The following is a 258,858-nucleotide window of genomic DNA, read 5'->3' as shown; positions in this document are numbered from 1 at the left end:
ATATAGAAAGAGTGAAAATCAAAGTTAATGGGTTTGGGAGAGTTGAAAAAGATATTGCCTCGTGTAAAGCTTATAGTTTGATTTTGTTAATAAAGTCAGAGTCATGCCATCATGGTTCAATTAACCACATAATAAATTAATCTTATTTCTCCCTTTACCACACATACATAACCATGCGATAATAATAACTAATGAGATTTCTTTCACTATATTTCATCTCTCATCGTATGAAATAAAGCAAATACATAGTTATGAATCTCATTTTACTACAACTTCAAACAATAATTATAATACCCTATTATCAGTTGCTTTATCAACGCTATAAGTCATATTATTTCGGGTAACCGTGTGAAGCCATAGTGCATGTAACACGTACTTGCACGAATTAGTAATGATTTCATACTTACTACACATTATTCATTGAAGTGTAAATGATGGACGCACTAGTCATTAATCCTTCAACCAATGATATGATTTTGGGTCATAAACTAACTTAGTTTTGGATAGCATTTACTTAGTTAAAAGTCCATTGAGAGTTTTTAACTTTTGACTCACTTTTAGGGCTTTTTTCACATGAAACTTAAATTAATAAGGATTTTGAGATTAAATTTATTAGTTTCACAACTTTCACTCACTAACTCTTACGGAGTAATAATTTTACTTAATTAATTTTAGGTCTCAATCACCTAATAATAAGGTATTGTATATAGATTTTTTATTTTATATGAGGTCTTGGATAAGACAGTCCACTTCTTACAAAGACAATATGTCTAAAAATTTACTAAAAAAGCCATCATAATTTATTTATGAAGAAAGATGGGCCTTTACATAGGCATTATCAAAAGAAATTAGGAAAACTTTCCTAAAACTTAAGAGCACACCCCTAAAATTAGATTTAGGAAAATCTGCAATCTTTTCTAAACGTATCATATATCACACGACCAACAAAGAAAAATGAGGAAATCTCACCACATTGCCATGAAAGTAAGCTAAAATCCAAATAATATATATATGATATTATTTCCTAAATTGTAAACAACTCAATAACAACTAGTAAATGACTCGGACTCAAAGGAAACTGAATTCATAGAGAATATTATCAACTCTTTCCCAAATTAACCATGTTACTTCAATTTAATTAATTAACTTAACTAGCACTAAAAATTAAAAGATATATTTATGGTTATATTCGAAACCTTCACTTTAAGAGTAAAGTGAAATCATACAATGACTCTAAGAAAGTGGGTAAAATAGTTGATGCATATCAACCAATGTCCATCTTACATAACAAGCTTCAACAGCCAATTAAATGAAAAAATGGTTGTTAGTATATGAAAGATAGATTGTAAAGTTCAACATTTCCCACGTGTTGGACAAAATAACAATATTTTCATGTTCCGCTTGCAAATAACATGTGTTTGACCTTCTACAATTCTCGTAATATAAAAAAAAAATTGTGATATATGAATAACGCATATCACAGTGACACTTTTGTTATTTTTCAAAAATTTTACAGATAAAACCCTCAAAATAAGTGTTACAATATAGTAGTTTCTTAAGAAATTACACACAATCACTTATAACACATTGTTATCCACATATCAATGTTATTAAAATCAAGGCAAACCTTTTATTTTCTTTTGACAACTCTAAGTGCTTGTTCTATTCGGCATAAAACAGCTGAACTGAATTGAACTGAACTGTATAGTGACATGTAAGAGTAAAAGTATTGTTTAGAGCTGAAATGAACTGAGAATAAGTTGGGGAGAACAGACCCTAATTCTTCTTTGATATTACAACTCCGTTATAAAATAAATAAAACACTTATCATTTTAAGTCGTTTCGAAATAAATAAAACATTACTATATTCGATACTTACTTATCTCTATATCTGTATTCTCCTAAATCCTCAAAGCAAAACCTAATATCTATACTAATATATTAAAAGGCGTTCCTAAGAACGTATATGTGCCACGTGTCACCCTCCCTCATCCAATAACATTATATCCACGTCTTTCTCATATAGTAAAAAAAAAAAGAATTGTTTACGTAAAGATTTGAACCCATAACCTCAAGTATGAAAGTAAGAAATCCAACCATTACTGCACCATACCATTATTGATTTTGTAATCAAAAATTAATGATGACATATGAATGGAAAACATTTGAAATACATATAATGAATAAGATGACTTTTTAAAATGAGTATGAGAATACTTATTTAACTACTAATAAATTGTAGCAAAGAGAAAATTCGGGGCATCGCCCGGACCTAAATATTAGTTTCATTTAAAACAAAACGAAAAAAGTTCTTTTCAATTTAACTATTTTAGTGAGGGAACAAACAACCCTATTTGGTGCTCATGTGTTGGAATGAGAAAAGTTCCACTTCGTAATAAACAAAGAAAAACGCGCGGGAAATGAAAATTCTCAAGCACTCTTTCCCTCCTCCTACAACTAAATAAAGAAACAAATAACAAAACAAAAACTAACCAAAGATTATAGAACAACACTCTCTTCCTCCATTCCCACACTCACACAGACACACTCTCTCTCTCTCTTCAACTTCCCTCTGTAAAAACCCTACATCACCTTCTGAGCCCGACAAAAAGCCCGGTTTTCAGTCGAACAAACAAAAACAATAACACTAAAATGTTTTATTCCCATACTTTTCTGGCCCGAAAAGGCCCGTTGGGTACTGTTTGGTGTGCTGCTCATCTTCAACACAAACTCAAGAAATCTCATTATGCTTCCACTAATATCCCCTCCACTGTTGGTTAGTTTTTCTTTTTTTAACTTTTTTATTTATTTTAACTTTAAACGTTATTAACTCACTTTTCGATATTTTGTTAAAAAGAAAAATATAATCTTTAATAAACTAATCTTTTTAATGAAATTTGCTTCATTTTTATTGTGCAATGTTGAATTAAATTGCTGATATAAGGCAGCGTTTCGATTTGGGAAATTGTAGAATCTTCAAAAAAAAGTTGTAATTGATTTGAATTGTTGTTCTTTAAATTGTGGGGAAGTTTTTTTTTTTTTTTGTAGAGTTATTTTTTAGTCCAAGATATGATCTTTGTCTAATTCTTGAACATTTAGACAGTTATTATATAGTTAATTTTTAAAGGGCTGGCGAAATTTATAGGATTTGATGGTTTATTTGATATTTTTGGGTATCATGTTCTTGATTGTGTGGTGTGAGTAGGATTCAAGTGTTTGATTCGGCTATTTTGTGAAAAATTTCGATGAATTTTGCCTGAAATGAAAAGTCGAAATTTCGAGATACTTGTGGTAAAATGAAGAGTTCGAGTAACATATGCCCCATATCCAAATTTTATTAGTATTAACAATGTTAGTTGCTCTTTGTTTAATTCTTGAACATTTAGACAGTTATTCAATAGTCAATTTTAAAAGGGCTGGCGAAATTATAGTATTCTATGGTTTGTTTTGGTTTTTTGTGTCATGTTGTTGATTGTCTGGAGTGAGTAAGGTTCAAGTGTTTGATTCGGCTATTTTATGTAAATATTCAATGTTTCGGCCTGAAATGAAACTGAAGTTATGAGATAATTGTGGTAAAATGAAGAGTTCGAGTAATATAGGCCCCACATTCAATTTTTTTTTTTTTTTGTAGTAACAATGTTAATTGCTCTCAATTGCTGTGCAGAGCGAATTATCTTTCCAGAAGTACCAATTGCTTTGAGAATGTCTGGACATCTATTGTTGGGTGTTGTTCGGATATATTCGAAACAAGTTGATTACCTTCACCATGACTGCAATGTTCTTTTCGTGAGTTTGAGGAATGCCTTCCGTCATGTTAATGTCAATTTGCCTGAAAATGCTACTCAGGCTCAATTCAATGCGATCACCTTGCCAGAGACTTATGCACTTGATGCTTTAGACATTGATGACGACTTGTCCGTTATCAATGAGTGAGTTTGCTAGTATCTTGTTTTCTGGTTCATTTGTTTGTGCATTTGATTTTCAATGTATCATTTCTAAATGAAAATTGGTTTATGATTTTTCATTCACAGGTCCCAAGATGACCACCTTAGGAGTCTAGAGGAAATAACACTCAAAGGTTGCTTGTTGTGTTGTAGTGGTTTGTCATATTCATTATGATTGTTCAATGTGCTGATGTTTTCTGAATGTTTTACAGATCAATATCATCCTGCTGAGAGCGAGCTTTATGTCAGGATTACATTCGATGATGTAATGTGTTACTTTTCTCTTCTTGTACATGAAATTCCAAGTCTATAACAATGATGTGTTATTTTTGCATCTCATAGCCTCAATAAACTCAGAGATGGCCATATGTTATCTCCTGAAATCGTCAAAACACTCTTGTGATATGCATATCTAATATCATGGTCATAGACCTGGTTATTGCTGCTGCTTGTTTGTGGTTATTAACTTGGTTTTATTATAATCTTTGCAGGATATCATTCCAGACTCAACGCAATCTGAGCAAGTGCAGGGTGATCCGATGCAGATAGAGTATGCTTCTTTCTGATGTCAAAACTTGGTTATGGTACATAGGAGTCTATATTTTGCTTATTGTGCAACTAGTTCCAACACTTGTTATCCCCTCATGATTGCAGTGATCCTCCTGAAATATCTGTTCCTCTTAGTCCTCCTATGCAAATTGATGATCGCAACCAAAATGATGGGAATGGGAGGTCTGAAGGTGAAGACCTTCCGCCATATGAGGTCATGCGTGATAATGATGACAATGATGTCCAGTTGCACAGCCCAATCCTACGGCCACCTGATGGAAATGTTGATCCTAAACCAAACATATCTCCTCCAAAAGACACGACTGAGAAGGGAATTGATACGCTGCTGTTATTAGATACATCTACGCAAGAGATTTCGCATCAATCCTTGCAGCATGAAGGGCCTTCATCTCCTACTACTGAAGCTTATGGGGTTTCTGGTTCTTTTGGTGAGCACATTCATCTTTAAAAAAGATTTTGCGGAGAGATGCATGATCACACAAGACTGAAAATTCTCTTTTCATTTTACAGTTAATGTATCACCGACAGAGCTGTTACTCCGTCCAACTCCTTCTGCTGAGAAGCCTCAGCCTCAGCCTCAGCCTCAACAGAGAAAAAGAAAGAGAACGCAGAACTTTGATGAGTCTCTGGTTTTGACCAATGCGTATGAGATTTTACCTGTTCCATACTTCCATTAAGCTACCTTTTCTCGCCCCATTGACTTGGAGTTGGATTCGTATGATTCTTATGAGTTTGTTTGTATTGCAGGGTTTTGAAAAATATGCTCGACAATTGTTCTGATTTAGTGAAGAAAAAAAAGAAGTTGCCTTGTTCTGCCTTAGAATTATGGAGGTTTAAGGAGAAGATTAAGAAGAATGAAGAGGTTTTCTCAGAGCCCCTGATATCTGGTTAGAAGGCCCTTAAATAGCGTTAATATAATATGCTTATTTTCCTCTGGCTTAAGAATATGTGATAATAAGACTAATTGTTATGCTGTAGGGATGTGTGCCAATCTCCAAAATCTTTCAAGAGAGGACTTTATTTCTTCAAACCCAAAATTGCTTGTGACAGAAGCAGCTCAATTGGAGTCTAGGGGTGCAGAATCTAGTGCACCTGCTCCTAATGCTGGTGAGGAAACTGAGCGTCTCCGATCAGCAGATCATGACATTGGACACAACTTTGAGCAAATGTTTCCTGCTTCCACACCAATATCGTCTCCAAAGTCCCTTGGAAATGCAGAGACTTCCACATCCCCTAGAATTCCAAGTTCAGTTTCAGAGCCTAGGTTTGGAACTACTGATACCCAATCAGATATGGGTATGTTTACCCGCTCCACAGGGTTTGAGATGGAAACACCAATTATGGATTTTGGGGAGAGGACTGAGGAGTTAAGTACTGCTCTATCAGACATCCCGGAATGGAGAAATACTATGGAAGATGTAAGTTTTCTGAACTATTTACTTCTGCATCGATGAAGGTTCTAGAATGAGGAAAAAGGAAATGAAAAGAGCCACAGTTGTACATGGAAGCAGAAAGAGTTGTACTGTTTTCTTGTGGGGGGGGGGGTTTGAGGGGTATAAAGTTAGAGCATAAGGGAATATGAGGGCATACTATTACCCATAATGAACTGGGCCATTTGTGCCTTCCAGGAAGAGCTACTAGCGCACCAGTATAGAACACCGTCAAGCATCACATAACTACTTGACAAAAACAAACACCTGAAACAGGGATTAGTAGCTAGGTACACATGCTTTCATACCTCCATCACATGCTTAACCAAATGGTATATTGCACTCTCTGGGCATGGGACAAGTGCCTAGTCCCCTATTACAAGTAGCCACTACTAACCTCTTATGAGATTCATCTGTCATCTGTATTTTGACTTCTCCATCCGTGATACCAGAAAATACAGCCTTTTCTTCCTGATTTTCTATCAAACTTATAGGCCTAGCAAAAAAGATAGCCAAACTCCTTATCATCTCTTCTAACTCACGGTCAATATTTTCTCACCACTTGTTCATAAACAATTTCATCAGCAAACAAGCTACACCACAACACTTCATGTTGTATGGACATTGTCAACTCATCCATAATCACCGACAAAAGGAATTGACACAGATCCTTAGTGTAATCTCTGATACTCCTACACCTGTTCTAAGACCTGCTCTTCCATATCCTTAATGAGAGCATCTCGTGTCTGAAAAACATCTCGAGATAAATTCAAGAGATAAATTTTTAAGGCAACATAGTTACGGTGAGAAGAGTATCCATCCATCACCCTGTCACAGTTTGAAAGGCACTCTGTGTAGAAGATGAATGACAATGGGAAAGAGGGGCTCCTTTTTTGAACCCTTTCTTCTCATTGAAGTTGCTCACCATATTATTGATAACCATCAAGAAATAAGAAAGTGCAGATATGCTGCATCATGCATCCCATGAATATGGGAGGGATACTGTATGCAATTCAAAATCCTTGGCATATCCCCATTTTGATGTAATCACGTTACATTAATGAACTTTCATGGCACACCTGAAAGAGAGATGTTTCTTTTCGTAGTGCTTTAGGATGCTCCATCAATTCTTTATCTATGCAAAATAGTTCTCCTCTCAAAAAATGCTCTATAAGTACAATATTTTTTTCAGATGGGAGCCACTGTCCCATGATACCTCAGTGCTTACTAGCCTTATTGTGGTCTCATAAGTTGTAACACTGACTTCATACACTAGTCCCACTGACACAAGACTGCCAAATTCTAGTAAGATTGTCAATGCTATACTTGTAGTGTTCTCTTAGATTCAACTTCCATATTCCATTTCTATATCTGCAAGGCAGCGTTGGAATTATATCTATGGTTATCGAAGATGGATATGAGTGCTCACATTTTCAAATGATCTTTACTTCTATACTTGTCCATGAACCTTATTAATTTTCAAAAGATTTTTACCAAAACACATGTAAATGAAGTGTCTCATTGTTGGTTGATTCACTTAGGAAGCTACTGAGCTGCATTTTGCTCTATACTATCGAGTTTGTTGCCTATTATGCTGAGATGCCTACCATTTTTTGTTTGTAGGAGCTCTCTTTTTTGGAACAAGATAACAACAGCCCCTCTGGTAAGCTGCATGTACCACTATATCAGTGATTGCTCATGTTTAGCTAGTTATAGGCATTTAGTACACGATATAGATTCGTTGATAAATGATAATAATAACATCAGTTTGCTGTACCAGATTCTCAAGGGACTCGTACAGGAGATACCATGTCTACAAGGACAAGGTTAGCCCTTTCTTAAACATTTTTGTGTTCATCCACATTTTAGGATCAACAATGGGAGATTTAATCTGTGATTTCGGGTTGCAGGGCAGTGGCTCAGTATCTGAAAGATCATTCTCCTCTATCCAAGTTTCCAGATGGTCCTTCTGAAGAAATCAATTTGAGTGCCATCTTGGAAGGAAGGCGAAGGAAGTTATGTGCACGGATGTTTTATGAAACTTTGGTAAGTCTTTACAATGTTTTTCTTTTGAGGTCTGTGTGGTAATGGGGGGAAGATTAATTATAAGCTTCATGTAATCTCAGAAACTGTTTTATTAACCTTTCAACTTTTTAAGCTACCTATAGTTTTTCCTTCCCCTAGTTGTATCAGTTGTCTAAACCCTTGAGATGGACTGTGAAGGGTGGAAAAGTTTGGTTTAATAACAATGACAAGGAATAGCATGTTTCTGTTATCAAACCTATATTATTCAGACACGGATTGAGTGTCTACTCGGGTATGGGTGTATACCGACTTGGCTATTTTGTAGAAAAAGTCAAGTTTTTAGTTTAAAAATGAAGTATCCAAGTAAAATGTCGTGTTGGACACGACACGACACTCCGTTTTTGAGGTAGATGAAGGTGTTACTAACACTGTATCAAACCACACAATTCGTTTTTGTGAACATTTAGGAAATCAACTTAAGACTTATTCTAATTATGATCCATTCTTCATTTGATGATTTCTGCCAACTACAGGTTTTGAAAGATCGTGGATTGATTGACATTCAACAGGCTGAACCATATGGGGACATTACTTTGAAGTTGACTTCTAGTCTTTCAATGGCCAACATCTGAGGCTGCATTCAGATGGATAGGTCTTTATGCCAATTTTCTAATTATACAGGTATGGAGTTACTAATTTTAATTGGACTTTATTAGAGATTGTAGGGAGATTATGGAGTAGCCATTTATGCATGGAAGTTTAAAATAGTTAAATATGTCACCAAAGGCGAAGCTAGGAATCAAAAGTTAACTGGGCCAATAATATTTAGGCCAAAATTATGAATTATCAAAATATTTTTGGACGGGAATTTCGAGGGAAAGGAAGAGAAGGGAACGGGTGAGAAACGATTTCTTTTGTTTGGATAACGTGGGGAAAAGGAAGGGAATTGGAAGGATCCGTTTTCCCTTTTCTCTTAATAAAACAAATCTTTCCAATTCTTGAAAGATTTGGAAGGAAAAAGCAAGCTCACTCTTCCTTTTCTCTCCTTCCTTGTCCTTCTTTTCTCTCCACCATTGCTATTCCAAACATAGTGTTAACAATTAACCAATTAAACTATCAACATTTAGCAAACAGTTTTCAAAAGAAAAAATCAAATTACATTACAATGCTAATATATTTGACAAAAAAAATTAAAATATAAAGTGACTTCATTATTGATATTAGGGAATTGAATTTTAAACAATAGGGAGAAAACATACATTATCTTTTATCTATCCGACTATCCCACTTTACCACCAAAATAAGAGCATTTTTATGTTACAACCGTACTCTAACAGATAGTAGTATAACTTAAAAGCCTATTGGGGGTAATTCTAACATATATGGGCCGCAACGATGGGCCATAGGGGCATGGCCCATGCTAGCACATGCTCAGATTACTCTAATTCTGGTTGTTTTTTGTCACTTGCATCTACCAACAGTGAACACAATTGAATACTACTTGAATGCAAGACTACTACCCAGATTAATGATGTGTGTTCTCTAAATTATGCAGTTGAAGTGTATAGCAGCTCGAGTACAGACTTATGTTCAGTCATAAATAGGGGGCTTGTCCGCGTGGTGCACATTATTTTTTATACCATGACATGATGCTAAATTATAGCACCACTCTTTATTGTTTTAGGTGATGATCTTGCCTTGTAATCTTTTGTTTAATTAGGTCTCTTTTTGTAGTACTACCATATCAGATGGAAGTTATTGTAAATTATAGAAGTAATATTAGTACCACCCCATTTTTGCATACTTGACTCCTGCCCTATTGCAGTTTTAGTACTATCGCCTATCAGATACCAAATGGTTAAGGTTGAGGTAATGTGAACGATAGGTTACATGTTCGAATCTCCCCTTTGTACTTTGTACTGCCATTGACGAAAGCAACACAAGCCAACATTGATCAGAAGAGAATATGAGTGAAACATCATAAGCAAATATAATAAGTCAACCATCATAGAAGAAGTACCTTAATTATGAAGATGAAAGTAGAGGTAATACATTTGGAAAAACTTGAGCTAACTTTAGACAACATAAGCACAATAAATTAGAAATCATTACTCAATTACTACTACTAAGTACTCACTATTCCATCAACTAAGCTGAGTTGAGGAAAGCAACAACCTGGTTCATGAAAGGGACTACGTTGGCTGAGGCCGGATTGAGCAAGTGGAAGACATGATTCTCCTCTAGGGTCTCAACAACTTCAACACTTGCCTTACAGTTGCCCTTAACCAATGCCTCCTTGTAGTGTAAACCCCTGTCCCTGAGCATATCCTGCTCTGCCACACAAATCATCACCTTCTCCCCAGCCAAATCCCCCAACTCAGTGTCCATAGCCGGGTTTATCAGGGGATCATCCGCGCCACTTGTCCCAGGACAGACAAATTCCCACAGTCTCTCTGCCATTCCTCCTCCTGGAAGATTGGCAATCTTGTTAGCCTCAGATCCAATCCTTTCTATACCCCAGAAATATGGGTGCACCAGAAGAATGCCTCTCAATTTCAGATTCATCATTTCTTTTCCTTTTCCTACTCGTTTCGCCATGTGATGGGATATGTTAGCACCTGCACTGTCTCCTGCAAAGAATACTCTAGACAGATCAGCATAGTCTCTGATCCACTGATGTCCCTGCCCATCATCAACCCACTTAACACCCGCCCACGAATCCTCGTACGCAGCTGGTAGAGGGTGTTCTGGGGCTAATCTATAGTCCACAGACACCACTATCACATTGGCCTTACAGGCTAATGTGTTGAGGTAGTTGTGGTATGTAGGTGATGCTGCTGTTTCCACACAGAAGGCTCCTCCGTGAAAGTAAATCACTACAGGAAGCCTCTTTGATCCCTGCAGGGTATCTTTAGGCTTGTATAGGCGCACCCATACTCCGCCTTCGTCTTTTGGGGATATCACTACGTCCTCAGACTCCACCCCTGTGGCCGCATCTGTCGATGCGGCCACAGTTTGGGTGCCAAGAAACCTCTGTATTGTTCCATCTTTGTAGATCACCATAAAGGGGGGAAAGTTAGTAGCTACATCTTCTAACTTTACACTAGCTATTGCTTTCATTGCTTCTTCCATTTTGATCTATACCTCTCTTTTTCTGTTGCAGAATAAATCTTCTCTAGACTCCTATTTTGTAGTACCTCTGTAGACTGTAGCACAAGTAAACTTCTATGGTTTATGGTTTCTGTTGTGAAAACAGTGGAATGACCAATTCCACTGTTGAGCACAATGAATTCCACTGCCATGCATTCAATGCATGGTAGGTTTTTCTCGCCGTATTTGTTGATTTATGCAAATACACAGTAAGTTTTGTGCCTATAAATACCGATGTAAGAAATCAGTTCTTCACATCAATGCAATATACAATACTCTCTGATATATTTGCATAACTTCTCTCTCTATTTCTCACAACACGTTATCAGCACGAGTGTTCTACCGGAAATTTTTTAAGGTATCTTTAAAATTTTTACATCCATTTTGTTTTTAAGTTTAAATTTTTTTTCCAAGCCCAACCCTTTTACACTCCCGAACATGGACCAACAAAAAGTAACGGGATTAACATTGTTTTACACAATGTCTCTGTCTCGGGTATTATTTTTGGATAGAGCAAACAATGTGCCATTCACTACCAACCCAGCGAGGGGAACTGTAATACAGCCCCGACCCAGTAACCGTAACAACGGTACAAATACTCATACCAGAGAAAACCCACAAACCCCTGTTCCCAACACCAATAATAACCCTCCTATACAACCAGCTGAAAATCAACCTCCACCCAGTAATAAAAGAGATAGAGATGAACAGGAAGAAACTAGTAGTAAACGTCACCATACTACTAACGCAGAAAACAAATAATTTTAACGCCACCTTCATGGAGGGCAAGGACATTTTATTTACGTTATTTTATTTTATCTGCTCTTAAACCGCCTATATGGACAGGTTAATTTTTTTATTCCGCCTATATGGACGGCCTAGTGAAGTGATAGCATTATTATGTCTTATATGTGCAATAATGTCGTATGTATGCAGGGAACAAGCATTCAGAACATTATTATATATTATTGTCTCTAATCTTCTACTTTTTTTGCATTTATAGTTACATATATTATATTACCAATTTACTAGCATGCTCTAATATATATTTGTCAATATTAGAATTTTATTGCGTTGTATATTTTTTAACTGTATATGAACTGCACAGTTAGGGATAACCCTCTATAAAAGCGGATTACCATCCCCATTTTCACCACATATCCCTTATCTTCTTCCGATTTTTTTTCTCTAAACCCACAAATTTTTTTCTTTCTTCCTCAACCTTCCGGCCACCATGTTTAACACCGACGACAACCGTCCTCCACCCTCATCTTCCTCTTTTGAAGAGGATTTTAGGAAAATAAAACTCTACTTATTTCTTATAGCCGGTTTCTTTTTCCTCCTCATGGCATTAATGATATATCTCCTAATACATAAATAGGAGACAAAAAAAAAAATTTCCCCCGGAAGAATGGCGAAAAATGCACATGAATATCAATTTTTTTTGTCTTTAAGTGCATTTTAGGAAGTTTTTTTGTTTATTACTTGTTGTATTTTGTTCTATTTTTGGTATTTTCTTGTTTTTTGCTTCATTTTGTTGTAGTTTAGCTTTGTTATTTTTTTTGTACTTTTATTTGTTTTTTATTTTTTTTTTTTTATTATTTATCTATAATAATAATGATATAAATCAGGGGGAGATAATATATATATGTGATTTATCATCATTACTAATTTCAAATATTTACCTATTTGTAGTCAAAAGAATGGGAGATCTAGTGAAAAGACAATTTAACATACTAGATCTATCTGGGCAAAAGTTTTTAGAATGGACGGTGGACGCCCAAATGAATTTAAAGGCCCAAGGACTGGAACATACAATTAAAGATGTGACAACCCAACAAGGGGATGCAACTACAACAGCCGCATCAGTTAAAATTGCGACTGTACAAGAAAAGGCAAAAGCCTTAGTCCTCCTAAGACATCATTTACATGAAAGTTTAAAAAGTGAATATCTACTTGTGGATGATCCAAAAGAACTATGGGATAGCCTAAATGAAAGATATGGGCATCACAAAAATGTGCTTCTCCCAAAGGCACATTATGACTGGACCAATCTGAGGTTCCAGGATTTTAAAACGGTCAGTGATTACAATTCAACATTGTTTAGAATTGTATCATTGTTAAGATATTGTGATCATCCCATCACAGAAGAGCAAATGATAAACAAAACGCTCTCCACTTTCCACGCCTCTAATATCATATTGGCAGAACAATACAGGTTCAGAGCTTTCAAAAAGTACTCTGAGCTAATCTCAGTACTACTTGTGGCTGAACAAAATAATGATCTTTTGCTGAAAAATCATAATCTTAGACCTACGGGGTCTTCAGCCACTCATGAGATAAATGCAATAGAAAGCTCTAATCCACCAGAAGCAAATGCTATACATAGTGGTGGACGCGGTAATTACAACGGTCGTGGGAGAGGACGTGGTAATTACCGTGGCCGAGGGCGTGGACGTGGAAGAGGCCGATTTTCCCCAAGAAATAATAATTTTAAACATTCTGATAAAAATTGGGGACAATCATCTGGAAATCAAGGCAGACGTCCTATAAAGGAAATGATACTTGCCATAGATGTGGCATGACGGGCACTGGGGCCGCACATGTCGTACTGCCAAACATTTGGTAGATCTATATCAAGCTTCAATAAAAAACAAAGGAAAAAATGCTGAAGCAAACTTTGTTAATGAAGCCACTACATCCATGCCCAGCCTTGATGTTTCAGATTTTTTTATGGATGATGCTGAAGTTGAAAATAAGTTTGTTTAGATCACAATCGATTAATGTGCTTAGTTTATTTCAACTGCTTCAATATCCACTTTCATGTATTTGTTCCTTTATTATTAATAAAAATACGTATTTTTCTTATACTAATCATCGTATTTATTATTTATGAAGATATGAATTCATCAGAAGTTGGAACTAAAGAACAATGTCTCCTGGACAGTGGGACAACACACACCATATTGAAAAATAAAGAGTATTTTTCAAAACTTACAATATTCCAAGCAAATGTTAGTACAATTTCTGGGACAGCCAAGCTAATTGAAGGCTCTGGAAAAGCTTGCATTATATTTCCAAATGGGACAAAATTGATAATTAATGACGCATTATATTCGAGTAAATCTCGAAGGAACCTCATAAGTTTCAAAGATGTACGTCAGAATGGTTACCATTTGGAAACAATGACGGTGAACAAAGAGGAATTCATATGCCTAACGGCAGAGAAAAACGGCAAGAAATACATCTATGAAAAATTGCCAGCAATTTCCTCGGGACTATATCGCATAGATATACGTCCGATTGAAATTAATATGATATCTAACCAGAAGTTAGATAATAGAAAATCATTTACTCTATGGCATGACCGATTAGGCCATCCTGGCACAGGAATGATGCATAGAATCATTGAAAACTCAAATGGACACTCTATAAAGAATGTCAAAATTCCTCGGTCAAATGAATTAACATGCTCTGCATGCTCACTTGGCAAATTGATAATCAGCCATCTATAAATAAGATTGCCACTGAATCTCCAATGTTTTTAGAAAGAATTCAAGGAGATATTTGTGGGCCTATTCATCCTGCATGTGGACCATTTCGTTATTTCATGGTATTAATTGATGCCTCTACTCGATGGTCACATGTGAGCCTTCTGTCAAGCAGAAATGTTGCATTTGCAAAACTTTTGGCTCAAATAATTCGATTAAGAACTCAATTCCCAGATCATACAATAAAGAAAATAAGATTAGACAATGCTGGGGAATTTACATCCCAAACATTTAATGACTATTGCATGTCTATTGGGATTATTGTTGAGCACCCTGTACCTCATGTACATACACAAAATGGTCTTGCTGAATCATTAATCAAAAGACTACAATTAATTGCAAGACCATTAATAATGAGGTCAAAATTGCCATCTACTACTTGGGGTCATGCTATATTACATGCGGCAACATTGATAAGATTAAGGCCGACAGCCTATCACAAATTCTCACCATTACAATTAGTATCTGGTCGAGAACCGAATATCTCACATTTGAGAATTTTTGGGTGCGCTGTACATGTACCTATTGCTCCCCCCAACGTACTAAAATGGGTCCACAAAGAAGGATGGGAATATATGTTGGATTTGAATCTCCATCAATTATCAAATATTTAGAGCCAACAACTGGTGATCTATTTACGGCTCGATTTGCCGACTGTCATTTTAATGAGTCGGTATTCCCATCCTTAGGGGGAGAGAAAGTGGACCCACAAAATATAAAATCGGAAATTACATGGAACGCATCGCAAATGTCGTTTCTGGACCCGAGAACAAATTCATGTGAACAAGAAGTCAAGAAAATTGTTCATCTGCAAAGTATTGCAAACCAATTGCCAGATGCATTCACAGATTCTAAGAAAGTGACAAAGTCACATGTACCTGCTGCGAATGCTCCGGAACGGATTGAAATTCCTAATGACAATAAGGCAATTGAAAATGAGTCAATAGCACGTCGAAAACGTGGCAGACCACCCGGTTCTAAAGATTTAAAACCGAGAAAAATGAAAAGGCAAGGGGAGACAACGAACGAAATTAATATAAATCTCCCAACAGAGCATGATGAAAACAAAAATGAAGAGAAACGTGTTCCAGAAGAAAAGGAACATGAAAGCTAGACAACAATGAAACTTCAATTAATTATGTTTCTACAAAGAGACAATGGAATCGAAAAGATGTTGTCTTGAATGAAATTTTTGCTTACTCGATAGCGGTTGAAATGACATACGATGAAAATGATGTAGAGCCAAATACAGTTGATGAATGTCGCCGTAGAAAAGATTGGCCAAAATGGAAAGAGGCAATTCAAGCAGAATTGAGATCACTTGAAAAACGTGAAGTATTCGGTCAAATAACCCAAATACCAAAAGGTGTAAAACCAGTTGGGTACAAATGGGTATTCGTGAGAAAACGAAATGAGAAAAATGAGGTTACTAGATATAAGGCAAGATTAGTAGCCCAAGGCTTCTCGCAAATGCCAGGGATTGATTATGATGAGACATATTCTCCAGTAGTCGATGCAACTACACTAAGATTTCTGGTAAGTTTATCAGTTTCGAAAGGATTGCAAATGAGATTGATGGATGTAGTGACCGCATATTTGTATGGCTCACTTGACACAGATATTTATATGAAAGTTCCTGAAGGACTAAAACTACCAGAAAATTGCATGCCCAAAGAGATGTTCTCAATAAAATTGAGAAAATCACTCTATGGGTTAAAACAATCTGGAAGAATGTGGTATAATCGTCTTAGTGAATACCTATTGAAAGAAGGATTCAAAAATAATCAAATCAGTCCCTGTGTTTTCATTAAGCGATCTAAATCAGGATTCGCGATCATTGCTGTATATGTCGATGATTTGAACATTATCGGAACTCCTAGAGAACTTGAACGACTGCAAAATACTTGATGAAAGAATTTGAGATGAAAGATCTCGGGAAGACAAAATTTTGCCTTGGCCTGCAAATGGAACATCTAAGAAATGGGATTTTTGTCCATCAATCAAACTATACAAAAAATCCTGAAACGTTTTTTCATGGACAAAGCCCACCCAATAAGTTCTCCAATGGTAGTGCGTTCCCTGAATGAGAAAGATGATCCATTCAGACCACGAGAAGAGAACGAGGAGATTCTTGGTCCTGAAGTACCATATCTAAGTGCAATTGGGCTTTAATGTACTTGGCTAACAATACTCGACCTGACATAGCTTTTTCAGTAAACTTGTTAGCTAGATACAGCAATGCACCAACCAAGAGACATTGGAATGGAGTCAGACACTTATTACGTTATCTTCGAGGAACACAAGATCTCGGATTATTCTATCAGTCAAGACCCAATGCGTCACTCATTGGATATGCAGATGCTGGCTACCTCTCAGACCCACAAAAGGCTAAGTCTCAATCCGGATATGTATTCACTTATGGAGGTACTGCAATATCTTGGAAATCAAAAGCAGACTTTGACGGCCACATCATCAAATCATGCAGAATTAATTGCTCTTTATGAAGCTGGAAGGGAATGTGTATGGCTAAGGTCAATGATCAAGAATATCCAAGAAGAATGCGGATGGAAACAATAACAACAAATCCAACTATCATCTACGAAGACAATACTGCATGCATCACCCAAGTAAGCGAAGGGTACATCAAAGGAGACAGAACTAAACATTTATCACCAAAGCTCTTCTTCACTCATGACCTCCAAAAGGAAGGGACGATCAACATTCGACAAATCCAATCATGTGAGAATCTTGCAGATTTATTCACCAAATCCCTTCCGGCGAAGAAATTTGAAGAATTAGTCCGAAAAATTGGAATGCGTCATCTTCATGATATATGCTAGATTCAGGGGGAGTATTATATGCCTGCACTCTTTTTCCCTTCGATCAGGTTTTTATCCCACTGGGTTTTTCCTGACAAGGTTTTTAATGAGGCAGTTAATTTTAAGCATATAAGGATATATTATAGTTATACTCCTTTCCCTAGTTATGGATTTTTCCCACAGGATTTTCCTAACAGCATTCTAAATAGGACAACATCTGTTATGAGTTATCAGTGGACATTCAAGGGGAGTGTTGTGAAAACAGTGGAATGACCAATTCCACTGTTGAGCACAATGAATTCCACTGCCATGCATTCAATGCATGGTAGGTTTTTCTCGCCGTATTTGTTGATTTATGCAAATACACAGTAAGTTTTGTGCCTATAAATACCGATGTAAGAAATCAGTTCTTCACATCAATGCAATATACAATACTCTCTGATATATTTGCATAACTTCTCTCTCTATTTCTCACAACAGTTTCCTCTTTTTTACGTATTAAGTGGAGCCTTTTTTGTAGCGCAAGAAATGGGCCTAATAAGGATAAATCAGATTAAATTAATCAAAAGATAAAAGGTGAAATCAAATATCAGAATATCAGATCCCATGAAAGAATTTAGATACGTTTCTGTTGAGAATTACGAGTTATATCTAGCAAAAATTATTAAAGTTGATTGAATATCATGTATGTTATTATTATGATAATATAAGTCTAGTAGTAGGAGATAGAAGTCGGAGATATTCCTTTTGATTCAAAATATAGTTTTTGTTTCTATTTTGGAAGTCAAACTTTATAAAATTTGACCAGATATTCTCACTAATATATATAAATTACGTTTTGATGTAGGGTCTTGTTAGATTCGCGGCAATGTGTACATTTATAATATCAACTTTTTATATTTTTTTTACTAATACAAAGTAGAAGATATCGTAGGTTAAATGTACGTCTTGAATACTATGTAATAAGAAATATGAACTATATTTTGAAACAGATGAGTCTAATTGGATATATTTTAGGCGTTTAGACGTGATTGCTTAATAAGGTTTCTTAATTTTACACTATAAATATGTAATTAATTAATGAGAAAAGGCGTATCGAGATTGGTATTGGTACCAAGTAAGTGTTGGCCTAGTGGTGATGGGGACTGGCTTTGGTAGGACGGACCCTTGTTCGAATATTCCCGCAACACCCTTGGGGCTTGGGAGAGGAATGAAACCTAACCACCCCGAACTTGGCCTCGATCCGAATGTAAACCGAAGGGTGAATCGGGTGCAAATAATAATAAAAAAAGATTGGTATTGGTTGCACAACATAAAATGTGTCAATTTCGGCCTTTCGGGCACCTACCAGGCTACCACTAAAAAAGCCACGAGTATCATCCATACGTTTCTTTCCTAATCTTGTTGATAGTACTATCGTTTTCCCACCAATACTACCTAACTTTGTCAATTAGTGAAAAGTATTGAATATCATCTCGAAAATACAAATGTTGTAAACCACTAGGCACTAACAATCACATTTCTTAACGAATAGTAGGTTTTCAAACCAGAGTAGATTCCTAGATACAATAATATTCACATAACCTTATTAGGATTTTTTTAAAAAATTCCGATTTATTGATCATGCCATCATGGTGTGAATCATGATTGTATATGAGGCTTTCAGGGAAGCGGTAGGTGGAGTAGAGATTGTTTCAATCAACTTCTGTTTTTTTTTTTTTTTAAAAAAAAATGGTTGATCATGTGAAGTACTAGAATATTTAATTACATCAACTGATAAACAGTAAATATAAGGGTTATAAGTCAGTTTTAGAATATTCTCAATACATGATTAGAAATGTTAAATTATAAGGTAATAATGTAATATTTACACCTTGATTTTTGAAAAAACATTATTATATCTAAAGTAAAAACAAAAAATTTCTGTGCAATTTGTATAGGTCTAAAAGCTAGTGTACATATTATTTTCATAACCGTTCTAACACCTTATCGCAATTGTATATTTGCAAAAACTAAGTAACTGATGATAGTTTGATGGTGTTGGCATAACATTCGTTCCTATAGGTTCTAAGATCCAGTTAGACTACTAAAATGATTTATATGACCTTAGTTTTTTTTAACATTAATCATGGCAATCTTAAATGCAAAATACAATTATGATGGATGTACAAAACAAGCATGGTGAAAAGTACACGAAAGTAAGTTTGGATAAAAACAAACAAAATTGCAGATACATAATGAGTTTAGTACTTACCAGGCATGCTGGATGTATGTACGATACCAAGGACCTTTAGGTTTAATGGTATGGCTTCCTATCTCCTAGACCAAGGTTCAAATCTTGGTAGAAGCAAAATTTCAATATTGTTGGGGGTTGGGGGGAGAAGGGGGGAGAAGGGGGGGGGGATGGGATTGTTGGGCCTATGGGTGAGTGACCCTGTGCGAGGGCAACTCAGAGGATATTCATCGTACCACGGGTTCCCGCAAAGGGGCCAAAAAAGAAAATGTTGGATGTATGAAACAAAATAGTAATAGTGGGACCATCCCAAACGTGGAAGTGTTCAAAACTTCAAACTAATGTGGGATAAAGATGAAAGGAAATTGTTCAAACTATTATAGGATGGAGAGATATTTTGATTTAGCATAATGGATGTACATATAACAATATTTTAGGATGAATACTGTAATAATATGGGCTAAACACAAATATCGGATGTATATAAAGTAAACATATAAAGAGTCAATTTAGTCATTTCACAGATTTGAAGAGAGACTATATCTCTTGTTCGACAACAAACCATTCGACATTTAACTTTTTCATAATTTAAATGTTTTCCTCACATTTTTTTTAATCCATATGAGCCACGAAGGCGGTATAAAGTACAAAGAAGGGGAGGGGGATTAAGCAACTTTGCTTATGTCGTGAAGATTGACTTGCCATCTTCCTCATTTCTTTAGTATTTCTCTTAGCATTAGGTTTGTACACATAAATATTGATGAATGAGAACATTCTTAATCAAGGAGAATCGCATAATCTGACAAATAGCTATGACATTTTGGTTAATAGTTACAGTTTTGCATTTTCTCAACTTTTTTCGTTACTCTCAAAGAGATTCCTTATTGAATTGGATTGATTGACATTCAGCATATCTGCAAGATGTACTAATCTATTAAAAAAAAAATTCTCACCAAGAAAACAAAAGAATAGATATCAAAAATTAAAATTTTTATGTGGTGTTACAAAGTAGTACAAAATTACCAAGGATATCTTGGCATAGTGATTAATATTGAGGTGCTGTGAACAATAGGTCACAGGTTCGAATTCCCCTCCTCTTCTTTGTACTTTGTACCGCCTTCGTGGCTCATATGAATAAAAAAACAAAGTAGTACAAAAGACTTGATTGAATTTTGTTACAAATTTTTGGTACTAAGAATCCTATTTTATGAAAGAGGCCAACTTTGCCATGAAATGCTCAATATTTGGGGAAGTAGCATCTAGCACATGAAAGCAATGGCCTTCACCTAATGTCTCCACAATTTCAACCTTTCCTTCCCACATTGTTTCCAAGTTTTCAGCATAAGTTATTCCTCTATCCTTAAACTTATCATATTCAGCCACACAAACTAACACCTTTTCACATGCCAACTTACACAATCTTGGATCCACACCCGGGTTCATCCTAGGGTCGTCATCGCATCCGCTACTGGTCGGGTCCAAATATTTTATTAACTTCTCGGGTTCTTTCGACCCGAAATACGGGTGAATAGCTAGTAATCCTACAAAATTCAATCCCTCCAAAGGTTCTACACTAGCTCTAATTGCAACATCATGAGCTATAGTAGCTCCAGTACTATCTCCACCTAAAAAAACCCTATCAAAATCCACATACTCATTCAACCATGGATCCGGCCCATTACCATTTACATGAGATGCTATCCATTTAAAAGCGGCCCAACAATCATCATATGCAATGGGTAATGGGCTCTCTGGGGCCAGCCTGTACTCTACTGAAAAGGCCATCACTTGGGCCATAGAAACTAAATTATTCAAATATTGTTTTGTAATTGGGCCAAAGGCTGACCCAGTACAAAAACCTCCACCATGAAAATGAACAAGTAATGGTATACCATTTTTCTTTGGGCTATTATCATCGTTGTTGGGCCTATTTTCAATCTTGGGTAGGAACATTCGGCCCGATATTTCTGGATCCGTTGATATTACAATATCTTTGGACTGGACTCCTGTAATTGGGTCATTACCCGGTTTTTCACGTGATGTGAGGATGTACCTTTCAATACGACCATCTTTATATACTCTTAAAAAAGGTAAAAAATCATGAAGAATTTCATCTGAATTTGATGATTCTTTAGTTAATTCTATATTATTATCATCATTGCTCGTCATTTTTTCACCTTTTACAAACTTTTTTGAAAAAATAAAATTTTGGTGTTGTTTAATGTAAGAGATTTTTGTTTGGGTTGAAAGTTATCTATATATATACATTGAAATATTGAATCTTTCTATTACACCAATATTCTCTCTAGACCATTCATAATTTTTTTTTTGATGGTTAAGGAGAGATAAGTTAATGGTTAATTTAGTTTCTTTTCTCTCCTATCTCTTTACTACCATTGTTTTTCTAATCACTATTCTTGGATTTTTTTTTTGTTAGGATTAATAAACTAATGTTAGGCATGTTACTTAAATCTATTTGTGGCCAATTAATCTGGTAAAAAACTTATATGAATCTGGCGCATATTAATTTAGTGCAGAATTATATGGACTTAATGCTAGTACATGTGATTTATGAGAAAAAGGGTCACTATGTTACAAAATGATAGACATAAAAGAGGAGTAACTATAAATTATAAAGGGTGACTATGTGAGAAAAAAGATTACTATGTTATAGAGTATAATATTTTCATTATAATAAATTAATGTAAGAAATGATGACGGTATAGATAAAAAAAATTGTCATTATGTTAGAAAACAGTAAAATAGTGTAACATTAGATTATAAAATGATTATATGGAAAAAAGATTACTATTTCAACATAGGTGGCTTTGATCCATGCAAGACCGACTCATTAATTTTAGCTCTTTGCAAGGATTAGCAACAATCAACAAATTACTCCATTTTTACTTCTATTATTAATCTAACACTCTTTTTTCCTTGAAAAAATTGACAAGAATAATTCAGACTATCACAATTCAATCCTATTTATATATTCAATCATATTACAAAATTGAGTCTCTGTTTATATACTACACCTTTGTTCTCTATTTTTTAATCTACATAGTATTTTTTTAGTCTTTCATGTTTAGCAATGTTAATTTTGATTGTTAATTTTTTAATTATCAATAAATAAAAACTATATAAAGTTAATATTTTGAAAATATCTATTGAGACAAATTTAATTAGACGTTTCATGACTATCTTTAAGTTTATCACACGTTGATTTGAAAATACATTCTTAAAAGCTCTTTTATCCCCCTCCTTCATATATTCAGGACAATTAATTTAGAAAATGAACCATCCATTTATTTTAAAAAATAGAGGAAATTGAGAAGATTCCAACTCATAAGTATTAGTCGTTGTCAAGTAAGTTCTAGAACTCTCACTTTATGAAAAAAAATGAGGCGTAAATTAGCATCCAACATATATTGTCAATTTGTCACTAAGCCTAAAATAAAAATTAGCACATGCAAGTGTGAATGAAAAATCTATCCCCTAATATTAAACAAGGCAAGAAAGGTCCACATAACCAACAACTTGAACCAATATTGCAATGTAGGACAAAGTCCTCTTATACACAATCATGACAAAATTGTATATATTAAAGTTCATCTGATTAGTTAAAAAGGGAGGTGAATCCTCAAATGTGAAATGGACTAATGGTACATAACTAATAAAAACAAAACACATAACATTAACAACTCTTATACAAAAAAGGCGGCGAATGACGATCACTTTGTACCAAATACTCCCTCCGCTCTTTATTAGTTTATCCGTATTCATTTTATAGATATTTCTCATTAGTTTATCTTTTTTTTTAATTTTTAGAATGAGACCACTAGCTTTCCATCACACATATATACATTCAACTTTAACATAAAATAATAGTTTATTTTTGCTTCTATATCCCGCAACATTGTTTTTCCTAAAACTTGATGTAAAAGAAAGAGATAAACTAATAAAGACCGAAACAAGTATTTATAATCCGACCTTATACTTCATCTAACGACTAAGAGTACTACTAACTACCTAGTTTCCTCAGTCAATTTTATCATTCCGCCCACTCTATTTGTTCAACCAAAAATCTTACTCTTAAAACTTGAGATCCCAAAATCATACTCCTATTTTACTACCAAAAACCCACCCAAAAAAAAGACGTGGGAAAAACAAGAAAAAATGGATATGAAAGTTGTTGTAGGAACAACACCACCAAACCATTTACCACCCTCAATAGATCACATGAACCAAGCTAACAGCAACTGCTCAACACCATATATGAGCGCTGCTTCTAGCCCTCAACGCCACCACCACTGCGGCCACCGCCCGCAACTCGATTTCTTTTACTATAGCGCACCCACTAGTCCACGCTCCTCCTCTTCTCATTTCAATAATCATCATTCATTCTTTGATGATGATAATGTGTATGATGATTATAGTGCTGACCATGTTTCACTCCTAAAACATGGGAATTCATCTGTTACTGTTCCTTTCAACTGGGAACTAGAACCTGGAGTTGCAAAGAACGATCATAGTGAAGTAAAGAAGGATGAGGAGGATGAAGAAAAGGAAGATTTCGAGTTCGAGTTTAGTGGGCAGCTAGATATGATGGTAAGACCTTCTTTATCATCTGCTGATGAGTTATTTGATGGTGGTAAAATTCGACCATTGAAGTTACCATCACCTCCTAATTTACGTATAATTCATGATCATAACAATAATAAGATTAGTACTACTTCTGGGTGTACTTTTTCTCCTAAGTCTCCAAAATCTGCCATGTCAAAATTTAAAGATGCATTGAGTAGCTCTCCTAAACATAGGAGAAACGGGTCGGATATAGACCCGTTTGAGACAGCGATTCGCAACACTAGGGAAACAAATGACATCATCATAAACAATAGAAGTCAAGAAAGAGGTAGAGGAAGAGAAAGAGCAAAACCAATAACACCTGCAAATACAAATAATAATAATAATAAGAGAGGGAGCAATAATAAAGGAATGAGCAGATCACTTTCTCCTTTAAGAGTGTCAGAATTTGCTCTGCTTGATCATCATCATCAACAATTACAAGATAATCAACAACAAAATTCAAATGAAACTAGCAATTTAGCTAGGATTTTGGGAATGGGATTTCCTTCTAGTTCAAAAAAATGGAGGTTGAAAGATTTGTTTCTATTTAGAAGTGCTTCTGAAGGGCATTACAAAGATTCTCAATCATATTCTAAAAGATGGAGCTGCAGATCATCAACTGTGGGTTCTGTTTCTGGATCGGAGTCGGGATCGGTTTCGAAGCGAAGAGGGCAGCAGGCATCAGCATCAGCACATGAAATGCATTACACTTCTAATAGAGCTGTTTCTGAGGAGATGAAGAAAAAGACTAATCTTCCTTATAAACATGGTCTTTTGGCTTGCTTGGGTTTTAGTCCTGTACTTCCTCAATTTTCTTACACTTTTCCTTCTTCTACTTCTACTCCTTTTTCTTGATTTTTTTTTGTTTGATTGATTCTCTTTTTGGTTACATTTGTTATGTTTCTTGAATTTGGTTGGAAGATTTTATAGTATATATCACAATATTGTCTTATGTTATATATGGCGTGAAATCATCATTAGAAGATTGATTGGTGCCAAATTTATATAAAACTTACAATTGTGAAATACTCAAATGTAAAGTAGTTCTCTTGTTAAATTATGCAGAATCTTCTATCTTTCATTCTCTTACCAGTAATGATAATTTAGGAGCAATATTATTCTGATATTTGAGGTTTATCTTTTGAGAAGATATCCCAATCAATATGCAATAGTGCACATGTTACATCCAACAATATACTCCAAAATTAGTGGTAGATAATTGATCAGATCAATTCCTGCTAGGGGTTAGAGGTTGGATACAAGGTTAAACAATCCACAATTAAATGCCCAACATATTATTTGGATGAAGATTCGAACACTGAACAATGTCCTGAAATTCGGGATGGTACTGCATTGAGCTACCACCTTTCCCTCTTTGAAATTCCCCATATAGTTGCATTGTAGCTTATTTAGTAAAATTTTCTTTTCTCGTCTTATCATAGAGTTAGGCTCTACTTCTTCCCCACTTGTTTCTAAATGTTCTTAATAAATAAATGAGTGAAAAATAGTTTTGCTAGTGTACTAGGCCATGCACATTATATACCTAGATGCATAATATATACATGGAAAATTTTCTTAGGTACTTCTAAAATTTGACATAATTCTCAATTACTCCTTATATTTGGAAAAAAATTCGGATACATATGAGGTTTGTGTTTGTGTTCAAAATACCCTTATTCTTAACATAACTCTAACGCCGTTAAATTACATGAATTTAAGAATTTATAGGAGTTACAAATTACAATGTCTATTGATACTCCAAATAACAACTATCAATATACTATTTCATCCTCTTAATTGCCGAACTGTTAGACAATTAGCTGGACTAGAGGTTGCATTGTTGTAAATGTTACAATGATGCACAAGGATGGGATGCAGACAGCTGCATAGGAAGTTTGGGCTATGGAGACAGGAGGTGCCCGCCACCTACAGGACCGCAATCCATGCAAAATTACAATCGACTTAAAAAGCATAAACATAAGATTAAAAAAAAGAGGCTATTATTTTCAACAAAAGAACCAAGGAGTAGGACCATAAAAAGATCCCTTAATTATTTGGTTTGTTTACTGCTTTTGACCCTGTGGTTGTTAAAGAGTAAAATTTTACGTAAAAAGTTGGGGGAACTAACTACTATTGATATAAGGGAGAGTTGGTAGCTCAGTGGAGTACCATCTCAAATTCTAGAATTGTTCAAGGTTTGAATCTTCATCCCAACAATATATTGCGACATTTACTTTTGGACTGTTTAGCCTTGTATCGAGCCTCTAAACTGGTGTTTCCTACATGCTAATAGCCTAGTAGTAGTTGGTTTTCGTACTAATTATATTTCCTAATAAAAAAAAATACTATTGATATGCTTTTTGGTGTAATTCACCCACTACATACTGTATGCAATAATAAGGTGTAAGAATTACTACAATAAGTCAATGACACCAAAAGTAGCTTTGTCTCAATTTTTTGTTCATAGCTTTAAGAAGGCTTGCTATTTAAATCTACTGTTAAATCTATGTATGATGGTAACTTCTTCAACAATGCTGTTCTTTTATCATCAATTATATTGATTACTTTTACTGTTTAGCACTTATTATATCAAACCAAAAGAAATGTTGTGTGTTTGTTTTTTATCATGTATGAAATATACAAGACAATGACAGTTCAATTGTTGCAAGTTCTAACAAACATCAGATATTAGAAAAACAAAAGAAGTTATAATGGACATTATATTCATATTTGTTTGTGTTACTGTTTTTAACATACAAAGTATTTTTGTTCGGATCTTACAAGTCCATTTTGTATAAGTATGGAGAATAATTGTGTTAACCTGTTGTAGGTTAATCTGGCATTCAATATTTATAATGTTTACAATACAGACCTATGACTAGTAAAGTACCATTCCACCCTTTACAATATAATATTATCCATTCACATATAATATTATCTAATACACCCCCTCAATCTTTACGGAGGGAAACTACGGATAGATTGGTACGATGTTTAGTAAACAAGTCAGTAGATAGACCCTTAGTAAATATTTGCGACCTGAGACTGAGTAGGAACATGTTGAACAATAAGTCCTCCCTTGGCAACCATTTAATTCCTCCAAGCAACTTCTTATACCTATTAATCTATTATCAAGTTTAATATTAGAAAATTCTAGTTAAGTCAATGTTATAAATACTTCATGTAATGCATGGATGGAATGAATTCTCAATTAAACACTATCCAACTTTCATATAAGACAAAGCACAAAACGACATTTCAATATTATCTAAAAAATTGCAAAAAGAGCCACATATTGCTCTATAATAGGTAATTACCTACTATTTTTCCCGTGTTACAAATTGACTATATCTATTGGAAAATTCTACTATGTCAAAATAAGCGATAGCTATTAGACGCACTCAACTCCAACCAATATGTAGTCTATAAACAATAATATGCAGTTGTGGTGAAATTATCTGAATGAAATGTAGATTGTATAGGTAAATTCCTACTTCTTTATGATCGATATGAATTTATTCGCTTTTGCCAATTATTTTTTTTAAAGTAAGGTAAGGAGAAATCTTGACAAGTTGGAGAGAATAAAGAGGATCCCAACTTGCCAAGGGTGAGAATCGATCCTAGAACTTCCGGAAATCAAAAGGGAAGCTCTAACCATTAGGTTATCCCTCACTCTCACGTATTCTACGAGTTAGTCTAGCAAGTTGCATGACTATTATATTATACAATTTTACTATTTTAGTAATGAAAAAGACAGTATGAATAGATTAATATTCTTTCATTATTTATAGCACACATGTGAATTGAAAAGCAGAAAGACGTGGTCTTAGCTAGTGGTGTCAGAAACAGATCTGACCGCTGGGTCAACCTGATTCTGACCTGACTTGAACCTGGTTCGACCTGTGAGGGTCAGTCCCCAAACCTGACCGAAACCTGACCTGGGATTACCCAGACCTGACCGGCACCTGGCAAGATTATATCCTGACCTGTTCAGACAGACCTGCTCTCAAACCCGAACCCGACCATAATAAACAAGATATTATTAAAATTCAATAATTTTTTATATCTACAAAATCATTTAAATATGTTAATTTATAAAACTTATTATATTTAATGATTAAATAAATAATTAATTAAATTACATTTAATTTAATTTAAGAATTTGGAATATCATGTACTTATTTATATTTTCATTTAATTACCCAATGTCCTCATTTTCAAATAATATTAAAAAATATCTAGTTATACTCCAAATTTATAATCCATTTTAGTATTCTACCAAAATTTCTCCATTTTTTCTACCAAATTATCCCATTTAATATTCTACCAAATTTGCTACCAAATAATATATCAAACTCTCATAACCCTATACTAAAGAACAACATATGAATATGAAATTCATTCTTATTGAAGTAAAAGTTAAAGCATATACAATGAAGTAAAAGTTACGCAAATTTGAATTGATTGTTTAACTTTACATCCAGAAAATTAAAGAAATGAATCTACAATTAAGTAATTTACAGAAATTTGGGCAAAAAAAAAAGCAATTTAGTGCTTGAAATTGCATCTTCATTCTTCACGTAAAAATTTGCAAGAAAGATGTTTCTTCAACTTCTAGCTCAAATCTTCTACATAACCTGGTCTTTAGATCTGGAAAATTAGAAAAAAATAAAGAAAGACAAAATTCTCAAAACCAAAGTTGATACTCCATAATTAACGAGAGCTAAAGAGTAACTTACCATCTAACAACAATGAAGCAGGAAGGGAAGAAAAATCAAAATCGATACGTCTTTTTTTCGATCTCAACATCTTGTATTGTGGTGCATCTTGTATTGCCGGTGATATATATCAGTCAAGTTTAAATACAAATCTAAGCTTTAAAATCAAATTGCTAATAAATAAAGAGATCCAGAAGAAGCAAACAAACACAAAGTTCATCATATAACCATAATTTACACCATCTTGAACTCACTTTATGTATGTTTGGAGAATAAGAAGATGATGAAGCGAGCAACGAAGAGAGAGAAAATCAAAAATCAGACTGAAAACTATATTTTCCATCATTGGATTATTATTAATTTATTATAATCCTCAGTAACATATGAATCTACATATGTGATGTTCTTTTCTTTGGCGCTTCAAGCTTCATACAATCTAGCCGTATTGCACCACCTCTGCGCTTCCAAAACCCTCCATCTTGAACTCGACTTTACAGACGAAAAAATACTACATTTGAGATGATAACATGAGTTGAGAGAAGTAGGAACTAGAAGGGAGGCTGGGCAGGAAATATGGGTTTGGAGAGAGATGAGGGAAAAGGTGATAGGTTAGAAGACGATCTAACGGTTTAGCTTCTTTTGTGGTTTGCATCCAACGGGTAATATTGATGATCCATGTGCTTTGTATTGTTTTCTTATGTGCCCTTGATTCTAATCATCTAACGGTTTAGATTTTGCCTATTAAATGGTTTTGGATTTTGCCTTAAGAAAATCAATAATCCTACCAACAACTAAACCCCAAATCTCATACTATATAACAACATTTTCAAATAATAATCATAATTATCTAAAGTAATAATTAAAATTTTCATAATCTATATTATTTGTTTAACCGAAATTTGCTCGTGTCAATTATCTCATTTTTTGGCGAATTGATTAAGGAATGACAAAGAGCATAAACACTAATCGGTTATAGACTTATAGTTATACTAGTTATATTATTCTAAGGTCATTATTTATGAAACTAAACTTCTTGAAAAATTACTTATACAACTGTTACTTACTCAATTAATATTTTGAGTATAGTTATTTACGTGAACTATAGTATAACAGTATGCTTCATATCAAGATCTTGTTAACAAGCAATAATATTTAATCTAGTAATTGATCGTATATTTGTTGTTAATATATAATTCTCATTATGTTATCGGTAGTTAAGTTATTAGAGCATATTAAGAGTCGATGCTCCTCATACTCGTTAATAATCAAATAATCAATCACGTATTCGCTATAATGGTTCAAATATTATAATCGTCCTAATACATTAAGCCTACTGATAAAATAGTTTCTTTTATATGGGGTAATGATATAGGGATATAATTTACTATTATTAGTATTGTGCAACATATGAACCCGCGTTATAATCACGTAGGCGGTAGACCTCATATAATCATATGAACCGTCGTTGTAAATCTATGAATGTATGATTATCATTTGTTATACTATTTATTGTTATTGTTATTGTTATTGTTATTGTTATTGTTATTGTTATTATTCCTCTTCGTATTTGTATTACTATAATAATAAATCCTTTATATGAAATTTGGAACTGGTCTTGTACTCGTTATTATTGTCGTTGGTTATGAATTATGATATATAATATTAAAACATATGAAGAGTCGCCTCTACTCCTTTACTCATTAGGGTGGTTTTACGCAGTTGATTAGTCGAAATAAGAGTTGACTAAGAGAATACACTAACATCACGATAATCAATATAGTGTTTTTATTGGTTTTTCGTTATTATCCACATATTAATCGCACACACACATATGTATGTATATGTTGATCTTAATACTTTTATTAATACGATTCATTTACATATATATACAAAGTTAAGAGAAGACCACAAATATTATACTAGTATTAAACTATAGTATAACATAAAAACAATTAACTTAAATAATATTATAGCTTATAAAGACAAGGGAGTGTTATTGTTGTTTAGTATACTAGTATTAAACTATATTTTACTTGTTTAATAAGTTATGATTAACTATTTTACTTAACTTATGGTTGTTACTTGTTACATGTTCTTATGATTAACTATTATCATTTTCATTTGATGTTTATTTGTAGTATTGTTCTCATTACCATCATAGCTATTTACAAACTTATATATCAATCATAATGCTTATAATAATAAATCATTTATATAAAGTTTGGAATTGATCGTATACTCGTTATTATTGTCGTTGGTTATAATAATAATATTAAAACATATGAATAGTCGTTCTACTCCTTTACTCATTAGAGTCGTTTTACGCAGTTGATAAATAAGAGTCGAGTAAAAGACTACATTAAACATCACGGTAATCAATATAGTGTTTTTATTAATTTTTCGTTGTCATCCTTATATTTACCGCACACACACATATGTATGTATATATATATATATATATATATATATATATATATATATATATATATATATATATATATATATATATAATATCGATCTTAATACTTTTATTAATATGATTCATTTACAAAATACATAACAAAATCAAGATGACCCGATCAGGAGTTACCCGAAGTTGAATTGGCGTTCAACAGCGAATGGACCCGATGTTTCACAAGGATCGAACTAAGATGAGTAAGATCATTACTAATTCAACCCGAGTACATTTCACTTAACTCAACCGCACATGGAACCTAAATACGATCTTCGCAAACCCGGCTAAAAAAATGTCAAAGGGCAATTATACTCGAGAATGGATCGACTTGTAAACGGAACGTTCAGACCTGTCCGGCACCTGGGAATCCAATGATTCAAATGTGTTCGACCCAGTTGAACAAAACCTGACCAGTCATGACCTGGGGCACTGACAATCAGAATCCTGACCTGTTCGGGTATGACCTGGTTCGCCGTGGGTATACCCAGAACCTGTTTACTAACCTGTTTTGACACCACTAGTCTTAGCTGACTGAATTGAAGATTGAAGAAAGAATGTATGGACAGGAATATTTATATAGTACTATAAATTCATTTTCATCGTGTTGTATCAATTGAAACTTCAGCATATACTTAAATAATTTCTCAGTATCACCTTCGTGTCCTTTGCTTCATAAAATAAGTAGATCTGATCAGATCTAAAACGCAATAACACCTGTCTATTAGTATTTGTGTGTTTCCTCTTTCAGCCGTCATCTTTGAAAATTTTCCTTGACGACTTCAAAGCAATTAAATTCTACAAGTCAATTAGTAGACCTACTCCACACAATCCAATATTCCAATTCTTATGATTTTTGTCTCTTAAATACTACTACAAGCCATTTCTTATATAGTCATTTAAACCAACTTATTGCTTTAGAGTGTTATATTTCGTTTGTTTTGTAATAATCTTGTATTATTTCAACGATTTATAGTCAAGGATACAACGTAATTTTACTATATTTCTACGCTCTTTATATTGTGAAAATTTAGGAGGAATTAGGAAAGCCGAAAAGAAAACATTATTAATTTAGCGAAAATAAATAATCTTTTCGGTCATTCTCAATTTTTCGATTATGTCACTTTTATTTATATCAGTTTTAAGGTCAATCATTCTTAGGGGGTGTTTGGTTCACTAGTTTTAGGTATGAGGTATGGGTTTGGAATGAACAAAACTCATACCTAGTTTGTTTAACTTATTTTTAAATTTTAAACCCATACCTCAAATCCATAAGGTATGGGTTTAGAAACCCATGGGGGGAGGTGGGTATGGCTCATACCTTACCTCTAGGTATCAAATAAAAGAAGATTTTTCATTCTTAAATGAAACCAAACACAAGGTATTAAGTATCGAGTTCCAAACCGATACCACCTTGATTTCATTCATGATTCCAAACCCATACCATTATATGAACCAAACACCCCCTTATAGGTTTATAACTTCAAATCTTATAGAATTCGTAGTTTGGTTGAATTATTTCACTATAATTCGCCCCAAGTTCCTGTGATGATTTTCAAAGTCATAACACTAAAAAATGCATCTTGTGGGAGCCCCCCCCCCCCCAAATTTAATTTGGGACAAGTTTCGACCTCCACGCATTTTGAGTTTTTGTCTCACAACTAAACTCTGATTCTACTTGAAGCAGGGTCAGAAGTCACCAATGGACATGACTTCTTTGTTACTTTAATATGTAGGATCTCAAGAAGATATTTATGCTCAAGGGTCTTGGGATTTAGTGTCTAGTAGACATTGGGGTTTACTAGCTAACACTAGTAGAAAAATGATAATTTGCGTCTCCGTATTTACGTCGAATATAAGAAAGACTAACGTAAATGTTCAGGAACAAAAGATTTGCATCAGATGTTTTAAAAGCCCCGACGCCAATAACCACAACAAATGAGTAAAAAGAACATTTGCGTCAGATGTTCAGGAGCACGCGATACAGATGATTAAAACTATTTATCTCAGACTGGCCCATGGTGCGACGCAGATTTTTGAGGTGGTAAATTCACGAGCCAAAATATAAGAGCCTTGAAGTGAAGCGCGTCTGGGGCTTTAGGAGCCGACACAAATCACCAAGTCCATCCCGCTCTTGGATCCCACCAAGCAAGGTACTTGGAGGAGAATTCTCCCTACAATTCCTCCCCTCCTTCTAAATGCCTGGACCTCTGGGTCCAAAAAAAACATGTACAAGACCTTTTATGAATTAGCTATAATTATACTAATATAACAACCATTTGTATATTATAACATCCTACCAAATATGTTGTTAAAAGTTGCTAATATACTTTCATTTCATACTTGTGAAGTTGTGATACTTCTATTACAATTACAGGGTGGGGATCCGCAATCTTCGTTATAAGGCCCCACCCTGAATGAAACATAGATGTCAGATCCAATGTATGAAGTAATTCTACATCCTAGGGCGATATTAGACTACCGAGAGAAAATGCACAGCCATATATAATTATTTATGATACATAGAAAGACAATTTCTAATTGTAATCTTGTAGAAGTTTCCATGACTAATTTTGGGTTAGAATAACATAACAATTTACAAAGGACAAAAAAGCAGCAGTCCTTCCGCAGAATCTCGTGTTGTTGACACTAACCTCATATCAAAATGTACATTGCATTTGAAGTGTTTCTTTGTTGTAGGAGTAAACATCAATGACCATATCATCCAAGCATATTCTTCTCACTTCCATTGTCTAATCAGCAGCCTCCCTCCCGTCTAGTGCAGCCGGTTCTACTCAGATACGTATGTGCTTTGCGTGAACGTCTCGCCTCTCCTACTTTCAAGTTTCTACATCACGCGATGAAAGACAATATTTAACTGACGTCAAAACATGTCCAAGTGCATGCCCAGTTTCGAATTTAGCAGCATCTTTCTTTTCAGTAGTTTGACCTGATGTTAAGCTGTCGAAACTCAAAATGCTTCTTTCTGCTTGGAGCTGGAACAACTCTAGGCAGCTGCTTAATACTTCTTCCTTCATCACCCAGTTACCTATTCATAATCACAGATGAATAAAATCTCAGATCAAACAATGACCACAGTGAAAGTAAAGGTCGCAAGACGGCAAGAGGTTGTTTGGTTTAGGTCTGTTATGGGTCATTTAAATTCCAATTTTGGGTTGAGTCATCTAAAGATTTTTGTTAATTAGCTTATTATGATGAATCAATCAACATAATTCATATTATTATTCGAGTTGGATTAATTTGGTCTGGTAAAAAGTCAGGTCATGTAATTACTGGCGAAGTTACGGTTGGGGTTGGGTAATAAGGTACAGGTCAGTTTTGCCAAAGATAAGGAATGACCTTCATAATAGAGGTAAACAAAACTTCGTATAAATGTCCGTCCTGATTACATTAGAAACCGAACAGCAGTTATATCTCAAACTGTTACCATTCCTGGTGCACTGATTTTAAAAAGAAGCACCAATGCACAAGGGGGATAAGAAAACAAAACCTTGCAATAGCAACCACAAATGTTGCAGAAAAAGCAGAACTAACACAAGCAAAAACAGCATAAGGTAAAATAAACGAGAAGATTTCACAGCAGGCCTGTAACAATGCGAGTGTGCAGTTACAAACACGTGCTTGTAAAATAGTTAGCCTATCATTTATATATCTTCTTTTCATCCCTCGTTTATAAAAGAAAGGCTGACTGGAGAATGACACTTCTGTACATCTTACAGAATCAAAGAGTCATGTGGGTCAAGAAACAAGGTGACCAGCCTCCTGCTAATCCAGTCCCCACAAATGCCTATGAAACTCTCGTTTACAGATTATGGCCCTTGGATTGTCAGATTATCCCTACAACAGCAAGATAAATAATTTTTTGTCGGAACATCCAGAATCATTCTTACAGCAGTACCCTTCATATACACAACTAAGCACTTGGATAATGAGTTTGGTTTCAGTCCAAAAAATGCATGAACTAAATCGCTTCACAAAATATAACCTAGATGAATTCTCAAACCCATTCATTGACAGGAAATCCTTACAGGATTGGTCACTTTAAGAAGAATGCTGAAATCCCGAGTGCTGAAGCAACTTCTTCCAAGGATGTCATATAGCCCTCAAGCCAAGTGGGCGGAAAACAAGATTGTAAGCTATTGTTTAAAGCTGGCCAAATTGCCAGTGGTATTAGGAAAAAAAAGACCCTTCACTAAATCAGAATGAAAAAAAGCTTCCACACACACTCTCATTGAGATGAAAAGTTGCCCCACTAACTCCTATCAGTCTATCACATTTACTTTTTCATAGAATAACAATGGGTAAGAGCTCATCTCCTAAAAGTATGTGCCATCATAAGTGAAAGAGTTATGGAACAAAGGGAATTTTGTATAACCAATCCCGAACAGTTGAAAGTTCCCAATACCATAAAACAAAAAGCCATCATCCATCCCACATCCATTCTAACCAACCAAGACAAATAACAAAATATTGACTTATGTTTCGTAATTTAGTTTGGTAGCTTTCACTCAATTCATATAGCCTTGCTTTCCCGAGAATATAGTCTAGTACATCATTGCACGGGCACAAATGCATTCATGTGGAAGAAAAGCTAGGACAGGTATTCACAACTTAGGTGGGTATAATCAACCAAGATGCTTGATGCAGATCATCGAATGAGTTCAGTGGATGGGTCCTCTACTTAAGTAATACAAAGAAGTCTGATGACTTTCGGCAAGAAGTGGGTGGCAAGTAGATATTAGGGCCAGAAATAGGCACTTCAATAATGATGGCACACACAAAAATATGCAGAATGGCATTGCAAAGATATAATAATTAAGGTAAAGAGTACGGTTTCCACTGAGCAAAACTTGTGTCATCAGCTTGAAAATGAGCTGTTAAGATCAGAGATCAGCAATCAGAATTTTTCTTATTTAGGGGTGTCCGGGTGTATGCACTATGCACTAAACAATGTAAATGACAGGAGTAATTCGACAAGTCTTTCTATGCTACAAGGAACTTTAAACATGGTCCGCAGACAAAGTGTGGTTCAGGTAACCACTTGCAAGCCCAGTTTGCTATGCAAGCAATGAAGCTTCGTCGCAGCATTATTGGGCATAAGTTCCATAACAGGCAGCGTATGGAAAAAGTGGCCAATGTTCACATTAATTGCAAAAACACTGCTCCTAAACAAGTAATGAGATAACCTTCAGATGCAATATGGAAAAACTCAAAAGATAGAATTCCTATAAAGAGTAAACATTCAAGGTAACACCAAAACATTGAGAAGCATATTTTCCACTCAACAACAAGAACTTACCTTCTCTTTCTTCAAGTTTGGAGACCTGGAGCTGCTACTCTGCTATCAGCCCCAAAAGATTTTAGCAGTAGTAAATGTGGTTGGCAGAGCACTCTTAATCCAGGCATATAACTAGTAGATGAGAATAGTCCAAGAATTCACAAACCAGCAGCAGCTCATTTTGCAGCCAAGACAGGAAGTCCTTAATTACAATAACCAGGTTGCTATAACTCTTAAGTCACAAGTATCATAGCAGACATTCATCATATAAGACAAACATGCTGACCTTAGCATGTCTTCAAAAGGCTATGGCCGCAAGCTCCACACTGAAATCGACATGATGCACATTGGAGACTTTCAAGCAAACTTAAACACTGACACCTCACTAATTTATTGCGAATAACTGGCACTTCTCCCACTTTTTGGCAGCAGGCCATCCTTGGCCATATCGGTGAGCACATTAAAAACTGCATCCATGTTGCCTTCTTTAAGGTTAACTTCAACAAGAACCTTAGCAAGCTCTGCATCAGTAGCCTTACAGCTTCTCAACACATTGTTCAAGACTTCCTCCAGTTCCTCGTTCATTTCTCCTTTGTAAAGTGCTTTGATCAAGGCAAGAACTGTTATAGTATGAGAACTGAAACCATAACCCATCATTTCTCTATACAGATCATAAGCCTTGAGCAAATTTCCACACTTAGAATGCCCATGTATGAGTACATTATACACTGCTTCTGATGGCTTGTGGCCTCTCTGAAGCATTGATTCAAATACTCTATCTGCTTCCTTCATCAAACCCTTCATGCAAAATCCCTTCAAAAGAGCTACAACGCTCTTATATTCAATGCTACTGCAACTCTCTATCAGAGTGTCATAGGTGATGCTAGAGGGGATGGCATCGTCATAAAACATCTTGAGCAAAAGTCGCTTTGCTTCCTTAGTTCGAGCTTGTTTATTAAGTCCATTAATTAGTACATTATATGTGACTGCATCAGGAAGGAGACCCATCCGTATCATCTCGTCATGAAGATAAAAAGCTTGTTGAATATTCCCTTCTCCACAATGAGCATTTATCAGCATAGTATAAGTACATTCATCAGGCGCCAAGCCTACATGTAGCATATCTTTAAAAAGATTAGAGGCTTCAGCAAGCTCGTTTTGTTCACAAAGTCCCTTAATAAGAGACGAATAGGTAATAGCATCCGGCAAAATGCCCCTTCGAACCATCTCTTCTTTCATCTGGAATGCCCGATCCAGGTCTTGGTTCTTGCAAAATCCAGATATAATTGTACTATAACTCACAACATCTGGGACCAACCCTCTCTCCCTCATATCCTGAACAATGCTCACAGTCTCCTCCATCCTACCCGAAATGCAATGTCCATTGATGAGGGCATTGTAGGTCACAAGGGAAGGTGCAAATCCACTCAAAGTCATCTCATTTAATAAACGATAGGCTTCATTCAACAAGCCTTGCTGTGAAAAACCATCAATTAGGGTTGTATATGTTTTTTCATTAGGTCGAATCCCTCTAGTGTGCATCTGTTCTAAGAAACCCAACACACGATTCATATTACCCGCCTTGCACATACAATTAATGAGAGAAGTATAGGTAACAACATTAGGAGACAGACCACTTTCGAGCATCTCAGCAAGCAAAACAAGTGCCTGGTGGATGTTCCCTTCTTTACAATACCCATTAACAAGTGTATTATAAGTAACCTCATCAGGTTTAAGCCGCAAACGACACATCTCATTAAGCATCTCAGTAGCATCCTTCATCTTCCCCTCACAACACAACCCATTAATCATGATATTATAAGTAATCAAACTAGCTTCCAATCTATTAGACTTAAGGGAATGAAACAAGCTAATTGCATCATCCGTCTTACCAAGTTTAAAATGAGCATCAATGAGAGTATTATAAGACACTATATTAGGCAAACAACCCGATTTTTGCATATCAGAGAACAACGCCAAAGCCTTAGGAAACTGATCAGACCCAGAAAAACCCCTAATCAAAATATTGTAAGTAAACACATTTGGAGAAATTCCCAAATTGTTCATCTCATCAAACAACTCCAAAGCCAACTCCAACGACGACGACGAAGGAGGCAAACTACGAAGAATACCATTAAGAAGAGAATTATAAGACAAAACCCCAACCATAAAACCCTCAAGTTTAGCAAAACGAATAGTATTAATACCCTTATCAATCATATTAAGAGAAGAATAACATTTTACCATCAAATCAAAAACATCAGAAAAGTTGGAATTAAACATATAATAAGAATCCTTAAGAAATTTAAAGATTACACGGCCGTCGCAATCGTGTGACGCTACTTCGCGCGCGAGATCCTGCCCAAGAGATTGCGCGGACTTGAAGAGTTTGAAATGAGTGAGAATGTGAAGAACGTAGCATTTTGTTTGAGGATCGAAGAAGGTGGATTTGGAAGATGAACGCGCCCAATTGAGGAATTTTAGGGTTAGGGTTTGATCGAATTGGGTTTTGAGAAGTAGGAAACATGCTGATTGTGAGTTGAATTCAGGGAGTAAGGAGTTTAATTGATGAGGGTCTCGTCGTAGATAGGTTATGGCTTTGTCTGCTAAAAAGGCGTTGCGAGAAGAAGAAGTGGAGAGAGAATTTGAATGGTAAGTACATTTGCACCATCTTGCTCGTAGTAGCATTTTTTGAAAATATTTGACTCGCTTAATTTGATTGCACCACCTTGCTCGTAGACAGTAGTAGTAGTGGAGAAGTGGAAATGCAGGAGCTTGTGAGTTGTGAAGAATGCCGTAAAACGGATGCGTTTTCTTCGCCTTAATTATCCTATATTTGTTTATCCTCAACTCAGATTTCGTAGAACTTTTTGAAGTATGTTGGTACATATTACTAGGATCATCAGGATTCAAATTTAATTGGAATAACTACCCACCTATTGTAGATGGGTAGTATGTTGGTACATATTGGAACTTAAAATTAGGGCTGGCAATGGGTCGGGTTGGGTCAAGATCAGGTTGGGTTGGCGGGTTGGCGGGTTGAGAACCCCTTGACCCAACCTGACCTGTTAACTTAAGCGGGTTGTAATTTACAACCCAACCCAACCTTATAATAAACGGGTCAACCTTCAGGTCGACCCGTTTAATTTTTTTTCGTGTTTTTTCTAGAAAAAAAATAAAAACAACATAATTTATTTGCAAATAATAGTAGGCAACAAATTAAAATTAAGTTATTACATAACCATATGATAATATTGTTCAAAATCAACATAACTTTTGTTCAAATTCAACACAAATGTTCAAAATTAACATCATTACAACTTCATAAGCAATTGTTCAACCTTAAGTGTAATGATTAAATCATAATAAGCAAGAACAGTAGAGGACTCCAATTTTTTTAGGGATTTTTTTGGCTTGTTTTTTCATAAACGGGTTAGGTGGGTCAAAATCAGGTTGGAGTTTTCAACCTGACCCAACCCATTTAATTAAACGGGTTGGGTCAGGTCGACCCATTTAATTAAACGGGTCCAAATTTTTTACCCAACCCATTATTAATGGGTTGGGTTCGGGTCGGGTTGGCGGGTTGGGTAATATTTTGCCAGCTCTACTTAAAATGCATCTCTTTAATTAGAATTATATTTAAGTTAATCTAATAAGTTTAGATTAGTGATAAGGATGTCTTGACCTAATTGTTAAGATTGATGTGTTGTGAACGATAGGTTACAGTTTCGAATCTCCCTCATCTTCTTTGTATTTTGTATTGCCTTCGTGGCCAGTGGCGGATCCAGGATTTTTAAGTGGGGCGGGCCAAACTAATTAAAGCGTTAATTTTCTTAAAAAATTTCATTTAGATCCTATATATACTTGCTTTATTTTTAATTTAAATAATATTCTATTCGTCCCAAAAGCAGATGGGAGGGGAGATAGTAATTAAATACAAGTGTAAATAACATTATTAGACAGATGAAAAAAAAAGAAGTGCAAAAAATGCTTTAGAACAAAGAGAGTATTCATTCTAATTTTTATTATTTAAATTTTACAATTAAATCGTAACGACTAAGAATATAAAGAGAATGTAAAGCAAGTATATAAACAAAAAAGAGGTATCACAAAGGGTGTTGAATATTTTTTTAATTCAATTTATTAAGAAACATTGCTCAAAATTATATAAATATAATATTATCACTGTGAATTTTAAATTATAAGCAAGATATTGTGAACATGGTAAGTATTGAAGAATTAACTCACCTTTAAAATGATATAGAAAAGAAGTAAAGGTTAAATCCCTTAAAGGAATTTTTTAAAAAAAAAACACAAAAGACCAGACACGAACTGTAGAAAGAAATGACAAAAAAAAAAAAAAAAAACCAAGTACTTTTTGAGTTGAAACAACCAAATAATTAATGGAGAATCAAAACACTTAAGCTACCTTTTACAAGGATTCGAACACGACTCTTTACTAAACTCCTTATCTCTATTACATAAGGGAAGGGGGGACCTATGGTGTCCTCTTTTGAACTGACTATTTTGCCCCCCTTCCCTTATTAAATTACGAAATGAATATCAATACCAAAATGGGGTTCAAACAAAGCCACCGGAAATTAAATTTCAACATCACTCACAAATCACTTATATCAGAAAACTTTACATATCACTCAAAGAATTGAGAAAATCATATTGAAGAAATCACGCAAATCACTCACATGATCAGAAACTTTACAAAAAACCTAAAATTAAGTTACAAACTAAAACTCATATAGTAGAACGTCAATACATACAAAACATTCACAAAATTCACTTACAAATCATTGTTCTCAAAAAACATTCACAATTACATACTCACAAATATTACATACTCACAAAAATTACATACTCACACATTTGTTCCGCCGATTTTCGAACTTTCAAACAGGTACATAATTCTTTTAATCTTCAAAGTTATTTCACATTAGTCGACTGTTATGTAGTTGAAAAAATGTATAATAGTAATTAGTTGATTCATTTTCATATAAAATCAGAAAACAAGATGTGTATCAAATTTGATTCATTTTCATATAAAGTAACAATTTTAGTTCTTTTTTTTTTATTAAAATTCCAATATAAAATTTTTGCCCAAAATTTTTGCAAAATATCCATGTTCAGTTAAAGGGGGTTTGTACTCTTCGGGCCGTAAACACTATTCTCAATTAAGAGAGGTGAATAATAATTTGGCTCTAAAAACTACTTTCTCTCACAAACAAGGATTAAGAATATTTTTGCAAAATTTTCCTTTTTTTTAGTACTTAGTAATAATAAGACCTAAAAATGTCATCGCACGCATCGCGTGCATAAAAAACTAGTATCCCTTGTACCAACTGCACTATGTAATATATCTGTTCAACTTCTTCAAGAAAGTTATCTGTAATTTGTTTGGATCATGGGGTGGGCCGTGGCCTGGGTAGGCCACCCCCTAGATCCGCCCCTGTTCGTGGCTAATATGGATCAAAAAAAAGTTTAGATTACTTTCAATAAATTCTACCGCATCTCTTTCAAAATATAAAGCATTTACGCTTTATGAAAATTTACTTTGATCACAAATATCTCTTATAATATGACAAATAAATATAACAAAAACTATATCATTAGGTTCATATGGAAAAATTCTACTATAATAATATATGAGAGTAGTTAACGACCAAAGTTCAACCGCAAATATCAAGTGTTTCTTATATTTTGAAACGAAGGGAGTACCATCAAGAAACAAGTTTCCATTGACTCCTACAAATTTCTAATACGTTCCCCTCATGTAGATTTTAGAAAAATAAGATGCAGGGAAACATGTCGTATATGTTTTAGTGTCTGATTTACCAAATTAGTTAAAGAAGGCACATTTCGTTGCCACTTTGGTGAATAAAAATGAAACAAAAATTGCCACCAAATTGATTAGAGATAAAACAAGTAACATAATGCCATTTTGGTAAAATATATGTGATATGAGTCAAATAAACCAACTTTTATACAAGGTTGTAAAAATATGACATATTCATATAAATAACTTGTTTAGTTTGATCATTTGAGATTAAGGCGTTCAAAATTGAAAAACCCTTCCTTGTTTTCATTTTTATTCTTTCTTTCACATCCATTTCTCTACTCGAAGCTTTGTTTAGATAAAAACTAGTTATTAGGCCCGGGCTATGCCCCGGGTAAGAAAAATTTTCATTTATTAATATTGTACTTTGATATGATAATACTAAATAAAACTTGGTCTAGTGGTTAGGACTTTAGTATATGCACTTGAGGTCTTAGGATCAAACCCTATACTATGCAATTTCTTAATTTTTTATTGTTGTACATGGATTACATGAACTAAAACTACCTAGGGAGAGCGCCATGTGGCACAGTTTCTCGTTTTCGCACGCCCTTTAATATATTAGTATAGATGTGATCGAAGTATTATATATTAGTGTTAAAATACAGTCAAAATTAATGAACTTTGGCTTTGAAATAGCAAAATGGTAAACTAATAAAATATGGAAGGAAATCAAATCGTGTTAGATGATTGTGGTATAGTTTTTTTAGGCAAATCACGAAAAAATGTGAAATTAACAAAAAAAACAAGCACTATACTTTAAGACATGAAAAAGAAAACAAGCAGAATATTATAATACAGATGAAACTCTGTTCTTTGGGATTGAATTAAAGGATATTCAATTAGTTCAGATAAATTTAATTTAGTGCAATTTAGTTTAGACAGATCAATTTAGTTAATTTCCTCACGTTATTTTAATACAGTTATATTTAATTTAAATTTAATTTAATTCAAACAAATTAATTTCCGTTCACCCTGTCCAAAAGAAACATGAGTAGAAGAAGATAACAGAATATATACTACTAAATCGTGTTAGATAATAGTAATATAGTTTTTTTTAGGCAAATCACGGGAAGATGTGAAATTAAAAAAAAAACAAGCATTATACTATAAGACATGAAAAAGAAAGCAAGCAGAATATATTAGGGCGGAGGGAATAATGTTCTTTTGGATACTTGAAATTCAATTTAGGTAGTTTCCTCTCACAATTTTTTAGGTATTGTTTAATTGCGATAAATTAGGTTTAATTTAATTAAAGACAAATTAAGTCTAGTTTAATTCAAACAAATTAAGTTCGTTCAATCCAAAAAAATATAACATAACACATAAGTTCATTCAGTTAGTTTTTTTTCTCATATTAGGAGAGTCGAGAATACCGTAACCCATCTAATGGCAAGATGGGATACTAGTAGTAGGACCTGTTTGGTAAAAATAGCGGTTCTAGTAGCCGTTAGCTATTACAATAGCTGTAGCTGTTAGAGATTAGTGTTTAAAGTAATTATTTAATTAGGAGTGTTTGGTAAACGTAGCTGTTGAGATTGTAAAATATAATAAATGACATTCATTATATAATGTTTATTCGCTAACTGCTACCTATAAATCTCAAGCATTATTTGTCTTAACGATCTACAACCGCTACCCATAATCTACTCTAATCGCTACCCGCTAATATAACCACTATCTCACAAAACACTTATAAATTTCTTAAGTAGCGTTTTGACGTTGTCCAACCGCTATCCGCTACCTAAAGCGCTATTGCCAAACTGAACCGTAGTAATAAACTTGTATGTTTTGCTCCTTTTTATCTCCACTTTGGCGGAACTTAATTTGCAATAATATGGAAAAATTGGAATTTTTTCCTTGAATAATGCAAAAGTGGGTTTTAATTCCCAAAATATGTCAAAAAAAACAAGCACTATACTTTAAGACATGAAAAAGAAAACAAGCAGAATATTATAACACAGATGAAACTCTGTTCTTTGGGATTGAATTAAAGGATATTCAAGTAGTTCAGATAAATTTAATTTAGTGCAATTTAGTTTAGACAGATCAATTTAGTTAATTTCCTCACGTTATTTTAATACAGTTATATTTAATTTAAATTTAATTTAATTCAAACAAATTAATTTCCGTTCACCCGTCCAAAAGAAACATGAGTAGAAGAAGATAACAGAATATATACTACTAAATCGTGTTAGATAATAGTAATATAGTTTTTTTTAGGCAAATCACGGGAAGATGTGAAATTAAAAAAAAACAAGCATTATACTATAAGACATGAAAAAGAAAGCAAGCAGAATATATTAGGGCGGAGGGAATAATGTTCTTTTGGATACTTGAAATTCAATTTAGGTAGTTTCCTCTCACAATTTTTTAGGTATTGTTTAATTGCGATAAATTAGGTTTAATTTAATTAAAGACAAATTAAGTCTAGTTTAATTCAAACAAATTAAGTTCGTTCAGTCCAAAAAAATATAACATAACACATAAGTTCATTCAGTTAGTTTTTTTTCTCATATTAGGAGAGTCGAGAATACCGTAACCCATCTAATGGCAAGATGGGATACTAGTAGTAGGACCTGTTTGGTAAAAATAGCGGTTCTAGTAGCCGGTAGCTATTACAATAGCTGTACCTGTTAGAGATTAGTGTTTAAAGTAATTATTTAATTAGGAGTGTTTGGTAAACGTAGCTGTTGAGATTGTAAAATATAATAAATGACATTCATTATATAATGTTTATTCGCTAACCGCTACCTATAAATCTCAAGCATTATTTGTCTTAACGATCTACAACCGCTACCCATAATCTACTCTAATCGCTACCCGCTAATATAACCACTATCTCACAAAACACTTATAAATTTCTTAAGTAGCGTTTTGACGTTGTCCAACCGCTATCCGCTACCTAAAGCGCTATTGCCAAACTGAACCGTAGTAATAAACTTGTATGTTTTGCTCCTTTTTATCTCCACTTTGGCGGAACTTAATTTGCAATAATATGGAAAAATTGGAATTTTTTCCTTGAATAATGCAAAAGTGGGTTTTAATTCCCAAAATATGTCAAAAAAAAAAAAATTCCCTGCGTACCGTCCACGTAGGACGGCACGCGAAAAACTGATTTCTTTTTTTGTTTTTGCCCACAAAACCGCTACTCACAGTAGCGGTTTATTTAAAAATAAACCGCTATTCTGAGTAGCGGTTTACATGGGCAAAATATTGCAAGCACAAATCAAACTCTGCTACTTGAGTAATGAACCGCTACTTGAAGTAGCGGTGTATACAACAGACAATTTTTTTTTTTTTTTTTTTTTGTAAACCGCTACTTCAAGTAGCGGTTTTACTTAAGTTGAAAACAATAAAAAATTTATCGCGTGCTGTCCTACGTGGACGCTACGCAGGGAATTTTTTTTTTGTGGCATATTTTGGGAATTAAAACCCACTTTTGCATTATGTAAGGAAAAAATACAAAAAAATTGTGAAATAGTACCTTTTGTAGCACTGATTTTGTGAACTAGTAGCTTTCCCGTTTGGTAGTTGGTCATAAATGGTGGTAATAGGAATGAATTTGTGTGTAAATTTGTGAAAAGTATCATTGTTCATTCCCATGGTAATGCTAATTTATCCTAAAGTGTCCACTTTCCTTTTTGAATTTTCATTCCCATCCAATACCACCTTGTAAGGTGGTAATGAGTGGTAATGAAAATTGCTTCCCCTTGGAGATAAAAACACAAGTTTAGGGGTGAAATTGCTTAGCCATGGAGAAAAAATGCTTCCCCATAGAGATTTTAATGGTGCTTCCCTAATAAAATTACACTTAAAATTCAATTCCATTACCACAATTTATTAACGACTACCAAACGAGCCGTTAATTATTTTATTTTGTCAACTAATACCTATAAGTCTTCTAATTTTTTATTTTCAGTATCTTTACTTCATTTTCCGGCCAAAATGATCAATAATCCGATATTGACTTAAGTTCTTCCTCCAAATTTTGCGCGTGTGTTCCTTGTAGTATGTAGCTTATCCATAATTCTGATTAGTGAGATTACATATGGATGTGGTCCTTGTAGTCTGTAGCTTATCCATAATTCTGACATAAAACATAAAAAGGAAGACATTTGAAGGAGAGCAATTCAGACGTCCATGGAGTCGGTAAGTGAGGGTTTCAGATGACGAAAACTCCTAGCTTTTGGATTGTCAAGGTAAGAGACGAAGACAGAGCGACAAATATTCCAATTCCAACTCCCATACTCGTAATTGATCATGATAATGGCGGCTACACCATTTCACTCTTCTCACTTTCATCACCTTTGGGCCATGTCGTCATCATCTAAGACATCATCATCATCTTATGGTTCTGCATTGAAACTTAATCGTTACTGCTACATGTACATGCACATGCATATGTATGATTATGATTGCAACCTAAATTTTAATTACAGAGCTTCGTTTGTTAATGGCGGTCGCCGCCTCTGTATCCGCCATAACCGTTTAACTTTCAGAAGAAATTGCGGATTTAAGAATTCTGATGATGATGTTGATGAAAAGTGTTTGGAATCAGATGAAATTGATCACATTAGCAGTGTTGATCACACTAGCAGCGACAGCGGCAGCGGCGGCGGCGGCGAGAGAGGAATTAATAAAGGAGTATTGGCGACTGTATTACAAGGTATTTCTCTTTCAGGAGGAGAAGCCAATTCTGCAATTGTTTCTGCTTGTTTTGTAGGTCTTCTTACTGGACTCAGCGTCGTCCTTTTCAATTACTTGGTTGGTATATTCAATTCCTAAACCCTAATTTTGTAATTCCTCCGCTTTTTTTCAGTTCTATCATTTGCTCTTTGCACATTTGCCGACACACAACTTTGAGCAATTATATACTTTCTTCGTAACAAGATAGATGTTACACTTTGAAAATTGCACTATTCAATAGCTGCATCTGACCAAGCATATTTCAGTTAGTTTTAGATAGAATCAACCGTTACTATATGATATGTTGTTCGATTCGCCTCAATGTATACTTTCATAATATTAACTCCTTGTAACTTTTACTAATACACAATTAAATTTATTAATGATCAAAGTATTGTATTGGCAAGTTAAAAGTCAAAGTGTAACATCTAATATGTTACGGAGGAAGTAAAAATTATGAGTTAGATATTTTGAAAATATATATTGAGACAAATCCAACAAGATTTGACCCTTTTTCTTCCTTATGTATAAAAAATACAAGATGGTCCAAGTAGAATTTTTGAATAGTGTCAAAGGTCAACATGGTAGAATTAATAAAACGGAGGAAGTAGTAATTTACATTCATCCCTCATTCATTTTCCTTGTTTTTATATTGAATTGGTTGAGATTAACACTTTAGGTTCATGAATTACGTGATTTCTGTTGGGATGGTGTACTATACCGAGGTGCATCGTGGTTGAGGGAGGAGCCACTTGAGAAAACATGGAAGAGGACTATATTCGTACCAGTTTGTGGTGGTTTGCTTGTTTCTTTGTTGAATCTTCTTCGAGACAGTCTTGATGCTCCAGAAGGAGGCTTTATTATGATTCCTCAGATAAAGGCTGTGCTTCAGCAATTCCTGAGGTCCTTGGCAGCGTGTGTTACCCTTGGGACTGGGAACTCGTTGGGACCTGAAGGTCCTAGTGTTGAGATTGGTTCTTCCATTGGCAAAGGAGTTGCTTCTTTGTCTGGTAGGAGTACCGGAAAGAAAGTTCCTCTTGTTGCTGCGGGATCAGCTGCCGGGATTGCTTCTGGTTGGAATTCTTCAACTATATATTGTAATGCACTTACCTATATTTATCACAATCTTTGCTTGAATAGGCTGTCACTCTCTTCTATATGCTTGTCTAATGAATCTATGTTCTAATATTTTTAATATGTGCTCTAGTGCTCTAGCCTGTTTGTGTCATTTGATTTTGATTATCTGTTTTTGTAGAGTTGAGGCAATTATAATTCCGGTATTTGTTTACTTTAATTGGGTTAACTTTTTACGTCTCAGAGTGTGGTAGCGTCTTAACTCTCACCTAAAACTACTCATTTGATAATTATCGTGAGGTTAGAATGACTAGCTGACAAACAAGTCCTTCTACCATATTTAGGTATAGGAGGAAGAAGGTTGGGCCTCAGAGACTTGAGATATAAACACAGCAAGAATTGCATATTGCAATGTATAGGCACACGGCAACATGAGCATGGAATTAATATCACATTTAAGCAAAACTAGGTTGTAATCTTTTGGTTTGGTAGACGCTGTTAGCATGTAGTCTTGACTCTTGAATCTACCTAGACCATTTGGCATTTTGCATAAATAGCTTCAAATCGGTCTTATATCTACTGTTCTGAAGCTGTGCTGGTTACTGTTGAATGATGATTTGTTGAAGTGTACTTTGTGTTATTCTGCTCTAAGCTTGAAAGGTAATTTTGCATTAAGAGCTTGAAAGTAATATAAATGTTAATGTTTTACTGGGTGAACTTTTTGTGCTTAAATTTGTTAAAGATGCAAGATTATACTTGCTTCTTTGGCTGCATCCACTTTGTGGCTGTTTCAACAACAACATTTTAGTTCTCATTTATGTGCTTGACATATACATGTTCATTCTGCACAGGATTCAATGCTGCTGTAGCTGGTTGTTTTTTTGCTGTAGAATCTGTTTTATGGCCATCTCCTGATACATCCGCAACACTCACAAATACAACCTCAATGGTCATACTCAGTGCTGTCATAGCTTCTGTATTGTCTGAAGTTGGTCTTGGTGCTGAACCGGCATTCAAGGTCCCTAATTATGATTTCCGCTCTGCAAGTGGTAAGTTGTGACTTGTGAGTTCAATCTCTCTCAATTATCACCTTTCAGCTTTTCATTGCATGTACAACAATACAAGCAGATAACAAATCCTTAGATCTAGTTAATTATGTTCAGGGTATATTGCTACAGCCTACAAGCATGAATATACCCCTCTATTTTCACATTCTTATACATATAGACTGCTTTATAAGAAATTTTATGTCATGAATCTGACCATCTATAAAAACACCCCTCTTAATATTCCCCTTCTCAGAAAATGTTGTTTCTGGTGTCTTTTGAAGAATTACTCGACCACTCGTTATATCCCCATTGGTGGGTAGGGTTGTCTACTTCTTGACTGCATTACTCCTACAGGCCATTACTAGTGATTTTTTTTACAAGAGTCCCTCCACTTTGAAATAATGATTTTGAGTTCATTTGGTTAGTTTTTTGTATTCTCAGAACTCCCGTTGTATCTTTTGCTGGGAATTCTTTGCGGCTTGGTTTCTTTGGCATTGACTAGGTGTACTACTTTCATGCTACATGAGGCTGAAGAAATTAAGAAAGCTGGCCGAGTACCGAAGGTTGTTTTTCCAATAACTGGTGGCTTAGCTGTCGGGCTCATGGCTTTGGCATATCCAGAAATTCTTTACTGGGGTTTCCAGAATGTTGATATCTTATTGGAATCTCGACCCTTTGTAAAAGGCCTCTCCGCTGACCTACTGGTTCAACTAGTGGGTGTTAAAATTATTGCTACTTCCTTTTGTCGGGCCTCTGGATTAGTTGGGGGATATTATGCCCCATCACTCTTTATTGGTGCTGCTACAGGAATGGCATATGGAAAACTTATTGCTTTGGCGGTTTCTGAATGCCGTCCAATTTTTCAATTTTCTTTCATTGAAGTGGCATCACCACAAGCATATGGCCTGGTACTAATTCTTATTTTACTTTTTCCTATCTCCATGGCGTTGTCCAATCTCCATGTTACAATGAGGATATTAATTCAATCTTATATTTGCTTTGACCTATATATAGTAGGTATGTTTTGTAGCCACTTTACACTGGTCATGATGTTCATTTTAGTTGCGGACTAGGATTAGCTGATTTTTGTTGGTAATTTGTCTCTGTCATGTAGATTCTTTAAATCTATGTTGGGATTGTAGATGCTCAAAGTGGTGTTTTCATGTGATTCTTCAAGTGCAATAACGTTTTTATCTACCTATTTATCGACTGTGAATATAATTCCACATTTCCACTAGAAGGAATTCAAATGCTATTTTCATTCGTAATTACTTTTATTTCTCTGCAACAATGCTTTGCATTAATTTGATTGTTCTGCAAATTGTGGAACTGGAGCTACCACATTAGTTGTGTATCTTGTGAAAATTGTCAATAATCTGTAGGTTGTGGATAGTAAATCCATTCTTCTTCAGGTATTTATGCTGCTGTGTCCTTTAACAATCATTATTATTTTTAAGTATTTATTTCTACCATTTCTCATTCCCATTTATTCTTGCTTCCATTTCCTGTTAGCAACCATTTCTCATTCATTGGAGCTATGTGATGCTTTTTTATTTTTTATTTTACCTTTGCCTTTCTTTATGAAAGTTGTTCCTACTAACTAGCCCAAATAAAACTCTCAATTACCTAGAAGATACTAGCCCAGTTGGAGGTCTAAGAAAATTTTGAACTCTTAAGATCATTACAATCCTTTGTAGATTTGGCCGAGATTTGATCTCCTCAACCTAGCATTTGCTGCTAATCTTTCTGCAAGTTTGCATTGATGTGATTACTTGATTCACTTATCTTTAAATACAACAGGTTGGCATGGCTGCTACTCTTGCAGGGGTTTGTCAGGTACCTCTTACATCGGTGCTGCTTCTTTTTGAGCTCACTCAGGACTACCGGATAGTTGTACCTCTTCTAGCAGCTGTGGGCACATCTTCTTGGATTACATCTCCAAGGATAAGGAGAACAGATTTGGGAAATGACAAGAAAGCTAATGAAAGTGCTCTTAAGATTCAAGAAAGTGATGCTTCAAACAAGAACACTGTTTCACTTTCATCGGGTCACCCATACCCTACAAAAACATCCAATATAGATAATATCTGTGAAATAGAGAGCTCGAGTTGCTTTGATGATTCTGACACCGAGAATGAAGAAGCTGAAAGGAGAATATTTGTTTCGCAGGCTATGAGGACAAGGTTTGCTACTGTTTTACAGAGTACATCGCTACTTGAAGCTGTGAATCTTATGCTTGCGGAGAAGCAGTCTTACGCACTTATTGTTAATAAGGATAATCATCTGATGGGTTTGCTATCACTAGAGGATATTCTAGAGTTCAGCAAATCTGCACAAACGAAAAAGAGAAAGCCCGAGGTATTGGTGCTTGAATTTTCTAATTCTTTAGATTGCATGTGAAAATTGTGAACTTTATGATGTAAATTATCTGAATTTCCATCTTTGCTGTTGAATATTGGATATGAGAGAGATGTGAGAACACTTTGTTTTAATCCTTTTTAACCAATATGTAATCCATTTTGGCTAAGTTATAACCATTTTTTTCGTTGGAGGGCCAACCTTCAAAAGGACTACATTTTGAGGAAAAGGGGTTACAATGCTTTTTCTTAGAAAAGGATTACATTTTTACTAGAATGGATTATGATTCCGCCATTCTCACGTACTCATATAAGGAGTGTTCTCATAGGACCTTTATTCTCTCTGTCTCTCTCACGTACTCATATATATATATAGGTCTTATTAAACGATGTTCAACTTTAAAGATGAAAGAAATAGCACTTTCTGGACTCTGGAGTAGCTCTGGCACTATTTCATCTGTATGCACCTGATTAGCTAGGATATTGAAATGTTAGTTTTCGAAATTACTGTTTATTCTTCTAGTTTAACCTTCTTATGAATTTTAAGAATAACAAAATTAGATTAATGGGCAATTGCAATATTGTTTTATAAGGAATCTGCTGAACAGCCCTGCTATAAAGTGTGCTACACATTCCCTCTAATTGCTTCTGTGAGTCTGACTTAATCTGACTTAATCCATGCATTGTCAGCTGTTCTGTGTGAAATTGAAATTACCTTATTTTGATAGTCATGGCCTCATGGGTGCTTATGGGTGTGACCGATCTATACATGTCACAGGATTTCCTAGTGGCGGATATGCTTTCTCTTTATGGTGAAAAGTTTGAGGTGCTTTGGACAGCAACACCTGACATGGATCTTCTTTCCGCTGAAGTAATTATGATAAGGCATGGATTAAGTCAGCTGCCTGTTGTTTCGGAGCTTGGGCAGGGGTACAGCGGAAAGCCCGTGGGTGTTATAGACATGCAATGCATAATGCTAGCTTGCAGGTACAACTAATGCATCTGCTCTGTTAAACATGCATGTGGATTAAGGCTAGTGCTGGATGAATTTGCTTTAAGAAATAAACATCTGTTTATGCCAGGTATAAGATAGTAATTGTGTCAATAAAATGATCCTTTTGGATCTTATGGGTGAGGTAAAACTATTAGTTTGTGCTTGTCAGAATCGCTATGGTTCACAATGCCTTAGTTTAATTCGGAACTTCAATTATACCTCAAATACCTGGTTTGTATACAATACTCTACAATCTACATGTGTTCACACTTTTATTTTGGGGAGAAACCATACAAAATTTACATAAAATGGCCCAATTATAGTCTCGCCTCTTACTTATGCCTATGTTTGACACTTGTGATCATATTTTAAGTGACTTAGGTTCATATTATGGTTTTTCAGGGTTGATAGCATATCTTCCATCTAGATATTTAATTAATAAAGCTCAGTAATGTTGACTCTCTTTCTTTCTGTTGTGCAGAGCTGTTGCCACCAAAGATTATCTGAACGAGAATTTTAGATCAGCGGATAAGGATCGCCTCAAGTAAAGTCGGGAGTCTGCACTGTGGTTATATCTAAAAAGTACGCCAACCTTCTTTATACATCATTCTAACAAATTGATACTGAAAGACTACTAACAAGTTCTATAGTTCATTTTGGATTTCACTAAAATTAAGATCCAAGTACTTTTGTGCTCCCATTTCTATATTAGCTTGGTCGTTTGAACAGTGAACACTATACTTCAGAAATCGTGCTGGTAGCTGTGAGTCTTTAACTACAGGAAGGAACTGGAAATCATACTTAATGAGGCAGAATAATAAAATAGATACTTTACGTATTGGTATTTCATACTGTATTAATTTTTGTGAGCGGGGTAGTTCATGCTGTGCAGTGTGCCACAAAGCTAAGGGGGGTTCATCTTGTACTACTCATAGACTTTACTATAACATACTCCATTTGTTAAGTTTTTGTTTACACGATATTTAAGGGTGAACCAATACCATTTCAGAACATGTAAATTTTACAATTAAGCAAGGGAAAATGGGAAGAACTTGTTACAAAAGCAAAGTGTAACATAATGTTTTGCGTTGCGTTACTTATTTTCTAGCAAGATAAATAATATAATCATATTCCTCTATCAACTGGTGTTGGGCCTAGAGCTGAGCAGTTGATGCCTGTGTACTACTACTACGAATTAATTCCAGGAGCGAAAGATAGGCATGACAAAGAACTTCATCATGCCAAGGTTGCAGTGAATGCCATTGTGCTCTCCACAAGCAAAGTAATGAGGCTGCCACTTGTTCAGCTTAAATTCGTATCCCTTGCCGCCTCCTTGGTTGGTACTTGCAACTTGCTTGGCTCTCGTTAAGTCGCACTTTAAGTAGCTCTGGAAGTCTGGTAGTAAGTATACGCTGTGTCCGGTTCCGTTTACAGGTGCGTTGTACTTGAACACTGCCAATACCATTTTGGTTGTTTAGTTGTGTGTGTATATTAAAGAGTAACCAAGCATGGATGGCATATTCACTTCAAACAATTAAAAAAAAAAAGAAAATTGATGGCATATTACAGATATGATATAGTTGGCTCACTTATTAGTTGTGATGTTTTAGGTTTTCAATGGAGTGGAGGATATTGTAGAATGAAACTTCTATCTTAAAAGCTTATAAGTAAACATAATACTTATTACTTCGTTTTCTAATACATTCAACTTATATATGACTTTAATATGTCACACTTTGCAAAATTTGAGTATAAATAATTTGGACACAAAATCATGGGAAATCTTCTTAGTATAATTTCGATTTATATTTTCAAAATAATGCTCCAAAACATGTTAGGAAGACAGTAAATAGTCTAATGTTGCATCATTAAGCAATGGAAGAAGTATATACATTACGACAAATTTTTGTATGTACGTACCTAGGACATCATTGAGATAATAAGGTCCACTCTTGAGAGCCCAGTCACTGTAATTGAAGCCAAAATTCCAATTGTAAGACCCTCCCACAACGATCTTGTTAGGTCCGCTACTACTAGTACGGTTTTCATGAGACAAAGTAGGTCCACCGCTACTACTAGTGCGGTTTTCATGAGACAAGGGGCAGCCACTGCGGCTAAAATTGTAGCCACCAGGAGCCGACCACCCACCCTGTCCCTGACCAGCTGGAGGGGCAACTGGAGGCGTGCTATGACCCCGACCCCTACTCCAACCCCAGCCCCAACCCCAACTAACTGGAGGTGCAACTGGAGGTGTACTATGACCCCTACTCCAACCCCATCCCGAGCCCCAACCAGCTGGAGGGGCAACTGGAGGCGTACTATGACCCCTACCCCATCCCCAACCCCAACCCCACCGTTGTGTCGTCTTTACTTCCGTGTTGGCCATGCATGTTCCCAACAAAGAAGCTCCCAGTACTGTAAGTGCTAGGATACATAGTGATGAACTGATGCTACACTTAGTCATGTATATTTCTTAAACTTAGATATAAAATCGGAAATATACCACTATAATGAATTAGTAATTAGTAATATTGTAAAAGAATTAGTGTAAGAAGGTGCGATGATCATTTCTTTTGCTGCATGAGGTTTATATAGGGGAAATTTTGGTGGAGAAAAAGACAGAATGTTTGTTTGTGCCAAAGTTTACTTTGTCAAAAGAAGGCAACTGTTGGACTTTACAAGTGAAGAGGTTGAATTGTTGCATATATTTTCCCAAAATTGATGATCAAATTGAAGTCAAGCGATGTATTTCTAAATGTATAAATTAGTGGGTTGGTAGTTAAGCAAGATTATTGGCTCTAAGCAGTAATTTGCCACTTATACGTAGAAGAAAACATTCTAATTCCTAATGTGTATAGCTTCAGTTCACACATGAATACAACACAAGGATGACTGAAGAATGAGGTTCAATTAGTGGGGAATTACCAAATTTAGTGAATGATGTAAGTTGTAATGTAAATTAGTAATGGATGCACCGCTGTTTAACTGAGACTTTTTTACCAAATAAAGTTGGCGAAGCAGCAATGCAACCATACAAGTGGACGTGGTAGGTGCCATTGGCTATATGGCTAGGTTAGGACCCAAGCTTATATCACAAGCAAATTAAATTGGCATTAGCATCATTTTAAAAGTGATCTATTTTGTTTATTATGCAATAAAAAGCCACAATTATGACTATTTTATAAAAATTATGCAGGAAAAATACTCCGTTTATTTCAATTTATAGTGCTTGTATTTTATTTTAGGTGTCCCAAATATTCTTCTTGTTTCTATTTTTGAAATGATACTTTATTCTAAAATGTCATCATCAAATAAACTTTATTTCTATTTTGGCCTTACTTTACATGGAAAGTTGTAACTACATGACCCACATTTAAAATATATCCTTAACATTTTACATGAAAAAGTTGTAGCCACATTTAATGTTTATACTTTCAAATGCAATGTAAGTACTACAAATAATTAAAGCACATGATAGTTTTCTTAATCCTTGTGTAAAAAGATAAACAAGTATTATAAATTGGAAAAGAGGGATGAGTAGATAACTAAATCCTCAACGAAGTTGCCCCTGTAAAGGAACCTATCCCATGAGGGTCAATCCCAAGCCAACAAGTTTGGAAGGAAAAGAAAATGTGGTTGAGCTGAGTTATGACTTATGAGTATCGGATTAAGGACAAAGCACGAGCTGAAATCTAATATAGCCAAAGGGCAATTCATATATAAAGAACATATCTTCACTATTATTATTATTAAAAAAACTTATCTGATAATCTATGGCATATAGGATTATCTAAGAGGGTTTGTAAAATGACCTACAACATAAGGCCGCCCTTCACCTTATATGACCTTAAATTTCGAAGTGCTCTTTACTCTTTAGCATAGGCGCGACCAAATGCGCATAAGATTCACAACTAACCATACATACATGTTCTTGTAGCACATTTGTACTCACTTAGAGCATCTACAATGGGGTGGGTTGGTCTTACTTGGTCTTGGAGTTTTTTTTTTTTCGCACTCCTTTCCTTCTTCTTACACCTCACATCCCACTAAAATTCCCACCAACTCATCTTTTTTTTGTCACAATGGTGTGGTTGGTCTTACTTGATTTTTTTATTTCTCTCTCCTACTTTTACCAAACCCACCATACTCTCTCTCTACTTTTACCAAACCCCACATATACAATGTTTATTTTTTATATAAAATAGATGATTTATATAAAATAGATGTTTTTTGTGCACGCCATCCCATGCTCATATGGTCTGGATTTCCAGACCAACCAAGCCAAAGAGTCAAGTTCCACAACAACAAAACCAATTAAAACTAGTTTTACTATTTACTAGACCAAGCTAAACCCACCCCATTGTTGATGCTCTTAAGTACATTCATGCGGAAAAGTCTATAATACATCACCCATCCCAAAACTAGTACTCACCAAATATGATTGACTAAAGAGTATCTTAGCATATGAAATTCCTTAAAAGAAACGACGCCGTAATTAATATAGGTTCATTGTACGATCAAATCTTAATATAAGTTCATTGTACCATCAAATCCCAGCAATATAGTCTCAATAATAGTCTCAATCCTGTATATACTAACATTATATTGTTGCTCTTGTTTGTAGGTGTGGTCGTATAAGAGGATCCTTTTGTATATGGAACAATAATAAAAGAGTCTGAAACCTTGCTAACATACTCTTCCATATTCCATCATCGAGGAAAAAGATCTATAACCTACCAAATATATAATAGTAGTAAATTCTTTATTAGAAAGTTATTATAGCCTTAGATGATTTGACTGCCTACGGAGCCTGATAATATGTGTAATTGAGTATATATATATATATACATAATTCAATCTAATTTAGGGTCACTTATGACGCAGTCGGAAATTATGGAGAAAAGCAATACTAATCTCGATCAAGAACAGACAGATTTACAAGCGATAAATCTGTAAAAACTCCGAAATCCACCAGAAAAGAGTATGACCTATGTGATATTATTAAAAGTCAAAAACTGCCTCCAAACATTGACCTAATAATGTTTGAATACGTAAAACAAAACCCTAATACGAAATTAAGGAAATAATAAAATTCGGAAATAATTAAAAAGCTGATTTCGGGCTTTAAACGAACTCGGATGGCTTAAAAAGCCTATAGGTTATAGCATAACGGTGAGTTTGACTCGTTGGGCCGTTCCGCTTCCGAAAAGGTATCACAATAAGCAATCGGACTCTGTCGGCCCGATTAGTGCAAATCATTTCAGGCTTTTTGTCGCGCTTCCTTATCGAACTTATCCGCCAACCTTCCTACGTCAACTTATTATGAAACGGTTAAATATATATATTGTATAAATGTTGAAGCTATAATGTATAGCGCACACCACATGTGAGTGTCCCACATTGATTAATAAGAGAGATGGGTTCACTTTATAATGCAAAGGGGTTACTCCCCTTATTGCCATATGGTTTTAAGGTGGAACCTCCTTTCTGTTGTGAAGTGGACTTTCTCTCCTTGTGATGGGTGCGGCCCAGGCCCATATTTAACATGGTATCAGAGCCAGGCCCACAGAGGGTCCGTTAATTTATTCTGGGCCAATTGAAAAAAAAGGGACCTCACATGTGAGGGGGAGTGTTGAAGCTATGATGTATAGCGCACACCACATGTGAGTGTCCCACATTGATTAAATAAGAGAGATGAGTTCACTTTATAATGCAAAGGGGTTACTCCCCTTATTGCCATATGGTTTTAAGGTGGAACCTCCTTTCTGTTGTGAAGTGGACTTTCTCTCCTTGTGATGGGTGCGGCCCAGGCCCATATTTAACAATAACACATCCTAATTTAAGCGGCAGGATCGGAGGAGGGTGAATATTGAGATTTGAGAAAAAGTCCAAATACAAAGGATTTATGAAGATGTCAAAGACTGTTATGAGAACTGAGAAGGGCACATGGAGGATGGAGGAGACGGATGTGACCTAACACAACTTTCTCACAAACAAGCAAAATCTCCGTTTCTCGATGTTTTGTGCACTGATGTTGTAATGTTTGATTCATGCATGCCATTACCAATTATATAACCAATCAAAAGAGCAATAGTAACACTCAATATATTGCATATATTTGCGTTGCGATTTTTTCCTAGCAAGATAGAAAGCCTTGGGCTGGTTTTGGAAGCTGATAGACAAATGAGGATAAGGTTTAATTCGAGACTAATAGACAAATTTTGCACGTTGCATGCATGCCATTATCAATTTACCATTGCATAAAATACAATATTTATTCATCAGCAAACATGTTACATGTTTATAATCCAGAACGTAAAGACTATCTAATGTAACATCAGAATATGAGAAAACCCTATTGCATCGAAACCAAAATGTAGGTGAACCATAAAACACAAACTTATTATAAAACCAAAAAGAGTAATAATAGTAACACTACATAAAGTACAATGTATTGAATATATTTGCGTTGCGATTTTCTCCTAGCAAGATAAAAAGCTTTGGGCTGGTTTTGGATCTGGAACTGAGCAGTTGATGCATCATGCATGTGTACAGTGTACTAGTTATCAATTCCAGGAGCGAAAGATAGGCATGACAAAAAACTTCATCATGCCAAGGTTGCAGTGAATGCCATTGTGTTCTCCACAAGCAAAGTAATGGGGCTGCCACTTGGTCAGCTTAAACTCGAAACCCTTGCCGCCGCCTTCGGTGGTAGTTGCGACTTGCTTGGCTCTGGTTAAGTCGCACTTTAAGTAGCTCCAGAAGTCTGGAAGCAAGTATACGCTGTGTCCGGTACCGTTTACTGGTGCATTATATTTGAACACTGCCAATACCATTTTGGTTAATTAGTTGCGTGCATTTATGTCAAGAGTAACCAAGCATGCATATAGCACATATATAGGGAATTGGGGTTGGCTCAAGTGGTGAGCTTTTCCATCTTCCTTAGCAAAGTCTGAGGGTTCAATTCCTACCCCATACATTTGCTTGGAATAAGAGGGAGGGGGAGTTGGGGGTGTCTGGCTTGTAATGGGCCTCTGGGTAAGAGCGCCTTGTGCGAGAGCAGCCAAGAGTAATTTTTCTTACCAATTTTTTTGAAAAATGCATGGTACATATATATTCTCCCTTAAATTACATTATCTTTATATATAGAAAGCAATTGTTGCACTAACGAATAAAGAAAGTATTATGATTAAATTAATTAAAATACGTACCTAGGACATCATTGAGATAGTATGGTCCATTCTTAAGTGCCCAGTCGCTGTAATTAAAGCCAAAATTCCAATTGTTAGTCCCTCCCACGACAATCTTGTTAGGTCCACTACTGGTATGGTTGTTATGTGACAAGGGGCAGCCACTCCGGCTAGAATTGTGGCCACCAGGGGCCGGCCACCCACCATATCCCTGACTAGCTGGAGGGGGACTTGCAGGCGGCGTTCCATGACTTCTACCCCTACTCCAACCCCAGCCCCAACCCCAACCCCACCGTTGTGTCGTGGACAACTTTACTTCTTTGTTGGCCATGCATGTTTCCAACAAAAAAGCTCCTAGTACTGTAAGTAGTACTAGGGTACATAATGATGAAGTTATGGTAGCCATGTGGTAGATAATTAAGTTGTATGTTTGATAATATATTGTGCTAATGTAAGGACTTCGTTCTAAACAATAATTTAGTGTAAAGGGAATTAGTTACATGTATGTTGTGTTTCTCAATTATGTTCTTGCATGGGGTTTATATAGAAGATGCACATTCCTTGAAGTTGACGCTACCAAGACTCGCCAAATTTTAATTTGGTTTGTCAACATAAGGCAACGTTGGACTATTAAGTTTACAATTTGCCAAATTGAATTAAGTCTAGCACAGCAGCATTATACTCTTAACTATATAGTTTAGTGGGTTGGTATGATACATGAGATAAAATTAATGGGAAGTCGGCTCTTAAGCAGTAGTAATCACTGATAATTATTTGTACGTCATACCTACGTTAAGAAGAAAACTTAAAAGTTAGCATCATTTCACACACGTAAATCCAACGAAGACCACTGTTGTACGCTAGCTTCATAGTTCATGTAGTGCGCATTCGCTAACTTTGGCGACGATTTAAGCTATGGAATTCATGCGATGGACGTATCAACGTTGAACTTGGAACATATTTGACCATAAAAAGTTTGGCGAAGTTGCAGGGTACTCGTAACTCCTATATTAGAACATAAATAGCCCAATGACTTAGTATAAAGGATACAATTAATAGTGTATCTGTTCCAGTAAATGACGTAAATATAACATATGAATGATGTTATAACTTATAACACATGTGTGCGTAGCAGTAACTTGACCAACAATGCTGCCATGCTGGAGATGGAACACTCGCTCGGCTCCCTCTATTATCTAAGCTATAGGGCCTATTTTGGCCTCTTTTTTAAGATTGATAAGGAGAAATGTCCTTGAATCGAAATGTTGACTCCTGACTCCTTATAAGCCTAGGTCAAATTTACAAAAAAAGGCTCTTATCAATATCATATATAATTCATAAGTAATTACAATTTCGAGTATTGTATCGAAAGTCATACTCATTATACTTCCTCGATTTCTAAATAAGTGTAATTGTTTGACTTTCAAGATTGCTAACACACAACTTTGCTGGTTAAGAATATCTCTAATTATGTATTATTAAAATTATAAAAGTTGATATTATGAAAATTACATTTTAGTTGAAAGAAATCGACAATATTTTATTTAGTAAAAGATATGGTCAAAGTTAATTGTTTGAATAATACAAAAGTCAAAGTGTTGCACTTAAAGTGTGTTCTATTCAAGTGAACTTAACTTACTTGAGCTTATATGTGCTTATATAAACATAATATAATTTATCCAAACTTATGAATTTATGATATCTTCCCAACAAGTCTTAAATGAGGACTAAGGTAAACTTACAATATATAATAACTTATTTTAACTAAAAAGTTTTTCCTCCTTTCGAGAACCCGTGGTAAGAAGAATTATCTCTAGGCTGCCCACGTGTCAGTTACCCAAAGGCCCAACAACCCCAAACCCTCTCTCCCCCAACCCCCAACAATATTGAAATTTTGGCTTTCACCAAAATTTAAACATTAGTCTCCCATGTGAGAGATAGAAAGTCATACCATTGGTGATTGGACCCAAGCTAAGGGTCCTCGTTAATATTGCTATCATTATTGGAACTTATTGTGAAACTTTGTATCATAACGTTACAAGTTTATTACCAACAAGGCAGTAACCCTTCTTTGTACTGACTTCATGGCTCATATGGATAAAAAACAAGGCATTTATCCTATACCAACTACCAAATACTTCCTCTGTTTAGAAATAGTTGCACCATTTCATGTTTTCACGTTGTCAATGCATTATTTCAAACATTAATATCTCTAATTATCAATAAGTAAAAATTATAAAAAGTTAAAATAATATATATTGAGACGAATCTAACAATATCTCATATGATTATGTTTTTACTAAAATATAAATCACCAAAGACAATCAAAGTGCAAGATGTGAATAGTAAACACTATACAAATGGTATAACTATTTCTAAACGGAGGAAGTATAGCTTACTAGGGATCTGGATTCTGGCTGTTGCTAGTCGGGCCAAGGTTTAGTTGGGCCGCACATACAACAATTCCACAAGACTACGAGCCTTGCTTCTCAGACTGATTTACAGTAACTAGTAATGTCGGAAATTTGAAATCGCGAGAAACAAAAGTCGAGAAACTATAAAGTAACAGAAGTAATCAAACGCCATTTCATCAAAACTCCAATCTCCTTCACAAATCACAACCCTACTCAACTCCATTGATACAGCGCAGAGGTAGGAGAGAGAAATGGGAGGTCCAACAACGAAGAGAATGATATCACAAGAAGCATTCGACGAAGTAGTCAGAGAAAACATGCAAGATTTTGAAATGGAAGCTGCTGAAGCTCTTCAAGACGCCATTGATTCTCTCACTCTTCAAGGCGTCGATCTATTTGGTAAAAAATTATCTTCTAAACTCGCACTGATTCTTCAAAATCGAAATTATTTGATTTGATTTGAATTGCGTGATTTTGATTTTTGATTTTTGTGTGTGTTTTGATGAAGGTATCATCACTTGCGTGCCTGGTGAGAGTTCGGTGCAGGAAAATCCAGTGATGAAATCACTAGATAATTTGAAGAATCACTTTGCGAATTTTGAGAATGAAGAGGAGAGAGAATTGCTGGAATTGCCGCCATTGTTGCTTAAGTTTGCAAATCTTTGTGATTCTAATACTAATATTACTGATTCTGATGCTGATAAAAGTTTTTCCGATTCCAATGCGAATGCCGCCATAGCTGTTAGGAATGGAGGAGTTGAGTTGATTACATCAATTTGTGGTAAAGTTTCTAGTAGTGGAAATGAGGAGATTATTGTTTCAGCACTCCAAGCTCTCACTTCTTTGCTTCGTGGTATGCCTCTTACTCTACTGTTTACTTTACTCCTTTTTCTGCATTTGTCGTTTAAATCTTGAGGAATTTAAATTTTTTGATATGTATCACATTTCACTTTGCTAATTGTAATTAAAGGTTTCTGATATTTGCATCTGGTTCATCTCCAAGATGTAATCGACAAAAAGTATCTCGAATTGTCGATTCGACAACATATATAGATTCTGTGACTATATGTTTCTAGATATTACATAATCTAACTTTTGGTAAAGGAAAATCACGACAGTATTTGTAGGTTATAGGGCTGTACATTAGTGGAATCTTATTACGGAAATGTCACTTGATTTACAACTTTTGTACATCTTGGAGATGAATTGGAAATTTCTCCTCTTTGCATCAAATTTTACTTTGCTAATGGTGATTCTTTTTTCTTGAAATTGGTTCTGTTTGCATCACATTTCACTTTGTTGATTGAAATTGTGGTTTCTTAAATGGTGAAATATTGAAATTGAAAGTCAGTGTTAATTGAGTGTTTTGTTTTCTGTTTACTGCCGTTTTGTGTGTCATCTTAAGGTTCTATTATACAGTTCTATGCACCTTAACTGTTGCATTTTTCATGACCGGCTTTCTCTTTCTCAGATGTTCCGAGCGCTCAAACCTTTCTCAAGTGTGGTGGTCCAGATATCATAATAGGATTATTGAAGCAGGATACACAAAATGCAGAGTTGTTAAATGGCTGCTTCTCTGTCATTGCTGCTTCTGCTACTGGGAATGAGATTCTTAAGGAGTCATTTATGAATTTGAAAGTTGATCAACTCCTGATTAACGCATTGAAGGGGCACAATAAAGGCGGCATTCCTAGTCTGTATGATGCTATACGCATTTTAGTGACTCCTGATGATTATCGTGTTGCTGCCTCTCAAGTACGTCAGGGTCACTCCACCTTTACGAACTTACACATTTGACTTATTTGCATTTGAGTTACATCTCACTTTGGGTTTACTGGCCAATGCTAAAAGCTGGATAATTTACTTGGCTTTTGTATGCTTTTGGTCTTTTGAGTAATATTTTTTGTTGTACATATGATTCTAGGTTTATGGTTATGCTCGGCAATTTGCAAAAGTTGGAATTGCTGAAGCTCTTGTGGACTCCCTTCATGAAGGTCTTACGTCACCCACTTTAGTTTCAGCTAGTGTTGCTCTGAAGGCTGTTGTTGTGAATGTATGTATATTGTTTCTTATTGGTTGTTCTTATTTTTCTCTGTTTCTGTCAACTTTCCATGGAATGTTTGAGTATCCTCTGAAGATTGCAACCATTTCAATTTCTTGTCACTGTTAAATAATATCATGTCTTATCACTGGAAGCCATGACAGGATAGATTAATCTTGACACGAAGGCATGAAGGTCTTTTGTTGTAAGTTTTAACTATTAACAGTGTTGATAGTTTGAAAAGGTAGATGTCCAACTAGCTCAAGAATGAGGAACGACTGCAAATTAGAGTGAATAAACTATCTGCTTGCGAGCATTGGGCCTTTATTTGCCTCACTAACCGTTAGTGAACAGCTCAAGGTGTCAAATTAGTTTTGGCAGCCTCTCTTAAACTCACCTTTGACATCTTACTATCGGTAGATTGCTTTTGACATAGCTCTCGTCTTTCAGTTTTCAACTGTCTTGTATTTTTCACAATTTTGAGTTTTTGATCTCTTTTGACATCCTGTGTTTTTAAGAAATATGTCAGTTTCTGTGAAGCTTCACTTGTAATAGGCTAGGCAGTTAAGAAAGATAATCTACCACTTACAAGGCCTTATATTACATGTCAGCATAGGGTGCTTCTGCATGACTGTAATATTGGTACAAAGTGAGTCTTATATATAGTGTCGTAAGATTGCTGCTAGATCCTTCACTGATAGGTCTTATGTGGTTGCAGGATGAAATTTGCCGAAGTATAGCCGACAAGGGTGGTGTTGATGCTGTTCTCCGATGTATTGATGACAGTGGTGAACAACTGAACAAGTCTGTAGCCCGAACATGCTGCTCATTATTAGCTAAGGTTTGCAATTACAGCTTATGTTCTACTCAACAGATGATTTTTGACAAATACTAAGAAATATAGAAAAGCCATTCAAGCTAGGGAAGTTTGAGGAAGAAATACTTTGACTTACAGAATGTTGGGTGTCTTATACTTGCTTCCTCTTGTCGACAGACCAAGTGACCTATATCCTATATATTATTTATCTTTTGATTTCACTTTTTTCTCGGTAGGCCTTTAGAAAACATCTTTTTGTGGGATTAAACTGGATAGTAGGCTTGCATATGTTCTGTCCTCCTCAGAGGCTCGAATCTTGCGGGTGACAAGATCCATATTAGTTCATTATTGTTCTGCCTAACAAGATTTACTCTTTTTATCCCATAGTAGTTTCCATAAATAGGGGACAAATATAAAGGGAATGGTATTCATTAGATGATGTTCCCACCATTTATTTTAGTTTTAAACTATAGCCATTGGAAGTTGACAATTGTTTTAGGGCATCCGAAAAGGAAGTGATTATTACAGAACAGAGAGGAATTTATTTAGATTATGAATTTGTTGGGTTTGCAAACGAAAAGGATGGCAGCTACGGAGAAAATGTTTAAAAATTCTGTAGTGAAAGTGTTTTTTTTTAAAAAGACCTTCCATTCAGCATTGCTTCAACTGCTGGTCTTTTGCTACTTCTCATATGCTAGTATTGAATTGATTAGAGGTAAAGTTGCACAGTCTTTACCTCCCTAGGATCCATTAGTTGTAGCCTTGTAGTATATCATGGATCTGATGTGAGTATTGCTTTGATTGCTGAGCTAAATCAAAGTATAGGAAAAGACTATCACCTCACTAGCATCTGGACATAGAGCACTTACAAAAAAAAGGGGAAACCTGGACCCCCAGCGATTGAGGATGATCATCCTCCTGGCAAGTATAGAGAAAGTGAGCTCTTCCGAATTCGGCAATTCCTAACGGTTAGAACTTATAACAAGGTGTTTTGGGCAACCATAAGGGGGGGGGGGGGGGGTTGTCGTGAGTGTAAAAGATTTTTTAGCATGCGTTCTTTTGTTGTAACTTGTAACTTATAATTGTTAGAAACTTTGAGTTTCTCAGAGAAATTATTGTTAGAAGAGACAATGTGGCGGCTAGAGAGAGATGTTGTGACGATTATGTAATGAATGTCAAAACTATGTATAAATTAAAACTTTTTTATGACACCAAGTCATCAATAAACAGGATGTTTGTAGTATGCCATACATGAAGTGGTGGCATTCCTCAATACCCTAGTGCATTATCACCTTATTTTGGTCTAAATTAGGGTTTTGACTATCCCATCATACCATGGTAATTAGATCCCTTATATCAGGAGGGTGGATGGGGCATTTCCGTGCCTGGATTCGGCTTATCCAGGTCTAATATGAAACAAACATGTGGAGTAGAGTCCGAAGTGCACCATTGGCTGCATATTCTTGTCAGGGCGTATATTTGGGGTTTTCTACAATAGGGTGGTTGCTATAGGTGTTCAATGTCCTTAAGTCGGAAACTTTGAGGATAGCGGTGTGATTTTTTTGTCCAGAAGGAAAGATGTAATTGCAAATTACAATCATGAAAAGTAATTTTATGGATGACTTGTATGTTCCAAACCACTAATATGTCTCTTGCTCCTGTAGTTCACTCATCTGATTGTAGTCTATGGATTCTGCATTTCTATCGCTCTTTATTGTTCAATTCTTGAAGCTTATCTCTCAATTCATTTTTTAATAGTTGGCAGGAAGTGATCACAATAAGAGTGCTATAGTGGAGAAAGGAGGTATGGATAGATTGGTCAGGCTCTCTGGAAGATTTGCAGATGAGCCATCTGTGATACAAGAGGTGAAGACTGTGCAAACTATTAGCATGGAACTTGCAGCATGACAATTTTGGTGACCTGCCATTGTCTATAAATAGTATACATAGTATATATGTGCCTGTTGGATTACGCTCTGATAGTTCACCTACTTTTATGTTCTTCGTAATTTGGATTTATCAATTTAACCTAACAAGCAAGCAACCATACCCTATGCTCTTAGTATATGCTTGAATGAGGTAGCTATGTGGCGCAAGCAACAATTGCATTTGTTGTTGTGGTGGTTGTGTGCTTTCATATTGGCATGATGGTTGAATAACTAATAATTGTGTGGTTCTGCAGATTATGTATATTATCAGTGTGCTCTGCTTAAGATCTCCTGATCATGCATCTCGTGCTATCGAAGCTGGAGCAGGAGATCTGGCAATCCGGACCATGCAGAAATTTCCTGCTGCACAGCTGCTGCAGAGAAACGCCTGTCTAATGATACGAAATCTTGTGGTCAGAAACCCTGAAAATAGGTAAGCATAAGACATTGTTGGAAACATTCCATGTTAGCCTCTATCTTTAACCGTTTACAGCATGAAGTTCCAAAAGAGCTAGGAGCGCCCATTATAATTGCAAGAATCATAGATTCCACAACTAATATCATGTCTGCCATTATTTTCAGAAAAATTTTACTTGATAATGGCATTGAGAAGATTATTAGAAGGGCTAAAGAAAGCCATGAAAATTGCAAGGCTGCTGCAACAGATGCTCTACGAGATTTAGGGCTTGAGAACTACAACTTATAGTTATTTTATTTCTGATTTGGCTATACAAGAAAATCTACCTCGAGTTCGAAAGAAAGTCTTAATGAGAAGTAATTTTTTTGTTATACTAGATTAGGCATCTTGCTGTTAATGCATGTTTTAGTTATTTGAGGAATCAGGCATAGATATTTTATTTATGAATGTACATGTGCATCAGTGCACCTACACCTGAAGCTTCTACACTTGACGTGCTGGTGAATAGAGAATTAGAAGTTCAGAATACACTTGTGTTTCTATTTGGTTCTTTTGTGCTGCTGCAAGTAATTTCCATGTAAGTAAGTTTTGTTCGATATGCATAGTTGATTATCAATCCAATTATTATTTTCTGCCCTAAATTCTGTTCTTATATGATTCATCACCCTAGTTCTACTAAGAATAACAACACCCTTTTTGAAGAATCATTCATTCTACCCTTCTGTTCCGAGTTCAATTTTCGTGGACGGTAAACCAAACGATCCCTCAAGATTTCAAGTCGATACGACCTTTAAAAGTTATAGAATGATCTAAAGATGAGTCCAAGTTTAGTACCAGTCATCATCACATTGATCAGAAATGGAAAATCAAAATCGTCCAAAGTTCCCATCTTTTAAACATAATGTTGTTATCAATATAAGAGTAAACTCTTCAGAAATGTTCGAAAGTCTTTTTTGTTCATTTTCTCTTTTTGTATCCCTAGAAAAGATCTTGCTGGAAAGTCTTGATTTCCAAAGTTCACCGGCAGACCTGGCTCAGGATTTGTACTTTGCAGGCACCACCCCGATAATTCCACCAGAACTGAAGGTTGCTGCTAAGACAAACCAAAAAAAAGCTTGCATTAATAATGTTTAAACTAGTTATTAGGCACATGCTATGTCTCGGGTAAAAAAAATTCATTTATTAATATTATACTTTAAAATGACAACATTAAATACTATTTGGTCTAGTAGTTAAAACTTTAGTATGTGAACTTGAGATCATGGGAATATGAGATCAACGCCTATACTATGCAATTTTTATTTTTTTTTGTTATTGTACATTAATGACATGAAGTAAAACGCCCTTAACATATATAACACGCGGATCACATGATTAATGGGGTAATCCCAATGTTTTTGTTAAGACTGTTTTTGGCACATAATCCGATAATTCCTACTATTTCTATTGAAATGACTAATCAATCATAGTTTTTAAACTAGAATTTTAATTAGGAACCCTTATATATTGTTTAGGCAAGGTCTAATAGAGTGTCAAGTCCACCGACCCCGGGAATGTTAACTAAGATCAGGCTAGAAGAAACTATAAAACAGACTATAAATTCCAATGGTAACATGTATAGCATGTTTATACCTCATTTAAGCTCGGGCGGAGCCTGTAAAGCAAATTGCCTGAACTTTCCAACGACATCGACTGTATCTGAAACACAACGTATAGCACCCAAGAACAGTACACCATAATTTAAGAATCACAATTATTACGTAGGAAACTTGTACAAGTAATAGCTAGAAAGAACATTTGCACATACCATATAGTGCAGTAGAACTACGAGAACATCTTAGAGTAGGCTTTTCTCTCTTGGTCACGTCTATCAGTAATCTGCACACCAAAAAAAAAGCCTTTTAAAATCTCTAGAAGTTGCTCCCTCCTTTTCCTTTTGTTCTTTACACTTGCTTCTACACATTCTCCAATGCAGATTAGTAAAAACACTGAAATTTTGATATTTTGAAGATAATACATCAGTCAGAAACTAAACAAGATCCCAACATGACCTTATTTTGTTCTCACATATATATACTCTTCAAAAGATGGTGAAATTTTGAGTGTTTGACCACAAGATTGCAAGTGTAAAGGCCAAAAGAATACAGAGGGAGTATGCAACATCTTATTATGGTTGATAAACTATACATGTACTCTACCTTCTTCCTTGCACTAGCTAGTTCTCTTTTGATACCAGCTGAACAAACACAGATGTATTAGCTTCATAATACACACACTGATTCATTGTCATCGATATTACTCAAGCAACAGTCATGTCAGGGATAATTGTCTCTTACCATCATTAGGCTCCAGGTCTAATGCCTTTTTGAAACTTACAACAGCAGCATCTATGTCGTTAAGAGCCATATGGGCCTAAGGAACAGACAAATTACAAGAGGTCAGACGTCAATGCAGCATACTTATACGTACAGGTTCTCTGCAGTCGACATAAATCCTACTCAAATTGCATCATTGGAGACCATGTCAATGGCCAAAAACAAATGTAAGAAAATATGTGAAATGCTTTTGTAGTAGGAAAGGGGGTTTGATTTTGGGAGATCCCAAAATCAAATCAGATAAACATTAACAGATAGGGAAGGTAGAGTGACAACCACAGTATGTCACAAGCCATTAATAGGACAGTTTCAGGAAAATCACCAACCTGTCCTTGGCGAAACAAAGCCTTGACATTATCCTCTCCATCACGCATTGCGAATTCAGTGTCCACTAAAGCGCCCTTTAAATCTCCCAGCTTTAACTTACAGGCCTAAAGTACCATAGATAGACCGACAAGGTCAAAACTTACCCATACTCTGGCTTCAACATGAGCAAAATCAGTCCAATATGAAGATAGTAAATTTTTTACATCAGGAAAAACATTATCCACTGGATTGTAGAAAATCTTGAAAATAAAGATATAAAGAAGAAACTACAAGAGTATTAAATCTCCTCAATTAAAAAAACAGGTAGTTGTTTGGAGATTGTACACCATTGGCACATAGATACATCACTTGAACTTTTTGTTTCCGGTACTTTAATACAGTAATACTTTGTATATAATCTCGTTATACCATCATTATTGATATACGTACTTCAATACACTATTTTTTTAACAGCATTTGCAAAACGAAATGGTACATTTGGGGTGAGGAAAGGCGCAAGTATTTCCATAGGGATACCAGGAAATACGAGGTTTTTCTACCTCAGAGTGAGAGTTCGGTGAACAGTGAAATGAACTGAAATTGATAACACTAAGATAAAACTGGTTAACAGTTTCTTGCTCGTGAATTAAAAACAAAACTACGTTATCTCTTGAAGGATAACACAGTCCACAAATCAATTTTAATTCTAAAATTCATAGAGCTTAGAACAGAAAACCATGAGAGCAGGATCATAATGACACAACCAATAAACATCACATCTCCACAAGTTGTGCTCCACAAATAATTGAGTCCTCCACATGAGATGTAGCATATTGACTTCTGATGGTTTTGCATCGACTGGATGGTGGAACCATGGGAGTGAGAGGTTTGGGATACGTATCTAACTTTCATCAATGATCTAGATCTATACAATATAGAAGTATTAGCAGATTATGATTTCTAGGGTCATCGATATGCAGCCTTATGTTTTCCTCTTTGTTACCGACCAACCATAAAAATTTAGCTAAATCACTAATACTTAGCTTAGTGGTTTTTATTTAGTTCAGAGAACTTCTTGTAACTCTAAATTCGGAAATTTAAGCAACTACACCTATGATCCACCTTTTTCCAACATACTATGCTAAGTGTTCAAGCAAGATTAGATAATAACAAGATAAATATTACACAGGGGGAAATCAAATGAGAATGACAGCTTACCGAACTATTTGTGAAAACCTGCGACTTGACTTTTCGCAATGATGCACTTTTCTCTGAAAAAAATAATAAGTGAGGCAGATTTTAAACCAGTAACAGCCAACAAGTAGATTGCTGGATCATCGTAACAAGTAAATAAATGAACAGCAACAGCTAATTCACCTTCATCAATCCCATCTTTCTCCCAGCATTCATCTAAATAGCGTAGGGCTTTCCTGTACTTTCTTAGAGCCATTTTATAGTCCTGTTTCTGGATAAAAAAAGGGAAATTAGAATTCAAAACAGAATATTTATCAGGACCATGGTAGAGATCAGCTGCTTACTTTGAAATGTTCATTTCCAAGTGCCTTAATAGAATCAACAGCATCAGTCCACCAAGAGAGTTCATCAGGACTCTGATCGAGATCAGCTGGCCAATCAGGATAGGTATCACCATCCTTGAATACATCTGAGATGCCATCATCAGCCCCCTCAGGAATCTCACCACAATCAGCAATAATAACATCCTGGCTAGGGCGTTCACTTTCATCAGCATTGACATGCTCGATGGAACGAACAACTCCCATACCTTTAATCACTCTACCAAATACAACATGCTTCCCATCCAGATGAGAAGTCCGAGTAGTAGTAATAAAAAACTGAGAGCTATTGGTGTTAGGCCCGCAGTTAGCCATTGATAACATTCCCTTCCGTTCATGTTTCAACTCAAAGTTTTCATCCTCAAATTTCAACCCATATATTGATTCCCCTCCAGTACCATCTCCAGCTGATATGTCTCCTCCTTGGATCATAAAGCTCTTGATAACACGATGAAACGAACTTCCCTACAACACAAATTCGATGAAATCTCCCCTGCTTTTATCACTACTACATCAAAAACAAACAATAAAACCCAATCTTCTTTACCTACGCTGAAAGTGAATATAATCCTACAAATAAGCTAGTCTATCATGTTCCCCCAAACACGGTGTTCCATGTCACACAAAGAAACTCGCATGATCTTTCGAATTTTCTTCTCCATGTGAGATGCAACATTATGTTCACCCCGGAACACCTAAGAATCTTCCCATCTAAATGGGTGTCAATTTATGTCATTCAATCATTCAACAAACATCAAAGAATGGAAAATTTCGTACAAAAACAATCACAACTGACAAAAGTACCAAAACAAAAGCCCTTAATCTACATAAAGTTCCTGGATCATATAAACAACACCCAGATACTTGATTCTTGAAATTTCTAAAAAAAAATCTAAATTTGACAATTATAACAACTAAACTATATTCTTTAAATGACTACCCTAAAATACACTACAAATAAAGGCTTAATATTGTTCGAATTCTATTTCAGGTAACTTAATTCACATCTCAAAGTACAAAAATAAAAATAAAAAAGCAAAATCTAAAATAAAGATGAGATTTTCAGAAAAAGGAAAGGAACTTTCTAGAACATACAAGCATAAAAGTACAGATAACAAAGATTGTGATCACTAAAATTAGCAGCTAAAAAATCACCATAAATGGGTAAATAATGACAAATTAATAATTAATCCAAGCATTTCAAACAAAAATTAACACTTTCAGATGTTTCATCTTAAAATCAAAACAAAATTAAAACTTTCTAGAACATACAAGCATAAAAGTACAGATAGCAAAGATTGTGATCACTAAAATTAGCAGCTAAAAAATCACCATAAATGGGTAAACAATGAGAAATTAATAATTAATCCAAGCATTTCAAAAAAAAAAATTCAGAACTTTCATCTTAAAATCAAAACAAAATTAAAATTAAAAATGAGAAATAAAGAGGAGAGAGAAAACCTTGTAATGAAGCGGTACACCGGAGTGGGGCCCAATACCTTTTTCACCAGTACAAAGTGCTCGGAAATTTTCGGCGGTTTTCGGAACGACGTCGTTAAATAGCTCAACAACAATTCTACCTTCAAGTTCATCGCCAATACTTATGTCAAGGTAACATCTTTTTCTCGCCATTTTTGAGTTGTAGTAAGAAATTTCTCACTGAAAAATGAAGATACAATAAAATTGAAAGAACCCTAAAAAAATGAAGAAAAAAAGTTGATTGATTTTAACGCAATATTGTGGAAATAGAAGTGGAAGAAAGAGTTGGTTGGTCCCGCTTTTTATTTCAAACGTTTTTGTCCTTTTTACGGTTAAATCCCGCCGGCTACCTATTTAGTTTTGTTTGTGTGTTTTCTTCATTTGGTTGTTTGATTTGAAAGCTATTTTTACCTTAATCATGATTCAAAATGGATAATTGTAGGTTAGTTTAGCATGCTTATTATGTTGTCGGGTACCTAACGCGTGTTTTATTGTTGCTTATCTAGTTTGATGAATGGAGGTAATTTTTTACTTACTTAGATGTACGCTGAAATACCTGATGGGTTGTAAAATCGTTATTTTTTCATGAATTGTGATACTTTATTGTGCTCAACTGATTACATTGAGGAGATGTTGTTGATCTAATTGGTATAGTTCTTATGTAAAGATATGTAGGAGATGAAAAATGTTGGTTATTGAAATTGGTTTTTAGAATTGAAATATTTCTTTATTTTTTTAAGCTCACCTCAATTACCGTCTTCAAAGGTAAAGGTAGAATTTTTTTGACAATGTATGATACTTATAAGGACAAACATAGTTTTATGTACTAGAAATAATATGTTAGTTATGTAAAAATATAACTACAAGTAATGCATGATTAATTTGAGCCTATTTGTTTATTGTAGTAATTATGATCATAAAAATTATATAAAAAAGGCTAAAAATAATATTTAGTTAGAAAATACTAATGTTATTTTAAAAAATTAACCGATAGATAATTTATATCGATTCAATAAAAATCATCTTCTTTTTTTGGGGGGGAAGGAATCATCTATAATAATTAGAAAACAATTGAAACTAATAATATAATGGCTTCGATCAATAATAATTAGCTTTGATCAATTTAAAGTAATTTAATCAATAGCAATAATATTGATTAAATAATAATTGAGTGAAATATATAGGACCTAATCAAAACTAATTTATAATTATTACTTAATGATATAATAACACACCCCTATTAATCTAAACTCCAATATAGGATTGCAAATTTGTTGGGCCAAATTAAAAATGCCTCCCCTTTGTCTAAAAGATGTTAAAAAAGTTTCAAGAAGATTTGAAGTTCTCGCACAACTGACGCCTGACCCCACACCATCACCATCCTCACACTATTTCTCTTTTGATGGCAAATGGTGCATAAGAAGAAGCTTCAAGAAACTTAAGTACTTCACTTTTCTTTTCCGTTTATTTGTGCGGCAGTGGAGTTAATCCACAGTTATTAAATTTTTTTTAAAAAAAAAAAATTGCAATATTTTAACGTTTATGTACTTATGATTTATGACATTTTGAGTTTTTATTTGTATAATTGTATAAAAATTGTACATAAAAATATAAATAAAATATAACAATTTGTTTGGGACCCGTTTGTTATTGTTTTTTGTTTTTAGTTTTTAGTTTTTTTGTAAACTAAAACCAAAAACAGGATATCAGATAAAGTGATTTTCACTTTTTAGTTGTCATATCTCATATGACATATATCATATGACTTTAAAAATCAAAAAACTAAAAAACAGAAAATCGTAGTAATACCAAACGGGCCCTAACGTTTGTACTTGTTTAGAGGGATAAAGGGGGTAAAGAGAAAGGGATTAGACAAGTTTATTGAGTATAGACTTTTTCCTTATCTCATCCTATAGACTTTTTCCCTGCTTTTAAAAATCAAGAGTTCAGGATATAAGAAAGTACTCCCTCCGTTTTTTTTTTTCTCACTTGGAATTTTGGCACTATTCATACTTAGAGAGAATCTTCTCAATTTTGTTCAATTTATAAGAAAAATATAGTCATTGGGTCTTGTTTGATTCCTCTCAATTAGTAGATTATTAATATTCAATCGTTATAATTTTTACTAATATATAATGAAAGATATTTAAGTTCAAAAAAGTGTATTGGGAGACGCGTACAAAAAAGTGAGAATGATATAAAAAAAAAAAACAGAGAAAGTAATCGATAAATTGAGTACAGAAAAAATACATAAGAAGTATTATAGGGATTAGACAAGTTTATTGCATACTGATTGCTTAAATACAATATGCAAGAATTTAATATTTTGAAGACAAGACACAAGACAAAAGTTGATAACTTCATTGCTCATTGAGATAATGCAAATGTCAATCACTAGGACTTTTAAATAGTGATTATTATGCAACCCATTCTAGATTACATATTTTATATCTTTACCAAAAGTTGTTATATATAGCCAAAATTAAGTTCCGAATCTAAGTACATATAGTAGTCATTGATAGTTATTTCTTGTCCTATCATTCATCGATTTATAAAGCATTAGTTTTATGAGCTCAGTAAAAGGACAAATAGATGTTGCCAAATATGTGGGGAATAGAGGATGGTTGTACATGGACATTATATGGTCGTATTCATTGAAGTTTTTACAAAATTTTAGTAAGTTAAATTATAACAATGCACATGATCTATAGACTAAAATGGAATACAGCATACTGACAACGATGCTCCAACCCTTATCATTATTATCAACTTATTTTGACCCATCTTAACAAATTCAAATTCATTTCAACCTATTAGTTTTGAACTTTACTTATCAAAATTTGTTGGTTCGAAACTTAACTTAATCGGAGCTATAACAACTTAATTATCGTAGTTTTGAAATAAATTTGGTTAACTCTAATTAACTCTGAGGACTTATTTTTCGAGAATGAGTGGAAATAATTAAGGTGATGGAATAAAGCTTCATAAGTGTGTCCAAAAAGTTGTGATCAGTACTCACCTACATATGTCGTAAAAATTTTGATCTGATCAAATTTCAACCCAATTTCCTATTACCCCAAATCGATCCAACTTCTTTACCTAACACTATTTCTATTAGACCAATTTTAAAAGATTTGAAGTTTTATGAATAAATCTTGCTACTAATCTACTCTGATACTATTACTATAATTTATGAGGTTTTATTTTTTTTACAATTAAATTTTCTTGCATGTACAAGCACTTTATCTAAAATGCAATAGAAGAACTATAAAACAGTCCGATTAAGCCGGGCTAACAAAAAAAACATGTCATGTTAATTAAAGTCGAACAATGTTGTTTCAAGACCCAGAATTTTCATATCGATTTGGATCCGACATGTTAGGTGATTTGATAATTCAAGCATACTGCTGAAACACCACCAAAAGCATTTCCAAAACCTACTATGGGCATTGTATTCCATATTGTATCATTATCTTCAACTGTTTGGCTTAAAAGTAATTATATTAGTAAAAAAAAGAATGGTGATGTGGCATTCTTTTATACAGTTTTACTCCATGTATCTACACAATAAGAAAAATTAGTAGAATTAAATTGGATAAGGTTTGCTCTCATGACTTCAAATTTATATACTAAAGTATTAACTACTTAATCAAATGGTAATTATTAATCTTATCATTTAGAGTAAAATATTAGTAAATGAAAAATGTAATTAAGTATTCAGTACATAGTTGAAAATTTGGGACCTAAAAAATAGTTTATTTTTAAAACGAGTGTACTACTCAATTACAGCAATATTTAATTTGGAAGGAGACAATCCACTAATTATAATATAATACTACATTATCCCAGTCTACCACCAGTCCACTAACTGGTTTCTTTTCCGATTGCATCCGTGGACCAAATGACCAAATTTTCCACTCAAATGGATAGACACAAGAACTATAAAAATTAAGATAAGCGCTAAATAGTAGAATTAAATTAGTGAGAGATATTCCATTTTAGTTGAAGATTAAATTAGTGGCATTCTCCATTATGTTTATTGCTGCCACTACGAAAAGCAATCTACATTCTATATATCATCAATCATCGTACATCAATAAACATAATTTCAATTTTTCTTTTTCCCTTCTGGAAAGTCCTCTATATTATCCTCGCACAAAGTTACTCACTCGGAGGTCCAACAAGCTCCAACCCTTCTCCAACAATACTGAAATTTCTACTTCCACCAAGATTTGAACCTTGATCTCTCATATGGGAAAGAAGAAGCTATACTATTAAACATTTAGACCCAAGGGTTTTTGGTCTTTAATTTCAACTTATATGACGACCAACAACCGTTAATTTTGCAAAAGAAAAAAAGTACTCAATGAATATGAACAAAAAATCTCTCAAATATTATAATAAATTTTTATTTGCTTTTTTAAGAGAAAAATACCATAAACTTTGAACACGAGTTTTCACTAATATACAACGGAAATTTTTTTTTTTTTTTTTTTTGAGGGGTACAACGAAAAATTAATCATGTAAAACTCATTAGTTACATTCAAATTTTATATATATTTTTAATTGTTATTGAAATGTACATAAAAGAAAATCTGCATAAATTTGCAGATTTTGCGAATAAACTAAGAAAATTCTTTATTTATGAGACCAGGAGAGTAATACTACATTATGGATACGTCGCGTTTCTAATTTTAACTAAGATCAAATCAAAATACTCTATCCCATGTGTTTATTTGAAATTCTTATTTATCGGTTTGATATGGAAATCCTAAATTACATGAAAATTAAACTTATATCTATAATTAGTATAAGAAAAGAAACAAAAACAATAAGGGGGTTTTTGGTTCATATAGTGGTATTGGATTGAAAATCATGAATGAAACCAATGCATTATAAGCTTGGTACTCGATACCAAATACCATATGTTTGGTTTTTTTTTTTTTTATAATTTGTTGGTTTCATTGATTAAAGGACGTTTCCACAAAAGATTACACGTCTATGGCCCAGCTTTTCATTTTGTAGCCCAGCCTAGCAAGCTAAACACCAAAATTCTTTTTCAAGATAATACAGAATTACAATTCGACTATATACCAAATTGCGGGCTCTTTTTTCAAATCCATGCTAGGAATTCATCTTTCCTTGTTAATCCCTGCTTGGTCAACATGTCTGCTACAATGTTTGTGCCTCGACTTTTGTAGATGATAGAGATCCCAGGGCCCTGGTTTCTTGAGTTTCGGATAAAGTTAATGATAAAGTTCAGATTCCATGGTCCGTCTGATTTTTTGTTGCTCCAATTCACAGCGTTAGAGGAGTCAGATTCGATGATGATAGGAAACTCTTTAGTGTGTGTGCTGCTAAATGAGATCTTCAAGGCTCTGTGGATGGCAAGAACCTCAACGTTATTGATTTCCATGAAAGGTACTGGGCTTGAGAACATGCATAGAAAAGCTCCATTGTGATCCCGAAGAACTCCCCCAATGGCAAATGAAGAGTGGGAGATTTTAATGGACGCATCAACATTCCATTTCAAGGTTCCCGGAGGAGGAGGATTCCAAAATTCAGGGCCATGCCCGGAGGAGGACGCATCAACATTCCATTTGGTTTTATTTGGAAATGAAATCTTTTCTTTTATTTGATACCTAGAGGTATTGGTACGAGCCATGTCAATTACCCACCTCCCCAATCTATACAAATATATTAAAAGACGTGCATAAACAAGAAACTGTGCCATGTGGCACTCTCCCTAGGGAGGTTTAGTTCATGTAATCTATGTACAATAAAAATATTTAGAAATTGCATAGTATAGGGGTTCAATCCCGAGATCTCAATTACATATACGAAAGTCTTAACCACTAGACTAAGTTGTATTTAGTGTTATTATAATAAAGTATTATATTAATAAATGAAATTTTTTCTTACTCGGAGCATAGTCCGGACCTAATAATTATTGTGTTTCTAAAACTCATATCTTATAATTTGAGATATAGGTTTTAAACCTATTAATTTAGTAAATAAATACTAAATATGAATTTTACTCATTCTAAATACATACCTTATATCAGAATCATATGAACAACACCCCCTAATTGATTTTAAGTAAGAGTTTGGCTTCCTCGACAACATTATTAGTTCACTGAATTAGCTTGGACTTTGGTTGGTTCAACCTTTCAAGTTAATTGAAGTTGAAACGAAATGAGTACTATTTTTCCACGATGAACTTCTATTTCATGAATCTGTTTTATAATATGACAACTTCAATTCTGTTTGGGCCTTTATGTCAGCGACACATTTAGGCCTTCGCGTGAGACAAAGGCTGCAATTTTTCATTACCCGATGTTTATTTATTACTCTTTCCCCTCACAAAAAATATCCCACACTTGCTAGTTGCCTCCTTCATTACACACCATCATCAAAAATTTGCTTGGGTTTACACCTTTAGGGTAGGAAGAGGAAGAATGAGGCATTTCAATCTCAAAATGCAATATATATGCAACTGATAAAAAAAGTACAAGCAAGAAGAAGAAGGAAAAGGATTGAATAGAATAACTCACAAATATTTGGCGATCCAGGTGTGTCCGTATCAATGGTGACTCATTATTTGGATCATTCGGTAAATCATTTCTTCGGACAAAAAAAAATTATAATTTTGAAAACCTTCCGTAAATGTATCTTTACAAGCAATTGAATCCCGAGTCAATCCCTCGAACATATCTTCTAACCTAATTTGTCACGAAAAGGAAGAAAGTTAAAGATATATTCAACGACTTATATGCTACATTCGAGTTTACCAATGTTAAATGTTATGTTTTTGCTCATTACTTGTTTTGCTTATTTGAAGCTCTACAAATAAATAATGGAAAAAAAAAGATAGTCATTGAATGTCAATACTCAATACACCCATAATATAAATTTGAAAAAATTGGGGTTGAATCAAAATAAAGCAATAAGTGGTCCCAACAAATAGATTTTTCTGATGAAATCCATGAAAAAGTTATATATAATGGGCCTATGGGGTTTAAATATTGTAAAATTGTCTTATACTACAAACCTTAGCTTTCAGGCCTTTCACAAAACCTTAAGCCTACCTAGGGATGTATAGTGGTTGACACTTGACATTAGTGTATTCTGACACCTTTATCTACCTCAAAACACGGAGTGTCATGTCCGACACGACATTTTACTTGGATACTTTATTTTAAACTAAAAACTTGACTTTTTTTCTACAAAATAGCCGAGTCGGGCACTTTAACTCTCATATTCGAGTAAACACTCATTATGTGTCTAAGTTAGATGGGTTGACCTCACTTCTTAACTTGGAATTAAAATTTTATTTTCTAATCATTAATGTTAGATATTGAAGTTAAAATTTCACCATCTTACTATATGGCTAATGAACGATGTTGATACCCTGATTTCCTTTCACAATAGCTGTGATTTGTGAACTTGGGATTCTATATGCAACATTCATACTTCATTTGACAGCGCAATATAAGTACAACATTCGCTGTCAAACATAGTATAACAACAAAATGGTATGATAAAACAAAAGTTCATCACAAATTAAGAATTTCTGACCCCTACACATACGAATAAACAAGATCTATGAATATGATGTAGTAGTGATTAAATTCTAATACCAAAATAAGGAGTAACAAACAACAGATTAACAAGCGATGACAGATATTAGATACATAGTCACATCTAATTGGGTTGACACTGGAACTACAGCACTACAGTAATAGTTCTTGAACCACTTTCTTCTATCAAATTCACCCATTAACTAACAAATTATATTCAATCAATGCGGTTATTATGATGAGCCTGTTGTTGTTGCTGCTGCTGTTGCTGTTGCAGGTGTTGTTGCTGCTGCATCTGCTGCAGCTGTTGTTGCTGCTGCTGATTCCTCTGTTGTTGTTGCTGCTGCTGCTGATACTGTTGTTGTTGTTGTTGTTGTTGTTGATGATGTTCGTGTTGTTGGTGGTGCTCGTGTCGGTGTTGTTGGTGGTGGTGATGGTCATGTAACTCTTCCGAGGACTCACTTAACTCATCCTCATCATTGACAACACCATCAATTGGATGCTGTTGCTGATCTTCCTGATGCTGTACCTGTATCGGTCCTTGTACCCGTACTTTTCTTTTCTCAGGCTCTGGGCAGACAGCAGCTTCACTACTTCTCCTGTTACCCTCTTCAACAACCTGTTGAAGGTGCTGATGTGGATGTGGATGTACCTGTGGTAATGGTTGCTCTGACTGCAAATGTGTCGGTACTCGCATCGAAACATTATCACCTCTCCCACCTCCACCACCACCACCACCACCATTAGGATAGCTCTCCATCATAATATGCGTATTCATATGCATATGCGGATGGTGAGCACGAGACGGCGCAACACGGCCGTCAAGACAAGATGAACACTTAGACTCAAGCCAAGCTTCAACATCAAAATGAGGACCATAACCCAAAACTGTCCTCCCACTACACAATCTACCAACTAACCCAGCTAAAATACCCAACACCGCAATCATCGCCACTACTCCTATTACAGGCCCTACATGACCACTTGGTGCACTGTAATGATTCCCTTGTTGTTGTTGTTGTTGTTGTTGTTGGCTAATCATCATCAATGGTGGTGGCGGTGCTACTTGTGGTTGTTGATCTGTTATAAACCCTGGAGGTGTTGTGCTTGTTTCCATCGCCTTAAATTAACACCCAATTTTATTCAATTGTGCATTACAAGAAGTATACAAATTACAAAATGTTTAACATTATTAACTTTGTTAATCATCTTTATTCCTCATTTCACTAACTAAAATGTGAGGAAAGTAAGTTGAATTTAGGTTGTTTGGGTTTTGTTGTTCCATTTGATTTTGGGCTAAGAATGAATTAGTTGATGAAGATACATTAATTTTAGGTAGGATTGGTGAAGAAGAAAAGGGGATCGGAAAAGCAAATTTGGAATTGGAGATGAAAGATGGAGGAGTAGAGTGGAATAGCAAAAAAGGGGAGTTACTCAAGCCAAGATAAGGATAAAGTAGGTAATTCCACTTCAAAGGGAAAGAGAAAGGGAAAAGGAAAGGAAAAAGAAATGGAAATTGAACCCTTTTTAAAACCTTAGGCTTAGGAGTTAACCAGTTCAGGATTAGAAGTATGGATGACAAGGGGTCGTTTTTTGGATTGAACTAAATTAAATTGAATTAAATTAAAATTAACTGAATTGAATTAAATTAAAATTAACTTAATTGAAATGAGAGAAATTGATTGAACTGCAATTAATTGAAATGAACTGCAATTAATTAAATTGAAATTGATTGAATTGAACTGAAATTAATTGATTTGAACTGAACTCAAAATAAGTTCAAAAAAACAGGGTCAAAGTTTTGGATAGATTTCAGTAATATCCTTACATAATACGGTATACCCTATATTTTTGAAGTCGATCCATATTGAACCGATATTGAGGATCAAGGTTGGCCTAGTAGTTGTAAAACCCTCATTCCATCATGTGATAGAGGTTCAATTTTCACCCCTTGTAAGAAGGATTCCTAATTTTTCCCCTTATTGCAAGGGAATTCTCCATTAAAAAAAAAACTCAACCCATATTTATAAGGTTTTAAAAGGTTAAATCCTTATTGATACTTATAGGATTTAGTACGCTCAAGGTAAAGGTTAGGTCTAAAGCTCATGATTTACCAATAATTAGGTTTGTGATTTTTATTTCCAATAGAAAACAAAATGACATAATAGGATTTATAACTTATAAGGTTATAGCTAAGCTAGTTTTTGGTTCTTAGCTTTTGGCTTTAAAAGTTGAAGTTTCTAGTTGGTTTTGAAAGGACGTTTTTAATTATAAAAAGTTCTATTGTGAAAGTTTTAATTTTTACTTAGCATGATTTTTTTTCATAAGGGTATAAACTGTGTAATACTTTTCGTAGATGCAACTTGCAAAATTACAAATAAGGAATTTGATCAAGAGAAATATTTAGTAGGGGTCTCACTTCACTCTAAAATACCAATTCATCATTGTGATATGCACTTACTTCGAACCGATGTATGTCATAATAGATGTTTTGCTCGTCTCAGTTTACCATTATCTATTTGCTTTTACTATGGATAATGGAGATCATACAGGTTGAATCATTTGAAAGATAGCATAAAATGGATTAAAAACTAGGGTAACTTTCTTTATTATTGAAAATAGAGGGAATAAAAAATGGGAGAAGAATATAATTATATACTAGAAATTAAAGGAGAATGAAAAATAAAATAGTTGAAAGGCCATCTTAACCTGAAAGTATAATTTTGTTCAAATTGTTTTACTCACTTTGTTTTTAGAATATTTTCAAATATACTCTTATCTTATACTCCCTCCGTTTCTTAAAGATCTTCCCTCTTTCCGTTTAAGGGTGTTTCCAAAAGATCTTCCCACTTTTGCTTTATTCCTTATTTGGCAAAACAAATTTTCCTATTTACCCTCTCATGTCACTATCATATGGTCCACCATTACATTATTAATTCAATTTTACTCCCTTTCTCTCTCCTACTTTAACTCCTTTTTATTTGTTTATTTATCTTTCTCTCTCCTACTTTACTCACACCATGCCCCACACAACTTGATTTTCCTTGGTATCTGTAGGAACAGTAAGTGGGAAGATTTTTAGGAAACGGAGAGAGTAAATTACTCCCTCCGTCTTTTTTTATTTGCTACAAGCACTTTTTCACAAAGACCAAGGAGGGAGTGGGGACCATTGACATAAATGGAATTAACAAAAAAGCAAATAGGTAAATTGTGGGACCTATGTATTATATATGGAAACATTTACAAAATCAAGAAGGGAGTGATGGCAAATATGTAAATAAAGTGTGGGACCTATGTACTATATATGGAAATATTTGCAAATGTAGCAAATAAATTGAGACACCTCTAAATGGCAAAATGTAGCAAATAAAAAAAGACGGAGGGAGTATAATAATAAGATGAGTAATGTATATATTTGAGAGGGAAATGAGTAAAAATAAGTACGTTTTACAAAAAATTTAGTCAAACTTAGTAGTATCAAAACTATCAAGTATCAAGTCACCTGTTCACATTTCCTACAGTTTCCACTGTTGTACTTGTGGGGACTTCATGCTATAGTGATGCCAATTTCAACACAAGTCTCTCCTTCTAGTATGTCTTACTCTTAGCTATTAATGTTCCCTGCCTTATTACCAAGTCTATTTCGAGAATCCGATGTTGCTTCTCACTTCCTTTTCTTTTTCTTTATTGAATTGATATTATTATGTTGGCAGAACTTTGTTATGGGCCAAAGACACTTACGGTTGGTAAGGTTGGTATTCGGATCAATTATCTTTTCTAATAAAAAAAATAAACACAAAAAAAGACACCTACTGATACAATTCACCTAAGGGTCAAATTTAAAACATACAAGTTCAATAGATAAGACAAATTATATATGATTATTTAGATAAAAACGTATTAGATCATTTGTCAAGCGAATTACTTATTGTCATACTAGGCCATCTCAAGATATGGAATAAAAAATGACTCTGAAAATAGGCCCTGAAAATGTCATGTTCACGCAACTCTTTACTTTCCGATTTTGTGAGAGCCATCATTTCATATCATTTATGATTTATCACAGGTACAAATTAAGAAAAATACATTTTATAACATAAATTGATTAATTAAATAAAAAAACTTAGAATAATACGTATCATAACATTTAAATTGATTAGTTACTTGTGAAGAAAACGATACATTGTAATACTTTTTTAGTTTCGTTGCATTCAAAGAACTTAATATGTATATTTAAATAACATAAGATGGTCGATAGAACGTTAAAAGCCAATATGTACCACGAGGAAAAAATATTGAAGGATTTATCCTTTGTATTATCTTTCCAACTTTGACTTTCAACAAGATTGTAAGTAAGTCAACTAAAATAATATAGAATTAATATCATATCATTTATTTAAGTATAGGAAGAGCTTTAACTTAAAAAAACGCTTTTAACGGATTCTTCTTTTACATAGACAAATTTGCATTAACATAATCAAAATCTAAGCACTGACTCGCTGTTATTCCCATATTCGATATTGGACAAATTGTCCAATATCATGGAATTTCTGTAATTTTTATGACAAAAATTAATATTAAAAAATAAAAAATTATTAAAAAATTAATTTTTGTATATATTTTTATTTGGAGATTGTTAGTTGAAATCTAGTTGATGTATTAGATGATTAGTATATTATATATTGACACCAACTTATCATATCATATCTTGACAACATTTTATCATATCAAGTAAATGTTATGTATTGTATCAAGTTGATAGTAAAATTATGAAAATACTATGATATGGGACAAGTTGTCCAATATCTTGAAGAATACTCTCCTCAACATCTCCAGAAGATGTGCCACTTAGTAGAGCTGATCAACTCCAACCCGATCCGACCCCTTTTTTGGGTGGGTTTGGGCAGATTTTTGGGCATGTGGTCGGGTCAGGCCCGATCCGACTTTGACCCAAAAGCCTGCTCATGTCGGTCCGAAATAGTGGTCTTTGAGCACAAAATTTTGGCCCAATCCGACTCGACCAACATGCATTTTTTAGGAACGGCCCAACCCGAACCCGGTGAAGCCCGGTCATATCACCTCTAGCACTTAGCAAGTTAGCAGCGATGCATGTTTGCGCTTAAACTTTCCCACCGTTCTTGATTATACAAAACAAAAAAGGAAATTGGAAAAGAGCCTGAAACATGAATAATTGCCAAGCGCACTAAATTTGAATCAAGAAAGGTGCATAGGCCCACAACATTGAGCTAAGCATAAGTCAATAATTTAATTTCTACCCATAAGGTTGCTTTTTAACAAGTCAAAAAGTTGCTACTTTATAAGCTCAAATCGAGCTCAACCTTTCTTCTTTTTGTTTTTTAAAGATTTCTTTAGATCAAGTTTCTTTCATATGATCTATTATTGATGATACTAGAACTTTTATTTTGCTTAATTACATGTTATTTACTTTGGGACTCGAGGATGGGAGAGAGAAGATCAATGTTGAAAGGAGTATTTTTTTTTTTTCAAGGGGAAAAAAGTAGTACATTAATTTAGGGACAACGTGTCCATAAGTATATAAGGAGAGATAAGATTCGGACAATGATTGACCTAACATTGCTCAGTTGAGACTAGAATTTTATTTTGCTTAATTACATGTGTTATACTTTGGGACTCGAGGATGGGAGGGAGAAGATCAATGCTGAAAGGATTTTTTTTTTTGACGGGAAAAAGTAGTGCATTAATTTAGGGACAACGTGTCTATAAGTATATCAGAAGAGACAACATTGGGACAATGATTGACCCAGCATTGTTCATAACCAAAAGGCACTACTCTAGCAAGATGGTGGGCCACATAATTTCCACTTCTCTTAACATGTGAGAAACTAACAAAAAGGAGTAAATCTTGCTTCACACCAATTTTACAACCTTAATAAATAACTCAACCTAAATCTAATTTATGCATTAGGAGAAATATAATTCGTATAGCAGAAACGCAATATTTTTTTTGTATCTTTTATATTCTTAAGTATGATTCGTTATCTAAAAATTAAGCACGAGAGTGCCTAACCAAATGTAAGCTTGAGCTTGAACTCAATCTTAACCTTAATTCAAATTAAGGATTGTCATAAACAAGATCATGAACATCTAATATACAAGATGTAAGAAATAGTAAATTACAAGTGTACAAGCAACGAAAAGTCTTAATTGTAGTTTGTATCTTATGTATATCTACCCATTATGGGAAAAGGTAATAATGAAGTATCCAAATTCTTTCATGGCAAAGTCTACATTTGATTTCTTTTCATTTACTATTTTGTTTTCTTTTTCAACAATCATTTTTTCTTTTTCTCTTTTTCATTTAAAATTTTAGATAAAGCTCTACTTATTAATATTGATTTTAGCCCCAATAACCCCAACTTTTACCATCTTCTTATAATAATTCCAATTTTTTTTTTGAAAACATCCAAGCTCAAAAATTATCTTATCGAAATAATATGAACTCTTTAATTTCCTGTATACTTTATACAATATACCAAAAATATATTAATGGCTTTGTAATGGCAAAAAAAAGAAAAGAATCAGGATTACTATGAAAATCATCCCATTACTCTGATTCTACATATTGCTTTTGAGTTTTTTGCCTTTCAATTTTTAGTTTGCAAATAACTAATACCTGGCTACTTGAAAATATATTTCTTCCAAAAAAAATTGAGGATTAATTGTCTTTTTGTTAGGGTTGGCAAAAGTTGACCCAAATCGATAACCCGATCCGAAATTGACCTTAACATTCTGAATTTGGGTTGAGATTTTCGTCCTTAAATAAAAAAAGGGTCGACCCAACCCAACCTGAAAACATAATGGGTTCGGTTTAGGTTGACTTTTTCAACCTGAAAATAACCCGAATAACTTGATTTAGAAGTCAGATTATTTTCAGGTTAGATCAACCTGAAATTAACCTAGACTTTCATAACTTGTAAAACCTATTTTTTGTTATTCTTCTTTGTATTGGGCCAAATCCATTCTTGGATTACCTAAATTTCATGTTAGGTCATTAACCCATACTTTCATAACTTAGAGTGTATAGTTGAAGTTCATTTCAGGTCATTTTGGGTTGGTTCCGGGTCAACCCGAAATCGGTAAGGTCGGGTTTGAGTTATGATTCTCGACCTGAAATTAGAACCGGTTTGGGTTAGGGGTAAGTGACCTGAAATTGACCCAGTCCAATCTGATTGCCAATCCTACCTTTTGTACCTCTAAATTTTTTAATGCCTAAAATAAGTATTATATAATAGCTATTGCATAAACAATTTTATGTTTATTAATTTTTTTTTTTTTGAAATACTATGAATCCACGCGGGTTAGATTTAGTATCCATCACTGGGTTCATAGTTAGTGTGACCACTGACCAATCATGGTCAGATTCCTGCATCCGCCACTGCCCAAAGTTATTAAAATCGCGATTCAAATCTTAAAATCTTACGATTTTACGATTCAAAATATGTTAGACGATTCGATTCGCGATTTTAGACGATTCTATACATTTCTGTTGACTAGCGAAAACCTCGCAAGTTTAAATCATGCTAACAAAGAAAATAAGAAATATATATTGTTAGTTATTGTTAATATAGTGGGTAAACAACTATTTTGGCCAATTTTTAGGTCTTTTAACTTACAATTTTAGCATATTCAATGAAGATTGAGTGCAATATCTTGATTATATATGTTTGTAGAATCTTACGATTATACAATTCGATTCTAAAGGTTGTTTTCGATTCAAACTAGAATCTCGATTTTAACAACATTGCCACTGCCAATAGTGTCCAAACGTATATGTCAGGAAGTTTTTGTATTATATATTAAAAAAATGGATATTATAACTTTTGTAATAAAAGTTCTGAAGTTCAACCACATTTTTTATCCAAAAAATTGTGATTTGTATTTTGTACTAAAACAAATGGCCCATGCAGGGGTCGAACCTGCGACCTTGGCGTTATTAGCACCACGCTCTAACCAACTGAGCTAATGGGCCTTGTTATACATGTATTGAGATAGTAAACTAATAATATTAGACTCCGTGGATCTGTGGGTTTATGAGAAACGGACGTGAATAAATTACTAATACATCCCTTGCTGGTTTAAGAAGATTACATGACAATTAAGATAGCTAGTATTTTTTTTTTCGAATTTCATATGCATTTTTTTGTTCCATTGGCATTAAAATATAGCAAAGAAAAAAAATCAACATTTAAAAATATAAATATAATAATGTGGACATTTAAAGCATTATTAAAATTTGGTTGAGATGTTAATTGTGTCATGTATAAGCAAGATGTCATGGGTTCAAATCTTGTTGCAAGCTAATTTATTTTTGGTATTTGACATGACATATATACATACTGAACAATTGTGGTGGAGTAACAGAGGTGTCGACGTGTATACGTCGTCACACACACCTTCTAATACTTCCTCCATTTCATATATCTCGCTACAGTTCTTAATTCACGGACTCCTAGGCAATTTTTGGAGAAGAGAGAGGTAGAGAGTAAAAAGAAAAGGGACCCATGTGAAAGGAGAAAGATATAGAGTTTATTGCCCAAAAAGAAAGTGTAGCAATTAATGTGAAACTTCCCACAATAGAAAGTGTAACGAGTATTATAAAACGGAGAAAGTATAAGTTTGTGTAAATAATAAAAACAGGTAAAACATTTTACAAATTATATCCCCTATAATCAGTTGTAAATTCTGAATAGGACAACCAAATTTTTTTCAACCAATCAAAATCTTTTAATATTTTCATTTCCTATGAAACCCTAACACCCCCTCCCCTTATTATTGTCGAGATTGTGAGAGGGTTGTATCAACTCTTACATCTTACATTTTACTTACTAAGCATGTTAGACTATATTGATCTAAGTTTTCTTGGTATTACATTTTGATCTGAGGCGTTTGTTTAAACAAATTAAAATATAGAAAACATAAAAGTCTTCAACATTGGTATAAGCCGGAGAAAAATATCCTAATATTGCAAGGTTATCACTAATGAGCTGCACATTTTGATCCGAGGATCTAGAGATGGCCACTAGTGTGGGCTGGGTGGGCTGGTATGTGGGTTGTAGTGGGCTGGGTTGAGATTTCACGGCCCATGACCAGACCGTGAAATTCACGTTTTGGGTGGGCTGGTCCACGGGCTGAAAAATCTTAGCCCACACCGGTCTGTTACCCGTTTTCATGGTTCGGGAAGCGAATCTGGCGGTTCGTTGGCCTAACGGGCTGGCGGGCCAACATGAGAATTTTTGTTTCAAAGTTATGTAATCATTTATTATTGTACATAAAACCTTTGATATTAATTAAAATATATACAATTAATAAAATTAAATTATATACAATTATTAATATTAATGAATGATTTCATTATTTTTGAATTTGATTGAATTATAATAATGCTATTTGATTAAATCGTATACAATTTGATCAAAATATACACAATTTGGTTGAATAATTACTTGGGTTGGATTAGTCCGGTTCATGGGCCGGGCTGGACCGCTTTTGTGGACCGGGTTGGGCGGTTTTAGTAGCGGGCTTTCATGACTGGGATCAAAAAATCTTGCCCACGATCCACCCACCAATTTCACGGTTCGAGCTGGACTGGACCGGGCTTTTCGCGGGTTCAACCTACTCAACCCAAGAGTCGGGCTAGGCTGGATGGGCTGGATTGGCCCACACTGTTGGCCATCTCTACGAGGATCTATTGTAAGTTATTATATGCTATTCCCTCCGTCCCTATATAGAGTGCTCATTTTTTCATTTATGTTTGTCTTAAATAGATCTCTCATTTCTTTTTTTGGTATAGATCCACCAATTAAAATATTATTTTACGTTCAACTTTTATAATATCACCCACTTCCCACATGACTCACATTCTCTCTCTCCTTAAACATAGAAGTTAGTATTCATAAAAAGTATACTAACTTCTATATTAAATTATGATTTAATACAACTAAGGTCCTACATATAATTTCTTGTTTATACTTGCGCCCAAAAGAAATGAACACTCTATTTAGAGACGAGGGAGTATAATACAACTAATTGAATCAAGCCCATTTTCTAACGCCATAACCCATCTTCATGATACTGAAGCTATATTAATAACTTAATTATGCTTGGATCATCGATCATCATCATTCAGAACTCAAGACTTCAGGAGCATGATGTTAAATTAGTTAGGCAAGGTATCAGCAATACTTGAGTATTTGTGAGTGGTGAAAATTGCTTTTTGTTTGATGAACTCTTTTTTTTTATGAGATGACGTTCATGATCCAAAAAAACCAAACATGAACCAACTGTTATTTGGAAAACAAAGTGTATACTGATTTTTGTACTTTTAGTTAGGTTTTTGTACCTTTAGTTAGGGTATTAGAGTAACTTGTAATGGTTACACCATGTTTACTTTGATGGATAAAGAGAGACATAGGAATAATAATACATTCCAACTTGGCCTTATACACGTTTTCTCTTTATCTGATATGTGATACGATAAATCAAATATCTGATCCGATCTTTCTTAGTTTTCTAAATGGATATCCGAAATTTTTTGGTTCGGATATAAATCGAATATTTTTAATTTCGGATATCCGAAATATGGGGTTTTTTTTTGGATATTTTCAAATATTCGATCCAAAATATCTGTTTTCATGATCGAATATCTGAATTTTTTTTTTATAGGAAAAATTGTGAAATCTTATTATCATATGTCAGCTCAAAAAAAGAATACATCTTCAAAAGCCAAACTCACAAAATATCTTACATATACTTGTATAAGCAGTATTTATCTTGCTTGCTTTCACTTTTTTTTTCTAGTCTCTTTTTTTTTTTTTTTTTTGTTAAAGAAAATAAAATTGTTGTATAGTAATGAATCTATCTCAACAATATTCAATAAAGGACTTGTTATTAATTAGTAGCAAAGTCTCACTCGACAAGTGAGGTTGTAGTAGAGGTACTCGTAATCGGTTTGCCGCGTCCCATAGTAAAACCTCTAGTACCATCAGGCATTCTTGGTCCTTTGGTTATTTGTTTGGTTAATAATAATGTATCACATTGCACAGCACCAATTGAATGCGTAGGAGAAGAAAGCAAGCCACGATCATTATGACATTGGGCACGTCCTTTGGTTTTAACACGCATCCTTCCTGATCCTAATCTTTTTAAGCCACCTGAAGTTTCTTCCGCTTGCTGTGCCTGTCAGAGTACAAACTTAAGTGTCATGTGATGCAATTTAGCAGTGTTATTCCGACACCTTCATCTATCTTTAAAACGGGATGTCGTGTCAGATACGACACTTTACTTGGATACTTCATTTTAAACTAAAAAACTTGATTTTTTTTCAGGAGCGAAGCCAGACTTGATTGCGGGGGGGGGGGTGTTTAACAGAGAATTCTAATCATGGTTGTCGAGGGGGGTCAATTTACCTATAAAACAAGATATAACCCTTGATTATCATTAATTTTCTTCAAAGTTATGTTGGGGCTACAGGGGCCATGACCCTCTTAGGCTCCAACATATCTTCTCCCCTGTTTTTTCTACAAAATAGCCGAGCCGAACACTTAGACACTCGTATCCGAGTAGACACTCAATCCGTGTCTGAGTAACATAGCAAACAAGACTCCGTTGTTAATTACAAAAGGTAGTAACAGTACTGTTTATAAGTAAGCGCCTTGTTAGGCTTGGGTACGCATATTTTGAATAAGGTAGTAGAAGGATGTATTGACATGTGGTATGTATACCACTTACATGATGAGAAATCTTCCGGGATAATGTACACTTTTGATTTTTTTGATGGTGTAGTAGTAAGGATCGACAAATTGATTGTAAGAGAGTGTATGATCCCACAACACAAGGATATGAGGAGAGTCTAAGAGAAACAATGGAAAGACCTATATTATATGGGTTGAATGGGACAAAATTACGAATTTAAGTAACATAATCTTTTATGGACTGACTAAAATTGTGTGCATGACATTTCTTTGTAAATGATCGAATTACTTACCAGATTTACCTTTTTTTTGGCCTCCTCTCGAGAACTCATGGTAAGATAATTTCTTCTAAGCTGCCAGCCACTTACCCAGAGGGCCAACAATCCCCAAAACCCCTCTCCCCAACAATATTGGAATTTGCTTCCATCAAGATTTGAACCTTGGTCTTCCATGTGGGAGATAGAAAGCTATACCGTTAGACCTAAGGGTCCGTTGTGTTACCAAATTTACTTCTTGTCTTTAGATATGGTTATTTTTTGGAGTCAGGTTAGCTGTTGCATACTTATATCTCTTACTAAAGTAGTACCATAATTTTGGCCTTAAACTCTTAGTGAAGCATGCTTTTGTACTGTAATTGACAACAAAATTGCAGTAATACTTACAACATTGTTCTCTGTTACAAATTCTGCACCATTTAGTTGGGAAGAAGTTTCTTTGGGCGAATCACCATATGACGGTTCATCATCATCAGTAAGCATATCAAAGTCTGATTTCCTGGTCTTCAAAACAGACTTAGGCTGCAATATCATATTCAGAAACCATGAAATAAGATCTGCAATATTTGCTTGTAAAAAATACAGAACAGTATGCTGAAGATATTGATCATAGTACCGAGCGTCGTAGCATCACCCTGACTCGCATTCCTTTTCTCCAGTTTCTCTCGTCATTCAACTTTTCCGCCTGCATATGTAATTTCAACACTTGAATATGCAAGGCACTATAAGATGTTGCAATAATACAGTATAATAGAACTTTAGAAGGTTTGGTAGTTAGATACTTAGATCATTTCATAGAAGAATTTGAGTACAAATGTATGGTTTTATAGGTGCAGTTTCAAGGCTATATGCACTTCTAACACAGTAACACATACCGCTCTTTCTGCAGTTTCAACATTTTCGTACTCCACAAGTGCATGAAGCTGTCATTACAAACCATACACAAGAAACAAGTACTTCAGGCAACTCATCCATCCACTTACGAGTATTGTTCAAAACTTCTTGAATTACACGCGTATAGTTAAATTTCCGTTACCTTGTTACTGATAATAACATCATTCTTGGAACGAGAAGGATTAGCTTCCGGGGGATGGCATAATCTAATCGCCTTCACGCTGATTACACGAAAAAAATAATTGAAGGAACTTTTTGTGTGAACAAGAAAGTAGACATGTACAATGACTTAAGAAGAAATAAGAGCTAAGAGAGAAACTAACCTGCCAACTACACTAAATATTTTCTCAAGGTTTTGGTAAGAATGATCATCAGGCAAATTCTCAACCATTACAGTACGACACTGTAAAAATTCATAAGCTCTGAATTAGCCATAAAAATTTCATTGTACCTGTGTAAAAATTGCATAGCTGCAGGAAGAATTTCACATTTTTTACCTGGAGCTCATCTCTGTAACTCTCTGTAAACGGGCTTCTTCTTTTGACCTTCTTGTTGTCCTTACTAATTACCTTTAAATTGTCATATCATAGACCCAACCCAGAAATCATCAGTACATGCAAAATCATATCAAAGTCTACTACAATGTTATGATATTTCCTTCTTAACAGGTTTCTTTAACTCTGACGGCCCATTTGGTAGTTGGTCATAAATAGTGGTAATGAGAATGAATTTGTAAGTAAATTTGTGGAAAATATCATTGTCCATTTCCATGGTAATGGTAATGCTAATTTATCCTAAATTGTTCACTTTTTTTCTTGAATTTTCATTCCGATCCAATACCACCTTGTAGGTGGTAATGAGTGGTAATGAAAATTGTTTCTCCTTGGAGACAAAAATACAAGTTTAGGGGTAAGATTGCTTGCTCATGGAGGAAAAATGCTTCCCCATGGAGATTTTAAGGGTGCTTCCCTAATAAAATTACACTTAAAATTCATTCTCATTACCGCAATTCATTAACAACTACCAAACGTGGCGTGAATTCTTTGTCATTTGGGTTTGTTTGTCTTGATACTCCATGATAATGTTTGTTTACCCTCAAATTATGTTTATACATAAAAATTGTTACCACCTGCTACTGTTTTGAAAGATGGTTCATAGTATCAACAGAAATTTCTACTGGAAACCAAGTGTTTGGTGATGAAATTATCGCTAGTTCGCTACCATGGACATTGTCATGAGAATTATCGTAATAGATATACATTGAATATCATTACCATTACCGTCATTTATTACTACCTATTAAACCGGACCTTAGATTCACAAAATGCATTCCTAAAATAAATCTATACCAACTTAATTTGCAAGAGTTCTACATGCAGTCAAAGCACATTTATAAAAGGTGTGATTCTTTAGAAATTAGTACTCACAAGTTTGGTAGATGAGCGAAGAGCTTGGACAAGCAAATGATGGTCAGTAACCAGGGCTTTAATTTTCTTCATAGATGCAATGACAGGAATAGGAACTACAACATCAACCAATTAAATGAATGAAAGTAAGAATTACACTTTTCTTAAACTGGAGTAATTTGATTATTTAGTGTCTTAACTTAATGATACTTAATAATTGCTTCTTACCATAACCTTCAGGATCCTTGCTTACATGTTTTGACATGGTATCATTTGCCATTAAGCTCAAATCACTAAATAAGTATTCTACCTGCCACATTAATTAAAAGATGAATTTGGCTCTCTTTTCACTCTCAATTTGCAACAAAAAAACAATTATGAGAATAAATTAGCAAATATAGCAATAAAGTGGAATTCGACAAATTAGCTAAGCTAACCCCTTTTGGAGTTGAACAAATTTGGGAGAACCACTGTCCCCCGGAAGTGGCTCCCTATCTCTTGGTGGACAATTTGTCCTTAAATTATTGTTAGCTAGCTTTTCCCTAAAAAAATAAAAAAATTGGAATTCAACATGGAAATTTTTTCCCTAAGCGAGTTTATAAGCTATCATAAAAAACTATCATATTAATTTACGAGGTAGAAAATACGGAAACCCAAGTAAGTAGTTAGAATGAGCTATGTAAAATGTCCGAATGTCAAGAATTAATTGTCACATTGTCTCAACCCTTCATAATTGAGGATTTGTCATTTATATAAAAAAAACCATTATCATACTAGTTGTCTTATTCTCATCTTAGCTCCACCACTCCCATTTAAGTGGAGGTATGTTAGGAGAACCAACTATAATTCAATTTATATTAGGAAATGTGACCATTATATGGGACATTGATTTATAATCTATTTCAATATTAGAAAACATGACAAATTTCTGAGAAATCAATTAGACAAGTAAAGACCTTTTCCCATTTCACCATGATATATATGCACCATTGACTTACATTACAAAACAAGCAAGCTTTATTAATATGAAATGAAATCAAGGCAATAATTTGATGAAAGTAACATACATTCATATACACAATAAAAATACTAACCTGTTTAATGATCTTTTGTTGGAGATCATCAGTAACGGAATTTCGTGGCGAGTTCGGGTGAGATTGAGACGGGGAATTGGAAATAATAATACGTGTAGTCTGAATAGGACTAACATCATTATTCGTAACATTATTATTATTACTACTACTATTACTATTACTATTACTATTATTGTTATGGGTCGACGTAGTCGGCGAAGGATTAACGTAAAACCAATCAGCAGAATGACTACCCAAAACATGATCCCCATCTTGCAAAAATTGCACACATGGATAAAAATATCCTGTAGATAATGGCATTTGATGATTAGTATAACTACTATTACAACTATATGATCTAGGCACAAATTCAGCCGCTTGTGCATTAAATTTAAACCCTCCTCCGCTTCCGCCGCCTCCGCCGCTGCTGCCGCCACCTCGTACGCCACTCACATTGTTATTTTTATTAGTAACACTAATGCTATCACTTCCTCCACCACTTTTTATCTCTTTTTCTGGGCTCCTCCTCATTTGTTCTTGCGCCATTTTGATCTTGATTTTGATGATCTCCCACTTTTTTTTTTTTTTGGTTTTGTGTTTTTAAGTGTTCTAATTAATAATAGTTATAATAGTAATTAGATAGATAATGCATGTACTAATTGTACAAAGGGATGATAAGATGATCTGATCCCCTATTAATTAACTAAGATAATTAATTAATTAGGGAAGTTTGATTGGTGTAATGAGTTTAATTAGGGAAAAAAAGGGAAGTTTAGAGATTAATTGTGGTAATATTTGGATGGCCTCAAGTTTAGTAACTGTAATTTCGACATTTCATCCACGTTTCCCGCCCTATTTCTAAGCATCTGTTATCTATTCCGTCTTATTTCCTTTCTTTTTGTGTGTTTTTTCTTCACACACAATTGACATTGCCCACCCCTAACTTGTGATTTTGACCACTCATTTCCAACACTATTTTCATTTTCAACTCTACATTTCTTATTTCTTTTTTTTTTTTGAAAAATCATAAATCTTACAGTTTTTTTATGAGCGACTAAACGCAATGATGTAGACAGGATTTCATCCTAGGTCTCGAGCAGAAATCCCATAAGACTTTATCAATTAAGTTAGATGACATCCACGTAAATCTTATAGTATTGCATAAGGTTATGTGAATCTTCAAGGATCATGATACTCTTGTCAATCTTGTGGAGTTGAATACCCAATAGTAAGAAGAAGGTTTCTACCAGACCTAACATCTCTCGTAAGTCAGACAATTCAGCTACACAAATCAACGTTTGAGACTAGAGAGAATATAAGAGAACCCTACTCCCAAGCACAAGTAGGTAGTGTAGTCGAACTTATGACCTCAAAGTCACAAAGTGCGTTCCCCACCACCTCCACCAGCAAGCATGGTTAGTGAGATACTTATATAAAGAGAGTTTAGACTTTAGAGATATTGCATTATTCCCTTAATTTGTATCACCATCTCATATTCAATATCCTAGTAGATTTTGTGTGTTCTTAATTACTTAACTTCTTAATCTTTGTATGTTGAGCTGCGCAAATTATACTTCCATTGCACGGTTTATTAGTACCTACTTCATTTGTTCATAATATCAGTTATTAGAGTTTTTATTTAGGACAATCTTATTTTCATTTTTGAAAACTTTATCTCATTTGAGATGACTCTTACTCTTTCATTATTACAGATTCGTGTTGCCACATAGTGATCATGAAATGGGAATAGTGATCAGATTTCTTATGGTTTTACAAAAGATTCTCATTGTAATCACAGTCGCACTACCATTTTTTACTAACAGAACATTAACGGTAATAATTGTAAAGTGCCTTGACGATTATAAAAGTCAAAGTGATATTTTTTACCATAAAGAAAATATTAAACTTTACTTTCTAATTAGGTGGGGACGAAACTTATATAAATTACTAATTAGTTCATGTCCCGGACAATACACCCCGAATTATTATCAATGTGCATATGAAGTTTTAAAAAATAGAAATATTATCTTGTCTTTAAATGATTTTTTCCCCAAAAAAAAGACCAATTGAGTATTATAGTTGTTGGATATATTGTCAATATGGGGCTGAAGATGGTGTATGGGTGTGGAGATGAGGCTGCGTAGAAGGAGAAGGCATTAAAAAGGTTGTATGGGGATTTCGCCCGATCGGATCCGAGACGAGCAGTACAACAGGGCCGTTTTGTGAAGTGACCGATGGCTTCGGGCGAAGCAACGAATTGGACTCAGGTGTGCCTCTCCCGATCGGGTCCGCCTGCATATTTGGTTGGCGAATTAGTCGCCGATCGGACGGTGGGCTATTTCGGCTTATTTCGACGCGGAAACGCGTTTATTCCAAAGGAGTATAAATAGGCTTACCCTAATACACTTATAATTGTATTCTACATTATAATTCTCATATTCAAGAGAGAGAGAGTTCTTGGAGTGTTTTGTAATCTTTCTTGAACGTTCATCGATTGCTAGTGCAGATTCGTGGTTTTTCTCCCAGTTCTTGAGTTTCCTCGTGAAAGTTCTTGTGTGTCTTTTATTGCTTTGTTATTCGTTGTCCTATTATGGTTTGCTATTACTTACTAGATTTATAGTCAATAGAACTTGCAGTAGTGTAGACGGATAGTGCTTTAGCATATCAAATGAGAGGTTATAGGTTCGAATCTTAAAACAATACACATTTTTATTGTTTAATTTCTCATTTAATTGCGTAGAAGAGGGGAAAGTATACGAATATGGCAGCATGATATTTGTTTGTCTTGAGTTATAGTTATATATATATATATATATATATATATATATATATATAAACATGTGTCTAATGATATCATTATAACAGTATTATGTATTTATTTAAGCTATCAGATTAGCACCAAAACAAACAAAAATTATGCTATCAGGTCGGTAGCGATGAACATAAAGAAGTGGGCCGGTGTTCATAAACTCATAATATAATGAGTCCAACTACCCTAAAAATCAGATAACAAATTTTATCATCAGGCCTCTCATATAGTAATTTTTTACTACAAAACCCATGTATATTAATACGGGACAAATTAATTAGAGCTAGTGATTGAAACATCCATCATTTTCACTCACATGTTTCACTAATTTACACTGTATTAGTATTTATTATATGGACCCCTTATCTTATTGTGGGCTCCTTGTATCTTGTCTCAAAGATTCTCCAATCCTCCTAACACCTATCATTAACCTTTGTGAGAGTGACTGATTTGTCATCTACACCAATTTCTCCATAGTGTTATGTGAGTGCAATAAAGGATCAAAGGAATATTAGCAAAACCTAGAAACAGATAATGTAGGATAGAGGTGTTTCGGATCTCTAGAGTTTTAAAATAACTTTACACGATAAAATTTGAGCAAATATCAACGTATTGATTAAAAAATAACGGTTCTATGTTATTTTTCCGAAATTTTCCCTGTTTCTTCTCATCAAATTTACCCTCTAAATTTCCCTCTTCCTATCAATATGAGCCATTGATTTTAAAAGTATGGTTCAGATATAACTTTATTTTATAGAGTTTTTTTTAAACTTTAGAGAATCCGGACTTAAAATAGAGAAGAGAACTGGGGAGGGAGGGGGTTAAAAGGAATTTTTTAATATGATCAAAATTATGCTTCCATACATATATTGACTAACCAGAGTTACTAACACACAATTTTCACTATCAACATCTGTAATTAGACAATAGCAAATACAAGATCAATTTTCTAAAAATATATATTAAGTCTAATCAAATAACATTTTTAAAATTATATTTGTTATATATATATATAACTAATTCAGTTTAAAAGAACAGAACCTTACTATTCTTGCTTATTATAAAACTGTTACTATAAGACATAAAACATATCACTTATTCACTTGAATTCACCACAAGTTGGTAGGATGAAGGAAAATATCATATCCACTATCCACCCTAGGGCCTAGATGCTAAGGGACTCAACTCAAGTGAACGGTTTGAAATGCAAGTAAAAACAGAAAAGTAACAATAATAATTGAATGAAGACATGTATGAATTGAGCTTCAAAAGTAAAAAGAAATATATGGTAGAATACAAATTAGCATATCATTGTCTAACTTTTCTTGCATATTGGAGTAGAATTATACATCACATTTTTATTTTTCAATCATGATTCTTACAAAATCCTTCAGATCCAAATAGATAAGTCTCAATATTACAATCTTGCTCTTAGATAGTAGACAATGATGTTACTTGTCAATTACTTTTTAGTTTTTATGATGATCACTTTTAAGACGTGCTTTTCCCCCTATATATTACATATAGTCTTTATCAAATTAAATATATTAATTTCTAATTAATAGCCGGAGAATAAAAGTATTTACAATTCCTCCATTTCCTCAACATTGTTCTTGACAGTATTTAATATTTGTCGCAAAAAATTGGCAATGGACAATTTATTAGAATATTTTCAAAAATAACATAATCGTTATGAAATTTTCTTTAAAATCTAAAATCAAGTGGAAGCAAATAACCACTCTCCTTTCTACCTAGATCTCTCAATAGCTTATTCAATATCTAATATTGCTCCGAAATTTTTCAAACGGAGTACTCATAATTCAAAAGTAATAGAGAAAGTATAATAATAAAAAGTTGAATAAAATCATACAGTCTTAAAATACACGTTAAGGTCCAAATATACTATAACAATATAAGTGGACAGTGATTGATTGCCATTTAAAAGACATTGAGAATCCGATCCAATCAAATGCAAATTTCAGCCCTCCAACACAAGTTAAGAATTAAGCATATTGACTAACCCAAAAGGAATTATACTTCTATATCTCAGTAGCTTTCCAACAAAATATAGTTTGATACCAAGGATGTCTTGGCCTAATGGTCAAGATTGAGGTGCTGTGAACGATAGGTCACAGGTTCGAATCCCCCCTCCCCTTCTTTGTACTTTGTACCGCCTTCGTGGCTCATATGGATCAAAAAAAAAAATATAGTTTGATTGGTGTCTTATTTTCTCACGGCACCTACAAAATAAAATTAGTCCAAGTTATAAGATCTTTCACTTTTTCTTTATTTCTTTAAGAAATTGGATTCTTATGGTTTTGTTCTTTTTCTATATAAATCCAACAAAAATACACGTATCAAATACATATGTACCCAAACTTCACAGAATCTTCCACTTCCAAGTTCCAACCATATTCACGCCAAGAAGTGCTCCATCATGCCTTTTGGCTATTGGCTACGATTCCTTTTCAGTTTTCATCAACGAGTATCGGACAACATCAAGTCATCAACCCACTATCACCATTCTACAGTCTACAGTATCCGGTGACATATTTCACGGATAACGTTTGCTACACATTTGGATTTATGGATTACTCTCTTCGATCTTTATTAATTTATGGGTTATTTGACAATCGGCTGTTGGCTATTGGCTAGTTTAGTTAGCTTGTTTGACTAGTTGTATGTATTTTCTTGTTAAGTTGGTTGCTTAAGCCAGCTGTCTGCAAAAGTGTGTGACAAAATTAATTATGGCTATTGGCGGTTTATTAGAGAGTTTGTGGGCCAACAAGTCAAAAGTCAATCCAAAAAGCTGCTCCAGACAATTTTTTAATTTTGGCTTAAAAACCAGCTTTTCAGTCAACCAAAAAGCCAATAACTAAATAGTTTTTTTGGCTGTTTGACTAAATTGAAAAGCCAAAAGCCAATGAAAAAACCATTTACCTCTATATGTTTCTTTTGTATAAAGTTTTAGGAAAAATAATGTTGTGGAACATAAAAAGAACGAGAAACTATTATTTTTATATTAAAGTTAAATGTATGTGTAATGGAAAGTTATGATCCCATTCTAAAAGTAGAAAAAAAAAGTGTAAACTAGTAAGGGACATCCCAAAAAGAAATATTGGTAAACCAATAAAGACCGGAGTAGTATTACCTAAAAGAATAATTATTTTAAAGTCATATTATATAGGAAAATTTCATATGAATAATCCCAAGTATGTCCGTTCCGTCAATTCCAAACAACCTATTATCAGGGTATAATCCTAACTATTACGTCTAATTCATAATATTAGTCCTTAAACTTGATTAACTTGTTATAATGGTGATTAAGAAAGTGTAATTTGTTACTTTACGATGTACAGGAAGGTAAAGTATTAGTATGTATGGACTCAATGAATTCTAATTTTAATTCAATTGAGTAAAATATAGGGTTTAAGGACTAATATTGTGAATTAGACACAATAGTTAAGATTATACCAGAAATAATAGATTATTGGGATTAAAATTGATAAAACGACCATAGTTGGGATTATTCATGTGAATTTTTCCTATTATATATCCCACGGATCCAAATCTAACCACTAAATATCTAGACTAAAACAAATAAAACTCTCCTTTGATTAGGTGATAAATTCATCTGAGAGATAAGATTGAAATCATAACAAAATTACAATCCTTGTAAATGAAATTTGACATTTCTGCATGCCCTCTGCCATAATATCCCATTATACAATTTTCTGCAAGAGGGTACATCAACTTGTTATAGTTTTTAATGTGGATTCTATATAATTTCATTCAATTAAATTGTAGCAGACGAATGAAAAATTATTGTGAAATTATGTTGACCGCATTCGATTAACGAAATTATGGTAAAGTAAAGTAAGAAGAAGAAAAATTAAACTCGACACTATTACAAGAGGTGAGATAATTAACATCAAAAGTAGATTTTAAGGATATAGTAAAGTCTTAGAGTAAGGATCGAATCCCTAACCTCAAGGGTCGAGAGGGGAGCGATCTATCTACTTGAGCTAACTCCTATCCTTATTACTAATTTTTGTTTAGCCTACAATAAAATTATCTCTATCATTTTTAATTAATTATTGCTTGTCAATCAGTCTAAACCCAGATCTATGATCAACAACTCCTTAAATTATTTCTCTTTGAAAATTGATAATTGTCTCTTCTAATACCATAGAATAACCATCACCACACCCTGATTTCCTTTCAAATTCCACCCAGAAAATCTATCTGACATGTGCAGATTCTTATCATTATTATCAATTACTCCCTCCGTCCCATAATATAGTGCCTATTTCATTTTTGGTGGTCAAACTTTAAAATCTTTGACCGAATATTCTCATTTGTATATATAAAAAAACATATTCATGTAGGATCTTGTTAGTTTCGTCTCAATGTGTAGTTTCATAATATCAACTTTTTATATTTTTTTATTAATAAGGAATTGAAGATATTAAAGGTCAAAGTTACGTTTTGGAGACCGTGAAAAAAGAAACAAGCACTATATTATGGAACGGAGGGAGTATTATTATTTATCATTATTATCATTATTTGGTCAGTCACAGATGCACTAATTGGAATCAGTCAATCAGACAATATCTTTGGTAAAAATACTCAAAAACTAGTATAATAATGCTGTCGTCCAATATATATTCCTCATAACTCATGAGGTTGAAACAGTTAAAAATACATCATGCTTCTGACCAAAATTCATTCTATATTCTGGTAAAAACTTCAATAACAAATCATTCTCATCTTTCCCATATCGGGATTTCTTTCAGTAACTAGTCTAACGAATCATTTTTCCTACTAGCTTTGGTTCACACTTGGATCTAGAAATTATGCCGTGATGCAAATACAAAAACAAAACTACAAAGACTCAAGATACAGAATCAAGATCCAAGGGAACTACTCGGCTCCTAATATTCCTGCAAAATTCAATCCACCCCCATTTTTACGCTTTTTTTCCAGCTCCGATCCGGGTTATTAAGGTTGTAGTAAATAATAAACATCAGTAACTATGTTCGTTCGGACTGAGTCCTCCGTGTATGATTTTTCACTGCCAAAACTTGATCTACTACTTGTAGAAGATATACATTGCCTATACATCATCCTTTCCTGCTCTTTGAACATGACCTTTCCAGCTATAGCTTTCGGATTTCTCGTCATCTTCGTCTTCCATGCTATCACCTCCAGTAGTAGAGGTCCCACCTGTAAGCCCCGGAAATTGGAGGGGACCTTCAGGTGAGGCAGATTGAGAGCTACTTGGCTTCGAGGATTCGCTGTATTGATCCTGAGCTGTCCATGAACCACTCAAAGCCTGGCCACTTTTAGTACTCGAATCATTTGGAACTCGTCTAGTATGAAGCCTGTATTTCTGCGAAACCAGGAAAGATGGGGTATCAGTTATATGCTTATATTTGTACATGAATAAGAGCATTAACAGACAAAACTCACTTGCAAATGGCTCTTCACTTCATCATTAGTAAGCCCATCCACCCGCATCAGCTCCCGAATTTGTTTTGGAGTGGCCACTGCAAGCAGATACACACACATTAATCATTGAAAGAAAACACATCGTAACACATTAACATGAAGAACCAAGTTGGAATCCGAAAGAATAACAGCAGCAACAACGACTCGAACATTAAAAATAGCTAGAAGAAACTCATCATTATACGATCAATTAATTGAATTCCAGCTTCTATTTAACTAATTCTATGTCAATAAAGCTCCAAAAAGTAGGAGAGTCTACAAGATAAAGGAATTGCAATTCACTGAACTCAATCTTCAGCCTTGACCTATCAGGAAAGACAATAAACACATGAACTAAAAATAATCCAATTTCAATCCCAAATTTTAGAGAAACTCATATTGCAGTGTAAATTAGCATGAAAAATCAAATAATCCTGCAACCAAAACATGTTACACCAAGATAAGATTTTGAAAATCCTCATTCATATACATATTGGCTAACTCTATACTCCATAAATGGAGACTAAACACAAGATTACAAACCAAGAGATGAGAAGTTTCACTACCTTGTGGACCACCAAGCTGTGTCAAGGCATCAACAAATCTCCGGTGCAATTCTGGTGACCAACATCTTCTCTGCTTCCTCGACGACGTCTGCTGGTTGGAAGGCCGTCCACTAGAGGCAGGGGAGGCCGAATTAGAACTCCGCCCGCCCCCTAGTTTCGGGGTATAAACCCTCGAAATCGACTCCTCTTCTGGATGCTTGATCATTCCAGGCACCAGCAAAGTAAGTCCTGAAGCATTTACATCCTCCTTATCTACTTTCCTCCTCAACTCCGGGAAAGTAGTAGTAGTAGTAGGGTAATTATGATGAACCAAAGGTACAAACCCTTTTGATCCTGCCCTTATTTTACAAGGATCAAATATATCACCCCCAATAACTTGATTTCTTTTATCATTTCCCTACAAATTCATACAAAATCAACCAATAATCTTAGATCAACTACTCCATAATCATATTATTCTCAATTGAAACATTTGCATTCAATCAATAACAATTCATTACCTTTTGAGATTCTGAAACATGATTTTGATTTTGATTTTGATTTTGATTCTGATTACAATTCAAGTGAGGTGCACTACTCTTAATTGGTAATTCATCAGTGTTCCATAGCTGAACTGAGCTCATCCAATTCTTCTTATCTCTTCCAGAATCTTCTTCACCTGTCTTATTTATTTGAGTATGTTCAATTCCACTTAAATCTTTCTTCATTGGAATAAATTCTTCCAATACTGGTTGATGAGCATTTCTTGTCTTATATTGTGTTGATTCTTGCTTTAGATATAAAATTGCTGCAAAAAAAACCATCAATAAAAAAAAGTTCTTCAAATTGAGCTCAATAACAACATAAAAAAAACTCACCCAGATAATAATTTCACAAAATCATCACATATAAGAATCTAAAGTAGCATATAATTAGGAAAAACAAAAAACCCAGTTCACACATGCATCAGTAACCCAAAAAAACCCAAAAAAAAACCAAAAAAAAACCAAAAAAAAAAAATCAAATGAATTAAGAACTGAACAAAAATCCCATATACCAAAAAAAAAGAAAATCGGATTTAGAAACAAACCATCTTTGAGAAGAATCATGCAAAGAGGAAGTTCTCTTTTAAAAACTTCAATCTTCTTCAATTCATCTTCTAATCTCTTAAGAAAGTCATCAACTTTGCGTGATCTTTCAGATGGATCGTTGATCATCGAAACTTCTCTCAAAAATCCAATAATTGTTTCAGGAATATAACTTGGTTTCAAATCTAAACTAAGCTCAGGACATACCATACCCATATTATTATTATTACAACTATATGATTATTATGAAATTCCCTGAAAATGAATATATTTTCCCAGAAAATATGAACTAGAGAAATGAAGAAAAAGACAGTGACGGTGATAAATAAGGTATGAATGAAGAAGAAGAAAATGAAGAGAGAGAAAATGGAATCAAAAGAATAAAAAAGGGTGAGGAGTGGTTTAGGGAGAAAGCTGGAAAGTTGGATTAAAACGCGAAGATTCTGTTTTTGTGTGTGTGTGTGTTTTAGCATCGGCGATTTTTCACAACACCAGTATTGCGTTTTCGTTTTTTTTATTCATGTATTTATGGATTTTGTTTTTCTGTGATTTTTTTATTGCTAGACAATTCCAATTCTAGACGTCGCATATTCTCTTTTATTATTTGTTTATCGTGTAATTTCTTTCTTTATGATCTGTATTAAGATTCTTATACGAAGTAACAAAGTTAGTTAAATGGTAAATGCCAAGTTTGTTTGATGCAAGTGTGGTCTTATTATAGCTGGTTGGAGATTCATTTTATAACCTCAAGGTTATAAGATGCGATATTTGAGGATAGGGATGTTGGATTTTCCTTTTTTCCTACTCTTAAGTGCGAGTTGAGGTATATATAAGATCCTTTTTTAATATTTCAAAAAAAAAAAAAAGTAAGTTAAATGCATTCTTTTCAAAAATAAATAGGAAAAATTGACAGAAATAATCCCAATTATGATTGTTCCGCTCAAAATAATCCCAACTTTGGGTTATTATGGAATAATCCAAACTATTTGGGGTACCTTCCCAAAATAATCCAAACTTTTATTTTTCTTCCCTTCAATAATCCCTTTTCGATCTACTATATATAGGATAATTAAAGTTTGGATTAATTGTTGTAATTATATTATTTGTTCTAAGAGAAATATGTCTCTAACCTTGTTATTTGAGTTGAAAGGATCTACATCTAGTGAGGAGTAGCTCTCTCTTGGTTACATTATAAACATTGAAAATATGTTCCCTTATTGTTTGTTGTATATTGTATATAATACTATTTTTTACTCATTTTGAAGCACTTTCTTTTAAATATATTTTGCTTATTTGGATGATTTCAAATGAACAATGAGCAAAAAAAAAATACCTTTGGTGTATCATTCACAATAAAATCGAGTATATTATAAAAATTGTAATTAAACTAATTAACATCCACAGCTTAGTCCAAGCCTTAATCTTAGTATTTTAGACTTTAAGTTTTGAGTTTAGATCCATTCCTCAAATTTTAGAGTCATAACTCGATCCAATCCCAATAGTTCATCACAAGAATATATTTAGGGTATGTTCTCCCAACTTATTTTCAATTCTGTTCAATGCAGTTCAGCTCTGGACAATACGTTTACTCTAACATATTACTATTCATTTCAGTTCATTTCATTTCATTTCAATTCAGTTCAGCTGTGAATATATACATTAAATTTTTTTTGTTTAAACTAACACGATAACCCATTTCAACGCATCACTGAATTCTCAACCTAACTCGACCCGACTGTAATGATAACATAATATACAAAATCTCTATCACCGACCTAAAAGAATAACAAACCAACTCCGATGATACTCGGACCAACTCCGAAGCTATTCAGCCATTCACCGATTGTCGGCATTTTCATTTGGTCTCAGCTTAGACCAAGAATACCCTTTTCAAAAAAGAAAAAAAGATGAAAAGTTATCCCATTTTGACTATTGTTAAAGTCTTCGATCTTAAATTAACAATTGTTAGATTATCTCTTCATTTCTTTTTTCCAGATCATATAATTATCACTATTATATTGATTAGTACAGTAAACATTAAGCATCAAGATTTTGTACATAGGTTGGACAATCATAATATTAGCAATTATATTAAATATAAGAATAGTATGTGACACGGGTAAAGGCACGTATGAAATACTTTTAGCTAATTTAATATTGCACAGTTTGCACTGCACATGGTAATCATCGTTGAGTTGGATTATGAAGCACTCAATAATCGAAGTTGGGCCACATTTGTAGATTTTCTTGATCTATATTAAATAATAAATACCTAAGCAGTCAATTTCATTCTTACATTGAATAAAATACCTAATCCAATTCCAAGTCCACTACATTGTAAATATATGGAAAAAAAAGTGGTAACTCAGTGGAGTATCACTCCGAATTTCAGGGTATTGCTCAGGGTTTTATGTTGGGCATTTGATTCTGGGCTGTTTAGCCTTGTACGTAGCCTCTAGGTTGATGTGTCCTGCAGGTTAATAGCCTAGTAAGGGTTAGTTTCCGGACCAATTATCTTTCCTAGTAAAAGAAATATGAAAAAAAAAACTATAACCATCTTGTAGGTTATTTACTTAATAAAGATAAACATTCATAATTCGTGGAGGCCAACTTAGTAATATAATAATATTTTTAATTATCTATTATAGTTGGTAGCTTGTCTGATGGTAGATATATCAATGTCCTTACATTATATTGTACCTCGACTTAAGGTTTTAGAACGTTATATTATGATGATAAGTATTCAAAGTAAGGATTTCATCAGACACTCGTCTAAGTAAATTGCTAGATAATCATGCTTTAATGTTTGAACTCTTCTTTAGGTAACGTTTGAATCGAAACCTAAAATATTATATATCGATCGAACCAGACTTAAACGTACATCGTATTATATTTATATGTATAATTATTAATAATAAGTAAAGGAAAAACATAGAGGCAATCTAAAATATTATTCTTAACATATAGACAAATGAACATCTTGCTTTCATTAGGTACAAGTGGAGTCTTCATCCACATGTTCCTAGGTAGAGTTAGATTTTTGTTTGTGTCTTCCGAGTTCTTTTTCTCGGTGGTGGTGAATTTCGGACAAGTGAGAGAGGAGTGAAATAAGTATGAGAAAAGAAAAGAACAAAATTATCATTTATAATATACTTCCTCCGTTTCATTATGCTTTTGAAAAACTATTTTGACCCAAAGAAAGTCTCTTATCATATGACAAATAAAATTAATATTTCTATATTGTTAGTTTTCTATTAAAAAATACAATAATAATAATACTATTTTCTTACAATTTACTAACATGAATTATGAGTAATTAACCGTCAAAGTATAATTTTGAATATTGTGCTATTTTAATATATATTTTGAAAAGGAGGGAGAAACATTTAAATCGTTCTTTAATGAACTTTTAAGAATGCATTTTTTTAGAACGAACTTTAAAAATGCAATTTCTGTAAAAAAAAACTTAAAGTATGCAATTTCTTTATTCTGATTTGACTGACCTAATATAAACATATTAAAACTTGTATAAATTTATCTTGACTATTTTAGATAATCTTCTTTAATTTTATCATTACATCCTCATCCAAAATGAGTTGTAAATCATCCTTTAAGGGGATGCAAGAGTCACATAAGAGAAATGCACATTATTTTAGAAAAATTGTTGATAAAGAAAGAGAAAACTTGAAGAGTTAGAGATAAGGAATCTAACGATGTGGTGGGACCATGGCAGGTCTAAATGAATATCTACTTTCCTAAGTTTTAGTTGTACATTGAATTCAATAAAAATAAAATAAGATTCACATAAAAAAAATAAAAAACAAAAGAGGACAATAAATAAGATGCTTCCCTTTCAATCAAAAACTACACCATAACCCGACAAACCCTTTTTTCCAGCCATCTGATTCCCCACTTCTTGATAAGAATCTCCTTCTTCTTCCTTCGACCCTCCACTAATTTTAATTATTTGGGTCCTCGTCAACCAATCAATTTATTATTTTGTTTGTTTGTAGTACTCTTTCAATACTATATTGCTACTACTTGTACTTTTTATGAACCTTGCTCTTGTTTGGATGATCCTGCTCCATACATCTGGCGTCTCTAATTATTTTTGGAAAATTTTGTGAGGTGTCGTTGAGGTTTGGCTTAATTCTCAAAATATCCTTATTGAAATTTGGAATTTAAAGTTTAAGCTTCAATGGTATCTTGTGAAATTAATTCACTTGAATTTCGGTGTATGATAACAGTATTTTGAGTCCAAACACAAAGTTCAGGGGTATTTGAGGAATTTCCTAAATGTGTGGGGTAATTTGAGAATTACGTCAAACCTCGAGAAATTTTCCACTATTTTTTGTTTGGATCGACAAAAGTCTAGTATTTTCTTTGTTTTGTTTTAAAGAAACGTAGGAGTTTGATACGAGAATTCAGGAGAAGGAAAGAGATAAAGAGAAAGAAGAACAGAGACTCATGTGATGAAAAGAGAAAAGTACATACTAAATATAGTAATTGCATGTGTTTTAGAACAGACTAAAATGATAAGTGTTTCATTTATTTTAGAATGGAGGCAGTATATGCCCGACTCTAGTGTGATACTAGCGTTTATACTTGTGCAATGTACAAACTAAATTTGAGGAGAATTTTTATCACACCCGAGTGTATCATGCTCAAGGTATATCCAATGCTATCTTTTATTCATTGCTCATTTAAAATCTTCAAATGAGCACAATGACGGACTAGGTGGAACTCCAAATGAGCAGAAATTGACCTTGAGTGTACCATGCATATAATACACCGTGTGTGATTAATGAACTCATATTTTAAGTTATAAAGAAATTTGATAGAAATTTGTTAAAAAAATACAATTCAATAAGCCTTTTCAATATTTTTAAAAAGGTACAAAGAGAACTAGGTTAATTTTTTTTTTATCTCAAAGAAGAAACCTAACGAATAAATAATCAAAAAGTCTTTTCCTATATGTGTAAAATTTACTACTATTATTGTTACTACATAAAAGTGAATAATTTCTAGGAACCACAATGCTTTTAGAAAATTTAGGCATCAACATGTGAAGAAAATTGCCTTACCAGAAAGATGAAAATTTTAAAGTGAAGAAATCATCATGGAAACATCATCACAGGTTCCACCTTGTCCCTTATTTTGATAAATAAGTTATTTACATCTAGGCATCTAGTCTAATATTCAAAAACCGCTATTCGTATAGATACGTATTCAAGTGTCTATTTTAGACCGTCTTTGATCTTTTGGTTGGATATTAGTAAAATATAGGGATAAAAGAAACGACTTTTTCCCTTTCTTTTCTTGAGCATTGTCATATTCCCTTTATTTTCTCCATGAAACTTCTCCTGCGCCATTCAAGAACAACAATTATATGATTTTGGATTCATATATAGAAGTGAGTTCATATGAGAATGAATACTTATATGAGAAATGAGAATGATTTTATGCGCTATAACTCTTATAGATAAGTGATGTAGCTCTGATGAAAATGTGACGTACCTCCAAAAAAAATAAAGACGTTATGAAATTTGTGAAGGATAACTTTCTTTATTTAATATATCATTACAACAAACAAAACAAGGCAACTCACATAAATAAGTAAAAGAACAAAAATGCCTAGTGAGTTTAATCATTTGGCGTTCCCTTCCAATATAATGAATATGAAGACTGGAAATTATAAATGAAACAACAAACTGTCCGTTACAAAACAAAAGAAAAAGGGAGCCGTGCTCATACTTGCAATTACCAAATCACCATTCCCCTCCCTCCACGGAATGTTTCCCTGCACAAAATCAATAACAAATACTTGTCTCCTAGATGTTACTCCCTCCGTCCCAATTTAGTTGCTACATTTTGACCGTAGGCACTATTGACGTCATAACTTTGACTATCTTTTACTCCATATACATAAGAAAAAGCCTAGTTATGTTGGATCTTGTTTGATTCGTCCCAATTTGTATTTTCCAAATATATAATTTTTATAATTTTTTCATATATGTAATTTAAGATATTGGTGTTTGAAATTGCATCTCGTAAACTGTGATAAATCAAATGTAGCAACTAAATTGGGACAGAGGGAGTAATAAGTAATAGCTTAATTGGAATACAGGTTATGATGCTGCTACTTATGATTAGTGGTTGATATGGGCCATGGTATGGCGTGGTGCCGTGGTCTCATGCCCGAGTATGAATTAACTAGGAGACTGTACTTCATGAGTTCATGTGAGCCTAATAAATTAAAATTTGAAAGTATATAGAAAGAAAAATTTAAGTGGGAGAAGTGTACAAATTACTCCAATGGACATATAATGGAAGTCATTATTCGATGAGCATCTTTTGGCATGCATCAAATAATTAAGGAATAGGAATCCAAGAACAAAATTGAAATATTTGGTATCTCATGCATATCTGTCATTGTGTGTCTCAAAACTGTACCACCCTCTAATGTTTTCTAGAGACTAGTATTAATCGACATTGTACATTTGTACGTACTACATCTTCCCTAAAATTTTAATTTGTGACCCCAAATTAATAAGAATAATAATGCAGTACAGTTTGAAGAATTGTCCAAAAGCAGCTTGTTTGACAAAGAGAATCTCTCCATCATTGGATTCTAAGGGTAATACTGTTTAAATCATTACTCGTTGGTTTGAGGGTAACAAGGTGAAATTCTAGTGAATCCTTCTTAGATATGGCAACAAATATGCACATCATGCTTTTATGTCATTGGCAATCATATTGTGTGACGGAGTCAAGTTTCTCTGTTTGGTTCGAAGTAAGGTGATCTCTTTTATGTGAGTTTTTTTTTTTTTTTGAGAGAAGCTTCATTACTTCAGAATGGAGGAAGTATATGTTTATGAGACAAAATGTAGCGCTGAAATTCAAGAATTGTGCGACTGAGGAGGTCTGAGAGTAGAACATAGACTTTAGAACAATTAATTTGCGACTATCTCATATGAACTGAGAAATAATAATAGAGGAAGTATATATTTTCTCATAAATTTAACTATTTATTCCCTCTAAATTTCATTAATTTTATTTTGACCCCCACTAAATATATTTTTTAGATCCGTCATTGCCTGCACTAGTTTAAAGTTCCGACTCTTATAAGTGGTGAGTATGTTAAATATAGGTCTGGGTCTCACGCACCCATCACAAGGAGAGAAAAAGCTCAACTTCAGAATACTTAGGAGATCCACCTTAAAATCATATGGCAATAATGTGAGTAGCCCCTTTGCAGCATAAAGTGAACCCATCTTTCTTCTTTTATCAATGTGAAACACACATATGTGTTTTGCGCCATACATTATAGTTTCAACACTGCCTTTCACATGTGGGGTCCCTTTTTTAGTTGGCCTGAAGTAAATTAACGGTCCCAACTGTGGGTTTAGCTCTGATACCAGCCATGTTATATATGGGTCTGGCTGGCACCCATCACAAGGAGAGAAAGTTTAATTCATAAGACTAAAAATGTTTCAACTTGAAACCATATGGCAATAAAGGGAGTAGCCCCTTAATTTGCAACATAAAATGACCCTATCTTTTATCTTTTATTAATGTGGAACACTCACATGTATTGTGCGCCATACATTTTAGCTTCAACAAAGTATGAACTTTTTTTCAACAAAAATTGCGATTCCAATATTCTTGTAACTCATACTTTACTTTCACACATCATAGAAGTAGATCTTGATTTATGTTAAACAAAAGCTTTTTCTATTATTTGTACTAGTACTCAAAGTGTATTATCCTCTCAAGTCTCAGACTCTCACACACTGTACTAGTTTGTGATTAAGGTTAATTGCCCCCTCAAGTACTTAGTAGGCTAGCTACAATCGGATCACTACCATCATCGGTTTTAAATAATCATAAACTGAAGATGCAGAAATAAACGATAGTATAGCTAGAGAAGTGCTCTTTTTGGCTGGCAAAGTAATATGCCAAGTCTAAGAGTTAGACAGAAAATTGAACAATATTTTGTCCTCAGATTAACATGATGTCTGTTTACTTGTACAAAATTGTATTAATCAATCAAAGAATTAGCTAATATTTAGACAAGGTAAAAATATAGACTTTATATGTAAATTCCCCGTCGTAACTGGTAAGAAATGTATGACACTTTTAGATTGAACTTTGACCGTAATAGTTTAGTAGAATTATGATTTAAAATATCATAAAACATTTAAAATGAATCTAAAATAAGTACTTAAAAACTAATTTTTGAAAAAAATAGTAGTGTCTTAATTATACTATAGATTTATGAAACAGATGAGATATTCATATACTAATTTTTGTTACATATAAGTTAAAGAATTAGAGACCAAACATATATCTCCGGTTTTACCATTTTGGGAAACCATTACTAATTACTCTCAAATTTATGTTCATAGAATTATAATAAAATAATATTATTGTAGGATTTTTCAAGACAAATCTAATTGTATAAATTTAGAATTTATATTTGTCACATTATAAGGGATATTTATGATTAAAACAAATTCTTGTAAAGTGTGTGGGTCTATATATTGAAACAGACGGAGTATATAATCTACATTATTTATTTATTTCGAAAATCTCTAAACTAACATCATGATATATTTGCTAGATTTGGGAAAACTCATCAACCTTAGTGATTGCCATTGATCAATATTTATAATAATACATCCGAGATAGTCCGATTATGATTAGAAAACCTATCCAAACTATAATTCTAGGAATGAAATATATCCTAACTCTATTTATGTTCTATCAATATTTATCCTTGTAGCCTGTCACTAAATTACACGACATTCAAGCAATGAGTTCTGAAATTATTAGGGTAGATACATGAAAAATAGGAAGAATGTGATATTATGTCTTGATACATATGATAGTAGTAGAAAAGAGCTTTAAAATCTTGGCAAAAGATTCATGGAACAACGCAAGTTATTTATTCAATTGCATATGGTAACGAATTATTGTGCATATCAAACTCTCATATATAATTACTTAATTAGATTCAGCAACTAATATATTCATACATAATTACATATATTCATACAGTATCAATGGAGAAATAGAAAAAGACACCAAAAGACGTCGTAAGCAATGAGAGAAAAGCATCTTACACGTGATGATAAGCTCATATATTCATGGAATTTTCATGACTTGGGCCCTCATCATGGTACACTTTGTCCTGCAATCTATTTCTTTCCTGTTTAGATGGAATCTTTCTAAATTATGGAGGTGTACTAACTACTACTTTTAGCCTACTTTTTTCTCAATTTTTATTTTATTTTTGTTGATTTCTACAAATAATTTCAAAGTTTTCCACATATAAATGTAATTTGTAATGTATCTTATATCACGAAATAATTTATAAGATTTGGCAATTATTTACCAATATATCATTGGATACTATAAAGATATTAAGTTATGTAGGATGTTACTATGTCAGTTGCCACCCAATAACTAAGGATCAAGTTTCATTAAAATCACTCTAACGGAGATCTCATACACCCATGAACGAGATATCACTCGAGCAAATTGTTTTAAGCTAAGTTGTCTTATAATTAGAAACGTGAATACAAAATATTTTATTCAGTTAGATATTATTTATAATATTTTATAAAAAGCTTCTTTCTAAACTTGAAAAGGCCACAAGCACACCCTCGTTAAATAAAAAGCCTCTTCCTAAACTTGAAAAGGCTACACCCTTGTTGAATAACTCCGATACAACTTTGGATCCAATAGAGTTGTAGACTTTATAACACAAAGTTTACAACTCTATTGGATCCACAACCATTCATCCATAGCAAAGGTTAAGATTTTTCCACACCATCCACCCATCATTTCCTCTCCTCTTGCACACCCTAGTTTCTACCCTTTATCACCAATTAAGTACCAAATCCCACAGCCACAATCTCCGCCACTTGATGCGCCACATAGAGGTCGCCGCCAGCCGGCCACCACACAACTTACGCATCTTAACCATCTATGTCATACACCAAGGTCGAATTAATGGTCTTTATTTTAAAAATACAAAAGAACCCTTCTTTTATGCCTTTCACGGTTTCACCATTTGACTACCACAATTGCTATCAACATCATCCCCATAATTGCACCGTATACTCGTTGCCTAACATGTGCCCATAGACGCACGTTTCACAAACCATATTAACAATCAAGTAATGTTCTCTACAAATATCACCTTCAGGGATTAGTCCAATTTGATATCTATTATGAATAAAATGTGTACATCTAGCTAATATACTTCCCTAAATTCTCTTAAAAAATTCCCGCAAATCTCAAAACACGTCCTAACGTTACCTTATCTTCCAAAATAACCTCATTGTATGTGTATTTTGGTTCTTTTAGCACAACATATTATTAATTTTGAGATAATAAATGCTATCGGTAATTTACCTTTGATAAAAATATTCAAAAATAAATTAAATAATGTATAACTCTTCTATTGCACTAGAATTGTTTAAAAAAAAGGCGTTTTAAGTTGTACTTTATGTTTATATCCGGTTGTACCATACATCTGAGGCTATTTCTTTGCTCATTGTTCATTCATTGAGCTTCAAATGAGCAAGAAATGAATAATGAGCCAAAAAAAAACTTGAATATACGTTACATCCAACTGTACAACATAGGTTGTGATGGGTGAGGATAAATGAATTTTTAAATAACCTTGATTATAACGTACATTTAAGGCTATATCTTTGCTCATTGCTAATTCATATGAGCTCCAAATGAGGAAAAACCGAGTAACGAGAAAGAAAAAAAAAAGCCTCGAGTATACGATACATTCAGCTAGGGCATAGTTTTGAGGGGGGAGGCCGGGAGGGTAAATGAATTTTCCACTAGACATGAAAAGTAGGAGTATCAAGTATGTGAAGATTCGTGGACAAGGGAGAATCTGATAGTACAAATATTTGACCAAGAAGAGAGGGAAGAGGAAGGAGCCAATTCAGGTAAACGTGGAGGTGTCGGCTGAATGCGTTATGACACTTTTATGACAATTTTGACATCCCACAACTCTTTATAACGTTGGAGAATCGGTTCACCGCATACACACGCTCATCACCGATGCTTTCTAAATTCTCATAGGTGTTTTGGCCTTCATGACGGGCTCTTCTTCTTCGAGATTCCTTTACTTCTACTATGCAATCAATCTGCTAATATGAAAATTATAAGAATGTGTAGCCAAAAATCGTCCTTGAGTGTTTTAAGGTTTTATGGTCATTTCAAATGTTAGATGACTTAGATCCCTTTTCTCCTCTCTCAAGATGTGTTATGCCTAGGGCTGAGCAAAAATTTTGGATACTCGAACGCAGTTCAATAGGGTCCGGGTTCAAAAAAGGATGGCCAATTGCATACGGTTCCAAATATGGGTAGTATTTTTTCGGACCAGGTACCTGGTATAACCACATATGGGTCTGGTACCCAGCGGAACCGGATCTGAGACCAGGTACCCCGATACGAGGAATTGGTTTTTGGCATATGCGAGGTGTTTAGATAGCCCAAATATAATTATGGTCAAGTTAGTAAGCCTTTAGGTTTATTAAAATTTTATAGCTCAACCAACCTATTTTGTATATTGTTAAACTGACAAACGATACCCAGATCCGATACCCAACGGTTCAAAGTTTAGGTCCAAATATTTAATACCTGGTTGTGCTAGTTCCAATTTCAATTTCAGTATTTTGGGACCCGTCAGTTTCGGGTCTACGAAATTTCACCGGATGCCTAGTTTGTGCTAAACTCCAGTTACACCCCTAAATTTTACAAAAATAAGCTTGTGTAAATATTTCAGTGTTAGACTAATAATTTAATGTGCTGCCTTTTCTTTTGTACGGAATCTCAATAATAGGTACACTCTAGCCACTAGAACCCCTTATAAAGTATCTAAACAAATATATTGAAAGGCGTGTGTGACAACATATACACGCCACGTGTCAGATCTGTTACTCCACTAGAATTGTCCAATGGGTACATTAGTCATGTCGATTAACAAAAGTAAATTTAGTTTGCAACAAGATTTGAACCCGCGACCTCTTGCTATTATAACATAACACAACTACCATCTCAACCAACTTTTATTCATGCTTTAAGTGTCCACAATAAAATTTTAATTACCATCTAGGAAAGATATAATACATATAAGAAGCCACCAGAGAATCAACCCTCTTTGTAAAGATAAACCCAGAGGCCATCGCTTTGCATTATGAAAAAAGAAAATCTCACTTACATAACTACAAAAGTGGAAGTAAGGATGTGTAAATCAATAAACATTATAAAAAATCTAAAAATCTATTTAGCATGGAAACTTTCATGAAGATCATGTTTCCCGTTTTCGAAACTCGAGAGGACAAAATTTCTTTGAAAGACCAGCGAGTTTCATGCCTTAATGATCTTCAGTAACAAAATGAGAGTTTCCTAACTAAAAATATCTTAGCTAACTCTATAGTTTATGCCCTATTATATACATCTTTTGTCGGTAATGAACAAAATTACAACAGATTTCTATGCAACAATAGTTATTTCAACATAAATTTTGGTTTCACAAGAAATGAACAAATGAGGTGAGGCTTTTTCGAGACAACACAAATGTGCCAAGCACCTGTGTAATGTTACAAGTCACATCGGCTTTCCTAGGAATGTTTCGGAAGAAAATATGTTCATCCCCGAAAAAGTCCAAAAATATCCCAACACAGCCAAAATTGAAGGTTATAATACACGCTTTCGGACCTGCCGGGGTACGAGTTTCGAACGCCACGGGATCCTCCAAGGGCCATGGTAGGTCGTTGGAAAGTAGTCATGTGACTTTGAACGAATTTATCGATGCATTTAAGTTCATTTCGAATCAATTTTGTCTTTCACGAGAAATGAACAAATAGAGTATTTAGTGGCTTTTCGAGGCAATGAAAATGGTGCCAAGCACACGCGCAACGTTACAAGTCACGTAGGCACTCCTAAGAATGTTTCGGGATAAAATATGATCAGGCTCGAATAAGTAAAAAAAAATGTGTCGAAACAACCAAAATTGAAGGTTAAAATACATGCTTTCGGACTTTCTCGTGGCCCGAGCTTCGAACGCCACAGATGGCCTTCAAGGGCCATGGGAGGTCGTTGGAAAGAAGTCATGTGGCTTGGATTGAATATATGGATGCCTTTACGTTCATTTGGAGTCAATTTTGGGTTTCACGAGAAATGAACAAATGGAGTCTTTAGAGACTTTTCGAGGCAATACGAATGGTGTCAAGCACACGCGCAACGTTACAAGTTATGTCGGCACTCCTATGAATGTTTCGGGAGAAATATGACCAGGGTCGAAAAAGTCAAAAAAATGTCCCAAAAATAGCCAAAATTGAAGGTTATAAAACACGCTTTCGGACTTCTTCGGGGCCCGAGTTTTGAACGCAACAGGATGCGTCCTAAGGCCATGGGAGGTCGTTGGAAAGGAATCATGTGGCTTGGAACGAATATATAGATGCCTTTACGTTAATTTCGAATCAATTTTGGGTTTCATGAAAAATGAACAAATCGAGTGTTTAGAGGCTTTTCGAGGCAATGAAAATGGTGGCAAGCACATTCGCAACGTTACAAGTCACATCGGCACTCCTGAGAATGTTTTGGGAGAAAATATCACCAGGCTCCAAAAAGTCAAAAGATGTTCCAAAAACAGCCACACACGCTTTTGGACTTTCCCGGCGCCCGAGCTTCGAATGCCACCGGATGCCTCCTGGAGGCATGGGAGGTTGTTGGAAAGGAGTCATGTGGCTTGGAACGTATATATGGATGTCTTTACGTTCATTTCGAGTCATTTTTGGGTTTCACGAGAAATGAGCAAATGGGGTGTTTAGAGGCTTTTCGAGGCAATGAAAATGGTGCCAAACATACGTGAAATGTTACAAGTCACGTCAGCACTCCTATGAATGTTTCGGGAGAAAATCTGACCAGGCTCGAAAAAGTCAAAAAAATGTCCTAAAAACACTCAAAATTGAAGGTTAGAATACACGATTTCGACCATTCCTGGGGCCCGAGCTTCCAACGCCACGGGATGCCTCCTACGGCCATGGAAGGTCGTTGGAAAGTAGTCATGTGGCTTGGAACAAATATATGGATGCCTTTATGTTCATTTCGAGTCAATTTTGGGTTTCACGAGAAATGAACAAATGAAGTGTTTAGAGGCTTTTCTAGGCAATGCAAATGGTGCCAAGAACATGCGCAACGTTAAAAGTCACGTCGGCACTTGTACGAATGTTTCTGGAGAAAATATGACTATGCTCGGATAAGTCAAAAAAATGTCCCAAAAACAGCCACAATTGAAGGTTTTAATACACGCTTTTGGACTTTTTCGGGGCCCAAGTTTCGAACGCCAAGGGAGGAATCCTAGGGCCATGGGAGGTCGTAGGAAAAGAGTCATGTGGTTTGGAACGAATATATAATGTCTTTACGTTAATTTCGAGTCAATTTTGGGTTTCACGAGAAATGAACAAATGGAGTGTTTAGAGGCTTTTCGAGGCAATGAAAATGGTGGCAAGCACACTCGCAACGTTACAAGTCACGTCGGCACTCCAAAGAATGTTTCGGGAGAAAATATGATCAGGCTCGAAAAAGTAAAAAAAAAGTCCCAAAAACAGCCAAAATTGAAGGTTATAATACATGGTTTCGGGCTTTCCCAGATCCCGAGCTTCAAACACCATAGGATGCCTCCTAGGGCCATGGGAGGTTGTTGGAAAGGAGTCATGTGGCTTGGAACAAATATATGGATGCCTTTACGTTCATTACGAGTCAATTTATGTTTCACGAGAAATAAACAAATGGAGTGTTTAGAGGTTTTTCGAGGAAATGAAAATGATGCCAAGATAACGCACAACGTTACAAGTCACGTTGGCACTCTTAAGAATGTTTGCAAATAAAATATGACCGGCTCGGAGAAGTCAAAAAAATGTCCCAAAAATAGCCAAATTGAAGGTTATAATACACGCTTTCGGCCTTTTCCAGGGTCCAAGCTTCAAACGTCACGGGATGCCTCCTACGGCCATGGGAGGTCGTTGGAAAGTAGTAATGTGATTTGGAACGAATTTATCGATGCATTTACGTTCATTTCGAATCAATTTTGTCTTTCACGAGAAATGAACAAATGGAGTATTTAGTGGCTTTTCGAGGCAATGAAAATGGTGCCAAGCACACGCGCAACCTTACAAGTCACGTGGACTCTCCTAAGAATGTTTCGAGATAAAATATGACCAGGCTCCAATAAGTAAAAAAAAGGTGCCAAAACAACCAAAATTGAAGGTTATAATACACGCTTTTGGACTTTTTCGAGGCTCTAGTTTCGAACGCAACAGGATGCGTCCTAGGGCCATGGGAGGTCGTTGGAAAGAAGTCATGTGGCTTGGATTGAATATATGGATGCCTTTCACTAGTAAAATAAATGCTATTTGCTGCGGTTAAAAAGTGGCATATTGCTGCGGTTTTGGGCGCGCAGCAATAGGTAATAATTATATTGCTGCGGTTTTAAACCGCAGCAATATCTACAAATATTGCTGCGGTTTTTAGTCCAAACCGCAGCAATATTATTATGTATTATGGATTTAACATAGCGTATTGCTGCGGTTTTGGGCCAAAACCGCAGTAATATTTCAAACTATTGTTGCGGTTTTGGCCCAAAACCGCAGCAATAGGCCCTGGTAACCAAAAAAAATTTTTTTTTTTTTTTGCATTTTGCATTTTGCAATCACATTTGAAAGATTAAAATCAGGCAACAAATCCATCCACTATCCACCAAATTCATAAACGAACTGAAGATAAAATGACATATAAATCAGATTGATATATATAAATAAAAAAAATAACTACATAAATAATACAAAAATAAAATGAAAAAGCAAAAAAAAAAACAGTTACAACTAAATGACTAATAAAAATATAATAAGAACAATATTAAAAAAATAAAAAACTGAAAATAAAAAACCCTAAAACAAAAAATAATGAACTGAAAAATGAAAGTGAAATATAGCCAAGAACAGCGATTCAACGTCCGGCGAGCAGCGAGAAGGAGGACGAACAGCGACAAAGAGGACGAACAAAATCTTGCAAAAATAAACGTAAACAACTTTAAAAATTAAAATCGTAAAACTCAAAGCAGAAAGGACAAAATATCGAAAAAAACACAAGAACTTGAATGTCAAAATCAGAGAAATACCTGATGAAAACAAGATCTGAAAGACGACGGCTTCGAGAGGAACAACGAAGGTTCGCGAGTGCTTCGAAGGGTCGATCTGAAAGACGACCGAACGCGAGAGGAAAGACGAAGGTTTTCGCGAGGGCTTCGAAGGGTCGATCTGAAAGACGACCGAACGCGAGAGGAACGACGAAGGTTCGAGAGGGCTTCGAAGGGTCGATCTGAAAGACGACCGAACGCAAGTTCTTCGACTGGTGAGGAAGAGGAAATCTCGACGAAGCAACCGAGCGCAAGGTCTTCGAAAAGAGAACGTTGACGACGGCTTGCTGTCGACGAAAAGAGAACGTCGGCGAGGGCTTGCTGTCGACGAAAAGAGAACGTCGACGAGGGCTTTGCTGTCGACGAAAAGAGAAGGCCACGAAGAGATCCGGCGAGGTTGAGAGGAGAGAGAGAGGTTGAGAGGAGGAGAGAGAGAGAGGGGATGAGAGGAGGAGAAACGGCGTGTGCTGTGTAGTGTGATAGAAGTGAGAAAGAAAAACCCTAACTCATGACATGTAGGCTTTATATTTTTTTTAAAAAAAAATTAATGATATTGCTGCGGTTTCTGATAAGAACCGCAGCAATATATTAAAGTTTTATTTTTTAATATTATTTTAAAATATTGCTGCGGTTTTTGTTAAAAACCGCAGCAATATATCTAGTAAAATAGTCAACCTTTTTCAAAAAAATTTCTGTTAATACTATATTGCTGCGGTTTTTTTATAAAAACCGCAGCAATATTGTCAATTTCTATTTTTTTTTCTTTTTGCGTGTTATATTGTTGCGTATAGGTAAAACCGCAACAATATCACCGCAGCAAATAGCATTTATTCTACTAGTGTTTACGTTCATTTGGAGTCAATTTTGGGTTTCACGAGAAATGAACAAATGGAGTCTTTAGAGACTTTTCGAGGCAATACGAATGGTGTCAAGCACACGCGCAACGTTACAAGTTATGTCGACACTACTATGAATGTTTCGGGAGAAATATGACCAGGGTTGAAAAAGTCAAAAAAATGTCGCAAAAACAGCCAAAATTGAAGGTTATAAAACACGCTTTTGGACTTTTTCAGGGGCCGAGTTTCAAACGCAACAGGATACATCCTAGGGCCATGGGAGGTCGTTAGAAAGGAGTCATGTGGCTTGGAACGAATATATAGATGTCTTTACGTTAATTTCGAGTCAATTTTGGGTTACACGAGAAATGAACAAATGGAGTGTTTAGAGGCTTTTCGAGGCAACGAAAATGGTGTCAAGCACACTCGCAACGTTACAAGTCATGTCGGCACTTCTAAGAATGTTCGGGAGAAAATATTACCAGACTCGAAAAGGTAAAAAAAAAAAGTCCCAAAAACAGCCAAAATTGAAGGTTATAATACATGTTTTCGGGCTTTCTCGGGGCCCGAGTTTCGAACGCCACCGGATGTCTCCTAGGGCCATGGGAGATTGTTGGAAAGGAGTCATGTGGCTTGGAACGAATATATGGATGTCTTTAAGTTCATTTCGAGTCATTTTTGGGTTTCACGAGTAATGAACAAATGGGGTGTTTAAAGGCTTTTGAAGGCAATGAAAATAGTGCCAAACATACATGCAACATTACAAGTCATGTCTGCACTCCTATGAATGCTTCGGGTGAAAATATGACCAGGCCCAAAAAAGTAAAAAAAATGTCCCAAAAACACCCAAATTGAAGGTTAGAATACACGATTTCGGCATTTCCCGGGGCCTGGGATTCCAACGCAACGGGATGCCTCCTACAGCCATGGAAGGTCGTTGGAAAGTAGTCATGTGGCTTGGATTGCATCTATGGATGCCTTTACGTTCATTTCGAGTCAATTTTGGGTTTTACGAGAAATGAACAAATGGAGTGTTTAGAGGCTTTTCGAGGCAACGCAAATGGCGCCAAGCACACGCACAACGTTACAAGTCACGTCGGCAGTCCTACGAATCTTTCTGGAAAAAATATGACCATCCTCGGAGAAGTCAAAAAATGTCGCAAAGACAGCCAAAATTGAAGGTTATAATACACACTTTACAACTTTTTCGGGGCCCAAGTTTTTAACGCCAAGGGATGCATTCTAGGGCCATGGGAGGTCGTTGGAAAGGAGTCATGTGGCTTGGAACGAATATATAGATGTCTTTACGTTAATTTCGAGTTAATTTTGGGTTTCACGAGAAATGAACAAATGGCGTGTTTAGAGGCTTTTCGAGGCAATGAAAATGGTGGCAAGCACACTCGCAACGTTACAAGTCATGTCAGCACTCCTAGGAATGTTTCGGAAGAAAATATGACCAGGCTCGAAAAAGTCAAAAAAATGTCTCAAAAACAGCAAAACTTGAAGGATATAATACACGATTTCGAATTTTCCCGGGCCCGAGATTCGAACGCCACGGGATGCCTCTAATTAGGGCCATGGAGGTCGTTGGAAAGGAGTCATGTGGCTTCGAACAAATATATGGATGCCTTTACATTCATTTCGAGTCAATCTTGGGTTTAACGAGAAATGAATAAATGGGGTGTTTAGAGGCTTTTCGAGGCAATGAAAATTGTGGCAAGCACACGCACAATGTTACAAGTCATGTCAGCACTCATAAGAATGTTTGCGGAGAAAATATTACCGGGCTCGGAGAAGTCAAAAAAATGTCCCAAAAAAAGCCAAAATTGAAGGTTATAATACACTATTTCGACGTTTCCCAAGGCCCGAGCTTCGAACGTCACGGGACACCTCCTAGCGCCATTTGAGGTCGTTGGAAAGGAGTCATGTGGCTCGAAACGAATATAAGGATGTCTTTACGTTCATTTCGAGTCAACTTTGGGTTTCGCGAGAAATGAAAAAATGGGGTGTTTAGAGGTTTTTCGAGACAATTCAAATGGTGCCAAGCACACGTTCGACGTTACAAGTCACGTCAGCACTCCTACGAAAGTTTCGGGAGAAAATATGACTAGGCTCTGAGAAGTCAAAAAAATGTCCCAAAAACTGCCAAAATTGAAGGTTATAATACACAATTTCGGGCTTTCCCGAGGTCCGAGTTTCGAACGCCACAGGATGCCTCCTAGGGCCATGGGAGGTCGTTAGAAAGGAGTCATGTGGCTTGGAACAAATATATGGATGCCTTTACGTTCATTTCGAGACAATTTTGGATTTCGCGAGAAATAAACAAATAGAGTATTTAGAGGCTTTTCGAGGCAATGGAAATGGTGCCAAGCACACGCGCGACGTTTCAAGTCCTGTCGGCACTCTTAGAATTGTTTTCGAAGAAAATATGACCGGGCTCAGAAAAGTCAAAAAAATGTCCCAAAAACAGCCAAAATTGAAGGTTATAATACACGCTTTCAGCCTTTCCCGGGGCATGAGCTTCGAACGCCACGGGATGCCTCCTACGTCAATGGGAGGTCGTTGGAAAGTAGTCATGTGGCTTAGAACGAATATATGGATGCCTCTACGTCATTTCGAGTCAATTTTGGGTTTCATGAGAAATGAACAAATGGGTTGTTTAGAGGTTTTTCAAGGCAATGTAAATGGTGTCAAGCACACGCGCAACGTTATAAGTAACAACGACACTTCTAAGAATGTTTCGAGGGAAAATATGAACAGGTCGATGAAGTCCAAAAAATGTCTCAAAGACAGTCAAAATTGAAGGTTAATACACGTTTTCGGACTTTCCTGAGGCCCAAGATTCGAAAGCCACAAGATGCCTCCGATGGCCACGAGAGGTCGTTGGAAAGGAGTCATGTGACTTGGTACAAATATATGGATGCTTTTACATTCATTTCGAGTCAATTTTGGGTTTCAAGAGAAATGAACAAATGGGGTGTTTATAGGCTTTTCGAGGCAATGCAATTGGTGTCAAGCACACGCGCAATGTTACAAGTCACATCGGCACTCCTAGCAATGTTTCGGGAGAAAATATGACCAGGCTCGGATAAGTAAAAAAAAGTCCCAAAAACAGTCAAAATTGAAGGTTGTAATACATGCTTTCGGCATTTCCCGGGGCCCGAGTTTCGAATGCCACGGGATGCCTCCTAGTGACATGGGAGGTCATTGGAAAGGAGTCATGTGGCTTGGAACGATTATATGAATGCCTTTACGTTCATTTGGAGTCAATTTTAGGTTTCACGAGAAATGAACAAATGGAGTGTTTAGAGACTTTTCGAGGCAATGCAAATGGTGCCAAGCAAACGCATAACGTTTCATGTCACGTCGGCACTCTTACGAACGCTTCGGGAGAAAATATGATCAGGCCCGGAAAAGTTCAAAAATGTCCCAAAAACAGCCAAAAATGAAGGTAATAACACAGGCTTTTGCACTTTCTCGGGATTCGAGTTCCGAACGCCACGGGATGCCTCCTAGGGCCATGGGAGGTCATTGAAAAGGAGTTATGTGGCTTGGAACGAATATATGGATGCTTTTACGTTTATTTCGGGTCAATTTTGGGTTTCACGAGAAATGAACAAATGGAGTGTTTAGAGGCTTTTCGAAGCAATGAAAATGATGCCAAGCACATGCGCAATGCTACAAGTCACGTGGGCACTTCTAGGAATGTTTTAGGGAGAAAATATGACCAGGCTCGAATAAGTCAAAAAATGTCCCAAAAACAGCCAAAATTGAAGGTTATAAAATACGCTTTCGGACTTTCCCGGAGCCCGAGATTCGTACACCACGGGATGCCTCCTAGGGCCATGGGAGGTCGTTGGGAAGGAGTCATGTGGCTTGGAACGAATATATGGATGCCTTTACGTTCATTTCGAGTCAATTTTGGGTTTCACGAGAAATGAACAAATGGGGTATTTAGAGGCTTTTCGAGGCAATGCAAATGGTTTCTAGCACATGCGCAACGTTACAAGTCACGTCGGCACTCCTAGGAATGTTTCGGGAGAAAATATGACCAAGGTCGGAGAAATCAAAAAAATGTCCCAAAAACAGCCAAAATTAAAGGTTATAATACACGCTTTCGGACTTTTCCGTGGCCCGAGTTTCGAACGCCACAAGATGCCTCCTAGGGACATGGGAGGTCGTAGGAAAGGAGTCACGTGGCTTGGAATGAATATATGGATGCCTTTACTTTCATTCCGAGTCAATTTTGGGTTTCACGAGAAATGAAAAAATGGGGTATTTAGAGACTTTTCGGTGCAATGCGAATGGTGTCACGCACATGCGCAACGTTACAAGTCACGTCGACAATCTCAGGAATATTTCGGGAGAAAATATGACCAGGCTCGGATAAGTCCAAAAATGGCCCAAAATACAACCAAAATTGAAGGTTATAAGTAGTAAAAATAAAGGTGACCCAATCCGATAAAAAATTAGCCGAACTAATACTATGTCCATTCTTTTTCTATTACTACAATGTGTTTGGACACAATTTTTAAGGATTTGGAGCAATGAGTAGTTTAGCATAAAAGTAACTCTTTAATTAACTAGAGTAGGACATAAATCAACCTTAGAAAATAAAAGCAATTTTGTAAGACAATATGAGTAACTAATTATGATTTTAGTAAGATAAAGTAAGGGCAATATTGTCAATTAAAGTTGATTTTTATACAAACTTTGAATTGTTGCAATAGATGTGAAACTACCCAAAGTAGTAATTATTGTAATATAAAAATAACGGAGGAAGTATATTGTAGCCTCATCTCATGTAATACGAATCTATAATATGTAAACTTTTGTGTATTATAGGAGTTTTAGTGCTTTACCATTTAATACTACCATACATCATCTAATCTAAAATAAGTAAGATGTTGATGGAGACTGTGGAATTAAAGAAAGCAAAGAGACAGAAATAAAAAAAATTGTGGCCTATGTGTAGAAAGAATCGGTCTTATAGAAGACCATCTAATTTTAATTTAAAATTAGGTTTTTTTTTGGTATGATTAAGGGGATTCACTTGAGTGGGGATATGAGAAATTACTCAAATGAATCCTATGAGGTTTGATCCCTATACCTCAGGTATAACAGATGGAAAGCGATACAACTACTCAACCACAATTAGGCAACTTTTTAAGTTCAACTAGTATTTGGGCCTGAGCGTTGTCCTGGGTTGGTATTGTGTTTTCGACTTGATATGTATTTTTTTATATTCTCACTAAAATATATTAAGAAAAACTCAATATTTAAAAGGTACAAATATAATAATGTAGACACTTAAAGCATGATTAAAAGTTTTTTTTGAATAGTTTAAGCTATGTTGATTAACAAAAGTAAAATTAGCTTGCAACAAGATTTGAACCCATGGCCTCTTGTTATTATAACATCTCAACCAACTTTTAATCATGCTTTAAGTGTCCACATTATTATATTTGTATCTTTTAAATGTTGGAATTTCCTTAATATATTTTAGTAAGAATGGAATAAAATGCATATCAAGTTCGAAAACACAATACCAACCCGCAACAACGCCCGAGTCCAAATACTAATTTTTGACAAAAAGTGTATTTTGGAAAGTATTACTCACCAAATTTCCAGTTTCAGACAATGGAAGTACTATATAAACTTTGGGATGAAAGAATAGTACTTTTTATCACACCACTCAATCTATTTTTTGGCGTTTCGAATATGATTTTTTAATTTGATAAATAACTACTCTGAACCAATACATTTGACAATCATATTTCATTTTGAATCCTTGAACTAATTGACATTCATATTTCATTTTAGAATCCTTGCATTATCCCAAATACTACACTTAAGCTACGTTCTTTTAAACTGAACTAAACTTAATTTGTCTTAACTGAACTAAAATACATGAAAACAGTAAGACTAAACTGACTTAACTGAACTGAACTAAACTGAATTTTCATTAATTCAATCCAAAAGAGCATAGCATTAGTTACAATATTTCTAATGAAAGTAATAACAAGGAAACAAAAAAAAGATGTTTTCCTGCTTCACCAAAGCTTTCAATTTCAATAATATGCCATAAGGTAAGTTAGAGTTCCATGCAAGTAGGGGAATCTGAAAATCCCTCTTACAAGGGCTGAAACTCGATCCCAAATACAATCATACTAACACTATTAAGCTATCACCTATTGCTAACCGCAGTTACAAATTGACTTCAAAAATCAACACTAGAAAAAGTAGAACATTAGATTTACTTGCTCTTCTAAACACACACTTTTTCACTTGCTGTCTATAAAAATAAAAAATGACAATAGCAATAACATAAAAACATACCCTACTACTTGTTAAATAAAACACAAGATGAAACATTCTTCCGAGTTCTAACCAATTAAGAGCACTACAATCTCAGACCCAAAAAAAAAACTGGGTTAAGAGCCCAGACTAGGCTTGTTACAGTATTATCCAACCCGTGTCTCGTTGATGCACCCGATCGCATATCCGTTTTTGTGATGTCTAAGCTAACAAACTCAGTGTTTAGGTCTTACAGGACCCTCCAAAGTGAGCTTATATTTCTTAGCCCAAGGTCCAAGCATTCCTCACCAAAAATCAAGGCCCAAGCAACTGTTAGCAACTACAACTTTCAGTGAAGTAAACATCATCTAGCTGCAGTGGCAATGCATTGCTAGTGATCCATGGAGATGCAGATGCAAGTGACGACTAAGCCTCGACACGGAGAAGCTTACACGATCTTGTATATTAAACCAAATTTAAAGCTAATTACATCCATGATTGTCCAGAGCGGGTCAGAAAATGAAAAATACAACTGATCACTACCCTATCGAACCTGTGTCCCCTCTAATACCTACGACAATGTATACACGGACATGGTGCACTCGACAAAATTGCTCACCTTTCTTGCAGGGTGAAGTACTTCCAACATTAGCACTCTATCTTGGTCAAATGAGCTGATAGAAGCTTCGAAACTGTAAATCCGTTGAAAGTATCCACATCAAAAAGTTCTTTCAGCTTTTCATCACACAATATTCTCCTCTTATCAGATGGGTCCTTCAAAACAAGAAGAGCAGCAGTGTTGATCAGGCATGTCTTATGTCAAAATTTAAAAAAGAAACACGGCTCAAAACGTGGACAGTGAAGTTTCTAAGAATGTCACAATAGACGGGCTCAGAAATTAAAAAAATAAATAAGAAATTCTTAAAAGCTGGGAATTTACACCAATAACCTCACTTCTTAAATAGTCACCTAAAAAGAGAGGAAACCCAGATCATTGTAGATATAATATTTCTTTATAGCATTTTAATCTGTTAAAATGCCAAGTTCAATTGATGTGCTGTTGGTGGGATTCCGAGGACGTCTTGATGTTTTCAATCTTACTCTTGAGACCAAATCAAAAAGGACTACTAAACTTTTTGTTTCAAGAGGGGCTTTCCTTGGCCAAAGATATAGAATCTATATACATAGAGATGCTATTCATGCTACATCTTCAGATCACAGAAATAATCTTTTGACATTAGAATGACCATTCATAGAAAAGCAAAGCAGGTTACACGCCGCTTGGACTGCACATGAGGTGTTTAATATAAATGTCAGAGTATGCGAGCTTTTAGAAAAACTGGAGATCATGTGAAAGATAGTTGAAAATACAAAGACCTATTATGAACCCGATAAAATCTTACATCAGGAAAGTTTCCACACAGAAGATAGTAGTAGTACTGAACCATTACTATAATCAAACTATTTGATTTTTGTTTGGAAGATAACATCAACACATTGATATTATAACTAATAGACAAACAATAGATTATAGTAAAACATCTTAACTGGTAGGATGATTTTATAAGAAGTCTTAAAAGACATGTCGCGCAAGCTGATGCTGTATCCTTTGATTTATAGTTATTGACAATGTGAAAGCCTTAAATGAAAGAGTTGCATAACTAAAGCAGGCTTTCCAGTTGCTCTGACTCGTCACACAAAGATGAAAGCAGGTCACGGCATGCATGACTGTGCAACGAATTTGGAGAAACAGCAGCAGGCATTTTTACTTGCTCAGTCTCACTGGTGAACATCCAGCTTTCAGCGAGTATTTACTATGCTAGAGCAAAACTGAAAGTGATAAATGCAAATATTGAGGCCACTGCCACCACCACCAACCCCCGCCCAAGAAAGGAGAAAACAAAAGGTACAAAATTATCATACCAGTTCTGGCAAACAACACCATACCTGGAGCTGATTCTGTTTTATATAATCCCAAATTCTCTTGACAGCATCAGACCTAACAATGGTAGTTTCGCCAGTACCAAGGAACTTAGCAAAAGCATCGGACAGTTGTAGGGGTTTGAGAAAACCAGTAGCGTTACCCTTTTTTTGCTTTGTATTTTCATTTGATTTTTCCGTATCTGAATGATATGACAAACAAGAAGGATAGGTCAAGACAAAGGGAAACAAGACAGTGATCATTTATACTCACTCACAAGTAATTACAGTCAACTAGACACAGGATGTAGCCAAACACGCTAACAGATAAACAGCCTGTCATTACGAGATTCAAAATAGCACCTTCATCTTTCCGACGTTTTTGCTTCTTTGCTGGAGCCGGAGCATCAGTTGAACGATCTAAAAATAAAAAAGGTAAAACGTAAAAAAGTTATACAAGCAAATTTGATGGTACCATCAGTAACCAAGTTACATTAGATTTGCTAAAGCAAACAAGACAGAGATCATTCATACTCACTCACATGCAAGCAATTACAATAAACTAGTACAGTATGTAATCAAGCACATTAACAGCTTATAATTCATTATTACAAAATAGCTTTTTTTTCTGGAGCTGGAGAATCAATTGAATCATCTAAAAATAGCACCTTCATCTTTCTGACCTTTTTGCTTCTTTGCTGGAGCTGGAGAATCAGTTGAACAATCTAAAAAAAAAAAGGTAAAATGTAAGAAAGTTATACAAGCATATTAGATGGTGCCATCAGTAGCCAAGTTACATTAGATTTGCAAATGCAAACAACTCAACAAGACAGAGATCATTCATACTCACTCACGTGCAAGCAATTACAATAAACTAGTACAGTATTAATCAAGCACATTAAAAGCTTATAATTCAGAATTACAAAAAAGCTTCTTTTCTGGAGCTGGAGAATCAGTTAAATGATCTAAAAATAGCACCTTCATCTTTCTGACCTTTTTGCTTCTTTGCTGGAGCCGGAGCATCAGTTGAACAATCTAAAAAAAAAAGGTAAAATGTAAGAAAGTTATACAAGCAAATTTGATGGTGCCATCTGTAGCCAAGTTACATTTAATGCAAACAAGACAGAGATCATTCATACTCACTCACGTGCAAGCAATTACAATAAACTAGTACAGTATGTAATCAAGCCCATTAAAAGCTTATAAATCAGAATTACAAAATAGCTTAGGCCTCCCCTCAACTTTTTTTCTCTCTTCTCTCTCCTCTTCCATAAAACCCTAATTTTCAACCTAGGGGCTACCACCACCCTTTTGGGCGGTGGTAAGCCCCCTTCCTCCTTTTGTTGCTAGTTTTTTATGTTTATGTTTCTAATAAATTTTAGTCTCTCTCTAATGGAGAGTTTTTCTACCCATATATTGGGTTTTATCTCTCTCCATGTGAGAGTTTGGAGACGTTGTTTTTGGATTTTTGTGTAATTCTAGATGTTAATTTATTGATCGAAATTTGTGCGAAGTTGCAACAGATGTCAAGACTTCATTTACAATCAATTGAATTAAATCCAGTTCTACTTCAAAACTACAAAAGATCGAGAGACCCCCTTGCAGAAGGCTGCATCAGACAGCGATGTAAAAGACAAGGGTGTTCAGAAGTGCTAGATATACTCAACGATCGTGGTTTTGTCATATTAGAATTGTATTTATTTTATTTTGAAATGTATTTGTTTAGTTTCTACTTCTATTATAGATGTCGTATGACTTTGAATCAATGAATTAATGTTATTTTCAAAAAAAAAAAAAAGAATTACAAAATAGCTTCTTTTCTGGAGCTGGAGAATCAGTTAAATGATCTAAAAATACAAAAGTAAAACATAAGAATCTTATAAAAGCAAGTTAGATGGCACTGCGTGAAGCCAAATTACATCTATCAATATGCGCAAGCGCACACACACGCCCACACGCACACGCGCGCGTGCGCACACACACACTAAGTAGCAATCCTTTGGCTAAAATGTAAACATTTTTTCCCTTATGGGCTCAATCTTCCAAAAATATTACATTTCAAGAAAAAGGATTACCGTGTGATATCTTAATAAAATAAAAGAAAAAAATTGCAGTTTTACTAAGATGGATCCACTATTATCACGTTCTCATGTAAGAAGTGTTCTCATGTAAGAGAGAGAGAGAGTTGAATCGCGTAAAAAATGTTAAGCAGACAGATCATCATGAACCTTAATTTTCTCACCTCCTTTTCCTCATCTTCTTACTGAGTGTATGAAAGTAGTCATCCAAATTAGTACTAAAGTCAATAAACAAGCATTTTGTAGACTTCCCTTAATTGTAGAGGACAAACAAAACAATGCCAAAGAGGACAGAGCCAGGACTTGATATCCAAAAGTACATTTCCATGCACCTATGGAGCCTTACGAGGCAGAAAGTGACAACTCCAAAGTCTCCAACAGAAGATAGTAGCACTCACAAAATATACAGTTTCCACCACGTTGATAATGCTACTTACTTCACATCTTAATGTCCTATTTTCTGCTAATGCAGTCTCAATTGTCCTTTGAACCACTATATACATCTTTTTCTCTACACCAGCATCAACGTCATCATTACCCCAATGCCTCTATAGAGGATCCTGCCTTATGCAAGGTAGTGATTCGAGTATACACAAGTTACAAGAGTCAATAGAGAGAGCTCATTCAAGTTCTTTGAAATTTAACGAGCTTCCTACATGTCATAAGAATTTGACCACAACAACAAATGTTGATCTTAGAATATAGATAACATTAAACAAGACACATACCTTCTCCTGACTCCAGTGGCCATATATGCTTAGTGAGGGATTTATTCATCTGGAACATGTTGATGGTATCTACACGAAAAATGGAATGCAACATCTGGTCACATTTTATGTTACGCCTGTTTTTCGGATCCTGCAAATCCTTCTCTTTGATATAGGCCCAGAGTTTCTTAACTACCTGAAGCCAATCGGAATTTGGCAATACATAATCCACAAATTTACTCACTGAAAGTCCAGCAACCCTGATTAACATGATTGAGATGAAAAAGATAGTTGAATATCACCTCAGTTCGAGCCATCTCAGGTACTCCAACAAGTTCTTGAAGTTGGGGAGAAAGACTACATAATCTAGTAAAGCCAGATCCTTTTCTTTTCTTCTTCGTCTTCTCTTCCTTCAACCTATTTTTTGTATTAAAAAAAATCTGTCATTGCAACAAACAAGCAAACAGAAAAAACATCGAACACATCGTATTCTGCATGACTAAATTGTTGGCGCAACAACACATCCATCATCCATAAGAAACAGATTTTAATGTGTTACACAATGGACAAAAAAGTAAGAAAATGTACCAAAATGGAGTAAACTGTTAAGGCCTCGTTCTTTTGGACTGAGAGAAATTGAAGCTGAACTGAACGGAACTGAACTCGAAATAAGTCCAAAAGAACAGGGCCTAACTATGTGAGCAAAGATAAATTTAGAAAACTATGTAAAATTCCAACTTTGACATCACTTTATTAGCAAGTTTCATACTTCAGTCTTTTTCTTCTTCCTACATTTCTTTCATTCAATCTATTTTTGTTCAATGAACTGTTGCTCAGTCAATTTTTGTCCTTTTTCCAAACAAAAAAAGAAAAAGTTTGATTTTGACCTAATATTTGAAGAAATATCACAAAAACCTTAATTCTTCAAAAACAGGATAAAAAAAATCTTCAACACTAGGAAAAAAAAAAAACTTCTCGTATTAGAATGAGTACATGCAAAGCAAGTCAATAGATAATGCTCACCAAAAAAAAACACAAACTACTAATTTTCTTCAATCCACGAAAAATTCAAACATTCAACAAAAATTCCACCTCTTTTTAAAAATTATTCTTGATTCTTTTTTCCATATTAATAGTAGTAGAACAATTCAAACAATCATATCTATATAAAGAAATTTCTGACACAGACAAAAAGAATAAACTAAGTAAAAAAAGTATTATTAATGGCGAAACCTTTCGTCGTCACTCTCTTCTTCTTCCTCCACTCCTATCTCTTCATCGGCGGCGGCTCCGGCGTCGTTTTCGGCGTCGTCTTCTTCCGTCGGCGGCGTGACATTATCATCTTCGGCGCCATTAATTTCGTCTGCTTGAAGAATTTCGTCGATTTGTTGAGAGATAAACTTTTTCCGATCAGATAAATCGACGCCGAAATCTTCTTGAAGTTGGCGGCGCACGGCGCCGGCTGAGGTGGTGTTAAGGTCTGACGCCTGTAAGATTTCGCGGAGTCGGGTGATGAGGTCCGAGTCCGATACCATTTTCGGTTATTTGGTTGGATCCGTTTGAGTTTTGGGTCAGGGTAGGAAATGTAAGAGAGAGAGAAAAGGGGGAAAAGAAAGAAGAAATAGTTTGTTTGGTTTGACAAGGGGATTGAAAGTGGGTTATTCAAAAGGAGGTTGGGGTGGTGGCGTAAATTGGATGACATAGTTTTAACAACGAAAGTTTAGACTTTTGAATTTGGTTTAACCCGTTTGAGAATTGATGACCCAAAATGTATTATTAGTAGTTTAGCACTAAGCTAGGTAAGGGCAAAGGTCTATACTCTATACTCTATACTCTATACTCTATAGTCTATAATATACCCTCAAAATTATTATTTTGTCGTGGAGGTCAACTAGCTTAGTTGGTTGAGAATCAAGGTTGGCCTGATGGTTATAAGACCATTCTTTCACTTATGTGTGAGGCAGTTTAGAGGAAATTCATCTTACCACGGGTTCCTGAAAAGAGGTCCAAACAAAAAACTAACTTAGTAGGTTAAAGACTTAAAGTTAAAGTATTAGGAGGTATCGTTCAAACTTTTAGAATTATATTCTATTTACATCAATTATCCTTGTGACTCTCTCTACATCAAGAAAACAGGTTTGTTTTGCTTATTTAACTTTGTAAATAAGATTTTAAACTGAATTAAACTAAACTTAATTTATCTACATTGAGCTTTACAAATACTTTTTTTTTCAAAATTTACTTATGTACATCTAGGTGTATTACGTGAGTTGCAAGCTAGGGGTGTTAATAATAATACTTAATATGACATAGAATTCTTTGCTATAGTAGGTTATTTTAGAACCTTTTTTCTTTGTTTAGTTTTTTTTTTCTTTTGTTATTTATAAATATATGTTTTATGATTGTAGTTTACTTGTATTTTACCTTGAAGTCATTTACCATTAAGCCAAGCCTTACTTGATATTGTCGTTTCATGTGTTATTAGTTTCTCTTGATGGGAGTTGTTTTTGATGCATACGCGTGGACAAATATGAAACGAGGTTTAGATTCCTAAATCACTACTCCCTTTGTTTCAAAATATAAGGCACATACAATGTTTGAGGTCGAATTTTGACCGTTAATTACTCTCAATTTACATGGATAAAAAAAATTAAAAGCTAATGTTATTATAGTATTTTTCATGACAAATCCAACGGTATAATTCTTATTTATCATATTATGAGAGATATTTGTGATCAAAGTAAATTTTTATAAAGCGTGAATGTCTTGTATTTTAAAGAGTATATCACATGATTTAAAAGTCAAAGTTGAGAATACTTTTGTTTGAAGTATATGTTTTGAGAAAGTTGGTTTCTATTTCTTTCCCCTCTAAATGCTTCACAAAGTTCTCACTTTTCTTCAAGGTTGCCAAACCATTCTTCACGTTACAAACTTATATGATATTGCCCTTTTGCACTAAGTTTAACTTACCCTAAACTCTTTCAATTTCACTTATTCTATAGCACATGTTATAACTTTTTGCAATATTTATACACTCTATTATAACAATATGTTTTGCTTGTATAAAAATAAATAAATATTATTGAATTTGTCTCAATAAAAATATTTAAAAAAAATCATATTTTTTTTGAATTAATTATTTCATATATAACCGTCAAAGTCAAATATTGACAAGTATGAAAAGAAGTACATATTATATTATTATGAAACTTGTGGACATAAGAGGGAGTAGTTAGGGCCTGTTCTTCCTAACTTATTTCCACCAGCTCAATTCGTTTAATTCAATTCAGCTCTAGACAATACTTTTACTCTCACATATTACTATTCGGTTCGGTTCAGTTCAATTGTTTTATGCCAAAGAGATTAGACCCTTAGTTTTCTGATATACCAACTTGTTTGCTATCATTGTAAAGATATTTCTTCTTTGAATACAAATATACCATTAAAGCCCAAGAGATTTTCCCTCCATATGGCAATATGGATAAAGATCAAGTACTCGTGTACAGCTAATATCCAAACATCTGTATTACCATCTACAACTCCTGGCTCAGAAGTCAGCATGATCATGAACCTGAAATTTCTTAATTTATAGTACTTTTTTTGGAATAAAATGTGATCTGAGAATCTCATTGAATCCAAGGTCTACCTAGCTATAATCTTGTCCTCAGGAATTATGATAGTGACGAAGACTGACAACAAGAAATCTAGACCATCTTTTGTGTGACATAATTAGGAACATGACTTATTCCTACATTTTGGATAGAGAAAAAGCAGTAGTACATCTTACATGTGTGGTAGGTCATTGAGTTTCATGTTACCATGGTGTTCGACAATTGTAGATGGAGACGGGAGTAATAGCAAGGTATAGCTAACTAGTTAGAGCTATTTTTCGCAGTGTCGAGAGGTTTTGGTATCGACTTTCACTTTTGATAAGTTAGATCTACTTTACTTCCCAACTTGTCGAGCTTTTTTCTTACCAAAAGAAAGCGTATATAATTACAGCTATATAGAGAATATTTACTGGTAAACATATGAGAACGGGATAATTATTTAAAACCATAGTAGTATGCACTGTCGAGAGGTTTTTGGCATCGACTTTCACTCTTGATAAGTTAGATCCACCCCACTTTCCAACTTATCGAGGTTTTTCATACCAAAAGAAAGTGTATATAATTACAGCTATATAGATAAATATTTACTGGTAAACATATGAGAACGGGATAATTATTTATAATCATAATAGTACACAATGTCGAAAGGTTTTGGTATCGACTTTCACTCTTGATAAGTTAGATCCATTTTACTTTCCAACTTGTCGAGGTTTTTTCATATCAAAAGAAAGCGTATATAATTACGGCTATATACGGCTACGTAGAGAAATATTTACTGGTAAACATATGAGAACGGGATAATTATTTAAAACCATAGTAGTACGCACGTAAGAGTATTTCTTTTCTAAGGATGTTTGAATTTTCGATATTCATATATGTGACTGTTAATACTAGACAAAAGGGTACTGCATTTCTTATATATAAAAAAAAAAAACTTAACGCACAGTGCATCAAACTACATTTCCAACTTACGACGACAGACAGAGAAACCCAAAAATGCACTTCCATTTAGCAAGATGGACTCAGCTGTATATGTTACCTAAATTGATTGATTGATTCCCTATCTAAGATTACAAGGTAAGGATTCTACACCCTTTGACTATGTACAAAGCTTATATTGCTAAGTATTAAGAAAGAAAGATCCTCCAACATACCCAGTTGCAGTAGAAACCAAGCCAGTGCATTAATGCGTAAGTGCCACTTCAAAAGCATTCTCCTCAGATAAATTGAGGGTCAGGACAGCCAGGCAGAACCTACATGAGTCTTCAAGGATCGTCGCTGTCGGATAAATCCGAATAAGGCTCACTGCTGTTATTTGAATCAGACTCGCTACTTAACGAAACGCTTGAGTTTTCTGTGGTTGAATTCTCTGAGATTTGTTCGTCAACTTTAAGGAAGTCTTGTAACTCGTACAAAAGGTAGGGTTCTATAAGTTTCCAAAAGCAAGTAGAATGGCTTCCCATAAAACCTAACCAAAACACCTTGCCTTTTTGCTTTATCCTGAACTCCAATGATTTTGATTTCAATGCTTTAAACACCCTCTCCAAATCATCTTTGCTTCCTTTCAACTTCAATAAAATGTCTCCATTCGGTGCTATATATCCACCATACATAAACCAGTAAGCAAGAACACGTGGTGACAACCACCGGTGAATTAGTTTGGGAATGCTTTGCCTCCCATTTTCCCAGAACTGATGAGCATAGAAACCAAAGCAAGTATGTGGGACTGTCAAGAATGTTGAAGGGATATCAACATTATCATCTAATGAGCCGTTGGAATGTTGCAGCCATTCATGGAACTTGTTGTATATGTGTCTTTTTAAGATGGAATGTATGCCAGATTTATCCTTGAATTTGAAACAGACAAAATGTAGCATCTTTTCCCCTGAATACTCAATTTGCAAGCCACCCAGCAGCAAACCCACCAAAATCTCTCTTTGTTCTGGAGATAATTTTAAGGTCACCGATTTCTGAACAACTTTCTTGCTGGACCTAACAATGGAGTCCAGCTTTTCCATCAAAGAAGATTCAACTTCATAATTCTTCTGGCGCATTAACCTATATTGTTTTTCAGCTTTCAAGGTATCTCCACAAGATAGGTAACCACTTAATAGGGTATTACATGACCTGTTGCTTATACCAATAGCGTCATTCTCTAACATCAGGTTAAAGATGCTTTCAGCCTTCTCAATATTGTTAGTTTTCACCAGAGAGTCCAAGTAGATACCATAAATAATCTGATTTGGGCGGCATTTGTCATGGCATTTTAAGAAGGTGGACTCAACTTTATCATGTAAGCTTAGTTTGTAGTACATATTCAAAAGATCCACATAAGACGGTGTAAGAGACTTCAGACCACTCCCAACAAGCTCGTTCATAAGAGACTCTGCCCGTTCCACTTCTTGATCATTACACATAATCTCTATAATCTTGTGGTAAGCCACAATATTTGTTGATCCAAACTGTTCCTGCATTTCTCTAAATATCTTTAGAGACTTCTCAGAATCCCTGACCTTAGCATAGACATCCATTTTGTACACATAAGCTTGAGAAGGAATGCCACCATCACAATTTAGAAGCTTGACCCAGGTCTTTTCTGCTTTGTCCACATCACCTTCTTTAGAGCAAGCCCTCATAATGGATAAGAGAGTATCTCTGCTTTCTGGAATTCCCCTCTGATGCATCTCCGTCAGAAGAAACAACATTCGCTCTTTGTCAATAATATCCTGATAGCTATGAAGCCAAAGGAGGCCACCATAAATATCATCATGTATCTCTAATCCACAGGTTACGAGATTATGGAAAATGAACTCTGCCTGATTAAGGTACTGCTTCACAGAACTTGCAGGTCTGGTAACGATGGCTCTGAAGAGAGCATTGTGCAGACTTAGCCGAGGGCGGTAGGCTCCTAAATGTATCATGCGATTGTAAATATCACATGCTTCCTTTAGACAGTCCTCACTTGAGGCACTGAGATATGCAACAATCAAGATATGAAATGTTGATTCGCTAGGAACCCGTCCCTGATTTATTATGTCATCAAAAATCTCCCGACATCTCATATATTTCCTCTCTCGACCAACGTAATCAGCAAGCTTGGTAGCCAGGGGAAAATCAAATCGAAACCAATGTTGCTGGATCATCCACTTGTACACCTGCAACATTTAATGGATAATTGCTATATTAGCTTTATTAGGACAAAGAAAGGTACATAAATAAAAGAAGGCACATAAGTGAACAGACACGACATTACGTTATCTACTATGATTTACTAGACTACTAGTATACAGAAATGCAGTCTACAAACAAGGAATTGAACATGGCCTGTAAATCACTGTTCTTTTTCCTTTGAAGCAGTCCTATACATTATAGGCAATAGGCATACTAGGTGAAAAAGGGTAAAATGCCAGGGTTGTGAGCCAGGTCCGGACGACTTGGTGTGGTAGTAGCATTATAGCCTTCGCTTTTTGAGAATACTGGTGTTTTAATGTCAATCTCATTTGGTTCTTGACAGTGGGATGATGCAATAAGCAGATATAATAGTTGGATTAGTGGAACCCTTATTGGACGAATTGTGGAATTGGGCCAAGTTAATTGGCAGAGCAATCTCCAAAGCTTCTTAGACTTGTGTGGATGTTGTATAACACGTGGGATCAAGTGCTATGGAAGAAGTAGTGACATGACTCCGGCTATCAAGTGTGCGTGGCAGTCTGGCAGATACTCCATATGTCAATAAATTTTACTTTCCTCGTCAATGTAGGATTAGTTTATGAAACTAGATATTAGCGCATGTATTTGAAGTAGGTTATTCGTAGATCCCTATCAATATAGGTCATGGGAGGGGAAATAAGGGAGAAAACAGAAGAAGCTGAGGTGCTAGGTTTGGGTTGAACACAAATAGGGCTTCGATCAGGGGAATTTTTTGTGATCAAGAGATTCTGGAAGCCGTGTAACTGTTGTAAGTCACCTTCATACACACCGTTAAAAGTCCTAGACTCCTAGTGCATTTTTGTCCCAGTTCCCAGGTTTCCACATGTAATATTCTTACATCCTTTAGTACTGTTTCTTGTGTTTAAGTTCCATTCTATTACATCTTGTGATTGCACAATATGTGAGCCTTGGTTCTAACTTCTAACAACTTTTGCTAGACTTTAGAAAGAAGAGAACACTATACTCTATAGCATTAGAAACACGCCTTCGTAAGTACTATGAAAGTCTAGTCAAAGCCCTCTAATCTCCAAACATCACACTAGCATTGGGGCAACCAATCCATATTCAAGCCAATTTCCAACACAAAGATTAATCAAGCAAAATTCAATTACTTCGATTCCAACCATCACTACAACGAAGCCAACAAACCGCAGATTTCACAATCAATTACAGTTCCCACACTAGTTTGGCCTTATCCTAATTCCTAACCTGACCTAATCAGCCCAATCTAAACCGATACTTCCTCCGTTTAGAAATAGTTGCACCATCTCATATTTTCACACTTGCCAATGTATGTTTTCAACCATTCATATCTTTAATTATCAATAATGAAAAATTATTAAAAGTTTATATTAAGAAAATATACATTAAAACGCATTTAACAAAATCCCACATGACCATATTTTTTCTACAATATAAATCACCAAAAACAATCAAAGTGTAACATATGAATAGTAAATAATATGCAAACGGTGCAACTATTTCTAAACGGATGAAGTAAAACATTAGCTACCAAATCAATTCATCATCTCCAAGTTCAAATTATTCAAAACAACCACCAAAACAAAAACTAATTCATCATCAATTTCAACCATAGATATAAACAAAGGAAGAACAAATATACCGAATACGCCGAATCGTGAAGACGAATACGCAGAAAATGATGAGCAACATAAGTAGCATCCTCCTGACGCATCCATTTCTTCTGAGCACTCAAAAGTCGAATTTGTGTAGGCCGTTTTAAAGCAGGCAACTCTTTACAAAGCCAAGCTAACTTCGACCTTCGCCAATTCTCTGGTAAATCCTCCAATTCTTTCACCTCTACAATTGGTGACTCAAATTGCAGGTTGAAATTCTTCTTTGCTTCATTACTATCCCAATCAATATCAAAACTCGTCGTTTTATCGGTTTCGGTTTCTTCGACTGCAAATGTCTGTTTATTACCGACTGAAGCATGGAATTGAAGGGGTTTTTTTAGGTAAATTGATGGTGAAGAAGAGAGAGAATAGGGGTGTGATTGTAAAGATGATGGTAATTGTAAAGATAGAGAAGAGAATTTGGTATTTGAAAGGAATGAAGAAGGAGGAATGAAGTTGAGGAGAGAGAGTGGATATAGCTCTTGAGCTTTCGCTACGCTCATCACCACCATTTCTCTCTTCTCTGCTCTATTCTTCTCTACTCCCTACTCAGTACTCACCCTGTTTCTTCTTTGTCCCCTTATCCTGGTTTTGGTTGATACTCCCTCTGTTTCAAAATATAAGGCATTCACGTTTTACGAAAATTTTCTTTGACCACAAATATCTCTCAAATACAATAAGTAAAAATTATAAAAATTATACCGTTGGATTCGTCTTGAAAAATACTATAATAATATTATTTTTAAAATTTTATATCAACATAAATTGAGAGTAATTAACGGTCAAAGTTCGACCTCGAACATCGTGTGTGCCTTATATTGTGAAACGGAGGGAGTACTTACCTAAATCTTGTTTTAAATGACACGTTTGCTTTTTCACTAAATCCAACGCGCTTATTTAATCATTAATATCTTTAATTGTGCATCGATTAAAAGTACAAAAAGTTACATTACAATTAAAAAAAAAATGAAGAAATGTCCAAACTAGCATCTTCATCAATTACATAAGAAATGCCTACTCATTTCACAAGAAGCCAGAATTTCATTTTAAAGATCGTTCTAAGACTCAAGTTATGAGGCAAAAGAGAGTTGTTTCTCAATAAGTGCATGGAAGGTTGTTTAAAGTGTGGTCTGGATCGCACCAAATCGCAATCCAAACCGTTTTTCGCGGATTGGGTTGGTTTGCGGTTTTAAAATTGTGGTTTGGGCTATGATTTCAAACAAATCGCGGTTTGCGGTTTGGATTGGGTTTTAATTTTGTAAACCGAAACCGCACCGTATACCACAATTTTATACGATTTTTTTTTTTTTTTGTTAAATACACTTGACAAAGTGGCATACAAGTATACAATTGAAAAAGAAGTTTGAGTTAAAGGACTTGGACACTTTTGATAAATTATAATTCATGTTTAATTATGAATTCAACCTCATATTTATTTGGACTCTTAAAATTTATTAGAAATTTTTTTTACACTTAGATTATAAAATTAACATTGTGCAGAAAAAATGGTTAAACCGCACCAAACCGTTTTGCGCGGTTCTATTTGGGTTGGTTTAGGCAAAAGTGCGGTGCAGTTTAGGTTGGAAAAATGTCAAACCGTATATTTGCGGTTTGGGTCGGGTTACATCCCAAACTGCACCAACCTAAATCGCAAAGTGATGGTATACCAAGGAATGTGGAGAGAACAAGTTGGGACCACAATAATCTGAGGTAATTCAAGTGGTGAAACAAAAAAAGTTGTGTTTCATTCTTAGGGGGCGTTTGGTTAGATGGTTACAGGAAAGGGAAAAGGAATTAGTTGATTTAATTCCCTTATATCTTGTTTGGATTGAGGGTTTTGTTTCCCCTCTTTTCCCCTCCATTACTCCAAATCGCTCTATTTTGATTCCCCACTACCGCCCAAGTTTCACATTCCCTTTTTTTACTCATAATTGACCACCCAACCACCACTTAATCAAACCACCCAATTACTAGCACCATCACTCAACCATCACCGACCACCCTACTAGTACCACCTGAGGACCACCACCGGAAACCACCAAGATTCATCCACCACCACCGGCCCCCGATTCCCTATCCCTCCACTGCCACCCCACCACGATGAAACCACCCCAGTCCATAAAACCACCACGCTGACATGAAACAACCACACGAACAACCAAACTCTCATCTTAGCCACTGAAACACCACCCTATCGGAAAAATCACACCTCAAAAATGAAAGAAAAGCAATAATAACAACGGGGAATTGCCTTTACTTATCCTTGATTATGGTTTTAAATGGTCAAATTCGGCCATGAAAACTTAAGATCTGAAGTTTTTATGGTCGAATTTGACATTTAAAACCTCAAATATGAGCTTATGTGGTGATGGAGAAGGAAAAGAGAGAAGAGAGGAGGCGCAAGGGCCGCGACAACAACAATTGGAGGGGCGGCAACAACGTTGGAGGTGGCGCAACAACGTTGAAGGGTGGCGGCAGCAAGGTCGTGGTGGAGGTTATTAGGTGAGGGAGGGAGAACATTTATGGTGGAGCAATTGTGAGAGTAAGAAAAGATGTATGGTAACCAAGCAACCCTCTTAATTAAAGGTTTTGGCTTTCCATTCTCCTTGTTTCTCTTTCTTAAACCCTTTCCCTTTCCCTTTCCCCTTCATTTACCAAACACCCCCTTACTCTTTAGTGACATATTTATAATAATATTGAACATTTTTACCATTTTGAGATTGGATGCACTTATTGTGACTATTTCAAATAAGAAAAGTGATGCATTTTTTGAGAAACTAAAGAAGTACTACAATAAGCTCCCCATAGTTACACATATTAAGGAGAATATATGATGTCGGGCGTCTCCATAGTTGAGAATCAGATGAGGAATGGTGTCTTCCATCCTATTTTGCAACCTTGAGGGACGGGGTTCAATTTTCATAAAAGGATAAGGAAAGTATATGTTGCCATGTACCCTAGGGTAGGGATAGCCTAACCAGTCCTTGAAACCTTTTTTTTTATATGAAAAAACTAGTCAACGACTAACTAACTGAATGAAAATCAATTAACAAAATTATGATTGTGTTTAGCTAAAATTGAGGCCGATGAAGTTGATGTGCAGTCGAAAGATGTACTAGTTTTAACACTTTCTTTATATTCACAACATGCAAACCTATAAGGTATCAAGGATGTCTTCTTGGCCTAGTGTTTAAGATCGTGGTGTTGTGAACGATAGATCATATGTTCGAATCCCTCATCTCTTTCTTTATACTTTGTACTGCGTTCGTGGCTCACATGGATTAGAAAAAATACGTAAACCTTGTTAATTTTCTTACAAAAATATATGTTTCCCTTTTTGTTAAGTATACCAAAATTAAAATAAGAAAGAAATAAAACCCTCATCATTCCCTCTAAACAAGTCAAGCCTTATTCTTCATTAGAGGCTGCCATCATAAGCCGTTTTTGCCCTAATTTTCTGTTCTTTTAACGGTAGTCGTCTTTTATCTCATCTATTGATGATTTTTTTTTCCTACATCTCTAATCATTTAGAGGATGAGTATTAATGGTAAATTGATGGTCTAAAATACACGTTTCTGTAATACTTTATCTGTTTAGAAATAGTTGCACCATTTGTATAGTATTTACTATTTACATTTTGCACTTTGATTGTCTTTCGTGATTTATATTTTAGGAAAAACATAGTCATATGAGATCTTGTTAGATTCGTTTTCAATATTTCAATATCAACTTTTTATAATTTTTACTTATTGATAATTAGAGATATTAATGTTTAAAATAATGCATTGACAAACGTGAAAACATGAAATGGTGCAACTATTTCTAAACGGGGAAAGTAATTGTTAATCAATAGTATGCAAACCGAGTCTGTATAAGATTATTCTTCTTTCTTGTATAATAATACGACAGATTCACTCGTGAGAACTTGTATTAAAACAATGATTTGAGAACGTATCAAATTAACAAATTCAAGCTTTTAAATCACAGCTCTTTTATAGAATATTTTAACCTTGAGAAATACTTCTTCATTGCAGCATATTCTATTAACACATTTTTTTAAAAAAACCAATGTGAATAGGAGATGTAATAGGCCATAGAGAAGAGATAGAGAGAAGATATTAACAATAAAAAAATATTACATTTAGTATGAAACTTTTAAATAAGAAAAATATTATAATTTTTAAAAAAGGGAGGAAGCGTCCCTGAAGAATCTATTCGTTCATGTAATCCATGTACAATAAAAAAATTAGAAATTACGTAGTATAAACTTTGATCCCAGATAAAATAACATTTGATCTAGTGGTTAAAAAATTGCATAGTACGTATAAACTAAATTCTTAACCACTAGATCAAATGTTATTTAGTGTTAAAGTACTATATTAATAACATGAAAAATTTTCATTTCTCTTACCGGGACGACATCTCAGACTTAACATTCGACCTGTTGTCCGCTATGTGGGTCATGGGCCTACCACAATCAAGGAATTTTATTTTCGGCACGAGCCCGTCTATATGACCCGTGGGCCACCCCACGGGCCGAATGCCCCTTTTCTTTTTTTTTTTGTCTAAAATTGCAAAAAAAAAAAAACAACATAAAACACGGGTCAATCTCGCAAGAGGCACGAACCCGGTCCGGAGACAAAATTTGAAATCTTCAAACCCGACATGCAGATGTCCAAAGTCCACGGACTAAGCCCGTGAACAGGCTCGACTCGGCTCATGCCCAGGTCTAAAGTCAAAAACCAAGAAAAAACGCCACAAGTTTTTTTTTTTTCTAATTAGGAAAGATAATCGGTTCGAAGACCAACCACTACTAGGCTACTAGCTTGTAGGACACACCAGTTCAGAAGCGAGGTACAAGGCTAAACAACCCAAAATTAAATGACCAACATATTATTGAGATGAAAATTCAAACTCTGGACAACATTATAAAATTCAAGGTGGTACTCTACTGAGCTACCACTAGGGGTGTTCATGGGTGGTTAACCGTCCCGAAACAATATTTCGGTTCGGTAACCGGAAGTTTCGGTACGCTCTTTTTGCGAACCGTAACCGTAACCGTTCAAACCGGTTACCGCCTAAGCGGTTACCGTTTTTTCGGTACGGTTTTTCGGTTAACCATTAACCGTTGTTTAAGTTATACTATTATGTTTTACTTAGTGTACATATATATTTTCAATTTTTTTTTGCATATATTTTAATATTATATATACTCTAATATAAAATGTATTATAAAGTGGATAATAAATCAATTGGAAAACATAACTAACACTAAGAATTCGCTTCATTTCCTAATTACAGTGTTTATACTAGTACTGGAGTTTCTAAATATTTACATACTTCCTCTAATTGTTGTAACTTAGCAACAAATATTAGAAATACTGTAATTATTTGAAAATGTTTCACAACAATTAAATAGAGAAAAAAAGATTTCGGTATTTCGGTTAACCGTTTTCTCAAAAATCATAACCGTAACCGTACTGTTTAACCGCTAATTTTTTCGGTTCGGTAACCGTACCGTTCAAACTTTTTTTTATCGGTACGGTAACCACCCATTTAGACCGATTTTTCGGTATTTCGGTACGGTATTTCGGTTTCGGTTTTTTATGAACACCCCTAGCTACCACCCCTCCCTCAACGCCACAAGCTTTTGTTTCTAGACCATCCAACGTTAACGTAGCAAAAGGAAAAAAATAAAAAAAGCTTTCTTTGCGGCTTGTGAACCTTATCTAACCATGGGCAAATCAGTCATTCCACAACATGTAAGAAACACCAAAGTGCTTGTTAGTTGGCAACATAAGAGTATATCCGCTAATCACCAACTACAAATTACGAAAAGATACTTTTTTAACTCCAATTTTCCACAAATACCCTTCAGTGCGAATTCTGTCCCCCCAATAACTCCCCCCTGATTCTCTCACACACAGATATTACGAGTAAAAACAAAATCATCATCAACAACAACAACAACAACAACAACAACAACAACCAAAAACCAACCTAAAAATGTCACCTTTTTCCAGCTGAGCTAAAGTAGTTGCTGACGAAGAACTACAAACAACATAAACCCAAAAAAACTAAAAAGAGGAAATCAATTCACGAGCGAAAATTATCAACCGCTACTACAAAACCCTAATTTTAATAAAAAGGGGGGAAAAATTTAAAGCGAACTATAAGTGCGGTATCACAAGATTCTTACTTTAATCCTCCATCACTCTTTAAGATTCTGTCTACATCTTCAAATACAACGCAAATAAAGAGAAAAATTTCACGGGATTTCATATCTTCGACACGTAACACCTTCAATCTACCATAATTTTCACTTTTATTTTCGGAGTAATGTTGATAATTATGATGATTTCTTCAAAGTTTTTGTCGATTAAGTGAAGTTATTTGAAAATTTGGGGAAATTGGAGAGAGAAAGTTCTAGAGAGAGAAAGATATGGATCGTACGGCGGTAGGAGGAGGAAGTTTGAGTACAGATTTGCCGATAATGCATAATAGTGATCGGTATGAATTGGTGAAAGATATTGGTTCTGGTAATTTTGGAGTTGCTAGGTTGATGAGAGATAAAACTACTAATGAACTTGTTGCTGTTAAATATATCGAGCGAGGTGAGAAGGTTAGTTAATTCTTTCTTTTACTTCATTAATTGATTAATTAGATATGATTTTACTTCGGGCTTGTGAAGTTTTAGTGTTATCTAATTCGCTAAATCCTGTCGACTATTTAATGATTCTATAATGGTGAATTGGTACGTGCAAGTGGTATATTTTTGGGATGGTTTATCGTAACTAGGTAACGAATTGTTAAACCTTGCGACTATTTAATGATTCTACAATGGTAAATTGGTACGTGTAAGTGGTATACTTTTGGGCTGGTTTATCGTAACTAGTTAACAAATTGTTAAACCCTTCGCGACTATTTAATGATTCTACAATGGTGAATTGTTACGTGCAAGTGGTATACTTTTGAGCTGGTTTATCGTAACTAGGTAACAAGTTGTTAAAACCGGCTACCATTTTTTCTGTAGTGATGGGATGAGGTGAATGTGAGGATTAAATAACATTTGGAAGACAAAAATAAGATAAGATGAACTTGATATAGATACATGTTACAACTCTTTATATTGTATGTTCAGCAACTTTGATTGTGTATTAAGACAATTAAGTCACCTTTATGTTGAAGCTAAATTCTCACATTCAAGGAACTTTGGGTTTGGAATGAGAGTGATCATGTATTATAGGTTTTATGATCTTGTTGATGTGATTCAGCTTGGATCTTTTTGCATTTGACGAATCATTGTTTTTTTTTGGTTGTATCCTATGCTATGTGACATTGTGAGTGTGTTCTGTTTTTTAGTCTTTCCTTCTCAGGAGCAGGAGATTTTTATATGGTGATGTAGCATCGCAATTTCGTTTGTACTTCAAAATATTACTGTTATTTTGCATCATGTTGACTCGTTGAATATATTCGATGCACAGATAGATGAAAATGTGCAGAGAGAAATCATTAACCATAGGTCACTGAGACATCCCAACATTGTCAGATTCAAGGAGGTTTGTACAGAACATATCTTAGTTGTCTCTTGAAAGTTTTGCTTGTAGCACATTGTAATGCCTCTTAATTGTTTTTTTTGTAGGTTATATTGACACCAACACATTTAGCTATTGTCATGGAATACGCATCGGGTGGAGAGCTGTTTGAACGTATTTGTAACGCTGGACGGTTCAGTGAGGATGAGGTAATTAGTTTGTGACTTGTACTTTCGTGTTCTTTACCTATCACATCTTTGATAATAATAATTATGATCTCTATTTCATTAGGCACGATTCTTCTTTCAACAATTGATTTCTGGGGTCAGCTACTGTCATGCGATGGTACTTCTATCACTAGTTCTTTATGTTCTTGACTTTGTTATTTTTGTGTTTATTCATTTCTCATTGAGTCTTCTTATGTTCCTTGTTTTGTTTCATGAAGCAAGTTTGCCATAGAGACTTAAAGTTGGAGAACACGTTATTGGATGGAAGTTCAGTTCCTCGCTTGAAGATTTGTGATTTTGGGTACTCTAAGGTACATAATTCTCTGTTGGTCTGGTCCATGTTGTGTAGGCACCTCTAAGAGTAATCTTGCAAATCTTGTGCAAGTTAATGAGTGAAAGCATTTTCACTATACATTATGGACTTATGGTGGTAGTTTTGCTCTTGCATAAGCATGAACGTTCATTTGGGTGTCGGTTTTTCCCCCTGCTCCCTCAGTCCCATCACCTCATGTTAGTTATGTTAACTTCTCCTCCAAATATAATCCTCACATATATTTGCACATATGTTTGCTCTCTTTCAGTCCTCAGTCCTGCATTCTCAACCCAAATCAACTGTTGGAACTCCTGCTTATATTGCACCGGAGGTCTTACTGAAGAAAGAATATGACGGCAAGGTGACATGCTCCTCACAACAGCATTCTTATGTGCATTTATATGCTCCTTTTCCTCTGTTTTCTTTTCGAGTTGGCTTCACATGTCTGGGTTATATGGGACTGGACAAGACTAGTGTTTCTGGGTAAAAGTTATAACTTGTCATTTGGCAGCTAAAATAAATTTACATATTGTTAATATGTGATCTCTAAAAAAAAATAATGAAGAAATGAGATCTTTGACTTGCTAGAATGTGGCCTAGAATGGACATTAATTCTCAAGATACATATTGTTTTATGTGCTGCAAGCCTGCAAGACATGCTGCACTCTTTGAGTTTCGACTACAAACTATTAAATGGTGGCACTCAGTAGTACATCTGTATCTTTGCTTCCACATGCCATTTCAGATTGCAGATGTGTGGTCTTGTGGGGTAACTTTGTATGTAATGCTGGTTGGAGCTTACCCATTTGAAGACCCTGAGGAACCTAAGAATTTTCGTAAAACAATTCATGTAAGTCATTCACTATATATGTTCCAAAATGGTGGCTTCTCTGGTTGCCTTCTGACTCTTACTACTTTCTGCTGGTGCAGCGAATTTTAAATGTCCAATACTCTATTCCTGACTATGTGCATATATCTTCAGAATGTCGCCATCTGCTCTCAAGGATATTTGTGGCTGACCCTGCCAAGGTAAACCACCTATGACTTGCGGAATCCAACTTTATGGATTTTTTTTGCGATTTTTCGTAGCTTTATTTTTTTGGTTGATTGTTTGTGTTAGCATTCTTGTTGATTGTTTTGCTGCAAAGCATTATTCTCTCCAGCCTTATTTTTTTGGTTGATTGTTTGTGTTAGCATTCTTGTTGATTGCTTTGTTGCAAAGCATTATTCTCTCCAGCCTTTGGCCCTTGAATAATAGGCTACATTTTCTACTCTAAGCTGTCTCAAAATAATACGGACTAAGAATTCCAAATAAAGACTACATCTGGACAACATGGTTACGTGGAGATGTAGTTCAAAACTTCAAATAGTGAAGGATGGTTAAGCTATGTACGAATTATCTTACAAATGACGTGAAATCAAACGTGGCCTATTTCTTTTAGGAATGCAGGGAATGTTGCGCGTTATGTTACCCACTTCACCATCCTGACCACTAAATTTGTGTGGCATTGTCAGAGAATTTCAATTCCTGAGATAAGGCAGCACGAATGGTTTCTGAAGAACCTACCAGCAGATCTCATGGATGAGAACTCGGCAGACAGTCAGTACGAAGAGCCGGATCAACCAATGCAAAGTATTGACGAGATTATGCAGATAATCTCAGAGGCAACTATACCTGCAGCTGGATCCCAGAGTCTGAACAAGTATCTTACCGGGGACTTGGACATTGATGACGATATGGAAGAGGATCTAGAATCTGATCCCGAGCTTGATCTTGATAGTAGCGGGGAGATTGTATATGCTGTTTGATGAAGTATCTTCTCTGAAATATGGCGCGGAAAGAAAGAATCCCAAAGAATGAAGCTCAACTGTAATTTGTAAATGAGTGACTGGGATTTTCAAAGGGAAACTAAAAAAAAGCCTTTAGTTCTCTCTTGTTCATGTCATGTAATATTTGTATAATTTCTATTACTATGCCTTTGTGGTACGCAAACTTTGCACCTCTCTTCACAGAAATGAGATGTAAAATTATGTGTTTACCTTCTTCTGGTATCTCATTCAAGTGTATATTAGAAAGTAAAATGGGAGATTAGGTGTTTTAAGATTTTCTTATTACGAGTCAGAAGTTATTTATCCTCATTCTTAGAAAAATGATAAAAGAGAATGAACGCTATTGAACCGTAATCTCTCGGGTGAAATCTAGCTAATATTGCACGGCAGCCCTTCAAGAGCTAGGGGAGGCTAAGAGAATTGTACGTGAGAACTCTAGTATCCATCCTCATCGACCAATATACCTTTACTTAAAAACATAATATACAAAATGCAGTCACTGGTTTCGGAAAAAACAAGGAAAAATTGATCCCTAAAAAACCTGCATAATTTTTTTTTTGGTGTTTGCACCCGGTTCACCCTTCGGGCTACATCCGGATCGAGGTCAAGTTCGGGGTGGTTAGGTTCCATTCCTCTCCCAAGGGTGTTGCGGGGATTCGAACACGAGTCCGTCCTACCAAAGCCAGTCCCCCTCACCACTGGGCCAACACTTGGTAAAAAACCTGCATAATAGTTATATACTTATATTATACGCAGTATAGAGTGTATATAAGATTAAGGATTTTTTGTCCCAAACTACCTTTAACTTTCAAGTTTTTGCGAGAAACTACCTTATAAAAAAATTGTTGTCCTAAACTACCTTATTTTACAATTTTGTTGTTGACAGCTACCTTATGCCGGTTTCCGGCGTTGACTTTTATTTTTTCAGTTCAAAATTGTGGGAAAAACAAAATTACCCTTGTGGGAATTGAGGAGGGTGATTGTTTCAATTTTAGTTTAAGTAGAAGAGGAATTTAATGGTGGATTGGTGGTACAAAGTGTCACATAGATATGAGGGAGAGAGCGCGCGCACACCGGAAAATGAGGAAATTAGGGTGGGGAAAATTAAAAAAAGGGTTTGAAGAGGTCAAGTGATATAATGTGACAATAAAAAAGCCGAAAAAACAAAAGTCAACGTCGGAAATCGGCCTAAGGTAGTTGTCAACAACAAAATGGTAGAAGTAAGGTAGTTTGGGACAACAATTTTTTTATAAGGTAATTTCTCGCAAAAACATAAAAGTTAGTTTGGGACAAAAAACCCTAAGATTAATTATTAATAATCACAGCTGATAGATAAAATGTAGAGGTGAAAAAAAAAAGCAACAATCTGCGATAAGGATCAGGGTTTTGAACCTGACGTGAATCGAACACGCAACCTTCTGATCTGGAGTCAGACGCGCTACCATTGCGCCACAGATCCTGTTGTTTATTATACAGACACAAAGGATAGAGGGCATGATTTGGCTTCGACTACAAAAGTCAGATTTTACACATTTCAGTCGTTAGTTTACTTTATTCGAATTTCGCAAAAATTACGTCTTTTTTGTCAAAAAGTTAGGTGTAGCAGAAACTGAAAGGGGAACTATTTATCGTTGACAAAATCTTTCACATGAGAGAAAACAAAAATTAATGCACCAGCCGGGAATCGAACCCGGGTCTGTACCGTGGCAGGGTACTATTCTACCACTAGACCACTGGTGCCAACGATATACATATTTGGAAGTGGAAAATATTTGACATTTGTATTTTCTATTCACACATATTACATACTACCTCCGTTCTCTTTTAGTTGCAACGTTTGACAAATTGCACTATTCATGTTCTCTTATTTGACCACATTTATTGATTTATATGTTTAACAAAATATAGTCATGTGGGGTCTTGTTTGATTCGTTTCGATGTAAGCTTTCATAAAATCAAATTTTTATAATTTTTACTTACATACAATTAGAGATAAAACGATTTGAAATTGTACATTAGCAAGCGTGAAAGTCAAAACGTTGCAACTAAATAAAAACAGAGGTAGTATAAGGCTAATAATAACTAAAAGAAACAATTAATTAGCTAACTTTTATAATATTGGCTAACTTTTCAACCAAATGTTACATAACGTGGTAACTTTTTATACGAACGATTTAACCAAAACTAATTGAATTTTGCAGCACTGTATAGTGTACACCTTCCATAAAGAAGACTAAGGATCAAATCTTGAGATCAGCATGTTTGATTGTCTGTGGATAAGAAAAAAGGCTAGGGAAGGGATAATTTAAGCCTAGGTTTAGGAGATAGGATAGACCTACATAATCCTTAATACATGATTAAAAATAATTTGTATTAACCAAAAATATAAATAATGAGATTATTTGACACAAAGCACCTATAATTTGAAATACAAACATATATACACAATTTATGCCGAATTCATCTAATATTAAAACTTATCTCGACTTATTAAAACTTAAAAACTTGTTTAGAAAAATGAGTGCACTTGGCTAATAGCCTAATACACTTCAGGGAAGAGTCATGCAACCATAATAATTCAAAGAGACCTCTCAAAAAAAGTAACATAAATTATTGTTCATCAAGGCCACAGGAAATGTGAGAACTTTAAATCACATAACATAAACTGAATTTAAACAAGTCAAAAAAGCTCAAAAAATATTCAAGCACCTTCAGGTCTAAACCAAGATCCCCTACAACCTTTTGGATACGTTCAAATAGAAAAAGTGACAAGAAACTTAAAGAGAAGAAAATACTCCAATAGAAATAACGTTCTAAAGACAAAATGCCCTCTCATCAGCTACACTGTCAGCTTTGGGACTTTTCACTTTCCTCTGCAGCAGCACCAGTAGTCGAGTCTACACCATTAGTTGCTTGAGGTGGCGCTTGTGGTGGAGGAACGGCTGAAGGATAAGCACCCTGATAATAACCTGCTTGAGGAGGAGCTTGGGCTGGAGGGTACCCACTTTGTCCATAATACGGGTACGATGCCTGGCTTGCAACTTGACCTTCTTGCTGCTGGCCATAACCCGCTTGTGAATAACCTGTTTGATTGTAAGATGGCTGAACAGCTGGTGCACCTGAATAACTTGGATAAGCACTATAACCATTAGCAGGAGCGGGAGCAGGAGGAGGTTGACCGTAGCCTGCTGCATATGCAGATGGGGGCTGAGATTGGGCAGTTCCATCAGAACCAGATGCAGCTGGGGCTCCATAACCTTGCTGAGAAGTTTGGACTGCTGCAGAACCATCAGGCTGAGAAGATGTTGCTGGTGGTCCATATGCAGGATTTGCATAAGGTTTTGCCTCTGGAGTAGTCTGACCATCTTGCCCGTAGCTTGGCTGTTGCGGGTACCCTTGATTATAATTGTAAGATGGTGCCATTTGGCTGTAATTATAATTAGCATTTGGGGGAGTTGAAGCTGGTGGTTGACCTTGTCCATACGCATTGTAGCCTGTATTCTGCTGCTGAGGTGAGGCAGCTGATTGGTCCCAAGTAGTTGGCTGTGGAGGATATCCACCATAATAAGGTGGCTGAGGGGCAGCATAATTTCCAGCCTGAGTGTATCCATATGCAGGAGGCTGCTGTGCAGCGGGTTGACCCTGGGGAGCCCAAGCAGCGCTAGGAGGGTATCCAGACTGTTGGTACATATTAGAACCAGACAGAACCTTCGAACGATTCTGGAATTGACACAAAAACATTTATAGGTAGTATAGGAAACTAAGCAGTCAAAAGTAGAATAGTAAGTTTCAATGATTACAACACTCTAATGGGATGATAACTTAAAGCAGGAATGCTGAATACATATCAGGATATATACCATGAATTTCTTTAAGATTCCCATTTCTCAAATTTCAATTCATCACACCATATGAAAGTAAAAAGAAGCCTTTACTAGGAGCAATTGCTCGCTAATTCCATAAACTGATGACCATGTTAACAGGGGGGAAAACGTACAAAGAATTTTTTTTATAATTCCATTTTAAATTCTTGATGAACAATGGAAACATATCGAACCAAAAGCAATTAAAGCTTACCCCACTAATAACTTCTTCAACCAACTCTTTAGCTGCGTCAATCTGCTCTTTAGTTCCATTTATATACAGATTTCTTTCTGTTGAGTAATCACCAGGGGGAAGGTGAAGCGGAACAACCTGGAAGTACCAGAATATTGGGGATAAGAACAAACATAACTAGTGATTCACAAAAATCAGAAAGACATACAATACATGTGTCACAAGTTTGTATTTATATGCAGCACAAACAAACCAAATCGCCTCTACTGCATGATCTGAGAAAGATATCACCTCATAAAAGAAAGAACAAGAGAAAATAAAAGTGTGATACAGTTGTATTGCAAGACAAAGCAAATGAAACAACGGCCTCCACTCTGAGGAGGTACCCAATACCAGCAGTAATATCAGAGCAATATATGACCCCATCCAACACACACTCACACACAAAATGAGCCAAAACCAAAGAGCTAATTGACGCAATAGAGTAGATTCAGTCAGGGAAAATAAAAGGTTACCCTCAGTCCCTCACAATAGTAAATACTAAAGTACAAACCTGTATCCGAGCACCAGACTTGCTTTGCATCGCTTTTATGGATTCACCTCCTTTACCAATGACCAGAGCAACCTTGATACACAGAAGTCCACATATAAATCTCAACAAAAATTGTCAGAAATATAGGAGATTTGAGAGCTCAAAGCCTAAAACTACTAACATACCTTGTCATTTGGAACTTTCATTACAAATTGTTCACCTCCGGCTTGTGGAGGAGGTGCACTTCTATTTCCAGATGATGCAGAACTTGTTGCATCGGTCTGCACTAGCCAATAAACATTATATTAACGGGAGAATTTAAGCAAAAATTATTAAATTAGACAGTATAACAACCTCGTCTCTCACCTCAGCAATTACTTCATTAATTCGTTGCTCAGCTCTACTAATTTGCTCCTGCGTACCCATCAGCTCGACATCCCTTGTCAAAGAGGTAGGATCAGCGTCCGCATCTCGAGTAATCTGGATTCTAGCTCCTGATTCTAATTGAAGATTTTTTATCATCTCTCCTCCTCTTCCGATGATAACACCAACCTTTAGGATGCAGAACAAGTGATATACATATAAGGAGGGTGACCATAGAAAAACCAGAAGTCATCACTTCTAGACAAGTTCTAATTAAAGTTCAACCTTAGCATTTGGGATATAGATTTTCTTGCTGCTCGGTACACCATTGTACTGATTTGTTTGAGTAGTATAAGGCACTGATATCATGCACAAAAAGCAGTTTAGAAATAAATCGACTATGCACAATTGCACAGCCAAAGAAAATAAAGGTTTGCAGGCAATAATTGAAAAAGTTAAATACAGCCTACCCCCGGTACAATAATGCAGACTAGTACTTATTCGATAAAATAAAACAAACGGATACCATATGATCATTTTCACAACGATAACCAAAAAAGGGCGACTAGAAAACAGTAGCAAGAATCTAACAGAAATATAGGGGGTCGCCTCCAAGAACTCATAAAGTGCATCAACAAAAAAAAATTGGTCAAAAAAATTATTGCCAAAGTCCTTCCAAGAGCTACAAGGATATTAAAAAATACTTAGAAGCATTTGCATGATCATACATACCATCCACACTTAATTACTATAGTGAGTATCATAGTGCAATGGCAAAGAATCATCACTCACTATTACAAGGTGACCGAGTATTCTCTTGACATGGCATATAACTTTCGACGTCAAACTTCACAACTACAGCTCCAAGAACATTTAAAAACTAGATAACATATGTAATGAACAACATATAACACAGGCACAATATACAGAACTTGACCATGCATTAAAATGTCTTGAACTAAAATTAGAGTCTAAATAAAACGAAAGATTCCTTAAAAGGGGAAACATAAGAATGCTACACAAATAAAAAGAAGATACATAAATACACGACACTTAAAGTTACACCACAACATAAAATGGAAACAGTAAAGGAGGTGGATTTAACAATATGCCTCGCAAACGTATTCACTATGTGTGTTTCGGCTAGGTGAATTGTCCTTTGTTTGGATATAACACGGGAGACCAAATCTTTCCAAAGTCGAAAAATTGTGCAGCCTCACGCTTAGGTCAAAAAAGCAATAATACATGTATTGTAATACTAAGATGAATAACAGACAACAAAACACGAGCTTCAAATCTTTCCAATGTCGAAAAAAATTTGTGCAGCCTCACCCTTAGGTCACAAAAAAGCAGATAATACATGTGTAGTGACACTAAGATAAATACTAGGCAACGAAATATGAGCTTCAACATGTGTTTGCGTTTCAAAACTCGTTGTATATCGAAATTAGAACTCATAAGGCCATGCAAAATGAAACTACACACGCTTTCCATCAAAACAACCGCAACAATCTAGCTAATTCTTTCATTACAGGAACAACAAAACTCACTGAATTACTAACACATTGAAATTCTAAGTCCAAATACTTAATTTTTTCAATCTAATTCAATCTATACATAACAAAACAATTAGTCAAATTGTTAATACATAAACAAACAAAAACCACATAAACAGTAAGAAAACTCAATAAAACTCAAATTCAGTCGAAGAACTCAAATTCATCAAATATTCGAATTCATAGACAGTAATAATCACTGAAACAACACAATACATCGCCATTAAAACACGAAATTGTAAGAAAAAAGCAACAAATCTAAAAAAAACGAGAGAGAGAAAAAACAAAACCCTAGGTAAAAGCGAAGGTGTAGAAAAGTAAAAATATACCAGGAAAAGAAGATTGAGAAGAAGGAAAAGAAGGAGAAGAATAATCAGGAGGTGCAGAAGAAGAATCAGATAGAGTTCGAGGTCGTTTATTATCTGCGTCACTAAGAAGACGCGCAGCAATTGCTTGTGCTTTTTGCTTCGCAAGTTCAACTTGATCTTCTATCTTTCTCTTTCCTCCTCCTCCACCACTTCCGCCATTATTAGTTCCCAAAGACTCCATATTATTTCTCTCTCTCTAAGCTTCTTCAATGGCGGACTCGATATTCCAGAACCTTCGATAAATAGGTATTAATCTGATTTTAGAGAGAGAAAAGAGAGATTTATGCAGGTTAATCTGAGAGATGAAGGTTGGAAGATCCGAGAGAAGGAGGAGAGAGAAAGAGGTGAGGAAATTTGGGGAAGAAAGGGTGAGGCAGAGAGAGACGGAGGGAAAGAAAGTAACAAAAAGGACTAGATGAGTAGTCACAAACTCACAACTCACAGTGGTGGTAAGTGTTACTGTATTATACTAATAGAGATACGAGTACGACGACGTTATACTGACTTTGATCAATCACATGCTCTCTGATTTTTGTTTTGTTTTCCTATTTCTCATTTGGGCCTAATACGAGAACTTATGGTCATGCTCATATAGCAAAGTCTTGCCTATAGCGGCCCGTTTGGTAGACGTTAATAAATTGCGGTAATGAGAATGAATTTTAAGTGTAATTTTATTAGGGAAGCACCCTTAAAATCTCCATGGGGAGGCATTTTTTCTCCATGAGCAAGTCATCTCACTCCTAAACTTGTATTTTTGTCTCCGAAGGAAAACAATTTTCATTAACACTCATTACCACCTACAAGGTGGTATTGGATGGGAATGAAAATTCAAGAAGGAAAGTAGACACTTTAGGATAAATTAGCATTACCATGAGAATGGACAATGATATTTTTCACAAATTTACACACAAATTCATTCCCATTACCACCATTTATGACCAACTACCAAACTGGCCGCTAAGCATGGGCGGATCTAGAGGGGGTACAAGGGGTACAGCTGTACCCCCATTATTTATGGAAAATAATGAAAACAAATCAATAAGTTGAGGTTTGTCTTGTTGGTAGCAAAAGGGAAAAGAAAGATCCATGAATTTATGAGGAGGTCTCAAGTTCAAAACCCCACAAAGTTCTTTTTATGCTTTTAATTACTTACCCTTTGACTCATGTTTAATTTATCTTCAACACTTTTACTATATACTACTCTCTATGGGCCTATGGCTATTAGTGTGAAACTAAAAATTTATAAGTAAGCTTACTCTGCAACTACAAATTCATAAGCCCACAAAAATAAAAGCTCCGAAATAATAATTTTGTCTCTATTCTATTCTTTTTCCTTCAAAATTTCCTCATTTATATTGAACAACTTATTTTAAAGATCTGGTTATTTAAATTGAAACATTGAACACTTAAATAGTTAGCAATGATATCTAAGTTCTTACTTAAACTTAGGGAGAAAAAAATGTTAATAAAGCTTTATTTTGAAAAAAAAAATTAACGAGTCTAACTACTTATGTATTCGTACCCCCATGAGTAAATTCCTAGATACGCCACTGCCGCTAAGGTATGTTCTCCCCAGCTTATTTTCAGTTCAGTTTAGTTCAATTCAGTTCAGTTCAGCTCTTGACAATACTTTTACTCTCACATATCGCTATTCATTTCATTTCAGTTCACTTTATTTCAGTTCAATTCAGTTCATTTCAGTTCAGTTCGGTTCAATTCAGTTCAGCTGTTTTATGCCGAAGAGAACATGCCCTAAATGGTGCGCATTATTTAATACAATGAACAAAAAATATCCTTAACAAGATCAGCAATGAACAATAAGAAAAAAAAAGATGAACATAAGAGAAAATATTTGATGAACAACCACTCAACCTAATGAACAGACAAAGAAAACACAATGAACAAATATATATATTTGCAATAAACAAACTAAGAAACACAAAAATAAATGTTAACAAAGGAGAATCATCGGAGATCGATGTTTATTGGAGAACAGTTGATGTACATTAGCTTCACATGTTTATTGGATAACAATTGATGTACATTAGTTTCACATGTTCATTGAAAAACAATTGAAGTACATTAGTTTCACGCGTTTTATGTTTTTTGGGATGCGTTTTGGCCCATGTCTAATGGTAGACACGAGTCCACCATCTACCAATTGATGCACATATGTATGTAGTTGTTGGTCAATGATACAAATGTTCTTTCTCCATAACAAAATAGATATCATACTTTGAAAATTACACTAATAACTTACTACGACATTTGAATAATTTGATCATGTATTTTTTAGTTTAAGATACAATAAACCGTTACTATATAATATGTTGTTGGATTCGCCTCTATGCATATTTCCATAATATTAATTTCTTAGAAATTTTACTAATACACAATTAAAGTTATTAATGGTCTAAGTACTGCATTGACAAACGTGAAAGTCAAAGTGTAACATTTATTTTGTTATGGAGGAAGTAGTATATATCCAATAGATTAGTACTCATGTTTCCTTAAGGTGGTATTGTTTTAAAGAGGTTTGGGTAACATGCATATTGAACTTTGTTTTAAAAAAGATATATATTTAGACTGCATTTAGACTGCAATAATGCGTTGATAGGTATAATTAACAGTTTTTCAGTCCAATTCATAGTGTGTAAGAAGGGGAAAAAACCTCACCACGTATTTATGCCAATAGAGGAAAATCCAATTATCACTGAATCAATAAAAATGCAGCAATCCAATTATGTTTCGAGTTTCTATCTAACGAATTTCTTGATGAATTGTTGCTGGCCTTTCTAAGGTAAATATCCAAATTTCACTTTCTATTATGATAATTTCGCAATTGCTCCAAGAACGGGAGCTTCTAATCCAGTACTTTTTCTTACCAATATAAAAGAAAAACATTTCTTTTGGTATATAAAGGGACTACTAAAACTAGAAATGCTTTTAGTTCCCTTAATTTCACATTTTCGCATCTAACTGTAATAAACAAGCCGGGTTGACACTTGACAGTTTAGGAGTAATTTGATGGTTGCTTTGAACAGAGAACTGGGGAGAGAAAGAACAAACGAAAACACAGCTAAATCATCAAAGAAATCTCTGAAAGAATAAGATCAATTCAAGTTTATCAAGGCAAAAGACATACTAAATTTAACAGTCAAAACTCTAGAAAACATCCGAGCACCTTCAGGTCTAATCATGGACCCTTTATAACCTTTCGATATATTCCAATAGCGTAGTGAACTTCCATTGGGGATCTTCACTTTCCTCTGCAGCAGCACCAGCCACATTACTCGAGTCTACATTATCAGATGTTTGCGGCTGAATATGAGGTGGCTCTTGTGCTGGAGGAATGGCCGAAGGATAAGCACTGTGATAATATCTTGCTTGAGATGAAGGGTACCCACTTTGTCCATAATACGGGTACGATGCCTGGCTTGCAACTTGAACTTCTTGCTGCTGTATATAACTCGCCTGTGCATAGCCTGTTTGATTGTAGTATGGCTGAATAGCTGGTGCACCTGAATAACTTGGATAAGCCCTATAACCATTACCATGAGGAAGAGGTTGACCATAGCCAGACGGGGGCTGAGACTGGGCTGTGCCATCAGAACCAGATGCAGCTGGGGTTTCATAACCTTGCTGAGAAGTTTGGACAGCAGCAGAACCATCTGGCTGTGAAGATGTTGCTGGTGGTCCATATGCATAAGGTTTGGCCTCTGGAGTAGCCTGACCATCTTGCCCGTAATTTGGCTGTTGCGGGTACCCTTGATTATACTTGTAAGCTGGTGCGACTTGGCCATAATTGTAATTAACATCCGGGGGAGTTGAGGCTGGTGGTTGACCTTGTCCATACGCATTGTAGCCGGTATTCTGCTGCTGAGATGAAGCAGCTGATTGGTCCCAAGTAGTTGGCTGTGGAGGGTATCCGCCATAATAAGGTGGTTGGGGCATAGCATAAGTTCCAGTCTGAGAGTATCGATATGCATGAGGCTGCTGTGCAGAAGGTTGACCCTGAGGAGTCCAAGCAGCAATAGGAGGGTAGCCAGACTGTTGGTACATATTAGAACCAGACAAAACCTTCAAACGATTCTGGAATTGACACAAGAACATTTGTAGGTAGTATCAGAAACCGTTAACTAAGTACAGCAAAACTGTCAGGTTACAATTAAAATAACTTCCTCAAGGAAGGGTTACGGAGGGTACTACTCCCTCCGTCTTTTTTTATTTGCTACAAGCACTTTTCACAAAGACCAAGGAGGGAGTGGAGACCATTGACATAAATGGAATTAACAAAAAGCAAATAGGTAAATTGTGGGACCTATTAATTATATATGGAAACATTTACAAAATCAAGAAGGGAGTGATGGCAAATTTGTAAATAAAGTGTGGGACCTATGTACTATATATGGAAATATTTGCAAATGTAGCAAATAAATTGAAACACCCCTAAATGGCAAAATGTAGCAAATAAGAAAAGACGGAGGGAGTATGAAGCAAGAATGCTGAAAACATGTCAATTGGACATGAATCATACAATTCACCAATATTCCCATTTTCATTGGAAAATGGGAACATAAAGGAACTAAAAGCAGTTGCAGCTTACCCCACTAATAACTTTATAGACCAGCGCTATAGCATATTCTATCTGCTCCATAGTTCCATTTATATAGATATTTCTTTCCGTTGAGTAATCACCAGGAGGACAGTGAAGCGGAATAACCTGGAAAGAAGAACACCAGGACAAGAATAATCATAACTAGTAATACTCATCAATCAGAAAGACTGAAACTACAAAATAACATACGTTTCACAAGTTTGTATTTATGTGCAAACAACTGAAACTGCCTCTACTCGGAACTAAACACAATACCAAACTGATCTGAGAAAAATATCATCCCCACAAAAGAGACAACGAGAGAAAATAAATGTGTGAAGTCTAATTGCAAAGGAAACCAAACAGACCAACTGCCTCTACTCTGTGCAAGCACCACGATACCAGCAGTGAAATCAGAGAAAATATGACCTCGCCCAGCATATCCCCCCCCCCCCACACACACACACTGACACACACACAAAATGAACCAAAATCAACGAGACAACAGAGGCCACGGAAGTGGTTCAGTCGAGAATAAAAATACCCTCACAAAGTAGTTACTAAAGTACAAACCTGAATGCGAGCTCCAGACTTGCTCTGCATCGCTTTTATAGATTCACCTCCTTTACCAATGACGCGAGCAACCTGATGAACAGATGTCCACATATAAATCTCAGCAAAAAAAAAAAGAAAAGTTGTCAAATCTAATAGACTAGAGAGCTAAGACTACTATATATACCTTGTCATTTGGAACTTTAATAACAAGTTGCTCACCTCCAGCTTGTGGGGAAGGAGCGCTTCTATCTCCAAATGAGGCAGAATTTGTTAAATCTGCCTGCTCGTCCAATACAAATTTAATAAACGAGAAAATTTCAGCAAAACTCATAACAAGAAGTGTGTAAGGCAGAACTTGTTCTCACCGCGGCAATTACTTCATTGATTCGTTGCTCCGCTCTGTTGATTTGCTCCTGTGTGCCCATCAGCTTAACATCCTCTGTCAAAAAGATAGGATCGTCGTGTGCACCTCGAACTATCTGAATTTTAGCTCCTGATTCTAATTGAAGATTTTTTAACATGTATCCTCCTCTTCCAATAATAATACCAATCTTTAGGATGAACAACAAGTAAAATTCATATAAGGAGGGTGAATAGACAAAAACAAGAGAATAATCACTTTCAGACAAGTTCTAATTAAAGGTTCAACCTTAGTATTTGGGATACAGATTATCTTGCTGCTTGGTACACTACTGTATTGATTTGTTTGAGTAACATAAGGCACTGGTATAATACGCAAAATACAGTTTTAGTAATAATTCAGCAGTGAATGATTGAACAGCCAAAGAAAATAAGGTTTGCGGGTGATAGCTCAAAAGGTACAATACAGAGTATACTAACCCGGGTACAACAATGAGAAGTAGTAACAAATGATAAATAAGACAAAAAGATACCATAACTACTTACATAAAAAAAAAGGAAAAGTTGTCAAATCTAATAGACTAGAGAGCTAAGACTACTATATATACCTTGTCATTTGGAACTTTAATAACAAGTTGCTCACCTCCAGCTTGTGGGGGAGGAGCGCTTCTATCTCCAAATGAGGCAGAATTTGTTAAATCTGCCTGCTCGTCCAATACAAATTATATAAACGAGAAAATTTCAGTAAAACTCATAACAAGAAGTGTGTAAGGCAGAACTTGTTCTCACCGCGGCAATTACTTCATTGATTCGTTGCTCCGCTCTGTTGATTTGCTCCTGTGTGCCCATCAGCTCAACATCCCTTGTCAAAAAGATAGGATAGTCGTGTGCACCTCGAACTATCTGAATTTTAGCTCCTGATTCTAATTGAAGATTTTTTAACATGTCTCCTCCTCTTCCAATAATAATACCAATCTTTAGGATGAACAACAAGTAAAATTCATATAAGGAGGGTGAATAGACAAAAACAAGAGAATAATCACTTTCAGACAAGTTCTAATTAAAGGTTCAACCTTAGTATTTGGGATACAGATTATCTTGCTGCTTGGTACACTATTGTATTGATTTGTTTGAGAAACATAAGGCACTGGTATCATACGCAAAATACAGTTTTAGTAATAATTCAGCAGTGAATGATTGAACAGCCAAAGAAAATAAGGTTTGCGGGCGATAACTCAAAAGGTACAATACAGAGTATACTAACCCGGGTACAACAATGAGAAGTAGTAACAAATGATAAATAAGACAAAAAGATACCATAACTACTTACATATGTGAACAAATTCACAAAATTAGGCCTACAGATGATGAGCAAAATAAGGAGACTAGCAAGTACCTAACTGGAAAAAGGTTCGGTCACCTCCAAGAACTTTTAGAGTGCATCAACATTTCTGGTTGGAAGATAATCGCTAAACTCCTTCCAAGAGCCACTTATTACATAGCAAAAAAGTTGGAAAATATATAGAAGGGGCCTAGTATATTTGCTGCATTTATATAATTATAACATATATAGCAATCATAAATCCCACAGTAATTGCTATCGTGGGTATAAAAGTGCTATGGGCCAATGGCAAAGATTCACCAATCATTTACATGAAAGATCGCGAGTATTTCTTCACATGACTTGAGAGTTTCAAGGTCAAAACTTCAAATATAACCCACAGAGAACATTGAAAATCTGCAAAAAATTATTTAATGAACATAACATGATAACATGGCCCGGATATACATAACTCAACCGCGCAATAAAATGTCTTGAACTACAACACCAATTGAAGAAATAAAAGGGTGCAGTCCAGTCCTAAAAGGGAAAGCTTCCTTGCAAGGGCAAAGATAAAGAATGCCACAACTCAAATATCGTCATCTAAAAAAAAAAAAAAATTGATTCAGGAAGAGTAGTGAGTATATGATACTCAAAGTGGCAGAATGTGAAAAAATAAAACCGTAAAGAAGGTGGATTCGACGATATGCCTCATTTTCATATAATTTTTCAGGAAAAACCAATATCAATTAGAAAACATCATTGTAAATTAAGTTTTCTTGTTTGGTTGCTCACAAGAAAAGTTTAAGAGAAGGGGAAAATGAAAATGTTAAAGGAGTACGGACGGGATAAGTGAAAGAGGAAGGTAAGGAGTAGGGTGGAAAATGTGGCATCCCTTCCTCTTAAAAGGAAAATGTGTACCATCAACAGGAAAAACTACTTGCCTTCCTCTAAAAACCAAAGAAAGCAAAATAGAAAAACCAGATCAAAATGTTCTCACCTCAACCAAACACTCTCTAAGTCAAATAATATCAACTCTTTCATAAGCTCACAAAAGGAGACAATATATGTGAAGTGCCATCAAGATAAATAGTAGGCCACAGCCGCAAAATACGAGGTTCCACATGTGTTTCACTTTCACAGGCTCACAGCACAAGCTATATTGAAGTTAGAACTAAAAAGGTCATGCACAAGGAGTCCACATTTGTTTTTCATCAAAACAACCGCAAGAATCTGCGTAACAAGTAACAACCGCAAGTCCGCAACAACATAATCCCTCCAGTCTTTATTAGTTTACCCGTTTCTTTTGCACATAGTTTTAGGAGAAATGATATTGTGGAACGAAAAGATTAATTTATGTTAAAGTTGAATGTGTGTGTGATGGAAAGTTAGCAGTCCGATTCCAAAAATAGAAACAAAAGAAATGGGTATACTAATAAGGGACATCCTAAAAGGAATATAGGTAAACTAATAAAGACCGGAGGTAGTAATTAACAACTCCATCAATATAGTATATGAACTATGAAGTTAGCAATCAAAAGAACATGCTAGAGAATATAAGTAAATTGTCTAAGCTACTAATACTGTAATACATCAAAAAATCTGAATCCAAAGAACTCATAATGCATACTAATTGCATCCACTAAACAATTCCTAGCTTTAATTAAACAAAAACTTCAATTGTGCATTTCAATTGAAGCTACAACCATAATAACAATAAAATTACTATAATCGATATTACAAAACCTCAAAAACACAGCATAAGAAACATACTATGTAATTATTCAGTAAAAAAAGCGACAATCGTGTACTAGTACTGAATCCTGAAACTCAAATTCAGCAAATATTGGTAACCACAAAACAGTAATAATAATAATTAATAAATTATAAAAAAAATAGTCATACATTGTAAAAGAAAATTGTCATAAATTAAAGAAAACAGAGCAACAAAAGAAGGAAGGGGAGGAGAGAGAAAAACCCTAGGGGAAGGAGGGAGGGGTAAAAAAGTAAAAGTATACAGAAAGAAGAAGAAATGAAGAGGAGAGATCATGCGAAGTTGTTTGTAGGATTCGTTGAGAAGACGCATAGCATGTAATCTTTGCTTGGAAAGTTCAATTTCCTCTTCAATCTTTCTCCTTCCTCCGATTTCGCCATTGTTGGTTCCTTGTGACTTCATTTTCTCTCTCTTAAGTTATTTTAATGGCGGCCTCGATGAAATGACTAATTGACGAACTTCTAAATATATCAATCACTGCTGTTGTTCTTGAGAGACTGTTAGAGAGAGAAAGCTTCGATAATTTGAGAAAATGGTGGAGAATTTGAAGGCATAAGAGAGAGAAAGTGATGTGGGAAATTTGGGCAAGAAGAAGAGCAAGTGCTACTGTATTCTAACAGAAAACGGCGACGTCACGATGACTTAGGTAGTTAGGTGAATCTGAATCCTAACGATTTATAATTTTTTTTAAGAGCCAATGTATTCAAGTTCTGTTACAAAAAAAAAAAGAAATGATATATAAGAAATTAAAAATGAAAATATTAAGCAATAAACAAGTATTAATTATATTGATTAGTACATGATTGTCTTATAAATTCTCAAATGATATTATTGTAGAAAATACTATAATTTAATGCTTGTTTGTAACTATAAAGGTTGTATTTATATCAAAACTCTTAAAAAAAGTTCCGACTTAGTATATTATATTCGATTTTCGGATGACTTTGTCCCTAATTTTGAGAAAATTTTCATACTTTGGACTAATTTTTGGTAAGAATTTTCAAATGTAGTATAGTAATTAGTCTAATCTAGTTTTGAGCATTAGAGTTGAATACTTGAATTGAGTTAGGTTGATTTTACTAGGTTTTGCCTTAAAATTTTGGATGAAAAGAAAGTCCAATGTAATATGATTATTTAGCAAGAAATAGAGCATTACGTATTCCACTCGAGATGAGGGTAATTTAATGTTTTTATCTTCTCTTTTTTTTAAAAAAATTGGCAAGAAACAAATCAAATTTCTAGGTTATTATACTTTTTTTTAAGAAAAGGTTATTGTACTTATGTCATGATAACTTTGGAATTATTCTATACAGTTTAAGGCATGAATTAAAATAATTTTAAACTTCAATATAGTCATTTAGATTGGAGAAAATATCATTAGTGACAAGGAATTTTAGGGAGGGGAGGACGGGGGTGTATGGGTTGTAAATCATAATGAAATTCTAGGTGCAAAAGTAATCAAAAGAGTTCTTCTTACTTATTAAAAAACATAAAATAAGATAAAGAAGGAAAAACAACAAATGTGAGTTTTAACAAGTTCTTATAGCAAAATACTTTTGTTTTGTTGCATGAGTATCAAATAATTTGCTCAGAGATACCAAATTGACACATTTATTAAAGTGAAAGTATTGGGTCAGTTTCCGTCGGACGGGGTCGGATGGGCTGAGCAAGCGCAAGGAAGAAGATGAAAAAGATACAAGGACTTCACCATCTTCACATGAAGCACAATATTGCATAAAATAATCTCTCTCTGAATATTTATTTCCTGAAACTAATACCCAGTTGTAGAATTTCGCCATTGTTGAAAATCTTTGAGTTTGTGGGTGTGTGAATAAACTATGCATGATTAAGCTGTGGCTGGAACTTCAGCTTTACTGTCTTATGAACATGTAAGTTACTTTCTCTCCATTATTAAACGTATGAAATTGGTGTGTTTCTTTTGCAATTTTTGGAAGGAGGAGAGAGAGAATGAGTAATCAGAAGAAGAAGATAATGCTTTCCTTCGTGTGATATGATTTTTTTTTTCATTTGGTCTTCTGTGTTCTTTCAGTTGGTGTTTAAATTCTTTCAGCTTGTGTTGTTTTTCTTTCATTTGGTCTTCTGTGTTCTTTCAGTTGGTGTGTAAATTCTTTCAGCTTGTGTTGTTTTTCTTTCATTTGGTCTTTTGTGTTCTTTCAGTTAGTGTGAAAATTCTTTCAGCTTGTGTTGTTTTTCTTTCATTTGGTCTTCTGAACAAAAACTGAAACCAACTGAAAAAAAATTTGAAACCAACTGAAAGTCGTCCGACCAAATATTATGGTCGGACACATCTGACCCAATACCTTCTCTTTATTAAAACATCTCAAGATTGCACTTGTCGAGTCTAAATTATCCCCTATTAAGTATGAGTCTAATTTACCCAATGGTCCAAAAGAGCAAAGCCTACCACATAACCAAAATACTACTCAAAGGGGAAAGGTAAAGGGGTTGTGACATACTTACATGGGCACACTACCCCTCTCTCTCATAGTCCACATTTTCTCTAGAATACATAGGATTTGGGTACTGATCTGAGCGTCGAAATCACGTCCTCGGGGACGATGTTTATATGTTGGTACCTTCTTCGGAGCTCGAATCAAAACCCTCGTTCTACATCCCCAAATGCTCAGGGCACCACATTATAGGTTTTAACAGATTTAGATATGATTGCTGAAGTTTGAAAAAATTCTCATAAGCATCGTGTCCTAATTTGAAGAAGTTGGCTATTGTGCTTGTAGTTGTCTAAGGTTGGTAAATTTGATGTGATAATTTAACAATTATTCTTGAGCCTAAATTTGTACACTCTTTGTATACTAAAATAGTTACACTTTATATTTGGACATTATTCACCAATCGCACTTTGACACTTTCTAAGGTTGGCTATCATGTAAGATTTTGTTAAGTTAATCTCACTATCTTTTCAATATAAATACTTCTATTTGTAATTTTCACAATATATAATTAAATATATTAATGCTTGAATATCTACATTGACAAGCATTAAAAGTGAAATGAAGGAAATATTATTAATTGAAATGCTTTGAAATGAAAATTACATTTGTTTACATTTTCAATTCATCATTTACTAATCTTAACTAGTTATTAGACCCTGCTATTCCCCGAGTAAGAAAAAAATTCATTTATTAATATAATACTTTATGATAATAACATTAAATACAACTTAGTCTAGTGGTTAAGACTTTAGTATATATATACTTGAGGTCTCGAGATCAAATCCTATACTATGCAATTTCTAAATTTTGTTATTGTACATTGATTACATGAACTAAAACTCCCTAAGGAGAGCGCCACGTGGCGCATTTTCTTGTTTATGCACGCCTTTTAATATATTAAGATAAATGAGAAATACGGATGACATGTTTTTTTAGATCATAAGTAAATACTTGCTCGAAAGACCCCACCAGTTCATTGATACAATTGATATTTTTTTGGTACCTAGTCCAGAAATGATCATATACTATGTAATTAGGAAGGGATTGTGAGAAGATAATATGCTCTGAGGATTAAGCGAATGTAAATTCCTCATAAGAAAACAAAAGATTGATTAAACAACTATTTTAAATGATGATGTTGGTTTCCAGACAGTCGCTTATTGGTTTTGAAACACTAAGGGCCTGTTCTCTCCAGCTTATTTTCAGTTCAGTTCAGTTCAGACCAGTTCTGCTCTTGACAATACTTTTACTCTCACATATCATTATTCATTTCAGTTCAGTTCAATTCAATTCAGTTCAGTTCAATTTAGTTCAGTTCAGCTCAGCTGTTTTATGCCGAAGAGAACAGTCCCTAATAATATCACACAAATGAAGGCATAACACAGAACTTGCTATAATGAAGGCATTTAGATGATAATGCACATTCAAAATTATACGTAAGGTTACAACAAAAGAATTAACCTATACAAGCCAGCAAACTACGCTTATATTTACTGGTTAACGTGATACATAATACACATCTTTACAGTTTAGCAGGATGCTAGCAACTCACTGTTATACAAGGCCTAATTAGAACTATATGGCTTGACCAATCCTATCGATCAAGTGCGGAAAAAATGGTGATTGAGAACCTCTTCTGGGAGTTTGCCGATTATCCCCTGACCTTGAGCCGAATGGTGAATGATCTGGCACGAGTTCTGCCATCCGGATTCGTTCATTGGTGATTCTATGCTGTAAAATTTAGCAGTTTACACAACTAATTCAGTACTAAAACCAGAAAAATATAGAGATGGGCCAGAAAACTATAGGCATGCTAATCGATTGAGTCAAACTTTGATCGAAATGAGTTCAAAATCGGCTCTATTTATCACTTTTCACTTCTCACTAAATTTGGTCTATCTATTACTCCGCATTAAATTCACTCTATTATATCACTCACAGAAACAATACGGTTTCAGCCTAATAATTTTACATACTACGTTACACCAAGTATCTACGTCTTTGTTTTTCAATTTTTTCTCAAGAGCTTGTATGCGCATTGAGGCTTCTCTGAGATTCTTTGATTTTTCATCGAAATGCCTTTGAAAAAAATAATTGATATCAGCAACTCATTCAAGCATTCATTTACAGCGAAAAGATATTGAATTGCGAATTGCTACTCACAGACCTTTTAATGTCTGCATCAGTATTCTCAACATTAAGCATCTGGGTTTTAAGGGACTGAAGCTCCAATTCTAGCTCCTCTCTCTGCAACCTTTGCTTTTCAACTTCTCCTTTCAGAACATCAACCTGAATTGACAAATACAGTATATAAGAACTCAATAATGCACTTTTTTCAATGAAGAGACAAATTAATTCATTGAAAAGGCACCTTGTTTTCTAATACGCTAATGGTAGAATCTAATTCTTGCACGGATGTTTCTAAAAGCTGCACCTCTTCTTCTTTCTCTTCAGCATATAACCTTCTAGATTCAGCAATCTGCATTTTAGAAATGGAGAACTGGTCAATGCATCTAGCTCAAAACAAAAGTTAGTTGTGCATGGACATAATCTAGGTTCCAAGTACCTCCTTAGCTTCTGCAGCAACAGCTTCATTCTCCTCGGCGAGAGCATGAGCATTTTCAACCTTTCCTTCCAGGACCAGTAGATCCTTCTGAAGCTGGTCCTTTTCATTGTTAGCTTCTTCCAAGTTGCTCTTCAAAGATTCAACTAAATCATTCACATGGCCTAGAGTGTTCCCCATTTCAAGTACTTCATTTTCCAAACTGTCAATTATGCTCTTTTTCTCACTCAGTTCTCTCTCGAGAGAACTTCTTGCTTCCATAATATCTTCCACTTGAGACCTCAGCATCAAATTGTCATCAGTGAGCATGTTTACAGAATGGTTGGCCTTTTCCAAGTCCATCTCCAACGCAGATACCGTCTCTTCTTGCCTCATCACCTTAGCTTCAAGTTCTTGGCAATAAGTGACTGCTTCATCAAGTTCGTGCGATCTTGTAGCTAATTCACTTTCAGTAGATTCTAAAATAACTGTCAACTCTTCTATACAGAACTTGACCATGCATTCAAATGTCTTGAACCAAAATTACAGTCTAAACAAAACGGAAGATTCCATAAAAGGGGAAACATAAGAATGCTACACAAATAAAAAAAAGATGCATAAATTACATGACGTTTACAGCCCGTTCGGTAGTCGTTAATAAATTGCGGCAATGAGAATGAATTTTAAGTGTAATTTCATTAGGGAAGCACCTTTAAAATCTCCGTGGGGAGGCATTTTTCCATGGGCAAACAATCTCACCCCTAAACTTGTGTTGTCTCCAAGGGGAATCAATTGTCATTACCATTCATTACCACCTACAAGGTGGTATTGGATGGGAATGAGAATTCAAGAAGGAAAGTGGACACTTTAGGATAAATTAGCATTACCATGGGAATGGACAACAATATTTTTCACAAATTTGCGCACAAATTCGTTCTCATTAACACCATTTACAACCAACTACCAAACGGGCCTTTAAAGTGACACCACGACATAAAATGGAAACAATAAAGGAGGTGGATTTAACAATATGCCTCGCAAATGTATTCACTCAGTGTGTTTCGGCTAGGTGAATTTTTCTTTGCTTGGATATAACACGGAAGACCAAATCTTTCTGTTTGGGCTTATTTCCTGGTTTAAGCTTACCAAGGATAATCCAGCCCAATAAATGCCTTAGAGCTTCCAGTGGGCCCCACCTGTGATGGTGCATTCCAGCTGTCAATGCCCCCTAGCTGGCCTACAGTTGGGAAATCCCCAGCACTATAAATACTCAACCCCCTCATCAATGAGAAGGTATTGAATTCTTACCTAACAAACCAGAGCATCTCTCTCTAGACTTTATCTCTCTAAGCTTGATCACTGACTTGAGCGTCGGAGAGGCGATCCCGGAACAACCCCCGGGGCAGTCTAACCGTTACTTTTGCAGGATTCCGGCGTACGGACTTTGACTCAGGACATTCGAATCTGACCCGGTACTCCCTAAGCAAAGGAATCGCAACCCTTAATTTCTAGACAGAAACAGTTTGGCGCCGTCTGTGGGGATAGTACAAAAAGTTACTTCGCCACCACTCACTCAGATTTATTCATTCAGCTACTCAGCTCAGAACGCCAATTGACCATGGCACCAACCAAAAACACTCGCGGCAAGCCAGCCTCCGAGCAGGTCTCTCGGCCAGAGAGAGGCCACTCGCCCGCACATAATCGGGATCCCCCAATCCCCCGACCGGAGCGAGGCCATTCGCCTGCGCATAACCGAGAGGCCGAGCGGACTCCCTCACCGGCTCGGAGGTCACCTACCGTCCAAACTTTGGACCCTCGGTCAGTGATCCCAGCATATCCAGCATGTGGAGCCTCAGCCGCTCTTCGCGTCTGACCTGGCCCTTATCACGGCTCAGCTCCAGGAGACATTCCAAAAGGGTATGATGGACATGATGGCCATGCTTCAGCAGAGGCAGCCACAACAAGTCGTCCCGCTCAATCAGCATGAGCCCAGGGAGCGCACGGTCGTCCGCTCTCAGAGGGACAACTCTCGTTCTAATCGAGACCCGCAGCCTAGCCGGCCACGGTCCGATGCGAGAGACCCGAGCCACCGGGAAAGAGAAAAGTCAGCGCGACAGGGGTCGGCCCGTCAGCATGCGGAGACCCATGTATCTAAATCCCCAAGGGGGGTGCGGGTCGGAAACCCCAAGATGCCCGAGAATTCCTTAACAACAAGAAGCGCCTCAGCCAAGGCTATGACGCTCGGGAGTTCCTCAGGAAGAAGCAAATGACCGAGAGGGCCAAGGGGACTCGGCTCATTCTCACCCCCAGCTAGCTGGAGGAGGGCTCAAGTTCCTGATCCCCTTCAGTCAGGAAATCCTAGGACTCAACCTCCGGGTAAAATTAAAACCCCCTGATCGAGCCATTTGCGGGCCTAACCGACCCAGATGATCATATGGCTAGTTACAAGGCTCAAATGAGCGTGCAGACAAGCTGCGAGGCCACTTGGTGCCGCTTCTTCCCTACCACCCTTAGAGGGTTGGCTCTGAATTGGTTCCAAGAACTGCCGGCGGGGGTCATCACTGACTTCGCCATATTGGAGCACCTCTTCATCCATCAGTTCGTAGCGGGAAAGAGGCAAAGAAAAACCAGCCTTCACCTCATGGGGGTGAAGCAAGACAAGAATGAATCCTTGTCGGACTACATCAAGAGGTTCAACGAAGAGTCTCTAAAATAACCGACCTACAGGACGCTGTAGCCTTCGCTGCCCTATGTCCGGCCTCCAACCGGGTCGGCTCAGATGGTCATTGGCCGAGAATGAAGTCAAAACTTACTCGGAAGCCATGGCTCGGGCTCAAAGATTCATCCAAGCAACGGATATCTGCCGTTACTCGGACGAGGTTGGCAAGAAAAGGAAGGATGAAGGGAATCACACGGGTCAGCCTAAGCATCAAAGAACAGGGGGCCGAGGGGATCGGCTCACTGATAATGGCAACGACCCCCGATTCAATAAAAACCGGAAGGAAATCTACTTTGGCATCCGGGACAAAAATTGGCTTCCCAGGCCAACGCCCATCCGGACGTCATCGTCTCGGAGGACAAAATTTGTGGTGTGACTACCACAAGGAATGTGGTCACACCACCAATGACTGTCGGGAGCTCAAGAAATCCTTGAACGGTCTAGCCGACCAGGGCAAGCTCGACCACTACCTCAAGCGCTTCGAGCGAGGAAAAGGGAAAGCAAAAGGTGGGTCAGTCGAACAGTGGGGACACCGAAGGCTTCATTGGTGTCATCGCTGGAGGATTTGCGTCGGGAGGCCTAACCGGCCGACGCGCAAGGCTCACCTCCAGAACCTTAAACATCAGGTGCTTGATGTTCAGCTCCCCGAGCAAGCTGCCCCGTCATGACATTTGGGGAACCTAGTCGGACGTTGCGGTTCCGCACGACGACCCCCTTGTCATCGAGCTCAAGGTAGCGAACACAAAGGTAAAGAGGGTATTGGTGGATAGCGGCTCATCCGCTGATATAATCACCCTTGACTGCCTCAAAAAGCTGAAATACACCGAACGGGATGTTACCCCCATGGCTCAGCCGCTCATAGGCTTCGGGGGCAACTCTGTCCACCCGGTCGGATCAATAAAATTACCCACTCGGATGGGTGAAAAGGGTAAGGGGAGAAGCCTACCGATCGACTTCTTGGTGGTAGACATCCCTTTGCCTTACAACATAATAATGGGGAGGCCCATGCTAAACAAGGCCAAGGCCGCCATCTCCACCTACCAGCTCCTCTTGCAGTTTGAGACTGATGACGGGAAGGTAGGAAAAATTCAAGGCGACCAACAGGCCGCAAGAGAGTGCTATGTGAATAGCCTAAAAATACCGACGTCCAAAAGGACTCGGACAACGACGTCCAAAAGGACTCAAAAAAAGAAAGTATGAAGGGGGTCAGCCCTCAACGAGCCTCGGGGTGTACATAACTGAAAACCCCAAGCAATATGAACGTCCTCAACCAGCCGAAGAGGACGAAGAAGTCGCGATCGGCCAGGACCCCGGTCGGACTGTCAGGGTAGGCAAGGCCATGGACTCGCAAACAAGGCAAGATATCATCCAAGTGCTCACGGAGTACCAAGATGTCTTTGCCTATGAGGCCACAGAAATGCCGGGGCTCGACCCGAAAATCATGTGCCATGAGCTTAACATCAAAGAGGGTTCAGACCTATCAAGCAGAAGCTCAGGCACCAAGGTCCCGAAAGAAATGCCGCGGCAGCAGCAGAAGTCAAGAAGCTGCTCGAGGCGGGTTTCATAGAAGAATGTCAATACTCGGAATGGCTAGCCAATGTTTTTGGTCAAAAAGCCGAGTGGGGCATGGCGAATGTGTGTCGACTTCACCGACTTAAACAAAGCCTGCCCAAAAGACAATCACCCTTTGCCAAAAATCGATAGGCTGGTCGATTCAACGGCCGGGCACGCCCTTCTCAGCTTCATGGATGCAAATGCCGGCTACCATCAAATTCCCATGGCCGAGAAGGATAGGGTTCATACCGCGTTCATCACTCCTCAGGGTGTCTACTGCTACAAAATGATGCCATTCGGCCTCAAAAATGCCGGGGCGACATATCAGCGAACCGTCAACAAAATCTTCAGCGACCAATTGGGTCGGAACATTGAGGTGTATGTTGACGATATGATAGTCAAAAGCAAGGCCTGATAAGCGCATATATGTCTATATTTTTGTCCTCTAAAATTAGTCTTATAGTTGTCTTCTATGTGTTATTTTATAATATTTATTGACTTTTATTAATAAGTGACGTATTTATGTCCATATTATATTTTATTGAATAATTAGCTTAAATAGTATGTTATTTTATTATAGGTATTTTACAAGTTCAACTTGCTAAAGGAAGACAACAAGACTAAAAGAAAGAAGAGAAGAAAAGAAAAGAAGAAAAAAAAATATAATAAAAGTGAGCCCAAGCTCACGTGAGGTTGGAAGTAAAACAAAGAAGACAAAGAGATTTGTAAACTTCTTCACATCTGTATACTCAGAATCCAAAAGAAACAAGAAGTTGTTTCTATTTTCCTACTTCCACGCAAGAAATAGCAATAGGAGATATGATTTTATCTCCTCAAATTTTCAAGATATGCTTGTTTATCAGATTTTCAGTTACGAAAATCTATCTTTTTTTTTCTATCTTCTACACAACTCGATATAAATTCACCAGTTCTCGGGGATGAAAAATACGCACACATACAAGAGAGTTTGTGAGAGTGAAGAAAATAATCGGGTTCGTCCAAGATCGACAAGTTGATAGGAATTGAAGAATTATTGCGTTCGGAGGCGAATTGAGGGTGGCGGCTACATCAATTCGGGTCTACAGTCATGAGTTTTCTCTCTCTTCTATTTTCAATTAGTTGTTCTTGTGATTGAACTGGATGTTATCTGAATTTATTCATATTTTTGGTTTCTTATATTTCTATTATTTGAGCCTAATTGGTTGATGCTGAGTTGATTGAATTTAATTGTTTAATTTAGTATTTATACGTTTCATACTATTGTTGGTTGGTTATGAAATTTGATATCTTTACTTGTAATTGGACGCAATTAGTTGTTTAGATACTCAAATTATGCTATACGACTATTAGGCGCGGCGTTTAATGGTTGGATAGGAAGACGACTTGAGATTAATAAGAGTGGGCGGCTCATCTTAATAATCTTAAGTGTATGAATTGTGCTAATAAAACAAGTTTATTAGGGTTGGATTTGTCTTAGCAAGATTCTAGATTTTTAGTGAGTAAGACAAGAATTGATCGCGGCGATAATTCACCAATCTAAGTGCTAAATTAACTATTAAAGTGGTCTCATTTATAAAGGTTAAGAAGCTAAATTATGACTAAACATTTCTATGATCGAATCGGGAATTAATAGAGTTTGTGTGTCGTCACTTTTAATTATTAGTTTAGTAGTAGTTTTAATTTTACTTCGTCTAAGTATTTGGTTACAACCGAAACCCCCCTAATCGTATATATGTGAATAGTGTAAATAGTGTAAATTCGTATATAATATATGTTTTTGTCACTTAGTTGAATATTTGAGTTTAGGAATTATAATAATCTTCTCGTGGGATCGATCCTTTCTTACCTTTGTACTAGTTATAAACATTTTTTAAGGTTAAAGTTAGGTATTATAAATTATTAATTTGTGTACGGTAAACGACTCGTATCAAATTTTGGCGCCGTTGCCGGGGAGATTATTTTTTTAATTCCTACCATGTTAAAGTTTAACTTGGTGTTATAAGGTTTTTTTTTTTTGTATAGCTGTTTTTTTTAGATTTTATCCATTTTTGTTATCTATGAGTTATGAACTATACAGCTTCACTTCTAAATGTATTTACAAGACAATGCTTAGTTATAGTGTTTTCACAGTTCTATGATTAATTCTGTGTTCTTAGTTGTACTATTTTTGTCAATCTGCTATAGTCACAGGTTATACTTAAAACTCACAAAGTATAGTTCGACATGTAGTAGGACAATAAATTTCACTTAGTAATAATCTGATTAGGTAGATCTTACATGTGATTTTAATGATCTTTATTTGTGTTAATACTTAATCTGTTTAGAGATAGGCTTTTCAATGTGTTAGATGGGTTATAATAAGTATCCCTTGTTTCTTTGCCAAATTTTGCAAGGTATAATCTTGTTTTCCTTTCTTGCTTATTTTTAAGCTAAATATCTTTCATCTGGTAAGTGAATAGTTATGAGCTTATATTCAGTTGGGAAGCATTGTCTTATGCATTTTTTTAGCACTTCCTATCTCTCGCACCTGATAGAGTTTCATTCCTTAAAAAAAAATAATTGAAATTGTAACTTACCAATTCTTACTTGACTGACTAGATTTGAGTGTGCAAGGGTGAAACGCATATGCTTAGTTTGTCATAATACCTGATCACTCTTCTTTTGTATGATATGATAGTTCAAATATGGAAATGATTTTTAAGCATATTAAGAGTCTGTATGGCAGTGATTTTTCACACAGAATTATCTTTTTCAATATATGTTCATATTATGCTTGCCATAACATAACTTTATCAATAAAATTTAGAAGTTTATACGACAAATTAGTTTTAAGAGGTATATACTATGTACCAATTCAGGTAGTCAGAATTTAAGAATCTGCTGAATTTAGCAGAGTGATATCTCATATGGTATTATGGACAGTGGACTTAACAACAGATTATTGACCTTATATGTGAGTTTTGCTGTGTTTTTATATTTCTAGGTTCTACTTAGAGAACGGCTTTCATGTGTGATTGTTGGGTTACAATAAGTATATTGCTTGTTTTTGACCATATTTTTTTTGCGAGCCATGAGTTTCTTTAACTCAACTTAGACTGAAATGTACTTTCTCAAAGTCGAGTCTTAGAGGGTCTCTGCATAAATTAGTGTTTAAGGATAAAATATAAGTAGGGGTGCTTAATGTGTCCACTAAATGAATACTATAATAATAGAAAAAAAAAAGTTTCTTCTATACACTTAAGCTAGATTGAAGGTCTGCATATATGTCTACGGCAGGGCAATTTATCAATATCCATATTTTGGTGTACACAGTTCATTACTTTATTCAGCTGTTATTTAAATAGCCTTGATTAATACTACTTTTTTCTGCTGTTTTTGGTGAATTTTTTGCATTACAAGATTTAATTGTTAGTTGCAAGCAAAAAGTTTTAACAAGATACAGGCGAGATTAGTCTTGATTTAATGAATGTATGTCCTGCTAGTTTCATTTTTTTTTTAAACCACTACATGACTAGCATACTCGCATAGCACTGCATAGTTGCTTTTCTTTTAAAAGTAAAAAATTGCGTCATGGTTCATAATTATAATTCGAATAATGATATGCAGACCATATGTTAATTATATTTTACTTCCTTAGTGTTCTACACTCATGATTCACTTTTAAGTGTGGGGGGAAGACATCCATTTCTGCTTATATGGTTTTAGCTATTATTCCCTGGATATTTGGTGTTTATACATAAATTACAGAATTTCATGAACTTCACTCTTAAACTTTCTCTTTTCTATTTTCAGGTGCATGAGTTTGGATTTGGCAACCAAACTTAAGCGTATAAACCTGTTTATTAAAACTCTAAACGAAGCTAGCCGAGAAATTACTTTACATCTTTCAAGACAGACCACGTGAAGATCAGAGATGGGTGATGAAGAACCTTAAGGAATTAGGAGCTCCTAAGCTAGATGATGAACCTCTCTGCATTTTTTTCCAACCTTGGAAAGACCTTTGAAGCTGAACTCAGGTTTTCTTTAATCTCCTTCCCAAATTTTATGGGAACGCAGTGAGATCCTCATAGACATTTAAAAGAATTTATAGTTGTTTGTTCAACCATGAAACCTGAAGGAATTGAACAAAATCAAGTAAGATTGCATGCTTTCCCATTTCCCTACATGATTTAGCTAAAGATTGGTTGTATATATGTCTTCTGGTTCCATTACGACTTGGGACGCCTTACAAAAAGCTTTTCTGGAAAATTCTTTCCCGCAAGTCGTATTGGATCCATAAGAAGGAAATATGTGGATTAGACAACATAATTCAGAATCACTTTATGAATATTGGGAACGTTTTAAAAAATTATGTGCTTCCTGTCCACAACATCAAATAACTGATCAACTGTTAATTCAATATTTTTATGAAGGATTATTGCCTAACGATAGGGTATGATTGATGCTAGTGGTGGCGCATTAGTAGACAAGACACCAACTCAGGCTAGGAATTTAATTGCTAACATGGCCCAAAACACTCAACAACATAGCACTAGAAATGATGTTAAAAGGGTAAATGAAATTGACTTAAGTGGTGTTAAATCTCAATGCAAGAAAATGCTCAACAAATTGCTACTTTGACCACTTTAGTGTCTAAATTGTTGTTGGAATGAGTCTAAGCTAGAGTATGTGGTATATGTTCTGAGTTTTCTCATGCCACTGATGCTTGTCCTACTTAAAAACTGAAGATGTTAATGCTTAGGAGGTTTTCCAATCAAAGAAAATATGATCCTTATTCACAGACTTATAATGAAGGTTGGAAAGATCACCCAAATCTTAGGTATGGAACTAGACCACAGTTTTCACAAACTAATCAACCTAGGCAATTTGATGTACAAAATCCTCCACCCCAATCTTCTGGCTCATTTTTAGAAGACATGATGAAGCAACTTGCAACTCAAATAGGCCAGGTACATAACCAAAATATCGAGTACCAAAAGAAAACTGATTCGCATCTTCACCACCTTGATACACAAATCGGTCAGATTTGTACTTCTTTAAGTAATATAGAAAGTCAGGTCTCAGGAAAATTACCATCTCAACCTCTTGCCGAATCCAAATAAACAAGTAAATGCAGTGACAATCAATAGAAAAGCAACCAAGGGGCAACCTTTAATACCTATTAATGAACATGAATTTGTTACTAATCTAAATAGAGAAATGCAAGAAAATAGAATTCCATTATTAGATGCGATAAAGGCGGTTCCTAAATATAGCAAGTTATTCAATGAACACTTCACTAATTTAAAAATACACAAGAGTCATCAAGTCTGTTTGACACCCATTATCCTACCACCCCCAAAGTGTGAGGATCCTGGCTCATTCTCGATTCCATGTAGGATAGGTGGGCATATGTTTCTCCAATGTATGCTAGATTTAGGTTCTGCAGTTAATATTATGCCAGTTTCCTTTTATGATGAGTGTAAGATGGGTCCATTAAAAACATCTCATGGGATACTTACTATGGCTGATGGTAGTAATGTTAACACAATTGGATTGCTTGACAATGTTCTTATTCAGATTAGACACATGTTCTTCCTAGTTGATTTTGTTGTTCTTGATACGAAGCATGAGTCTAAAATATTGCTAGGCAGACCATTCCTAAAAACTGCAAAGGCATTGATTGATGTCGCTAACGATTATGTTATTCTTGAGAGCAATGGGGAGCGGATGCAGTTGAACATATTTGAGGAACATACTTTCAATATAAAGGCAAATGCTACTGATTATGCTACTTATTGTCTTGCACAAGTTGGAGAAGAAAATTTGGAGACTTTATTAGATGAGATGGCCAACACTTTAGGCCTCGGACAATTGTTCCTAACTGCTCTAAATGAGAGTAGTCTGCATGAATGAAGAGCATCTTACGTCGAGCCAACGACATAAACTAAAGGCGCTACTTGGGAGGCAACCCAAGATTCATTCTCTTTCCTTTCGAAGTCTTTTTTTTATTTTATTTTTATTTTTTCTTATTATTTTTTTTGGCAGATGGCTTGACATGAGAATGGTAGCATTATACAACATCATGGCTGAGCATTTGATGCCTTCTTTGAAGAGATATTACACAACCAGCTAAGTTTTCTTCCCTATTTTCAGTATCGCGTTTCATTGAGGACAATGAAAAGTTGAAGTGTGGGGGAGGCTAAGTCTTTGGAGTATTTGATATTAATATCCTGGGAAACAGGTTTTGACATAGTTATAAAAAGTGGGATATGTCCTGTTTTAGGGGAGGTGCTGCCAAATTTTCTGCAGAACTTTTATTTTATTAAGTACTATATTGAAAAAAAAAAAAAAAGAAGAAATTGTGCTTTTGCTTGCATTAGTTATAGAACTTTAGTTGCATTTAATTTAGGATTTCCACCTCTTAACTTCCTAAGGAATGGCGATTAGTAAGTTGATAAGAAACTCTAATCTAACTTGTTTTTAAATAAAATAATTTTTTTGAAATAAAAGATTTTGGGAATGTTATATAATTGGAAACGGATAATCAAACTTGAGAGATTTATAATACAATTGAAAAAAAATTATCTTGCTTCTCTTAAATAAGCTGGCTAGATAAATAGACCGAACCTTGTGAGCTTCTGAGCCTATTAGACTGACACATCTGCATCAGTCTCATTATTTTCTTTCTTGTGTGATAGTTCCTCAATGAAGTGTGGCTCTTGAACTTGACTTGGTACTCTTTGAGACTTTTGTGACAAATGCTATGAAGAAATGATTTAGGCGTTCTTTTCATTTTTTTTTAGCCTCAGAGATTTTATTTCATATAATATTTCCTTTGTTTAGCCCTTCTGAGCCTTAAAATCCCGTTTTTATTTGCTAACCATACATTACAAACTTGCGGCCTCCTACAGATTATACCCATGCTTGGCTAAGGGGAGTTATTATATATTGAGTTTGTATTGTAAGATTGTGATATATTGTTGAAAAAAAAAAGAGAAAACAAGGGTTATGAAAACATTATTATTATTGAAAAATATCAAAGAAAATATATGTTTGAAAGTCATAGAACGATGAAAATGCTATGAAATATCCATATAAGTATTATAATGGCATTACATGTGAAGGATATGGTGAATAATATGAAAAGAAAAAAAAAGTGGAGTTTGTTGTGAGTGGAACATCATAAGTCATGTATTTTTGCTCCCTTTAGCTCGGCTTATAATTAACTCCACATTCCTAAATATTATTCCTACCCTTTAGCCCTGGCCACGTTACAACCTTATGAAAGACCTTTTGATCTTTATGCATTATGTCACTTCAAAGTGGAGAATTGAGACGATAGTCAAGTTTAAAGAAATATACTTCATTTTGAGTCGACTCGGTTATAGGTTTGAGTGAATATTATTTAACCCCAGACACATGAGAGTTGAGTGTTTTATTTATTCCTGTGAGGGTCTATTTATTGAACTTGATACGCATACATTTGTGGATTCATGCTGGAAATTTTTGAGTTGCAAAAGATAACAATTAGTTCATGAAGTATTATGAGATTTGATAGTTCGATTGTTTAAACACCAAGAGTATGACATCTCCATTAACATTTTCTCAACGTTTTTCTGACTAACTTTAAAATGTTTTAGTTTCTTGTAGTGTGCTTATCTAATTTCGTTATTTCCGACAAAGAAAATTGAGGTGGTATATTAGGTCTTGCATTTAGTTTCTGTCATAAGAATATCCATGTTTGCTAGTTGGTTTGGGAAACTATGTTAATAAGGCTTTGTGGGTATGCCGTCTGAAAATCCTCACGAGACCTTACTCGTCCACTAGGGTAGCCTAGGGGTTTAAAGGGCTTGTTGCACATGCTAAGTGCAATCGTGATTCCTACGACAGTGAGTTAGGTTTATTGCTTTCCTAGTATAGTTTTACTTTTATTTTAGTAGTATTTTGATCGAGGGCGATCAAAAGCTAAGTATGGGGGAATTTGATAAGCGCATATATGTCTATATTTTTGTCCTCTAAAATTAGTCTTATAGTTGTCTTCTATGTGTTATTTTATAATATTTATTGACTTTTATTAATAAGTGACGTATTTATGTCCATATTATATTTTATTGAATAATTAGCTTAAATAGTATGTTATTTTATTATAGGTATTTTACAAGTTCAACTTGCTAAAGGAAGACAACAAGACTAAAAGAAAGAAGAGAAGAAAAGAAAAGAAAAGAAAAAAAATATAATAAAAGTGAGCCCAAGCTCACGTGAGGTTGGAAGTAAAACAAAGAAGACAAAGAGATTTGTAAACTTCTTCACATCTGTATACTCAGAATCCAAAAGAAACAAGAAGTTGTTTCTATTTTCCTACTTCCACGCAAGAAATAGCAATAGGAGATATGATTTTATCTCCTCAAATTTTCAAGATATGCTTGTTTATCAGATTTTCAGTTACGAAAATCTATCTTTTTTTTCTATCTTCTACACAACTCGATATAAATTCACCAGTTCTCGGGATGAAAAATACGCACACATACAAGAGAGTTTGTGAGAGTGAAGAAATAATCGGGTTCGTCCAAGATCGACAAGTTGATAGGAATTGAAGAATTATTGCGTTCGGAGGCGAATTGAGGGTGGCGGCTACATCAATTCGGGTCTACAGTCATGAGTTTTCTCTCTCTTCTATTTTCAATTAGTTGTTCTTGTGATTGAACTGGATGTTATCTGAATTTATTCATATTTTGGTTTCTTATATTTCTATTATTTGAGCCTAATTGGTTGATGCTGAGTTGATTGAATTTAATTGTTTAATTTAGTATTTATACGTTCATACTATTGTTGGTTGGTTATGAAATTTGATATCTTTACTTGTAATTGGACGCAATTAGTTGTTTAGATACTCAAATTATGCTATACGACTATTAGGCGCGGCGTTTAATGGTTGGATAGGAAGACGACTTGAGATTAATAAGAGTGGGCGGCTCATCTTAATAATCTTAAGTGTATGAATTGTGCTAATAAAACAAGTTTATTAGGGTTGGATTTGTCTTAGCAAGATTCTAGATTTTTAGTGAGTAAGACAAGAATTGATCGCGGCGATAATTCACCAATCTAAGTGCTAAATTAACTATTAAAGTGGTCTCATTTATAAAGGTTAAGAAGCTAAATTATGACTAAAATTTCTATGATCGAATCGGGAATTAATAGAGTTTGTGTGTCGTCACTTTTAATTATTAGTTTAGTAGTAGTTTTAATTTTACTTCGTCTAAGTATTTGGTTACAACCGAAACCCCCCTAATCGTATATATGTGAATAGTGTAAATAGTGTAAATTCGTATATAATATATGTTTTTGTCACTTAGTTGAATATTTGAGTTTAGGAATTATAATAATCTTCTCGTGGGATCGATCCTTTCTTACCTTTGTACTAGTTATAAACATTTTTTAAGGTTAAAGTTAGGTATTATAAATTATTAATTTGTGTACGGTAAACGACTCGTATCAAGGCCCAGTCGGATCACCCTGCAGATCTGAAAGAAACGCTGAGCACCCTAAGGAAATACCGAATGATGCTCAACCCTAAAAAATGCGTCTTCGGAGTTAAAGGGGGAAAGTGCCTCGGATTCTCGTAGATGAGAGAGGATAGAGGCCAACCCGGACAAAATCAAAGCGGTCTTAGAAATGAAATCGCCTCGGAATGTTCGGGAAGTACAGCGCCTAACCGGCTGCTTAGCGGCACTCGGTCGGTTCCTCTCCCGGTCGGCCGATAAAAGCTTGTTGTTCTTCAAAGCCCTGAAGCGAAAAGAGTTCGCATGGGATGACGAAGCCGAGCAAGCCTTCGCTGACCTCAAGAATCACTTGGCATCTTTGCCCAAATTGATCTCCCCCTTGCCGGGGGAACCCCTGTTTATCTACTTGGCTGTCTCGGACTACGCTCTTAGCGCCGTCCTGATAGCCGAGCGAGAAGGAAAGCAACATCCGGTGTACTTCATCAGCCACGCCTATAGGGGGGCCGAGGCGAAGTACAGCGATGTCGAAAAAATGGTCTTTGCCTTGTGTGATGGCGAGCGGAAGCTCAAGCCCTATTTTCAAGCACACCCCATCAAAGTCCTAACCGGACAACCGCTCGGAAGCTTATTGAGAATAGAAATCACTCAGTCGGATGAGTGATTGGGCGACCAGTTAGCAGATTTTGGGCTCGAGTTCGAGCCCCGAAGAGCCATCAAGGCCCAAGCACTCGCTGACTTCATCACTGAATGCGCAACTCGACCCCCGGTCGGATGCAAGAGGAGTGGGAATTGCTTGTTGATGGGTCATCCACAAAGAGTGGATGTGGAGCCGGATTGGTCATCAAACCTCCGGTCGGAGAAAAAATTGAATATGCTGTTAAATTCGAATTCTCGGATCTAACAATGAAGCCGATATGAGGCTCTCATCCTCGGAATCAGCTATGCATCCTAGCTGGGGCAACCTCAATCTAGCCAAGTCCGACTCACAACTCATAGTGGGTCAGATTTCCGGAGACTATGAAGCAAAGGAGGATAACATGAGGATGTACTTGGCCAAAGCCCGAGCTGTCATTGCAAGGTTGTCCGGATTCCGGATACCCACATTCCTCGCTCGGAAAATCAGCAGGCTGATGCATTGGCTCGGATGGCTAGCTTCGCTGAAGGGTCCCGCCCAGAACCATTACTTGGGAAGTGTTGAAGGAACCTAGCATAAATGCTAAAGAGAGCTCGTACTCAATCGATCCTCAAACTGGATGGGTGAAATTGTGGAGTACTTGCGAGACGGGACCTTACCCGTGATCCTAAAGAAGCCGACCGGATTAAGCATAAGTCTGGTTGGTTCCTTTGGCATGAAAGGCAGCTCTATAAAAAGTCTTTCACTCATCCCCTCCTCAAATGTATAACTCCCGAGGAAGGAAATTATGTCCTCCGAGAAATACACCAAGGAGCCTGCGGAAGCCATCAAGGGGGTCGGACTATAGCCGGAAAGGCGCTAAGAGCAGGGTACTATTGGCCTACCTTAAAGGCTGATGCCTCGGACTTAGTCCGACGGTGCCCCTCCTGCCAAATTCACTCGGACCTACCAAGGGCGCCGGCCACTCCCCTCACCACCATTCAAGCAGTCCTGCCTTTCGACAAGTGGGGCATGGACCTGCTCGGACCTTTTCCCCCGGCTTCTGGGCAAAGGAAGTTCCTAATTGTGGCAATTGATTATTTCACCAAGTGGACCGAAGCCGAGCCACTGCGTCAATTCTGACAAGCAGGTTCAGTTGTTCATATGGAGGAACATCATTACCCGGTTCGGAATTCCAAGAGCCTTGGTATCAGACAATGGCCGACAGTTCAACAGTGGGCCGACTCGAGAATATTGTGCCCGGTTCGGCATTCAAACAAGGTTTTCAGCGGTCTCCCGCCCTCAGACCAATGGGCAAGCCGAGTCGGCTAATAAAATTGTCCTGAAGGGTATCAAGAAGTCCCTTGATGCCGCTAAAGGGGCATGGGTAGACGACCTACCTGGAGTACTCTGGTCGGCTCGAACAACGGTAAAAGAAGCCACGGGGCACTCTCCTTTCGGCTTGGTCTATGGAAGCGAGGCGGTTCTTCCGGTCGAGGTGGGAATTCCTTCCCCTCGGATGACATTCTATGAGTTCGACCAAAATGAAGAAGAAAAGCCCATCAACTTAGACCTATGCCAGAAACCCGAGGCAATGCTTCTACAAGCCATCCGGTACAAGCAAAGATCACAAGGCATTTTAACCGCCGTAAAGCCTCGGCCAATCAGTCTAGGCGACTGGGTCGTCCGAAAGGTCGAAGCTACTGGACTTTCCCATCTCAAAGGGAAGTTGGGGGCAAATTGGGACGGCCCTTACAAGGTTACAGAAATCATCAAGCCAGGGACTTTCCGACTCGAATCTCCCGAAGGGGTCCCCCTGGCTCGGCCCTGGAACCTAGACAATCTCAAAAGATTCTATGTATAACTTCTTTTTCGTTACTTGCACTAGGGGCATGATGTAAGGCCAGCACTACCTGGTCGGTTTAGCAAGCAAATCAATTGTAACTCGGACTTAACCAGTCCATGTACCAAGTCGGTTTTATACCCCAGAAATGAAAGACTTAACCAGTCTAAATTATTTTGAACAAAAAGGCAAGCAAAACTTAACCAGTTTATTGTCTATTGAATGTTGTAATATTGCAAATAACGAAAAATATGCGACAAATGACGAGTTGCAAAATAGTAGTTGTATTCCAATTGATTAAAGTTGTAAAATACAACCAAAAGTTTACAAAAGTTGGGGGTCGGAAGGCACAAAAGCTAAAAGGGCCGACAAGGCCAAAGTTAAGAAAATAAAATCCTATGGAAGCTAAGTAGAAGGACCAGTGGCAGGCTGCTCGGCCGCAGGTTGCTCTGGTGGAGGTGGCTCGGTGCTCCCCGCATCTTCCTCTCCATCATCGGAGTCGGAGTCAGAGTCACCGTCCGAGCTCAGCTCTTCGGGCATCCCGGCTTTGATCTCAGCTGCCTCGGCATCGGCCAGCTCCTGGTAGCGAGACCAGACCGAATTCCAGTCGGCCCCGGGACAAGAATCAGCAAAGGCCACCTTAAGCCTACCAAGCGCCTCGTCCTCGCCCATCTTATGGGAAGACTGGCCCACGTCGGCACAGAAATCGGTACAGTCATCCGACTTCTGCCAAACTTGGAACCACTCCTCCTGAGAGCGAGAAACAGCCGCTTGGGCTTCCTTCAATTGAGCCTCGGCCGAAGAGAGTTTGAGCCGGACCTCTTCCAAGTCCTTCTCGGCCTGAGCCTGCTTGGTCTCGGCCGTAGCTTTGGCGGACTCAGCGTTGTCCTTGGCAAGAGTAAGGTTGGTCCTTTCGACCTGCCAATCCTCCCTCTCTTGCTTCCAGGTCGCCTCGCCCTTCTCGATCTTTTTGTTGGCCTCCTCCAAGCGGAGCTCGGCCAGACGCTTAGCCTCCTTCGCCTGATACACTTCATCAAAGTGCGACCGAGCCGCCTGCTTCAGGTCCGAGACCTCTTGTACCAGGGCGAGCCGGTCTTCGGCCACCTTAGTCATTCGGATGGAAAACTGCAAGAACAATAAACAACAGTTAGAAGTTGGCTAATAAAAAGCAAGTAAAAGGACGGAGAAAGATTCACTTACGTCCATCCAAGAGCGGAAGAGCTCACTCGACTCATTCCTTGGGTTGACCTCATTGATATGGTCCCGGTCCGTTTGAGTACATAGGATCTCCAACGCATCGGAGATCCTCTTCTTCTTGTCCGTCTTGGACATTTGCGTAAACGGGACCGGTGCCTCGGATAAAGAGCGCTCGGTCGGAGAATGGTGAGAGGCCCCCGGTTCGTACCCCGGACTCCGAACAGGCTCGAAGTCTGAAGGGTGGACCGAGACATGTGTCCCCCCACCTTCTGAATCGGGTCGAGGACTATTCACCTCGATGCTAGGATCTTTTCTAGCCTTCTTGGCGGCAGCCTCCTGCTCGGCTCGGGCCTTCGCCAAAGCCTTTTCGGTCATTTCAACCCTCTCCTCGGTGCGCTCCTTGCGCTTCCTCGGTTTGGGGTTGGAAGGATCCTGCAAAACACATTAAAGTTGGTGAGAAATTGCAAAACCTAAAGTTAAACCGGGTCGGAAGTAAAAGGGTTCTCACTTTTGGCTTCGAAGGCTTGTTAATCTTGTTGGCCTTCATCTCGGCCCTGATCCGAGCCGCCTTCAGTGCAGCGGAGGTCAGTCGCTCGGCCATCTCTTGGTCAGTTTCCTTTATGTAACTAAGGAGCTTCTGCAAAAAGAACAAAAACACAGTTAGCAAAATATAACAAGTGAAAGCGAAAACAAGTCAACCGGACCCCCTTTTGCCGAATTACCCTTGGGAAAGGCCGGACTCAGGCCAAAGGCAGCGAGGAAGTGCTCGTTCTTGAACAATTTGCAGCTCGGGAGCCAGTTCCCCGCTACGAACACTTCGCCGCCATCAACTATCTTAGCCTCCAGTTGAAAGTAGATGGCGGCCACAGCTTCCTCGTCGGATAGCTCTGGCACCTTGAAGTTCAAGCAGTGGTTTGGCTCGGATGACGGGGGCACGGTGGGGATGCCCCATTCCCCACCATAGTACACAAAGGCGAATCCTCGGCGGAACCCCTTCTGAGAGGTGGGGAGATCAAGAACAGTACGATAGCCCCGCCGAGCCTGAAAACACCACCAGCCCGGACCATGATCCCCGGCTGGCATTTCGAACAATTTGTACATATGCCGCCAAAGGGTCAGGGTCGGCCTGACACCGATGATGCTACAGATCACCTGAACCGCTAAGATCCCACCCCAAGAGTTTGGGGAGAGCTGACCCAAGCACATGTTGTAGGCGTTCAGAATGTCTTTCTCGAATTGGGTCAGCGGGAATCTTAGGCCTAGTTCCATTGCCTTGTAATAAAATGCCGTGCATCCCGGCGGTGGTGATAGGATGGTATGGTTGGCATCGGGTCGGACAAGGATGTAGGGGTCCTTTATTTGAAATTTGGCCGCTTGGCCTCGGGCATCTTAGCAAAGCCTTTATTAAAGACGGAAGTGGAAACTTTGCTCCCGGTCCGCCCTTCGGATCAAGCTCCGGATATACGAGCCTCCCGGACGTCGAAGCTTCGCCTTCCTCTCCCGATAGCTATCCTAACTACACCATCAGACAAATATTTGTCTAAGTAACTCCTCGAAGAAGGATAGGCCAGGGACACCTCCCAGGGTAGGGGGATGGTACCCTCGGCCTCCTCCTCCTCGGCTTGCGAAGGAGTACTGGGGAGGGAAAGCGCCTCAGGCACGCCGAGGGATCCGGGCAACTTATTAAAGTTGACACCAAAACCATTCCCATACCCTCACTTCCTCGGCTAAATTATAAGGAGGTGAGGGAGGGGGTGTCACTGACTCGGACGAGCTCCCCATTATTTATCAACAGAAGGGGGTCGGCCGATTTTATTAAAAGAAGAGAAGAAAAACTTAGCGAAAAACAAAACAAGTGCGTACCTGGTCGGACGAAGAAGATGGGCTCGGACTTAGAGAGAGAAAAATGCTCTAAAGTAGAGAGAGAGAGAGCAGAAAACTCAAATTTAGAGAGAGAGAGAGAATTGTAAAAGTGACAAAAATCTCTCCCCTCTCTCCTACTTATAGGCAAATCCTCGGTCCCCGTGCTCCACGTCACCTCTTGGACCGGGCCTTGTGTCTTCAACACCTTAATGGGCCTCCCAACTGCCCAAAACTGTTCAAAAGGCACAACCCCTCGGAATATCAATCGTCACAAAAGTCATGAATAACCGAAGTTGAATCGCCACCATGTTTTCAAGCACCCCAATAATCCACCGTTGCCACGTGGCATTTGGGTTCCCAAGAAACTATTAAGTTCACCAGCTCAATATTGCCAGTTCATCAGCTCAAGGTTACCCACTCGGTCACCTCAGCCAGTGGTCCAAAACCTTAGGCACCGGCTCGGCCCTTGGAGGCACTCCTCCTTGGTTGAGTAAGTCTCCTAAGTCCCAGATTGACTTAGCAGAGCAGGCACCGCCTGGACAAGCATGGGGCTCATTGGCCCCTCATCCGAGCCGCGTCCACCTAGCTCAGCCCTTGGAGGCACTCCTCCTTGGTTGAGTAAGTCTCCTAAGTCCCAGATTGACTTAGCGAGAGCAGGCACCGCCTCGGACAAGCATGGGGCTCATTGGCCCCTCATCCGAGCCGCGTCCACCTAGCTCAGCCCTTGGAGGCACTCCTCCTTGGTTGAGTAAGTCTCCTAAGTCCCAGATTGACTTAGCGAGAGCAGGCACCGCCTCGGACAAGCATGGGGCTCATTGGCCCCTCATCCGAGCCGCGTCCACCTAGCTCAGCCCTTGGAGGCACTCCTCCTTGGTTGAGTAAGTCTCCTAAGTCCCAGATTGACTTAGCGAGAGCAGGCACCGCCTCGGACAAGCATGGGGCTCATTGGCCCCTCATCCGAGCCGCGTCCACCTAGCTCAGCCCTTGGAGGCACTCCTCCTTGGTTGAGTAAGTCTCCTAAGTCCCAGATTGACTTAGCGAGAGCAGGCACCGCCTCGGACAAGCATGGGGCTCATTGGCCCCTCATCCGAGCCGCGTCCACCTAGCTCAGCCCTTGGAGGCACTCCTCCTTGGTTGAGTAAGTCTCCTAAGTCCCAGATTGACTTAGCGAGAGCAGGCACCGGCTCGGACAAAGCATGGGGCTCATTGCCCCTCGTCCGAGCCGCGTCCAACCGGCTCGGATAACCATGGGGCTCATTGGTCCCTAGGCCGAGCCGTTCACTAAACTCACCTCTCCTTGAGGAGACCGGGTCGGCACTAAGCCACCCCTCTCCTTGAGGAGACCGGGTCGGCACTCAAGCCACCCTCTCCTCGAGAGACCGGGTCGGCACTAAGCCACCCTCTCCTTGAGGAGACCGGGTCGGCACTCAAGCCACCCCTCTCCTTGAGGAGACCGGGTCGGCACTAGCCACCCCTCTCCTTGAGGAGACCGGGTCGGCACTAGCCACCCCTCTCCTTGAGGAGACCGGGTCGGCACTCAAGTCCACCCCTCTCCTAGGGAGACCGGGTCGGCACTAGCCACCCTCTCCTATAGGAGACGGGTCGGCACTCAAGCCACCCTTCTCCTCGAGGAGACCGGGTCGGCACTAGCCACCCCTCTCCTTGAGGAGACCGGGTCGGCACTAGCCACCCTCTCCTTGAGGAGACCGGGTCGGCACTCTAGCCACCCCTCCTCCTTGAGGAGACGGGTCGGCACGTCCCTCCTTTCCTGCCTGAGAAGCAGGGCACCTGGGTTCCAAACTGTCTAGGTTCCGCCACGAACTGGAAATATTTCAGCAAGGCCTCGATATTTCCCATTCCTGGCGTGGGGCTAATTGTTTGGGCTTATTTCCTGGTTTAAGCTTACCAAGGATAATCCAGCCCAATAAATGCCTTAGAGTCCAGTGGGCCCCACCTGTGATGGTGCATTCCAGCTGTCATGCCCCCAGCTGGCCTACAGTTGGGAATCCCCAGCACTATAAATACTCAACCCCCTCATCAATGAGAAGGTATTGAATTCTTACCTAACAAACCAGAGCATCTCTCTCTAGACTTTATCTCTCTAAGCTTGATCACTGACTTGAGCGTCGGAGAGGCGATCCCGGAACAACCCCCGGGGCAGTCTAACCGTTACTTTTGCAGGATTCCGGCGTACGGACTTTGGACTCAGGACATTCTAATCTGACCCGGTACTCCCTAAGCAAAGGAATCGCAACCCTTAATTTCTAGACAGAAACACTTTCCAATGTCGAAAAAAAATTGTGCAGCCTCAAGCTTAGGTCAAAAAAGCAATAAAACATGTATAGTGACACTAAGATGAATAACAGACAACGAAACATGAGCTTCAACATGTGTTTGCGTTTCAAAACTCGTATATCGAAATTAGAACTCATAAGGCCATGCAAAATGAAACTAAACACGCTTTCCATCAAAACAACCGCAAGAATCTAGCTAATTCTTTCATTACAGGAACAACAAAATTCACTGAACTACTAACACATTGAAAATCTAAGTCCAAAATACTTGATTTTTCCAATCTAATTCAATCTATACATAACAAAACAATACAATTAGTCTAATTGTTAATACATAAACAAACAAAAACCACATAAACAGTAAGAAAACTCAATAAAACTCAAATTCAGTCGAAGAACTCAAATTCATCAAATATTCGAATTCATAGACAGTAATAATCACTGAAACAACACAATACATCGCCATTAAAACACGAAATTGTAAGAAAAAAGCAACAAATCTAAAAAAAACGAGAGAGAGAAAAAACAAAACCCTAGGTAAAAGCGAAGGTGTAGAAAAGTAAAATATACCAGGAAAAGAAGATTGAGAAGAAGGAAAAGAAGGAGAAGAATAATCAGGAGGTGCAGAAGAAGAATCAGATAGAGTTCGAGGTCGTTTATTATCTGCGTCACTAAGAAGACGCGCAGCAATTGCTTGTGCTTTTTGCTTCGCAAGTTCAACTTGATCTTCTATCTTTCTCTTTCCTCCTCCTCCACCACTTCCGCCATTATTAGTTCCCAAAGACTCCATATTATTTCTCTCTCTCTCTAAACTTCTTCAATGGCGGACTCGATATTCCAGAACCTTCGATAAATAGGTATTAATCTGATTTTAGAGAGAGAAAAGAGAGATTTATGCAGGTTAATCTGAGAGATGAAGGTTGGAAGATCCGAGAGAAGGAGGAGAGAGAAAGAGGTGAGGAAATTTGGGGAAGAAAGGGTGAGGCAGAGAGAGACGGAGGGAAAGAAAGTAACAAAAAGGACTAGATGAGTAGTCACAAACTCACAACTCACAGTGGTGGTAAGTGTTACTGTATTATACTAATAGAGATACGACGACGTTATACTGACTTTGATCAATCACATGCTCTCCCTATTTCCCATTTGGGCCTAATACGAGAACTTATGGCCATGCCCATATGTATGTAAGGGTGTGAATATCGCTCATACTCACCTCCAAACTTCAGATTGTGTCACATCAGCTTTCCACTACTTTTTAATTCTACAGACTCACTTCAGACTCATTCCAATTTTATACTCTATCCCTCAAACTATCTCCAGACTCACTTCACTTTATTTTATGTATTCTAATTATTTTTTTGTTTTCAATACCATTATATTATGAAAATGTAATAAATTAAAATTACTACCAATAAATAATTAGTTAAATGAAAAATTACTTGGTGAAAAATTACTACCAATAATTAATTAAAATTACTACCGTTGGATTGGAGCTTAAACAAAAAAAAAATGCAGGTTTACGTTGCAGCTTAAACAAAAAAAAAATAAAAAATAACAGAGCAGGTTTACGTTGCACAATGGGGAAGAAAAACCAAAAAGTGTTGTAATACTTGGTGGGGCCCACACACATGAGTCTTAAGACGAATTTAAATTTCCCAAACTCATCTCAAGACTCCTTCACCCTTTCTCCTTGAATATCCCTAGTCTTGTTCAAGACTCACCCAAATCTTGTCTCAAGACTCAAGCTTAAGACTAGGGATATTCACACCCTAACGGTTGATCAGCAGGTGACAACCTAGTGGTGTTAGGCTATGTTCAGTTATTTTTGCTTATTTCAGATCTAATCAGATCAGATCAGAAAAAATAAGTTCAGATCAGACCAGTTCAGATCATGCTTATATTTAAAAATCATTATTACTATTAAATGTCTTTCATTACATATTAGTAAAAATTATAATAATTGAATATTAATAAAGTACTCATTGAGGCAAATCAAACAATACCCCCACATGACTATATTATTTCTTATATATTGAGAAAAATCTAAAAGATAAGATCTTGTAAATCAGATCAGATCTGATCAGATCATATCAGATTAGAAAAAATAAGTTCAGATAAGATCAGATCATAAAATTTCAGGTGAACTAAATATAGCCTTAGTATCATCTCTAATTTTAGAGATTTTGGGATCGAGTCTCACTCTTTATAAAAGGGATCTCCAATTTTCCTTTTTTCTTGCTTGCAAGGGACTTCATCTTACATTAAAATATATATATATATATATATATATATATATATTTATATATATATATATATATATATATATCTATATATATATATATATATATATATATATATGTAACTATTAAATAGCAAGTGATAACCTAGCAGTGTTGACATCACTTTCGATCTTAGAGATTTTGGGATTGAGTTTCACCCCTTGCAAGAAGGGATCTTCAATTTTCCTCCTTTCTTGCAAGAGGCTTCATACTTCCTCCTTAACAAAATAGATGTCATACTTTGAGAATTACATTAATAACCTAGTATATTTGAATAATTTAATTTTTACTAATACACAATTAAATTTATTAATGGTCTAAGTACTGCATCGACAAACGTAAAAATCAAAGTGTAACATTTATTTTGTTACAGAGGAGGCAGTATATATCCAATAGATTGGTACTCTTGTTTCCTTAAGGTGGCATTATTTTAAAGAGGTTTGGATAACATGCATATTGAGTTTTATTTTTTAAAAAATATATTTTTAGACTGCAATAAATGCGTTGATAGGTATAAATATAATTAATAGTTTTTTGGTCCAATTCATAGTGTTAAGAAGGGGAAGAATCCTCACGTATATATGCCAATAGAGGAAAATCCAATCATCACTTAATCAATAAGAATGCAACAATCCAGTTATTGATAATTTATGGGGGTGTTTGGGGGAGAGAGTTTTAGAGAGAGTTTAGAGGGTTGGAGAGAGTTTAGAGTTTTGACCAGTAAAAACTCTAACTTGGGTGTTTGGTGAGAGAGAGGATTAAAGAGAGTTTTGTACCGAAAACTCTGATCAAAACTCTATTTTGAAAAAGCTGGGTAGAAGAGCTTTTTCATGAGAGTTTTGGAGAGAGAAAAAACAAATGACTATTTTGTCCATATAATTAACACTAAAATTTGTTTTTTAAAAAAACATATGTCCATAAATGTCATTTTACATGCTCTAAAAAAAAAAACTCTAAACAATCAGCTAAGTGTTACCAAACACCTTTACACAACAATTATTTAAATCAGTAGTCAAATCCTCTGATGGCCTGTTTGGATTCCAGAATTTCATTTGAAATTCTGGAATTGGGCCAAATCACTTGTTTGGTTCATCTAAGAATTTGAAATTGTATTTGGCCCAAATCCAAGACTCATAAGAAGTAAGGCATAATTGGAGAAGTTGAAATCCAACCAAAACATATGTCATTTCAAATCCAAAATAAGTGTAGTTTATTTCTATCTCCTCTCTCATCACTCTCCCCCTTCTTCTCTCCCACCATTAACAATACCATTACAAACATGTCCAAATTATGCATTTGAAATTCCTAATTTTTCCCAAACAAATCATTTGGATTTGAATGTGGGGATTTACAATTCTAGAATTGAAATGAAATCCATGTTCCCAAACACAACCTGAATGAAAAAGTAATCATCTAACCACAAACTCTAAACTCTAATCTCTAAACTCTAATCACCAAACATGGCCTATGTATCTGTCTTTAGTTTCACTTTCTATTATGATAATTTCGCAATTGCTCCAAGAACCGGAGCTTCTAATCCAGTACTTTTTCTTACCACTATAAAACCAAAACATTTCCTTTTGGTATATAAAGGGACTACTGAACCTAGAAATGCCTTTAGGGTCTGTTCTCTTCGGCATAAAACAGCTGAACTGAACTGAACTGAATTGAATAGTGATATGTGAGAGTAAAAGTATTTGTCAAGAGCTGAACTGAACTGAACTGATCTGAACTGAACTGAAAATAAGCCGGGGAAAACAGGCCCTTAGTTCCCTTAATTTCACATTTTCGCTACTAACTGCAATAAACAAGCCAGATTGAAAGTTTAGGAGTGGTTTGATGACTACATCTCTTCATGCATATACCTTAAATTAGCTGGTTGATTTGGACATAGAACTAAAGAACAAACGAAACCACAGCTAAATCATCAAAGAAATCTCTGAAAAGTTAATATCAATTCAAGTTCATCAAGGCAAAAGAAATACTAAATTTAACAGTCAAAACTCTAGAAAACATCCGAGCACCTTCAGGTCTAATCATGGACCCTTTATAACCTTTCGATAAATTCTAATAGCCTAGTGAACTTCCGTTGATAAATGATTTGAAAGCGACGGAAACAATCCGATAGAAGTTAGGTTTTAAATGCAGGAATGCTCTTAATGTCAGCTTTGGGGATCTTCACTTTTTTCTGCAGCAGCACCAGCCACATTACTCGAGTCTTTACTATCAGATGTTTGCGGCTGAATATGAGGTGGCTCTTGTGCTGGAGGAATGGCCGAAGGATAAGCACTGTGATAATATCCCGCTTGAGCAGGGGCTTGAGATGAAGGGTACCAACTTTGTCCATAATACGGGTACGATGCCTGGCTTGCAACTTGACCTTCTTGCTGCTGTCCATAACTCGCCTGTGCATAACCTGTTTGATTGTAATATGGCTGAACAGCTGGTGCACCTGAATAACTTGGATAAGCACTATAATCATTACCATGAGGAGGAGGTTGACCATAGCCCATTGCATATGCAGACGGGGGCTGAGATTGGGCTGTGCCATAAGAACCATATGCAGCTGGGGTTTCATAACCTTGCTGAGAAGTTTGGACAGCAGCAGAACCATCTGGCTGTGAAGATGTTGCTGGTGGTCCATATGCATAAGGTTTGGCCTCTGGAGTAGCCTGACCATCTTGCCCGAAATATGGCTGTTGCGGGTACCCTTGATTATAATTGTAAGCTGGTGCGACTTGGCCATAATTGTAATGAACATCTGGGGGAGTTGAAGCTGGTGGACCTTGTCCATACGCATTGTAGCCAGTATTCTGCTGCTGAGGTAAAGCAGCTGATTGGTCCCATGTAGTTGGCCGTGGAGGGTATCCACCATAATAAGGTGGTTGGGGCATAGCATAAGTTCCAGTCTGAGAGTATCCATATGCAGGAGGCTGGTGTGCAGAAGGTTGACCCTGAGGAGTCCAAGCAGCACTAGGAGGGTAGCCAGACTGTTGGTACATATTAGACTGTTGGTACATATTAGAACCAGACAAAACCTTCGAACGATTCTGGAATTGACACAAGAACATTTGTAGGTAGTAGCAGAAACCGGTAACTAAGTACAGCAAAACTGTCAGGTTACAGTTAGAATAACTTCCTCAAGGAAGGGTTACGGAGGGTAGTATGAAGCAAGAATGCTGAAAACATGTCAATTGGAAAATGGGAACATAGAAACTAAAAGCAATTACAGCTTACCCCACTAATAAATTCTCTTTCTGTTGAGTAATCACCAGGAGGAAGGTGAAGCGGAACAACCTGGAAACAAGAAAACCAGGACAAGAATAATCATAACTAGTAATATTCATCAATCAGAAAGACTGAAACTACAAAATAACATACGTTTCACAAGTTTGTATTTATGTGCGATACAACTGAAACTGCCTCTACTCTGAACTAACAACACAATACAAACTGTAAGATCTGAGAACAATATCATCCCCACAAAAGAGACAACGAGAGAAAATAAACATGTAATAAAGTCTAATTGCAACGGAAACCAAACAGACCAACTGCCTCTACTCTGTGCAAGCACCACGATACCAGCAGTGAAATCAGAGAAAATATGACCTCGCTCAGTAACCCCCCCCCCCCCACCCCACCCCACCCCCCCACCCACACACTGACACACACACAAAATGGTTCAGTCGAGAATAAAAATACCTCACAAAGTAGTTACTAAAGTACAAACCTGAATGCAAGCTCCAGACTTGCTCTGCATCGCTTTTATAGATTCACCTCCTTTACCAATGACGCGAGCAACCTGATGAACAGATGTCCACATATAAATCTCAAGACTACTATATATACCTTGTCATGTGGAACTTTCATAACAAGTTGCTCATCTCCAGCTTGTGGGGGAGGACCGCTTCTATCTCCAAACGAGGCAGAATTTGTTGAATCTGCCTGCTCATCCAATAAAAATTTAATAAACGAGAAAATTTCAGCAGAACTCATAACAAGAAGTTTGTAAGGCAGAACTTGTTCTCACCGCCGCAATTACTTCATTTATTCGTTGTTCCGCTCTGTTGATTTGCTCCTGTGTACCCATCAGCTCAACATCCCTTGTCAAAAAGGTAGGATTGATGTCTGCATCTGGAAGTATCTGAATTTTAGCTCCTGATTCTAATTGAAGATTTTTTACCATGTATCCTCCTCTTCCAATAATAACACCAACCTTTAGGATGTACAACAAGTAAAATTCATTTAAGGAGGGTGAATAGACAAAAACAAGAGAATAATCACTTTCAGACAAGTTCTAATTAAAGGTTCAACCTTAGTATTCGGGATACAGATTTTCTTGCTTCTTGGTACACTACTGTATTGATTTGTTTGAGTAACATAAGGCACTGGTAACATACGCAAAATGCAGTTTTAGTAATAATTCAGCAATGAATAATTGAACAGCCAAAGAAAATAAGGTTTGCGGGAAATAACTCAAAAGGTACAATACAGAGTATACTAACCTGGGTACAACAATGAAAAGTAGTAACAGATGATAAAGAAGACAAAAGATACCATAAACTGGAAAAAATAAGGAGACTAGCAAATTCACAAAATTAGGCCTACAGATGATGAGCAAAATAAGAAGACTAGCAAGTACCTAACTGGAAAAAAGGTCGGTCACCTCCAAGAACTTTTAGAGTGCATCAAAATTTCTTATTGGAAGATAATCGCTAAACTCCTTCCAAGAGCCACTTATTACATAGCAAAAAAGTTGGAAAATATATAGAAGGGGCCTAGTATATTTGCTGCGTTTATATAATTATAACATATATAACAATCATAAATCCCCACACTAATTGATATCGTGGGTATAAAAGTGCTATGGGCCAATGGCAAAGATTCACCAATCAATTACATGAAAGATCATGAGTATTCTCTTCACATGACTTGAGAATTTCAAGGTCAAAACTTCAAATATAGCCCACGGAGAGCATTGAAAATCTGCAAAGAAGTATTTAATGAACATAACATGATAACATGGCCCGGATATACATAACTCAACCGCGCAATAAAATGTCTTGAACTAAAACACCAATTGAAGAAATAAAAGGGTGCAGTCAGTCCTAAAAGGGAAAGCTTCCTTGCAAGGGCAAAGATAAGAATGCCACAACTCAAATATCGTCATCTAAAAAAAAAAATTGATTCAGGAAGAGTAGTGAGTATATGATACTCAAAGTGGCAGAATGTGAAGAAATAAAACCGTAAAGAAGGTGGATTTGACGATATGCCTCACTTTCATATAATTTTTCATGAAAAACCAATTTCAATTAGAAAACATCATCGTAAATTAAGTTTTCTTGTTTGGTTGCTCACAAGAAAAGTTTAAGAGAAGGGTAAAATGAAAATGTTAAAGGAGAACGGACAAGATAAGTGAAAGAGGAAGGTAAGGAGTAGGGTGGGAAATGTGGGTTTCTCTTACAAGAAAAATGTTTACCATCAACAGGATAAATTATTTGCCTTCCTCTAAAAACCAAAGAAAGCAAAATGGAAAAACCAGATGAAAATGTTCTCACCTCAACCAAACACTCTCTAATTCAAATAATATCAATTCCTTCATAAGCTCACAAAAGGAGACAATATATGTGAAGTGCCATCAAGATTACTGAGAGGCCACAGCCGCAAAATACAAGGTTCCACATGTGTTTCACTTTCACATGCTCACAGCACAAGATATATTGAAGTTAGCACTAAAAAGGTCATGCACAAGGAGTCCACATTTGTTTTTCATCAAAACAACCGCAAGAATCTTCGCAACAAGTAACAAGTAACAACTGCAAGTCCGCAACAACATAATCCCTCCGATCTTTATTAGTTTACCTGTTTCTTTTACATATAGTTTTAGGAGAAATGATATTGTGGAAGAGAAAAGATTAATTTATATTAAAGTTGAATGTGTGTGATGGAAATTTGGTGGTCTCATTCCAAAAATAATAACAAACATCCTAAAAGGAATACGGATAAACTAATAAAGACCGGAGGTAGTAATTAACAACTGCATTAATATAGGTACATGAACTATGAAGTAAGCAATCAAAAGAACATGTTAGAGAATATAACTAAATTGTCTAAGCTACTAATACATCAAAAAATCTGAATCCAAAGAACTCATAATGCATATTGATTGCGTCCACTAAACAATTCTTAGCTTTAATTAAGCAAAAACTTCAATTGTACATTTCAATTGAAGCTATAACCATAATAACAGTAAAATTACTATAATCGATAATACAAAACCCGAAAAACACAGAATAAGAAACATAATATGTAATTATTCAGTAAAAAAAAAGCGAAAATCGTGTACTAGTACTGAATTCTGAAACTCAAATGCAGCAAATATTGGAAGCTACAAAACAGTAATAATTAATAAATTACAAAAAAAAGTCATAAATCAAAGAAAATAAAGCAAGAAGTGGAGGAGAGAGAAAAATCCTAGGGGAAGAGGGAGGGATAAAAAAGTAAAAGTATACCAGGAAGAGAAGATTGAGAGGAAGAAATACAAGGAGAAGAAGAATCAGAGACAGTGCGAAGTCGTTTGTTATCGGCGTCGTTGAGAAGACGCGTAGCAACTGCTTGTGTTTTTTGCTTCACAAGTTCAATTTTTTCTTCAAGCTTTGTCTTTCGTCTAATTCCGCCATTGTTGGTTCCTTGTGACTCCATTTTCTCTCTCTTAAGTTTCTTTAATGGCGGCATCGATGAAACTAATAATTGACTGTTAAGGGAGAAAGTTAATAAGTTGTTATGCCTAGCTGGCAGTGGGGTAGTTAATCAGTTACAATTCAGTTAGCTCAGCTGATCTCAATTGTATAAAGGTAGCTGATTGTATGATTAGAAGATTAATGATGATAATAACAAATCTTCTTCTCTCCCACCTTCTAATTCTCTCTCTCTCTCTCTCTCTCTATTTTCTAACTAAATTCTGCAGATACTTAGTATCCTGCAACATTGACGAACTTCTAAAAATAGCAATCGCTGTTGTTGTTCTTGAGAGACTGTTAGAGAGAGAAAGCTTCGATAATTTGAGAAAATGGTGGAAAAATTGAAGGCGTAAGAGAGAGAAAGTGGTGTGGGAAATTTTGGGAAGAAGAAGAAGGTAGAGTGCAAGTGCTACTGTATTCTAACAGAAAACAACGAAGTCACGATGACTTAGTTAGTTAGGTGAATCTGAATCCTAACGATTTGTAATTTTTTTTTTTAAGAGCCAGTGAATTTAAGTTCTGTATTCTGTAACGAAAAAGACATGGTATATAAAATATTAAAAATGAAAATATTTAGGAAATAAATAAGCATTAATTATATTGATTAATGCATGATTGTGTTATAAATTCTTCAAAAAATATTATTTTAAAAAATATATTTAATGCTTATTTGTAACTATAAGAGCGGGTATTATATCAAAACTCTTCAAAAAAGCCCCGACTTTATTTTTCATACTTTGAACTTAATTTTTAATAAGAATTTTCAAATGTAGTATAATAATTAGTTTAATCTAGTTCTGAGCATTAGAGTCGAACTAGCTTAGGCTGTTTTTACTAGGTTTTGCCATAAAATTTTGAATGAAAGGAGGGTTGAATATGACCTGATCTAAATTATTACCAATAAGTATGGGTCTAGTTTACCATTGGTCCAAAAGAACAAAGCCTACAACATAACCAAAATGTTGTTATAAGTACCCTTTAAAGGGGAAAGCTAAAGGGAATTGTGACCTACTTACATGGCCACATTACCCCTCTCATACTCCACATTTTCTCTAAAATACATTCGGTTTGGGTGCTGATTTGAGCGTCGAAATCACCGCATCGGAGCCGGTGTTTATATGCTAGTACTTATTCGGAGCTCGGATCCAAACCCTCAACCAGCATCCCCAGATGCTCAAGGTACCACATTATAGGTTTTAACGGAAACAAATATGATTACCGAAGTTTGGAAAAATTCTCATAAGCATGGTGTCCTAATCTGAAGAAGTTGGCTATGGTGCTTTAGTTGTCTAAGGTTGGTAAATTTGAGGTGGTAATTTAACAATTGTTCTGGAGCCTAAATTTGCATGCTCTTTGTATCACTGAAATAGTTAACATTTTATATTTTGACGTTATAACCATTACCATGAGGAGGAGGTTGACCATAACCCGTTGCATATGCAGACGGGGGCTGAGATTGGGCTGTGCCATCAGAACCATATGCAACTCGGGTTTCATAACCTTGCTGAGAAGTTTGGACAGCAGCAGAACCATCTGGCTGTGAAGATGTTGCTGGTGGTCCATATGCATAAGGTTTGGCCTCTGGAGTAGCCTGACCATCTTGCCCGTGATTTGGCTGTTGCGGGTACCCTTGATACTTCAAAGGATTCTGAAATTGACACAAGAACATTTGTAGGTAGTATCAGAAACCGTTAACTAAGTACAGCAAAACTGTCAGGTTACAATTAAAATAACTTCCTCAAGGAAGGGTTACGGAGAGTAATATGAAGCAAGAATGCTGAAAACATGTCAGTTGGACATGTACAATTCACCAATATTCCCATAATCGCATTTTTATTGGAAAATGGGAACATAAAGGAACTAAAAGCAATCACAGCTTACCCCACTCATAACTTCATAGACCAGCTCTTCAGCATATTCTATCTGCTTCATAGTTCCATTTATATAGATATTTCTTTTTGTTGAGTAATCACCAGGAGGACAGTGAAGCGGAATAACCTGGAAACAAGAACACCAGGACAAGAATAATCATAACTAGTAATACTCATCAATCAGAAAGACTGAAACTACAAAATAACATACGTTTCACAAGTTTGTATTTATGTGCAATACAACTGAAACTGCCTCTACTCTGAACTAACAACACAATACCAAACTGTAAGATCTGAGAAAAATATCATCCCCACAAAAGAGACAACGAGAGAAAATAAATGTGTAATAAAGTCTAATTGCAACGTAAACCAAACAGACCAACTGCCTCTACTCTGTGCAAGCACCACGATACCAGCAGTGAAATCAGAGAAAATATGATCTCGCCCAGTAAATCCCCCCCCCCCCCCCACACACACACACCGACACACACACAAAATGAACAAAAATCAACGAGCCAACAGAGGCCACGGAAGTGGTTCAGTCGAGAATAAAAATACCCTCACAAAGTAGTTACTAAAGTACAAACCTGAATGCGAGCTCCAGACATGCTCTGCACCGCTTTTATAGATTTACCTCCTTTACCAATGATGAGACCAACCTGATGAACAGATGTCCACATATAAATCTCAGCAACAAAAAAAAAAAGGAAAAGTTGTCAAATCTAATAGACTAGAGAGCTAAGACTACTATATATACCTTGTCATTTGGAACTTTAATAACAAGTCGCTCACCTCCAGCTTGTGGGGGAGGAGCGCTTCTATCTCCAAATGAGGCAGAATTTGTTGAATCTGCCTGCTCATCCAATACAAATTTAATAAACGAGAAAATTTCTGCAAAACTCATAACAAGAAGTGTGTAAGGCAGAACTTGTTCTCACCGCGGCAATTACTTCATTGATTCGTTCCTCAGCTCTACTAATTTGCTCCTGCGTACCCATCAGCTCAACATCCCTTGTCAAAGAGGTAGGATCAGCGTCCGCATCTGGAGTAATCTGGATTCTAGCTCCTGATTCTAATTCAAGATTTTTTATCATGTCTCCTCCTCTTCCAATAATAACACCAACCTTTAGGATGTACAACAAGTAAAATTCATATAAGGAGGGTGAATAGACAAAAACAAGAGAATAATCACTTTCAGACAAGTTCTAATTAAAGGTTCAACCTCAGTATTTGGGATACAGATTTTCTTGCTACTTGGTACACTATTGTATTGATTTGTTTGAGTATCATAAGGCACTGGTATCATACGCAAAATGCAGTTTTAGTAATAATTCAGCAATGAATGATTCAACGCCAAAGAAAATAAGGTTTGCGGGCAATAACTCAAAAGGTACAATACAGACTATACTAACCCGGGTACAACAATGAAAAGTAGTAACAAATGATAAATAAGACAAAAAGATACCATAACTACTTACATATGTGAACAAATTCACAAAATTAGGCCTACAGATGATGAGCAAAATAAGGAGACTAGCAAGTACCTAACTGGAAAAAAGGTCGGTCACCTCCAAGAACTTTTAGAGTGCATCAACATTTCTGGTTGGAAGATAATCGCTAAACTCCTTCCAAGAGCCACTTATTACATAGCAAAAAAGTTGGAGAATATATAGAAGGGGACTAGTATTTTTGCTGCGCTTATATAATCATAACATATATAGCAATCATAAATCCCACAGTAATTGCTATCGTGGTTATAAAAGTGCTATGGGCCAATGGCAAAGATTCACCAATCATTTACATGAAAGATCATGAGTATTCTCTTCACATGACTTGAGAATTTCAAGGTCAAAACTTCAAATATAACCCACAGAGAACATTGAAAATCTGCAAAAAAGTATTTAATGAACATAAGATGATAACATGACCTGGGTATACATAACTCAACCGCGCAATAAAATGTCTTGAACTAAAACACCAATTGCAGAAATAAAAGGGTGCAGTCCAGTCCTAAAAGGGAAAGCTTCCTTGCAAGGGCAAAGATAAGAATGCCACAACTCAAATATCGTCATCTAAAAAAATAAAAAAAATTGATTCAGGAAGAGTAGTGAGTATATGATACTCAAAGTGGCAGAATGTGAAGAAATAAAACCGTAAAGAAGGTGGATTTGAGGATATGCCTCACTATCATATAATTTTTCATGAAAAACCAATTTCAATTAGAAAACATCATTGTAAATTAAGTTTTCTTGTTTGGTTGCTCAGAAGAAAAGTTTAAGAGAAGGGGAAAATGAAAATGTTAAAGGAGTATGGACAGGATAAGTGAAAGAGGAAGGTAAGGAGTAGGGTGGAAAATGTGGCATACCTTCCTCTTAAAAGGAAAATGTTTACCTTCCCCTAAAAACCAAAGAAAGCAAAATAGAAAAACCAGATGAAAATGTTCTCACCTCGACCAAACACTCTCTATGTCAAATAATATCAACTCTTTCATAAGCTCACAAAAGGAGACAATATATGTGAAGTGCCATCAAGATAAATACTAGGCCACAGCCGCAAAAATACGAGGTTCCACATGTCTTTCACTTTCACAGGCTCACAGCACAAGATATATTGAAGTTAGCACTAAAAAGGTCATGCACAAGGAGTCCACATTTGTTTTTCATCAAAACAACCGCAAGAATCTGCGTAACAAGTAACAACCGCAAGTCTGCAACAACATAATCCCTCCGGTCTTTATTAGTTTACCCGTTTCTTTTGCACATAGTTTTAGGAGAAATGATATTGTGGAAGAGAAAAGACTAATTTATACTATTAAAGTTGGATGTGTGTGATGGAAAGTTGGTGGTCCGATTCCAAAAAATAAAAACAAAAGAACTGGGTAAACTAATAACGGACATCCTAAAAAGGAATATATGTAAACTAATAAAGACCTGAGGTAGTAATTAACAACTGCATCAATATAGGTATATGAACTATGAAGTTAGCAATCAAAAGAACATGTTAGAGAATATAAGTAAATTGTCTAAGCTACTAATACATCAAAAAATCTGAATCAAAGAACTCATAATGCATACTGATTGCGTCCACTAAACAATTCTTAGCTTTAATTAAGCAAAAACTTCAATTGTGCATTTCAATTGAAGCTATAACCATAATAACAGTAAAATTACTATAATCGATAATACAGAACCCCAAAAACACAGAATAAAAAAAGCGTCAAAGCGATAATCGTGTACTAGTACTGAATCCTGAAACTCAAATTCAGCAAATATTGGAAGCCACAAAACAGTAATAATTAATAAATTATATAAAAAATTGTCATAAATTAAAGAAAACAGAGCAACAAAAGTAGGAAGGGGAGGAGAGAGAAAAACCCTAGGGGAAGGAGGGAGGGGTAAAAAACTAAAAGTATACCAGGAAAAGAAGATTGAGAGGAATAAAAAGAAGGATAAGAAGAATCGGAGACAGTGCGAGGTCGTTTGTTATTGGCTTCGTTGAGAAGACGCGTAGCAATTGCTTGTGCTTTTTGCTTCCCAAGTTCAATTTCCTCTTCAATCTTTCTCTTTCTTCCGTTTCCGCCATTTTTGGTTCCTAGTGACTCCATTTTATCTCTCTTAAGTTTCTTTAATGGCGGCATCGATGAAACAACTAATTGACGAACTTCTAGAAATAGCAATCGCTGTTGTTGTTGTTGTTGTGTGTTGTTCTTGAGAGAATGTTAGAGAGAGAAAGCTTCGATAATTTGAGAAAATGGTGGAGAAATTGAAGGCGTAAGAGAGAGAAAGTAGTCTGGGAAATTTGGGGAAGAAGAAGAAGTACAGTGCAAGTGCTACTGTATTCTAACAGAAAGTTAGGTGAATCTGAATCCTAACGATTTGTAATTTTTTTTTGGTAATGTTATATGTAGCCCTTAGGGCTGAGGATAAGCATTAAATACATTTCTTATTTTAGAAACAATTTAAGAATTTAAGACAAAATTACACATCATTTGAGATAATAAATGCTTAATTCAAGTTTTTATTTCCATTTTAAGTTTCTTATATATAGCCCTAAGGGCTATATATATCATTTTCCTTTTTTTTTAGAGCCAGTGAATTTAAGTTCTGTTACGAAAAAGAAATGGTATATAAAATATTAAAAATGAAAATATTAATAAAATAAATAAGCATTAATTATATTGATTAATGCATGAGTGTGTTATAAATTTTTCAAAAAATATTATTTTAGAAAATGTATTTAATGCTTATTTGTAACTATAAGAGCGGGCATTATATCAAAACTCTTAAAAGAAGTCCTGACATTATTTTTCATACTTTGAACTTAATTTTTAATAAGAATTTTCAAATGTAGTATAATAATTAGTCTAATCTAGTTCTGAGCATTAGAGTCGAACTAACTTAGGCTGATTTTACTAGGTTTTGCCATAAAATTTTGAATGAAAAGAAGGTTCAATAGGACCTGATTATTTGGCAAGAAATAGAGCATGAGGTTCAATATGACCTGATCTAAATTATCCCCTATTAAGTATGGGTCTAGTTTACCATTGGTCCAAAAGAGCAAAGCCTACAATATACCCAAAATGTTGTTATAAGTACCCCTTAAAGGGGAAAGCTAAAGGGAATTGTGACCTACTTACATGGCCACACTACCCCTCTCTCATACTCCACATTTTCTCTAAAATACATTCGGTTTGGGTACTGATTTGAGCGTCGAAATCACCGCATCGGAGCCGGTGTTTATAAGCTAGTACTTATTGGAGCTGGAATCCAAACCCTCATACCAGCATCCCCAGATGCTCAAGGTACCACATTATAGGTTTTAACAAAAATAAATATGATTACCGGAGTTTGAAAAAATTCTCACAAGCATGGTGTCCTAATCTGAAGAAGTTGGCTATCGTGCTTTAGTTGTCTAAGGTTGGTAAATTTGAGGTGATAATTTAACAATTGTTCTTGAGCCTAAATTTGTATGCTCTTTGTATCACTGAAATAGTTAACATTTTATATTTTGACGTTATTCAACAATTGCAATTTGAAACTATCTAAGATTGGCTATCATGTAAGATTTTGTTAGGTTAATCTCACTATCTTTTCAATATAAATACTTTTATTTTTAGTTTTTACAATACATAATTAATTTTTTTTTGACGGGCAATACATAATTAAATACTGCCTTAATTGTTTCGATTTCGTATCAATTACAACCGTGATTAATATTCATTTTTTTTTTATTTTAACGTGCAATTTGAGTGTGTCAATTACATAGATTACGTGATTGACATAACTGTTTCCTTAATTATATAGATTACCTATCAATTAAAATCCGTAATTAACGTCAATTATATAGATTAGAGGATCAATTATATGTGTGATTAAGGGAAGGGATATGCGTGATTATGGGAATTTCATATCCTTTGATTCCTTTGCCACGTGGACCATCTAATTGATCTTCGAAAAATACTGATCAACGAAGCATGCCACGTCATGTCACATGGGCTTGAAATCTCTAACTGAACGACACGTGGCCTGAAGGCTTTTTCTTTAGATATATATAGATAGAGATACGACGACGTTATACTGACTTTGATCAATCACATGCTCTCCCTATTTCCCATTTGGGCCTAATACGAGAACTTATGGTCATGCCCATATGCATGTAACGGTTGATCAACAGGTGACAACCTAGTGGTGTTAGTATCATCTTTAATTTTAGAGATTTTGGGATCGAGTTTCACTCATTATAAAAAGGGATCTTCAATTTTCCTCTTTTCTTGCTTGCAAGGGACTTCATCTTACTTTAAAAATATATACTTCCTCCGTTTTTTATTAGATGTTACACTTTTGAAAATTTGAGTTCCCTAGGCAAAAATTGAAGGACTAATTAGGAGAGAATGGGTAGGGGATTAGGGGAAGGGAGGAGAGAGAAAATGGAACCCAACTTGGTTCCCCCACCACCATCCCAGCAGTCAGCCTTCCTCCCCATCCCCGCCCATCTGAACTCCCAACACCACCCCACCATCCGCCCATCTGAACTCCCACCACCACCCCACCCGAAAACCCCACCCAGTCGCCCGAAAACCCCACCACCCCACCCGAAAATCCCACCCAGCCACCCAAAACCCAACCCCACCCGCCGAAAACCCCACCCAGCCACACAAAACCCCACCCCACCCGCCGAAATCCCCACCCACCCACCCGAAAACCCCACCATAGCCTCCAAACCCCACCTCTACCGTCGAAAATCCCACCCCAGCCTCAAAAACCCCACCTCTACCGCAAAAAACGGAGGACCGATGGGAATTTGCGCGAAGAAGATGGCGTGGTTTTCAGTGGGTGGGGGTGGTGATGGTGGTGGAGAAGGTTTTCGTGGGTGGGGGTGGTGGGGGAGGTTTTGCATGGGTGGCGCTGATGTGGTCGTGGGGAAGGGGGTTGCGAGGTGGGGGAAGGGAATGGGCAGCTGAGGTGGTGGGGGAGGGGTGGTGGAAGAGAGGGAGGAGGTGTATTTAATTTAGATTAATATATAATGAGGTTAAATTAAGTTAGTTTAATTTTGGTTAATTGTTATAAGTAAGAGTAAGTGAGTAATTTTGTAGCATAAAACTTTCCAATTTAGGAAATAAAAAAAAGTGTAAAGTTACAACCACATGATCACATGAAAATGCTCCTTACATGAGAAATGAGAATGAATCTCAACCACACGATTGGTTTAAAGTTACAACACTTATTCATTAGAGTTATTCCTTCTAAAAAACTTTGAATTCAAAAAAAAATTGTTTTTTTTTTTAATTTTTTTTCAAATATTTTTTGTTTCTGGAGTTACATCACTTTTTCATTAGAGTTACATCACTTATTCATAAGAGTTATAGCGTGTAAAATTCATTCTCATTTCTCATATATACATATGTATGTATGTAGCTGTTGAATAGCAAGTGATAACCTAGTAGTGTTGATATCAGTTCGATCTTAGAGATTTTGGGATTGAGTTTCACCCCTTGCAAAAAGGGATCGTCAATTTTCCTCCTTTCTTGCAAGCGACTTCATACTTCCTCCGTAACAAACTAGATGTCGTATTTTGAGAATTACATTAATAACCTACTATATTTGAATAATTTAATTTTTACTAATACACAATTAAATTTATGGGTAATGTTATATGTAGCTCTTAGGGCTACATATAAGCATTAAATACATTTCTTTAAATGGAAAAAGTTTAAGAATTCAAGACATATTTTCACATCAACTGAGGTAATAAATGCTTGATTCAATATTTTATTTCCATTTTAAGCACCTTATACATAACCCTAAGGGCTACATATATCATTTTCCTAAATTTATTAATGGTCTAAGTAGTGCATCGATAAACGTAAAATCAATGTGTAATATCTATTTTGTTATGGAGGGGGTAGTATATATCCAATAGATTGGTACTCATGTTTTCTTAAGGTGGTAGTATTTTAAAGAGGTTTGGGTAACATGCATAATTGCATATTGAACTTTATTTTTTTAAAAATATATTTTTAGACTGCAATAATGCGTTGATAGGTATAAATATAATTAACACTTTTTCGGTCAAATTCATAGTGTGTAAGAAGGGGAAGAAACCTCACGTATTTATGCCAATAGAGGAAAATCCAATTATCACTTAATCAATAAGAATGCAACAACCCAATTATTGATAATTTCTGTATGTGTATTTAACACTTTCTATTATGATAATTTCGCAATTGCTCCAAGAACCGGAGCTTCTAATTCAGTACTTTTTCTTACCACTATAAAACCAAAACATTTCCTTTTGGTATATAAAGGGACTACTAAACCTAGAAATGCCTTTAGGGTCTGTTCTCTTCGGCATAAAACAGTCGAACTGAACTGAATTGAACTACACTGAATTGAACTGAACTGAATTGGATTGAACTGAACTGAATTGAATTGAACTGAATTGAATAGTGATATGTGAGAGTAAAAGTAATATCAAGAGCTGAACTGAACTGATCTGAACTGAATTGAACTGAACTGAAAATAAGCTGGGGAAAACAGGCCCTTAGTTCCCTTAATTTCACATTTTCGCTACTAACTGCAATAAACAAGCCAGGTTGACAGTTTAGGAGTGGTATGATGACTACATCTCTTCATGCATATACCTTAAATTAGCTGGTTGATTTGGACATAGAACTAAAGAACAAACGAAACCACAGCTAAATCATCAAAGAAATCTCTGAAAAGTTAATATCAATTCAAGTTCATCAAGGCAAAAGAAATACTAAATTCAACAGTCAAAACTCTAGAAAACATCCGAGCACCTTCAGGTCTAATCATGGACCCTTTATAACCTTTCGATAAATTCTAATAGCCTAGTGAACTTCCGTTGATAAATGACTTGAGAGCGACGGAAACAATCCAATAGAAGTTAGGTTTTGAATGCAGGAATGCTCTTAATGTCAGCTTTGGGGATCTTCACTTTTTTCTGCAGCAGCGCCAGCCACATTACTCGAGTCTTTAGTATCAGATGTTTGCAGCTGAATATGAGGTGGCTCTTGTGCTGGAGGAATGGCCGAAGGATAAGCACTGTGATAATATCCCGCTTGAGCAGGGGCTTGAGATGAAGGGTACCAACTTTGTCCATAATAAGGGTACGATGCCTGGCTTACAACTTGACCTTCTTTCTGCTGTCCATAACTCGCCTGTGCATAACCTGTTTGATTGTAATATGGCTGAACAGCTGGTGCACCTGAATAACTTGGATAAGCACTATAATCATTACCATGAGGAGGTTGACCATAGCCCATTGCATATGCAGACGGGGGCTGAGATTGGGCTGTGCCATCAGAACCATATGCAATTGGGGTTTCATAACCTTGCTGAGAAGTTTGGACAGCAGCAGAACCATCTGGCTGTGAAGATGTTGCTGGTGGTCCATATACATAAGGTTTGGCATCTGAAGTAGCCTGACCATCTCGCCCGAAATATGGCTGTTGCGGGTACCCTTGATTATAATTGTAAGCTGGTGCGACTTGGCCATAATTGTAATGAACATCTGGGGGAGTTGAAGCTGGTGGACCTTGTCCATACGCATTGTAGCCAGTATTCTGCTGCTGAGGTAAAGCAGCTAATTGGTCCCAAGTAGTTGGCTGTGGAGGGTATCCACCATAATAAGGTGGTTGGGGCATAGCATAAGTTCCAGTCTGAGAGTATCCATATGCAGGAGGCTGCTGTGCAGAAGGTTGACCCTGAGGAGTCCAAGCAGCACTAGGAGGGTAGCCAGACTGTTGGTACATATTAGAACCAGACAAAACCTTCGAACGATTCTGGAATTGACACAAGAACATTTGTAGGTAGTAGCAGAAACCGGTAACTAAGTACAGCAAAACTGTCAGGTTACAGTTAAAATAACTTCCTCAAGGAAGGGTTACGGAGGGTAGTATGAAGCATGAATGCTGAAAACATGTCAATTGGACATGAATCATACAATTCACAAGACCAACTGCCTCTACTCTGTGCAAGCACCACGATACCAGCAGTGAAATCAGAGAAAATATGACCTCGCTCAGTAACTCTCTCCCCCCCCCCCCAACCCCCACACACACACTGACACACACACAAAATGAACCAAAATCAACGAGCCAACAGAGGCCACGGAAGTGGTTCAGTCGAGAATAAAAATACCCTCACAAAGTAGTTACTAAAGTACAAACCTGAATGCAAGCTCCAGACTTGCTCTGCATCGCTTTTATAGATTCACCTCCTTTACCAATGACGCGAGCAACCTGATGAACAGATGTCCACATATAAATCTCAGCAAAAAAAAAAAGAAAAGTTGTCAAATCTAATAGACTAGAGAGCTAAGACTACTATATATACCTTGTCATTTGGAACTTTCATAAGTTGCTCATCTCCAGCTTGTGGGGGAGGACCGCTTCTATCTCCAAATGAGGCAGAATTTGTTGAATCTGCCTGCTCATCCAATACAAATTTAATAAACGAGAAAATTTCAGCAGAACTCATAACAAGAAGAGTGTAAGGCAGAACTTGTTCTCACCGCGGCAATTACTTCATTTATTCGTTGTTCCGCTCTGTTGATTTGCTCCTGTGTACCCATCAGTTCAACATCCCTTGTCAAAAAGGTAGGATTGATGTCTGCATCTGGAAGTATCTGAATTTTAGCTCCTGATTCTAATTCAAGAGTTTTTACCATGTATCCTCCTCTTCCAATAATAACACCAACCTTTAGGATGTACAACAAGTAAAATTCATTTAAGGAGGGTGAATAGACAAAAACAAGAGAATAATCACTTTCAGACAAGTTCTAATTAAAGGTTCAACCTTAGTATTCGGGATAGAGATTTTCTTGCTGCTTGGTACACTACTGTATTGATTTGTTTGAGTAACATAAGGCACTGGTAACATACGCAAAATGCAGTTTTAGTAATAATTCAGCAATGAATGATTGAACAGCCAAAGAAAATAAGGTTTGCGGGCAATAACTCAAAAGGTACAATACAGAGTATACTAACCTGGGTACAACAATGAAAAGTAGTAACAAATGATAAAGAAGACAAAAGATACCATAAACTGGAAAAAATAAGGAGACTAGCAAATTCACAAAATTAGGCCTACAGATGATGAGCAAAATAAGGAGACTAGCAAGTACCTAACTGGGAAAAAGGTCGGTCACCTCCAAGAACTTTTAGAGTGCATCAACATTTCTTGTTGGAAGATAATCGCTAAACTCCTTCCAAGAGCCACTTATTACATAGCAAAAAAGTTGGAAAATATATAGAAGGGGCCTAGTATATTTGCTGCGTTTATAATTATAACATATATAACAATCATAAATCCCCACACTAATTGATATCGTGGGTATAAAAGTGCTATGGGCCAATGGCAAAGATTCACCAATCATTTACATGAAAGATCATGAGTATTCTCTTCACATCACTTGAGAATTTCAAGGTCAAAACTTCAAATATAACCCACAGAGAACATTGAAAATCTGCAAAAAAAGTATTTAATGAACATAACAAGATAACATGGCCCGGATATACATAACTCAACCGCGCAATAAAATGTCTTGAACTACAACACCAATTGAAGAAATAAAAGGGTGCAGTCCAGTCCTAAAAGGGAAAGCTTCCTTGCAAGGGCAAAGATAAGAATGCCACAACTCAAATATCGTCATCTAAAAAAAAAAAAAAAAAATTGATTCAGGAAGAGTAGTGAGTATATGATACTCAAAGTGGCAGAATGTGAAGAAATAAAACCGTAAAGAAGGTGGATTTGACGATATGCCTCACTTTCATATAATTCTTCATGAAAAACCAATTTCAATTAGAAAACATCATTGCAAATTAAGTTTTCTTGTTTGGTTGCTCACAAGCAAAGTTTGAGAGAAGGGGAAAATGAAAATGTTAAAGGAGTACGGACAGGATAAGTGAAAGAGGAAGGTAAGGAGTAGGGTGGGAAATGTGGGTTTCTCTTACAAGAAAAATGTTTACCATCAACAGGAAAAATTATTTGCCTTCCTCTAAAAACCAAAGAAAGCAAAATGGAAAAACCAGATGAAAATGTTCTCACCTCAACCAAACACTCTCTAATTCAAATAATATCAATTCCTTCATAAGCTCACAAAAGGAGACAATATATGTGAAGTGCCATCAAGATTACTGAGAGGCCACAGCCGCAAAATACAAGGTTCCGCATGTGTTTCACTTTCACAGGCTCACAGCGCAAGATATATTGAAGTTAGCACTAAAAAGGTCATGCACAAGGAGTCCACATTTGTTTTTCATCAAAACAACCGCAAGAATCTGCGCAACAAGTAACAACTGCAAGTCCGCAACAACATAATCCCTCCGATCTTTATTAGTTTACCTGTTTCTTTCATATAGTTTTAGGAGAAATGATATTGTGGAAGAGAAAAGATTAATTTATATTAAAGTTGAATGTGTGTGATGGAAATTTGGTGGTCTCATTCCAAAAATAATAACAAACATCCTAAAAAGGAATACGGATAAACTAATAAAGACCGGAGGTAGTAATTAACAACTGCATTAATATAGGTACATGAACTATGAAGTTAGCAATCAAAAGAACATGTTAGAGAATATAAGTAAATTGTCTAAGCTACTAATACATCAAAAAATCTGAATCCAAAGAACTCATAATGCATACTAATTGCTTCCACTAAACAATTCCTAGCTTTAATTAAGCAAAAACTTCAATTGTACATTTCAATTGAAGCTATAACCATAATAACAGTAAAATTACTATAATCGATAATACAAAACCCCAAAAACACAGTATAAGAAACATATTATGTAATTATTCAGTAAAAAAAAGCGAAAATCGTGTACTAGTACTGAATTCTGAAACTCAAATGCAGCAAATATTGGAAGCTACAAAACAGTAATAATTAATAAATTACAAAAAAAAGTCATAAATCAAAGAAAATAGAGCAAGAAGTGGAGGAGAAAAATCCTAGGGGAAGAGGGAGGATAAAAAAGTAAAAGTATACCAGGAAGAGAAGATTGAGAGGAAGAAATAGAAGGAGAAGAAGAATCAGAGACAGTGCGAAGTCGTTTGTTATCGGCGTCGTTGAGAAGACGCGTAGCAACTGCTTGTGTTTTTTGCTTCACAAGTTCAATTTTTTCTTCAAGCTTTGTCTTTCGTCTGATTCCGCCATTGTTGGTTCCTTGTGACTCCATTTTCTCTCTCTTAAGTTTCTTTAATGGCGGCATCGATGAAACGACTAATTGACGAACTTCTAGAAATACCAATTGCTGTTGTTGTTGTTCTTGAGAGACTGTTAGAGAGAGAAAGCTTCGATAATTTGAGGAAATGGTGGAGAAATTGAAGGCGTAAGAGAGAGAAAGTGGTGTGGGAAATTTTGGGAAGAAGAAGAAGGTACAGTGCAAGTGCTACTGTATTCTAACAGAAAGTTAGGTGAATCTGAATCCTAACGATTTCTAATTTTTTTTTTAGCGCCAGAAAATTTAAGTTCTGTTACAAAAAAAGAAATGGTATATAAAATATTAAAAATGAAAATATTTAGGAAATAAATAAGCATTAATTATATTGATTAATGCATGATTGTGTTATAAATTCTTCAAAAAATATTATTTTAAAAAATGTATTTAATGCTTATTTGTAACTATAAGAGCGGACATTATATCGAAACTCTTAAAAAAACCCGGACTTTATTTTTCATACTTTGAACTTAATTTTTAATAAGAATTTTCAAATGTAGTATAATAATTAGTCTAATCTAGTTATGAGCATTAGAGTCGAACTAACTTAGGCTGATTTTACTAGGTTTTGCCATAAAATTTTGAATGAAAGGAAGGTTCAATATGACTTGATTATTTGGCAAGAAATAGAGCATTAGGTCCAATATGACCCGATCTAAATTATCTCCTATTAAGTATGGGTCTAGATTACCATTGGTCCAAAAGAACAAATCCAAAATGTTGTTATAAGTACCCCTTAAAGGGGAAAGGTAAAGGGAATTGTGACCTACTTACATGGGCACACTACCTCCTCTCTCATACTCCACATCTTCTCTAAAATACATTCGGTTTGGCTACTGATTTGAGCGTCGAAATCACCGCATCGGAGCCGGTGTTTATATGCTAGTACTTAGTCGGAGCTCGAATCGAAACCCTCAACCAGCATCCCCAGATGCTCGAGGTACCACATTATAGGTTTTAACAGAAACAAATATGATTATCGAAGTTTGAAAAAATTCCCATAAGCATGGTGTCTAAGGTTGTCTAAGTTTGAGGTGATATTTAACAATTGTTCTTGAGCCTGAATTTGTATGCTCTTTGTATCACTGAAATAGTTAACATCTTATATTTTGACGTTATTCACCAATTGCACTTTAAAACTATCTAAGATTGGCTATCATGTAAGATTTTGTTAGGTTAATCTCACTATCTTTTCAATATAAATACTTCTATTTGTAGTTTTTACAATACATAATTAAATATATTAATGCTTGAAGATCTACATTGACAAGCATTAAAAGTAAAATGAAAGAAATATTATTAATTGAAAAACTTTGAAATGAAAATTACATTTTCAATTCATCATTTAATAACCTTAATGAGAAATACGGGTGTCATGTTTTTTTTAGATCATAAGTAAATACTTGCTCGAAAGACCCGACCAGGCACCAATCCATTAATATAATTGATATTTTTTTGGTACGTAGTCCAGAAATAATCCTATACTATTTAATTAGGAACGGATTGTGAGAAGATAAAAGATTGATTAAACTATTTTTAATTATGATGCTGGTTTCCAAAAAGTAGCTTAATATTTCGAAACACTAATAATGCAAATGAAGGCATTGAGATGATAAATTGATAATGCACACTTAAAAATATACGTATGGTTACAACAAAAGAATTAACCTATACAAGCCAGCAAACTAAGCTTATATTTACTGGTGAACGTAATACATAATACACATATTTACAATTTAGCAGGAAGCTAACAACTCACTGTTATACAAGGCCTAATTAGAACTATATGGCTTGACCATTCCTATCGATCAAGTGCGGAAAAAAATGGTGATTGAGAACCTCTTCTGGGAGTTTGCCGATTATCCCCTGACCTTGAGCCGAATGGTGAACGATCTGGCACGAGTTCTGCCAACCGGATTCGTTCATTGGTGATTCTATGCTGTAAAATTTAGCAGTTTACACAACTAATTCAGTACTAAAACCAGAAAACTATAGAGATGGAATGAAAAAAGTCCTGGCAGTAAGTTAGTAGAATATATAGGCATGCTATATTAATAGATTGAGTCAAACTTTGATCGAATTCAGTTCGAGTTTAACTTGTGAGCGGATTCACTCTATCTATTACTCCTCATTAATTCGCTCTATTTATCGCTCACAGAAACAATACGGTTTCAGCCTAATAGTTTTACATACTACGTTACACCAAGTACCGACTTGATAATCAATTAGATGTAGTTACTTCTATTATTTTGTAATGTGTTAAAGCAAGAATAACATTAGCTGCTTTGAATACAAAAGGGAGGAGCTCTTATCTTCTCCGACATGGCCCCGCTGTGAGTTCATGAACTGTGGGACTCAAGCGCTTTCTAGTGTATTCAGTTCGGTTCCTTCCCGGAACAGGCTCTTAATTAAATAGAAATCCCGTTAGTGAAGTTAGGTTAGCTACTTCCCCCAGTGGGGATAAGGAATTTCAGAATAGAAAACCCGAATGAAATGGGATTTTTCCTAAGGCGAATATTTAACCCCGTTCTATTCCCGGACCTTAGGAGGGGACCTTTACTCAAAACCAAAGAAGTAGCTTCTTTATAGAAAGGAAAAGGTAGATACTCACTTTAGTATCAAAATAAAAAGATAGATACTAATCCTTGTTAAAAGGCATTTATGTGTACTAACAAAGGAGTTTGAGATAGGATCATAGAATTGCTCAGCTTAACTCAACTCATTACATTATGTCTCGGGATGAGTTTAAGGTTGCTTGTGAGGAGATACCCTCAATGAGCATCACCAAGCATATGATTGGAGTTGGCCATCGATCAAGATGACAATCACTATCTATAGAGTAATTATTTGGATATTTTAGGTGGTCAAAGTGTTCTGCTAGAAATTAACTCACATATGTAGGCACAATGCGTATAGGCTTATTACTAATAATATCTTAATCCTACGAGGTCACACATTACAAGTTAATACATCAAAAGAAAACCCAAAGCCAGTTAGGAATAAGGAAAACCGAATTCCCAGGGGAGTTGGGGTTAAGTTGATTATCTTCAAGTATGTCTAATGGTTATTTATACTAGGATATTATGTTTAAGAAAATATAACAAACTAAGAGAAAACCCAAAGAGAGAATTTTGCTCTTCTTCCATTATTGTTCTAGCAAACACAAGTGTGGGTTTTTTATTCATTGCTTGATAAACTAAGCAGAGGGATTGAAGCTAAGGTCCTAGATCTTCATTGTTGATTTCTGAAGCACTTGAAGAGCTACTGGAATTCACGCTTCAAAATGTTATTCATTAATTGCTTATAGAATCATATTAACTGCATTAGATCTTGGTTGTTTGATGTTAGAAGATAGTTTTCTGCAATTTCGCTAATACCATCAAAACCCTACAATAGTATACAAAGAGAAGACTAAGTAAGCATGCTGACCTTCACTTTCAAATCTTCCAACTCTCTCTCCAATGAGATCACTCGAGCTGCTAGCTCCTGTAGTGCTTGCTCTGCTGAATGAAGGTCAACTTCAGATGCTTGTTTTGTAACACCTGCAGCCTATGGATAGAAAATCCCAGAAAAACAATTCATATTACATCAAACATGATCATACCAAATATTAAGCTAGAATTAATTTTCGGAAGGTTAAATATATATGTATACCTTTAAAATGTTTGTACACAAGGCAAATAATGTCTGTGCTAAATGTAACTTTTCCTGTTCACACTCCTGTCAAAAGAAAATTTCAGCATCAAACAAACAGAACCACTTTCTCCCCTCTTGTGGTTTCCAACAAATTCAACAAAAATCTTTACCAATTTTACAAAACTAACCTTTACTTTGTTCTTTAGTATTTGCTCCTCATCAAGATGAACGTAAGGACTTCTTCCGTTGCAAGCACGATAATGAGCAAGTTCTTCCTTGACACGCGAGAGAAATGATTCAGCTCGCCGTAATCTATGACAAAGGTCTTCATTTTGGACTTTCAACACATTGTTCTCTTCCTGTTATGTTGCAATTTACATTTGAAAATTAATGTCAGTTCTTTTCTTGAATAAATCAGAATTTATGGAACTAAAACATTACTCCCTCTGTTTTACTTTTTAGAAGGCATGCACGATGTCCGAAATTGAACTGCAACCGTCAACTGTAACCGTCTAATACTCTACATAAAGCATTTCATAACCATGTACTTAAAAACTTGAGAGCACTCTGGAAAATTACCTATGTTAACCCTGGACATATGGACATTTTTTGGAACTGTCTTAAGTATAGGGTTATCATAGATAATTTCCCTTAAAAGTATAAGACATAGTATTATTAAAGCAATTTAAGAAGAAACTAACATATTATAAGAGATATTAGTTAAAACGAATTTTAAAAATTTTGTGCCTTGTAAAAATAAACGAAGGGTATAATACAGACCAAAGTGATAATCCAACTCATATTTCAAATCAGATACTTGCCTTGACTTTGGCATGATGGTGTATACGCTGGTGGAAGTTCTGGTGACCAGATAACTTTTTCACCTCTCCTTCAAGCTCCATCACTCTCTTCTCATGATTTTGTATCTCCATCTTTAATTCTTCATTTTCTGAGGCGAGCAACTGCTCTTGCTGGCGGTGTTTTTCTAATGCAATCTGAGCAGCAACAACTTCAGCCTGTTTTTTGTCAATTTCTTCCAACCATCTAAAGCAGTAAATTCATAATTTGTCAGTGAGGCTGATTAAAATCATTGACAAAACTAGCAGCTTCAGTAACAAATTTTACCCTTGTCTTTCTTCAATAAACTCATTGAGCTGCTTCTTTAGCTTGTTCACCTCCTGGTCCTGCTCAGAAACATAGCTCATTCTTTAAGCACACGGATTTGACTAACAGATCGGAGCTACCTAATTAAAAACTCATACTTCACCTGTGATTCTATGCTATTAAGCTGAGCCTTCTCTGTTATCTTTTGAACTCCCTGTTTATCTAACAGTGTCTGCAAACAGTGAAGGAGAAGCAATCAGTGATTCAGCTTGCAGATTAATCAATTAAGCAAATACATAAAACCTATGCTACCAGTACTCAGACTCGGGTGTCCAACTCGACTATCTATTACGTAATTTCATCAATTTGAAGCTTGAACCAAAACGAAGTGTTAAGAAAATCGATAATTATGTCGAAGTGTCGAGGATCCGATATGCGTACTTTAATAGTTTAACTACAATGTGATTGTTTGATTATGATAAGTTAACAGAAAAAGCTATAAATAATCACTGCTTATTCATCTAGCCAAATTCCACCAATCATGGGATCAACAAACTTACCACATAACTGCTCATATCCAATTTAACTCCCAGTAAATCCCGAATTACATCATGTGTCATGCTATCTGCAGCAGCTAACCTTGAATTTAGCATGAATATCTGGGGAAAAAGAGACCGTTTTTAGAGGAATTATATAACAAAAAAAGATGATATAATATTCAGATTTTAGACTGCACATGTAGAGGTGCAAGATAACCTACTTCTTTCTGTCTGCTTGCAGCCAAGGCTTCAAGCTCTTCAATGCGTAGCCTTTCAGCATTAAACTCCTCATCCTTCTCAGATTTGAAACCTAAGCCAATGCACTTGAAGGGCGAACCAGTACCCCTTGATTTGAAGGGAGAACCTGAACCCTTTACTTTGAAAGGGGAAGCAGAACCCCTTCCTTTAGCAGCATTTTTCTCCAACTTATTCGATGCATCTTCTGACTTAAGCTGTTCAACCATTGCTTCCAACTCCTTGAACTGCATGCAATTTTTGGAGTCAACAGAGAGATGAGAATTAAGAACTTAGAGGGAGGATAACATGAACTTGCAAATCAAAAGACTGAAACAACTAACCTTGTGTTTGTACTCAGAAGCCTGTGCTTCAGCATGCAATGTCAACTCCGAGATATGTGATTTGCATTTAGCAATCTACAACCAGAGAAAAAAGGCAGACGAATATTTAGACTTAGTCATAAGTCACAACTCACAACTAAAAATTTCAAACAAGTCAAGTAAATAGAAAACGAGGAATAGACCTCTACGTCTTTGTTTTTCAAATCTTTCTCAAGAGCTTGTATGCGCATTGAGGCTTCTCTGAGATTCTTTGATTTTTCATCGAAATGCCTTTGAAAGAGAAAATTGATATCAGCAATTCATTCAAGCATTCATTTACTGCGAAAAGATATTGATAGTTGTTGAAATGCTATTCACAGACCTTTTAATGTCTGCATCAGTATTCTCAACATTAAGCATCTGGGTTTTAAGGGACTGAAGCTCCAATTCTAGCTCCTCTCTCTGCAACCTTTGCTTTTCAACTTCTCCTTTCAGAACATCAACCTGAATTGACAAATACAGTACATAAGAACTCAATAATGCACTTTTTTCAATGAAGAGACAAATTACTTCATTGAAAAGGCACCTTGTTTTCTAATACGCTAATGGTAGAATCTAATTCTTGCACGGATGTCTCTAAAAGCTGCACCTCTTCTTCTTTCTCTTCAGCATATAATCTTCTAGATTCAGCAATCTGCATTTTAGAGGAGAACTGGTCAATGCATCTAGCTCAAAACAAAAGTTAGTTGTGCATGGACATAATCTAGGTTCCAAGTACCTCCTTAGCTTCTGCAGCAACAGCTTCATTCTCCTCAGCGAGAGCATGAGCAGTTTCAAACTTTCCTTCCAGGATCAGTAGATCCTTCTGAAGCTGGTCCTTTTCATTGTTAGCTTCTTCCAAGTTGCTCTTCAAAGATTCAACTAAATCATTCACATGACCTAGAGTGTTCCCCATTTCAAGTACTTCATTTTCCAAACTGTCAATTATGCTCTTTTTCTCACTCAGTTCTCTCTCGAAAGAACTTCTTGCTTCCATAATATCTTCCACTTGAGACCTCAGCATCAAATTGTCATCAGTGAGCATGTTTACAGAATGGTTGGCCTTTTCCAAGTCCATCTCCAACGCAGATACCGTCTCTTCTTGCCTCATCACCTTAGCTTCAAGTTCTTGGTAATAAGTGACCGCTTCATCAAGTTCTTGCGATCTTGTAGCTAATTTACTTTCTGTAGATTCTAAAATAACTGCCAACTCTTCTATCTCATCCTTCTGATCTTTACTGTTGACAGCAGACTCTTGCAAGAGGCGAAGATCAAACAGCAATCCGTTTAGAACCTCGTCCTTCCTGAGCAACTCTTCTTGTAAGGACAAGTTGTGAGATACTAAGTCTTTTGCAATAAAATCTATGAACTCCAACTCCTTTAAGAACCTTGACAACACATCCAGGTTTTGACAATTATCTTCAGAAATTTGATCCAGAACCATCCCGATTTTCTCTTCTAGTTGTTTAAGCATCCTGTTACTCTGCAGCTCAGCAGTTTCCATTGAAGTGGCACACATAGCAACCTTTGAACTGGAATGGCTAAGTGCTTTGAAGTTTCTCCGCTCTAGAGATTGAATTTCATCTCTCAAAATGAGGTTCTCTTCCTGTAGTTTTTTCACTTTGATGGTGTAGCTTTCCAAATCCTGGCTTTTGTTGCATAATGCCTGAACTGTAGAAGAATGGAAATGTTGGATGTCATCAAGCTCTGCGTTTTTCACCTCCAGATCCTTTTCCAGGAAAGCAATTCTTGACTCCAGACTAGAAATACTTCCTTGTAAACTGCAATTCTCCGACTTGAGTGTATCAATAAAGCCCATAGATGACCTAACATCAGAGTCGTTGTCTTGGATATCTTTCAGCAGAGTGCAATTTTCATTTGTCAGATCTAGTAATTTATTTTGCAGTGAGTCGTTCTCCCTTTCTAAGATCGATAGTTTGTCTTGAAGATCATGAGATGAAGATTGCAATAAAAACATTCCATTCTGCACATTTTCAAAATCATTCTCCTTCAAGCTCAAACGATCTCTTAAGGTCTTGTTTTCTGCTTCGAGTGTTTGGAGTTGTGACAACACTTTGGCCTCACCATCCTTAACTTCATCAGCTCTTTTTTGCATGCAGATAACCTCCGTTTCTCTTTCAAACATGAGTTGTTCCTGCAAATCCGCAGTTACCTGGAGGAGAACATTCTCTCTCATCAAGAATTCCGAAGCTGTCTGGGAATTTAATTGTTCCCTTTGCATATCACCAATTTCATCAGCCACTTCCTGCAGTTTTGTAGCCAAAATAAGCAACTCAAGTTCTTTTGCATAGCATTCCATTGTCGAAAGCTCCTCTTGCTCTGCAAAGGATGCAATCATCTGTGAGTTACTATGACCCAACTCGTTCATTAAGCTGGAAAGCTCAGAACTCATGAAGTTGGACCTTTCCAACATTATTTCCTCCTGATGCTGAAGAGCCAATAGTTTTTCTTTGAAGCGATCTAGCTTTAAGTTGAGCTCTGTGGTTTCACCTTCTTTTCTTAAAATACGATCGAAGCTGCTCTTGAAATCACCCAACAACTTCCCCTTCAGCATTCGACACATTTCAAGCTCCTCCAGTGATTTCATGTTGTGCTCCCTCAAATTATATATCGCAGCATTTGATTCACATATACCATGGTGAAGAAGTCCATTCTCTGCATTCAATGATGTTACCACCTCTAACAACACGCCCATGTGGCAATGATGTAGCACAGAGAGAGCACAGTCCTTCATGAGAATATGTGACCAAATGTCCTCAAGTGATGAATGCATGAATTTGACAGCGTCATGAAGCTGGGACTTCATACAGTGCAAATCATGGGTTAGAGACATGTATGCCACTTCAGATGTAACCTGTCCGTGTGAGACAAGCCTCTGCAATTCCTCAATAAGGCTCATATTCTGTGAAATATCCAACTCAAGTTGTTTCTTAAGATCTCTGCACGTCTGATCAGTCAATTCATTAGCAGATTCCAGTCCTTGCACGTCAACGGTTAGCCTGTCTCTCTGACTAGTTAGGTCTTCAACTTGAAACTTCAATGTTTCATTTGCAATCATCAGTCCATTGATCATCATATCAGCCTCTTTCATTGTATCTTGAGCTTCTTCAAACCTAGCAAGGAAGCAAGACGCCTCCATTGTATTCTGAGCTGTAGTTGCTTCAGCATCTAGCAGTTGCAACTCAAGTACCTGCAAGAAGACCATAAGCGCATCAAATAAAATATAATGAGTCTAGTGCAGGCTAATAATAAACATAACTAATAATAGTGATGGTCAAAAGCACATAACTACAACTGGCACAAAAAAATAAAAAGCAGAAAGGCATTATTCCAAATATGAGAAAAGGCACTGAATGTTTGTCATAGTGGATTGCTTCAATTTGTAAATATTCATTAATTGATGTAAGAATTTGGGAGTTTTGGATCACACAACTCACAAGCCACTTTACATGCTTGCAAGAAGCAAAAGGAACAACACCCACCTATAACAAGAAAAAGAGCAGAAATGAAAGCATGACCAGATGAAAGTACAAATTACAAAAGGCCATCCTTTTCAATTAACCACTGACTATTGGCTTTAGTTATCAACTCATACTCCTCGCATTGTCATGGAGTATATGACATTCCTTCAAGGCTTTAGTGTAATAAGAGATGGCATATGAACAAAGGAACAAGAGGGTGTGGCTTAGAGAAAAGGGAAAAGAAAAGGTGAGGGAGTTGATGCTTGTAAAGATTTTCAATTAGACATGTTTTTCCTTTAATCACTCAAACTACCAAGTGTAATCAACTCTTCAATTTTTCAGAAACCTTTTGGCTCATGTGACGGAAGATAATATGACCAACGCTTGGTGTAATCTATTGTAGATATTATTAGAATATGTAGCCAAAAGTTATAGAGTTGAGTTTATATGACCTTCTAGAACAAGTGCGTAGACGTGTGGGTTGCAAACATATTAATAAAGAACAAAATAGCAAACAGGTACCTCTTTTCTTTGGTGCCAAGTACGTTTGGCTTCTTGAGTACATCCTTCAACCTTGTGCAATTTATGATACAAACTCAGGATTTTACTTTCACAATTGTTCTGAAAATTAGTGAAAGCTGCTTCAAGGCTAAGCACTCCAGCTTCCAAAATTTCTTTGCTTTCAGAGCCCTTTTTCTCAGACTTATAGATCTCTTCCTTCTGAGAACAGTGGTGAGCCATTAATTCTGCTCTCAAGTTCTGTATTTCTTGCTCCTTCTCATAGCAGTCTTGTTGATGAGACTCGGTCATCAACATTGCTGCACCTCTAAGTGACATCAACATACGTTCCATTTCATTGGCTCTTGTGTTTGCATCCTCTAGACATTTGTTAAGCTGTTCAATAATTGATTCTTTGTCAGATATCTGTCTGGCTACTTTGCCTAATTGTTCAGAAATCCGGTCCCTTCTATTGGAAAGGGAAACAGAGGCAAGTTGATCAGAGACACTTCTAAGAGCATCATGTCCCTCAATAAGAGATTCTTCAATCTCGCAGCTCAACAGTTCCCAGTCTTCTGCCAGTGATTGTATCTCCATATTTTTCTCTAGAAGACTTTGACGTAAAGTCTTATTCTCATGTGACATCATGTCAGAAGATTCCTGTAACTCCTTCAGTTTGATCTCAAAATTATGCAGCCTGCCTTCCGCTTCTTTCTCTCTCAGTTCACTATCTTGCACACGCTGCTGAAACACAGAGAGTTCTTCTTGCAAGCAGACAATCACTTCAGCAGTTTCTGCCTCAGCTTGACGCCGTGTTTCATCCATTTCTTCTTCATTTGATATTTGAGAAGCATGATCACTTCGATACAACGTATTAAGTCGTTTGGCCTTATCAAGAGAAGCTTGCATCCTCTTCAGTTGCGACTGTAACGCAGAATCTTCACCTTCGGAGTTCTTTGAACACGATAGGATAGAATCTCGGCCTTGTCTTTGTTCTTTTAGTGCAGCAATTTGATGTTCCTGCTGACTCAGAATCTCTAAATAATGGTTGTTACATATTTTAATTTCCTCGATCTCACTGATGGATAAGAGTTGTTGAGACTCAAGTGCTTCAATCACTGATTTTGCTTCGTTTAATTCCCCTTTCGCATCTTCCCACTGCTTCCTCATTAACATCACTCCCTCCTCTGCCAATTGGACATTTCTAGCCAATGAAGATGTCTTTTCCTCCATTTTTCCACGCAGACACCTCTCTTCTTTTAGAATTATTTTAAGTATATCCAGCTCCAGTTCCAAATTGACAATCTCTTCCGAATGTCTCATCAGGTCTCTATGCTTACTTTCACTCTCTCCATCAAATGCTTGAGCTCTAGTACATGGTGCTTGCATTTCCTGAGAGATAAACAATTTACAGTGAACCTTTTTATGAACAGGAACATATCATTAGCCAGGGGAATAGCACATTAAGCAATAGCTATTGCTAGATAAGTTCTCACTTATGACATAGTTTCTCTTTCTACAAACAATAAGCACCAAGAATAAAATTTCAGTTTGACTTGGTAATACATAATAATACCTTCATGGGTTTAGAATCTGATTCCTTATTCCTCAAAAGAACCTGCAAGTCCTCCATTTCTCTGCAGCAGATTGAAAAATCAGAAGTGAAGAAATCCATCAAAGGGTCGAATTTGCTACGATACAGAAGCCCTCAATTAGCAATAATCTCAGAGATCACCCAGAAACTGTACCTGCTTAGTTTTGCATTGGTCTCTAAGCAAGATTTTAGCTTGCTCTTGCACTCTGCTAACTCGTTCAAAGTACTAGTCAACTAAAAGCAAAAAATAACACTTGCAATTAGACGTAAACATATGCAAAAAAAAACAAAAAAAGAAAACATCAAAAGCCATCAATATAACCGGACTATGGAGCTCCAACCTCAGAACAGACGGATTCTGTTTCTTTGCTATTATCTGGAGCATCCTGGAACAACAGCAATAGGACCAACTGTTAGACATCTGTAAAATATTCTTGCAAACTCCCTCAGTTACAAAGTGCATTTCGGGCAAAATTTACTAAAACATTGATTGTATCTCGAAGAAATTGTCCTCGTTGGACCCTGCTAACCTTTCACATTGATTAAACTTCTCCAAAATGAAACTTGCTACTAAAGAAACATGGAAACTCAAGTTAACAAAAAGACTATTACAAAAATATACATAACATACTTGAACCATGTCTGTATTGTTATGCTGCTGGCTATCAAGCAAGCGAACAAGCTGTAACACAAACATCATAGAATAAATTAATAACTCAACATAATGAAGAATAAACAAACCTTAAGACAAATTATTCACTTTCATGTAAAAGCACAAACCTGGGCCCGAAGGTCAGATACTTCTTGCAGTAAAATGTCTCTTTCTCCTTCCTCATAGAAATCTTGAAATCTTATAATGCACAAAAAGAAAATTTTCCGATTAGTATAGTAAAAAGATGATCTAAAGTTCCTAAATTCTTTTAGGGGTAAAAAACCTTCTGAGTTGTTCTAGTAGTCGGATATTCTCCACAGCAAACCGGGTCACTTCTGGGTTCCTGTCAACTTTAGCTCGCAACAGTTGAATCTCTTCTGAGAGAGCAGAATTCTCTTCAAGCAGATAAGTGTCCACAGGTTTCAAATCACCCACAAGGGACTCCAGTCTCTGAATCTTGTCTTCTCGGAACTTCAGCATCATTTTACTGCATCTAGCGTCCTCTTCTCTTTGACGAACCTGAAAAATATTTAGTGAAAGGGAGTTGCATTAATCCACTAGCATGAACTGCACTGTTTGATATTCAATACTCATGGGACAACAGAAATTACCAAACGGTTCAACTGCTCAATTTCAGCTTCAAGATTCTTGATGGAACTTTCTGCCATCTGCTCCCTTCTCAAGGCTCCAGCAAGCATCAATTCCATAGATTTTAACTATTTAGACAATGAACCGATTAATCACGTAATCATCAATATACAAGAATAAATGTCATTCACGCCTTGTACAGAATAATGCATAGTTGACAATTGAAAGCATGACACGCAATCATGATTCTAGTTCAACAATAATAAAATACAAGAAGCCATATATAAATGTTAGAATTTCATTCACCAACATTATTCATTTGAAGAAATTATTTGTGCTCTGCAACCACATCGGTTCATGAAACTTGTGAAACAATCCGACAAATGTAATCTGAGTATCGATGTTGTAAAAACTTCCATCAATTCCCTTAAAACAATTGATCTGGATATTGTCTGCACTTCCATAGTTCCATACAACTTTTCAACCTCTTACATAACCTACTATCCTAGTTTTTAGCTTTACCATCTCTTTTACACAGAACTTGTTCAAATTTTCTTTCTTCTATGTTTCTTCTTTGCAGTCTCTTGCCTTTTGGTCTAAAGGCGATATTGGTGGCTGAGGGTCACTCACATGTCTGGAAATTATCCAATCTCCCAAAACAGCTTTATCAAGCAACTAAGATTGAAAAACAGTTCCTCCTCACTCTGCATGATATTTTATTCTTTGTTGCAGGCATTTTCCTTGAGAATTTCTTTCTTTTTTATGAAAGTAAGTAAAAAACTTAAAAGTGCTTTAGGGTTTAGGGTTAGATGAACCAAAAACGAAAGTTAATATTCAAATTACAACAGAACTGTTGAATATGCAAAGATGTAGCTCATTTGTACAATTGACAATTAAGCCATGCTTCTATAGATAATATTTACAATAACCCAGCTGTACCTTTTTGGAAGATACTCGTAGGCCTGAGTCTTGAGCATTTGGCTGATCATTATCTTTTCTATTTTCCATGTCAATGTTTTCCTCGCCTCTCACTGTATAGGAAGAATCAAATGCTAAAGCTCGAGAGAGATTTTGATGTTTTAAAGCAGAAAGCTCCTCCTATTTCAAGACACGGTAACATACAAACATTAGCAAGTTGCCAAAACCAATCTTACAATTCTGACAAACATAATTTACGAGGCTTACTTTCAAAAGCCATATTTGGTGTTGTAGAATAGCAACATCCCCAGACGAATCCTCATTCACCACGGCCTAACCAAGGAGAAATAAGTCGAATCAATTTGAATATTATTAGAACTTCTATAGAATACTTGTAAGATGAAAGAAAGCTTACGTTATTTTGAATCAGTTTTGCTCTTTGAGCAAATTTCAGTGTGTTTAGTGTTTCAGCTGCACAACTGGACAAGAAAATATCAATAAATGTTTAGATGCACAGGAGTAGTGTTACGACAGGTAAATACAAGTCACATAACAGTCACAATTCCTACCAGATAGAAGGGCTGATGTTGGCAATTATCATGGTTTTCGAGTTACCACCAAGGGAGTCCTACACAACAAAATATGTAAAAGTGAGGATCAATGAAGGCAAGCATGAAAATAACCAGTCCCGGGGCAGAAAAACAATAACCTGAAGAAGAAAGGTAAGCCTTGAATCTCTGTAAGGAACATGCCTTGGCTTCCCTTGTGCAATATCCACTAGTAGCATAATTACGTGACTGCAGCATTCATGCACAACATCAATTTTCCATGTCGTGATGACATAAGGAAAATAAAAAAAAATAAAGAAAAAAGAAGCAAACAGAAGACAGTTCAGCATCATTTTAGTTACCCCAATGTTGACAAGGATTTGTTGATATTTGCAGCTTCTTTCAATCGTTCACCTTCAGCACCAGACGATTTCTGCCTGCGAAGGTTAGTCATGGAATCATTAACTTGACAGCAATTTCCCAATGGAGGTTATGGATCAAAGCTAAGATCAATTGCTTACCTTTCTGAACCAGCCAAATCAACAAGATTTAATCTAGCAAATCGTAGATTTGTTGCTGAATCTCTTTCCCACTTACTCTCAATTATACATGTGAATACACTATGAGACCTACTACTCTCTCTATTCATGTTTGTAGCTGCAACTTTCCTGTTTGCAGAACCCTGCCAAGCAATCCAGAATCAAAGAATAAGTAGACAGATAAACAGGAGATCAGGACAGGGGGAGACCAGAGAACTTAGGTTCACAAGTGGCAACAAGTGCATTAAGCCAAAAGCATAAAGAATGAAACCTGAATTAGAAGTCTCAGGACATCGCCTACTGTGTGAACTTCAAATTCTGAGAGATTCTCAACATACACACCATTCTTAACGTCTTCACGAAGCTATATAGAACAAATTACAGATCATTAGAAGAGTAATGCCATTTATGAATATTAAGGACAGGCTTTTTTCAAACCGTGATGACTTACCAACAAATTTGTCGATGATGGATCAAGAAGATCTGTAATTTGCTCATTATAGATCTCTAAGAAAGAGCACCTGCAACTGTACTTCAATTTTTCATCACTTCGGCTTTCCTCTTCCTGTAATATCAGGATATATGGAAGATATGCTTAGCTCAAATGAGTTGGTTGACCAGCTAACAGTGACTACAGAAATTATGCTTACCGCTCTCATTCTAGCAAACAAGAATTCAAATATTCTTGGTGTCATCCCACGATGGGAGCTAGGCGTGAACTCCAAATCCTCCATTTCCCCTAGCATTGTATAAGTCTTGCCACTTCCAGTCTAATAGAAAGGGAAGAATATTACATAGATAAGCATCGGGAAGGGAAGAACATGGGATAAAATAAAATAAATCGAAAGCATACAGTACAATTTCACGCAACCATAACTCCTCGACATGGAATAAAAACATAGATTACCATAGTCATATAGAAATATTTCCCCCCTTGTCTAACAAGAGCTTCACTCAAAATGAGCGATTATGCATAACTAAATATCATACGTATTGAAAGAGTAATTATTCTAACAGAATTTCAAGACCATAAAAAGAGATACTTAGATCAAAGTTATCTGTTGACATTATAATAGTATGTGAAGAGCAAAGCTGCCTAAAGATAAATTACCTGCCCATAGGCAAACATGCAGCTATTATATCCTGATAAGCAATTCTCTACCATTGGTAGACCAGCCATCCTAAAGAGCATCTCCTGAAAGTCAATATAATTTCAGAAACATTTTTCAAACTTAAATCTTCCACTCAAATGTACTTAACTTTACCAGGCTTTGACCTTACCTGATCAACCGTTTCACATGCTACATGGTCAAATGTGAATCGAGTTTCTGGTTGCCCAATCCAGGTAATGCTCTGTGAACTATCCTGCCTCACACACCTATTGAACCCTTGCATATTTCTTTCAACGTTGTTGAGGGGACGTACCCTTATTATAGCCTATACATTACACCACATTATAAAAATTCTAGAAATTCAATCCTATCCAAATAACATATGCAAAACCTGGCTATCCCATAACCGGGCCAACTACTGCAATATACCAAAAATGTGCCCAAAATTACACCATTATGCAACATAATATACATAGGAAAACCAAAAACTATACTCACCTGTACATTGTGATCCATCCAGAAAGATGGATCCTCTTTGAGATCAAAATGTGAAACTTCAACAGTATTAACAACACAATGCTGAGCACCAGAAGCCGAAAACCCCCTAGAAAGCGCGGCATAATTCCCAACACGAGCACTACCATTCCCCGGATGACGAGAGCTGCTCAATGGTGCATACCCATGATTGGGTGGCTTGCTCACACTCTTAGTTGGTGTAGTCTGAACTGAACTACTCCCAGAAGGTCCACTAACTCTAGGCGTCAAATTCAAAGAACTCCCATTTCTGCCAGATTGGCTCACATAACTACTCATCTCAGTCCTCCCTTCATCACTCACACCCGAAAACCCGAACCTCTTCCTCCCTAATGTTCCATTCCCTTGCCTTTCCGGGGTACGAAGCGGCAAATTCGGTGTATCACAACCTTTACTCTTAGATTTAATAGGTGTTCTCTCAAATTTACTCTTACCACTCACTTCATGATCTAAACCTAACTTTTTAGGGTTTTGAACTAGTTCAGGTATCGCATGCAATGGAGCTCTAGAAGAATCTAAATTCGTTACATTAGATGATGAATCGTTAGGGTTTATAGGTACATTCTCAATTTCCTCTATATCTTGATTTTTCCCAGAATTACGCCGCATAAATTTGAAATCCCTCAACATCCTATATTAAATTAAACAAAAACAAAACTCAATTATAGTAAAATTCATCAAACAAATAACGAAATGTACGATTAATTTCAAATAATTAGAATCAAATTAGTACCTGACAGACGAATTCAGAAACAAAATTTGTAAACCACGAAATCGAACTCCTGAAATTGTTGTTGTTTAAAGTATAATGTACACAAATTCTGAGAAAAAATTCAACAAACAAATGAAGAAATTCGTGGTTTTTGTTTTCTTTTTCCCGTGAACTAAAGAAGTATACATTAATTTTCTTCTATTTTCTCTCTCCTCTCTTTCTCTCTCCTCTGAGACATTTTTCTTCAGTTCACTCTGTGTAGTTTGAGCATTTTGAACTCTTGAAGAGAGAGAATATGGAAAATAAACGGTGGATATTTCTTAGATTTGAAACTGAGTTTTAAATCTAACGGTTGAAATTTGAATAATTTGAATTTGATACTATTTTACCTTTTTAAGTAAAGGGGACAAAGAAGAAAAAAAGAAGTTAAGCTATTATAAGTAGTTGAAGTTTCATAATTAGTTGTTTTCAACTGGACAACGGCTATTAGAAATTTGAATTTTTGTGTGTTACTGATCTTGACTTTTTGTATTGGACTTTTGAGAGATCTTGTGGGTTACGTAATGAAATGGATTGGGTTTGTCAATTAGGCTGGCCCATTGTTTTAATATTAGGTTGGGCCGAATTTGTGCTCATGTTTTTAAAAAGTTTGGGTTACATAAAAGTGTGTCATGTTATGAGATCTAGCGTTGTTATACCTAAGACGAACTCAAATTAATCAAATAAGGGTTCATCTCGTGTAATGATTGTGGACTTGTAGAAGCGTTTTACAGGATAAGACCGGTAAGAGGAAAAGAAAATTTAATTTCTCTTTTTTCTGCCTTTTTAGGATTTGGCATACTGTAACACCATGCTAATGGTATACGAAGGTTGTGTTTGTTTTGGTTAAATTTGGTTGAATGTGCACGTCAGGAGTGAATTAAACTTGACTAGAAAGGAATGAATGTAACTTATTAGAATTGAACTAAACTGAAATATAAGTGCAAATGAATAGTCTAGATAGTTGGTAACTTCACCTTATAACTTTGAGATTGGTTTAGAGTGTAACTTTGGAAATTCTAACTTATAATCCATAATTCTATTTACGGTATATAACAGATATATTAACGGTAAATTTATTGAAATCTAATTTATCTTAATAGGGAGCTTGTTTTCTTTCCTTCCATCTTCTCCTATCGAAACAAAGTGTAAAAATAACATAGTATACAAAAGGGACCAAAATACATACAAAGGCAATGCCAGTGCTCTAATCCTTCAGGAAATGCACTACCATATGAAAACTAAATGATGTTATAAAATGCATTAATCAAGATTCAAGCTTAGTCATAAGATGAAAAATGGTTATATGAGCTTTATACTCAATGGCCTTAGCCAAAACAACTTTTTTAATTTCATTTTTTTATACACCTTCATTTTGAAATAAATGAAAACTCTTCTCTCTTTTGTATGAAAGCCTTTTTTCTAAAGAAGCGTTTAATTTATTTCAAAATCGATGTAGTAGTATCATATTTGTTATATTTACATTACATTTAAAGAACTTTCAAACCAAATACCTTGTTAGAGGTGAGAGGTAGTGCAACAAAAACATTAAATCCACATACCAACTCGGAGTATTATTTATTCAGCAAATCTAAGATAAAAAAAAATAAAAAGATGTTTTATACAGTAAATTGATACTTACTTGACCTGAATGAAATATATTATATTAATTGAAATTTATTAAACTTATTGCACCTTTTTTGAAATGAACTCATCTAACTTAAATTTATTTTTTTCGAGATCAAAAGAGTACACCTTCAACAAAATGAGGGCGTAACTTTAAAAAATTGGAGCGCTTCTTAGCTATTTCGTTTTCTTATTTTTTCACAACTTCTTTTCATTGTTGAATAGCTATCGGAGTATGTTATGTTCCAAGGTTGTCACATTTTGGATAAGGCCATGATCGATGTAACAGTAACACATGCACTCTTGGAGTCTTGGTTAGTTGGATCATGGATGTTTTGGCAATTTATATCACCAAACTCCAAAATGGCATGTCTACAAATAAGTTGTTTTTTAGTCTACCATATTATTGTAAGATTAATCAAGGATGTCTTGGTCTAGTGGTTAAGATTAAGGTGCTTAAGATTAAGGTGTTGTGAACGATAGGTTACAGGTTTGAATCCCCCCTTCTTTATACTTTGTACCGCCTTCGTGGCTCATATGGATCAGAAAAATATATTATTGTAAGATTGGGTTATTTTTAAAATAAATAAATTATTACAGGGGTAGATTTGATGTTTTAGAAGTAACTGCTACGGGTCCGTACAAAGTTATGAAATATGAGTTTGTTTCACTTAAACTATAAAGTACACCCTCCGTTTTTGAAGTTTTACTCACTTTTTATTTCATTCTGTTATGTAAACGACTCAATTTACTTTATTTATATATTGGCAAATGAAATATTATTAATCTATAGGTGTACATGACTATCTTTGCAAGTGGACCCAATGTTTAAGTTCATTTAATTTAGTCGAGGTCAAACTTGGATATTGTTTAGAATTTTTGATGTTTGAAGTCGGCTTGTGTTCATCTCGTTTATCAATTCAGTTGGGTTAATAAATGACCTTTCATTCATAAAGTTAGTTCTCATTAATTAGTTAAATTGCACAAAAAGAAACATAAATTGATATCATATTCAAATACATTTGAACATAAACGAGCTTGTTAATATGTATCCAGATAAAAGAGCAATATATTATTCATGTACAACTACAAACCGAGGTCCAAATTGTTGTCAAACACAGTTCATATATTAGATTAATGAACAATAACAACTATGCGTACCATGCTCATTTAGAGCTCTATATCTATTGTGTGAATTATGCTCATTATTTGAAGAATTTCAAATAAGTAATAAAGACGTACCATGCACTATATATATTCCCATATATATGATAAAAGTTATACTTCTACAAAATCTACTTGAGTATTTATATATCTCAAACCTCATCCAAACAAGTATGGTATCATTTGATTCCTGGTCCATTTCTCATATCTACCGCGAGGCAAATAAGGTAGCAGATTGGATAGCAAATGTTGACCATCTAGTTTCTTCTTTTGTTAGTATAGATATATGTAATTATTCTGCCCTTCATAACACCATTGTAAACGATGTGTTAGGAATTTCCCTCGTGTGGAGGGTTCCCTAACTTTTTTTTTTTTCCTTACCTTATATATATATATAAAAAAAATTGAGATAATCAATGGCTACAAAGATTCCTTAGCTACTTTATTTATTTTTTTCACATGCATCTTACTTTTTAAAAATAGTGGAAGAACTTTGTTTTGAGCTTGACAGCTCGGACGAAGAAGGGAAAAGTGCGTAGAAAAGTGCACATCTAAAGAAAACTTATAAATTGGATATGGTGACATTGAATCCACCAAATCTTTTATTTAACAAGTATGAAATCCACCTAATTACATGGTTAGTGAACAAGTGGTGTTTGATCAATAATACCAGCTCTATAATTTATTGTTCTTGCAAAACTGTTTTCAAATGTATACAGACCATGAATCTACTATAATATACTTCTATGTTGTTCTCACTCAAGTCTTGCATAAAAAATATGCTAGTTTTTAGACTAGTAGAGACAAGATGACTGATGAATAGTGAAAATGGTGTCAAGTTGAATTTAATCATAGAGTTTATGTTTACATCAGATGCATTAAAATAGATTTACTATTAGCATTTTCTTATCTATATGCACCTTTTATACTCAACTCTCTCATTACCAAGCAACTGGGGGAAGGGGAGCAGTTGAAAAGTTAGTGGATATGTCCCAATGTGTCGCATTTGAACTTGGATAAGGCCATGATGTATGTAACACAAATATGATGAACTCAGCGATGTTTTTTTTTTTTTTTCTTATTTATATGTCAAAGGACCAAATCAATCAAAAGTTTAAGTTGATGGTTGAGGCTTCACTCTATCACACTTCCTCACGCAAGAGCCCTTTGGGCTTGAAAGAGGGGTGTATGAGATTCGAACCCATGACCTTTTTGTCACGTTGGTTCTTGATACCATGTTAAAGGACCAACTCAACCAAAAGCTTAAGCAGATGGTTGAGGCTCCAAGAATAGATCTATACTCTATCATTATATCACCAATGTTTTGTTAGTAGGGGTGCTTATTGAGCGAGTCGAGCCTGAATAGCACTAGGTTTGGCTCGAGCTGGTTTAACTTTTCATGGCTCGGCTCGGCTCGTGAGCTTGCCGAGCTCGGCTCGAGCTCGTGATTAGAATTTGCGGCTCGAACTCGGCTTGTGAGCTCGTTTAGGCTCGGTTCATGAGCTCGTTTAGAATTTGTTTTCTTTTTAATTGTTTTTACCTTTTCTTTTTATCTTTCTTCTATTATATACCTTTCTTAATATCTTAAAAGAAATATTTAATATAATTTTTAATATATATAAATAATTTTTTAATATGTAAATAATTTTTTTAATATAATTTTTTTTTGTAGTACTCCCTCCGCCCCTTAATATAAGTCCTGATTCTGTTTTTACACGGGAATTAAGTTAAACTAGAATCTTGTTTTATTTAAATAAAAAGATTCATTTTTATTGGAAAACACTTACATTGTTTTTTTCTTTTTAACAAAAAAATAAAAACTTAACATTAATATTGCATAGTTGAATGTGTAGAGGAGTTTAATGGGTTATGAGTTTCTACTTTATCATTAATAATGGTGCATTGGAAGTTGAAATTATGAGGACTTTTTGGGACTTTAATTATTTTCATGAGGGTATTTTGGGTATAATTATTGATTGAAAATAGAAACAAGACTTATATTTTGGGACACTTTAAAAGGAAAGGGGACTTATATTATGGGACGGAGGGAGTATAAAACAATAATCGAGTTGTTCACGAGTTTTACGAGTCGAGCTTTGCCTAACTCAGCTCGGCTCGTTTAAGTCTCAAGCCAAGCCCGAACTCGAGCCGAGTTTCAACGAGCCGAGCTTTAACTGAGCCGAGCCCGAGTTGCTTGTGAGCTTGTCAGACTCATTATCACGTCTATTTGTTAGTGTACCCATTAATTGTAAATGTAACATTAGGGTGTTCTTTTTCTAAAAAGTAAAAATTAAAGGACGGATTTCACTTTTTAATAGAGGCAATTGTTAATGGCCTGGTTTATAAAGACTTTATACTAGGTAATAAACTTGTATAAGTTTATTTCACCTAAGGCATCACAAGGCAAGTCGAGTACAACCTTACTTGCTTATTCAAGCTCCTTTAATTTGTTGGATAGACTTGGCTTGTATTGGAATTCAAAAGGAATTCTCATTTTGAATTTGGCTTGTGTTTGTTTGCTTGTTTGTTTGTTAATCTGAGTCGAGTTAATAAACGATCTTTTATTCATAAATAATCAACTTTTGTTCATACAATATAGATCTAATTGACCTTTCTTTTTGGTCAATTAGGCTCAAGGTAAAGCTAATATTTGAAATTTGAATACATGAAAGAGTTTCTTTTAGCATAAATGAGCTTGTCAATGAGTACATTCATGTACAAGGTTTATAACTACGAGCATCAACATTTTTTCAAGCTCAATTCATCTATTAAGTAAATGCACAAGTGAAATGCAAATTACTAGTGATAGATTTGGCTTATGTATATCCAAAAAAAAATATAATCAAGTGAAATCTATTTTCATGACATCAACTTCTCACACCTTTGATTTGTGCATAATAATAAATATTAATGTTCAAACTTGTACATTAATAAATGAGCTAAATTATTGTATTATGTAAGACCAATTTCTATTGGACTAGGCTCCGTTTGGTACGGTGGAAAATACTTTTCATGAGAATGAGTTTTCGTTTTGCTCTTATTTTCCGTTGTTTGATTTGGTAAGGGGCCGGTGTAAAACAAGTTTTTCATCAACGGAGATCTAGGTGAAAATCATTTTCCTTTAAAAAAAAGAAGGGAAAACACATTTTCCTCCTTCCTTAGCAACCTTTTAATCTCCTCTTATCCATCCTCTTCCTTCCCCTTCCATTTTTCTCTTTTCCGTAACTTTTTTTACATTAAACCAAATGAAGGAAAATTAGCTTTGCATTTGAATTTTCCATTGTAAAATGTTTTACGTGAAAAATCATTTTACATTAAAAATATTTTACATCCAACCAAACGGAACCTAAGTTGAGCTGCACTGAGAATGGTAAGAGAAAACTAGCTCAATTGCATCAACAACCATTGTACCAAAAAAAACAGGGCCAAACTATATGATATAAAGTGCACACTTCACATGTTGGGTCAATTGATAGATAGTGGACTCGTGTCTACCATTCTAATGGTTGACACGGGCTAAAACGTAGTTCAAAAGCCGTAAAACGCGTTAAACTAATGTACATTAATTGCTCTTCAATGAACATGTGAAACTAATGTACATTCACTGTTCTTCAATGAACATCGATCTCAAGAATTCTCCTTTGTTAACCTTTATCGTCTTTATGTTTTTTAGTTTGTTTATTGTAGACATTTCTTTGTTCATTGTGTATTATTTGTGTGTTCATTAGGTTGAGTTGTTGTTCATCAGATATTTCCTCTTATGTTCATCTCTTTTTTCTTGTTGTTCATTGCTGCTTTAGATATTCATTGAGTCTCATGTGTTGTTCTTTTGCGTAGTTTGTTTATTAAGGATATTATTTTGTTCATTATCTTAAATGGTGCGCACCATTTAGATGGTAGACTCGTGTCTACCATCTAATTTCCGCATGTCGGATCAGGAATTTCCACCAATCTTCACCATATCATGAAATTTATAAAAAATGCCCCTATTGGCTATTATACAACAACGTGTCACAATTGAAATACAAATAACTAGTCTCTGTATGTACCCAAGTGCTGGGCCATGCCCATGAGATATCAGCGATAGATTTGGATTGACCCAACAATTCAACAAACTCTAATCAATAATCATACAGGAGAAGAAAGAGGAATATAACTAGGAAAGAAGAAAAAAACGGCTTTTCGTAACCAAAAGAGCCATATTAAAATTTTCATCCTTAGCCACAAAAAAACCTATCTTGCTACATCTACACACCACTATATAAACAGACTTTTTGTACATTCATGAACATAAAAACATTTCTGAAAAAACACTCTCTACTTTCAAAAAAGAAAAAAACACCCATAAAGAGTAATACATTACTATCCTATTTGGTAATAGTGTTTGAGGTAGTGGATAGCAGTCGAATAAGGTCAAAAAGCTACTTAGGAAACGCGGCAACTCGAAGCACACATCAATATTCAGAGAAAAAACATACAAAAAATGGGAGGAATGATACTTAAAGAAGTTGAGATGTGCGTAGAATTAATGAAATTAGGGTTAGAATTTGTGGTTGTTGTTGCAGATGCTGTGAAGACTGTTGTACATCGAAACTTAGATGCAGATGATGTGCAATTACCAGCTCAAGAACGTATTAATCTTAATTATGATTATCAAGTTCCTTTTCCTTACCCTGGAATTCTTCCTTGATTATATTAATTATATATACCATTGTGTATATAATTTGTACAAAAACAAAAGAACACGTAGAGATGTTATGTTGTTCTTCTTTTTGTTTTAGTTCTTTTATTCATATAATTTTGGGTTTTGTTGTTGTTTTGAGGAAACATGATTAGTGTTGTTAATTACTTCTTGTGATTAGTTTGATCACGGTTTTGATTAATTGATATTAATTTTCCCGGCTCTTCTTCCTTAACTTTTGTTGTTTCACGAGTACGTTTTTCTTGTAGTCTTTTCCGAAACAAGCACATGCTTAGTGACAATTGACAAATGACTCGTCTATTACGAAGACAGTTGGGACGTGAAGCTTATCCATGACATGTTTTATTTGCATTGACGATTTTTCGGAAAGAGCCACTAATAAGTGTTTGTTTGGTTAACATTGTTTAACATAGGAAGTTAAAATTTCTAGGAATTGAAATTTTTTGATATTGTTTGGTTGACAAATTCATGGGAAGCATAATTTCTTAAGAAGTGGATGAAGGAGATTACTTACCTAATGGGACCTAGATAAGTGGAAATTCACATGGGAACTTTCACTTCCTATGAATCACCAAACAACATTTAACAATTTCTAAAAAATACAATTACATGAATAATCACTTTCTATATACAACTAAACGAGCACTAAAATTAGTTCTCATTTAAGTGAAGGAAGTATGATCATTTTACCAATAGTCATTTAATGTTTCTTACATTCTTTGGCCTTCTTTATACGGAGAGTTAAACCGTGCAAACTAATAACGAGTATTTTCTAGGTAATATACTTTTCGTAAAACAATCCAATTATATATATAGTTTATTAAGGAAAATGTTTGAGTAACCCTTAGGGTTGTCAACCCTCCTAGACACATTAGAATAAAATATTGATATGTATGTAATAAATGAGGAGAGAAGAGACATAAAAATAATGTTTTAATGTATTCCTAACTAATGAAAATTCAATAATAAGAGGGTTGGCAACCCTTAGGATCATTCAATCAATGTTCGTTTATTAAACCTCGATTAATATGGATCCAAAGGATGACATGTTCTATTGGAGGCAAAGCTCTTCGAGTAAATGCGGTTGCATTTATAGGACTTAAATTTGAGTACTTGTTGGTTGCTCGATAATTAAGATATTGTTGATACAATGATACATATTACACGTACGGTAACAATGTAATCCCTCATATTCTATTTAATGGCCACACTTTGATTTGTGACTAAATTTTCCTTACTTGTAAATCACAAATGATAGTCAAATTGAAATTTATAAGTAAGGTCAAAAAGTCAAAGTGTAACCATTAAACGCACAATTTTGTTCTTTTGATTGATCAGTATTTAGTGGATCACGACAATATTGACGAATTTACTACTTCATCCATTTCAATTCAGCTGAGAGCCTGAGACACTTTTTATTTTAGGAAGTTTCAATTTAGTTGTGACACTTTTATTTTGGGTAATAACTTCTCTCTATCTCTTTTATCACATGGGACCTTTTTTTATTTTCCTTCTCTATCTCTTTTCTCACAAAATTGTTTAAAAAGTCCGTGATTTTAAAAGTATCACACCTCAATTAAGACGGAGGAAGTACTACAAACTGTGTGCGAGAAATGCAAGTATGTTACCATGCCGTGGAAGAGAGGTGCTTAGGGTATGAATATTGGTAGTCTTAATGGGAGCTTTGAGCAAAGACTTTGAGAGTCTTGTGCAAAGACTATGCAATAATGTTGAAAGAAAAATATGGAAGTCCTGGAGTGAGTTTGATAATCAAAGATTTCATCCAAGACTATTACATGTAAGAAGTGAAATTTCTAACCACTTAAAAGTTAACATTTGTCTAATTTTCTTTTTTTTCTTTTTTTTTGTAAAATAAATTTAAAATATAGTATGTGGAGAGTCTGAGGGATAAAGTATATAATTAGAATGAATCTGGAGTGAGTCTGTAAAATTAAAAAGTAGCGGAAAGCTGCTGTGATACAATCTGAAGTTTGGAGTTGAATATGAGGGATAAACTCACACTGACGATGGAGGGTGGAGGACGTGGCAGGTAGGCCCATTGATTGTACATCCACAGTTTAAAAAGTGCGCGCTTTAACGCTTTTTGCACAGTTGGGACAGCACAAGTGGAAGTGGGTAACCTCATGCTGTCATGCATCATTAGCTGCGTAGGCATGCTAGTATAATTCTAAGTTTTTGATAATGACTCCTTGAAATTATGGTCTTAGCATTGTCTTTAAGAGAAGTTTTGAATATTTTACTTATAATCAAGGTTTAATTTAAATATTGAGATACGACTTAACGCGTATCTTATTCTTATCTTAGCTTTACTACTTATCTAGATGGTTCTATACCATGGAAGTTATATATATTTTAATCACAATTATTAGGTAGGAAAACAAATTCTTACCTTTGTTTGAGCAATAAGTTTATTTTGGTCCCCTACAAGAATCAATATTAATTGTTCTTTTGGTGAGATTAAGACATGAAAAAAAAATATTAAAACTATGAAATCAAAATGATTAGTTAGGTCAAACATATCCAAAGTTGAATTGGTCTAAAATTACAACCTTCTTAATCTTTGATGAAACAAGGTTGAAAGATTATTTTCATCAAAACGAAATACTTTATCTATTTCTAAAAGAAGTGTTACATTTTGTTTTTCACGCTTGTTAATGTAAAATTTTGACCTCAAAAAAAAAATATAAGATAACCTTTAACTTTATATCTTAGGAATATACGGTAAAAGTGGTGTATGTGAACAATGAAAAAGTTAAACGGTTGCACTTAAAAATAAATAAAGTATAATATGTTGCTTAGCTTCTGTCATCTTATATACCTCGGGATTTTCTAAAAGCCATATAGGAAAGTATTAAATGTTGTCCTTGTGGTTGTAAGACACTCCTTTGGTCATTTAATCCCTGTGTTAGGAGTTGGATTCTCTTCCCCTACAAGAAAGATAATCAATTTCTCCTCTTTCTTACATGTGAATTCTCCTTATCTTAAAAAATATATATAGAAAAGTTATTACTTAAAAGTATTCTTTTCTACAAGTTTTTAACAAAGTTGTTCCCTTCTTCATTCTTATGATATACTTCTCCTTTATAAAAGTTTGTTACTTGAAGGTAATTTTTTCCAACAAGTTTAATAAAGTTGTTGCCTTCTTATAATAACCTTCGTAAACTTCAAAGTATTACAATGTTTCGGAATTTTTTTAACCATCCCTAGAAAATTATATTCATTATTACTCTCTCTATTTTAAAATATAAGGCATTCACGCTTTACGAAAATTTGCTTTAACCATAAATATCTCTCAAATACGATAAATAAAAATTATACCGTATTTCACTTCGTCTTGAAAAATACTATAATAACATTATTTTTTAAAATTTCTTGTTAACATAAATTGAAAGTAATTAACAGTCAAAGTTCGACCTCAAACATTGTGTATACCTTATGTTTTGAAAGGGAGAGAGTAATTATTAATTATTATACATATAACATATATATATATAGTATATATTAGATAACATTGTACGTAAATGATAGAATTGTCTTTAACTAGTCATAGGCCCGTATTATAAACCTATATATATTGAATGCCAAAATTAACCATATTAGGTTAACACAATTATTCTCTACACTTCTACGATCAACTTTACAATATATACTAGAATAGCTAGTATTTGGAAACGAGAGTGAAAGTTCGACAATGATAAGAGTTGTCCTTTTGTTGCTAGTCTATAATTAATTCACCGAAAAACCTAACTTATCTTTGTTTATTATTTGTCGAACCCACATGGAATTAGCAAGTTTCTAATTTTTTATTTCATAATAAATGCAAGTCAGTTAATTGACAATTATGTTCCGAGAGAATATACTATACTAGCTATATAAAGCAGGTAAAAGACTCGATCATATACTTAAATATGTACAAGTTACTTTGTTTTTTATAAGGAAAAGGTTCTTTTAAAACAATATTTGTTCTTAACATAAGCCCAGTGCTAAGGCATACAACTCAGTTCATCCAGTGGCTAAACGACCTACTATTAATAAAATTATATTGAATATTACATAAGGTATAAAATTCAAATCAATATTAGTAATTATTTTTTAGTGATCAATTAGGATTTAGGAGTGGATAATCTACCTAATAGGTAGATGTAGTTATGTTATGTCCCTTTAATACGTAACATATCTGTTTGGGCTTATTTCCTGGTTTAAGCTTACCAAGGATAATCCAGCCCAATAAATGCCTTAGAGCTTCCAGTGGGCCCCACCTGTGATGGTGCATTCCAGCTGTCAGTGCCCCCAGCTGGCCTACAGTTGGGAATCCCAGCACTATAAATACTCAAACCCCTCATCAATGAGAAGGTATTGAATTCTTACCTAACAAACCAGAGCATCTCTCTCTAGACTTTATCTCTCTAAGCTTGATCACTGACTTGAGCGTCGGAGAGGCGATCCCGGAACAACCCCCGGGGCAGTCTAACCGTTACTTTTGCAGGATTCCGGCGTACGGACTTTGACTCAGGACATTCGAATCTGACCCGGTACTCCCTAAGCAAAGGAATCAGAACCCTTAATTTCTAGACAGAAACAGTTTGGCGCCGTCTGTGGGGATAGTACAAAAAGTTACTTCGCCACCACTCACTCAGATTTGTTCAGCTACTCAGCTCAGAACGCCAATTGACCATGGCACCAACCAAAAACTCGCGGCAAGCCAGCCTCCGAGCAGGTCTCTCGGCCAGAGAGAGGCCACTCGCCCGCGCATAATCGGGATCCCCCAATCCCTCGACCGGAGCGAGGCCATTCGCCTGCGCATAACCGAGAGGCCGAGCGGACTCCCTCACCGGCTCGGAGGTCACCTACCGTCCAAACTTGGACCCTCGGTCAGTATCCCAGCATATCCAGCATGTGGAGCCTCAGCCGCTCTTCGCGTCTGACCTGGCCCTTATCACGGCTCAGCTCCAGGAGACATTCCAAAAGAGCATGATGGACATGATGGCCATGCTTCAGCAGAGGCAGCCACAACAAGTCGTCCCGCTCAATCAGCATGACCCAGGGAGCGCACGGTCCCGCTCTCAGAGGGACAACTCTCGTTCTAATCGAGACCCGCAGCCTAGCCGGCCACGGTCCGATGCGAGAGACCCAGCCACCGGGAAAGAGAAAAGTCAGCGCGACAGGGTCGGCCCGTCAGCATGCGGAGACCCATGTATCTAAATCCCCAAGGGGGGGTGCGGGTCGGAAACCCCAAGATGCCCGAGAATTCCTTAACAACAAGAAGCGCCTCAGCCAAGGCTATGACGCTCGGGAGTTCCTCAGGAAGAAAGCAAATGACCGAGAGGGCCAAGGGGACTCGGCTCATTCTCAGCCCCTAGCTAGCTGGAGGAGGGCTCAAGTTCCTGATCCCCTTCAGTCAGGAAATCCTAGGACCAACCTCCGGGTAAAATTAAAACCCCCCTGATCGAGCCATTTGCGGGCCTAACCGACCCAGATGATCATATGGCTAGTTACAAGGCTCAAATGAGCGTGCAGACAAGCTGCGAGGCCACTTGGTGCCGCTTCTTCCCTACCACCCTTAGAGGGTTGGCTCTGAATTGGTTCCAAGAACTGCCGGCGGGGGTCATCACTGACTTCGCCATATTAGACACCTCTTCATCCATCAGTTCGTAGCGGGAAAGAGGCAAAGAAAAACCAGCCTTCACCTCATGGGGGTGAAGCAAGACAAGAATGAATCCTTGTCGGACTACATCAAGAGGTTCAACGAAGAGTCTCTAAAATAACCGACCTACAGGACGCTGTAGCCTTCGCTGCCCTCATGTCCGGCCTCCAACCGGGTCGGCTCAGATGGTCATGTGCCGAGAATGAAGTCAAAACTTACTCGGAAGCCATGGCTCGGGCTCAAAGATTCATCCAAGCAACGGATATCTGCCGTTACTCGGACGAGGTTGGCAAGAAAAGGAAGGATGAAGGGAATCACGCGGTCAGCCTAAGCATCAAAGAACAGGGGGCCGAGGGGATCGGCTCACTGATAATGGCAACGACCCCCGATTCAATAAAAACCGGAAGGAAATCTACTTTGGCATCCGGGACAAAAATTGGCTTCCCAGGCCAACGCCCATCCGGACGTCATCGTCTCGGAGGACAAAATTTGTGGTGTGACTACCACAAGGAATGTGGCACACCACCAATGACTGTCGGGAGCTCAAGAAATCCTTGAACGGTCTGGCCGACCAGGGCAAGCTCACCACTACCTCAAGCGTCGAGCGAGGAAAAGGGAAAGCAAAAGGTGGGTCAGTCGAACAGTGGGGACACCGAAGGCTTCATTGGTGTCATCGCTGGAGGATTTGCGTCGGGAGGCCTAACCGGCCGAGCCGCAAGGCTCACCTCCAGAACCTTAAACATCAGGTGCTTGATGTTCAGCTCCCCGAGCGAGCTGCCCCGTCATGACATTTGGGGAACCTAGTCGGACGTTGCGTGTTCCGCACGACGACCCCCTTGTCATCGAGCTCAAGGTAGCGAATACAAAGGTGAAGAGGGTATTGGTGGATAGCGGCTCATCCGACATAATCACCCTTGACTGCCTCAAAAAGCTGAAGTACACCGAACGGGATGTTACCCCATGGCTCAGCCGCTCATAGGCTTCGGGGGCAACTCTGTCCACCGGTCGGATCAATAAAATTACCCACTCGGATGGGTGAAAAGGGTAAGGGGAGAAGCCTACCGATCGACTTCTTGGTGGTAGACATCCCTTTGCCTTACAACATAATAATGGGGAGGCCCATGCTAAACAAGGCCAAGGCCGCCATCTCCACCTACCAGCTCCTCTTGCAGTTTGAGACTGATGACGGGAAGGTAGGAAAAATTCAAGGCGACCAACAGGCCGCAAGAGAGTGCTATGTGAATAGCCTCAAAAAATACCGACCGTACCAAATAAGGACTCGAAAAAAAGAAAGTATGAAGGGGGTCAGCCCTCAACGAGCCTCGGGGTGTACATAACTGAAAACCCCAACAATATGAACGTCCTCAACCAGCCGAAGAGGACGAAGAAGTCGCGATCGGCCAGGACCCCGGTCGGACTGTCAGGGTAGGCAAGGCCATGGACCCCAAACAAGGCAAGATATCATCCAAGTGCTCACGGAGTACCAAGATGTCTTTGCCTATGAGGCCACAGAAATGCCGGGGCTCGACCCGAAAATCATGTGCCATGAGCTTAACATCAAAGAGGGGTTCAGACCTATCAAGCAGAAGCTCAGGCACCAAGGTCCCGAAAGAAATGCCGCGGCAGCAGCAGAAGTCAAGAAGCTGCTCGAGGCGGGTTTCATAGAAGAGTGTCAATACTCGGAATGGCTGGCCAATGTGGTTTGGTCAAAAAGCCGAGTGGGGCATGGCGAATGTGTGTCGACTTCACCGACTTAAACAAAGCCTGCCCAAAAGACAATCACCCTTTGCCAAAGATCGATAGGCTGGTCGATTCAACGGCAGGGCACGCCCTTCTCAGCTTCATGGATGCAAATGCCGGCTATCATCAAATTCCCATGGCCGAGAAGGATAGGGTTCATACGCGTTCATCACTCCTCAGGGTGTCTACTGCTACAAAATGATGCCATTCGGCCTCAAAAATGCCGGGGCGACATATCAGCGAACCGTCAACAAAATCTTCAGCGACCAATTGGGTCGGAACATTGAGGTATATGTTGACGATATGATAGTCAAAAGCAAGGCCCAGTCGGATCACCCGCAGATCTGAAAGAAACGCTGAGCACCCTAAGGAAATACCGAATGATGCTCAACCCAAAAAATGCGTCTTCGAGTTAAAGGGGGAAAGTGCCTCGGATTTCTAGTAGATGAGAGAGGTATAGAGGCCAACCCGGACAAAATCAAAGCGGTCTTAGAAATGAAATCGCCTCGGAATGTTCGGGAAGTACAGCGCCTAACCGGCTGCTTAGCGGCACTTGGTCGGTTCCTCTCCCGGTCGGCCGATAAAAGCTTGTTGTTCTTCAAGGCCCTGAAGCGAAAAGAGTTCGCATGGGATGACGAAGCCGAGCAAGCCTTCGCTGACCTCAAGAATCACTTGGCATCTTTGCCCAAACTGATCTCCCCCTTGCCGGGGGAACCCCTGTTTATCTACTTGGCTGTCTCGGACTACGCTCTTAGCGCCGTCCTGATAGCCGAGCGAGAAGGAAAGCAACATCCTGTGTACTTCATCAGCCACGCCTATAGGGGGGCCGAGGCGAAGTACAGCGATGTTGAGAAAATGGTCTTTGCCTTGGTAATGGCAGCCGAAACTCAAGCCCTATTTTCAAGCACACCCCATCAAAGTCCTAACCGGACAACCGCTCCGGAAGCTTATTGAAAATAGAAATCATTCGAGTCGGATGAGTGATTGGGCAGACCAGTTAGCAGATTTTGGGCTCGAGTTCGAGCCCCGAAGAGCCATCAAGGCCCAAGCACTCGCTGACTTCATCACTGAATGCGCAACTCGACCCCGGTCGGTTCGCAAGAGGAGTGGGAATTGCTTGTTGATGGGTCATCCACAAAGAGTGGTTGGGAGCCGGATTGGTATCAAACCTCCGGTCGGAGAAAAAATTGAATATGCTGTTAAGTTCGAATTTCTCGGATCTAACAATGAAGCCGAGTATGAGGCTCTCATCCTCGGAATACAGTTGCATCCTAGCTGGAGCAACCTCATCATAGCCAAGTCCGATTCACAACTCATAGTGGGTCAGATTTCCGGAGACTATGAGGCCAAAGAGGACAACATGAGGATGTACTTGGCCAAAGCCCGAGCTGTCATTGCGAGGTTGTCCGGATTCCGGATCACCCCATTCCTCGCTCGGAAAATCAGCAGGCTGATGCACTGGCTCGGATGGCTAGTTCTGCTGAGGGGTCGGCCCCCAGAACCATTACTTGGGAGGTGTTGAAGGAGCCTAGCATAAATGCTAAAGAGCAGCTCGTACTCAATCGATCCTCAAACTGGATGGGAGAAATTGTGGAGTACTTGCGAGACGGGACCTTACCCAGTGATCCTAAAGAAGCCGACCGATTAAGCATAAGTCTGGTTGGTTCCTTTGGCATGAAAGGCAGCTCTAAAAAAGAGTCTTTCACTCATCCCCTCCTCAAATGTATAACTCCCGAGGAAGGAAACTATGTCCTCCGAGAAATACACCAAGGAGCCTGTGGAAGCCATCAAGGGGGTCGGACTATAGCCGGAAAGGCGCTGAGAGCAGGGTACTATTGGCCTACCTTAAAGGCTGATGCCTCGGACTTAGTCCGACGGTGTCCCTCCTGCCAGATTCACTCGGACATACCGAGGGCGCCGGCCACTCCCCTCACCACCATTCAAGCAGTCCTGCCTTTCGACAAGTGGGGCATGGACCTGCTCGGACCTTTTCCCCCGGCTTCTGGGCAAAGGAAGTTCCTAATTGTGGCAATTGATTATTTCACCAAGTGGACCGAAGCCGAGCCACTGGCGTCAATTACTGACAAGCAGGTTCAGTTGTTCATATGGAGAAACATCATTACCCGGTTCGGAATTCCAAGAGCCTTGGTTCAGACAATGGCCGGCAGTTCAACAGTGGTCCAACTCGAGAATATTGTTCCCGGTTCGGCATTCAAACAAGGTTTTCGGCGGTCTCCCGCCCTCAGACCAATGGGCAAGCCGAGTCGGCTAATAAAATTGTCCTGAAGGGTATCAAGAAGTCCCTTGATGCCGCTAAAGGGGCTGGGTGACGACCTACCTGGAGTACTCTGGTCGGCTCGAACAACGGTAAAAGCAGCCACGGGGCACTCCCCTTTCGGCTTGGTCTATGGAAGCGAGGCTGTCCTTCCGGTCGAGGTGGGAATTCCTTCCCCTCGGATGACATTCTATGAGTTCGACCAGAATGAAGAAGAAAAGCCCATCAACTTAGACCTATTGCCAGAAACCCGAGGCAATGCCTTGCTGCAAGCCATCCGGTACAAGCAAAGACACAAGGCATTTTAACCGCGAGTAAAGCCTCGGCCAATCAGTCTAGGCGACTGGGTCGTCGCGAAGGTCGAAGCCACTGGACTTTCCCATCTCAAAGGGAAGTTGGGGGCAAATTGGGACGGCCCTTACAAGGTTACAGAAATCATCAAGCCAGGGACTATTCCGACTCGAATCTCCCGAAGGGGTCCCCTGGCTCGGCCTTGGAACCTGGACAATCTCAAAGATTCTATGTATAACTTCTTTTTCGTTACTTGCACTAGGGGCATGATGTAAGGCCAGCACTACTGGTCGGTTTAGCAAAGCAAATCAAATTGTAACTCGGACTTAACCAGTCCATGTACCAAGTCGGTTTTATACCCCAGAAATGAAAGAGACTTAACCAGTCTATTATTTGAACAAAAAGGCAAGCAAAACTTAACCAGTTTATTGTCTATTGAATGTTGTAATATTGCAAATAACGAAAAATATGCGACAAATGACGAGTTGCAAAATAGTAGTTGTATTCCAATTGATTAAAGTTGTAAAATACAACCAAAAGTTTACAAAAGTTGGGGGTCGGAAGGCAGAAAAGCTAAAAGGGCCGACAAGGCCAAAGCTAAGAAAATAAAATCCTATGGAAGCTAAGTAGAAGGACCAGTGGCAGGTTGCTCGGCCGCAGGTTGCTCTGGTGGAGGTGGCTCGGTGCTCCCCGCATCTTCCTCTCCATCATCGGAGTCAGAGTCGCTGTCCGAGCTCAGCTCTTCGGGCATCCGGCTTGATCTCAGCTGCCTCGGCATCGGCCAGCTCCTGGTAGCGAGACCAGACCGAATTCCAGTCGGCCCCGGGACAGAATCAGCAAAGGCCACCTTAAGCCTACCAAGCGCCTCGTCCTCGCCCATCTTATGGGAAGACTGGCCCACGTCGGCACAGAAATCGGTACAGTCATCCGACTTCTGCCAAACTTGGAACCACTCCTCCTGAGAGCGAGAAACGGCCGCTTGGGCTTCCTTCAGTTGAGCCTCGGTTGTTGAAAGTTTGAGCCGGACCTCCTCCAGATCTTTCTCGGCCTGAGCTTGCTTGGTCTCGGCCGTAGCTTTGGCGGACTCGGCGTTTTCCTTGGCAAGAGAGAGGTTGGTCCTTTCGATCTGCCAATCCTCCTTCTCTTGGTTCCAGGTCGCCTCGCCGTCCTCGATCTTTTTGTTGGCCTCCTCCAAGCGCAGCTCGGCAATCCGTTTGGCCTCCTTGGCCTGGTACACTTCATCGAAAGTGCGACCGAGCCGCCTGCTTCAGGTCCGAGACCTCTTGCACCAGGGCGAGCCGGTCTTCGGCTACCTTGGTCATCCGGATGGAAAACTGCAGAACAATAAACAACAATTGGAAGCTGGCCAATAAAAAGCAAGTAAAAGGACGAAGAAACATTCACTTACGTCCATCCAAGAGCGGAAGAGCTCACTCGACTCATTCCTTGGGTTGACCTCATTGATATGGTCCCGGTCCGTTTGAGTACATAGGATCTCCAACGCATCGGAGATCCTCTTCTTCTTGTCCGTCTTGGACATTTGCGTAAACGGGACCGGTGCCTCGGATAAAGAGCGCTCGGTCGGAGAATGGTGAGAGGCCCCGGTTCGTACCCCGGACTCCGAACAGGCTCGAAGTCTGAAGGGTGGACCGAGACATGTGTCCCCCCACCTTCTGAATCGGGTCGAGGACTATTCACCTCGATGCTAGGATCTTTTCTAGCCTTCTTGGCGGCAGCCTCCTGCTCGGCTCGGGCCTTCGCCAAAGCCTTTTCGGTCATTTCAACCCTCTCCTCGGTGCGCTCCTTGCGCTTCCTCGGTTTGGGGTTGGAAGGATCCTGCAAAACACATTAAAGTTGGTGAGAAATTGCAAAACCTAAAGTTAAACCGGGTCGGAAGTAAAAGGGTTCTCACTTTTGGCTTCGAAGGCTTGTTAATCTTGTTGGCCTTCATCTCGGCCCTATCCGAGCCGCCTTCAGTGCAGCAGAGGTCAGTCGTTCTGCCATCTCTGGTCGGTCTCTTTGAGAAAGGCAGGGAAGCTTCTGAAAAAGGAAAAAAGAGTTAGACAAAATAACAAAGCAAGCATAAACATAAGTCAACCGGACCCCCTTTTTGCCGAATTACCCTTGGGAAAGGCCGGACTCAAGCCGAAGGCCGCCAGGAAATGCTCGTTCTTGAACATTTGCAGCTCGGGAGCCAGTTCCCCGCTAAAACACCTCGCCGCCGTCGACTATCTTAGCCTCCAGCTGAAAGTAGATAGCAGCCACGGCTTCCTCGTCGGATAGCTCGGCACCTTGAATTCAGGCAGTGGTTTGGCTCGGCTGCCGGGGGCACGATGGGGATGCCCCATTCCCCACCGTAGTACACGAAAGCGAACCCTCGGCGGAACCCCTTCTGAGAAGTGGGAGATCAAGGACTGTCGATAGCCCCGCCGAGCCTGAAAGCACCACCAGCCCGGACCATGATCCCCGGCTGGCATTTCAAACAATTTGTACATATGCCGCCAAAGTAAGGGTCGGCTTGACACCGATGATGTCACAGATCACTTGAACCGCTAAAATGCCGCCCCAAGAGTTTGGGAAAGCTGACCCAAGCACAAGTTGTAGGCGTTCAAGAGGTCTTTCTCAAACTGGGTCAGCGGGAATCTAGACCTAGTTCCATTGCCTTGTAATAAAATGCCGTGCATCCCGGCGGTGGTGATAGGATGGTATGGTTGGCATCGGGTCGGACAAGATGTAGGGGTCCTTTATTTGAAATTTGGCCGCTTGGCCTCGGGCATCTTTAGCAAAGCCTTTATTAAAGACGGAAGTGGAAACTTTGCTCCCGGTCCGCCCTTCGGATCAAGCTCCGGATATACGAGCCTCCGGACGTCGAAGCTTCGCCTTCCTCTCCGGCATAGCTATCCTAACTACACCATCAGACAAATATTGTCTAAGTAACTCCTCGAAGAAGGATAGGCCAGGGACACCTCCCAGGGTAGGGGGATGGTACCCTCGGCCTCCTCCTCCTCGGCTTGCGAAGGAGTACTTGGGAGGGAAAGCGCCTCAGGCACGCCGAGGGATCCGGGCAACTTATTAAAGTTGACACCAAAACCATTCCCATACCCCTCACTTCCTCGGCTAAATTATAAGGAGGTGAGGGAGGGGGTGTCACTGACTCGGACGAGCTCCCCATTATTTATCAACAGAAGGGGGTCGGCCGATTTTATTAAAAGAAGAGAAGAAAAAACTTAGCGAAAAACAAAACAAGGCGTACCTGGTCGGACGAAGAAGATGGGGCTCGGACTTAGAGAGAGAAAATGCTCTGAAGTAGAGAGAGAGAGAGCAGAAAACTCAAAGTTAGAGAGAGAGAGAATTGTGAAAGTGCCAAAAATCTCTCCCCTCTCTCCTACTTATAGGCAAAAACCTCGGTCCCCGTGCTCCACGTCACCTCTTGGACCGGGCCTTGTGTCTTCAACACCTTAATGGGCCTCCAACTGCCCAAAACTGTTCAAAAGGCACAACCCCTCGGAATATCAATCGTCACAAAAGTCATGAATAACCAGAAGTTGAATCGCCACCATGTTTTCAAGCACCCCAATAATCCACCGTTGCCACGTGGCATTTGGGTTCCCAAGAAACTATTAAGTTCACCAGCTCAATATTGCCAGTTCATCAGCTCAAGGTTACCACTCGGTCACCTCAGCCAGTGGTCCAAAACCTTAGGCACCGGCTCACCCTTGGAGGCACTCCTCCTTGGTTGAGTAAGTCTCCTAAGTCCCAGATTGACTTAGCGAGAGCAGGCACCGCCTCGGACAAGCATGGGGCTCATTGGCCCCTCATCCGAGCCGCGTCCACCTAGCTCAGCCCTTGGAGGCACTCCTCCTTGGTTGAGTAAGTCTCCTAAGTCCCAGATTGACTTAGCGAGAGCAGGCACGCCTCGGACAAGCATGGGGCTCATTGGCCCCTCATCCGAGCCGCGTCCACCTAGCTCGGCCCTTGGAGGCACTCCTCCTTGGTTGAGTAAGTCTCCTAAGTCCCAGATTGACTTAGCGAGAGCAGGCACCGCCTCGGACAAGCATGGGGCTCATTGGCCCCTCATCCGAGCCGCGTCCAACCGGCTCGGATAACCATGGGGCTCATTGGTCCCTAGGCCGAGCCGTTCACTAAACTCACCTCTCCTTGAGGAGACCGGGTCGGCACTAAGGCCACCCCTCTCCTTGAGGAGACCGGGTCGGCACTCAAGCCACCCTTCTCCTCGAGTAGACCGGGTCGGCACTCAAGCCACCCCTCTCCTTGAGGAGACCGGGTCGGCACTCAAGCCACCCCTCTCCTAAGGGAGACCGGGTTGGCACTGAGGCCACCCCTCTTTGAGACCGGGTCGGCACTAAGGCCACCCCTCTCCTTGAGGAGACCGGGTCGGCACTCAAGCCACCCTTCTCCTCGAGTAGACCGGGTCGGCACTCAACACCCCTCTCCTTGAGGAGACCGGGTCGGCACTCAAGCCACCCCTCTCCTAAGGGAGACCGGGTCGGCACTGAGGCCACCCCTCTCCTTGAGGAGACCGGGTCGGCACTCAAGCCACCCCTCTCCTTGAGGAGACCGGGTCGGCACTCAAGTCACCCCTCTCCTAAGGGAGACCGGGTCGGCACTGAGGCCATCCCTCTCCTATAGGAGATCGGGTCGGCACTCAGGCCACCCTTCTCCTCGAGGAGACCGGGTCGGCACTGAGGCCACCCTCTCCTTGAGGAGACCGGGTCGGCACTGAGGCCACCCCTCTCCTTGAGGAGACCGGGTCGGCACTCTAGCCACCCCTCCTCCTTGAGGAGATCGGGTCGGCACGTGCCCTCCTTTCCTGCCTGAGAAGCAGGGCCACCTGGGTTCCAAACTGTCTAGGTTCCGCCACGAACTGGAAATATTTCAGCAAGGCCTCGATATTTCCCATTCCTGGCGTGGGGCTAATTGTTTGGGCTTATTTCCTGGTTTAAGCTTACCAAGGATAATCCAGCCCAATAAATGCCTTAGAGCTTCCAGTGGGCCCCACCTGTGATGGTGCATTCCAGCTGTCAGTGCCCCCTAGCTGGCCTACAGTTGGGAAATCCCCAGCACTATAAATACTCAACCCCCTCATCAATGAGAAGGTATTGAATTCTTACCTAACAAACCAGAGCATCTCTCTCTAGACTTTATCTCTCTAAGCTTGATCACTGACTTGAGCGTCGGAGAGGCGATCCCGGAACAACCCCGGGCAGTCTAACCGTTACTTTTGCAGGATTCCGGCGTACGGACTTTGGACTCAGGACATTCGAATCTGACCCGGTACTCCCTAAGCAAAGGAATCAGAACCCTTAATTTCTAGACAGAAACAATATCTAATGGTATTTGTTTTGCAACATATCTCTATTATATAAGCCAAGGGAGGAGGTGTGGTGTCCTCTTTTGAAGTGACTAAAATACCCTTAATGATCTAATTAATAGAATGAAAAAAATTACAAAAGCAAATCATTTGAAAATTCTCATTCCAACTTGCCATTTAAAACAAGTTTAAAATGGTATATGCATCAAATACTTCAATCAAAAATTAAATGGACAAAATATTTATACATTATAAAAAAAGATGACATACATAACGTGCACATGAAAAGTTTGAACATTCACTACCTTTGATACTCTTTCATTCAGTTAAACCAACTCATTATTTTTATTCTTTATGTTCAATATTCATTCACAAAAAATTAATGTTAACAATAACTCACAATCTTTTTATTTGTTTACATTAGCGAATTAATATATCTAAATTCATCTAACTGTTGAATTTTTCACATTTAAGTTTAATCATAAATAAAGTACGAATGAAGTATCTAATAGAATAACAAATTTTGAAATTAACGCACGCATCGCGTGCATATGAAGGCTAGTAGTAATTATGTAAAGTCGGG

At 36.4% G+C, this 258,858-nt stretch overlaps 25 protein-coding genes and 3 non-coding genes across 70 annotated transcripts; 6 read left to right on the top strand and 22 right to left on the bottom strand.

The window, feature by feature from the left end:
- Positions 1-2,416: 2,416 nt before the first annotated feature.
- LOC104904475 (sister chromatid cohesion 1 protein 3) lies at positions 2,417-9,772 on the top strand. The gene is made up of 14 exons (XM_010692729.4): positions 2,417-2,776; positions 3,665-3,929; positions 4,032-4,078; positions 4,157-4,209; positions 4,436-4,494; positions 4,599-4,942; positions 5,025-5,157; positions 5,262-5,401; positions 5,493-5,932; positions 7,568-7,607; positions 7,725-7,770; positions 7,855-7,990; positions 8,503-8,650; positions 9,525-9,772. Exons 1-13 carry the CDS (start codon positions 2,653-2,655, stop codon positions 8,599-8,601), a joined length of 1,926 nt encoding a protein of 641 aa, XP_010691031.1. The 5' UTR covers positions 2,417-2,652; the 3' UTR covers positions 8,602-8,650; positions 9,525-9,772.
- Positions 9,773-9,977: 205 nt separating this feature from the next.
- Positions 9,978-11,214, bottom strand: LOC104904474 (probable carboxylesterase 2). The gene has a single exon (XM_010692728.4). The coding sequence runs from the start codon at positions 11,099-11,101 to the stop codon at positions 10,118-10,120; it is 984 nt and encodes a 327-aa protein (XP_010691030.1). The 5' UTR covers positions 11,102-11,214; the 3' UTR covers positions 9,978-10,117.
- A 9,708-nt stretch (positions 11,215-20,922) lies between these two features.
- Positions 20,923-22,292, bottom strand: LOC104904472 (2-hydroxyisoflavanone dehydratase). Its single transcript, XM_010692727.3, has one exon. The coding sequence runs from the start codon at positions 21,889-21,891 to the stop codon at positions 20,923-20,925; it is 969 nt and encodes a 322-aa protein (XP_010691029.1). The 5' UTR covers positions 21,892-22,292.
- A 1,441-nt stretch (positions 22,293-23,733) lies between these two features.
- LOC104904471 (hypothetical protein) lies at positions 23,734-25,376 on the top strand. The gene has a single exon (XM_057391952.1). It carries the CDS (start codon positions 23,899-23,901, stop codon positions 25,201-25,203), a length of 1,305 nt encoding a protein of 434 aa, XP_057247935.1. The 5' UTR covers positions 23,734-23,898; the 3' UTR covers positions 25,204-25,376.
- Positions 25,377-34,008: 8,632 nt separating this feature from the next.
- On the bottom strand, positions 34,009-39,726 carry LOC104904470 (pentatricopeptide repeat-containing protein At5g39710). 2 transcript variants are annotated; one of them, XM_048635846.2, is made up of 3 exons: positions 36,839-39,726; positions 34,469-34,567; positions 34,009-34,366 (listed from the first exon to the last, which is right to left on the bottom strand). In XM_048635846.2, exon 1 carries the CDS (start codon positions 39,704-39,706, stop codon positions 37,208-37,210), a length of 2,499 nt encoding a protein of 832 aa, XP_048491803.1. In that variant the 5' UTR covers positions 39,707-39,726; the 3' UTR covers positions 34,009-34,366; positions 34,469-34,567; positions 36,839-37,207. The 2 variants fall into 2 exon arrangements, with proteins under 2 accessions (XP_048491803.1, XP_010691027.2); XM_010692725.4 differs by having other exon boundaries at positions 34,009-34,567.
- Positions 39,727-46,707: 6,981 nt separating this feature from the next.
- On the top strand, positions 46,708-53,966 carry LOC104904468 (chloride channel protein CLC-e). Of its 3 annotated transcripts, none has more exons than XM_048635894.2 (7): positions 46,717-47,334; positions 48,034-48,427; positions 49,280-49,477; positions 49,919-50,385; positions 51,278-51,835; positions 52,613-52,821; positions 53,310-53,966. In XM_048635894.2, exons 1-7 carry the CDS (start codon positions 47,194-47,196, stop codon positions 53,374-53,376), a joined length of 2,034 nt encoding a protein of 677 aa, XP_048491851.1. In that variant the 5' UTR covers positions 46,717-47,193; the 3' UTR covers positions 53,377-53,966. The 3 variants fall into 3 exon arrangements, with proteins under 3 accessions (XP_048491850.1, XP_048491851.1, XP_010691024.1); XM_010692722.4 differs by having other exon boundaries at positions 46,717-47,432; XM_048635893.2 differs by lacking the exon at positions 52,613-52,821 and having other exon boundaries at positions 46,708-47,432.
- Positions 53,811-55,410, bottom strand: LOC104904469 (hypothetical protein). The gene is made up of 2 exons (XM_010692724.4): positions 54,749-55,410; positions 53,811-54,280 (listed from the first exon to the last, which is right to left on the bottom strand). Exons 1-2 carry the CDS (start codon positions 55,290-55,292, stop codon positions 54,024-54,026), a joined length of 801 nt encoding a protein of 266 aa, XP_010691026.1. The 5' UTR covers positions 55,293-55,410; the 3' UTR covers positions 53,811-54,023.
- A 3,667-nt stretch (positions 55,411-59,077) lies between these two features.
- On the bottom strand, positions 59,078-60,543 carry LOC104904467 (uncharacterized). Its single transcript, XM_010692721.3, has 2 exons — positions 60,040-60,543; positions 59,078-59,651 (listed from the first exon to the last, which is right to left on the bottom strand). The coding sequence occupies exons 1-2, from the start codon at positions 60,422-60,424 to the stop codon at positions 59,395-59,397; spliced, it is 642 nt and encodes a 213-aa protein (XP_010691023.1). The 5' UTR covers positions 60,425-60,543; the 3' UTR covers positions 59,078-59,394.
- Positions 60,544-62,515: 1,972 nt separating this feature from the next.
- LOC104904466 (uncharacterized) lies at positions 62,516-68,238 on the top strand. 2 transcript variants are annotated; one of them, XM_010692719.4, is made up of 8 exons: positions 62,517-62,831; positions 62,941-63,285; positions 63,904-64,187; positions 64,357-64,485; positions 65,192-65,314; positions 67,049-67,156; positions 67,473-67,651; positions 67,801-68,238. In XM_010692719.4, the coding sequence occupies exons 1-8, from the start codon at positions 62,684-62,686 to the stop codon at positions 67,922-67,924; spliced, it is 1,440 nt and encodes a 479-aa protein (XP_010691021.2). In that variant the 5' UTR covers positions 62,517-62,683; the 3' UTR covers positions 67,925-68,238. The 2 variants fall into 2 exon arrangements, with proteins under 2 accessions (XP_048491705.1, XP_010691021.2); XM_048635748.2 differs by lacking the exon at positions 67,049-67,156 and having other exon boundaries at positions 62,516-62,831.
- A 214-nt stretch (positions 68,239-68,452) lies between these two features.
- Positions 68,453-73,733, bottom strand: LOC104904465 (peptidyl-prolyl cis-trans isomerase CYP40). Of its 3 annotated transcripts, none has more exons than XM_010692718.4 (10): positions 73,353-73,733; positions 71,856-72,356; positions 71,695-71,782; positions 71,536-71,588; positions 70,338-70,442; positions 69,973-70,048; positions 69,835-69,872; positions 69,444-69,514; positions 69,269-69,334; positions 68,453-68,729 (listed from the first exon to the last, which is right to left on the bottom strand). In XM_010692718.4, the coding sequence occupies exons 1-8, from the start codon at positions 73,521-73,523 to the stop codon at positions 69,461-69,463; spliced, it is 1,086 nt and encodes a 361-aa protein (XP_010691020.1). In that variant the 5' UTR covers positions 73,524-73,733; the 3' UTR covers positions 68,453-68,729; positions 69,269-69,334; positions 69,444-69,460. The 3 variants fall into 3 exon arrangements, with proteins under 3 accessions (XP_010691020.1, XP_010691019.1, XP_048491706.1); XM_010692717.4 differs by having other exon boundaries at positions 68,453-68,726; positions 73,353-73,732; XM_048635749.2 differs by having other exon boundaries at positions 68,453-68,726; positions 71,856-72,384; positions 73,353-73,489.
- Positions 73,734-80,974: 7,241 nt separating this feature from the next.
- Positions 80,975-82,466, bottom strand: LOC104905017 (uncharacterized). Its single transcript, XM_019252044.3, has one exon. The coding sequence runs from the start codon at positions 82,065-82,067 to the stop codon at positions 81,168-81,170; it is 900 nt and encodes a 299-aa protein (XP_019107589.2). The 5' UTR covers positions 82,068-82,466; the 3' UTR covers positions 80,975-81,167.
- A 6,421-nt stretch (positions 82,467-88,887) lies between these two features.
- TRNAI-AAU (transfer RNA isoleucine (anticodon AAU)) lies at positions 88,888-88,961 on the bottom strand. The gene has a single exon. It is a non-coding gene; the product is annotated as a tRNA-Ile (tRNA).
- A 2,697-nt stretch (positions 88,962-91,658) lies between these two features.
- LOC104904463 (la-related protein 6C) lies at positions 91,659-97,523 on the bottom strand. The gene is made up of 10 exons (XM_010692716.3): positions 96,352-97,523; positions 95,486-95,567; positions 95,279-95,373; positions 94,349-94,420; positions 94,175-94,254; positions 93,994-94,072; positions 93,833-93,880; positions 93,574-93,642; positions 93,345-93,479; positions 91,659-92,167 (listed from the first exon to the last, which is right to left on the bottom strand). The coding sequence occupies exons 1-10, from the start codon at positions 96,874-96,876 to the stop codon at positions 91,898-91,900; spliced, it is 1,455 nt and encodes a 484-aa protein (XP_010691018.1). The 5' UTR covers positions 96,877-97,523; the 3' UTR covers positions 91,659-91,897.
- A 6,253-nt stretch (positions 97,524-103,776) lies between these two features.
- Positions 103,777-106,772, bottom strand: LOC104904462 (transcription factor HHO5). Its single transcript, XM_010692715.4, has 5 exons — positions 106,265-106,772; positions 105,696-105,982; positions 105,196-105,592; positions 104,612-104,688; positions 103,777-104,531 (listed from the first exon to the last, which is right to left on the bottom strand). The coding sequence occupies exons 1-5, from the start codon at positions 106,476-106,478 to the stop codon at positions 104,256-104,258; spliced, it is 1,251 nt and encodes a 416-aa protein (XP_010691017.1). The 5' UTR covers positions 106,479-106,772; the 3' UTR covers positions 103,777-104,255.
- Positions 106,773-129,566: 22,794 nt separating this feature from the next.
- LOC104904461 (upstream activation factor subunit spp27) lies at positions 129,567-136,082 on the bottom strand. Of its 11 annotated transcripts, XR_007269539.2 has the most exons (9): positions 135,568-136,082; positions 134,637-134,751; positions 134,356-134,530; positions 132,528-132,584; positions 132,218-132,274; positions 131,913-131,969; positions 131,553-131,752; positions 131,178-131,459; positions 129,567-130,403 (listed from the first exon to the last, which is right to left on the bottom strand). XR_007269539.2 is itself a non-coding variant. In XM_048635954.2 (8 exons), exons 1-8 carry the CDS (start codon positions 135,867-135,869, stop codon positions 131,430-131,432), a joined length of 993 nt encoding a protein of 330 aa, XP_048491911.1. In that variant the 5' UTR covers positions 135,870-136,082; the 3' UTR covers positions 129,567-131,429. The 11 variants fall into 11 exon arrangements, 10 of the variants coding, with proteins under 10 accessions (XP_048491911.1, XP_048491902.1, XP_048491903.1 ...); XM_048635954.2 differs by having other exon boundaries at positions 129,567-131,459; XM_048635945.2 differs by lacking the exon at positions 131,178-131,459.
- Positions 136,083-138,781: 2,699 nt separating this feature from the next.
- On the bottom strand, positions 138,782-143,385 carry LOC104904460 (pentatricopeptide repeat-containing protein At2g15820, chloroplastic). The gene is made up of 2 exons (XM_010692712.4): positions 142,780-143,385; positions 138,782-141,100 (listed from the first exon to the last, which is right to left on the bottom strand). The coding sequence occupies exons 1-2, from the start codon at positions 143,302-143,304 to the stop codon at positions 139,211-139,213; spliced, it is 2,415 nt and encodes an 804-aa protein (XP_010691014.1). The 5' UTR covers positions 143,305-143,385; the 3' UTR covers positions 138,782-139,210.
- A 5,335-nt stretch (positions 143,386-148,720) lies between these two features.
- Positions 148,721-152,982, top strand: LOC104904459 (serine/threonine-protein kinase SRK2E). Of its 3 annotated transcripts, none has more exons than XM_010692710.4 (9): positions 148,721-149,414; positions 150,277-150,351; positions 150,435-150,536; positions 150,619-150,672; positions 150,773-150,865; positions 151,136-151,228; positions 151,613-151,717; positions 151,850-151,896; positions 152,310-152,982. In XM_010692710.4, the coding sequence occupies exons 1-9, from the start codon at positions 149,235-149,237 to the stop codon at positions 152,674-152,676; spliced, it is 1,116 nt and encodes a 371-aa protein (XP_010691012.1). In that variant the 5' UTR covers positions 148,721-149,234; the 3' UTR covers positions 152,677-152,982. The 3 variants fall into 3 exon arrangements, with proteins under 3 accessions (XP_010691012.1, XP_010691013.1, XP_057247858.1); XM_010692711.4 differs by having other exon boundaries at positions 148,724-149,414; positions 151,798-151,896; positions 152,383-152,982; XM_057391875.1 differs by lacking the exon at positions 148,721-149,414 and adding an exon at positions 149,449-150,188.
- Positions 152,983-154,084: 1,102 nt separating this feature from the next.
- Positions 154,085-154,156, bottom strand: TRNAW-CCA (transfer RNA tryptophan (anticodon CCA)). The gene has a single exon. It is a non-coding gene; the product is annotated as a tRNA-Trp (tRNA).
- A 210-nt stretch (positions 154,157-154,366) lies between these two features.
- TRNAG-GCC (transfer RNA glycine (anticodon GCC)) lies at positions 154,367-154,437 on the bottom strand. Its single transcript has one exon. It is a non-coding gene; the product is annotated as a tRNA-Gly (tRNA).
- An 896-nt stretch (positions 154,438-155,333) lies between these two features.
- Positions 155,334-160,023, bottom strand: LOC104904454 (uncharacterized). The gene is made up of 7 exons (XM_048636118.2): positions 159,534-160,023; positions 157,934-158,007; positions 157,652-157,837; positions 157,471-157,566; positions 157,307-157,378; positions 156,775-156,891; positions 155,334-156,417 (listed from the first exon to the last, which is right to left on the bottom strand). The coding sequence occupies exons 1-7, from the start codon at positions 159,751-159,753 to the stop codon at positions 155,545-155,547; spliced, it is 1,638 nt and encodes a 545-aa protein (XP_048492075.1). The 5' UTR covers positions 159,754-160,023; the 3' UTR covers positions 155,334-155,544.
- A 2,604-nt stretch (positions 160,024-162,627) lies between these two features.
- Positions 162,628-168,430, bottom strand: LOC125491589 (uncharacterized). Of its 5 annotated transcripts, XM_057391771.1 has the most exons (10): positions 166,481-168,430; positions 166,158-166,231; positions 165,874-166,059; positions 165,728-165,788; positions 165,374-165,447; positions 165,090-165,275; positions 164,909-165,004; positions 164,743-164,814; positions 164,179-164,295; positions 162,628-163,664 (listed from the first exon to the last, which is right to left on the bottom strand). In XM_057391771.1, exons 3-10 carry the CDS (start codon positions 166,027-166,029, stop codon positions 162,780-162,782), a joined length of 1,647 nt encoding a protein of 548 aa, XP_057247754.1. In that variant the 5' UTR covers positions 166,030-166,059; positions 166,158-166,231; positions 166,481-168,430; the 3' UTR covers positions 162,628-162,779. The 5 variants fall into 5 exon arrangements, with proteins under 5 accessions (XP_057247754.1, XP_057247752.1, XP_057247755.1 ...); XM_057391769.1 differs by having other exon boundaries at positions 166,158-168,430; XM_057391772.1 differs by lacking the exon at positions 166,158-166,231.
- A 3,608-nt stretch (positions 168,431-172,038) lies between these two features.
- On the bottom strand, positions 172,039-195,826 carry LOC104904456 (kinesin-like protein KIN-12D). 3 transcript variants are annotated; one of them, XM_057391701.1, is made up of 5 exons: positions 195,328-195,826; positions 173,217-173,643; positions 173,022-173,129; positions 172,818-172,939; positions 172,472-172,729 (listed from the first exon to the last, which is right to left on the bottom strand). In XM_057391701.1, exons 2-5 carry the CDS (start codon positions 173,586-173,588, stop codon positions 172,582-172,584), a joined length of 750 nt encoding a protein of 249 aa, XP_057247684.1. In that variant the 5' UTR covers positions 173,589-173,643; positions 195,328-195,826; the 3' UTR covers positions 172,472-172,581. The 3 variants fall into 3 exon arrangements, with proteins under 3 accessions (XP_010691008.1, XP_057247684.1, XP_010691007.1); XM_010692706.4 differs by lacking the exons at positions 172,472-172,729; positions 195,328-195,826 and adding an exon at positions 172,039-172,381 and having other exon boundaries at positions 173,217-175,199; XM_010692705.4 differs by lacking the exon at positions 195,328-195,826 and having other exon boundaries at positions 173,217-175,262.
- On the bottom strand, positions 189,760-191,222 carry LOC125493140 (uncharacterized). Its single transcript, XM_048636119.2, has 3 exons — positions 191,109-191,222; positions 190,604-191,032; positions 189,760-190,528 (listed from the first exon to the last, which is right to left on the bottom strand). Exons 1-3 carry the CDS (start codon positions 191,199-191,201, stop codon positions 189,809-189,811), a joined length of 1,242 nt encoding a protein of 413 aa, XP_048492076.2. The 5' UTR covers positions 191,202-191,222; the 3' UTR covers positions 189,760-189,808.
- A 3,107-nt stretch (positions 195,827-198,933) lies between the features above and the next one.
- Positions 198,934-209,529, bottom strand: LOC104904458 (uncharacterized). 15 transcript variants are annotated; one of them, XM_048636105.2, is made up of 13 exons: positions 207,192-209,201; positions 206,870-206,943; positions 206,586-206,771; positions 206,405-206,500; positions 206,235-206,306; positions 205,658-205,774; positions 205,181-205,424; positions 201,351-201,424; positions 201,067-201,252; positions 200,886-200,981; positions 200,767-200,838; positions 200,274-200,333; positions 198,934-200,086 (listed from the first exon to the last, which is right to left on the bottom strand). In XM_048636105.2, exons 3-13 carry the CDS (start codon positions 206,739-206,741, stop codon positions 199,199-199,201), a joined length of 2,061 nt encoding a protein of 686 aa, XP_048492062.1. In that variant the 5' UTR covers positions 206,742-206,771; positions 206,870-206,943; positions 207,192-209,201; the 3' UTR covers positions 198,934-199,198. The 15 variants fall into 15 exon arrangements, with proteins under 15 accessions (XP_048492062.1, XP_048492059.1, XP_048492058.1 ...); XM_048636102.2 differs by having other exon boundaries at positions 207,197-209,201; XM_048636101.2 differs by having other exon boundaries at positions 206,870-207,534; positions 208,095-209,201.
- Positions 209,530-213,819: 4,290 nt separating this feature from the next.
- LOC125493141 (uncharacterized) lies at positions 213,820-218,633 on the bottom strand. 4 transcript variants are annotated; one of them, XM_057391954.1, is made up of 6 exons: positions 218,158-218,633; positions 215,967-216,040; positions 215,683-215,868; positions 215,505-215,597; positions 215,339-215,410; positions 213,820-214,951 (listed from the first exon to the last, which is right to left on the bottom strand). In XM_057391954.1, the coding sequence occupies exons 1-6, from the start codon at positions 218,378-218,380 to the stop codon at positions 214,085-214,087; spliced, it is 1,515 nt and encodes a 504-aa protein (XP_057247937.1). In that variant the 5' UTR covers positions 218,381-218,633; the 3' UTR covers positions 213,820-214,084. The 4 variants fall into 4 exon arrangements, with proteins under 4 accessions (XP_057247937.1, XP_048492080.1, XP_048492077.1 ...); XM_048636123.2 differs by having other exon boundaries at positions 216,295-218,301; XM_048636120.1 differs by lacking the exon at positions 215,967-216,040 and having other exon boundaries at positions 215,683-215,786.
- A 1,346-nt stretch (positions 218,634-219,979) lies between these two features.
- On the bottom strand, positions 219,980-235,841 carry LOC104904452 (kinesin-like protein KIN-12D). 2 transcript variants are annotated; one of them, XM_057391731.1, is made up of 36 exons: positions 235,463-235,835; positions 234,694-235,360; positions 234,365-234,520; positions 234,195-234,278; positions 233,734-233,853; positions 233,535-233,648; positions 233,355-233,447; positions 233,066-233,226; positions 232,907-232,981; positions 232,706-232,793; positions 232,566-232,624; positions 232,412-232,475; positions 232,264-232,329; positions 232,018-232,176; positions 231,102-231,206; positions 230,774-231,009; positions 230,619-230,688; positions 230,470-230,520; positions 230,180-230,224; positions 229,993-230,072; positions 229,821-229,881; positions 228,269-229,636; positions 225,004-227,475; positions 224,812-224,919; positions 224,608-224,729; positions 224,429-224,516; positions 224,247-224,321; positions 223,890-224,150; positions 223,690-223,788; positions 223,293-223,361; positions 223,151-223,209; positions 222,843-223,069; positions 222,214-222,380; positions 222,044-222,109; positions 221,819-221,938; positions 219,980-220,328 (listed from the first exon to the last, which is right to left on the bottom strand). In XM_057391731.1, exons 2-36 carry the CDS (start codon positions 235,357-235,359, stop codon positions 220,191-220,193), a joined length of 7,992 nt encoding a protein of 2,663 aa, XP_057247714.1. In that variant the 5' UTR covers position 235,360; positions 235,463-235,835; the 3' UTR covers positions 219,980-220,190. The 2 variants fall into 2 exon arrangements, with proteins under 2 accessions (XP_057247714.1, XP_010691003.1); XM_010692701.4 differs by lacking the exons at positions 221,819-221,938; positions 222,044-222,109; positions 222,214-222,380; ... (5 more) ...; positions 224,247-224,321; positions 224,429-224,516 and having other exon boundaries at positions 235,463-235,841.
- A 6,709-nt stretch (positions 235,842-242,550) lies between these two features.
- On the top strand, positions 242,551-243,186 carry LOC104904451 (hypothetical protein). Its single transcript, XM_010692699.3, has one exon. The coding sequence runs from the start codon at positions 242,754-242,756 to the stop codon at positions 242,958-242,960; it is 207 nt and encodes a 68-aa protein (XP_010691001.1). The 5' UTR covers positions 242,551-242,753; the 3' UTR covers positions 242,961-243,186.
- A 10,064-nt stretch (positions 243,187-253,250) lies between these two features.
- On the bottom strand, positions 253,251-254,937 carry LOC125493468 (uncharacterized). Its single transcript, XM_048636848.2, has 3 exons — positions 254,856-254,937; positions 254,352-254,779; positions 253,251-254,277 (listed from the first exon to the last, which is right to left on the bottom strand). The coding sequence occupies exons 1-3, from the start codon at positions 254,892-254,894 to the stop codon at positions 254,262-254,264; spliced, it is 483 nt and encodes a 160-aa protein (XP_048492805.2). The 5' UTR covers positions 254,895-254,937; the 3' UTR covers positions 253,251-254,261.
- Positions 254,938-258,858: the final 3,921 nt, after the last annotated feature.

This window comes from Beta vulgaris, chromosome 9 (genome assembly GCF_026745355.1).
Source record: "Beta vulgaris subsp. vulgaris cultivar EL10 chromosome 9, EL10.2, whole genome shotgun sequence".
Classification (NCBI taxonomy): Eukaryota; Viridiplantae; Streptophyta; class Magnoliopsida; order Caryophyllales; family Amaranthaceae; genus Beta; species Beta vulgaris.
The sequence above is the reverse complement of the archived record's forward strand: the minus strand, read 5'-3'. Positions and strand labels throughout refer to the sequence as shown.

What these genes read in the sequence shown, in the direction of transcription:
- LOC104904475 (XM_010692729.4), top strand. Translation starts at nt 2,653, where the DNA reads ATGTTTTATTCCCATACTTTTCTGGCCCGAAAAGGCCCGTTGGGTACT. An exon ending in TCAGGATTACATTCGATGAT is followed by an intron (nt 4,210 to 4,435) that starts GTAATGTGTTAC and finishes TAATCTTTGCAG; the next exon opens with GATATCATTCCAGACTCAAC. An exon ending in GGATGTTTTATGAAACTTTG is followed by an intron (nt 7,991 to 8,502) that starts GTAAGTCTTTAC and finishes TGCCAACTACAG; the next exon opens with GTTTTGAAAGATCGTGGATT.
- LOC104904474 (XM_010692728.4), bottom strand. Translation starts at nt 11,101, where the DNA reads ATGGAAGAAGCAATGAAAGCAATAGCTAGTGTAAAGTTAGAAGATGTA.
- LOC104904472 (XM_010692727.3), bottom strand. Translation starts at nt 21,891, where the DNA reads ATGACGAGCAATGATGATAATAATATAGAATTAACTAAAGAATCATCA.
- LOC104904471 (XM_057391952.1), top strand. Translation starts at nt 23,899, where the DNA reads ATGGATATGAAAGTTGTTGTAGGAACAACACCACCAAACCATTTACCA.
- LOC104904470 (XM_010692725.4), bottom strand. Translation starts at nt 39,706, where the DNA reads ATGTACCAACATACTTCAAAAAGTTCTACGAAATCTGAGTTGAGGATA.
- LOC104904468 (XM_010692722.4), top strand. Translation starts at nt 46,929, where the DNA reads ATGATAATGGCGGCTACACCATTTCACTCTTCTCACTTTCATCACCTT. An exon ending in CACCACAAGCATATGGCCTG is followed by an intron (nt 50,386 to 51,277) that starts GTACTAATTCTT and finishes TAAATACAACAG; the next exon opens with GTTGGCATGGCTGCTACTCT. An exon ending in CGAAAAAGAGAAAGCCCGAG is followed by an intron (nt 51,836 to 52,612) that starts GTATTGGTGCTT and finishes TACATGTCACAG; the next exon opens with GATTTCCTAGTGGCGGATAT.
- LOC104904469 (XM_010692724.4), bottom strand. Translation starts at nt 55,292, where the DNA reads ATGACTAAGTGTAGCATCAGTTCATCACTATGTATCCTAGCACTTACA. An exon ending in TTATCTCAATGATGTCCTAG is followed by an intron (nt 54,281 to 54,748) that starts GTACGTACATAC and finishes TGGTATTGGCAG; the next exon opens with TGTTCAAGTACAACGCACCT.
- LOC104904467 (XM_010692721.3), bottom strand. Translation starts at nt 60,424, where the DNA reads ATGGCTACCATAACTTCATCATTATGTACCCTAGTACTACTTACAGTA. An exon ending in CTATCTCAATGATGTCCTAG is followed by an intron (nt 59,652 to 60,039) that starts GTACGTATTTTA and finishes TGGTATTGGCAG; the next exon opens with TGTTCAAATATAATGCACCA.
- LOC104904466 (XM_010692719.4), top strand. Translation starts at nt 62,684, where the DNA reads ATGGGAGGTCCAACAACGAAGAGAATGATATCACAAGAAGCATTCGAC. An exon ending in TCAAGGCGTCGATCTATTTG is followed by an intron (nt 62,832 to 62,940) that starts GTAAAAAATTAT and finishes GTTTTGATGAAG; the next exon opens with GTATCATCACTTGCGTGCCT. An exon ending in GTCAGAAACCCTGAAAATAG is followed by an intron (nt 67,652 to 67,800) that starts GTAAGCATAAGA and finishes CATTATTTTCAG; the next exon opens with AAAAATTTTACTTGATAATG.
- LOC104904465 (XM_010692718.4), bottom strand. Translation starts at nt 73,523, where the DNA reads ATGGCGAGAAAAAGATGTTACCTTGACATAAGTATTGGCGATGAACTT. An exon ending in TTGGAAATGAACATTTCAAA is followed by an intron (nt 71,783 to 71,855) that starts GTAAGCAGCTGA and finishes TTTTTTATCCAG; the next exon opens with AAACAGGACTATAAAATGGC. An exon ending in CTTTGTTTCGCCAAGGACAG is followed by an intron (nt 70,049 to 70,337) that starts GTTGGTGATTTT and finishes TCTGTTCCTTAG; the next exon opens with GCCCATATGGCTCTTAACGA.
- LOC104905017 (XM_019252044.3), bottom strand. Translation starts at nt 82,067, where the DNA reads ATGGAAACAAGCACAACACCTCCAGGGTTTATAACAGATCAACAACCA.
- LOC104904463 (XM_010692716.3), bottom strand. Translation starts at nt 96,876, where the DNA reads ATGGCGCAAGAACAAATGAGGAGGAGCCCAGAAAAAGAGATAAAAAGT. An exon ending in AACAAAAGATCATTAAACAG is followed by an intron (nt 95,568 to 96,351) that starts GTTAGTATTTTT and finishes TTAATGTGGCAG; the next exon opens with GTAGAATACTTATTTAGTGA. An exon ending in ATATTTAGTGTAGTTGGCAG is followed by an intron (nt 94,073 to 94,174) that starts GTTAGTTTCTCT and finishes TCGTGTAATCAG; the next exon opens with CGTGAAGGCGATTAGATTAT.
- LOC104904462 (XM_010692715.4), bottom strand. Translation starts at nt 106,478, where the DNA reads ATGGGTATGGTATGTCCTGAGCTTAGTTTAGATTTGAAACCAAGTTAT. An exon ending in ATGTTTCAGAATCTCAAAAG is followed by an intron (nt 105,593 to 105,695) that starts GTAATGAATTGT and finishes ATGAATTTGTAG; the next exon opens with GGAAATGATAAAAGAAATCA. An exon ending in ACAGCTTGGTGGTCCACAAG is followed by an intron (nt 104,689 to 105,195) that starts GTAGTGAAACTT and finishes ATCTGCTTGCAG; the next exon opens with TGGCCACTCCAAAACAAATT.
- LOC104904461 (XM_048635945.2), bottom strand. Translation starts at nt 135,869, where the DNA reads ATGGTATCGGACTCGGACCTCATCACCCGACTCCGCGAAATCTTACAG. An exon ending in GAAGAGAGTGACGACGAAAG is followed by an intron (nt 134,752 to 135,567) that starts GTTTCGCCATTA and finishes TACAAAAAATAG; the next exon opens with GTTGAAGGAAGAGAAGACGA. An exon ending in GGTGTTGTTTGCCAGAACTG is followed by an intron (nt 130,404 to 131,552) that starts GTATGATAATTT and finishes CTTGTTTTGAAG; the next exon opens with GACCCATCTGATAAGAGGAG.
- LOC104904460 (XM_010692712.4), bottom strand. Translation starts at nt 143,304, where the DNA reads ATGGTGGTGATGAGCGTAGCGAAAGCTCAAGAGCTATATCCACTCTCT. An exon ending in TTCACGATTCGGCGTATTCG is followed by an intron (nt 141,101 to 142,779) that starts GTATATTTGTTC and finishes TAAATGTTGCAG; the next exon opens with GTGTACAAGTGGATGATCCA.
- LOC104904459 (XM_010692710.4), top strand. Translation starts at nt 149,235, where the DNA reads ATGGATCGTACGGCGGTAGGAGGAGGAAGTTTGAGTACAGATTTGCCG. An exon ending in TCAGCTACTGTCATGCGATG is followed by an intron (nt 150,673 to 150,772) that starts GTACTTCTATCA and finishes TGTTTCATGAAG; the next exon opens with CAAGTTTGCCATAGAGACTT. An exon ending in GTGATTTTGGGTACTCTAAG is followed by an intron (nt 150,866 to 151,135) that starts GTACATAATTCT and finishes GCTCTCTTTCAG; the next exon opens with TCCTCAGTCCTGCATTCTCA.
- LOC104904454 (XM_048636118.2), bottom strand. Translation starts at nt 159,753, where the DNA reads ATGGAGTCTTTGGGAACTAATAATGGCGGAAGTGGTGGAGGAGGAGGA. An exon ending in TTAATGAAGTAATTGCTGAG is followed by an intron (nt 157,567 to 157,651) that starts GTGAGAGACGAG and finishes TGGCTAGTGCAG; the next exon opens with ACCGATGCAACAAGTTCTGC. An exon ending in AGTCTGGTGCTCGGATACAG is followed by an intron (nt 156,892 to 157,306) that starts GTTTGTACTTTA and finishes TGGTACTTCCAG; the next exon opens with GTTGTTCCGCTTCACCTTCC.
- LOC125491589 (XM_057391769.1), bottom strand. Translation starts at nt 166,241, where the DNA reads ATGATACCAGTGCCTTATGTTTCTCAAACAAATCAATACAATAGTGTA. An exon ending in TCAATGAAGTAATTGCCGCG is followed by an intron (nt 165,005 to 165,089) that starts GTGAGAACAAGT and finishes TTGGACGAGCAG; the next exon opens with GCAGATTTAACAAATTCTGC. An exon ending in TTAAAGTTCCAAATGACAAG is followed by an intron (nt 164,815 to 164,908) that starts GTATATATAGTA and finishes TCTGTTCATCAG; the next exon opens with GTTGCTCGCGTCATTGGTAA.
- LOC104904456 (XM_010692705.4), bottom strand. Translation starts at nt 173,711, where the DNA reads ATGGTCAAGTTCTGTATAGAAGAGTTGACAGTTATTTTAGAATCTACT. An exon ending in TTGCTGCAGAAGCTAAGGAG is followed by an intron (nt 173,130 to 173,216) that starts GTACTTGGAACC and finishes TCTAAAATGCAG; the next exon opens with ATTGCTGAATCTAGAAGGTT. An exon ending in ACTGATGCAGACATTAAAAG is followed by an intron (nt 172,730 to 172,817) that starts GTCTGTGAGTAG and finishes TTTTTTTCAAAG; the next exon opens with GCATTTCGATGAAAAATCAA.
- LOC125493140 (XM_048636119.2), bottom strand. Translation starts at nt 191,201, where the DNA reads ATGGCCGAGCGACTGACCTCCGCTGCACTGAAGGCGGCTCGGATCAGG. An exon ending in ACAAGCCTTCGAAGCCAAAA is followed by an intron (nt 191,033 to 191,108) that starts GTGAGAACCCTT and finishes TGTGTTTTGCAG; the next exon opens with GATCCTTCCAACCCCAAACC. An exon ending in TCTTCCGCTCTTGGATGGAC is followed by an intron (nt 190,529 to 190,603) that starts GTAAGTGAATCT and finishes TTGTTCTTGCAG; the next exon opens with TTTTCCATCCGAATGACTAA.
- LOC104904458 (XM_048636096.2), bottom strand. Translation starts at nt 209,229, where the DNA reads ATGGCGGAAACGGAAGAAAGAGAAAGATTGAAGAGGAAATTGAACTTG. An exon ending in TGAAAGTTCCACATGACAAG is followed by an intron (nt 200,839 to 200,885) that starts GTATATATAGTA and finishes TCTGTTCATCAG; the next exon opens with GTTGCTCGCGTCATTGGTAA. An exon ending in AAAGAGAATTTATTAGTGGG is followed by an intron (nt 200,087 to 200,273) that starts GTAAGCTGTAAT and finishes TGTCAATTCCAG; the next exon opens with AATCGTTCGAAGGTTTTGTC.
- LOC125493141 (XM_057391954.1), bottom strand. Translation starts at nt 218,380, where the DNA reads ATGCCGCCATTAAAGAAACTTAAGAGAGAGAAAATGGAGTCACAAGGA. An exon ending in TCTCTATCCCGAATACTAAG is followed by an intron (nt 215,869 to 215,966) that starts GTTGAACCTTTA and finishes TACATCCTAAAG; the next exon opens with GTTGGTGTTATTATTGGAAG. An exon ending in TAAATGAAGTAATTGCCGCG is followed by an intron (nt 215,598 to 215,682) that starts GTGAGAACAAGT and finishes TTGGATGAGCAG; the next exon opens with GCAGATTCAACAAATTCTGC.
- LOC104904452 (XM_057391731.1), bottom strand. Translation starts at nt 235,359, where the DNA reads ATGTTGAGGGATTTCAAATTTATGCGGCGTAATTCTGGGAAAAATCAA. An exon ending in TTGAGCAGTTGAACCGTTTG is followed by an intron (nt 231,010 to 231,101) that starts GTAATTTCTGTT and finishes AATATTTTTCAG; the next exon opens with GTTCGTCAAAGAGAAGAGGA. An exon ending in TACTAAAGAACAAAGTAAAG is followed by an intron (nt 222,110 to 222,213) that starts GTTAGTTTTGTA and finishes TTCTTTTGACAG; the next exon opens with GAGTGTGAACAGGAAAAGTT.
- LOC104904451 (XM_010692699.3), top strand. Translation starts at nt 242,754, where the DNA reads ATGGGAGGAATGATACTTAAAGAAGTTGAGATGTGCGTAGAATTAATG.
- LOC125493468 (XM_048636848.2), bottom strand. Translation starts at nt 254,894, where the DNA reads ATGAAGGCCAACAAGATTAACAAGCCTTCGAAGCCAAAA. An exon ending in ACAAGCCTTCGAAGCCAAAA is followed by an intron (nt 254,780 to 254,855) that starts GTGAGAACCCTT and finishes TGTGTTTTGCAG; the next exon opens with GATCCTTCCAACCCCAAACC.